The following is a 288358-nucleotide window of genomic DNA, read 5'->3' as shown; positions in this document are numbered from 1 at the left end:
GGAATGATCTGGAGTTGGAGTCAGGCTGAGCTGGGAGTCTGCTTTTTCTTTTCCCTCTGCCCCTGCCCCCTGACTTGTGCTCTCTCTCTCTCTCCCTCAAATAAATAAAATTGTTTAAAAAATAATAAAGTAATGGGGCTCCTGGGTGGCTCAGTGGGTTAAAGCCTCTGCCTTCAGCTCAGGTCATGATCTCAGGGTCCTGGGATCGAGTCCCACATCGGGCTCTCTGCTCCACTCTGCCTACTTGTGATATGTCTCTGTCAAATAAATAAATAAAATTTAAAAAAAATTTGATTATATTTGACACAATGTTTCATTAATTTCAGGTGTACAACATAATGGCTTGAGTAGTCTCCATGTTATGCTATGTTCCCCACAAGCGTAGCTACCATCTGTCACCATATAACATCATTTATAATATGTTTATATTATAATATGTTATAATATCATTGACTATATTCCCTATGCTGTACCTTTTATCCCTGCGAATTATCCAGTCCTCAACTGAGAGCTGTGTTTCCCACTCCCTTTCACCCATTTTGTCCATCTTTTTACCCTCTGCCTCTCTGACAACGATGTGTCCATTAAGAACATGAACATTTAAGTTTTTAAGAACACGTTATAAATTATTCTTTCTCTTTTGACTGATTTGTGAATATCAATAAGCAGAATTATAAATAATAGTGAATGATTTTTATATACCAGTCAGAAAAACCCCCAAATCAGCCTTGTGAAAAATTTTGAATAACTTTGTAACATCACCTTTTAAGCAGTGTTCTATCCGTGTTATTTCAATTTTATCTGAAATCTGTTTGCTATTAGTTTACAGAGTTATTTCTGGTTTGACATTTTTCCATTCCCCAAATTCCTGGAATATATGGAAAACAGTATTTATCCTCTTGCTGGAGTAAAATTAATCTGGTTAACTATAGTCCAACATTAATTTAGTGGTTGGCAAACAAATGTGGCTAACGTGTTTCTCTCAAGCAATCAAACTCAGCCTCCGTAGTCGGTCACAGAACTTAAGGTGAATTAATACATGGGCAGTCTTCTGATGCTATGTTATCTGATAACTTCTCATGGTATATAAATCCTTAATACTTCTGCTTCCATTATCATTTTTGTATTAGTTCTATCTATTTTAGCATCAACTGGTCCCTAAACTTTTGCATGTCACAGTTAAGTAAAATTTTAAAACAAAAATTGAGGTCCCAACACCAGGTTAAATGATTTTTAGTTTTCACAGTTAGAATATTAAAATTTAAATTAAAAGTTAAATACATTCTTCTCCTGTTACAAAGTCAATTATCTATCTATCTCTCCATCTTTGTCTATGTATCTATCTGTCTGTCTATTGATCTTTGTTTTTCTGGAAGACCATTAATGTTCCCTGGAAGAGGATGCCCTATTTGCTTTCTTTTATATTTGTAATTTTTTTTTCTTTCTCACTAGGTGTCTCTCGTTTATTCCTTTTCTGGCAAACAATGTCTCACTTTCATTCTTCCACAGGAAACTTTTTCTATTCTACTAATTTGCAGACTTCCTCTCCATTATGCCTGTCATAGTTACAGTTAAACAGATTTCCTAAATAAACAATATAAATTGGAACTAATTTATTACTAAGTGAGAAAATCTTGGTACTTCTGCAACATACAAAACAACTAAAATTAACAAAAAATATGTAATAAAGAAGTCTGATGGAATGAACTGTTCCAGAAATATTTATTTCTTTGAGTTATAACTGTCTATGTATTCAAAATATATATCCAGAAGAATTATAACAAAAGCTTCAGTCATTCTAATTTTCTTCAGTCCATCTTTAAGAAGACCAGTGTATCAAGATCCTGTGGGAATCTTGTTAAATTATGTATACAATTATATATATATATATATATAAAATATATATATAAACATATTCAGCCAGCCAAACATTGAGTAACTTCAAACTTTCTTCATTTGCGCTGAGATTACCTCATGTAGAGAAACATTGGTAATTTTCCTTGATATTGGTCAAGTTTATATACAATACACAAGGAAACAAAGTAGAAGGAAGTGAATAGAATAATTGTTGCTTGTGGGGGGTTCTTTGAAGTAAATAAAGGGGAGGACTAATTTCTATTGGGTGGTCAAGGACAGTTTTCTTTGCTGTGCTGACATGTAAGCTGAGGTCTGACGGATGAACAAACAAGACCCAGGCATGTGGCCCCCTTCAGGCTGAAGCACCAGGAAGCTCAGAGGTTTTACTGAGACAAAGGGCTGGGAACTGAGTGAAGGAAAGTGTGATTTGAGACCCTGCGTGCAGAGGAAGGTGGACAGGAATGAGGTCAAAGTCAGAGTGAGAAGTAGAGGGGTTCACTGCCTTTTAGGCCAAGAGACAGTTTCCATGAAAGGTTTTGGCTCATTTCTCTGGGTTTATGACAGCAAAAGCAGATTCCAGAGAATTAGATGTATTAAATTCCCTTATGTTCACATACATGGGATGAACCTATTGTATAGACAATAGAAGAAAAGTGTTTTCTTACAGGAGCAAAGCCAGTTCAGTGGCTTTATTCTGTCCCTAAGGATCGTAAATGAGTTTTAAATATGGGCTGTTTCCATGAGGTTTGGTTTACAGTAGCCCGCAAACCACAGGTGAAACCCGGTTTAATGATCACGCACAACCTGGACATTTGGATGTCAGTTATAAAATCCTCGTGGATTATTTAAAGAGTTCACACTGGTTTCATTAACCGCAAAAAATGCAAATTATTCTGGAGTTTTAGAATATGTAATTTTTAAAAGGGTTATACTTAAAGAGAACACAATGAGCAGTGCTTGGGCCCAAGAATTTTTAGAAGGGTAAGACAAGTTTTGTTCTCCTTCCTCCCTCCCTTTCTTTATCTTTCCTCCTTCCTTCCCCCTCCATTCCTTCCTTCCTTCCTCTTTCTGTCCTTCTTTACATAAAATATATTTATTAGAGATTTATACTCCGTTTCAACATATTAGCGAGATACCATCAAGCAGAAATAGGTGAAACACAGTTGTAGAAAAAAACTCTATGTGAAAATATAATATTATCAACATATCATAAATGTGGAATGGGAGCCTTCCTGTTCTGGTTCTCTGTCTCTCCACTACTGGTGCCTTACGTGAACTATATAATATGTACACACAATGCCACAACTCCACACCCAATGGGTAGTGTTGAAGTGTGCAATTATCATGGGTTAAATTTGGCATTCTCAGAGAATAGGGAGACCAGATTTAACCAATTTATGTTTATATCCTACACCCCAGGGGAGTGAGAAGTGCCTGATTCATAGAAAGTGTACTTATTGATGTTGTCAAGAATCTGGCTAAAAGCCCTATCATCAGGAGTCATCAGAAAGTGGACACTCTTGACTTTGGTTCTAAAATCACAATCATAACGGACATGAATTCCTTCTGAGGTTTTGAATTTTAGTTTGGGGAATTCAATAGAGAATCCTTTTACTTCTTTTTCTTTCTTTCTTTCTTTTTTTTTTTTTTTAAAGATTTTATTATTTATTTGACAGAGGGAGATTACAAGTACGCAGAGAGGCAGGCAGAGAGAGAGGGGGAAGCAGGCTCCCTGCTGAGCAGAGACACACAACCTCCCCACCCCACTCAGGGCCTGACCCCAAGACCCTGAGATCATGACTTGAGCGGAAGGCAGAGGCTCAACCCACTGAGCCACCCAGGTGCCCCATCCTTTTACTTACTAATAGCCTTGCTAAGAGGCTGGGAGTATCTGCAACTAGTTTTTAAATAACTTTTTTTTCCTGACCATTTTTATTTAAAAAATAAATAAATAAAGACTGAAAATATTTGCATGTTAATTTCTCCTCTTTACTCTCTCTCTTTCTTTTCCTGCCACTAGGTAATTTGAGAACATACACCTGATTCAAAATATTTTTTCATTTTATACCTACAGCGTGACTAAACAAGAGATTAGCTATATCATCTAGAGCCAAATAGTTCCCCTGTGTTCAGGTGTAATTGCCACAGGTAAAGGCTGTACCATAATGAGGGGCATTAGCATTTAAATTTGGCAAGGTAAAGACTGTAGAGACATTTTGCCATCCAAATGACAAATCACTAAGGAGGGCTTGCTGAAGAATTAAAATGACTATAAAAATTAACCCAAGAAATTGTGACAAGGAACAGTGTGTTTCAGTGAGATAGACAACCAGGAAGTAAGGAAATTCAGATGAGTCTAGAAAACCTAGAGTGTCTGGGCTCTTATGCTCATGGAGATCCCTGTCTTCTTTCCTCTCTCCTTCCCTTCTCCTTCCTCTGTCTCCTCTTCTCTGTCTCTGTTTTGCTTCTCTCTGTCTCTGTCTTTGTCTCTCTCTCAACCCCCCTCCCCTATTCTTGCCATCAATACAGCTCTTACACAGTCCATGCAATAAAACATTTTCTTAAAATTCTATTTTGCCCTTCAGGTAATATCCCACTTCCCTATTCCAATGCCCTACATTTCCTAATACAGCAGATTTAGAAATGTATATTTGTTTCATCGTTGTTTAAATGCCCACTCACTATATCATAAACCATTTCTTGATGTAAACTTTTTTTGCCGAGTTCTTTCCTGCTAGCCAACTCCAAATGGCTGTGTTTTGTGTGTGTGTGTGTATTTACACACACAAATATATATATACATACATATATATGTAATACATACATATATAAAGTGTATATATATATATACATTTAATTTTACATTTATCTATAGTCATAATACTTGTCACACTGCATTATGCTTCTCTAGTTCTCTGTGTCTCTTTCTATTCAATTAGTGCTTGAGGGGCAGATGCCATATGTAGTGTGCTTACTATTATATCCATAATATCTAACACAGTGCTCAGACTATAGAAGGTACAAATCAGTATTTGTTCAATTAAAATCTTAATTAATTAAAGAAAATTTGGGAAGTGCAAAATAATGTAAAAGAAAATGAAAAAAACAAAACAAAACAAAATCCTTTGTAGTCTTATCATCCAGAAAACCTTGAAGATTTTACACATAGCTCCATGTTTTCCATTCATGTACCGATTGGTGGATCGTTGTCTTATCAATACATTTTTGATTATTTTTTTTCTCATGGTGTATCTTTTTGAGATTGCAGGAGTTTTTCACAGTAACGTCACGTGTTTCTTAAAATGTTTTGTTTTTTATTCTCCCCAAATGGATTTTTCTTCATATATTTTTTTATCCTTTAGATATATTTGTTTTTTTTTCTCTCTCTCCTTTATGCATACACACATACCCTACATACACAAGTTTCGATCCAGTTTGTTTTAGATATTCTGCACTGATAATTTTTTTCCTGCGTATTTTTCAACCAAGTGTTTTCTCTGTAGGTTTTTTATTGCCTTCCCAAATCATCAGAGACTTCAATGTCTTTCCTGTCCATCTTATTTAGCTGTACAGCTCTTGACCCTTGATTGTAGAGACTAAGATAGCACATAGCAGCTTGGGTGCTGTCAAGTACTATTGTCCTCCATGAGGAAGATTTCTGAAAGCTTCTGAGGTCCCATTTCAGCACATTTGGGAATAGCCCAATTTACCCACACAATTTCTTGTAGCATACAGTTCTTCCAAATTAGGCTGCTCTGGGGTTTTCTAATACCGGGGGGGGGGGGGGGGGAACCTTCCATTTTGATGAACTTTGGAATCCTTCAGTTCTTACACCAATAGCATATTTCTTACTCTTTTACATTTTTTTGGCTTATTTTTCTTTTTTACTGATATTCAAACAGTATTTTTTTTTTAAGATTTTATTTATTTACTTGACAGACAGAGATCACAAGTAGGCAGAGAGGGAGGCAAGGAGACAGGAGGAAGCAGGCTCCTCACCAAGCAGAGAGCCTGATGCGATGTTCGATCCCAGAACCCTGGGATCATGACCTGAGCCAAAGGCAGAAGCTTTAACCTGCTGAGCCACCCAGGCACCCCAAACAGTATTTTCTTTTTAAATGTTAGGGATATTCACACCTTTTCAAGTAATTCCAAATGTTATTTTTGACGGTTTGTTATATTTAGGATATTTTTGACATAGTGTTCCTTAAAGTTTTATCTTGTCAGAGCTAGTATTTGAATTAAAATATTTGTATCTATATTCATAAGTTAGACTGATAAGTGATTTTATTTTAATTTGCTATATTTCTAAGGTGTTAGCATTATGCTAGCTTTATGTTAGCATTATGCTAGCTAGAGTGAATTAGGTTAAAATTCCACCTTTTTGTATGCCTTAGAATGATTTCTGTAAAAGGGAAATTATCTGTTTCTTAAATGCTTAGAAGTAAGTAAGTATACTCATGGAACAACCAAATTTTCATCTCAAACCAGGTCCCTTAACAAACTACTGACCCACTCCTCTTTGTTTTATTTACTTATTTATTTATTTTGGTAAGTTGGACTTTATTGAAATTAAAAACTTCTGCTGTGTATAAGACATTTTTAAGAATTTTATTTATATATTTGTTTAAATAAACCCTACACGTAATGTGGGGATCAAACTCATAACCCCAGTATCAAGAGTCAGCTCGCTCTACTAGCTGAGCCATCCAGGTGCCTCATGACCCACTCTTCTCTGATTTTCCAAAAGCTTCTCAAATCTAACATAATAAAAGCTGGAGCAACACATCTTTGAGCCATGCTCTGTTTTATCCCCAAACGCTCACTCTGTTTTTCATGCCATTAGATTAATTTATCAGGTTTTCATCAAGTTTCTTAGAAACCCTCAGGAAACCATGGCTTACCTGCTCTCTAGCTAGCTCTCAGATGTTATCAGTCCCATATCCCATATCGTCTTTGATCTCTTACTTCTAGGCCATAGGCATCTCATTCAACTTTTCAACTGGTCTTTTTTCTACTCTTATTATATCACATTTCCAGAGCGTAGCATAATCTTTTAAACAAAAGTGGGTTTCCCCCTAACCCATGGAAAACTCTTATTTGATTTCCTTATTGGCCTTGGGATAAAGTTCACATTCTTTGTATATCTTGTATGGACTTTCATAATAGTACAGCTTCTTTCCTTTTCAGCAGGCTATCTCCCCACTTTCTACATCATACTCTCAACTTCAGCCATACCCAAATACTCTCAGTTTTGTAATGCCCCACCTTTTAGGGATGTGGATGGTGGTCATAGCTTTTCTCAGACAGGAATGCAAAATTCGGTCATCAGACTAGCAGCCGCCCTCCTCTTCATATTTCTGTCTTGCAAACATCTGTAATTTGATAATCATGTCTAAGCTAATAGACCCCGTACTCTTTCTAAAAAACCTTTTCTTTACAACGTAGGCTTAGCAATCCTCCTACAGATACAATATGTTATATGCATTCACTTATCATGTATAACACTGTACTCTGTTCATTTGTATGTTTCCCATATACATTGAATATACATAACATCATTGTGTTCTCTTACCAAATGGAAATATACGTGGAGATTTATTATATAACCAATTTTGTAGCTTGATTTTGTAATTTTACAATGAATGTTGCATATACTTCCATATTGATTTCCCAAAATATGTCTGAAAATACCTATTCCATGAGGAAATAGTTATTCATCCATTAGGGATATGCACTGAAAAATACCATATTCAAAATGCAAAAAAAATCCTAAAATATAGAAACTACTTTAACATTTAAGTCAGAATTTGAAGTATTAAAAATATATTTTATTATAGGATTTTGTCTCTTATATTATCTATCATTCTCTGGGAACAGACTTTAGAAATGTTATTTAGAAGATACCTCTTAGCCAGGCCCTATGTTGGTATTTATTTTGTCTGATTATTTTCCCTTGAACAAGGAAAAGTCTGCAGACACCAAATGTTTGCTGACGGAAAGGGTGAATAGATTCTCCTTGTTTTCTAGGACTATCCCTGATTAGTTTCAGCATCTTTTTCTCAGATACTAAGCTGGAAATTTGAAGATTAGTGTAGTTTCTGTGGGGCATTCTGTTGTCTAACAGCTGTTTTTCTAAAGCAAATCTTCTGAACTGAGGAGAAAGTTCCAGTTTCTGCTTTCTCTTAGACTTGCTCTGTATCAATTTGTCTTTATATTGTTTTCATCAATTTTAAAAGCTTCCCTACTATATATCTATCTCCTGTTGGTTCTGTTTCTCTAGGGAATCCAGGCTAATACAGTGATTATTAGAAGGCATTAGGTTATTTCAACTTTTATTTTTGTGTTACTTAACCATGCTTTTCTTTGATTCTCCTTTCCCTATTTCGTGCCTTATATTGCCATCATCTGATGTTCGTTACCTCATTTTCCACCCTACTATCATAAAATTGGTGCATTCTATTTATGTTATTTTTATTATTGTCCTTATATCTTAAAAATACAAGCTTAACATTAAATTTTCTAAATGTGAATATCTACTATGAATTTTCCACACACTTAAGGGATTCAGAGTACTATAATTCCTTCCTCTTATCTCTGTGTTTTTATAGCCCAGTATTTTATTTTGACCTCCATTTTATTTCACCAATTTATTTTTCTAGTTTTTTTTTTCATACTCAGTGCTGATTTAGGTGTATCAACTTGTTTTTTCTATTTTACTTTTTTCTTTCGTAATTTCTTTTTACCCCATCCATTCCAATCAAGAACTCTTTGTTTTATTATTTTTTAACAAGGATCTATAGATAATAAAGATTTTGGTCTTCAAATGTCTGAAAATAGCTTCGGTTCACATTATTTTTGAAAATGAATTTTAAATTGGATTCTGGCATTTTGAAAACAAGTGCATACCTACTGTCACTCACAAGAACACTATTTAGAGTCTGCTTCTTGTTACTTTAAGTAATTGCTGAATTACTAAATTACTTTAAGTAATTACTAAGTACGTAATTATTTCTCTCTGGTAGTTTTTCAGATTTTTGTGTTTAATTCTCTGATCTTATAACTTCTATGTTCTGGGCAAATTTAGCACTATACTTTTGCAGGGCTTGTACACTGATCTTTCACAGGTGGCTCTTTCTCTTATGATACTATGAGGAAGTACTGATGCAATAAAATTTCTAAATATTGTCATGTTTTAATTCAAATATTTATGTTTGATATACAAAGAGTAAAATATATAACTGTGGAAAGCATATGATAATTATTTTTTTCCAAGATTGTACTTCATATCAATATTGTTAGGAATCATGATATAGCATGGAGGACATGGGGACTTAGAGTGGAGAAGGGAGTTGGGGGAAATTGGAAGGGGAGGTGAACCATGAGAGACTATGGACTCTGAAAAACAATCTGAGGGTTTTGAAGGGATGGGGGGTGGGAGGTTGGGGTACCAGGTGGTGGGTATTATAGAGGACACGGATTGCATGGAGCACGGGGTGTGGTGCAAAAATAATGAATACTGTTATGCTGGAAAAAAAAAAAAAAAAAAAGAAATCATGATTAGAAATCAGGTATTTGGATCAGAGCTCTTCCCTCTCAATAAATCAACTTCATTGTTAAGTGATTTACCTAGATGTTCCCAGGGAGTAATTCACAGGTTAAGTATTGGAAATATTCAGTAACCATTCTGGATATGGGGGTTAATCCAAAGCAAGCAGTGAGTCATGAAATAAAATGTAATGGGAGTGAATCCTGTTAAGATATATGACTTGTCCCATTGCAATTCATTCATTCTATAAACATTTATAGAATGTATGCTAAGTACCATGCCAAGTACTCTGCTAGAAATTGGGAATATGAGTATGAATAGGACTCATACTCAAATAGTTGCTAGTCTAGTTAGAAGAGAGTTCAATAAAAAAAAGTTGTGGTAAGTGTTAGGCAGGTAATAAATAACTAAGTGAAAAAAATTCAGGGCAAAAAAATTAATACGTTGCATCAAACTTTCAAAAGGTTTTAATTTTTTCTTTATTTTTCAACCAGGAATCATTTATCCTCATAAAAATTATTAAAGATCCCAAGTAGCATAGGACGCCTGGGTGGCTCAGTGGGTTAAGACCTCTACCTTTGGCTCAGGTCAGGATCTCGGGGTCCTGGGATGGAGCCCCACTTCGGGCTCTCTGCTCAGCAGGGAGCCTGCTTCCTCCTCTCTCTCTGCCTGTCTCTCTGCCTACTTATGATCTTTGTAAAATAAATAAATAAATAATCTTAAAAAAAAAAAAAGATCCCAAGTAGCTTTCATTTATATGAATTCTATTTGCTTCCTTATTCAATCTATTCTAATAGATTTTCATCTATTAATGTTTTTAATTCAAAAAACATTCAAGATGTTTTTTGAATTAAAAAAATATGAAGAAGAGCTGACCTCACACAAATATGTATTGAGAAATGAGAGAAATTTTATGTAGCCTTTGAAGACAATTGGATATTTTTTGTGGATAATACACTTTAGCTGGACAAGTAGCAGTTTCTTAAAGGTTGTTGCAACACGGAATCTGAAATCATTGATATGAATTTTTCATACTGTTACATTAAAATCCATTTTTCTATTTCATTCTTTGGCTCTTTTACCCATTCATGATCTTGGAAAATATTGGTTTGTTGAGTAATGTGCATCTTCCAAATAAGATATTTAATTATACTGTATCAAAAATTGTACTTGTTAATATTACCATCAGTCTTATCAGGAAAGTCTTTAACTACTATGAGTCTATAAAGCCAGAAGTGATTGTTATATGCTTTCCAAAATTTTAATTTTTGATTGGAAGCTTGAATTTTATCATTGGCAACAGATATGTCTATGGTTTCCCTTGAAATGTCAACATCACTATGCTCATCTCTGGGGAAAAAAAAAAATCTTTGCTAAATACTCAAGTCTGAATAAATGTAGTTTTCTGCCAGTCATGGTGTTCCATGATAAGAGTGGTTGGTCCTAGTCACATCTCAAACAATGGCACAAATGCTTCTCTTTCTGTCAGCTATCTTACTTTGCTGTGCAACAGAAGAGCTTTATGAATTTTTCTTATGTCATCACAGAATGTTCTTTAAAATGTGTTTAAGGTTTAAGATTTAATAAAATTAATAAAAATCACTGTTTTATCAAGGGTATTCTTAAGTACAAAAGGTTCCCCGCTCCTCCTCATGCATGGGTGTGACAGTGAAGAATGCAATGATTAATAGTATGAATTGGGGCTATTATCTGGATTCAGGATAAGGAGATAGCGTTTTTACTTATCCTAACTTACATTTGCAAATTTGAACCATATTCGCAAATGTGAACATGCTGAAAAATAATAAAATAAAAAATAAATAAAATAAATAAAATAAATAATTTTTTTTCTTTTTACAGATTTTTATTTATTTACTTGACAGAGATCATAAGTAGGCAGAGAGGCAGGCAGAGAGAGAGAATGGAGGAAGCAAGGCTCCCTGCTCAGCAGAGAGCTCAACAGGGGGCTCGATCCTGGCATCATGACCTGAACCGCAGGCTGAGGCTTTAACCCACTGCGCCACCCAGGTGCCCCAAAACCTTAACATTTTTTGAAGGTAACTTTGACCTCATGGATCCCCTAAGCTTTGAAGATCTTAGGTCCTCTCATGAATCACACTTTGAGAAAAAGTTATATGATTTTAAGTATGTTAAATGCTTAGATAAAAGGAAAGAACTATATTTAAAACATTATTTTCTCTTAGTAAAATTATGAATGACATTTGTCTTTAAAATTTGTTTAATATATTTTTGCAATGTGCTACTATGAGTTCATATTACTTTCAAGAAGAAGAAAAGAATATCATGGAAGGATAGGCTTCTATGTAGAAGACAAAGGTTTAGGGGGGGAAAGCATTTTTTGTTACAAGTATGGAGGCTATTTGGTCATATTTTGGCGAAAAGTAAAAATACAAAGGAGGGTGAATATAAAGATACAGAAGAAGAGGGTATCACTAATCAAATTGAAAACAAACAAACAAAAAAACAAACCCTGGTGACACAAAGGGAAAGAAGGCCAAAGTATGCAGCCCGTTTATATAAACATATCATGATTCAAGGATGTGGTAAGACAAGAGCCACTACTTTCTTTTCAGATGGTCTTAGAGGAAATAAATGGGCGGAATGTCCTTTGAACGTATATGTCAAGAAACTGGGGTATTGAGCAGGCCTATAATCAGGATAGTTTATGTAATATACCTGGTCTAAAAGACAGGGAAATTGTTCAAAATTTGCTCCTTGTTCAAAAATTAAGAATTTCAAGGAAGCATCATCAAATTACAAGGCAAGACGCTTCCAGCACAAGTCCTGTTGTGGCTATAGCAGCTGCTTACTCATAAACCTACACTACCTCTGATAACTTAAAAGTATTTTAAGCCTAAATTCTAAGGCACAGGTATCATATCCCCAGGAAAAGTTCAAAAATGTTTCCCAGCAACATAAGAAGTCTAAAACAACAGAATGTCTGTCAAATATGGGCTACTTATTTTCTTGCTTTTTTGGGTTTTCAGTATAGCTCAAAAATATTGGAGCTTTTTTGGTAGAAACAAAATTTCAGAGAATCACCCTTCTTAATGAGTACTTCTAAATTTGAATGGTGTGTTTCCTAGTTTCTTTCTTAGATATTTTCTTATTAGTATTGTCGGTCATTTTGGCATGTGTTCCCAAATGTAACATGATCTTGTATTTTAGGATATAATTATTTAGTTGCATAATATCACTGTATAACTGGAGACATAATTTGTGAGTGAATAAGTACAAAGATTTTCAGAAAATTAAAGCAATCACATAAGTGTTCAGTAATAACCCCCCAAAAAGAAAAATATATTAAAATATACTTGATATTGTTTTAATATATGCATTTTTCTAAAAATTATTTTCTGCCTTTTTTCTTCTTTTCCTTAAAGGAAAAGGTGTTTAAAGTCATGCTGTTTCCTTGTTGCTCAGGTATAAAATTTCCTTATTTCTAGGGACAAAAAAAAATCAATTCCATGAAATGGTGATGAATGAAATAGTTTTTTCTTAAAGATTTTATTTATTTATTTGACAGATAGAGATCACAAGCAGGCAGAGAGAGAGAGAGGAGGAAGCAGGCTCCCTGCTGAGCAGAGAGCCTAATGTGGGGCTCAGTCCCAGCACCCTGGGGTCATGACCTGAGCTGAAGACAGAAGCTTTAACCCACTGAGCCACCCAGGCGCCCCTTGAAATAGCATTCTTAATGTTGACCTCATGCCCTTTTGGTATGTAACGAACCACTTTAAGCTGATGGCAGCTGATGTATTTTTATAGATACATTTTCTTTAATAAATGTGTATTTTAAAAATTCAATAACCAAATATACTCACCAAATATTTGTAATCCTATTATCTACTTTTCTCAAGTTGATAGTTTATATATATGACCAACATGTAAAATTTTCAATACAACAAATAAATTTTAACAATATCTAGAAGTTCTTTGAAATGACATAATATATGATGTATAATTTTTTCACAACAGGAAAAAATGTTGGATTTCAGAAAGAAACCATGTTAAATTACCAATGAGATATAGATCTATATTTAAATTTTATTTAATCAAACCAATCTAAGGAATCTATATAATATTTTTCTAAGATTGCTTTTTTTTTTTTTTTTTTTTTTTTTAAAAAGCAATCTTAGTCTGTTCCGCTAAGATTGCTTTTTAAATATGAAGGCTACATTGTGAAAATGAGTTTTAGTTCAACTAGAGTAGATCTTCATTTACTTCCTCACGTATGAATTTACCTATTTTTAATTAAAGTTCATAGGTTCATACAACTTTTACTAAACAAATACTCAGACATTGGTTAATTCTTCTACTTCTTTTACTATGCTGCAGGTTCTTCTAAGTCTTTCATAAATATTAACTCATTTATTTTCATAACAACCCCAGGGGTAAAGATACTATTATAATCCCTGTATCAAATGAAAAGAGGCTGAGAGGCAGTATTCCTGGACGCCAATAGTGACTGCTTGTGCTATTAGAAGTCAGAATAGTGGTTACTTTAGCAAGTGAAAAAGAGTATTAAGAGGAGACGTTTCTGGGGTACTCATGGCATTCTTTTTTGGATGTGGGCACTGTTTACCGAGGTTTGTTCACCTTGGGAAAATTTGTTGAGTTACACACTTCAGGCAAGTATATTTTTCTGTCTCTTTATTTGGAGATATATATATATCCTAATCCTAAATTGTGTGTGTATGTGTGTGTGTGTGTGTGTGTGTGTGTGTGTATATATATCATATATATATGATATATATTAAATCCTAAATTTTGTATTTCATATATATATATGAAATACAGAATTCTTCAATAAAATATTGAGGAAAAAAGAGGTCAAATGTCTTGTTCAGGTCATACAACTTATAAATGCAAGGTCAGGATTTGAACCTAGGCTTGGCTAGGCTCTTAAGCACCATGACAGCAAGATAATTTTTTGAGATACTGATGTTTGCTCTTTGGGTTTTCTACCTCTGTCCCTTTCCTGCTCCTCCATTTTGGTAAGAAGTTCCCTAGTGTTTCCTTGTCTCAGGGATCCTTGCATACCTGAATCAGAATTTCAGGAAGGCAACAGCTGTTTGTGATTTTTTTTTTTGCTGTATGTAAAAACTTAAGATGTAAGAAGTAAGTTATACAGAAGGGAAATAGGAGAGATTATCTTTCAGTATATGAAATAGTAGGATAATCCCAAATACTGGTGAGGAAATGAAGGGTCATCCCATGCTTTTTAAGGACTACTTCCCCCATCAAATCGATGTTCAGAGGTGGTAGTAAGACTTCAGTGGGGATGGATGCTGGTGAAACTATGGATGCTGAACCCATAGCCATGATATTCACAGCTTTCTACAGAGCTCTACAATAAAGTAAAGGATAAAAAAGGGACTTCCAGGGATCAGTATGGCCTTGGTCAGTAAGGATGTCACTAGTGATGTATTGAGTAGATGTTAAATGCATTTGTTTTTCCACTCTAGACATTATGTGAACCTCTAGATTATTTGAATAAGTTGTACTGATTGTTTGGTGTCTACAGAAAATTATTGCTCTGGAAAAAATTAGGGCATTAAAAAAGTATACATGAGATATAGGAATCTAGTAGGGAGAGCTAAGTTGACCTTATCCAAGAGATTTTTTTAGGGTTTTTTTTTCTTATGTTTTGTTTTGTTTTGTTTTAAATAAATATTCCTGTGTTAACATGAAATAGGAAAAAAAAAAAGCAAAAAGGAAAAATAAATGGATAACCAAGGTAGCGGGCTTGAAATTTTAAAAGAGGAATTGCCATTAGTACACTTGGAATAGGCCTTTTGCATTGACTTGCTTGTTTTATCCGTGAATGCAGGGGAATTTCTGAGGCTAAGTACAGATATCTGCAATTTAAATTGGTTTTAAAGAAGGGAGTTCTAAACTTCTGCCAATCTTGAGCATTTAATGTTTAAGCAGACTAAATTTAACAATGCTAAAGACTGTAACATCAACAGGCTGAATCATGCTATTGTGTATAGTAAGGGGGAAAAAAAAGGAATTGTAGATTCCTTCTGGCTCCTCCTGGTTGCTAGAATATCACTGGGGAAACAGGTGGTAGGAAGCTATTAAAGAGATTGTCATTCACACATATTGCAAATATGATGATACTTTAGGACTTTTTCCAAGTCTGTACACTCAGCGTTGGAGTCAGGGTTGCTTTTTGTCAACTAAAGCCGGTGGTGATAGCTTCTGGCTGAGTTGAGAATTAATTATTTATCTAGTCCATGTCCAGAGTCACCTTGTGCGGTATAGTCTCATGGTTCAGATGAATAAAATCACAAAAACAGCAAGCACAGTGTAGAAAGTGGTAGAAATGCTCACAGTGGCTCTTGGAAGAATCGCTGCAAACTGTACACAATTGATTGTTGCCTGGCCTTGAATTTTAAGCTATTTGGGTGTGCACAATGATCAACACTTAGCAATTTTGACCATGAGAGCCATTTTGTTTGTTTGTTTATTTGTTTTGAAGAGCCAACGTCCATTGCTGAGCCATACACAGTTACTGTCTACCATAGACAACAACTGTGATTGGACAGACTCCCATGCTACCTTCTCTGTGTCCAAGCTGCTCTTGGAGCCATCACTCTCTTCTCCCACTGAGCCTCTGACTCCTTAGACTTCCTGCACATCCCTGAGGTTATGAATCTTGCCACACAAGAGTTTAAAATATTTGATTCTCTTCCACATTGTTCTTCCGCAAGAAGCACCTGGGATTCATATTCAGTTGCAAAATCTCAAGCTATGATAAGCTCCTCTTCTCCCTACGTAAATTCAAAATACATGAGCAGTACTATAACCAAATATGGAACTTTTATTAAATTTTTTCCCTAGGAAGTAAACCTTATGGGTTTTACATATAGGAAAATACTTTTTAGAGATGAATTTCTTATTTGGGCTTCTGCATAAGTTTACTATTTTTAATATCATGTATAAGATCAAATAATTAAGAAATTTTTAAAAGAGATATAGCCCAAGATGCTAGAGTGGAAATCAAAATAAATCATTATAGCATAATAGTAGGGGGGGTTAGAAAAGAACAAAATGACTTCATACTATAATTTTAAGGGAGAATAAGGGTAACTTTGAATAAGTTATTTTTATCTATATTCTGCCCCATTGCTTCACTAAAACTGTTTCATTATGGTCACCTCTGAGTTTCTAGGAATCATATCTGATGGACTATTTGTTATTCTTTTACTGACTCTCTTGGAGAAATTGATAGTGTTGAGACTCTATCTTAAAATTCTTTTCTCTCTTGCTTCTCATTCTCTTTATTCCTTTGAGCTCCATTCTTTTTTTTTTTTTAAGATTTTATTTATTTATTTGACAGACAGAGATCACAAGTAGGTAGAGAGGCTGGCAGAGAGAGAGGAAGGAAGCAGGCTCCCTGCTGAGCAGAGAGCCCTATGCGGGGCTTGATCCCAGGACCCCAGGATCATGACCTGAACCGAAGGCAGAGGCTTTAACCCATTGAGCCACCCAGGCGCCCCTTTGAGCTCCATTCTTGTTCTTTGACCACTCCCTCCTTTGTCTACTCAATAATTTTATCTCCACCTACATCTTAAGTGATCTTATTACAAAGGGTTGAACCCCACACTTTCTTTTCCTTCTGTTTTATTGTTTTGCTTAGACAATCTTATTCATGTCCATTTTCTTTGATCTACTAGTTTACAGTGATGAGCCCAAATTTATATTTCTATTCAGTAATTTTTTTATGTGCTCTAGAATCATATATAAAAGGACATTTTGGACATCCTATGTGTTCCTTAGACTCAGCATTTCTAAAACCAAAACAGCTGACTTCCTCTCTCTTCAATGAGTGCTTCTCCTTCTGTGTTTTCTTTCAATTTATGGCACACACTACTGATAGAATGAGCCCAACAGTCAACTGTCAACTCTCTTCACTCTTGTCCTTTTTTTGAATAAGCCATAATATTAGTACTATTTATCTATTTATTTATTTTGATGTCTGATCTTATTTATTTGTTACTTTTAGAAATTCTTATTTTTGATTGGATTCAAACTTCTCAATGAGGATAACCTCCATCTCTTGGCAATCTGTTCCTGGAGTTTTTCTTTGGCCTTCTTTATTCTCCTGGCCTAAAGTTCAGCATATTCTGGAGCCTCCTCCTTATTTTTCTTAGTACATTGTTTCTTCAAATCAATATGTCAATGTTTGTGTTGGAGAACATGGGGAGTAACGAGATGCTGAATCTTGGGCACTATGGTTTTAGGTTTCTTACCTTTTCTGTTTAAGGAACTTTCTCACAGCATCATGGTGGACATCTTCGTCTTCGGGGAGATTAAAAAGTTTGTGTATTCTGTAACTCTTTGGGGGCCCAGGCAAGAGACACAGTAGTATGTGAGTCCAGGAATATCCTTCTCCTCATTTGGTTTTTTTTTTTTTTTTTTTTTTTTACCATGACCAAGTTGAGAACACTAAGATTACTTGCACAATGCAACCCTGAACAGATTTGTACTTTCTTTCTACAATCCCTTTGGTCTGTAGCAGGAATACCCCTTACTCAGAATACCCCCTACTCAGGTAGACCCAGCCATAGGTTAAGGCACTTTGCTTCATGGGAAGCCTTCTTTATCATTCTCATCTGTTTATCATTGCCACTACTGATTTGGACCATGTAATCTTTCAGTTCTTCACCAGAGCATCAGCAGCAACTTCTGTGGCCATACACTTCTCAGAAAATGCATGAAGCTCATGTTCACTGTCCACTTCAATGAGTTTCTGGCAGCCAGTAGCTGAGAAAGTGATGTTCAGCTTCATTCTGAAGCACCCTTCTGCCTCTGTGGCACCACGAAAAAGAGCAATGTTAATGCCTTTTTTTAAAAAGATATTTATTTAGTTATTACAGACGGAGATAGAGCGGGAACGCAAGCATGGGAGAGCTGGAGAGGGAGAAGTAGGCTCCCTACTGAGCAGGAAGCCCAATATGGGGATATGGGCCTCAATCCCAGGATGCCAGGATCATGATCTGAGCCAAAGGCAGACCCTTAATGACTGAGCCATCCAAATGTCCCAATGCTTTTTAACTAAATATTGCATTTCAGTCCCATTTTCACCTTCTCTCTCCCTATTGCTACTGGCTTATTTCAGACCGCCCTCATTACTCATTTGAACCATAAACAGTTATGATTCACTCTCTCCATCTTGCCCTCCCCAATCGGTCTTCCATGAAGCAATCTGATTGTTCTGAAATGGTAATTTGAAATCATTCCCTATGCTTCCTATCTCAATGGCTACCACAGTCCATAAAATGTGACTCAAATTTCTTACCATAGCACACACACATTGGTAACAACCAGGTACAAAAGTAGTCAATACGTTCTTGTAAAATCAAATTTTGTTCTCTGACATTTCTCTGCCTTTGCCTTTCTAAAGTAAAACGCTTTTATTTATCTTTAATCTCACTTGAAGCAGTATCTGTCAGAAAAACCTTCAAGATTCTCTCAAGCTGACTTAGAAGGCCCTTTCCTCAGGCTGTATTAGCAGCAAATTTGTCATAAATTTCTCCACTAGACCACTGAGTGTATTGTTTTTCTCTGGCTTGCCTGCTGGTAAGCTACCTGAGTTCAGGGACTAAATATATCATTTGGTCCATTACTTAGTGTACTGTCTATATAGTATAAATGTATAGTAAATAAGGCAATTAATGAAATTTGTTATTAAAAGAATAGTTATTAACTCTATAGTTTGTATGGATATATAAATAATATATATAACATATATAAAACTTATATTTATATAAGGAACTAGACATGTGTTTATGAATGTTATTAAATGAATGGTAAATAAAGGCAATAAGAATTTGTTTTTAAACATTTCTAAAGATGGATTACATTTTTTTTAATGGAAGTAAGGAGAGAGAAATTTTTCCAGATAGAGAAAGAAGTGCAGGCAGTGACACAGGATATGTTCAAGTCCAGTGAGTTATTTGATGGGAACATGTAAGGAAAATTTTAGAGAAGATTGTAAAGAGAACCACATCACAGAGAGCCTTGAATATGTCATAATTTCTATGATTTGAAAAAAAAAAGCTTTAGCACAAACAGTGCTATAGAAATTTTATAGAAAGGTGTTAGCTTTAATCCACCCCTGGAGGCATTAGGTAATATTTGAAATATCCACAAATAAACAGGAATACATAGTCCAGATTATCTTACGTTTAAAAAACTATAATGTGTACTTCACCTTCCAAAGAGAACAGTTACAAGTAGTTCCATTACCTATAACCTTGATCAGCACTACTCATTTTTTTAAGTAGCATAAAGAATGCTAGAAATATATTTCCATTGGTAAAATGCATGGATGGGCTTGATAAAATGAATTGTCCCCCCACACTCGCACAGGCAAAGCATGAGAATTTAAAGACCTCAGTAGCTTATAATCCTTTGAGTACTTTTCTGGCTTAGGTTTTCTTTCTAACCTATTTTGTCACCTGATACCAAAAACAAAGGTGGCCAGATTTTGCCACTGGAATATTGTGCCATTTGCCGCAAGTTAATTTCACATGCAAGGTCATAGCTGAAGGTCCAGAAAGGAAGAAAGACCTGAGATATTGTTGGTCAGATGACAAAAGATTATACAACATTGTGTTGCCAGGTTGCTGGTACGTGTATGAGAGTCTGGGACAGAATTACTCTGGAGATGAGATTCCATGACACTGGCTTGTGGTGATGGAGGAGGGAACTTGTATTTCTCAACTATATTGATCTATTAGAGACTGATTATCCCCCCCCCCCACCACCCAATGAATAAATGAGAGAGGACAAAGAGGTTTTGGTCAGCCCACAAGTTGAGGACTTCATATTTGTTAGAAAAAGGGAAATAATTGAAGCTTTTGAGCTATCCAGTTACCTTGTTGGTTAGTACATGATGCTTTTGAAACAAGGAAAAACAAAATGGTGGCTGATAGGAAATTGGCTTCAACTCTTGCTATACTTAGTGAACTTTTCTGTATGTAGATTAAAAACCTGGTTTCTATAAACTGGTGTTGATAACTTATTGCAAATCCATTGCTACTTCTACTACAACTACCACTTCTAATCATCATCACAATAATAAATCTCAGAACAAGTATCTTTAATGTTACCATTTGATCTTCACAACCTTGATGTCTTTCTCTCATGCACACTATGCAATTGATTGCAGAATAATATTTTTTGTTTTGCATTAGGGCTTTAACATTTAGGTTATTTTAAAGCCTTATTCTTAAAACTGCTATAATGGCCAAAAAACCATGTGTTTGTTTCTGTATTATCCCTCATTCATCTCTGTATTTATTATTGCTGTCTTTACTTGCTTTAGTATACTTAATTGTAGAGTGAGGGCATTAGGTACCTCAACTTTGGTAGTTCTTTTCTCAAATCTTAGAAAACAATCCCAAGAGCTCTGGTCTAGAAGATGTTTTGCAGTAGTTCACCTGAGACCAATCCTCACTTTCTATTGCCTTCTTGTAATAGAGCAGGAGGACTGGGCAGCAATTTAATAAAAAATAATGGTGAATGTGAATAGCTTTTTCAACTGTCTTTCTGTGGTTTGGTAATTTTGATCAATGCTAAACTTCGCTTTTGTGAAATAATGAGCATAGATCTACCTTAAGAAATGATTAAAATTCAGTTAAAGTTAAAACACAAACTTACTTTGTATTAAAGATATAACAAAATTTAAAATTTGTTCTACTACTTCCTGTTAGGCTTCTGATGCAGGGAACATGGTTATACCTTTAATAACTAAGGCTATATATTTGTCTTAAATGTATCAACCTGTTTAGAAGAAAAAGTATCTGGAAAAGATGTTAATTTTCCAGTCTCTGACAAGCTGTCTACCAAATGACTTTCCTGTGACAATAAATAGGTTTTGGTTGACATGTTTATTTACATACATTTAATACACCTTGTATTGAAAGGAGACAAATAATAACTTGACTCACTGCCAGATTACTTTACTCTATGCAGATAAGAATATAAATTCAAGACCTCTAATACATAATGGCACTAATCTTGCACTAGTGAATAAAACCGCCAAAATTCTCTATGCTTTACCTTCCTTTTGTTGTTCATTTAAGGGGGATAGTGTTCTTTTCCCCTCCTTTTGAAGGGACTAGAGTAACTCCTTTTGAATAAGTAGAGAGCTCAAAGTGTGATAATATTCTGAGATTTATTGCACAGTAAATTTTCTCTTTCACAAAGTTGCAAATAATAAATTTATGAGAATGTGATTATGGGAGGATATTTTTTTCTTTTTCATATCTCACTGTATTTTGTAAGAGTTATTCTAGGTTTTTGATCTTTTAGAATTCATCTCTCTTCTAAAATCAGCATCAGTATCCTAAAATGTACGTTACTAATTGTTTTAAATTTTTCATAAACTTGTCTTCTTAAATATATGGTTGCTTTTATACTTCATATCAAAATAATCTGAGTAGGTACTTAAATTTAACATATTTGGGATGTTGTGGAGATGAATTTTAGATTCTTAAAATTTTTGCTTGACAGCAGTTTCAGGATTGGCTGAAATATTTCTCTAATAGCAAAAGAGTAGTATTTCAATGGTGTGTCTTTTTATAAGTGACGAATGTTAAATTAACTTCTATAATAAGCCTTACTTTTTGTTGAGTGTAAAAAAGAAAGGAGGTTCTGGGTTACTATTTCTGGAAAAATGTGGAAGGTAGATTGTGTTAACACTGCCCAAAGCAGCTTTCATATCTACCACCTTGCTTTCATTATATTTAGACTCTAAATATGAGATGAAAGTTTAAACAAGTGACCCAAATTGACTACTGGAGACCAGTAAGGTCAATATAGATAATAAAAGCTATACTACTATCGTAGTTCTATTATATCAATGCCTTTTTGCAAACTAATTAGTACTTTATTATATTTTTATATTCCTTGAGATATGAATAATCATAGGAAGATCAATTGCAAAGTTAAAGAAAAAGTGAAATTAGTCATCTTTGGTTACAGGACTTTTGATTTTGGTGGGATATCATCATTCTGCTTTGTGTCTGAAAAGTTGGTATGACAGTTTATAAGGCAGCATATATTCTTCAGTCCATATACACCACAGGCTTCCTTCACATCATACCTGAGACATTTCTCTGAAATCTTTTTCATTTCAAACCACTGGAATGGGACCATCTTAATCAACATATATGTTGGTTATGCATATATGTTGTATATATAGGTGTATGGTTATACATATATGTTGTATATATATATATGCATATATATATATACACACACACACATCATTATGTGTGTATATATATATACACACACACACATAATTATGACTGTTCATAATAGCACACAAATACTAAATCAGTGACTTTTTTCCCCCACCAGAAAATTAGACAACCTATAAGAAGTTTAAGCACTTAGGGAACCTTTCTTGAAATTAAAGTTAACTTAGGAAAATATATCATTAGAATTCTGAAAAACAACATGAATTTATTGGAGATGTTTCAACTGTAACATTAGTCTCAATGCACATTAATAGAAAATAAAGTTCATAGGCAAACCAGGCAGAATGCAATTTAAATACATTTTAATCCCAAAACTGAGGCTCATTTTCAGTTGGTGGACTCATCTGAACTCCGCAATTTTCTCTTGCCACTTAATGGCTATACGGAATCCTGGCAGCTGCCTTGTATCACAATTGTGAGCTGTCAAGGTAAGTAAAAGTAGGTATGAAACTTGATAACTCTGGTCAGTTACAGGAACAGTTCTCTAGCTGCAATTATGTAGTGAGCAAAGAGTCCACAGCATTAATTCAAAAGGTCCAGTCTAGATTATTAGAGACTCTCAGTCCTGTGGGGGAATTCTTATGTTACTGGGTAGGCTTCTGAGCTCATATTTATCCAATACGACAGTACTTTCATCTTGAATTTTTCATAGGGCATCTCCATTTAGGCTGACAAACACACACAAAAGATCCATCTTCACAGTAATCAAAGTAATCATGCCTGGCTTTTTCTGCTTTGCAGTGCTATAGATCATTTTGCTATGTCCATTACCGACAAGTATAGATATTAAACTGTGAAAATTAGAACTATATGGTAGACCCAGAAGAAAGTCAGAAAAGGCTTCGAATGACATTCTCTGGCATGTACAACACCACATGCAAAATTCCTTGAAAGGAGTATAAACATGGAGTGAACATGGACAAAATTGACATTTGGCTGCCTGAGAAAATCTTTTGTTTCTGTTGTAACTTAATAGCAGGACAGATTTAAAAAATATATATTTCTATGTATTTAGGCATACATTTAAAACACACCTACCCTCATAAATCTCTTAAAACATAGTTATATGTACCTTTTAAACCTCTACTGATACTTTGATCTCATAATCAACGGAGGGATTTCGCTGATCAGCCTGAAGTTAGTGTGAAGCTTTGTAAGAACATTTGGAATCCTTTAGGCTCTCAGCTTTGCTGGTCTTTAGTAACATAGGACTGCTGTTTGCAGATTATTCCATCTACATATCTCCCATTCTTGTTATACAAGAACATCAACATCGCACTCGAGTTATTTATTTCTTTGTTTTATAGTGAAATTTGCTCTTTATTTTTTTAGACTTTTGCTGCAGACCATTTAAAAGAAAACATTTGTAAAAATAATAGAGCCACATGAGCTTTCTGTATTTTAAGATAGATTATTAGTTTTTTCCTGTGGCTCATATGAGATTGTGGTAGCAGGTAGAGCCCAAAAGTAGATTAATTTTATTTAGTCATTTTCTAGGAAGTATTTAACATTTTTTATTGTTGTATTTGTATGCAAAGAGTAATTATAAATGAAAAAATGATTTTTGTGTCATGTGAAAATTCATTGCAGGTAATCATTTTAGTTTTATAGAATATAAATATTTTAGGATGCTATATGCCAAGCTAAGTGTTATGACATCCCATGGTATGGGACTACTAAATAAGAATTTATATGGTGACACCAGTCCTCCACTTAGAATACATTAAGAATTCAAATATTTCATTTAAGGAATGAGGAACTTTTCTATCATTTACATCTAAGAATTAGGGAAATTGATAAAATCATTTTCTTAAATTTGAAAATTATCTCAGTTTTTCACACCGCATATGCCAGGAAAACTTTTTAGATTTTATCTCCATTTCTATTGAAATAACTCTGTCATCTCCAGCGCTTCCTCTGATTTTGACTGGAGGACTTTAAGATGTCTCATGAGCATAGTTCCTCACTTAAGACATGTTATTGGACTGTTTACTCTTGTGCTATTCTGACCCAGACTTTCTGCTATTATGTTTGACGGAAAATCCACTGAGGTCAGTAAGGAGTCATAAAGGTACTTTGCTGCCCCAGATGCCATATCCATCAGCTCACAGAGGCCAGGGAAGACCAATTAGGCCATGTCAATAGGGATCACATGGGAAAATGAGTCTCAAAATTGTGGTTTTCCTGACTCTGAGATTTTTAATGAAAGAGCTCTACTTTACTTATAGCTGATGGGTTGTTTTTTTTTTAAATAACTGAATAATTTCATTTTAATGGTACACTCAGAAGGTCAATCTCAGAGATGGGTAGAACAAACTGACTTCTCAGTGGCTTATTGGGTTTAAAAAAAAAAAAAAAGATGGGGCGCCTGGGTGGCTTAGTGGGATAAAGCCTCTGCCTTTGGCTCAGGTCATGATCCCAGGGTCCTGGGATTGAGCTGCACATCAGGCTCTCTGCTCTGCGGGGAGCCTGCTTCCCCCTCTCTGCCTGCCTCTCTGCCTACTTGTGATCTCTCTCTCTGTCAAATAAATAAATAAAATCTTTAAAAAAAAAAAAAAGCAGAGAAAAGGGAATAACTGAAATTTACAAAAGAAGGTATGGTCAAGAAGAGAGGAACAAAATGAGTCTCAGAGAATTTAAGCTGTTTTGTCAGAGCCACCCAGCTAGAGGTGAACCAAGTATTTTCCATCACAATGTGCTGGCTTTTTGCATTGGTATTAAACTGGTTTCTGGTAACTTAAAGATTTTTGACATTCATCCTAGTCTATTCAGGCTACTATTAACAAAATACTATAGGCTGGATAGCTTATAGACGCAAAAATTTCTTGGTCCCAGTTCTGGAGATGGGGAAGTCCAAGCTTGAGTTGCCAGCAGATTCATTTTCTGGTGAAGGTTCTCTTCCTGATTCATAAAGAGCTCTTTTTGTGTGTCCTCATAGTGGAAGGAGCAGTGAGGTCTCTCAGGGTTTGTTTATATGGACACTAAACCCATTCAGGAGGGCTCTATTCTCAAGACCTAATCACCCCTCAAAGGCCCCATTTCCCAATACCATCACACTGAGATTAGGATTTCAACATATAAATGTAAGTGAGACGTAAACAGTCTATAGCAGCATTCCAGCTCTAGAGAGAGATTTTACCTAAAGTTAGTTCAATGAAAAAGTATATGTAATAAAAGCCACCATTGTAAGCAAGAAAGTCAAATACCCAAGTAACTACTGCTTGGAGGGATCTATAAGTCAAATTGTTCATATGCATATTACCACCACATACTGACTTGGGGTATAGAATTTTATTGCCAGCATAGGGACAAGAAGTGAGATTCCAAGACTGTGTGAGTAGAAACCAAAACAAGCTCCCTACATAGAGCTAAGAATCCTAATGTACTACTTCTTCTGTGAAGTGGGGACTAGGAAAAGTGCCCATCAACCCAGAAAAACATTGTCACCAACACAAAATTGGAACACTAAGCAGGTGCCAAGTAATGATATGGAGTCTAATCTTAGACAACGTATGTGGGGAATTCCTCCTTGAGAAACATAAAATTCGCCCAGGTTCTTTGAAAAGTTTGTAGCCCTAAGAAGTACAAATGCTATAAACTGAGACACTTCTGATTCAAAGAGAACCACACGCATCCTAAGATTACCATAAAAAATCACAACTCCTACCAGGGAACAAACTGCTGTGGGTGAGAACTAGTTGATATAAAAATAGGAGGTTGATACTCTAAGAATTCAACTTCTGAAGGTTTAAATCAAGTATATTTGAAATGATCAAAGAGACAGAAAACACATCATTAAATAAGAATGAAACTGTATTAAAATAGAATTTCTTTTAAAATCACAAATTTTAAACATTAGATTATTGACAGCTTAGTAAATCATTAGTGGGCTTAATTAATTGGAGTATATATGTGATGAAATCATTGCATATGGATCAGTGAGGAAAATAAAGAATATGAAAGAGAATTTCATAAATAATCATTTATTTGATAAATAAAGGCAAATTCCAACATTTGTCTATTAAAATTCCCTGCAGAAGTAGGGAATTAAGAAACTGATAAAGATGCAGAATTCTATGATAATTTGATGAAATTTTTGCAGAACTGAAGAACATGCATGATCAGATTGAAGGCTTATACTAACCTCCAAGTACACAGATAAAAACAGGAAAGACTGAGTTTACTGCTCATAGAGACTCACTGAAAATTCTCCAAAAATATATACTTCAGCAATTAAAAAACAGAGCAAAACAGATGAAGTAAATACAAAGCAATCGTACACAAAGAAAGTGGTAAACGTTGTTGCATCTTGATAGGTATTTATTAGAATTAAAGGGAATCCCATTGACAACTTTGGTGAAATTTTTTAAAAAAGAGAATCATTAAATGCTAGATTTCCAAAGTATAGAGGATGAGAATGGTATGGAATTGTATTGTTGGGGAAAGCTGACCAAGATAGTTAATCACTTTTTTTTAAGTTTTTATTTTAATTGCAGAATCATTTCTGCCTTTTAAGAGAGAAGTGTGAATGTTAAACACCTAAACGTAATCCTAAAACTGTACTATTTTAATTTCAAACCAGAGAAAGCCAACATGAAAATTAGGAAAATGCAATCTGTCCAACAGTGGGCAGAAAAAAGAGACATATGAAAGTAAAACAAAAACATGGCAAATTAGCACCCACAAAATTAAGTCATAGACACTATTTTAAAATATCAATCATAATATATAAACCAATATTGTATTCATAATTTAAGGCAGAGTTGTTCTGAATGAATAACAATCACCCAACAATGTGGAAAGCATAAAGAACATAAATGTTTCTGATAAAGAGGCTGGTGTAGAAAACTGTAGTACATTTATAAGATGTGTATCAACATAGATAAACCCTTGAAACTATTTAGAAGGAGAGAGGTGAGATGAGAAAGTTATATAGCTTAATGTGACCATGAATAAAATTCCAAGTACACACAGTGGCTTGCAGAGCTCACGTTCTATGACCCTTGACTATTTCCATCTCTTCAAACTTATCTCTTTCATTCTCTCCTTCAATTATTCTGACCTTTTCACAACTGACCTTTTTTTGCAGTATCTGAAAAACTGTGTCTCCGTGTCAGGGCCTTTCAGTCTGCCTGAGATGTTCTTCTTCAGATCTACATGACTTGCTTCTTAACTTCGTTGAGGTCTCTGCTCAAAATCAGCCCTTCAGAGAGGCTTTTCCTCACCCCTCTCTACAAAGTGGCATCTCCTGCAGTGCTGTATCCATTAATCCTTCCCATGACATTTAATTAGATACTTACTTGTTTAATTCATATATTTTAAAATCATTTTATTCAACTATGATTGACATATAATTGTACAGTTGTATGAAGTATACATTTTTAATTATATACATTGATAAGTTTGGAGACAAGTGTAAGCCATGAAACTGTCACTGTAATCTATGTCATAAACATACTCATTACCACCAAATGCCTCCTCCTGCCCTATTTATTTATTATTTGTGATAAAGAATACAATCTAATATCTGTTATCTTAGCAAATTTTTTTTATCTTAGCAAATTTTTAAGTTTCCAATGCAGTGTTATTAACTGGAGGCTCTGTGGTGTAAAGGATGTGTTCATCTTCCACAACTGAAACTTTGTACCCTTTGGCTAAGATTTCCCAATGTTCCCTTCCCCCAGTCCCTGGCAATGACCATTCTACTCTCTGCTTCTATGAGTTTGAGAATTTTAAATTTCTCATATAAATGGTATCATGGTGGTATTTGTCCTCCTGTATTTGGCTTATTTCCTGTAGTATAATGTCCTCCAACTTCACCCATCTTGTTCCAAATGGCAGAATTTGCCCCTTCCCTACAGCCTTTTTAAGGCTGAGTAATATTTCATTACATATATCTATGTCTATATCTATATATATATATACACACGTATACACACACACACACATCAATCACACCTAATTCCTCCATTGATGGGAATTTGAGTTTCTTTCATATCATGGCTATTATGTTTACTGCTGCAGTGAGTATAGGAATGTACATATCTCTTTGAGATGCTGATTTCAATTCCTTTGGATACAGTATATACCTAGAAGTGACATTGTTGAATCATATGGTAGCTCTATTTTTAATTTTTTGAGGAATCTCTATACTGTTGTCCACAGTGGCTGCATCAGTTTGTATTCTCAGCAGCTCTGCATAATGATTCCCTTTTCCCCACATTAGCAATGTTTGTTATCTTTTTGTGCATGTGTGGATAATATGCATTGGTGAGTGGTGATAGCTCATTGTGATTTTGATTTGCATTCCCCTGGTAATTAGTGATGTTGAACACTTTTTCATATACCTGTTGGTCAATCATATGTCTTCTTTGAAGTAATGTCCATTCACTTCTTTTGCCCATTTTAAGATAAGGTTATTTATTTATCTATTTATTTTTATTTTTTATTTTTTAGTTATTTAAATTTTCTGCATTAAGTCATAAGAGTTTCTTGTATGTTTTAGAAATGAGCCTTTTATCATATATATAGTTTGCATATATTTTCTTCCATTGTGTAGACTGTCCTTTTATCCTGTTGGTTGTTTACTTTTGGTGTGCTTTATAGTTTGAGGTAAGCCTGTCAATTTTTTGCTTTGGTTGTCCATGCTTTCATATTTATAAAATAATGCCAAAGGTGATGCCAAAGGCCTTTTTGCTATGTTTTCTTCTTGGAGTTTTATGGTTTCAGGTATAATTTTGAAGTCTTTAATCCATTCTTAATTTATTTTTGTGTGTAATGTGATGTAAGAGTCTAATTTCTTTCTTTTGCTCATGGGTAGCTAGTTTCACAGCATTGTTTTTTGAAAATAGTATCTTTCCCCAATGTGTACTTTTGCCACCCTTGTGAAAGATAAGTTGTCATATATGATGGCTCAATTTCTGGACTCTCATTCTATTTCATTGGTCTATATGTCTGTTTTATGTCAGTGACATATTGTGATTACTATACATTTTTTAGTTTATTACTAGATATTTTATTCTCTTAATTCTGTAAAATTGGGTTATTTTCTTAATTTTCTCTGCAGATAGTTTTTCATTAGGGTATACAAATGTAACTGTTTTCTGTTTATTGTTATCATGCAACTTTGCTGAATTTTATTAAACTTTGCTAAGGTATTAGTTTTAATTGTGCGTGTAAGTGTGTGTGTGTGTGTGTGTGTGTGTGTGTGTGTGTGTGTTTGCGCGTGTTTAGTTTTTAGGGCATTTTTTACATATAACATCATGTCATCTGTAAAGAGAGCCAATTTTACATCTTCCTTTTTGATTAGGGTGCATTTTATTTCTTTTTTTTTTGACTAATTGCTATGGCAAGGTCTTCCAGGAATATTTTGACTTCAAGTGGCAAAAATGGGCATCCTTGCCTTATTCTAGATCTTAGAGAAAATGCTGTCAGCTTTTTACTTTTGTGTATGTTGTTAGTTGTGGGCTTGTCATCTATGGTCTGATCATACAAGGTATGATCCTTGTAATGTATTGTTAAATTCAGTTGACTAATATTTTATTGAGGATTTTTACATCTGTGTACGTCAGTGATATCGGCCTATAATTTTATTTTATTTTTTTAGTATTCTTATCTGTTTTTAGTATAAAGGTAACAGCAGTCTACGACAAAAGAGTCTGACACGTAGTCAGTATTAAACTAAAATATAATTATAATTACCATTATCACTGTCATTACTATTGTTAATAGCTGACTAATCTCTTCCATAAAATATCCAAAAACATATGGACAAGTAAAAATGTAGGTCTGAAATTCATGTACACCAAAAATTTAAAAAAAACTCAATGGATTACTCACTCTCCATTTGGGGCCTCAGAAAAGTTAATGTCTATTTAAAAAGGAAATACCTGGGGCACATGGGTGGCTCAGTGGGTTAAAGCCTTTGCCTTCCGCTCAGGCTCTGCTCTCAGGGTCCTTGGATCAAGCCCCACATCAAGCCCCACACCGAGCACTGCAGAGCGCTGCATCGGGCTCTCTGCTCAGTGGGAAGCCTGCTTCTCCCCCCTGTCTGCCTGCCTCTCTGCCTACTTGTGATCTCTCTCTCTGTCAAACAAATAAAATAAAAAATCTTAAAAAAAAAAGGTGAAAACCTCAAATTTTTAAATTAATAAAGTTAGTGAGTAATTTCTTATTACTGGAAAGAGCCATCATGGGAAAGTTTATGCATTTTGATAGTGCAGTTGCATAATGTTGAAAAGGTGCACTTAACCTCTTATATTTCTTTCTTTTTTTTTTTTTAAGATTTTATTTATTTGACAGAGAGAGAAGTCTTCCTATCTTCCCGTGGAGCAGGGAGCCTGATGCAGGGCTCAATCCCAAAACCCTGGATCATGACTTGAGCTTAATGACTGAGCCACCCAGGTGCCCCAATCTCTTATCTATTGTCATGATTATGATAATAGCTTCTTTCAAATTTCAAGCAACACATTTAGGTCCACTGAGTTAAATGGGATGCTCAATTATAGGAATTTATTCAAATACCGTCAAAGGTACTTTTCTTAATCTCTCAGAAGACTGTCCCTGTGTTTGGCATTGCCTAATGGTGGCTGAGTTAATTAATTATCTGGGAAAACTTCTCACTGTAGTGCCTTGTCAGCCAATTTTAACTTTATTAATGACATGATTTATAACTAAATGTTGTATCAATGAGAATGCCTTTCATAGGATGAAGATATATTTCTAAATTTTTACACCTAAATATTGAGATTTCAGTTCATTGAGATATAATATTGTCATCATAATGTATATACTTTTTCTTTAAACTACATCTCTGCTTTAATGGCATTTTAAAGATCCTATGTGAAGGAAACGTAAGGTACTTAAAAAAAATTACGTATTTGGAGTCATATGACTTTTGATGATCAACTTTTCTTCCTGTATATACTTTTTAAATGCACATTAAGTATTTATTGAATATATAACACTGTGTGTATAATGCCTCCTAAAAGAAACATAAACATAAATGTAGACACGTATCTGTATGTGTGTATATATGTATCAGGAATGGAGGCGACAGGAAAACCCCCCCAAATGATGAAAAGTCGTCGAGACTCATGGAGAATAGAATGTTAGTGAACATACTCCAGTCTTTGGCCGAACTTGGGATTAACCCATTCTAAGGACCCAAACTGTACAAATTGTTCTGCCAGTTTTAAACCATAGAGTAATTTTAAATATTTCAGATTGTTGTCGATCTGCCTAGATCTGAGGATAGGAGAGAGATCTGGGTAAAGAAAATGCTTTTAAATTTTGTGCTAGTAATGATTAAAAGTAGGTACTCAAGATGACAACCAATACGTATTTTAAAATAAGGAAACATTAATATACATATTTATGCTCAAGAATATGAACAAAATGTTGTAGCCAGTAGCTATACCTTTATTTATTGTGAGTAAACTGTTGAGACCAAGAAGCTCAATTTTTGGCCCAGGTCATTAGCTGAGTTTGCACTTGGTTTAATGACTCCTAGGCACTGAAAGCCAACCATTCTCTGGAAGTACTGTTTTACCAAGAACTGCCTGAAGGAGGCTGAAGTTGATCACGGTACAGTTATTGATCAGTTGAACATCTTCATTCATTACTTCATTATTTATTTATTTATTTATTTGGCTACAGACTCGTTCAGCAAGTAAATGGAGGTGGGCAACAAGATACAGTGGAATCAGCAAAGAATGATTCCATCATTCATTCTTCATATTTAACGTGCCTGTCATATGGCAGGCGCTGGCATTGTGATGATAAGTTATGTTTCTTCCCCTTCAAGCAGGCCACGAAGAGACAACTGATATATAAACACACATTTGAAAAATCGGGGTGAGAGCTAGAGTAGTTATGCTTTTGTATAATGCAGTGGGGTCTCAGTGGGAGGAGGGAACTGTATTGTTGTGGGGCTCAGAAAAGACTTCAAAAATATGATACAACTGTGGCAGGGTTAGGATAAAGAGACAGTCTTACAAAGGCATAGAGACGTAAGAAGACATTGTTGCAACTGAACAAGCCAGCAAAAAATAAATAAATTTCAGGCAATAGAATATAAAGTCATCACAATGAAAATAGTTGCTTTACAATGTCATTTTTAAATTGGGTTATTTAGGTCATAATTAAAATTACTAATTTATTGTCTATCCTTTTACCACATAAGAATGCAGAGGTTTTTTTTTTTTCAAGTACTGCAAGACTTAGAAGACTATTAAGAGGTGACTCCGTGTGTGTTAAAAAGAATTTTACTGAGATAATCTAAGTGCTTGTTAGTGTTAGTCTCTTCTCCTAAAATCTGATTTCTTCAAAAGCAGAACTGTACAAAGCTGAATAATGATTTCTCTCTTTTACTTTTCACAATTTTCCCCACCGCCTATCAGAGAAATGACAGATAACTCTTTTCAAAGTATGTCATAAATATGTCATAGCTGAGAAATTAAAATAAGTGCAAGTTTACCAATATTACCAATTTAGTGTACAATCTTAGCCCAGTTGTACTGCACTAGGAATATTCTCAGCTGTCTGACAAAAGAACTAAACATCTAAATTAAGGAGACATTATCACTGCCTGTAGAGCCAAGAGGGGAAAACAAATAAAAGGAAGTCTTGTAATCACCACGCCACAGGAATGACCTTGGTTTTATGGTCTCACCATGCCAGACATTAACCACAGGTAAGGCAAGGAAAAATAACAGGAACAACTCTCACCACATATTTCATGGAGATGAAGGTAGAGTTAATGAGAAAATGTTAGTAAAACATTTTAAGCTCCTTTGTAGGAGGACACTATATAAATATAGAGCAATATTATCAGTCATTTTAATGGGTTGGGGATTTTTACTGCTTGAGAAAGATACCCTGTTTGAATTATGCTGGTCTTGCCGTGCTGTATATCCCTTGCTTTACAGCCCAGCAAAGGGATTTGAAACTTCGAACTTTCTATTATCTCTGAATATTAGGGACGTGGCAGTCTCAAGGAGGAGCTCTGAACTTAGAGTTCCAAAGGGATAATTTGATATTGAATGGCTTTTGAATTCCATGGCTATGGGTGTCTGTGTTGAGAGATGTATTATTTATTATTACTACCTACAAAAGAAAATCACAATAAAAAAGGCAAATGCTGAACTGGAGAATACAACCTCTTGGTCAGGTCAGCGACTGTAGCAATCCCAGGGCAAACATTCTTATTCTAATAACTCAGCAGTCCCAGTCCCTTTACTCCTCAAGCAATAAAAGGCCAAACAAATCATTATAGGTTCACCCAGAGAGCAAAGCTTTCAGAGATGACAATCTACCATTCATTTCACATAGCGACAAGAAGTGATGTTGGAGCCCCAAATAGTAAGACGGTATTATGAGTTTCTAAGAGAAGCAGATTTTACCAGTCTGTTTCAGAAGGGGAAACTGAAGGTCCAAGTTTGTGTGAATATATCCAGAGGGGTACATTTCATTTTTTCTCTGACAAAACACTACCGATATGGGTAGTGCTGCTATGAAAAAAAGTGTTTATAGTAGGGAAATTTCTTACTATTTTATTTTATTTTTTTTAAAGATTTTATTTATTTATTTGGCAGACAGAGATCACAAGTAGGCAGAGAGGCAGGCAGAGAGAGAGGGGGAAGCAGGCTCCCTGCTGAGCAGACAGCCTGATCAGATCAATCCGGGCTCAATCCCAGGAGCTGAAGGCAGAGGCTTTAACCCACTGAGCCACCCAGGCGTGCCAGATATTTCTTACTATTTTAAGGACTGCAGTGTGCATTACTCATAGGCATTCTCCTTTGCAAAACTTCCTGCTTGAATCACATTGGAAATCTTACAGCTAGCAGCAGAACGGCCTCTGTTATTCCTCTACTCTTAAATTCTTAAAGATTTGGCCCCCATTCTCTATGTTGTCAATGGTCTTATACACCTTGTCTTATGTTCATCCCCCTATTCCTCTTCTTCCATTTCCTTATTAGTTCACAGCATCCACACAGATATCTTCACCTTGAAGTCATATGGCCTTGCCCTTGCTGACTCAGGAGAACTTTATTCTACTTCTCTTAACCTACTCCCATGACTCGTCCCCAGACTGCATCATCTCTCAAACTATTCAGTCTTTGAAACTCTAAGTCCTAAGATTCCCTTCCTTTCCCTTTCCTTTCTTTATGTCAGCATCTTAGCCCTTCACCTTTAGCACAAAGCTGTGGCTTTATTGTGACCTTCAGTCACTTGAATTTTGTCATTTCTCATGATCTCTCTGTTGCCTCTTGATATAAAGTCCTTTCCAACCTAGCTTGGATCTCAAAGTCAATAAGAGCTCTCTCTCTCTAGTGCATTCCATTTTTCTGTTCTCCTGTTTTTCTACTGCTATGACATGGATAGTTTGAAAAAGGTAATCAACTCCTGGGTTTCTGTGTTCCTGCTTTCTCTAAGAAATGTTATGTAATGATGGTGATAGCCCATAACCCTTGTATGAGCTCTAGCCTCAGCCAGACTTTGGACTTTTTAGGAAACCTCAATTCTATTATTTAGATGATCTTCTCTCTCATGTTCTCCAAATCATCTTTTCTGTCTCCCTCCCAGAAGATGATTTACAACATATAATTTACTGAAATTTTGAGGTATGGACTTCCTCAGCCTCTCTTACTTCAAGATCAAAAATCTATATTTCCTATTCCTATAATCTTATCATATTAGTAATCAGAGGTGATATGAAAACTATTCAACAACTAGGGAGGAACTGACACCAAATGATCTGAACAAGAATGTATGCTTTGGGGACCTTCTGCTGGGGCGTGGTGTCAGGAAGAGATGGAAAACAGGTCGGGGCCAAGGAGAGAGCAGCAGTCACACAAAAACCATGGTGAAAGTATTTTGGTATTTTCAAAACAGCTTTTTTGATTCTTTCTCCGTGTTATACAGAAAGACTGTCCTCCCCCAAAATATACGCATGCCTGCACATGGCATGCTTTTGTGGAAACCTCACACTTTCTCTGGAATTTGTTATGTGTTCTCTTGAGGACCAAAGTCTAACCATCTATCTGTAAACCATTCATACTTTCATTTTCATAAAACTATTATTCATCTTTTTTTAAAAAAATATTTATTTTTTTTATTTATTTGCTAGAATTTTTTTTAATTAATTTCTTTTCAGTGTAACAGAGTTCATTGTTTATGCACCACACCCAGTGCTCCATGCCATATGTGCCCTTGACAGACAGAGATTACAGGTTCACAGGCAGGCGGAGAGAGAGAGAGAGAGAGAGGAGGAAGCAGGCTCCCTGCTGAGCAGAGAGCCCAATGCGGGCCTTGATCCCAGGACCCTGAGATCATGACCTGAGCTGAAGGCAGAGGCTTTAACCCACTGAGCCACCCAGGTGCCCAAAACTATGATTCATCTTAACTATCTTTTTGCTTACTATCTTTTACTTTTTAACCCCCTTAGAGGATTTATTCACCTAACCTTGCAATTAATCACCTGCTAACTTTCAGGCTTCCCTTTTTATCCCATTCTGCCTGACACATTGGGAGCATTTGGACTTGTTAACACTCTTCTTCCCATAGTTTTTCTCTTTTTTTGTTTTTATGACACACTTTCTCAGACTTCATTTCCTTTCAGGATGTCATCCTCTGGGCTTCTTCCATGGCTGTCTTCTCTGCATCCATCTCTTAAGTGTGGTGTTCTTTAGACTTATGTTCTCAGTCTTGTTCCTTACTTTCCTTAATCACTTCCCAGCTTACATTATTCAGGACTACGGCTTTGGATTGTGGCCCATCCCCATCCTTACACAGATAAATACACTCTTGCTACCCAATGATGTACACATCTATACAAGTTGTGTCTTATATATCTAGCCAATGGTCTTTTTTTCTTTTATCTTATTTGGGTCTAATTGAGCTTTTGAGGACTACGAGTTTATAATTTTTGTAAAATTTGAGAAGCAGTTTCCTCAAAATTTACATTTTGTTGTCTGCACCATGTCTCTATCTTATCTTTTTGGAGATTTCAACTATTGCTCTATTGTAATGTTGAAAGTTACCTTATAGATTATTGAGGGACTTAATTTTCTTTTTTTTTTTTTTACTTTTTTTTATTGTATAGATTTACTTTTTTTAAATTTTTTTTTATTTTAACATTTTTTTAAATTAATTTTTTATTTTTTATAAACATATATTTTTATCCCCAGGGGTACAGGTCTGTGAATCACCAGGTTTACACACTTCACAGCCCTCACCAAAGCACATACCCTCCCCAATGTCCATAATCCCACCCCCTTCTCCCAAACCCCCTACCCCCAGGAACCCTCAGTTTGTTTTGTGAGATTAAGAGTCACTTATGGTTTGTCTCCCTCCCAATCCCATCTTGTTTCATTGATTCTTCTCCTATCCACTTAAGCCCCCATGTTGCATCACCACTTCCTCATATCAGGGAGATCATATGATAGTTGTCTTTCTCTGCTTGACTTATTTCGCTAAGCATGAGACGCTCTAGTTCCATCCATGTTGTCGCAAATGGCAAGATTTCATTTCTTTTGATGGCTGCATAGTATTCCATTGTGTATATATACCACATTTTCTTGATCCATTCATCTGTTGATGGACATCTAGGTTCTTTCCATAGTTTGGCTATTGTGGACATTGCTGCTATAAACATTCGGGTGCACGTGCCCCTTTGGATCACTACGTTTGTATCTTTAGGGTAAATACCCAGTAGTGCAATTGCTGGGTCATAGGGCAGTTCTATTTTCAACATTTTGAGGAACCTCCATGCTGTTTTCCAGAGTGGCTGCACCAGCTTGCATTCCCACCAACAGTGTAGGAGGGTTTTCCTTTCTCCGCATCCTCGCCAGCATCTGTCATTTCCTGATTTGTTGATTTTAGCCATTCTGACTGGTGTGAGGTGATACCTCATTGTGGTTTTGATTTGTATTTCCCTGATGCCGAGTGATATGGAGTACTTTTTCATGTGTCTGTTGGCCATCTGGATGTCTTCTTTGCAGAAATGTCTGTTCATGTCCTCTGCCCATTTCTTGATTGGATTATTTGTTCTTTGGGTGTTGAGTTTGCTAAGTTCTTTATAGATTCTGGACACTAGTCCTTTATCTGATATGTCGTTTGCAAATATCTTCTCCCATTCTGTCAGTTGTCTTTTGATTTTGTTCACTGTTTCCTTTGCTGTGCAAAAGCTTTTGATCTTGATGAAATCCCAATAGTTCATTTTTGCCCTTGCTTCCCTTGCCTTTGGCGTTGTTCCTAGGAAGATGTTGCTGCGGCAGAGGTCGAAGAGGTTGCTGCCTGTGTTCTCCTCAAGGATTTTGATGGATTCCTTTCGCACATTGAGGTCCTTCATCCATTTTGAGTCTATTTTTGTGTGTAGTGTAAGGAAATGGTCCAATTTCATTTTTCTGCATGTGGCTGTCCAATTTTCCCAGCACCATTTATTGAAGAGGCTGTCTTTTTTCCATTGGACATTCTTTCCTGCTTTGTCGAAGATTAGTTGACTGTAGAGTTGAGGGTCTATTTCTGGGCTCTCTATTCTGTTCCATTGATCTATGTGTCTGTTTTTGTGCCAGTACCATGCTGTCTTGATGATGACAGCTTTGTAATAGAGCTTGAAGTCCGGAATTGTGATGCCACCAACGTTGGCTTTCTTTTTCAATATCCCTTTGACTATTCGAGGTCTTTTCTGGTTCCATATAAACTTTAGCATTATTTGTTCCATTTCTTTGAAAAAGATGGATGGTACTTTGATAGGAATTGCATTAAATGTGTAGATTGCTTCAGGTAGCATAGACATTTTCACAATATTTATTCTTCCAATCCAGGAGCATGGAACATTTTTCCATTTCTTTGTGTCTTCCTCAATTTCTTTCATGAGTACTTTATAGTTTTCTGAGTATAGATTCTGTGTCTCTTTGGTTAGGTTTATTCCTAGGTATCTTATGGTTTTGGATGCAATTGTAAATGGGATTGACTCCTTAATTTCTCTTTCTTCTGTCTTGTTGTTGGTGTAGAGAAATGCAACTGATTTCTGTGCATTGATTTTATATCCTGACACTTTACTGAATTCCTGTATAAGTTCTAGCAGTTTTGGAGTGGAGTCTTTTGGGTTTTCCACATATAGTATCATATCATCTGCGAAGAGTGATAATTTGACTTCTTCTTTGCTGATTTGGATGCCTTTAATTTCCTTTTGTTGTCTGATTGCTGAGGCTAGGACCTCTAGTACTATGTTGAATAGCAGTGGTGATAATGGACATCCCTGCCGTGTTCCTGACCTTAGTGGAAAAGCTTTCAGTTTTTCTCCAGTGAGAATGATATTTGCAGTGGGTTTTTCATAGATGGCTTTGATGATATTGAGGTATGTGCCCTCTATCCCTACACTTTGAAGAGTTTTGATCAGGAAGGGATGCTGTACTTTGTCAAATGCTTTTTCAGCATCTATTGAGAGTATCATATGGTTCTTGTTCTTTCTTTTATTGATGTGTTGTATCACATTGACTGATTTGCGGATGTTGAACCAACCTTGCAGCCCTAGAATAAATCCCACTTGGTTGTGGTGAATAATCCTTTTAATGTACTGTTGAATCCTATTGGCTAGTATTTTGTTGAGTATTTTCGCATCTGTGTTCATCAAGGATATCGGTCTATAGCTCTCTTTTTTGATGGGATCCTTGTCTGGTTTTGGGATCAAGGTGATGCTGGCCTCATAAAATGAGTTTGGAAGTTTTCCTTCCATTTCTATTTTTTGGAACAGTTTCAGGAGAATAGGAATTAGTTCTTCCTTAAATGTTTGGTAGAATTCCCCCGGGAAGCCGTCTGGCCCTGGGCTTTTGTTTGTTTGGAGATTTTTAATGACTGTTTCAATCTCCTTACTGGTTATGGGTCTGTTCAGGCTTTTTATTTCTTCCTGGTTCAGTTGTGGTAGTTTATATGTCTCTAGGAATGCATCCATTTCTTCCAGATTGTCAAATTTATTGGCGTAGAGTTGCTCATAGTATGTTCTTATAATAGTTTGTATTTCTTTGGTGTTAGTTGTGATCTCTCCTCTTTCATTCATGATTTTATTTATTTGGGTCCTTTCTCTTTTCTTTTTGAAAAGTCGGGCCAGGGGTTTATCAATTTTATTAATTCTTTCAAAGAACCAGCTCCTAGTTTCGTTGATTTGTTCTATTGTTTTTTTGGTTTCTATTTCATTGATTTCTGCTCTGATCTTTATGATTTCTCTTCTCCTGCTGGGCTTAGGGTTTCTTTCTTGTTCTTTCTCCAGCTCCTTTAGCTGTAGGGTTAGGTTGTGTACCTGAGACCTTTCTTGTTTCTTGAGAAAGGCTTGAACCGCTATATATTTTCCTCTCAGGACTGCCTTTGTTGTGTCCCACAGATTTTGAACCGTTGTATTTTCATTATCATTTGTTTCCATGATTTTTTTCAATTCTTCTTTAATTTCCCGGTTGACCCATTCATTCTTTAGAAGGATGCTGTTTAGTCTCCATGTATTTGGGTTCGTTCCAAACTTCCTTTTGTGGTTGAGTTCTAGCTTTAGAGCATTGTGGTCTGAAAATATGCAGGGAATGATCCCAATCTTTTGATACCGGTTGAGTCCTGATTTAGGACCGAGGATGTGATCTATTCTGGAGAATGTTCCATGTGCACTAGAGAAGAATGTGTATTCTATTGCTTTGGGATGAAATATTCTGAATATATCTGTGATGTCCATCTGGTCAGTGTGTCGTTTAAGGCCTTTATTTCCTTGCTGATCTTTTGCTTGGATGATCTGTCCATTTCAGTGAGGGGAGTGTTAAAGTCCCCTACTATTATTGTATTATTGTTGATGTGTTTCTTTGATTTTGTTATTAATTGGTTTATATAGTTGGCTGCTCCCACGTTGGGGGCATAGATATTTAAAATTGTTAAATCTTCTTGTTGGACAGACCCTTTGAGTATGATATAGTGTCCTTCCTCATCTCTTATTATAGTCTTTGGCTTAAAATCTAATTGATCTGATATAAGGATTGCCACTCCTGCTTTCTTCTGATGTCCATTAGCATGGTAAATTCTTTTCCACCCCCTCACTTTAAATCTGGAGGTGTCTTCGGGCTTAAAATGAGTTTCTTGGAGGCAACATATAGATGGGTTTTGTTTTTTTATCCATTCTGATACCCTGTGTCTTTTGACAGGGGCATTTAGCCCATTCACATTCAGGGTAACTATTGAGAAATATGAATTTAGTGCCATTGTATTGCCTGTAAGGTGACTGTTACTGTATATGGTCTCTGTTCCTTTCTGATCTACCACTTGTAGGCTCTCTCTTTGCTTAGAGGACCCCTTTCAATATTTCCTGTAGAGCTGGTTTGGTATTTGCAAATTCTTTCAGTTTTTGTTTGTCCTGGAAGCTTTTAATCTCTCCTTCTATTTTCAATGACAGCCTAGCTGGATATAGTATTCTTGGCTACATGTTTTTCTCATTTAGTGCTCTGAAAATATCATGCCAGCTCTTTCTGGCCTGCCAGGTCTCTGTGGATAAGTCAGCTGCCAATCTAATATTTTTACCATTGTACGTTACAGACTTCTTTTCCTGGGCTGCTTTCAGGATTTTCTCTTTGTCACTGAGACTTGTAAATTTTACTATTAGGTGACGGGGTGTGGGCCTATTCTTATTGATTTTGAGGGGCGTTCTCTGAACCTCCTGAATTTTGATGCTCATTCCCTTTGCCATATTGGGGAAATTCTCCCCAATAATTCTCTCCAGTATACCTTCTACTCCCCTCTCTCTTTCTTCTTCTTCTGGAATCCTAATTATTCTAATGTTGTTTCGTCTTATGGTGTCACTTATCTCTCGAATTCTCCCCTCGTGGTCCAGTAGCTGTTTGTCCCTCTTTTGCTCAGCTTCTTTATTCTCTGTCATTTGGTCTTCTATATCACTAATTCTTTCTTCTGCCTCATTTATCCTAGCAGTGAGAGCCTCCATTTTTGATTGCACCTCATTAATACCTTTTTTGAATTCAACTTGGTTAGATTCTAGTTCTTTTATTTCTCCAGAAAGGGCTTTTGTATCTCTCGAGAGGGTTTCTCTAATATCTTCCATGCCTTTTTCAAGCCCGGCTAGAATCTTGAGAATTGTCATTCTGAACTCTAGATCTGACATATTACCAATGTCTGTATTGATTAGGTCCCTAGCCTTCGGTACTGCCTCTTGTTCTTTTTTTTTGTGTTGAATTTTTCCGTCTGTCATTTTGTCCAGATAAGAGTATATGAAGGGTCAAGTAAAATACTAAAAGGGTGGCAACAACCCCAGGAAAATATGCTTTAACCAAATTAGAAGAGATCCAAAATCGTGAGGGGGGAAAAAGGGGATAAAAAGAGGTTCAAAAAGGAAGAAAGAAAAAAAAAGAAAAACCAAAAAAAAAAGAAAAGAAACGAATTAAAAAAAAAGAAAACACCTAAAAAATGTAAAAAAGAAAAAATATATATATTAGATAAACTAGTAAAAAATCGTTAAAAAAGAAAAAGGTAACAGTTAAAAAATAAAAATTTTACCCAAAGACGAGAAAAAAAAAAACAAAAATGAAAAAGAAAAAAATTAAATTAACTGCAAGACTAAAAAAAAAATCATAGGGAAAAAGCCATGAGTTCCGTGCTTGGCTTTCTCCTCCTCTGGAATTCTGCTGCTCTCCTTGGTATTGAAACCGCACTCTTTGGTAGGTGAACTTGGTCTCGGCTGGATTTCTTGTTGATCTTCTGGGGGAGGGGCCTGTTGTAGTGATTCTCAAGTGTCTTTGCCCCAGGCGGAATTACACCGCCCTTACCCGGGGCCGGGGTGAGTAATCCGCTCGGGTTTGCTTTCAGGAGCTTTTGTTCCCTGAGCGCTTTCCGTAGAGTTCCGGAGGACGGGAATACAAATGGCGGCCTCCTGGTCTCCGGCCCGGAGGAGCCGACAGCCCCGGGCCGCACTCCTCAGTGCACCCTTAGAGAACAGCGCCCAGTTACTCCCGTCTGCCTGACCTCCGGCCGCGCTCTGAGCTCACCAAGCCTGCGACCGGTTCAAGGTCACCCCAAGCTGCGAGCTTACTATTGGCTCTGTCTCTGTAGCCGGCTTTCCTGTTCCAATACCCGCAAGCTCTGCGACACTCAGACACCCCCGATTCTTCTGTGACCCTGCGGGACCTGTGGCCACGCTGACCCCGGGTGGGCTTCGCCCCTGTTTAGCCTCTGGAGCGATGTCCCTCAGCGGAACAGACTTTTAAAAGTCCTGATTTTGTGCGCGGTTGCTCTGCCGGTTGCCGGGATCCGGCCCCTCCCCCCGGGGTCTATCTTCCCGTCGCTTTGGATTCACTTCTCCGCCGGTCCTACCTTTCAGAAAGTGGTTGTTTTTCTGTTTCCAGAATTGCTGTTCTTCTTCTCTTCGATCTGACGATGGATTTGCAGGTGTTTGCAATCTTTAGATAAGCTATCTAGCTGATCTCCGGCTAGCTGAAGCAGTCTCAGCCTGCTACTTCTCCGCCATATTGACTCCTCCCCCCTCTTTTTTTTTTTTTTTTTTTAATTTGTTCTTCACAGTAAGTAATTTCTAGTCATCTAACTTTGGGTTCAGTGGTTCTCTTGTCATCTCAAATCTGTTATTGTGCCCTGAAGTGATTTTTTTTCCATTCAAGATATTTTCCTTCTTAATTTCTAGAGTTTCCACTTCTTTTTCATAGTTTAAATTTTCCCATTAATATTTCTTACTTACTCATATTGAATAATTTTCTTTATTATTTGAGCATAACTTCTTTTGATTATTTGAACTTAGGTATAATACATATTTTGAAGCCTTTTTTGCCAAATCCAACATCTGTGCCAGTCAGACTCAGTTCCTGTTGACATTATTTTCTCTGAAAATGCCTGACAATTTCCAGAACCTTTTATATAATATCTTATGTTTGGAAAATTGTACATTGTAGACAATACACTGTAGCAACTCTGGATTCTGTTTTATTCCTCTGAAGGGCATTGGTTTTTATTTTGCTTTGCTTTGCTTAAATAAGCAATTAACTTGCTTGGACTCAAACTGCAAAATATTGTGCAACTACTAAAGTCTCATATCAGGCTTTTTCTTTGTCCTTTTTTTAAATTTTCATTTTTTTAGTATATATGCTGCTGAATTGATCACTATATTTTTATTTTTTAATGATTATTTATTATTTACTTATTTACTTATTTGAGAAAGAAGGAGAGAGAACATAAGAGTGGGGGGGTGGGCAGAGGGAGAGGGAAAAGCAGACTCCCACCTGAGCAGGGAGCAGTATGTTGGGCTTGATCTCAGGACCCAGAGATCACGACTTGAGTTGAAGGCAGACACTTAACCAACTGAGGTATCCAGGTGCCCCTCTTTGTGCTTTTTAAAATGTTGTCTGGATTCCTGAGGTCTTCTACTTATGCAGAATATGTTGAAACATACCAAGACCGAAAAGTTTCCACTTTTTGCCACCTGAGCATTGTTAAAGCTGAAGAAAGCATTGGAAGATACAGCATATTCACAGCTCTTTCCAGGATTTTGATTTTCAGTGTGTTCCCTAGCATCACCTGTACACATGTTTCATTTTAGTTGAGAAGTTGTTCATTGATGTGTTTGATGTTTCAGCTATTTTATATCTGTTTCTATATGAATGAGTCTTTCTTACTTCTACTATTTATCCTTAAGTGCTTAGCTGCTTTGTTGGTCACATCAAATCCAGTTTACCATCTCCATCTGATAAACCTACAAGTTTACATTTCCTAAGTTGTGGAGAATGGAGATATCTGTAGTTATCCACCACCATCACCAGTAAATGAACACCTGGCCTTTTTATTTGGTTCAGCACCAGATTTTCATGTGTAAACCATTCTCACATGATTGCTGGCATTTTATCATTTTTGGAAGACTTGAAATGATTTCTTTTACTATTTTTATCTATGTTTATATTTATCTTCTGTAGAATAGAATGGCCCGACTTCCTCATATTGCCCTCACACAGAGTGGAATGTAGATAAACATATTTAATCTTTAATTTTATTGAAAATTGTTTCTAAGGTACAAAAAGGACCACCTTACCACTCCAAAGTTCCTTAATGGCCTACACTCTTAATTATTACAACTAGCAAAATAGTAATCTGGTTATATTACAAATATGAAAGTATAAAAAAGATGTCACTATTAATTTTGTTTTAATTTTATATTTTATGATTTATCTGTCCATTTGAAGAGTGCTTTTATCAGGCTAAGTTTTCTCCAAAGAGCTATATTGGATTCCATGGACATATGAATTTTCTTAGCACCACAAAAGTGACCACTTCTAAGGAGCCTTCCCCTTCCTTCCTTTGAGTATCTTTGCAATTCATACATGCTTTGAATATGTCTGCCTGTTTTGTCAAAGTGAGGTCCTATGTTTCTAAATAGTAGCATGGTGCCAAGCATCAGAGAAGATACTAAATGGGTGATTGCATAGTGTTAGCTTTCACAGCATCAATGTACAGGACTTTTTTCTAGGCATTTTACTCATGTTTATGGCCACAAGATTCCAAATGGTAATAAGGATGTTCAGATGCATTTTGGTTAAGAAAATGTGGTCAGATGAATGAATAAAGAAAATGTGGCATATATACCCAATGGACTATAATGCAGCCACCAAAGAATGAAATCCTGCCATTTGCAATGATGTGGATGGAACTAGAGGGTATTATGCGAAGCAAAATAAGTCAATCAGAGAAAGACAATTATCATCTGATCTCAGTGATATGTGAAATTTAAGAAAAAAGGCAAAGGATCATAGCAGAAGAGAGGAGAAGATGAAACAAGACAAAACCAGGCAGGGAGACAAACCATAAGAGACTCTTAATCATAGGAAAGAAACTGAGGGTTGCTGGAGGGGAAAGGGATATAGGGATGGGGTAACTGGGTGATTGGGTGTTGGACATTGGGGAGGATATATGTTTTAATGAGCACTAGACATTATATCAGATTGATAAATCACAGACCTGTACCCCTGAAACAAATAGTACATTATATGTTAATTAATTGAATTTAAGTTAAAAAATATTTTTCTTAAAAAGAAAATGTCAGATACTTATTAATTACTAAGTATTGAAAAGAAAATTTTAAAACTATAATCTGTTTAAGAATTTACAAGCTTACAGATTCTAGTAATAAAATGGTAAATGTCTATTTTCTATTTCATTTTATTTATACCTAAAAGAAGGCTTTCTAATCTAATTAGATTGAGGCCTTATGTTGTGTTAACTGAGTGGAACTCACATGAAAATACTCATATATATATTCAAAAAAAGAAATATAACAATGGTTATCAGCATCATTTGTAATGCTCTTGACATATATTCAGTTTTTTTTTAATTCTCCCAACTTGCTACTAACTTGACATTACATATCTCTTTTGCACTGCTTTTCTTAGTAAAACAAAAAAGGAGGCTTTACCAAGGAAGAAGTAAATTACTTTTAAAAAAATGTCTTTTGGCAATTAACTTTTCCTTGTATTATGAAAGGCAGGTATTGATACACCAGCAAATTCCTGTGTGTTTCCTCTTTCAATATTAAAGCAATCTAAGAAGTCTTAGTTGTATTCTTCAGGCTAAATTCCCTGTAAACATGTCCCTATTAAGACCAATTGCAGTGCCTTTCTCTTAAAAGGATTCCAAATAAACAACAGTAAATCATGCAGCTAGTTTTCCAGTATTGCAAATCTGCATAGGAATAACAGCAAACAGTATATTGAAAACAATTCTCTGAAACTCTAGAGAATAAAATCAATTCAGAGGATATGCAATAATGAGCTGCATTGCAAAGCTCGGATTAGGAGTGATACTTTTGCTTGGGAACAATATTTGACAGTATTTTTTAGATTTACTTTTATTGCAGCATGGTTAAGAATTTTCTTTCAAAATGCTAACCAAAATAAAATTGAACATGTTTCACATCGAAATGTAGCATAGAAAAATCAATGTAAATACATATTGTCTTAACCTAGTTAGACAAGAACTCTTTCTTTTAGGTGAAAGTAAAATGATAGATAGCATTTACATTCATGACCCCTGTAACAGCAAATTCCTTTTAATAGCAATATGATTCAATTCTGTTATGTTTAAAATTCAACATTAATGAACTACTAGAAATTGGCATGTATGGGACAGGAAACTTTCTGTTGTTGATTTTTTTTTTATTTTTATTTTTATTTATTTATTTTTTTTTATTTCCAGCATAACAGTATTCATTATTTTTGCACCACACCCCGTGCTCCATGCAATCCGTGCCCTCTATACTGTTGTTGATTTTTATATATTGAAGCAAATTAATTAAAGATACCTTATCAGATCAATTTTTGGCCAGCCTTAACTCCCTGTCACCCTCTTAATATTTTTCTTATTTTGTTTGATGAAAGGAAGTCATAAAAAATTAAAAACCGAGGGAAAATACTATTCAAGAAATATGCACAGGTTAACATCTTTTCCAACAAAAATTCTCTGAGGTGGTACCAAAGAGAATACTCCATTTTTTAAAGAAAGATGCAAAAATTTACATTTTTAATGTTAAAATAGATATCTCAGGCTGAGTGCCAACCTTTTTCAATCTAGATCAAATCCAAAACAATTTCAAAAAATAATAAAGTCTACAAGGAATGCTTTATAATGCTATTAATGTCATTAAGTAAGTTTAAATCAGCTTCCAAACTGTAATCATGAATTTACTGCAGAGTTCTTGATAAGGTAAAAACAGTCTGGTTGGTCAAATATATTTATAAAAACTATCAACATATTAGTGATCTAGCTAAAAATTTATTGTATTTTATTTGTTGATAGCAGCTCCCTACAATCTTTGGAGGCGGAAATGAGAAGATGTTTATTTATCTTTATTAAATAATCTCACAACTCCTAACTATTCTACAATGCAGGATAATGTATCACCATATATACTTAACAAATTAATGAAAATATTTGAAGATGAGAGATTTCACAATATATCACATTCAGGGTTACATCTTTGATTTGTAGTCTTGACTATTCAAAACTGCCTTATAGAATTTCACTATTCTGACTGGATGCTAAGGAGAAAAACCAGAGAAGTTAGAAAAAAAAAATTCCAAGTAAGTAAAGGGAAGTAAACCCTGAATGTTCAACATTTGCTTTGTTTTGTTTTTCTATCAGTATCTTCCCATATATCCTAAAGGAATGGAAATAAGAATTTTACATTAGTCAAGCATTCTTTTACCTTCATAGTTTCTAAAATAAAATTTAACAAATATACTCTGGGAGTCCAGTTGAAAAACTTTTGCTCTCTTAAAGTTTGTATCATAAACAAAATCACTACCAAGTAATCACCATCTCCCTAAACCACAGGAGAATCTTTAGGCATGTGTCAGTGGGCTGCTTTAGTGTGTATCCAGTTTGTTTTTGTTTTTCTTATGGTCTTACATCTGTGACCACATTGTTCTCTCCAACTAATGTTTTACTTGTTAAAGCATCGTTTCTGGAAAGAGTGCAACATGCTTTTTCATTCCATGAATAAAATGTTTACTGAAAAGGGGTATTTTATGCTATGATAATTTTCCTGGCCAGACAGAATGTAACAATAAACATTTGTTTTACTCCTGATCCCCACAACGGGAATATGTCTGCCAAAACTGTGGTTGTGAAAAGCATTTCCTCAGAAAGGAATAAGGATATAACCATGGATTTGATTGTGTACTCTAGTCTATAAAATGTATCAGAGTCACCAAACATCAACCAAACTTTTCCTTCCTCTTTTTTTTTTTTTTTTTGCTTTTTATCTGAACTTTGAGGCAGGAGAAAGCCGTAGAGGACTTTACTATACAACTCTTAGTTATAAAATTGTTACCATAAAGTACTTTTCAAATATCAGATTAGTGTTTTGTGAAAATGTGTGTTTAATATTTGTGAAAATGAAAAATAGAATTTCTGACTCAAGGGTTCATAGAAAAGAGACTTGTGTTATTCTCTTAGTCATTTTCTCTTTAAGAAAATGTGTGATTGACCTCACCTTTAAAAAAATGTAGAAGCTTTGAGATAACATATAAGGGAATAAAAAGCCATTGTTCCCTCTGTCTGAAACTTTTAATAAATAATCATAGCTTTTGACTGGAGTCTTATAATAGTTTTGCATTTGAAGACCACTATTTCTATTCTTACCAGTCAGAGAGAAGGAAGCCAGAGTATCTGGAAGGTCAAATACTTACATCAGAGATGATTCTAGAATGAGAGAATCAAAATTTCAAGGGCAAAAGGGACTTCTGGATCAAAATCCTATATGTTTCTTTGTCTGGACAGATTTAAGAAAAATCTGCTGTGCCTTTGCTGCTAATAATAAGTTGATTTGATAGATTTGCTATCTCCTGTAGCATCTTATTCTATCTTTGAATATCTCATTTTTAAGTATTATTCTAGAAATTGAGTTGATATTTGTTAAGGATGAAACACATCTTGTTATTGGCCCCAGTTCTACTTTATGTGAAAGTATAGTACAAGCATTATCCCTTTTCTGTACATTAATCTTTCAAATGTCTGAAAAAAAACTACCAGATTCCTGGTTAAGTCTTCTCATCCACATGCTTAAAATTAGTCATCTTCTCAACTTTGTTGCATTTCATACAACATCCATTTTTGGTTGTTCTTTTTAGCCGTTGGTCTAGTGCACTACTTCAAATGTGGAGCCCACAATTGAACACAGTTCTCTAGATTTAACAAGGAATAAAAATAAGAAGCAATGTTTCCCCTATAATTAGGATTCAGATACCCTATTATATCTCTTGATTTATAATGTTATTCAACATGTCAATTTCCTCTCTAGCTGTTCCATTTGTTGTTGAAAGTGGAGTATGAAAGCATATGTAAAAGTTGAACTGCATATTTCTTCAAATCTTATATCATTTAATACCATCACATTGGGAGTTAGGGTTTCAATATATGAACTTTGGGGAGGTACATTTAGTCTATAACAAACCTGTGAAAAACCCCAACTTATATCATACTTCATGATGCAAATATGAATGCTATTCCCTAAGGCTGGAAAAAAAGAAAGAGAAACACTCCCAACCATTTCTCTTCAACATTTTGCTATACATCTTATGCAGGAAAATTCAACAACAGTAACAACACAACAAAAAGAGCCCAAAGAAAGTGTAAATCTACATCTATTTTCAAGAAACATGATATTGTGTATAGAAAATTACAAGGGCCACCCAAACCACTGTTATAGATGATAAACAGATTTGAGATTATGGGACAAAAGTTGTTAGACAAAAATCAGTTGGCATATCATCATATAAAAAGTTAACTTAGAATGAATCAAAGACTTAAATATAAGTGCCAAAGCCACAAAATTCTTAGAATAAAATATAGGTGTACATCTCCATTATCTTTGGCTAGTCATTGGTATCTTGGATAATAATAAAGCACAAGCAGCTGAAGAAAAAGTAGATAAATTGGGCTTTCTAAAAAGTGAGACTTTTGTGTTTTAATGGATACAATTGAGGAAGTGAAAAGACAACTGACATAATGGGAGAAGATATTTGTGAATCCTGTAACTGATACTTATAAGGAGTAGTGTCCAGAATACCAAAATTGGGGTGCCTGGGTGGCTCAGTCGGTTAAATGCCTGCCTTCAGTTTAGGTCAGAAGCCCAGAGTCAGGCTCCTTGCTCAGTGGAGAGCCTGCTTCTCCCTCTCCCTTTGTCCCACTCTCTCCCTCTGCCCTTCCCTCCCCACTGGTGTTCTCTCTTTCTATCTCAAATAAATAAATAACATCTTTAAAAAAAAACCACCTAATTTAAAAATGGGTAAAGATTTAAATTACATTTCTCTAAAGAAGATATACAAATGGCCAAAAAGCCCATGAAAAGATGTTCAGCATCCTAATCACTGAGGAAAAAACAAATCAAAACTATATTGAGGTACTACATCGCTTCCACTATAATGGATAATTAAAAAGACAGTATCACATGTTGGAGAAGATGTGGAAAAATTGTAACCCTCTTACGTTGCTGCTGGGAATGTAAAATGTATACAGAAATACAATTGATTTTTGTGTATCAATTTCTTTTTTTTTTTTTTAACTTATTTATTTATTTTTTTTATTTCCAGCATAACAGTATTCATTATTTTTGCACCACACCCCATGCTCCATGCAATCCGTGCCCTCTATAATACCCACCACCTGGTACCCCAACCTCCCACCCCCCGTCCCTTCAAAACCCTCAGATTGTTTTTCAGAGTCCATAGTCTCTCATGGTTCACCTCCCCTTCCAATTCCCCCCAACTCCCTTCTCCACTCTAAGTCCCCATGTCCTCCATGCTATTTGTTATGCTCCACAAATAAGTGAAACCATATGATAATTGACTCTCTCTGCTTGACTTATTTCACTCAGCATAATCTCTTCCAGTCCCGTCCATGTTGCTACAAAAGTTGGGTATTCATCCTTTCTGATGGAGGCATAATACTCTATCCCCAGGGGTACAGGTCTGTGAATCACCAGGTTTACACACTTCACAGCACTCACCAAAGCACATACCCTCCCCAATGTCCATAATCCCACCCCCTTCTCCCAAACCCCCTCCCCCCAGCAACCCTCAGTTTGTTTTGTGAGATTAAGAGTCACTTATGGTTTGTCTCCCTCCCAATTCCATCTTGTTTCATTGATTCTTCTTCTACCCACTTAAGCCCCCATGTTGCATCACCACTTCCTCATATCAGGGAGATCATATGATAGTTGTCTTTCTCTGCTTGACTTATTTCACTAAGCATGATATGCTCTAGTTCCATCCACGTTGTCGCAAATGGCAAGATTTCATTTCTTTTGATGGCTGCATAGTATTCCATTGTGTATATATACCACATCTTCTTGATCCACTCATCTGTTGATGGACATCTAGGTTCTTTCCATAGTTTGGCTGTTGTGGATATTGCTGCTATAAACATTCGGGTGCACGTGCCCCTTTGGATCACTACGTTTGTATCTTTAGGGTAAATACCCAGTAGTGCAATTGCTGGGTCATAGGGCAGTTCTATTTTCAACATTTTGAGGAACCTCCATGTTGTTTTCCAGAGTGGCTGCACCAGCTTGCATTCCCACCAACAGTGTAGGAGGGTTTTCCTTTCTCCGCATCCTCGCCAGCATCTGTCATTTCCTGACTTGTTGATTTTAGCCATTCTGACTGGTGTGAGGTGATATCTCATTGTGGTTTTGATTTGTATTTCCCTGATGCCGAGTGATATGGAGTACTTTTTCATGTGTCTGTTGGCCATCTGGATGTCTTCTTTGCAGAAATGTCTGTTCATGTCCTCTGCCCATTTCTTGATTGGATTATTTGTTCTTTGGGTGTTGAGTTTGCTAAGTTCTTTATAGATTTTGGACACTAGTCCTTTATCTGATATGTTGTTTGCAAATATCTTCTCTCATTCTGTCAGTTGTCTTTTGATTTTGTTAACTGTTTCCTTTGCTGTGCAAAAGCTTTTGATCTTGATAAAATCCCAATAGTTAATTTTTGCCCTTGCTTCCCTTGCCTTTGGCGATGTTCCTTGGAAGATGTAGCTGCGGCTGAGGTCGAAGAGGTTGCTGTCTGTGTTCTCCACAAGGATTTTGATGGATTCCTTTCGCACATTGAGGTCCTTCATCCATTTTGAGTCTATTTTTGTGTGTGGTGTAAGGAAATGGTCCAATTTCATTTTTCTGCATGTGGCTGTCCAATTGTCCCAGCACCATTTATTGAAGAGGCTGTCTTTTTTCCATTGGACATTCTTTCCTGCTTTGTCAAAGATTAGTTGACCATAGAGTTGAGGGTCTATTTCTGGGCTCTCTATTCTGTTCCATTGATCTATGTGTCTGTTTTTGTGCCAGTAAGGCATCCAAATCGGCAAAGAAGAAGTCAAATTATCACTCTTCGCAGATGATATGATACTATATGTGGAAAACCCAAAAGACTCCACTCCAAAACTGCTAGAACTTGTACAGGAATTCAGTAAAGTGTCAGGATATAAAATCAATGCACAGAAATCAGTTGCATTTCTCTACACCAACAACAAGACAGAAGAAAGAGAAATTAAGGAGTCAATCCCATTTACAATTGCACCCAAAACCATAAGATACCTAGGAATAAACCTAACCAAAGAGGCACAGAATCTATACTCAGAAAACTATAAAGTACTCATGAAAGAAATTGAGGAAGACACAAAGAAATGGAAAAATGTTCCATGCTCCTGGATTGGAAGAATAAATATTGTGAAAATGTCTATGCTACCTAAAGCAATCTATACATTTAATGCAATTCCTATCAAAGTACCATCCATCTTTTTCAAAGAAATGGAACAAATAATTCTAAAATTTATATGGAACCAGAAAAGACCTCGAATAGCCAAAGGGATATTGAAAAAGAAAGCCAGAGTTGGTGGCATCACAATTCCAGACTTCAAGCTCTATTACAAAGCTGTCATCATCAAGACAGCATGGTACTGGCACAAAAACAGACACACACCCCTTTCTTATGGAATGCTTTATCCTTATGGAATTTTTGAAGTACATGGGTAAAGAATAAGCTGTATTATGGCCCTTTGAAAGAAAGATTTAGTTAGCTCTTGACAAGGGCCCAAACTGGACAAATAATCCTATACACAGAGTGCAGTTTCATCTTCAGTGATGCTATTTAAACACAGTATAAATTTTACTATTTTACTATTCTTATTATGTTACTATTTTATATACAAAATCGGGTAGGAAAAACAAAAACCTCTCAACAGGCTAGGAATACAAAGGAAACATTTTCAAACTTTCCCTCAAGTTTTCTCCTGATACTAATAATGAGAAGGAAATGAGAAGGAAAATGTATACCATTGTTACTTATACATATACTATTGCTACTTATTTAATATTTATAAAGTAAAAAAACATTGCAGCATGCAGCATAGATGGAAACAAGATTGATCAGTCCATGCATTGCTGTGAATTTTAGTGATGAAGTATCTAATGTAAGGGACAGTAAATTGGCAAGAAAGAGTTGGGCATGTTATGATCATTTTGATGATTTTTTTCTCTACACCTCTTATATTTGATATCTCAAAATGTTTGCATCTGAATATTCACCCGACACTCGGCTGGCATAAAATTGTTCAAGGTTCCGACAACTGCTTTTTTAAGTACCCATGCACTTTAAACAAATACTTGGATTTATTTTCTAATCAAATAATAATATTCTTGACATTAAACTAGGTTTGATTAATCATATATCCCTATGGAATGGGATTTTTCCAGAAGCGTACAAGAGCAGCTCCTACTCCCTGAGATATTCTACACATACATAAAATATATTTATTAATAAGAGTTAACATATGAAAGATCCCAAAGTGTTCTCAGTTAAGAAGCTTAACTTCCAGAAATTTATTTAATGTGGAATTTTTTTAAAGCCAGAATTCTTGATTATGGTGGGGTAACCCCTAGAGGACTTATCTTTGCAAGAATGGGTATATAGGATTTTCAATATATCTGTCTTCACAAAACCTAAAGAATATGACTTGCAACAAAATCATGTCATCAAATAAAGTTATGTTGAAAATAGCATGAGGAAGTACTGTAATGTACTTGCCATCTAAGGACTAGATCACTGAAACTGCCTGGAGATAGGATTCTCACACTCTAGCCTTGTTCATTTTTTTCCACCTCTGATAAATGAGACTTCCTGAAGCATTTCTTTTGCAAGACCTATAAAACCTTAAAATAATGATTACATGTAACACTTAGAGAACATTTTTATGTATATTATCTCAGGTGAGATAATATATCTAGCCCTATAAGCTAGACTGAACAGGTATTATTATACCTTTAACAAAGAGGAAAACCAAGTCACAGAGATATAAAATTACTTATCAGAAATAGTTCAGATACAAATAGGTAAAAATGTGGAAAAACACTTATCAGATAGACATTAATCAAACGAAACATGGATTAGCTATATTGACATTGAACAAAGTAGACTTTAGGCAGTGAACATCAAAAGTTATATTTTGTAATGATAAAACGGTTGAATCACCAAGAAGCCATAACAATCCTAGATGTATATACATTTAAAAACATAGCTTTAAAATATATGAAGCAAGCTTGTTAAAAATTAAAGAAAAATAGTCAAATTCACAATTATAGTAAGGGACTTTAACATTTTCTCTCAGTAATTGGCAGAAAAAGTAGATAATCAGTAAGGATATAGAAGGCCAGAAAAACACTATGAAATACATTTAGGCGGTTGCATTTATAGAACACAATACAATAGCAAGATAAAACACATTCTTTTCAAGTGCACAGGGATCATTCACCAAGATAGACCTTATTCTGGGCCATAAAACAAACTTGTATTAAATTTAAAAGAAATTGAAACCAAACTGTTCTTTCTTAGTAGAATTAATATGTATTAAAGAACTTGATCTATAGTTTAAAACTCTAAAAATAAAAACTGCATGTATAGACAAATTCAGTGAATTTGAAAAAACTTAAGAAATACTATAAATTCTGTATTTATTAGAATATTCTGTATACATCATATCGAACTTCCCTTGAAAATAGAAGTAGGGATACTTTCCGATTCATTTTATGAGGGTATAATTACCTTATCAACAAAATCAGAGAGAGACAATTCAAGATAAGACAACTACAGGACTTTGTATCATTCCTCTTGAATATAAACACAAAATTTCTCAAAACAGTTTTATTAAATAGAACTCAGTGATACGTAATATAGATAATACATCATAGCAAAATGTGTTTTATCCAGCACATGCAAGGTTCATTTAATGGTTGAAAATTGAACAATGTAATATGCTGTGCCAGTGTATAACCATATGATGATTTCAAAATAGATGCAGAAAAATTTTAGCTCCCATCCATTAAAAACAAAAACAAAAACAAAAACCTCTCAACAGGCTAGGAATACAAGGAAACATTTTCAGCTGTAAAAAGGGCATCTATCTGCAAACAACTTACAGTTAACACAATAATAAAGTATATTTATTTACCAATTACAAGACATTTAGGTGGTTTTCAGTTTTGGGCAATCATGAGTAAAGTTCCTACAAACACCAACACATAGATTTTGTGTGCATGTAAGTATTAACTTCTCATTGGTAAATATCTAGGGGTGGCTTTTCTGGGACATATAATAAATGCATGCTTAACTTGGTTAGAAACTTCCAAACTGTTTTCCAGTTTTTATTCCCACCAAGAATTTCTGAGCATCTCAGTTCCGCACCCCTGCCAGTGCTTGGTGGGTTATGGAGAATAATCCTACAGTAGCCCCTTGTGTTTCAGTGTCTTGTACAGATTCTTGTTTCAAGGACTTTCAGTTCTCCAGAAAGGAATCTTCATATATTGGGTATATGGAAAAAAGGATTTCTTGTGAGGTCTGAACTTCCTATGAGGTCCATCTCATAGGAAATCTTGCTGGGCTCTTAACCTGATCGCTAGAGGGTGTGATCTCTCCATTTCAGAAGACGCTGTCTTCCCTTTCCCTTAGATAACTCTTTCCTGTTTTCCACTCTTTAGCTGTCTGATAACTTTTCCCAAATGGTGATCTTCAACGGCATTTGCTAGGTATTATTAAACATAATGAGGAGACTTGGAAACAACTGACACCTGGCCATCAATGATAGTTCCAACAGCAACACAGCCTCCCCTGTTCTGTATCATTTGAAATGGATTTAAACTTCCACCTGTGGGGACGCCTCGGTGGCTCAGTTGGTTGGACGACTGCCTTCGGCTCAGGTCATGATCCCGGAGTCCTGGGATCGAGTCCCACATCGGACTCCCAGCTTCATGCGGAGTCTGCTTCTCCCTCTGACCTTCTCCTTGCTCATGCTCTCTCTCACGGTCTCTCTCTCTCAAATAAATAAATAAAATCTTTAAAAACAAAAAACAAAAAACAAAAAAAACTTCCACCTGTGGAAGGCAGGGTCATTCTAACAGTACCCGACCTCTTCCTCTAGATGTGTTTGATACTTTCCTAGAGGGTACTAGGTGGTTATTGAATAAGAACAAGAAAGAATTTATGCCAGTATTTTTAAGTCTCCTCAGCAGATGAAACATTCTCCCTCACAGGCTACTCCAGACTCCAAGCAGGTAGATATTCATATCTCTGTAAGATGCTGTAGCTTATTACATGTATTCAGAGCATTTATAGATAAGACAAATGCTGGCATAATGCATAACTCTTTTCCTTTGTGGAGAAATGTTCATGGACCCAAATTGAAAAACCTTATAGAATCAAATGTAAGAAAAAAAAAATACTGATTTGATTCAACTTTTAGGGGAAAACTAGTTCTATTATATCTCTTTATGAAGATAAAAGTATTCTCATTATATTAAATTGTTAATCATTAGGGCTATAATGCTGCTACTAAAATTTTTATAACAGATGTTTTATAATATTGCTGGATACTCTTGAATATAAAACTTCTAATCATATAGAAGTTTAAAAAAAGTACACTCAGTAGCAAAATATATTCTTTTCAGAATCATGCAATATTGCCTGAAACATCAAATTAAAATCTTTTGCTCATTCATATATAAAATAGATATATCCAGTAACAAAACCTTGGTATCCTTTTCTGGATCAAAATAGAGATTATGCTGAGTAAATAAAGTCAAGCAGAGAGTCAGTTATCATATGGTTTCACTTACTTGTGAAACATAAGGAATAACATGGAGGACATGGGGAGGTGGAGAGGAGAAGTGAATTGGGAGAAACTGGAGGGAGACACAAACCATGAGAGACTGTGGACTCTGAGAAACAAACTGAGGGTTTTGGAGGGGAGGGGGATGGGGGCTGGATGAGCTCAGTGGTAGGTATTAAGGAGGGCACGTATTGCATAGAGCACTAAGTGTGGTGCATAAACAATGAATTATGGATCACTGAAAAAAATAAATTTAAGAAAAAAGAAAATTATCTTTTTGAAAATATGCTATTATCTAAAAGAAGAGCTATTTCCCCCCCTTATTTTACAGAGTAATAGAGGCTTGTGAAATGCATGGAGGAAATGAGGGGGTATCAACAGCCGTCTTTCTTTCCTTTTAAATTCTTTGAGAAATTGAGGATAATCCCAGTATTTCAGACTCTGTGGCAGCTGAATGTTTTTCTGGCAAGGGGCACCTGAACCCAAGATTGGTCCAGCGGAGGAACTGTGTTTGTGCTGTCCTGACTGGTACCTGAGGAGAAGTGGCCGGACAAGGCAAAAGTGAAATGAGAAGAGGCCGGTGCCTTAGGTCCCCTTCAGTCTTCTCTGGTTGTCTTCGTATCTGAAAACTCGCATCCTCAATTACGTTGTGAGTTGTTAGAGAACAAGGCCTTTGGCTATCCTGATAAACCACATGGAATATCCTTTAGTTACTGGCCACAGTGAGTGGTCCACTCCACCCGCACCACTGCAGAGGAATGAAAGGTAAGTTCTTGCTCCTACACAGGCTCTTTTTCTTTTATACCAACTCAGCCCTCTCCAGCCGCCCACAGTTACCAGTAACCATTTGCTCACCAAATGCCTGATCTAAGACTATTTTCCAATTCTAACACCTTGAAACTCTATCTTCTCTGGTCTTCCTAACATAATACCTACTAAACATTCTTTTATCCAATGAGCTGTGTTCTTTTGTCCCCAAACATCACTCTTCCCTAAGACTCCATCCTCTGAAGCAGTATGATACTGAAAATTATGCAATTTTTAGAGCCAGAGCAACTGTGTTTAATTCTGGGATGCATCATTTATTAGAGGAGTGTCTCTTGGAGCCTCAGTTTTCTCAGCTTCACTTATTTTTTTCTCCGATACTCTTCCTTGCTTTATGTAGGTCCAAGTTTCTGACCAGTGCCATTTTTCTTCTCATTAAAGAACTTACTTTCACATTTCTTGTCAGGTCTACTGGCAACAAATTTTCTCAGTATTTGTTTGTCAGAGGTCTTTACTTCTCCTTCACTTTTGGAAGATAGTTTCCTAGAACACTGAATTTAATTGTTTTTTTCCCCCTCTTAATACTTTAAATATTTCACTCAACTGTCCTCTTGCTTGCATGATTTCTAAGTAGATGTCAGATGTAATTCATAACCTTTGCTGTTCACTAAGCAAATTGTTTCCCACACCCCAACTCCTCAGCTTCTTGCAGGATGTTTTTCTTATTTTTGATTTTCTGTAATTTGAAAATGATATGCTTAAGTATAGTCTTTCTCTTATTTATCCTGCCAAGTGGTCTCTGAGCTTCTGGAATCTGTGGGTTGGTGTTTGAGGTTGATTTGGAGAAATTCTTAGTAGTTATTTTTTCAAATATTTTCTTATTTTCTTTTATCTTTCTTCTTCTTCTTCTGAAATTCCCATCATGAGGCTATTACACCTTTGTGTAATGTTGACCCACAGTTCTTGGATATTTTGTTCTGTTTTGTTTTGGGGTTTTTTTCCAGTAATTTTTTTTCTTTGCTTTTCAATCTTGAAGGTTTCTGTTGAGATGCCTTCAGGCTCAAAGATTCATTCTTCAGTCATATTCAGTCTATTAGTAAGCCCATCAGAGGTATTCTTCATTTCTCTTACAATTTTTTTATCTCTAGCATTACTTTTTTGTTCATCTTTAGAGGCTATCAGTAGTGTATCTAAGAGGTACAAGTGGTTGATTGTCTTTGACATCTTCTGTATCCTGTCTCTGATACACTTGGTCTAAATTTTGCTCTAGCTTTGCTGAAGGAGCTAAATACACATATTTAGCCTGATGGCATTTTATCTCAACTGTACTAAATATTTTTTTCTATCTAATGCCACTGTAAGACTCCACTGAGAAATTTTGAGGTATGTACTAACCTTGGGGGAGATGGAATAAAAACCCTTGGGGAGAGGCGCCTGGGTGACTCAGTGGGTTAAGCCTCTGCTTTCAGCTTAGGTCATGATCTCAGGGTCCTGGGATGGAGCCCTGCATCAGGCTCTCTGCTCAGCAGGGAGCTTGCTTCCCCCCTTCCTTTGCCTGCTTCTCTGCCTGCTTGTGATCTCTCTATCTCTGTCAAATAAATAAATAAAATCTTAAAAAAAAAAAAAAACCCTTGGGGAAATTCTCATCTAATAGAATACAAAATTGTTGGGGCACTTGGTGACTTAGCCAGTTAAGAACCCAACTAGATCACAGCTCAGTTCCTGATCTCAGGATCATGAGTTCAAGTCTTATATGCCCAGCATGGAGCCTACTTAAAAAAGTAAAAATGGAAGAGAAATTAGTGAGTAAAGGATTCTATCATTCCATGTCTCAGGCAGGCAAATTTGAAATTATGAAACACATTTTACAAGTTTTTTCAGCGTTCCCCAAAGAAAATATATCTAGCTGCCCAGGTGACCAGGATTACCTTTGCATTGCCTTTCCTTCTTCCCCGTTTTATTTTTCCGACTCCAATTATACCTGTGCCCCTGGCTTACTTTCCACAGTAAACTACTGTTTGCAAATCTGTGACTCACATTTTGCTTTGGGGTAAGTTGGGATGAATCCAACATAATACGTCTATGAATAGGATGGCCATGTAAGTAATTTTCCAAACCATTATGAGTGAAAAGAAGCACCTAATTAATAATTAGGTCAGAAAAAAACAGTATAAACAAGAGCTGTCAAAGGCAAATAAAGATACATGTTCACTACATCTAGGAAGTACAAGTATCAGGTATAAAAAATAAATTAATAGACTTGATATTATCAGCATAAATGATGAAAATAATAGTAAATGAAATATCAATGTAATCTAACATTAACAAAATTAATTTTCAAAGTGACTGAACTATAACATTTTATTCCTTCATTGACATACCCATGTCCACTTAAATTTCCAAATCCATACATGATTTGAAACTCTTATATTCTGAATGCATTCTGATTATCAGTAGATTTCTTTTTGCAGTTATAGCATATACATAATAAGAAATATTTACACTGAACACTGAGTCAGTGGTTCCTGTAATATTCTATCCCCAATATTGAATTAGAGGACTTATTTACTAAAAACAATAACAAAAAAAACCCAGTAATAACAGAAACAAAATGACCCTTGGGGAAAATTACTGATATCATTCCTTTCACTTGACCTATAAACTCTCTGAAGGAACAGACTATGTATGTAATTATTTGTATGTAGTGAGAATTCTAGAATGTGCAAGAGAAGTTATTTTCTATTAAAATAGGTTTCTAGAGATTCCATATTCATAAGATTCTGTTAAATCTCATGTGGGACACAAAGATAAGATGTAGTGGAGATTGTAACCAATATTTAGAATTAAACTCTTTATCAAGCCTGAGAAAACAGTGGATAAATGCTCACCTTTAATATCCATAGAATATTTCAGGGAGGGAAAGCTCTGAGGGAAAAATAAATCCCAGTAATATTGGTTGGGTCCACCAATTTATTTTTATCCATAGAGTGAGTTCTTTCTGCCTTGCTGCCCAATATAGATGTGTGTGTATGTTTATGTGTGCATCCATGTGCGTAAAAAGAGCTACAGCAATGCTAATAGCTATAATACCACCTTCAGGAATGGAGATACTGCTTATTGTAGGTGAACAGCTGATGTAACCAAGCTTCAACAAGAGCTACAACTACTACCTAAAGTGGTCTTGTAAACATGATAGATGAGAATCCCATTAGATTCTGGAACTATCCCAGGAACAACAACATAGATATAAAGAGGAGAGCCAATAATGGTCCTTTAGAAAACATATGTAACAATTCTTCTCAGAAGAGAATGGGATTTGGAAAGTTGATAGTCTTGTATTTACACTGGTAGAGACTCAGCCAGAGAACATTATCACATGTTCCTGTAAAGTACATTTTAGTACCAGAAACTCTACCAAGACTTAGCATAGTGTTCTTTGTATATAGTATATGCTTATAAACAGTTTCTGATAATGAATGTATTAGGGTGAGATTAGCTCAATTAGAACAAGGGAACAAATAATATTACTTTCTAGGATATATGCCAATAATAAAAGATATTGCTTAGTATACAGTTTACCTGGATTGTGACAAGCTAATAGAGAAGTAACAGAATATCTGAATCCCTAAGGAGAGAAAGAGAAAAGGAAGTTTGAGAGCAGATGGAGAGATATTTACAAATGGTGAGAGGAAATATCCACTATAAATGTATACAGAATGTGTTCCAAGTTACAATTACCATGTTACTTGCATTTTATTTTCATGCTAAGGAAAATGTTACAACATTACAAAGTTATTAATCTGAGTTTTGTCAATGCAAGAAATAGCAGACCTAGTCATTACCACAAGACCAGGATAATAATACTCCTCACTCATAATCTCCCAAGGGGACACTAGAAATTCAAGTTATATTTGCAGCAGGGTCTGGAAGCAGACAAACAAAAGATTGCCAAGTATAGGAATTGGAATTTTCTTAATGACTCCGTAATAGATGCCCAGAAAATTGTTGATTGCCTGGAACAGGACAGCTCTCTGGCCAAATAAAAACTCAGGGCTTGTTGCCAAATTAGTAGCACTGGACTTGCCTGACTCATTCCCCTATTCTAACCTGTAGACTTCATTCTCCATTTTTAACAGGTATTTAGTAAGGAGTTATGCATACAAATACATCTTTATGGACTATTATAAAAATAAGTAATTCTGGGATTTTTTATAGGACCAAAATAAGCTTATCCTTTTCAATAAGAATGCATCTTGAAAATATTAAATTGTTTTGGACATGGTTTAGAATTACAATCACATATTACCTATTCAATTTTCTATCTTAAACTTTTATATTAATATATCTAAGTCGCTAGAGTAGAATTTCCTCCTTCCCATAATTATTTCTAATTATTCCTGCATATATTCAATGTATGATAAATGCTAATTTGGTCCACTTTTAGTTTCTGGATTACAAATTTATTATGATCGGCAGAAAAGTTTTCTGAAATATTTTTACTTGTCATTTTTGATTTGTTTTCAGAGCAAAGAATCCTTAAAATATTCCAGTTTTTCTTTTTTAACTACTGTCAGCAGACCTATTTTGATTTGGACTTCTCTATATTTTAAGGTATGTTTACCTTGGAATGAGCCTAATCTCTCATAATTCTTGCTGGCTTATTTCCCTGCTGCCACCTTCAACTCCAGGTGTTTATGGAAAAGTTTAGCACTTTAAAATGTTGACTTGTCTGATAACGTCTTCATTCAGAGTTATTTTAAACCAGGCAGAAAAGAAAGTGCGGCTGAACACCTGGCAGCTTAATCTTCTTATTTACTACCATGACTAGAACACACATATATACACATATATATAAAAATAATTGCCTGCCATGTTTCAGACCTTCCCACAGGTCTACTACTAGAGATGCTGCCTCGTGTAAAGAGTGTGAATTCCAGAGTCAGACCGCCAGAGTTGGAATCTTGGTTCTGCTGTTTGCTAGCTGATTGGCCTTGGGAAAATTTCTTAATTTCTCTAAAACACAGGTCCTCAAACTATAAAACAATGATTAAAACAGTACCAAATGACACAAGGTCATTTTTAAGTTAAATGAGGAAATCATTGTAATGAAAGTACTAGTATTTATTAGTATTACTGTTACTATTAATATTAGTATAGTATGTGCTGAACAAATGTTAGCTATTATTACCTGATTCACATGATTAGGAAAATGATAACCATTATTTTACATATATTATTCACATACTATAAAATTTACCCTTTAAAAGTGTGTAATTTGGTAGGTTTTATAGATTAACTAAGTTGTGCAACCGTTACTACTAAATCCAAAATATTTTCATCCGCCCCAAAATAAAGCCTGCATGCGTAAAGTCATTCTCTATTGTCTTTTCACCCCAGTCCCTACTATCACTAATCTGTCCCCTATGGATTTGCCTAATTCTGGACATCATAAATAGAATCATGCAGTATGTGGCCTTTGTATGGCTTCTTTCACTTAGAACATCCATCCATGTTGTGGCATGCATCGGAATTTCATTCTTTTCTTGGACAAATAATATTCCCTTATATGGCGATCCAGTTCCTGACCTGGAGCAATCATCTATGTGAAAGCTGGGTGCTGAGCTGATGCTTGGTTCCAGATTCCTCTTCCTTATTTGAAAATCCCTTTCCCCATTCTGGGTACATGGCGAACTACCTCATGTTGCTTAAGTGTGTGCTTCACGTGCCACATAGCCGGCCTGCCAGTACATTTGCCTTTCTGAGAAAGCAACAGGTCTTCACCTGCAGCAGTAAATGGGTATATGTAGCGCAGTGCCTTGTGTTGGCTGTCAGGAGGGACCTAAGACCACAGAAGGCTAGCACATTACAGACGCGGATCTGACTGCATCTCTTCTTTCTGTAACCAAAGCATTGTTCTAACCAGAATCTTTTGTGTTGAGTCCCCCTTGGTCACTCCAAACCTGTAGAAGATGCAGTGGGCCAGGTCTGTGGGCTCCTACTTCTGGTGATTGTTAGTGTTACGATCTTTGCCTTCTTCCTCGCAATAGGAGTCCTCCCTTGGGATTGGTAACTTGTCGTCCTGCTCCAGTTTGCATATGTGTACATGCAGATGGCAAAGAAAACAAACGGAATATTCTTTACGTTTAATGTTTTCATTATGTAGCATGTTAGTAACTTTAGCGCCTAGAAAAGGTTTAAAATGCATTGGCATTCAACATGGGGGGTTAAGGGGGTAAGAGAAGAATAAATGAAACAAGACGGGATTGGGAGGGAGACAAACCATAAGTGACTCTTAATCTCACAAAACAAACTGAGGGTTGCTGGGGAGAGGGGGGTGGGGTTATGGACATTGGGGAGGGTATGTACTATGGTGAGTGCTGTGAAGTGTGTAAACCTGGCGATTCACACACTTGTACCCCTGGGGATAAAAATATATTATATGTTTATAAAAAATAAAAAATTTAATTAAAAAATGCATTGGCATTCGGCTAGAAGCAGTAGTCAAGATTTTCACTAGATATTCAGACTCCAACAGTGGTCTGGGTTGACGAGGTGATTAGTAATCGTATTTGAAATTCTACCTATCATAAGTTATCAGTCAAGATTTCTCCCTGTCATTAGGGCCCTCGAAATCAGAACTGTTTGTGCCATGTTCATTGGCCTATAACATGAGTGGCTTGGTTACCTGTCTGAGTTCAGTGATCCAAAGCATAAATAACATCAAAACTGAAACCATCACTTTAATATCGGTGGTCTTGTCAGAAAGGGGCTAGGTTAGTCATGCATTGAGTGATCTACCTTGCTTTAGTCAGGTGGAGTTCAGACACTGATAAAGCAATATGGCTCAAGGGATGTCTTAAAGGCTGGAGCTGTCTTCTTTCTAATTTCCAGTCTTTAAGGGTGTCCATGTAATGCCTTTAAATTCGGGGGCGGGGGCGTGAAGATCTCCATCATTTTCTTCTTAGTCTTGTTCCTGTCTCAGAAAACCCCTTAATAAATGAAATTCTGTTCAGTGCATGTTGGGAGTTTGTCCAGTTGGATCAAGTGTAATCTGATTTTGGGCCCTGTGTGAGCAAAGGGATTTGTAAGATCTTCCTGTAGGAGGAAGATACTGCCGAGACTCAGTTTTGCATGATGGTCTCGGCTTTGTGCTGTGTCAGGAAGGCTGGGAGGGGCTGAGAGCCCTTTATCACCCTGTAATGTTAGTCACCCCAGTGTTGTACCAGGATTATGTGATAGCATTGTGATCTAACGTCAGGACTTCAAGTTTAAGATCCAGCTGGTGACATAAGCCTCTATAGCATTTAAACAAGATGGAATATTGGGAGAGGTTATTCAATAAGGAGTTTAAAAGGCACTCCCAGGGCACCTTGGTAGCTCAGTTGGTTAAGCAACTGCCTTCGGCTCAGGTCATGATCCTGGAGTCCCAGGATCAAGTCCTACATCAGGCCCTCTGCTCAGCAGGGAGCCGGCTTCTCCCTCTGCCCCTCGCCCTCCTCATGCTCTCTCTTTCAAATAAATAAAATCTTAAAAAAAAAAAAAAAGGCACTCCCACCATTACCTATATAACCCAAATGGTCTTGTTTTCTACTTTCTTTTTTCCAAATAGGTTGTTGGGATAAATGGGCAGGGTGTATGTGTCTGTATAATTTTTTTAAAAGACTTATTTAAGAGAAGAGGGGGCAGAGAGAGAGAGGGAGAGACAATCCTAAGCAGACTGCCTGCTGAACATGGAGCCCAAAATGGGGCCTAATCCCACAACCCTGAGATTAGGACCCAAGCCAAAACCAAGAGTCAGATGCTCAACCACCTGGGCCACTCTGGAGTCCCAGTGTGTGTGTAAAATGTTAACTTTATGATATCATGTTTCGTTTATCTCAATAATTTTAAAGGAGAAGTATGTTTTTGATGCCTATATTCAGAAAAACCTTTTTAACACAATCCTTCATCCTTACTAAGCTAACTGGAGTATTTTGGGGAGCCTGTTAGTTCCAGTGATGAAAGATAAGGATCTACACCTGAGATGGAGCTACCTTCTAAAGTGATCTTCAGACTTTAAGTCACGCCTTGAGATGCTTTAATTGTTAAGAGTTAATGTCTAAAAACACTTTTTAAGAAGAGTAATTTGATAATATCCTAGTGTAGGAATGTAAGTATAAAGGATTAAGTGACCACTCTGAATTAGTACAATTTAAATAAATTTTTTATAAGAATGCTTTTTTCATCCTTATTCCTTTTACATTAGTATTCTAATAGTTGGGCTAAGGAAACTCTATTATCTAGAAGATCAATAAATAACTTTTTTCAGTTATTTAAATTGTGTTTATAAAAATTAGCTTTAATCATGTAAATGAATAACTAATTTTCAAGTAACTCTAGTATTACAATAAAGATATTTACTAATGAGATTTTTATCTCATTAGTAGTTTAATCTTTGGGTTTTTTCTTTTTTTGTCCTGAAACCCATTGTAGAGTTGTGAATTTAATGTTTTTATGACATAAAGCCAGAGAAGTAAGGATTGAGAGCTGAGGGTAGGGATTATAGGCAGTTATTCTGGAAATATCTTGATTTCCAAAGTATGATCAGAACCCAGACAGGTCTTTTTATTTTCTTTATACAAAGTCTAATCTGCTGGGGCTAGAGGGATCTGACTCCATAGAGACATGTTCACCCTGAGAATCCTGGATACTGGGATGATCCAACATCAAATTGAAGTTGTCTACTGCCAGTGTCAGAGATTACTATGTTTTCTTCTAGGAGTTTTATGGTTTCAGGTCTCACATTTATGTCCCTAATCCATTTTGAGTTTATTTTTGTATATGGTATAAGAAAGTGGTCCAGTTTGATTCTTTTGCATGTTGCTGTTCAGTTTCCCCAGCACCATTTATAGAAGAGGCTGTCTTTTCCCCATTGTGTGTTCTTGCCTCCCTGTCATAGATTAATTGACCATAGAAGCATGGGTTTATTTCTGGGTAACTGTTCTGTTCCATGGATGTCCGTGTCTATTTTTGTGCCAGTACCATACTGTTTTGATTCTTACAGCTTTGTGGTATATCTTGAAATCTGGGATTGTAATACCTCCAGCTTTGATGCCTCCAGGATCACTTTGGCTATTTGGAGTCTTTGTGTTTCCAGACAAATTTTAGTATGATTTGTTTTAGTCCTGTGAAAAATGGTGTTTGTATTTTGATAGAGATTATATTGAATCTGTTGATAGGATCTGTTTGATAGGTCAAACAGATAGGATCTGCTTGATAGGAATTATGTTGAATCCAAACTGCTTGTCTTCTGTCATCATTAGATAAGACCTCCTGTAGGTCAAAAAGGTGAAATTCAACATTTCAACTCCATTCTCAGTCTCTGTTGCGGTATCTGTGCTATGAAACAAGAAAAGAATTAGAGTAGGGCTAGGGCTAAGAACTGGGACAGTCACACCTTTTTGAAAACTTTACCTGATGAAGGGCATAAAGATTTGTACCAAATTTATCCCCTACATAAATAGAATGTCTATTAAATGTGAAATCCACCATTGGTTCTTTCTTTTAGGCTTACTAATCAGTCTTTCTTCAATCATGAACTGTGCATTTAGACCAAAAAGGACTTGTAAAGACATTTTCCTTCTTCCCTTTTCAATTAACATGGGAATGTAGGTGCTTAAAAGTGGGAAATTGAAATTTCTACTGAGCATCTACCATGTGCTAAGCATTAAAGTTTGTGTTTTGCATAATTTTATTTAATCTTCATAATGAAATTGGTACAATTATACCCATTTTATATATGATCGAACTGATGATATAAAAAGTGAGGTAACTGGGGGTCATCTGGGTGGCTCAGTCAGTTAAGCGTCCAATTCTTGATTTTGGCTCAGGTCACGATCTCAGGGTCATGAGATCAAGCCCCACATTGGGCTGTATGATCAGTGTGGAGTCGGTCTGAATTTCTCTCCGTCTGCTTGTCCCTCACTCATGTGCATGCGCTCTCTCTTTCTCAAATAAATAAATCTTTTTTTTAATGTGAGATAAACAGTCCAAGATTGAAACCCTGTCCTTTGACTCTAACTGCTTTTAATATTTCCATTTCCCTCTTAATAGTGTATTCTAAATAACAGCCACTTTAATTTATACTCTTTAGAACACTTAGCAGGGCTAAAAGTATATATATAACATATTAAGAGACACTTTTGCCTCAAATAATATTTATTAATTTAATGGTAGCATGACATTATCCTCTCGGTAGATCCTTCAGTTATGGAAGCTGAGGAAAAGAGTGTGCGATGATGTCAGGAAAAAAAATACATGCGTACATCCATATATATAATCTGTGACATTTCACTGTCTCCAGGCTCAATGACTTGAAAACAACTTAGTGCCACTTCCAAAAGTATTAGATAGCAGTCATTTACTGTGGAAATAAAATAATAACTTTGCAACAGTGGCTTTGTATTTGTATGAGGCTATTTGAAAGCTGGAGAATCATTTTCCACACATGAAACATTTTGCTCATTAATGGAGAACGCTTGATTCATTGCATATCATAGACCTTTTGGCATTTAGTGTTAGACAAATAAACTTGGGCTCAATTTGACGGAAGGAGAGTAACGTGTAGAGATGCTACTTATGATCAAGTGTGACTGGTGCCATAAGGAACAATAATTTGTCAACCTCAGTAAGAATTAAGAACCCTGGGCTATTAATTCTGAGACATGACAAGACTTGTATTACATGTTGCTTAGAAATACGGTTGACCAAATTGATGTGAAAATATGATTTAAACATCAACTGTTCCTTTGCAATTTTCATTTTGATGCTCTATAAACACTGTTTCTTCTTGAGAATTTTCCACCCTGCTTTTGGAGGGTCTAGCCTACACTTTCCTATCTATATGTTCATACATATTTATTACTTCAACAAATGTGTGTTGACTTCCTATTCTGGATCTGGCTTAATGCTGATACTAGAATCATTGCAGGTGCCCCACTTGCTCTGAAAATGTGATGTCCTCATTGTAACAGTTTAGGACATATCTTTAGGTGGCCACTGACAATTTTTTTTTCCATTTTTAAAAATGACAATCTCTTCATTTCTGTGCTGTGATTGAAAATATGTTCAAGGAAGTTTTTTTGCCAAATGATCTGAACCGAAGTGTCCACAATGAGTTGGTTTGCATGTCAATATTTAATAACTTTCCCAATGTCAAGACATTTGTATTATTATTATATATTTAATGCTTAATGTTACAATTTCTGAATTGTGGGGCTTTCTTCTGACTTTCCTAATATGTGAAAAGCAATTTAAATATACTGCTCCTTCAAAATCTATAAAAATACTTCTGTATGGAAAAAAAGTCCTCTAAGCACTTTCTTTCTCTCCCCTACAAATTTGTAGCCAGTGTTGGGTCAATACTAGTCATAAGTAGGGAGTATATTTCCTTTTTATACAGTCTTGGATTCTGAAGTCCGCTTTACCTACACCAGTTCTTCTAACTCTAGCATTCTATTCAAGTATAGTTTGGGGTTATTCTCACACAAGCTAGGCATGATGCTCAAATTTGATTGTCTATTATGTATTACTAAAACCTAGAAGGTGGGTAGCCTCCATTACTTAGGGAGAAAATGGATTTAACAATAGTTCAGCATAGCTTTATGATATTGCTATTTCAATCATTTGGTTCATTGATTAAATAGCAAGCAAGTTGACTTATTTAACTACATATATATGAGAAGGATAGGTACTAATCTCTGATTTTAAATATTTCAGGATGCAAATATACCCTCTCTATTTTTAATTTATGTAGCATAGACTGCACATTGATTTGAATTATCACTATACAAAACATAATTCCTACTTGTGATTCCTTTGATTTATTTTCAAGCCTTGAAGACCACTTTCTATAGTTTTAGGCAATAGGTTTTTACTATTTATTTTCCCTAAAAATAGATAAAATGCTCTCTTAGTAATTTTCTACATCTAAGTGCAAGTCTGATTATAGATTGTCCAAAGAAGCCTTAAATTATAGTAGAACAGGGGCCATGTGTTGTTTAAACCAGTGAGTTTTGTAGGTTTATAGTTGTAATGACTCAACTTTGCCCACCCCCCACTGTTTGTGAGTAGAATATAATGCAAAGGGATAGCCAAACTTTGTTTCAAATTCTTGATTTTCACTTATCAATTGTCTGATCTTGATCAAGCCACTGAGTCTATATGATCATCTATTTCTTCTTCATTAAAGGGGAATAATTTCTATAAAATCTCGGTAATTAATAAATGCTCAAAAATATCTCTACTTTGATAGTGTTTACAGTATCTTATCTATGAGTTAGAACAAATTCTCTGCCTGTCTTGAGCAATCTTGAGTAACTGAAAATCAAATTTTGACTTATGGAAGAAATTTGGAATAGGGAGTAAAAGATAATTCTTTACCCCTTTTATCAAGGAATACCTGTTTCTTGTGTCCTGTTATGGACAGAAAACATAGAATCAAGACCAATATTTTGAAATAGTATGGTAGACTACTTCAGAATCTGGGGATTCCTGAATAAATTGTGGGTTGAAGATATTAGTGTCTTGAAGAAGTTAAGAAAATTAAGGCTATGGTGTAATCTCATGTCCCGTCCCCCACCATCTTCTTTTTTTCCAGATATTTACCAAACATGAACAACATCCAAGAACTATCCTCATTGCCTGCATGGAGTCAGATGCCACCAGTGGCCTTGGCCATACCACCTTGATTATGGTTTTTAAAAGCGTAGTCGGTAAGCCATTTTTTGCAATCATATATTTGCAAAGCCATCAATTATTTAGTATGAACATGCTAGTAAGTAGAATGTTTTGTTAGAAGTTTAATTCATTCATTGTGTTTGCTGAAACTAACTCTATGTTTGCTGTACTGGCAGATAGTTTAGTAAGAATTCTAAGTTCACTCCATATTTGAGACAAGTATCTTTGAGCTCTGAGTAATGCTGAGGAAGGAAAGGGCATGGCGTGTATCACGTCAAGGTGGGTCTCATGAGGACTCATTCTGATCACTTTAAGAGAGACAATCATGGAAAGTTCATGAATATGAATGCATGGGCATGCCAGGCTTCTATCAAAACAATTCTGACACAAGTCATTTCTATTTTATGAGAGGTAACGAGTGCCTCAGCAGTTTCATCTCCTCAGTTTTACCAAAACTGTTCTTTGGTTCTAGGCCAACATTATTTCCAGATCAAAAGGGTCCTTAAAGCAGGAAAGTGGGATTAAATACTCAGGTTAAGACCAAAGAATGCTGGCATTAACAAAGTGTGAATTGGTGTGGATAAATTCCTGGCATTTATGCTCAATTCCAACTGTAACTGAATCACTCCTATCTGGAAATTCAACTTGTGAGCATAAGAAAGAGGAATCTGGCCAGAGCCACTTTTTGGCGTGGGTTTGTCAGAAATACCATAAGCACAGGCTTTTTCACAGGATGGAATTTCATTGTTTGGACATCTGGCTGATTTGCTGAAAACATGCATTTCTGGGAAATATATGGGAACATTTCTTTTTGATAAATAAGGAAATACTTCAGTGGAGATTGAGTATCGGATTCTTACTTTGTGTATGCTATTTTCTTTCAACAATAACAGCATTTCACTTTTTCTTTGCTTATGTTAGGGGAGAAAGAAGACTCATGTTTATTGTACAATCACAGTTGCTTTTACGTTTTAGCAAGCTGCTCTTAGAAAACAAACTAGGAAGCCACATACATTATTTCTACATGTTTCCAACTGTGTGGAAAATTAGTATTTTGAAACCTCAGTGTATTATATATAAATAAACATAACTCATTCATCTCACAGGTAACACTGATGTCTCTTTGGATAAATGATTTGATCTGGCAGTGAAGCAACAGACAAAAGATTTGCCTCTGAAAGATTGTTCTGTTGTAAGCTTTTATTTCTCTTTGCTAATGTACTGTTTTAACAAAATATTTCTAATTCATATTCTAGAGTACTCTCATTTTTCTAAAGTATGAAGCCGTTTCTCTAATCCAGTCTGTGTCTATAGGTGGCAGCGATCCTTCACCATTGCAGTGATGTGGATTTAAATGTACCGGATTGTACATCGAAGGTGAATTTATGAAATAGAAATGAACCTCAGGAGTCTATTTTCAGGTAGGTTCTTCTAGTTTAATGAAAGCATGGGGAGCTTTTGTTGTTGAAAATGCTGTTATGAATAAGGGTAAGCTTCAGCCACCGGCTCTAAATGTAATGTAGTCTGCTCTGTCTGCTCTTGAGCCATGCGAGTCTTCTGATGGGGTTCATTGTTGCCCCTTAGTATACCAAAAGGAATATAACAGACCCACTGAGCAACAGGTTTCCCATACCCCCACTTCAGGAGGTCATAAGTGGCTAAGCATTCATATAGGATAAAAGCTGTCTTATTTTTCTTCAAGTTGATATATAGGTACATTAGAGAAAAGCAGTGTATTTTTTTCTCTTATACAACTCACACTTCCTTGAGTGCCATAATGATTGTATAGATATCTTAAGTAGGATTTGTTATAACAGTGGTGTTGATGTTCCAAATATTTCTTTTGCCACAGAAACCCTAGTTTAATTTTCACCATAATAGAAACCATTGATTAGGGAGGTTTATTTAGAATTTAGCTCTCCAAAGAACTTTCTTTATTGTTAGGGAGCCAAAAATACAGAGAAGATGGGTGGAATCGCGTTTCCCAAAAGTAATTAACCAACTGGCATGCATGAACATGTGCTAGATTAGCTAGGAGTAATGGTATCTGACCACATTTGGTGCTTTCTTGCAATGTATCAGCCATTATTCTAGGGTCTTTAGATGATTTAACTCATTTAAATCCACATAACTACTATTTGCCATCAGTTCTATGATGCATACTTTTCATACTTTAACCTTTCTAAAATAAGGATGTCTTAAAATTGATGACTTCTTATAATTGATATGCATGAGCCAGCAATTGAGATGGTATTTGTTATAACCTGCACATGGAGAACATCGAAATCATCAGCCTTAAAGCACAAGGAGTAGATGTCAGGAGCTAGGCAGGAAATCCTAGGAACAGTATGTGAAGCACTCTTTTGCTCCTAGGAACCACATAGCTGGTTGATGGTGGGAGACTGGTGAGCCACAGATGTTCAGAAGTCCAAAGTCCAGTGTCAACAGTAGGTGGATTCTTTAACCACACAACCAGATTAGGACCCCAGCGCTTATGGCTTTTGGTGGGCTTATGTGTTTTTACTAAGAAATGCTGTACCATTAACACTTTTGATGGTGCAATAGACAACACTATACGGAAAAAACTCAGGCATTGGAAAATCTGCTTCAAGAACTGATTTGGAAGAGTTCGAATCTGAATATGAAGAAGACTTAGGGATATCTAATCCAATTTATGTTGCTTATATTTTCTTTTTTATATATGCCTGAGAGTGTGTATGATTAAAAACATCTTAATTCTTAAAAGAGATCTTTCAGCATACTCACAAAACAGAAATTCATAGCATTTAAGAGAGCTTTTTGTTTTATTTTAATTGGCTGTGATTTTTTTCTCCCAGTGGCATTTAAAATTTTGTCTTATAATTGAGAGCTTTCTAGATCTAACACCAATAGTAGTAGTATCAGTATCTTCTATGGATGAGATCATTGTGACACAGTAAAGCAGCAGAACTAGAATTTAAATGCTGCCTCTGTCTACAGCACGATACCTGTTTCTTTGTGAAATCATTACCAAAAACAGTTATAACATTTTTTATTATACCAGTTATAATAAAGTTGGCATAAGATATTTTCAGCGCTCAAGTCTTCCCCTTCTTGGGTTCCTACCTGAGACCATGATCCTAGGGCCTTCTGCCCCCCTAAAGAGAAACTGAGAAAGAAAGTTTCAACCACTCTTCTGTGGTTCCTGTTCTTCAGACTCATTGAAGCAAGGTTAGTCATAGATTCTAAGGCAGAACAGGAATTGGAGGGAGCCCATTTTTGCTGCCAGACCGAACTGCACCCTCATCCAGAACATGTATTACTAAAGCAGGGCCGTATTTCAATTCCCTTCTGGCTGCTGTGCAGAGACATTACGTATGGTTGCACAGGTTGTGTCTATTCTTAATTGGTTCTGCTCCTCCATCTATTTTTAATCAGTTTGGAATCTACAGGGGAATGTGGATGAAGCATTAATTTCTTCCAATAACCCAAAATATTTGCCTTTCTAAATTATATGCCAGAAAAAAACAAAGATATTTCATTTTATAGTCCCTAAAAAAAAAAAAAACTGTTTAAAGAGAAAGTCAAACATCTTGCGCTTTTATCATTCTTATGAAATATGACTTACAAAAAATTTATTAAAATGAAAATTGCACTTTGGGATCTTTATGTCCTCTATGTCAAATATTAGAAGTGACATCACTTTCTTTGATCTTCAAAGACATAAAACCACGTTTTTATCTATATAGTACTTTTCATTTCAGTGTAATATGAAGATGTAATTTTCCTCAGATATGTGGTTAAAAAAAAAAAAAGAAGCATCGAAGCTGTGTATTTTGTACCTATCAAGTAGTTTGCACTAGGTTAATCTAAAAACCAACAATTTTCTTTTTTCTGGGATAGTTTTACTCCAAAACTTTAGAAACAGGTGCCTATAAATTGATAATCTTTACTTCAGAAGATCACTTTTCTATCTCTATTTTTCAAAAGATTTTATTTATTTGCGAGAGAAAGACAGAGATAGAGAGAGAACAAGCGGAGAGGAGAGGAAGAAGCAGGCTCCCCACGGAGCAGGGAGACTGACAATGTGGGTGTCTATCATGACCTGAGCTGAAGGAAGACACTTAACCAACTGAGTCACTCCTATTTTCTATCTTTAGCAAATGATCCGGGATCGTGATACTTTGCTTTTTATTAAAAAACAAAAATCTCTATTTTACTCCTACAGCTATGGGTAACAAGTTTTGTAGAAATATTACTGTGCTATAAGCAATATTATCACAGCTGCAGGTTGAAATTAAAGAAAAGGTTACATATACAATGAAACTTCAAATTGATGACGTTCATCAGTGCAACTGAAAGTCAGCAAGTGGGGCCTATATATCCATGGCCGACAGTCCTGTGTTTCATAACACATGCTGTTTCACATCTTTCCATTATTCTCAGGTGTGGCTCACAATTTATTATTGGAGAAAAAATAGTTTTCCTCATTATGAATTATGCATTTGCCATTTATTAAATTCCATTTATTAATGGCAGATTAATAATTCATAGTATTTCTCCTCCATTATTTAAAAAATAAATTCCAGGAGAAAATAATGCCAATGCAGTCTTAGTTCATTTTTATGCTATTTGTGAAAACCTTTAATATACATTGAGAAAAATAAATATTAAACTGATAATCATTTGGGAAATAACTACTACAGAAAAAACTGTATGGGTAAATAAATAGAAAGCTATTATCAAGCAATCTATATGTTTAATGAAATCTATAAAGTATCAGTGAATTATTAATAGTTGAGGCCTTTGTTATAGGGCCACAAAGATATAAACATATAAATAAATTAAAGGAGAAGTTTACTTGATAAATGTTCATATTTATGGAAGGAAAACCAGTTTCTTAGTTGGTATTTCTAGAACTTCAACTTTCTTTAATATTATACAAATTCTACAAGTAAACTGAAATCATGTGTAAGGAAAACTTGATATTTTTCTCTCCAGAAAAATGCCACCATATTCATCAGACACAAAGGAAGCTTATCATGAAAGAATATGACGTTTTGATACTGAAACATTTTGTGATTTTTTTTTTCTAAGATTTGTCTTTATTTACTCGACAGAGATCACAGATAGGCAGAGAGGCAGGCAGGGTGGGGGGGAAAGCAGACTCCCCGCTGAGCAGAGAGCCCGATGCGGGGCTCGATCCCAGGAACCCAAGATCATGACCTGAACAGAAGGCAGAGACTTAACCCACTGAGCCACCCAGGCGCCCCAACACTGTGATTTTTAAAAGAAAATTGATGTAATCAGGCCTGCTTTTGTTTGTTGGTCCATTGTGCAGACAGTGAAGTTTGGAACTTAACTAGGGTTCCACATTCCACCTTTGATAGCTATTCCTTTCATCTAGGTTTGTGACAAAGGATTCTTCTCTTAAAATCAAACATTTATATTGTAGCCTTGTGGGTTTTTAATTTGAGACTGGTATATATTGATCATCAAGTGGTTTGCAAATATCTGGCTCAGATTAGCGAGATTGCTTGTTTGGTTTCTGCTGCTCTGAGGGAATTTTAATGTCTCTCTTCTTTTGAGCACAATAACATTTTCTGTGATTTTCAGCATTTCTGTTCTCTTGCTCTTATCCTTTCTCTCTAATAAATTTGAATCTGAATTTAATAAGCTGACAGGTCTGCACTGCTAACAATGTTTCCCTTATCTTTTTAGAGATGTACATGAACATTGAATGAAGAATATGCATTTTTACGAAATAATGGGGAGGATGTGTTGGGGTGGTATGTGTTACTTTGCTGATAAGGAAAAATGGGCATTAATTATCTAGTGGCCCAAGAGCCAGAGTTTTACCACTCATCATTATTTGGTACCTTGTATTGTCCTTCTAGGATTATCTGGAGATCTGAGGAAATCTGAGAGGAAAATATCATATAGGAATATTGAAAATCAGGACTTTAATAGTTACCATACATTAACTCCTGTTATTCATGAATGCTCCTGGAAGATTGAAATAGATGATATTCTCTTCAGGAGTTTCATCCTGGGAAGCTTATGTTAGGTGAATGTGTTCTGAGCGAGGGATGTAATTCTAGTAGCCTTCCATTAAAAAGCACATTAGCTATTCACTCTATACTCGGTTTGAAAGTACATAAGATTCAAGTAAACATGAATCAAATGCTTCTGTCAATAGTCCTAATACTATTTTGAATATTTTATAGTTTGTTAGTCTCAGATGTTAAAATCAGGGCTTACTTACACATGGTTTATGGCAGACAGACTACAAAGATTTGATTTGAGTAAGGTTTTATGCCTCAATTTCTAACTTTCCTCTGTTAATCTCCGGTAACAGACATCAGGTGTTTTGGCTGAGGCTCATTATTGTTATCTGTGCATTCTTGGAGAGTGTTAAAGCAGATAATGCTGCAAGCAGTTTGTATTTTGTCATATAGTCCTTGTTTCACAGTAACTGCCTTTAATTGTCATTCTACTCAGAATTGGCCTCTGGGAATAGTTATACAAAGTCAACAGAATTGCCTCAGAAGTATCCTGGATCTGGCAGTTTCTTTGAGCTTGGCCTATGTTTTCCTTTCCCATTTGTTTTACTAATATTTTTTTTCCAAGAGGCTAATGGTGGACTTTTCCAAAACTACTTTCTGTACACTTTTTATAAAGAAGTTCAATATAGGGCACTTGGGTGGCTCAGCGGGTTAAGCCTCTGCCTTCAGCTCAGATCATGATCTTGGGGTCTTGGGATCAAGCTCCACATCGGGCTCTCTGCTGGGTGGGGAGCCTACTTCCTCCTCTTTCTCTCTGTCTGCCTCTCTGCCTACTTGTGATCTCTGTCTGTCAAATAAATAAATAAAATCTTAAAAAAAAAAAAGAAGTTCAATATATATTTGTCATCAGTGACAGAGTTTGTTTCTTTGATCCTTAAAAGCTATATTTAAAATATACTATATTGTATGCTCTGGTGAAGTGATAGTTCTTTTCATTACTTAGAAGAATTTATGGGTTCTCAGAAACTATGTGTCACTGTGTAAACTTTGTCCTTGAAAATCTATTATGTATTCTAAAACAAAGGTTCTCCCCTAGAGAAGAACCTAATATGTGGATTATATGAAATATCATGTGGAGATTTTCATCAAGCAATAAAAAATTTAAACTTTCCCTTTGGGTTCTAGAAACAATTGTAATTTACCTACTGATAGACTATTTGACCCATTTAATATTGGTAAGGATAACTTACACACTTAAAATTCTTAGCGAGCTCTTCTTTTCTTTACCAAAAACCATACTTTTGACTTACTAGATGGTATTTCTTAACCATTGAATGTGCATAGATATACCTCTCACTAGAACTGAAATATATTGAACTCTTCTGAAAATGTCCTGCTCGTTATTGGTCACAATATGGAGCTAGTGTATTTTCCCCTCTGCTACCAGTGGGGAAAACACTTGAAATAGAAGCAGCACCAATGCTTGTCATGGCTTAGAAGCAAAATGTTGAACGTGATTTTATATTTGTTCATGAAGAAGTACTTTGGGGAAAATCATTGCAACAATCTCTATTTGACACTATTTCTGGGGAAAATTCTACTCTGCAAGAAGAGAAAGAGAAATCAGTACATATATACCGATACATCAGATTTAACTATAAAATATGTAAGTTTTATAGGCACTGAGATTATTTTTCTCACCTTAAGAATGCTGTTTCTGAGAGGAGCTTGGGAAAATGGAAGAGTAGGAGGACCTAGAGCTCACTCCATCCAACATTCACAAGTAGATATCATCTATATCCAAGTCAGTAAACCAGAGAACAACCTGAAGATTGGCAGAACAAACTTCAAAAGTAAATGTAGGAAAGATGATGCATCTGAAAGTTTAGGAAGGTCAGAAAGGTGGAGGGAGGCTGCCCATGGGAGGCAGGGAGCTGCACATATGGAGAGGGCAGAGAAATGGATCCTTGCACCAGGGAACTCATGTGGGGAACACTAATTCCCCATAGCATTTGGCTTTAAAAAAAAAAAAAAAAAAAACCACAGGGGCTGAATTCCATGAATTTATAAACCAGTGGGACTTGGAACCTGGAGCTTTAAAAGTAATCTAACTCAGACCTGGATACTCCAGGAGGGCCAGAGATAGCTGGGTCTCTGCCCTTAAAGAGACAGCAGGCTGTGCAGAGTGACAACATAAAAACAGCAGTTTACAGCCCTGGGGGCAAATGAGAAACATATCTGTACTGATTTTGGAGCATGTTGAGGGACATCTCTGAAAATGAGGGAGCTGGTAGGTACCATTTTCCTCCCCTGCTCCCCAGCATAAAAACAGAGTACCTGTGGGAGGTGGGGCTACACAAACACTTGAAGCCTGGCCCAAGGCTCAGTGCAAATTTTGTTAAGACTACACATACACCACACCCAGTCACAGGTACATAGCTGCCACTGTATGCAGCACCCAGACATTGTGCCTTGGCCAGCCTTATACGCCCCAGTTGACCAGTGTACAGCCCCTGGCCACTGGAGCACTCCAGGGAATCTGGCAAAGGAGTTAGTGGACCAACACAAACTTTTCTAACACTGCCACCCTGTTTCCAAGAGCCCCAGCAGGTACCACCTTTCAGAGACTGAGTCACACTAACACCACAGAGATTAAGCCCAGCCCACAACAGGCAGAGTCAGTGCATATGGCTGCAGTGAAGGTAATAGTGACAAGCAACACACAGAATACTCTTCTGAAGGCCCAGTTTCTGGTGAACAGAGGACACCACACTGCAAGACATACCAGGACTTTTTCATAGTCACCACTTTCAAGAGTAGAACATACAGCTGACTTTCTTAACACAGAGAAACAAATACAGAGTTGCAAATAAAATAAGAAGACAAAGAAATTTATCCCAAATGAAAGAACAAGGCAAGGCCATGGTCATAGATCTAACTGAAACAGATAAAAGTATCATGCTTGATAGAGAATTTAAATCAATGATCATAAGGATATTCACTGGACTTGAAAAAAGAGTGAAAGACAAGAATGAAACCCTTAACACTGATATAAGGAATGTCATAGCAGAGATAAAGAACTTGACAAATGAAATGAGAAATATGCTGGATGAATGAACAGCAGGATGAAAGAAGCAAATAAATGAATTAGTGACCTAGAAAACAGAATACTGGAAAGTCATCAAGTTGGACAAAAGATAGAGAAAATAATTATGCAAAATGAAAACAGAGAGCTGAGTAACCCTGTCAAATATAATACCATTTGTATTGTAGGAATCCCAGAAGAAGAAGAGTGAGAATAGGGTAGAAAATTTATCTGAAGACATAATAGCTGAAAACTTCCCTAATCTAGGGAAGGAAACAGATATCCAGATCCAGGAGGCACAGAGAACTCTCATCAAAATCAACAAAAGCAGACCAACACCAAGACATTGTAATTAAACTTACAAATATAGTGACAAAGAAAAATATAAAGGCAGAAGAAATGAAAAAATAAAAAAATAAAAAAGCAACATACAAAGGAAAATCCATAAGACTAGGAGGACACTTTTATAAAGAAACTTTGCAAACCAGAGAAGAGTGGCATGATATGTTCAAAGTGCTGAATGGGAAAAATTCGTGTAGCCAAGAATACTCTATGCAGCAAGATTATCATTCAAAATGGAGAGATAAAGAGTTTCCCAGACAAAAAAAAAAAAAAAAAAAAACCAAAGAAGTTCATGACCACTACACCAGCCATGCAGAAAATATTAAAGGGGACTCTGAGTGGAAAGGAAAACCAAAAATGACACTATGAAACTAGGAAATACAAAAGAGTTAAAAATGAATAGTTCTATTAAAAAAATCAGTCAATGAACTCACATACACTAAAGAACATATCATATAGTAACATATACCTAAAGCATAGGGAGGAAAAGAGAAAACAATGTGTTCAAACGCAAATGGCCATCAACTTAATATAGATTGCTTTATGCAGAAGTGGTTATATATAAGCCTAATGATAACCTAATGGTAATCATATATCAAAAACCACTAATAAAAATGCAATGAATAAAGAGAAAGAAATTCAGGTATGTCACTAAATGAAATCAGCAAAATGTGAAAGAGATAAATACAAGAAAGGATGAGAGGAAATCTTCAGAAACAACCACAATACAAGCATTAAATGACAATAAACATGTCTACCAACAATTATTTTAAATGTAAATGGACTACACAGCCAATCAAAAGATATAGGGTGATAGAATGGATAAAAAAATAAGACCTCTATATACGTTCCCTACAAGAGACCCATTTTATTTTTTTTCTAAGATTTGATTTATTTGAGAGAGAGACAGAGAGACAGAGACCATGAGCAGAAAGAGTGGCAGAAGGAGGGGAGAAGCAGACTCCCTGCTAAGCAGGGAACCTGACACAGGGCTTAATCTCAGGACCCTGAGATCATGACCTGAGCTGAAGGCAGATTCTTAACTAACTGAGCCATCCAGGTGCCCCAAGAGATCCATTTTAGACCTAAAGACAGCTACAGATTGAAGAGGATAGAGAAACATCTGTCATGCAAATGGATGCCAAAAGGATGACTAGAGTAGCAATACTCATATTGGACAAAGTAGACTTTAAAACAATGACTCTATCAAGAGACAAAGAGGGACACTATATAATAATACTAGGAATAATCAACCCAAAACACATAACAATTTTAAATATTTATGCACCAAACATGAGAGTACCCAATACATAAAACAGTTAATAAAAAATATAAAGGAACTAACTGATAATAATACAATAATAGTAGGGGACTTTAACACCTCACTTACAGCAATGGACAAATCATCTAAACAGAAAATCAACAAGGAAACAACGGCTTTGAATAACAAATTGAAACAGATGAATTTAACAGATACATTCAGAACATTCCATCCTAAAACAGTAGAACACATATTCTTTTCAAGTGAACATGGAGCCTTCTCCAAATAGGTAATGTATTAGCCCACGAAACCAGCCTCAACAAATTCAAGATCAGTCATACCATGTTTCTTGTCTGATCAAAATGCTATGGAACTAGAAGAACCCCAAGAAAAAAAAATATGGAAAGACCACAAATACATGGATATTAAATAACATGGTACTAAACAAAGAATGGGTCAACCTTGAAATCAGAGAAAAAATTAAAAACACATGGAAACAAATTAAGATGAAAATACAACATTCCAAACCTCTGGGATGCAGCAAAATCAGTTCTAAGAGGGAAATTGATAGCATTATAGGCCTACCTCAAGAAGTGAGAAAATCTCAATAGAACAACTTAAACTTGCATTTAAAGAAGCTAGAAAAAGAACAATAAAAACCCCTAAAACCAGCAGATAAGGAAGGAAATAATAAAGATTAGAACAGAAATAAATGATACAGAAACTAAAAAAAAAACAAAAAACAAAAAACAACAACAACAAAAAGACAAAACAGTAGAACAGATTAATGAAACCAGTGGCTGGTTCTTTGAAAAAAATCAATAAAGTTGATAAAATTTTAGCCAGATTTACTAAAAAAAAGGGTAGGGGGAGGACTCAAAGAGATGGAATCATAAGTGTGAGAAGAGAAATAACAACCAATACCACAGAAATAAAATCATGATAGAATATTATGAAAAACTATATGCCAATAAATTGGGCAACCTAGAAGAAATGGATAAATTCCTAGAAACATGTTAACTGCTGTCACTGAAACAGAAATAGAAAATTTGAACAGACCCATAACCAGCAAAAAAATTGAATCAGTAATCAAAAAGCACTCCACAGACAAAAGTCCAGGACAAGATGGCTTCACATGAGAATCCTACCAAACATTTAAAGAAGACATAATACCTACTCTTCTCAAACTATTCCAAGAAATAGAAAAGGAAAGAAAACTTCCACATCCATCTTATGAGGCCAGGATTACTCTGATACCAAAACCAGATAAAGACACCACTAAAAAAAGGGAAATACTGGCCTTTATCTCTAATGAATATAGATGCAAAAATGATTAACAAAATACTAGAAAACCAAACCCAACAATACCTTAAAAAAATCAATCACCACAATCAAGTGTAGGATTTATTCCTGGGTTGCAAGGATGGATCAATATTCACAAATCTGTCAATGTTATATATCGTATCATTATGAGAAAGGATAAAACCACGTGATCATTTCAATAGATGAAGAAAAAGCATTTGACAAAGGACAAAATTTATTCGTGATAAAAATCCTCAATAAAATTGGTTTAGAGGGAACATAGCTCAACATAATTGAGGCCATATATGAAAACCCACAGCTAATATCATCCTTAATGGGGAATAATTGAGAGCTTTTGTCCTAAGGTCAGGGAGACAAGATGTCCACTCTCACCACATTTATTCAACATAGTACTGAAAGTCCTAGCTACAGCAATCAGAAAAAAAAAAGAAATAAAAAACATCCAAATTGGCAAGGAAAAAGTAAAACTTTCACTATCTGCAAATGTCATGATACTGTAGAAAATCTAAAAAACCCCACCAAAAAACTGCTGGAAATGATAAACGCATTCAGTAAAGACACAGGAGGCAAAATCAATGTACAGAAATCTGTTGCATTTCTATATACCAATAATGAAATAGCAGAAAGAGAAATTAAGACAATAACCCGTTTTACAATTACACCAAAAATAATAAAATACTTAAGAATAAACCTAACCTTTACAAAGAAGTAAAAGGCCTATACTCTGAAAACTGTAAAATACTGATGAAAGAAATTGAAGATGACACAGAGATGGGCTTTCCCATTTTGTGCTCATGGATTGGAAGAAAAAATATTGTTACAATGTCTATACTGCCCATGGCAATCTACACATTTAATGTAATCCCTATCAAATTACCAAAAGCATTTTTAACAGAACTATAAAAATAACCCTAAAATGTACATGGCACCACAAAAGACCCCAAATAGCCAAAGCAGTCTTGAAAAAATAACAGCAAAGCTGGAGGCATCACCATTCCAGATTTCAAGTTATATTACAAATCTGTAGTGATCAAAACAGTACAGTACTAGCACAAAAATAGACACATATGTCAACAGAACAGAATAGAAATTACAAAAATAAACCCACAATTATATGGTTAATTAATCTCCTATAAAGCAAGAAAGAATATGCAATGGGAAAAGATAGCCTGTTCAACAAAATTGTTGGGAAAATGGAAGAGCTACATCAAAAGAATAGAATTGGATGATTTACTTAGATCATATACAAAATTAAATTCAAAATGCATTAAAAACCTAAATATGATACCTGAAACAATAAAAACCCTAGAAGAGAATCCAGTATAATTTCTTCGATACTGGCTATTGCCACTTCTTTCTAGATATGTCTTCTGAAGCAAGGGAAACAAAAGCCAAAATAAATTATTGGGACTACATCAAAATAAAATCTTCTGCACAACAAAGGAAATAATCAACAAAATTAAAAGGCAATCTATGGAATGGGAGAAGATATTTACAAATGTCATAGCTGATAAATGGTTAGTATCCAAAATATTTAGAGAACTTATACAACTCAACACCCAAAACCAAAATAATTCAATTTAAAAATGGGCAGCAGACATGAACAGACATTTCTCCAAGGAAGTCATATAGAGGGTCAACAGACACATGAAAAGATGCTCATCATCACTTACCATTAGAGAAATGTAAATCAAAGCTACATCTGTCAGAATGGCTAAAATCAACAACACAAAAAAACAGCAGGTGTTGGTGAAGATGTAGAGAAAAAGGAACCCTTGTGTGCTGTTGGAGGGAATGCAAACTGGTAGTCACTATGGAAAACAGTGTGGAGGTTGCCCAAAAGCTAAAAATAGAACTACCTTATGTTCCAGCAATACACTACTGGGTATTTACTCAAAAAATACAAAAAGATATATGCACCTCTATGTTAATTACAGCATTATTTATAATAGCCAGAATTTGGAAGCATCCCAAGTGTCCATCGGTTGATGGATGGATAAGGAAGAGGTGATATATATAATGGAGTATTATTCAGCCATAAAAAGAATGAAATCATGCCATTTGCCACCAGATGGATGAAACTAGAAAAGATAATCCTAAGCAAAATAAGTCAGACAGAGAAAGATAAATACCATATGATTTCACTCCTATGTAGAATTTAAGAATCAAAAATTTAAAAAAAAAAAAGGGAAAAATGAGAAAGACGAACAAGAAATCCTCTTAACAACAGAGAACAAACTGATGGTTACCAGAAAGGACGTTTGTTGGGCGTGAATGAGTGAAATATGCGATGGGGTTTAAGGACTGAACTTGTCATGAGGAATGCAGGTTGTCATATGGGAGTGTTGAGTCACTATACTGAACATCTGAAACTAATATTACACTGTATTTTAATTAACTGGATTAAAATAAAAACTTAAAAAACAAACAAAAAAAGAATGTTACTTTTTTTTTTTGGGGCTAGCTGGAGAAAAATGAGCATTTTATTTCTATAGTGATTTATTTTACATGTTTCACATGTTGAATAACAAAATATTGTGATTCTATATGGTATACATACTCCTTGCTCATGCATACTTTGATTCTTTTAAAACCATTGTGCTCTTTTTTTTTTAAAATTTTTAATTTTTTATAAACATATATTTTTATCCCCAGGGGTACAGGTCTGTGAATCACCAGGTTTACACACTTCACAGCACTCACCAAAGCACATACCCTCCCCAATGTCCATAATCCCACCCCCTTCTCCCAAACCCCCTCCCCCCAGCAACCCTCAGTTTGTTTGGTGAGATTAAGAGTCACGTATGGTTTGTCTCCCTCCCAATCCCATCTTGTTTCATTTATTCTTCTCCTACCCACTTAAAACCCCATGTTGCATCACCACTTCCTCATATCAGGGAGATCATATGATATTTGTCTTTCTCTGCTTGAATTATTTCGCTAAGCATGATACGCTCTAGTTCCATCCATGTTGTCGCAAATGGCAAGATTTCATTTCTTTTGATGGCTGCATAGTATTCCATTGTGTATATATACTACATCTTCTTGATCCATTCATCTGTTGATGGACATCTAGGTTCTTTCCATAGTTTGGCTATTGTGGACATTGCTGCTATAAACATTCGGGTGCACGTGCCCCTTTGGATCACTATGTTTGTATCTTTAGGGGAAATACCCAATAGTGCAATTGCTGGGTCATAGGGCAGTTCTATTTTCAACATTTTGAGGAACCTCCATGCTGTTTTCCAGAGTAGCTGCACCAGCTTGCATTCCCACCAACAGTGTAGGAGGGTTCCCCTTTCTCCGCATCCTCGCCAGCATCTGTCATTTCCTGACTTGTTGATTTTAGCCATTCTGACTGGTGTGAGGTGATATCTCATTGTGGTTTTGATTTGTATTTCCCTGATGCCGAGTGATATGGAGCACTTTTTCATGTGTCTGTTGGCCATCTGGATGTCTTCTTTGCAGAAATGTCTGTTCATGTCCTCTGCCCATTTCTTGATTGGATTATTTGTTCTTTGGGTGTTGAGTTTGCTAAGTTCTTTATAGATTCTGGACACTAGTCCTTTATCTGATATGTCGTTTACAAATATCTTCTCCCATTCTGTCAGTTGTCTTTTGATTTTGTTAACTGTTTCCTTTGCTGTGCAAAAGCTTTTGATCTTGATGAAATCCCAATAGTTCATTTTTGCCCTTGCTTCCCTTGCCTTTGGCGTTGCTCCTAGGAAGATGTTGCTGCGGCTGAGGTCGAAGAGGTTGCTGCCTGTGATCTCCTCAAGGATTTTGATGGATTCCTTTCGCACATTGAGGTCCTTCATCCATTTTGAGTCTATTTTTGTGTGTGGTGTAAGGAAATGGTCCAATTTCATTTTTCTGCATGTGGCTGTCCAATTGTCCCAGCACCATTTATTGAAGAGGCTGTCTTTTTTCCATTGGACATTCTTTCCTGCTTTGTCAAAGATTAGTTGACTGTAGAGTTGAGGGTCTATTTCTGGGCTCTCTATTCTGTTCCATTGATCTGTGTGTCTGTTTTTGTGCCAGTACCATGCTGTCTTGATGATGACAGCTTTGTAATAGGGCTTGAAGTCCGGAATTGTGATGCCACCAACGTTGGCTTTCTTTTTCAATATCCCTTTGGCTATTCGAGGTCTTTTCTGGTTCCATATAAATTTTAGAATTATTTGTTCCATTTCTTTGAAAAAGATGGATGGTACTTTGATAGGAATTGCATTAAATGTGTAGATTGCTTTAGGTAGCATAGACATTTTCACAATATTTATTCTTCCAATCCAGGAGCATGGAACATTTTTCCATTTCTTTGTGTCTTCCTCAATTTCTTTCATGAGTACTTTATAGTTTTCTGAGTATAGATTCTGTGTCTCTTTGGTTAGGTTTATTCCTAGGTATCTTATGGTTTTGGGTGCAATTGTAAATGGGATTGACTCCTTAATTTCTCTTTCTTCTGTCTTGCTGTTGGTGTAGAGAAATGCAACTGATTTCTGTGCATTGATTTTATATCCTGACACTTTACTGAATTCTTGTACAAGTTCTAGCAGTTTTGGAGTGGAGTCTTTTGGGTTTTCCACATATAGTATCATATCATCTGCGAAGAGTGATAATTTGACTTCTTCTTTGCCGATTTGGATGCCTTTAATTTCCTTTTGTTGTCTGATTGCTGAGGCTAGGACCTCTAGTACTATGTTGAATAGCAGTGGTGATAATGGACATCCCTGCCGTGTTCCTGACCTTAGTGGAAAAGCTTTCAGTTTTTCTCCATTGAGAATGATATTTGCGGTGGGTTTTTCATAGATGGCTTTGATGATATTGAGGTATGTGCCCTCTATCCCTACACTTTGAAGAGTTTTGATCAGGAAGGGATGCTGTACTTTGTCAAATGCTTTTTCAGCATCTATTGAGAGTATCATATGGTTCTTGTTCTTTCTTTTATTGATGTGTTGTATCACATTGACTGATTTGCGGATGTTGAACCAACCTTGCAGCCCTGGAATAAATCCCACTTGGTTGTGGTGAATAATCCTTTTAATGTACTGTTGAATCCTATTGGCTAGTATTTTGTTGAGTATTTTCGCATCTGTGTTCATCAAGGATATCGGTCTATAGCTCTCTTTTTTGATGGGATCCTTGTCTGGTTTTGGGATCAAGGTGATGCTGGCCTCATAAAATGAGTTTGGAAGTTTTCCTTCCATTTCTATTTTTTGGAACAGTTTCAGGAGAATAGGAATTAGTTCTTCTTTAAATGTTTGGTAGAATTCCCCCGGGAAGCCGTCTGGCCCTGGGCTTTTGTTTGTTTGGAGATTTTTAATGACTGTTTCAATCTCCTTACTGGTTATGGGTCTGTTCAGGCTTTCTATTTCGTCCTGGTTCAGTTGTGGTAGTTTATATGTTTCTAGGAATGCATCCATTTCTTCCAGATTGTCAAATTTATTGGCGTAGAGTTGCTCGTAGTATGTTCTTATAATAGTTTGTATTTCTTTGGTGTTAGTTGTGATCTCTCCTCTTTCATTCATGATTTTATTTATTTGGGTCCTTTCTCTTTTCTTTTTTGATAAGTCGGGCCAGGGGTTTATCAATTTTATTAATTCTTTCAAAGAACCAGCTCCTAGTTTCGTTGATTTGTTCTATTGTTTTTTTGGTTTCTATTTCATTGATTTCTGCTCTGATCTTTATGATTTCTCTTCTCCTGCTGGGCTTAGGGTTTCTTTCTTGTTCTTTCTCCAGCTCCTTTAGCTGTAGGGTTAGGTTGTGTACCTGAGACCTTTCTTGTTTCTTGAGAAAGGCTTGTACCGCTATATATTTTCCTCTCAGGACTGCCTTTGTTGTGTCCCAGAGATTTTGAACCGTTGTATTTTCATTATCATTTGTTTCCATGATTTTTTTCAATTCTTCTTTAATTTCCCGGTTGACCCATTCATTCTTTAGAAGGATGCTGTTTAGTCTCCATGTATTTGGGTTCTTTTCAAACTTCCTTTTGTGGTTGAGTTCTAGCTTTAGAGCATTGTGGTCTGAAAATATGCAGGGAATGATCCCAATCTTTTGATACCGGTTGAGTCCTGATTTAGGACCGAGGATGTGATCTATTCTGGAGAATGTTCCATGTGCACTAGAGAAGAATGTGTATTCTGTTGCTTTGGGATGAAATGTTCTGAATATATCTGTGATGTCCATCTGGTCCAGTGTGTCGTTTAAGGCCTTTATTTCCTTGCTGATCTTTTGCTTGGATGATCTGTCCATTTCAGTGAGGGCAGTGTTAAAGTCCCCTACTATTATTGTATTATTGTTGATGTGTTTCTTTGATTTTGTTATTAATTGGTTTATATAGTTGGCTGCTCCCACGTTGTGGGCATAGATATTTAAAATTGTTAGATCTTCTTGTTGGACAGACCCTTTGAGTATGATATAGTGTCCTTCCTCATCTCTTATTATAGTCTTTGGCTTAAAATCTAATTGATCTGATATAAGGATTGCCACTCCTGCTTTCTTCTGATGTCCATTAGCATGGTAAATTCTTTTCCACCCCCTCACTTTAAATCTGGAGGTGTCTTCGGGCTTAAAATGAGTCTTGGAGGCAACATATAGATGGGTTTTGTTTTTTTATCCATTCTGATAGCCTGAGTCTTTTGACAGGGCATTTAGCCCATTAACATTCAGGGTAACTATTGAGAGATATGAATTTAGTGCCATTGTATTGCCTGTAAGGTGACTGTTACTGTATATGGTCTCTGTTCCTTTCTGATCTACCATTTGTAGGCTCTCTCTTTGCTTAGAGGACCCCTTTCAATATTTCCTGTAGAGCTGGTTTGGTGTTTGCAAATTCTTTCAGTTGCTGTTTGTCCTGGAAGCTTTTAATCTCTCCTTCTATTTTCAATGATAGCCTAGCTGGATATAGTATTCTGGGCTGCATGTTTTTCTCATTTAGTGTTCTGAAAATATCATGCCAGCTCTTTCTGGCCTGCCAGGAGTCTGTGGATAAGTCTGCTGCCAATCTAATATTTTTACCATTGTACGTTACAGACTTCTTTTCCTGGGCTGCTTTCAGGATTTTCTCTTTGTCACTGAGACTTGTAAATTTTACTATTAGGTGACGGGGTGTGGGCCTATTCTTATTGATTTTGAGGGGCGTTCTCTGAACCTCCTGAATTTTGATGCTCATTCCCTTTGCCATATTGGGGAAATTCTCCCCAATAATTCTCCCCAGTATACCTTCTGCTCCCCTCTCTCTTTCTTCTTCTTCTGGAATCCCAATTATTCTAATGTTGTTTCATCTTATGGTGTCACTTATCTCTCGAATTCTCCCCTCGTGGTCCAGTAGCTGTTTGTCCCTCTTTTGCTCAGCTTCTTTATTCTCTGTCATTTGGTCTTCTATATCACTAATTCTTTCTTCTGCCTCATTTATCCTAGCAGTGAGAGCCTCCATTTTTGATTGTACCTCATTAATAGCTTTTTTTATTTCAACTTGGTTAGATTTTAGTTCTTTTATTTCTCCAGAAAGGGCTTTTATATCTCTCAAGAGGGTTTCTCTAATATCTTCCATGCCTTTTTCGAGCCCGGCTAGAACCTTGAGAATTGTCATTCTGAACTCTAGATCTGACATATTACCAATGTCTGTATTGATTAGGTCCCTAGCCTTCGGTACTGCCTCTTGTTCTTTTTTTTTGTGTTGAGTTTTTCCGTCTTGTCATTTTGTCCAGATAAGAGTATATGAAGGAGCAAGTAAAATACTAAAAGGGTGGCAACAACCCCAGGAAAATATGCTTTAACCAAATTAGAAGAGATCCCAAATCGTGAGGGGGGAGAAAGGGGATAAAAAGAGGTTCAAAAAGGAAGAAAGAAAAAAAAAAGAAAAAAGAAAAAAAAAGAAAAGAAAAGAATTAAAATAAAGAAAACAAATAAGAAAAATATTAAAAAGAAAATATATATATATTAGATAAACTAGTTAAAAAACGTTAAAAAAGAAAAAGGTAAAAGTTAAAAAAAAAAATTTTACCAGAAGGCGAAAAAAAAACAAAAAATGAAAAAGAAAAATATTAAATTAACTGCAAGGCTACAAAAAAATCACAGGGAAAAAGCCATGAGTTCCGTGCTTTGATTTCTCCTCCTCTGGAATTCTGCTGCTCTCCTTGGTATTGAAACCGCATTCCTTGGTAGGTGAACTTGGTCTCGGCTGGATTTCTTGTTGATCTTCTGGGGGAGGGGCCTGGTGTAGTGGTTCTCAAGTGTCTTTGCCCCAGGCGGAATTGCACCGCCCTTACCCAGGGCCGGTGTGAGTAATCCGCTCGGGTTTGCTTTTGGAAGCTTTTGTTCCCTGAGCGCTTTCCGTAGAGTTCCGGAGGACGGGAATACAAATGGCGGCCTCCTGGTCTTAGGCCTGGAGGAGCCGAGAGCCCAGGGCCCCACTCCTCAGTGCACCCTCAGAGAACAGCGCCCATTTACTCCCGTCTGCCTGACCTCCGGCCGCGCTCCGCTTCAAGGTAACACCGAGCTGTGAGCTTACTGTCGGCTCTGTCTCTGTAGCCGGCATTCCCGTTCCAATACCCGCAAGCTCTGCGACACTCAGACACCCCCGATCCTTCTGTGACCCTGCGGGACCTGAGGCTACGTTGACCCCGCGGGGGCTTCGCCCCGGTTTAGCCTCTGGAGCGATGTCCCTCAGCGGAACAGACTTTTAAAAGTCCTGATTTTGTGCGCCGTTTCTCCGCCTCTTTCCGGGAGCCGGCCCCTCCCCCTGGGGTCTATCTTCCCGTCGCTTTGGATTCACTTCTCCGCCGGTCCTACCTTTCAGAAAGTGGTTGTTTTTCTGTTTCCAGAATTGCTGTTGTTCTTCTCTTCGATCTGCTGATGGATTTTCAGGTGTTTGCAATCTTTAGATAAGCTATCTAGCTGATCTCCGGCTAGCTGAAGTAGTCTCAGCCTGCTACTTCTCCGCCATCTTGACCTAAAACCATCAAGAATGTTACTTTTTTATACTACTTTTATATATTGTATCATTTTTTTATTCACATCCATCACAGGGCCTCTACCTGAGCTCTAACTTTTCAGTGCCTACTTTTATTTCCTTATGGTTTACTTATGCTTTTTGTTCCTTCTCAACATCATCCATGACTCTCAGGACCTTTTGCTTCAATTCTTCATGCCTTTCTGAAGTGCTTCAGGTCTTCCAAAAAAAAAAGCTTGGAGGTTTTGATAACTTTGTTTTTATGCAACCCATATGCATGGGCTGGTGGTCACTATTCTCAACTGCACAGAAGGAGTCTGTTTTGTAAGTAAGAGTTTGAACTTGTGATAATGTCATCTGCAGTTTAATAAGTCTTAGACTGCCTCAGAACTTTCCTCTCTATCATAATTATCCATGTTTTAAAATGATCAAGTCATGGGACGCCTGGGTGGCTCAGTTGGTTGGACGACTGCCTTCGGCTCAGGTCATGATCCCGGAGTCCCGGGATCGAGTCCCACATAGGTCTCCCAGCTCCACGGGGAGTCTGCTTCTCTCTCTGACCTTCTCGCTCATGTTCTCTCTCACTGTCTCTCTCTCAAATAAATAAATAAAATCTTTAAAAAAAAAAAAAATAAAAAAAATAAAATGATCAAGTCAGATGCAATTTCTTCTTGAGGATTTCCTGATCTCCTCAACTGGAATGATACCTCCTTCATGATTTCACATGGTTCCTGATTTCTGGCACTTCTCTTCATTCATTCAATCAATCAATCAATCAATCAATCAGTTTTTGCTGAGTTCCTGAGCATGGCAGGCCTGTTTTAGGCCCTTGAGATATAGCAACAAAAAAAATATAACAAAAAAAGAGTCTTACTTCCAAGAAACTTCCATTATAATAGGGGAAGGCAGAGAGCAAACACATAAATTAGTAAAATACAGATGTAAAGTATATTGGAAGTACAATGCAGAAGAATACAGCAGAAAGTGATGATAAAGAGTGTTGGAGTAGGAGAGTAGGATATGGGCTGCCAGGACTTCATCAGAAAAGGTCTCATTGAGAATATGACAGTGGTGCAAAGATGTGACAGGGGTAATAAAATGGTTCATGTGACTCTCTGGAAGGAAAACTTGATAGACATCCAGCAAAGTTAGGATTAGCATTTTGAAGGATCTCATAAGAGCCCACAGAGCACTGAAAGGATATGATTTGTACTTTGGTTCCGTTCTTGCTACAGTGACTTCTCATCTCTCAAGGAGAAAGAACATGTCATAGACGTGTTATAGCCCCACAGTCTCAGGAACAGACTTGCTATTCAATATATGTTTGTTTGAACTTTAATGATAGAGACTTGGGGAAACTTTGAGGATCACTATTCCAAGCAGACACCTACGATCCAGAAAATTAGAAGGAAGGAAGGAAAAAGTTGAAAGAAGGAAGCTTCTGTGTACACATAATCAATACCAGCTATCACTCATACCTGCATTAATTCACAACTTATTTAATTTTTCTGAGAACCTCAAATATTTGAATATGAAGATCAAGCCAAGTCACAAATGTTCCAGTGTTGGCAACAAGCGGTTATGTACCATCAGGTACAGCTGAAACAGAGTAACCTTTCTGTGAGAGGGCAGGTAGATTGGGAGATTTTCAGTCAGTGTTCAGACTGAAATTAATTTCCAGAATCTGTTCATCAGAAGCAGCTGCATAAAATGACCAATAAGACTCTAACTGCAAAAATCCATGGAAAGGTGGACAGAGTTTTGAAGGAGTTCAGTAGACCATTTAGGGATCTCAGATATCAGGACATTTGCTTTGAAGAAACTGGTGCTATGAAGAGAAAATATGGGACAACAAAGTGAGTATCAGGGATTCTAGTTATTCCAAACACAGAGAAGAATGTATACAGGTATAAAACAGAATTGATCCTTTGGCTATTTGTGTATATTATAATATGGGCCAAAATTTGCCTCATAGTTTGGAGTGAAGCAGACACACACTCCAGGTGATTTAGGAGTCCAGAGACAAAGAGCCAAGTAGCCCATTAGTGTAAAAATGGATTACTGATAGTTATTTATAATGAGGAAGAGGCACATCAGTACTTATCCTTGGGAAGCATGCTACAGGAGGAAAAAAAATTCTCTTGTGATCATTTAAAGTGAGTAGAACATATGAGAAGCAGAGCATTGACTCATAAATGGTTTGGCAGACTTGAGTTGTATCCATTTGGAATAAACTTAATCTGTATAGGTTGGGATTTCTTTTATTTATTTCTTTTTTCATTGCTATTTTAGGAACTGTATTCCCATAGTTAAGAAGCATATGTGTATTTTGTGTGTTTCTTAAAAATAACTGTAGTGGGGTTGTGGCGGCTTAGGTTTCTGTAAATGAATTTGAGTATTGGCACAGCCAGAAGTGGTAATCTTGTTCAGTTTTTACATAAGAGCAATTCTTAAACATTTGTTGCTGGAAGTCCAGTGCATAGGACAAATTGACTCATATATACAAGGAATTTTATAGTTTCCTAAGCATACTTTATATTTTTAATCTATTTTCACAACTATTTTATGAGGCTGTATTGTTCTTTTCCCATATTTTTAAATGAGAAAATAGAGTAAGGGCCACCAATTTCTTGCTGTATGTACTTAAAGCACTTACTATATGTAAGGTACCTTGTCATACACTAGAAATAAAAAGATGCATAAATTAATTATTGCTTTTTGAGGGTCAGAATCTAGTCAGGGAATGACTTATTCTCCTTGGGCTTCTATAACAAAAATACAATAGATTGAGTAGTTTATAATAAGAAATTATTTGTCAGAGATTAGGAGGCTGGGAAGTTCAGGATCAAGGTGTCAGTAGATTCATTGTCTGATGAAGGCAAGCTTCCTGATTCACAGATGGCCTTCCTCTGACTGTGTCTTCACGTGGTAGAAAAGGTGAGAAATCTATCTAGGGTCTTATTTAAAAGGACACTAATGTCATTCATGTGAGCTCCAACTTCATGACCTAATAGAGTCCCAAGGGCCTATATCCAAATATCATCACATTGGGGACTATGTTTCAACATATACATATTGAGAGAACACATACATTCAGTCTATAGTTGGGAGGGAGATGTGCGATTGATGCATTTTATAGTGATATCTACAATAACAGAGGCAACTTCCAACTGTCTTAGAAATATAGGGAAAGAAACCCTGATATACACAATCATATAGTTTGGGTTGATATCACCCAACATGCATGCATGAAGGTGTGACCATGTTCTTCAAATCTACATATCCTCCCTGCAAATAAATAATGTGAGATTCTCTGCATGGGTAGGAAGAAACAAACTTAAAATGAAGAAATTGTGGAGAATAAATACATAATTTCCTGTTATTTTATTTTTCTATACCTACTTCCTCATGTGTAAAATGGGAATAACACAGCATCTCTCTTATAAAACTATTGGTAGGAGTAATTTATAAATACAGTTTACAAGTTTTATGCAAAATGTTTAGAACATAGTAAGTACTCAACATGTTAACTCATGTTATTATTATTGTCATAGTTATTATATATCTTATTTCCATTTTGGAGATTATACACCTTGAAATTTGTATATTAAAGTAAGTGTAAATACAGAAGTGACTCACCCTTACATTAGTCTTGATGTTGAGAACTTGAATATTGGTGACAACCTTGGCACTCATTTAGAAAACTAAGGTACAGTGAAAACTGCATTGTTAATTAAAGTAATTCCTTTAGTTAGTAGATTTTCTTTAAGCCTCATCAAACTTCAGCTGTCAGTTGCTTGAGGGTATCTTCCTCTACTGATATGTGATGTATGGGAAAACAACCTGCGAGAGACAGGGGACATGTGGCCTCAGAGGTGACCATCACTCCGGCATATGTCACCTGTGCATACACCAGTATGATGGCTGTGACTGAAATCAGGAGCAGCCTGCCCAGTGCAGAGGAATCCGCATTATTTTTTTTTTAAAAGATTTTATTTATTTATTAGACAGAGAGAGATCACAAGTAGGCAGAGAGGCAGGCAGAGAGAGGAGGAAGCAGGTTCCCCGCTGAGCAGAGAGCAGAGAGCTCCAAGCCGGGCTTGATCCCAGGACCCTGGGATCATGACCTGAGCCGAAGGCAGAGGTTTTAACCCACTGAGCCACCCAGGCGCCAGAGGAATCCACATTATAATAGCACCAGGCCACATTCAGAAATGCCCCTGGCTCCCCTTTGCAATTACCAATCACTTATTGTGCTCTAATAATAGCTAATGATTTTTTAATTCCTCTCCCAAACTGGGGAAAGAATTTCTGTGTATTTGATTTTTATTGTTCTTATTTTATCAAAGAAATGGGTATGGTATTGACAGATCTAAGATCTAGGATCTGTTTCCCTTTTTTCCTCAAAAAAGCATCAGGTATTTGGGGACTTAGCTTTCTCATGTGCAAAATCACAACAATTATATTTTCCTTTTGCATTTTAGGACATCTAAATACTTAAATTTGTGTTTTTAAAAATCTGTGGAACGTGGATTTTCTGGAAGCTGGGATGCTGAATAAAGTAGTAACATCCTAACTTTCTGGGTTTTGTCCAACAGATGAAAGTCAGTTGGCATTTGTCATGGCCGCAAACTCCCAAGTGTGTGTGTGGAGACAGCCACAGCTGATGGCGATGATGAATACGGTATGGTATGAAACATGCTGGGAATATCTTTGAGACAAACCATTTAGTTACTCTGACATTGTATTTTTTAAACATTTAAAACATGGTTTTACAAAAACAATGGCTTTTCCACATTGATATGATTGAGTATGAGTATTCTATCACACTTTTTCTTCCATAGACTTTATGGACAGGAAGCAGGAGCCATTATTTCAAAAATAAATGGTAGAATCTAAAACACGGGATTACACTAAGAATCAATGTTTTCATTGGCTGTATCTTTGACATTTTGCATTTATACCAGAAACCGAGCTTCATTTTTTACTATCTTTTAAAAGATTGCAGAGGATCTAATTACACGATAGTTAATCTAACACTCTGAACCCATGGTGAATTATATGCCTTGTATTATTTCTGAAAAGCAATCTATACATTTGAAAGGTTTAAACTTGGTTAGTGGAGACTATTTTAGCTAAAAAGTGACTGCCTTGTAGGTATATATGACAGGTACAGAACTCTCTAATGGATTTACTAATTGTAGATTTTTGAAACTTGAAATAAAGCAATTAAGCATTTTAGCTATACATGCCATTTTTAATTAAATAATATTTTGAATTAGTTACAATATGAGATAGAAAAAAAGAGATAAAATTGTGACTATAAGGAAGACAGCTAAGTCATTAAAGGAGAAGAGGGTGATATATTACATGTCCACCTTTGTACCTGAGATTTCCTAAGACACCAATGCTACTAAAAGGTGTACTCAACTGGACATTTGAAGGGTCCCCTTAATTCTAGCTCACTGCTTGCATTCTTATTGCTTCTAATGAGCCTGTTGCTCCACTCCACTCTGGTCATCTCCTATCAGTCGAGTTTTCAATTATCAGGCTTCTCTGGTTCTTCATGACCTTGGGTAATTGAGAACACTGCATTGTGATTGGATTTAAGTGGCTACAAGAACAATATAGACAGCGGTGCCTAACTCACACCTGTGGTGTGCTCAGTACTAGGTTAGGAGAACTAATTTTCAGGAAACTAAAAATTCTTGTTGACCTTTGAATGTAAGAAATCTGAGACTATAGTAATGTTTCCTCCACGCTCCACTATTATAAGAGGTATTTAAATATGTAAGTGAGGGGCATCTGGGTGGCTCGGTGGGTTAAAGCCTCTGACTTCGGCTTGGGTCATGATCTCAGGGTCCTGGGATCGAGCCCCACATTGGGCTCTCTGCTCGGCAGGGAGCCTGCTTCCCCCACCCCTCTGCCTGCCTCTCTGCCTGCTTGTGATCTCTGTCAAATAAACAAATAAAATCTTAAAAAAAAATATGTAAGTGATAGTAATAAAATAAGGGATAAGAACCTTGGTCATATTTCTAGTTCTCTAACTGTTTGACTTACAATATTATTAAAAAATCCAAATAATATACCACCAAACAAGTGTAAACTTTAACCTATCATTTCTAGTATCTTAAATCATTTACACATCATCTTGGAAAAATCACATTATAAATTATGCAACTAGACCTGACCAAGCTTTAGGACACTTCTCAAACTTGAGTGGGGTCAAGATTTCTGAAGAGAAGTGTTTTGAAGATTGAGATTTCCAGGCTCTGTTTATAGTATCTAGTTAGGAGGTCTAGGATATCATCCAGGAATTTCCCCCTTTAATAAACAGCCAGATTATTTTAATGTGGGTGGTCCATTATCAGTGCTCTGAGAATTATTGTTTTAGGACATTCCAAAATACTATTCGTTTCTCTTTCTTAGAACTTAGCAGAATAAGCCACAAGCTATAATAATCATTTATCAAGGGCTAAGTCTGTGTCAGGCATCATTCTAAGTGCTCTCTGCATGTATTAATTTCTTTGACCCTTACTGTCTGAGAGAGGAGTATGTTATCACTTTACCAGTGGGGCACTGATACAGACTCAAGTTCTGTCGCATACTAGCTGTGGGTCTCTAAGGAAAAAGTCATTCCAAGCACTCTAAGTAGTGTTCTTATCTGAAAAGTAAGTGCATCACAGAACCACTGGGAGGATTAATAAGAAAGCACTCGGGGCAGACTTGAGTGCCTCATGGGAAGGATATAACTGCAATAAACAACAAACAAACAAATTTCTCCTGGGAACTTCATTATTTTTGTTTTGGGTTTTCACTTAAATTCTAGTTAACATATAGTGTAATATTGGTTTCCGGAGTGGAATTTAGTGATATGTCACTTACATACAACTCCCAGGGCTCATCACATGTGCCTTCCTTAATCCCTATTCCCCATCTAGCCCATCCCCCACCCACCTCCCACCATCAGCCCTCAATTTGTTCTCTATCATTAAGAGTTTCTTTTATGGTTTGCCTCCCTCTTTTTTTTTTCCCCCTTTTCCCTATGTTCATCTGTTTTGTTTCTTAAACTCCATTTATGAGTGAAATCATATGGTATTTGTCTTTCTCTCTCTCTGACTTATTTCACTCAGCATAATACACTCTCCCAAGGGAGCTTCAAATACCAGGAATAGTCATGGCAGGCTGTAATACACTTACTTTCCTCTCTGCTGGATAAAGCTTCTTGTCCTTTGCCTCTATTCTGTACATTACCAATGGGAAAACCAAGAAGAGGTGAAATCAAACAGCTATAGCTACAAAGGACTGTTTTCTTTTGGCTTGCTTTTTTAATGATAATAATTAATAATAAAAAAAAAAGTACGGTGATGTTTGGAACCAGATTGCAGTAAATGCCTGAGGTTTTTCTAAAGAGAAAAATGGATATTTTGACATGAATTCATCTTAAAATATGTAAAATATAAATGTATTTTATCATGTATGATGCTCTTCTGTTTTGGAATCCTGGAGATGTTAGGAGCTGTTGCTGATTAGTAAGCCTAGTGGTGATAGTGGATATACCTATTAACTGCAATTGTGGGACTTAAGGAGTCTAGTTGAAAAAACCAGCAGGAAGACAGTGGTGAGAGTTAAGACAACCAGGATGGAAAGGAAAAAATAATCTGTCTTGAAGTGCCAGTTAAGTTTAATGTTTTGGATAAATGGACAATCTCAAAAAGATTAGCTTGACTTAAATCACTCATTTAAATGTTTCTGCTCTGTGGTCTAAAACCCTGACAAATGAAACAATAACCTCGATTTTTGTTTACAAATGTAATGCTTATATTGATTTTTTTCTCTCATAAAGTGCCTGCCATTGAATACCATAATGCACCTCACGATTACAACTTATTCCTTTATGGGCTTCCACTGCCCTTAAATTTAGCTGCCTGTCTTCTTTTAGTGAAGAATGGTGTCAGCATTTCTTTTCCTAGTTCCACATCAGTCCATGTATCATGCATTTATTATCCATCTGTGTTTGTCTCTTCGTCTGTCTTTTAAAATGACAATTTATTTTTGAACTACTTGTAGCAATATTTAACCACTGAACCTTTTAATTACTTACACTGCTGACAAGCAGAGCACATTCACAGTTGGGGAAAAAAGCCTGGTGCATGAAAATGGAGATGAAACGGCTAATGACTGCACCTTTCCCATTGGATGTCCTGCCAAATTTATAGCACAATAAGAAAACTGAAGGCCAATGTTTACAGCAATTGAGGGCACCTAGTCTGTGTATTGCAAATAACCTGAGAATGTAATTGACACGTTCAGTTGAAGCAGGAATAAGCGTAGACCAGAATAAGCAATAAACCAGAAATTCTTCTCCTCTTTCAGTTAAACAGGCCTTTTTCTAATGGGTCATTCTGAAGAATTGTGGGGCTGTCACAAATTTCTGTGTTTGTGGAATGAATATTCAGCTCCTATTGTTCATCCAGCTCTAATTAGTGAGGTGATGGGTAGTGATTTAGCATACTTGATTCATTTTGGAATTTGTACTTCATCTTCATTCTACACACAAACAACAGTCCTCAAAAAATAATGAGTTTTGTCTCTGGTTTCAGACATTTATTTAATACCTAGTGTATGCACCGTACTATCCTTGAACTTTGTGTTTGTAAGATTTATCACGGTAATCTGAAAAATAAAATCTCACAATATTCCCTTACCTAAGGTCAATGATAAAATTGTTATAGTGTGCATGAGAGATTCAGAGGTGAAACAAAGTTTGCAGGAGTGTGTTGCAGGACTGACATGTGATTCAGTGATCTTAGTGCCCACATGGTGGTAGAGGATGATTTGGAAATTATGGATTTGGAATTACTTTTCTATCATTTTAGTTTCATTTATTTTTCAATAATTATTCATAATTATATAATTTTTCATAATTATTTTTTATGATTTTAGAATTAATATTGTTTTGGATGAAGATAGAATGTAGAAAATGTGTAAGAAAGAAAAATTACCTATAAGTCTATTATGTAACAACCTCTATAAATATTTTTCTATATTGTAATCCATTTTTTAAAAAAAATTATACATAGGTAAATGGTAGATTAAGTGAGTATAATTTGATAGGGTAAAATTATAAAATAATTGACTTGTATTCAACATTTCCTATTAGATTTATTATTTTGCTCATTTCTCTGTCCCCAGGTGAAATCTCAGGTAGTTCTCTTATTCTTTTTATTAACTCCAGGGTAAATACAAGTGTAATGTAATATCATAACTTCAAACTTCAGGGTTTCTGTCACTTTCAGATTGAAGCGATCATGGGTGCCTGGCATGGAACAGACACTATAGAATAGTCATCTTCCTGATAGATGTGTGATCTGACATTATATGTGGGTGACACATTATAGTTTCTGGTTCTTTCTCTTGGGATATAGTTTCCCAGGAGCACCCCTTCTGTCTCTGCCTGCAATATCTTTGACATCGGCAACATTGTGCCTCCAGCAGATGGCTAACCCACCACCCTGTCACACCCTCTGACCCTTCAACTTCTCTCCCTTCCACTAAGACCCCCCCTTCCCTTCTTCATGGCCTCTTTGTGCGGGATCCCTGACCCACCACTGGGGAAAGCACACCTCCATCCCTGTGCAGCTGTTTGTTTCTTTGTTAAGTAAGCCAGCATGCTGTGGAACGTGTGCCAATATCTGAGTGATTTTATTGAAGTCCATTTCATTTGACTTGGGTAAGAGAGAGACATACCCTACCCTCAGAGCGGTGGGATGCTTACAACACTAATGATTCTTACCAAACATAATTACAGCTTTTTTACCCTCAAGGAAGATGTTGGACTAGAGTAGAACAAACTAGTTTTATGATCTGTAGGCATGATCTGGATGATAGAGAAATAGAAATTTAGGATAGCCTGGCTATTTCACATCCATTTATCTTGGCTTCCACTGATTTTTTTTTAAGGTTTTATTTATTTATTTGACAGAGAGAGAGAGAGATCACAAGTAGGCAGAAGGGCAGGCAGAGAGAGGGGGGGGGAAGCAGGCTCCCTGCTGAGCAAAGAGCCTGATGTGGGGCTTGATCTGAGGACCCTGAGATCATGACCTGAGCCGAAGGCAGAGGCTTTAAGCCTCTGAGCCACCCAGGTGCCCTGGCCTCCACTGATCTTGAGACAAAAGACTTTATTTTAAATGTTGCATGTGAGAAAAATGAATAAATAAAAGTTGCATGTTGTTTGTCTTACCTACAGAAAAGTTTCTGCTTTCTTTTTTTTTTTGACATTGAATCATGACTTCTTCCTACATTGTAAAAGAAAAGTATAAATATAATATCTCAGGACTGCGTGATAAAGCATTGTAAGAAGATGCCACATTTTAAAACTATTCTCATATTGTTATTTTCATGTTTTATCAATGTTAAATACATCTTTAATAATAATTTTAGAATGTAAATTCTTACCAATTAAAAAAATGGATGGATTCCTTGAAAAAGAATCACTGGATCAGAGATATGAACATTTTAAGACTCGATAAATTCTAAAATTTTTCAGAACTTTAAAAATTAATTTACATCATCATTAGCTAAATTTGATGATACTCAATTCACTATATCCTAACCAAGAGTTGATGTTATTTCTCTGTTTATTTCATAACCAGTTTACTGCACTCTATTATCAATTTTAGTACTTCTAAATTTGTACTTGTTATGTGTATTTTCTAAACTGGAATGTCATCTGCCAAATGATTGTTTTTCTTTAAATACGCACATGTTAATTGTCTCTGTTTTCTGTCTTAGAATCCAGGCAATTGTGTAAAATGATTGTGAAGAATACAAGTGTGACAGAATGGATTTTGATGCCAAGCGGTAACACTATCATTTAATGCCTATAGCTTAGAACAGAACATATGCCTTATTCAGAGAGCTTCCCTTTGGCGCAGCCAATCTTCTCCTTTCAGAGTTTGTTGAGATACATCAGCTAGACAAGCCGGAATTACTCATCTCACATAATCTTAACTCCCTAGTTAGTTAAAAATATGATTTGGGAAGTTTAAGTTTTAGAGAAGTTGTGGCCATGAAGAGAGACTCTTTTCTCTTTTTCAGCCTCTGTTTGTGTTGAGTAAAAAAGAACCATTTAAAAGATTTTGAATATGTGAACTGTTCTTTCTGGAGGATGGTGATCATCCCTTATTTGAATATAGTTCTGCCATTAAGTTGGGCCAGTTCTTAGTGTTATTCAAGTGTGGAGAAAAGAATAGAAGAGAGAGAAGGCAGAGCTGATGAAACACTTGCTGGTGAGGCAGCCTGACTTCCTACTGTGTTCCAACAACCACAAAACGTTGGAGCTTGAAGTACCCTGCTTGTCACGTAGCAACTATGGTGGATCACCAGCACAGAAAGAGAGAGAGGAATTGGTAAATCTCAGACTAGATATCCCACCTCAAGAGCAAAATTCCCATAGCATCCTCTAAAATGACAAATATGGGAAAAGAACTGGTCAATGTCGGTAAAACAGAAATGACAACCACCAGAGAGAGTTCTGACCCTCTTTAATGGAGAAGTAGAGTCCCTGCTGAGCAGGGAGCCCCGCACAGAGCTCCATCTCAGGACCCTTTGATCCTGACCTGAGCCCAAAGGCAGCCACTTAACAACAGAACCACCTAGGTACCCAAGCCCTATTCCTGCTCTTTGTTCCTTTTCCCCATCTGAAAACTAGAATGAGCTGTATGTACTGGAAAGTACTTTTCTCCCCAAAACACATGCACTTAAAACGAAACACATATTCCAGGGGTGCCTGGGTGGCTCTGTGGGTTAAAAGCCTCTGCCTTCAGCTCAGATCATGATCCCAGGGTCCTGGGATCGAGCCCCACATCAGGCTCTGTACTCAGCAGGGAGCCTGCTTCCTCCTCTCTCTCTCTGACTGCTTCTCTGCCTACTTCTGATCTCTGTCAAATAAATAAATAAAATCTTTAAAACAAAACAAAACAAAACACATATTCCATATTTTTGGTGGGTGGGAAGAGGAAATAAGAATTTTTAGTTAAATGGGTTTGCAGTTTTAAAATGAGTAGAACTGAGGCTTAAAGAACCCATACCACTCATATAATTATGAAATCTGACAGAAAAACAATGTACTTAGTATAACAGGGCACAATTTTTAGTATTTATTGGAAAGAAGAGAACAGTTTTATCTTTGTATACATAGGAGTTTATATTCTGCACTATACCAGTTACTTATATATGTTCTTGATTTTAGTGGGCATGCTTTTTAGGTGTTTTACTTTAAGAACAATCTAGGCTATGGGTTTGAAAAATAAAATAGAAATTTTCTCACCACTTTAAAGATGTATTCTGCCTTTCTCCCCCTGGCTCTGCCTCATCTTATTATTTCTGTTCACTCATTCCCTGACCTTAAAACCCAACTTCTAATCTCATACATCCCCATGATAGCTTTTTCCAAGTTCAGCAGTTACCTCTACATTGTATTACTTGTGTTCAGCTCTCATCTTAAATGAACTGTCCTTAACATTTTCTGCTGTTGACCATTCTTTCATTGACTTGGGAGCTTCCTTAACCCTGCCTGCTATTATTTTTCTGCCTACTTTGCAATTTTTTTTTTCTTCCGGGCTACTAAATTTTTGAGTTTTGGAAGGCTTAGTTTTGGGCTGCCATCTCTTCCCATCATTCTCTCTCTGTAGTCATTCCCTTCAGTGGCCTGGCTTCAGTTCCTGCCCATAGACAGATGGTTCAGAAATGCATTCACCCTGCCAAAACCTTTCTAAACACAATGTAGGAATTAATTCATTTTTTTTTATTTACATCCTTTTTTTTTTTAAATTTCTGAGATAACTCCTGGACTTTACCTTCCAATACTTTCAGTGATTTTTTTTCTTAGATTTTATTCAAATATAAGTTAGTTAACGTATTGTGTATTCTTAGTTTCAGGGATAGAACTTAGTGATTTGTTTGCATATAACACCCAGTGCTCATCACATCAAGTGCCCTCCTTTAATGGCCTATCGCCCAGTTACCCCATTCCCCAATGCCCTCTGCTCCAGCAACTTTGTTCCCTATGGTTAAGTGTCTCTTATGGTTTGCCTTCCTCTCTGATTTTATCTTACCTTATTTTTCTTTCCCTTCACCTGTGTTCATCTGTTTTGTTTCTTAAATTCCATGTATAAGTGAAATCATATGGTATTTGTCTTTCTCTGACTGACTTATTTTGCTTAGTGCAATACACTCTAGTTCCATGTACATCATTGCAATGGCAAGATTTCATTCTTTTTGATGGCTAAGTAATAGTCCATTGTGTATATGTATATATATCTTGTGATATATCACATCTTCTTTATCCATTTATCAGTTGATGGATACTTGAGCTCTTTCTAGGTTTTGGCTATTGTGGACATTGCTGTATGAACATTGGGGAGCATGCACCCTTTCAAATCACTGTTTGTACCCTTCAGAAGAATATCTAATAGTGCGGTTGCTGTGTTATAGGATACTTCTATTTTTAACTTTTTGAGGTTCACTCCAGAACCCCCATGATTTCTGGAGTGACTGAACCGATTTGTGTTCCCATCAATAGCATAAAGGGCTCCCCTTTCTCTGCAGCCTCACCAACATCTGTTGTTTCCTCAGTTGTAAATTTTAACCAGTCTGCCTGGTGTGAAGTTGTATCTCATTGTGGTTTTGATTTGTATTTCCCTGATGCCAAGTGATTTTGAACATTTTTTCATGTGTCTTTGGCTATTTGTATGTCTTCTTTGGAGAAATAGCTATTCCCGTCTTCTGCCCATTTCTTGACTAGATTTTTTGGGTTTGGGTGTTGAGTTTCATAAATTCTTCATAGATTTTTGGATACTAGCTCTACATTTGATATGTCATTTGCAAATATCTTCTCCAATTCTGTAGGTTGTCTTTTAGTTTTATCAGCTGTTTCCTTTGTTGTGTGGAAGGTTTTTATCTTGAGAAAGTCTCAGTAGTTCGTTTTTGCTTTTGTTTTCTTGTAAGAAATGTGTCTAGTAAGAGAGAGAGGAATTGGTAAATATGTCTAGTAAGAAGTTGCTGCAGCTGAGGTCAGAGGTTGCTGCCTGTGTTCTCTTCTAAGGTTTTGATAGATTCCTGTCTCACATTTAGGTCTTTCATCTATTTTGAGTCTGTTTTTGTATATGGTGTAAGAAAGTGGTCCAGTTTCATTCTTCTGCATGTGGCTGCTGTCCAGTTTTCCCAACATCATTTGTGGAAGAGACTACCTTTTTTCCATTGAATATTCTTTCCTGCTTCATCAAAGATTAGTTGACCATATATTTGAGGGACCATTTCTAGATTCTCTGTTCTGTTCCCATTGATCTATGTGTCTGTTTTTGTGCTAGTATCATACTGTCTTAATGATTAAAGCTTTGAAATATATAGCTGGAAATCCAGAATTGTGATGCTTCCAGCTCTAGTTTTCTTTTTCAACATTACTTTGGCTATTTGGGGTCTTTTATGGCTCCATACAAGTTTTAGAATAGTTTTTTCCAGCTCTATGAAAAATGCTGGTGTTATTTTGATAGGGATTGCATTGAAAGCGTAGACTGCTTTGGGTAGTATAGACATTTTAACAATATTGGTTCTTCCAATGTATGAGCATGGAATACTTTTCCATTTCTTTGTGTATTCCTCAATTTCTTTCATAAGTGTTCTATAGTTTTCAGAGTAGCGATTTTTTTTACCTCTTTTCTTAAGTTTATTCTTAATTATCTTATGGTATTTGGTGCAATTGTAAATGAGATTGATTCCTTGATTTCTTCTTCTGATGTTTCATTATTGGTGTATAGAAATGCCACACATTCTGTGCATTGATTTTATATCCTGCTACTTCGCTGAATTCCTTATCAGTTCCAACAATTTTTTTGGTGGAGTCTTTCAGGTTTTCTATACAGAGTAACTTTTCCTCTGGAAAGAGTGAAATTTTGACTTCTTTCTTCCCAATCCAGATGCTTTTTATTTCTTTTTGTTGTCTGATTTGAGGCTAGGACTTCCAGTACTATGTTGAACAATGGCAGTGATGTTCCTGACCTTAGGGGAAAAGCTCTCAGTTTCCCCCCTTCAGGCTGATATTAGCTGTGGGTCTTTTCATATATGGCCTTTATGATGTTGAGGTATGTTCCTTCTATCCTTATTTTCTTGAGAGTTTTTATCAAGAAAGAATGCTGTATTTTGTCAATTTTTTTTTTCTGCATCTATTCAGAGGATCATATATTTCTTATCCTTTGTTTTATTAATGTGGTGTATCATATTGATTGATTTGGGATGTTGAACCACCCTTGGAGCTCAAATCCTACTTGGTCGTGGTAAATAATCCTTTTAATGTACTGTTGGATCTGATTAGCTAGTATGCTGTTGAGAATTTTGCATCCATGTTCACTAGAGATATTATTCTATAATTCTCCTTTTTAGTAGGGTCTTTGTCTGGTTTTGGGATCAAGATAATGCTGGCCTCATAGAATGAGTTTGGGAGTTTCCCTTCCATTTCTGTTTCTTGGACCAGTTCAGAAGAATAGGTATTAATTCTACTTTAAATGTGTGGTAGATTTCCCTTGGAAAGCCATCCATCCCTGGACTCTTGTTTCTTAGGAGATTTTTGATTACTGATTCAATTACTTTTCTGTTTATGGGTCTGTTTCGGTATTCTATTTCTTCCTGTTTCTGTTTTGATAGTTTATATATTTCTTGGAATTTATCCATTTCGTCCAGATTTCCTAATTTATTGGTATATAATTCCTTATCATATACTCTTATTATTGTTTGCATCTCTGTGGTGTTTTATTTGCTCTCTCCTCTTTCTTTCATGACCATGTTTATTTGGGTCCTTTCTCTTTTCTTTTTGTAAGTCTGGCCAGGGGGTTATCAGTCTTACTAATTCTTTCAAAGAACCAGCTCCTAGTTTGATTGGTCTGTTCCACTGTGTGTTTGTTTGTTTGTTTTTCCTATATCATTGATTTCTGCTCTAATCTTTCTTATTTCCCTTTTCCTGCTGGATTTAGGCTTTATTTGTTGTTCTTTCTCCACCTTCTTTAGGTATAAGTTTAGGTTGTGTATTTGAGACTTTTCTTGGTTTTTGAGGAAGGCCTGTATTCCTATATACTTTCTTCTGTGGACCATCTTTGCTGCACCCCAAAGCTTTTGGACTGTCATGTTTTCATTTTCATTTGTTTCATGTATTTTTTTTAACTCTTTAATTTCCTGGTAGAACCATTCATTCTTTAGTAGGATGCTCTTTAACCTCCACGTATTTGTGTTTCTTCCAGTTTGGGTTTTTTTTGTTTGTTTGTTTTTTGTTTTTGGTGGGTTTTTTGTTTTGTTTTGTTTTGTTTTTGTGGTTAACTTCAAATTTCATTGTATTATGGTCTGAAATATGCATGGTACAATCTCAGTTTTTTTTTTGTACTGGTTGAGTCCTGATTTGTGACTCAGTATGTGATCTATTCTGGAGAAGGTTTGATGTGCTTTGGAGAAAAATGTGTTTTCTTCTGCTTTAGGATGAAATGCTCTCTGTATATCTGTAAAGTCCATCTGGTCCAGTGAGTCATTTAAAGCCATTTCCTTATTGATCTGCTTAGATGATTTGTCCATTGCTATGAATGGAGTGTCAAATTCCCCTACTATTATTATATAATTATCACTGAGTTGCTTTAATTTTGTTATTAATTGGTTTGTGTATGTGGCTGTTCCCAAGTTAGGGGCATAAATATCACGATTGATAGATCTTCTAGTTGGATAGACCCCTTTACTATGAAATAGTATCCATCTTCATTTCTTATTACAGTTTTTGGTTTAAAATCTAGTTTTTCTGATATAAGTATGGCTACTCCAATTTTCTTTTGTTGTCCATTAGCATGGTAGATGGTTCTCCCCTCTTCATTTTCAATCTGGAGCTGTCTTTGAGTCTAAAATGAATCTCTTATAAGCAGTATTTTGGTGGATCATTTTTTTTGGGGGGGGGGTCTTATTTTTTAAATCTACTTTGATACCCTGTGTCTTTTTATTGGGACGTTTAGTCCATTTACATTCAGAGCAATTGTTGAAACATATTAATGTAGTGTTGCTGTATTACCTGTAAAGTCACTGTTCCTATACATTGTCTATATTCCATTCTAGTCTTTGTTACTTTTGGTCTCTCTTCTCACCCAAAAGGTTCCCTTTAATATTTATTTCCTGCAGAACTTGTTTAGAGTTCATGAAATCCTTTAGTTTTTGTTTGTCTTGAAAACTCTTTATCTCTCCTTCTATTCTGAACAACAGACTTGCTGGGTAGAGTATTCTTGGCTGTATACTTTTTCCATTTAGCTTGTTGAATATATCATGCCATTCCTTTCTAGCCTGCATCTCCATGGACAGGTCTGATGCTAGCCTCATGTGTCTACCCTGATGCTATATTAAAAAGGGGTCATATGTTGTCCAGGGCCTGGCATTTCCCGAAGTGTTTCTGCTGTATGCCATGTGCACTCTGCTGTTGTGTTTTGGCTGCTCTTTCCGACAGGTCAGTCCTCTGCAGAATCCCTCCTTGTTTGAGTGGGGAGGGCTTGGACCTGAAACTAAGAATGTTTTGATATGTTTGTTGAAAAAAAAAATTGGAAAAAGAAGGAAAGAAATAGAAAGGAAATAAAAAATAAAAAGAGATGGTAAAGAGGAAAGAAGAAAAAAAAAAGCTTACTCCAAAAACAAAACAAAACAAAACAATAAGCCTGATTCTAAAGAAAAAGGAAATAAAAATAATAAAGAAAAAGAAGAAAGCAAGTAGCCTGATTTTCCCTCTCCGAATGAGAGAGAGAAAAAGAAATGGAAAAACAAACTTACAAAACCTACAAGCCTGATTTCAAAAGAAAAAGAATAAGGGGAAAAAAAAAAAAAAAGCCTGGCCCTATTTCCACCAGAACTAAAAGGGACACTTTGAAGCACTGTATCATCAGTAGCCTTGGTGAATGTTCATGCTCCCTGTGTTGCTCTTCTGGGGGTGACGTCAGCTGTGCTGGCTCAGAGTCAATCCTGCCCCAGTAAAAAAAGCACTTGCCAAGCACCGGGGGCAGGGTTTGATGTAACCAGCTCCCACCTCCCCTGCAGGCCACTGTGTTGCTCTCTGATGTCCCACCATAAAATGGTGACACACCACTCTCATCCTAGACAGGGGAATATCACATCTGCTGCTGTTCAGGAAGCCCTCACAGAAAAGATGGCCATCAACACTGGGTACCCAGCTCTTCTGTGTTTTAGGTTTGGCACCTGGCTGGAATTCAAACCTCCAAAATCTTAAAGGAGCTGACACCTCCAGATTAGAGTCTCACAGTGCTCTGACTAGTGCTTTTTGTCCCAGAAAAACATTCCCCCATCTGCATGGTATGCAGAATCTATGGTGTGTCACTGTGAAAAGCAGTGACCAAGCTATCTACCCTCTGGTCTCAGCTTTGTCCCCTGCTGATAAAAGGCCATTTCCTGGGGACTGCAGTGTCTTTTGTCCTTGGAAAGGCAATATACTCTCTCTCAAATGTACTCAGGGAGGGGGATGATCTCTCCCAGTGTGACCCCAAAGATCCTTATACCAGTTAGCCCTCCTTCTCTCCAGAAGAGCAAGCTGCAGCTCTGCTTCATTGAAAGTCTTGCACTTCCAAAATCTCTAAGCTTGAGCCCCACTCACTGTTTGCAAAAAAACCTATGCCATTCAGTTTCCCCAGCACCTCAGTCTGTGCTCCCAGAAGTTTGCTTCTCATGTAAACCCAATGCAGCACTCTCCCAAACGCTCTTTCCCTTTTGGAAAGTGTTTGTTCCTTCCCCTCCACAGCAGGGCAGCTTTTCTCTCCCCCAATTCTCTTCCATGCATCTTGTGCCTGCCATGCTGTCTCCCTTCAACCATGGAAATCCTTTTACAATCCTCATATCTATTTCCTGGGTTTTCAAGTGATCTGACCTCAAAACATCTGTGTTCAAGGGAGGAGGGAAGGTGAGAGTTCTGCTTCTCCTCTATCTTAACTCCTCCCTCTACTGAATTGAGTAATCCAAATGGCTTATTTATACCCTCTGATTATTCTATATTATGCCATTTTATTCTCATCAAATGTCTGATTTTATTTTAAGGGTGGCATTTCAAATTTTGATGTTATCTTCTCCTTGTCTGTTTTGGTGTTTTGTTTTTTAAATTTTTTTTAGCTTTAAATTAAACTTTCATTTGATTTGTTTTGTTTTCTAGTGTCTTTTGCCAGCTCAGGTGGTTAGAATGTGAAACACATAAACTAGTAGTCTGTGTTTTGGCTTATTGGTAGGAAGAAGGCAAAAATGTTGAGAAATACTAATATCCAGCATTTTGTGACCTTTGTTCTGGGGCCAGGTTATTCACTTAGCTGCTAGAAAATCCATGTATATGTATTCATCCTGTTTATTTGGAAGGGTTCATGTCTTATTTTGCAATACAGAGCAGTTGTTTATTAACCTATTTTTCTCTTGTATTCAGGAAGGCTCTTGCAATTAAAAGTATTTCTTCTGTATATAGAAAATACTATTTTTTCCTCATAATTGAGATTATTTTTATAGCTCCATGCTAATATTATCTTTTATTCATATCTATGCAAGGTGTTGGCTAAGGCAGGGTGTTCTCTTTCCTTGTAGTCCACACTGCAGTCAATTAGGTAGTAATTGTTTTCTCAGAATTCATAGGGGAAAGGCTTATGTGAATATTCTCTACTCCAGATTCTGGCATTAGGTGGTATTTGTGCATAATTCTGAAAAGCAAGTCTTTCAGGTTGTGGAAGGATTTCCTTGAAATCATGCTACGTAGTATTTCTGATATGAGAAGCTTAAGTTTTTCCTATGTTATGTAAATATTCCTTTTGTATGTTTCTGTCTGGTAGCCTCCTTATATCCAGGATATTATGTCCATTATCTTTCACCCTCTACTCTTAGATATGTTTGACTTTATCAGGTTTTTTTTTTTTTTAAGATTTTATTTATTTATTTAATCTAATTTTATTTATTTATTTATTTATTTGACAGAGATCATGAGTAGACCGAGAGGCAGGCAGAGAGAGAGAGAGGGAGGAGGAGGAAGCAGGCTCCCCACTGAGCAGAGAGCCTGATATGGGGCTAGATCCCAGGACCTTGGGATCATGACCTGAGCTGAAGGCAGAGGCTTTAACCCACTGAGCCACCCAGGTGCCCCAGATTTTATTTATTTATTTAACCTACAGAGATCACAAGTAGGTAGAGAGGCAGGCAGAGAGAGAGAGGAGGAAGCAGGCTCCCTGCTGAGCAGAGAACCCGATGCAGGGCTGGATCCCAGAACCCCGAGATCATGACCTGAGCCAAAGACAGAGGCTTTAACCCACTGAGCCACCCAGGCACCCCTATCAGTTTATGTTTATTGATTTTTAAAGCAATTAATATATGTGCACAGTATAAAATTTTGAAAGTATACACAGAACAAGTCAACTTCATGAAGCAGAGATATCTGCTTATTTTTAAATTTATGTATTTGATAGTCCAACCTCTCTAAAAGCTTGTGAAAAATTAAATATTCTTTTTAAATTATCATTGGAGAATACTGTGCACCTTACCATAGACCAATTATTTCTCTCTTAACAATTGTGTCACTAAATTGTGTCGCTAAAGCATGACTCTATATATTTTAGAGTCTTTGCTCTTAAATTTTTTTCCTTTTTCAAAAACACAAGATTTATAATCTGATGCAATATATACTTTGAAAAAATATTTATGGTGCATCTGGATGACTCAGTTGGTTAAGCATATGCCTTGGACTTAGGTCATGATCTCAGGATCCTGGGATCAAGCCCCACATTGGGCTCCCTGATCAGCCTTGAGTCAGCTTCTCTCACTCCCTCTTCCTCTGTCATCTCTCTGGGTCTCACTATCTTTCAAATAAATAAATAAAATCTTAAAAAAAAAAAAAAAGAAAACTTTGTTTAAAAAAAATCAAACAGTAGTTTTTGTTATGGGGTAATATAAAGATAATACACATTTTCTGCACTTACATTTCTTAGAATACAGAATTGACCTTATACTTAATAGTCTATGTCACATAACTGTATGGACCTAGACAAAGGAAGCCATAGAAGTCCCCATTTGTGAATCCTTGAGAGTTTCTGGGAACCATTGTAGAACTATGGAATTTCTTCCATCTGCCCCCTTACTCATTGCCTTGAAATTACTGAGATATGGCCTTCCTATCTATTTTCAGTTCTTCCCTCAGTAAGGAGTGTGTGAGAGCATAGATGACATCGCTAGGGAATCAATAACTCTTACATTCCACATGTAGATAATGTCACATGGATATATATACACACACACACACACACACACACACGCAAATACATATACATATAGAATATGTATTTTATGAGAAAGTTCATAATGTACATACATGTGTACATATTTAGTATATAATTGGAGAACTTTTGGTTAATAGATAATTAGGTAGATAGATTGATAGATAATTTGGTGCTCCCTTTAGGAACACATTTTCAAGCCACCCAGTAGTAACAAGAATACAAATTACTAAATTTCTAGTAAAATCACTGTGTTCCCTATAGAATAGAAGTTCTATGCTTGAGTTTTATTAATTTTTTTCTTATAATAATTATCTCCAGCAGTTTGTTGTGAATTGTGGATGTTTAAATTGGTATTTCTTCATTGTAGAAAGTACACTATGTGGTATTTGCTGAACCCATACCCCATTAAAAAAAATATATATATATATGTGTGTGTGTGTGTGTGTGTGTGTGTGTATTTAAAGTATATAAATAACATATGAATATATAGAAACATATATAAATATATGTATATATACACACACACACATATATATATATATATGAAATTCCCAGTCCACAGTCTTTTCTAAAGAGTGGGCCTAGTCAGATAGGAATATACCATTTAACCTCACCTCTCTGGGCTCAGCTGCTTGGACCTGTAATGAATCTTTGTCACAAAGTAAACTAATCCATGGGTTTGGGTCATTCAGTTTTTCTCTGTGGAGAATTTGAGCAATAAGACTCAGAGAAAGTCATTAGATAAAGTTGAGTATGAAATGAACATTAAGTTGATGCCAAAACAAGTCAAAACTACATACAAATAAAAAATTACATGACAGAATGAAGTTGTTATTAAATAGAAGAGACCACTGAGAAGAAGAAAGCCACAGAGTGAAGAACCCAGGGGCTGAGCACCAGTCACATGACTCCAGGTGGCTGTGAGGAGCTTCCATCTTGTCCTAATGCTTCTGATAGACTCTTCTTTCTTCTGAGCCAGGTTGACTGCTTGGGGTTCTGTTCTTTTCAGTGTTCCCAGCTGAAGTGTCTTTCTGGTTGGGTAGGGCTAGGACTTTCTCATTACATGTATTTCCCTATATGTCCTCCTTTTCTTGCTCTGTGCAATTTATTTGCATTAAATATATTAAAGTAATGAGTAATAAGATCGAGTAAGTACAAGTATGAAAAAGATGTACTTGGAAAAACAACATATGCTTCTACCTAAAATACATTTGTTTCTGTAGCAAAAATTTGATATATATTAGTTAAGGTACTCCCATACAGTTTTACTATTGGGCTCCAGATGTAGTTTTGGGACATGCTATGAAATGGCTGGCTCATTATTAGGTCATATAATTTTGTGCAGTTTTACAGTTAAAACTTTGAAACTTTGAAAAAAAACTGATACTCTGAATAAAGTCTTTTATTCAGTAGTGTGTTAGCTAAGAATGATGTTGTTGTAGGCATAGAAAGTCCTGGGTATAAAAAAACCTGTAATAGACTGACAAAATTTGTCTCAATGTTTTTGAACTCTCAGTGATATTTTTGTAGGCTAAGACCAATTCCAGCTTATTTAATAGAACTAGTAATTAATTAGCTTTGAGCATAATTATTGGATTATTCAAATTTTACATTTGTCTCATGAACCAAACTTAATAATTAATTTTTATTGTTCCACATTAAGGTACAATTAACAGCAATTTCAATAGCCAAATATCAGACACATTCCCAATATAATTTGACGTAAGTGGATACCATTTGACTTCTAATAGTTTTCTTCCCCTTCTTCAAAAAGATTCTGAATGTTCATTTATGCTATTAGAATAGTGCTGAAGTCCTGGAAACTTGCGTGCTATTAGATCACACCATGAGGAATAGAGTTTTAACTATCTTTTGGGGAAAATATGGACTGTATTCGTTTTTGATGGAAGACAGTTTATGGGATGATGCTTCTAGCAGAAGCACCATGTGAAAAGCTTCTCCGTGCCATTAACGTTAGTATATGTCAGCTGTGGGTACCGCTCCAGCTGTGTTTGCAAGTGTATGTGCCAGATCCCAGAGCCCGGAAACCATTGCAGATGAACATCCATTGTCAGAAGGGAAGATGATGATACTGATGAGGCTTAGAAAGAAGGAAACAGGAGCCAAACAGAAACGGTAGAATCAGGACGTGAATGTAGTGAGGATTTAGGGTTATTTAACATGTTCATTTGGAAATATGAAAATATAGCTATGTTTCCTACTGCTGTTATTTTAAAGAAACATGTTGAGAATCCAAGGGTTTGTTTTTTTTTTTCCCCTATTAAAATTATTTCACATATGCCACAGTTTGTTTCAGGAACAGTTAATACTTAATGCTCAGGGAATGAAAAATAAATATTTTACATAGCTTTATGTTTTCAATTTTTGCTGCAGGATTATGACATTAATTAAAAGTTCCTACAAATGAATCTTGTCCTTGCAATGTTTTGCAATGAGTTTTTTTCAAAAGTCAATGTACAGTTGGTCCTTGAAAAAGTCAGGCTTAAACAATGAGGGTCCACTTCTTTTTTTTTTTTTCTATTTTTTAAAGATTTTATTTATTTATTTGACAGACAGAGACACAGGCAGGCAGAGAGGCAGGCAGAGAGAGAGGAGGAAGCAATCTCTTGTGGAGCAGAGAGCCTGATGCGGGGCTCGATCCCAGGATCATAGGATCATGACCTGAGCCGAAGGCCGAGGATTTAACCCACTGAGCCACCCAGGCACCCCAAGGGTCCACTTGTAAACTGAATTTTTGCAGAATAGTACTAGAAATGTATTTTCTTTATTATCTCCCTAATAATGTTTTCTTTTTTCCAGCTCATAAGATTACAGTGTATAATACATGTAACATACAAAATAGTGTATCAGCTATTTATGTTATCAGTAAAGCTTCTGGTTGACAGTAGCTATTAGTAGTTAAGTTGCTTGAGGGTCAGGGTCTATGTAGATTTTGGACTCTGCAGGTTTTGTACCCCTAATCTCCATATGATCCAAGAGTCAACTACAGGGCTCCTGGGTGGCTCAGTGGGTTAAGCCGCTGCCTTCGGCTCAAGTCATGATCTCAGGGTCCTGGGATGGAGTCCCACATCAGGCTCTCTGCTCAGCAGGGAGCCTGCTTCCCTCTCTCTCTCTCTTCCTGCCTCTCTGCCTACTTGTGATCTCTGTCAAATAAATAAATAAAATCTTTAAAAAAAAAAAAAGAGTCAACTACAGCTCCATTGGGAAAATGAGCTTTAATCTTTCGAGTCATGCTATTATATTAGTCTTTATATCTCCTTAAAAATGAATATTTCAAATGTTGGAATAAAGACTATAAAACACAATACTATTTGTGCTTGAGTCACTGTAACAACATATTAATAATTAATTTAAAATTTCCAATAAATTTTCATCCGTGGTTCATTTGTTGTGGTTTATGAGACCTGGTGAAGTTTATAAGAACATTCAGGTCTGAAATATTAAAACCCATGACAGAAAGAACCAAATATTATTACCGCTATTCCATATAAACATATTGGGTTTTTCAGAGTTTTGTGGTCCTGTAATTAATATCTATGAGTACATTGGATCACAAATATGAATTGTCAGGAAGTAATTGATAGGATTTTTTCTCTTATTAAATATTTAACCTATTAGAATGTTAAAGCAATCTTTAACAGCAATGTGATGAATGAATATGGATGTTTACTTAATAGATTTGTTCAGTCTTTAAATTGGGATTCCAAACAGGCTCATTGAAATAGAATACCTAAACTATATAACTTCTTCTTTCTTTTTGCTTTATTTGTTCAGTGTGGAAATCTCATTTTAATGTGATATAGTTTAAGAATATCAAATGTGTCCTTTATTGTAAATACAAAGAGACTGATAAAAGTGTAAAATCGGGGGCACCTGGGTGGCTCAGTGGGTTAAAACCTCCACCTTCGGCTCGGGTCATGATCTCAGGGTCCTGGGATCGAGCCCCACATCGGGCTCTTTGTTCAGCAGGGAGCCTGCTTCCTCCTCTCTCTCTGCCTGCCTCTCTGCCTACTTGTGATCTCTGTGTCAAATAAATAAATAAAAATCTTAAAAAAAAAATTTAAAAGGGTAAAATCAGACTATTGTAACTACATTTCAAGATATTGCAGGTTTAGAAGTACTTGATAGGTTTGCTGCCTGTGACCGATAGAATAGTGTTTACAGTGTCCAGCTTTTAACGTCCTATTAAAGGCAGTAATTGGTGTCTTGTCACTTTAATGTATCCCCAAGGCCATACTAGAATCAAATCTGACTTTAATATTTCTCTTAGAGTGATACCTTTCATACATTTATTAACAAAATGAAAAATTAGTTTGTGATGAACTGTATTCATCCTCCAAGCAAACGAGCCCTTTGGGACTCAAAAGCTTTCCTACAAAAGCTTTCTTTTAGGCTGCAAGTTTGTCCATTTTCCGAACGATATGCTGATCATACTCTGAAGAAAAAGATTGCCAGAAGTTAAACAGGAAATATTTCAACAATTCACAGACAGACTCTGATTACTTTTTAAACTCTACAACTAAGTACAATTAAAGTAGTATCTCCTGTTTTGACTAGATTTATTTTGGATAGAATCTTTTTTTGGGTTAAGGGATGAGTTTAGCTAATCATGCAAGAAGAAACATAAGGAAATAGGAAAGGATTAATTGAAATAAAGGGAGCCATAGAAATATTTTTATGTTAAAAATGGCAAACCACCTTAAGTACAAAATATTATGAGGTTTGTTATATGTTCTTCGAAATGATAAGCTGTAGAGTTGTAAGGAGATTAAAAAGATGGAAACAAGAAGATTGAGTGTTGAATTTAAACTTCTGAGCAATATGGTCTTTTTTGTGTACAAATCATTGGTAATAGAAACCCCCCCCAAAAAAAAACAGTTCTAAAAAAATCATTAAAAATCACTTTTCTTGCTTTTTAAAAATATGTAATCAAGAGAATGAGAGTAAAATCAGTGTTTCTTATTAGATAAGGGTTGACAGTGAACAAACCTCTTATTTTCTTACAGATTTATGTGGAGTATTCTGATTGTTCTGTTTTGTTTTGTTATATCAGACATCATTCACAGGGACAATAAAGGCTTCCAGTCTTGCTAGCACAAATTAAAGAACTGTGAGTTGTTTTGTCTTCATGAAAATTTCTATTGCTCTGTTTTTTGTGTTTTTTTCCCTTACATTTTTAATTTTTTTTTTTTAAATTTTGTGGTGGTGGTTATATCACACACCAGTCAAAAAGAAGAGAAAATGATAAAAGTTTCATGAGTTCATTAAAGTTTTACAGGCACTGCAGAGCCTGGAAAAATAGTTGTTGCTATAATCCCCTGCAGTAGTGCTGGTTGGGCAGCCTCTTATTCATTGTGGGATGAGGGATTGAGGATGAGGGTTGAAAAGGGACAAAGGAGATGCCAAAGCCAAACACAGATATGTTATTTGGACTATAGTCAAGGTTCTCGTAGCTTTCTGTGCTGCCATGTGTAACTTGACAAACACTATCTGGGAGAAAACAGGGTTGTGGGAACTTAAGTCCCAACAGTTCACAGAGGATCATTCTGTCGGAACTATGCTAAAGGGGCACAGTTTTGTTAATTTCAATTTCAAGGTTAAAATTTATGGAAACTGCTCCTCTTAATTTGATCTTTCAAAATAATTTGTCTTGTGTGAAATTTACTTAATCGCTTCTTATTTAGAATGATCCCTACGTGTATACTATGTTGGATCATTGCTACCAAGATATTGGTGTTACTTATTGTTTAACAAAGTAAACACAGACCTAAGTCCTATGGTGAAGGGTTTCCATTTAACTCATTTTTAAACCTTACTACTGAATATAGAGTTTTTTAGCAATAATAATAAATCATTAGAGACAGAAAGTAATGAATGACTGGTAGAATCACATGTTCCTGTGGGCTGCTTAAAGAGGTGTGGGTAGCTCAATAGCACTAATATTTGAGAAAACATTGGCTAATTTAAAATAGTAAAAGACAAGGGGTACCTGGGTGGCTTAGCTGGTTAAGTGTTTGACTCTTGATTTCTGCTCAGGTCACTATCTCAGTATCGTAAAATCAAGCCCTGTGTCAGACTCTCTGTTCAGTGCGGAGTCTGCTTGTCCCCTCCCCCTGCTCCTCTCCCCACTCTGGCATGCTCTCTCTCTCTCTCTCAAATAAATAACTAAAATCTTCAATAAAATAAAATCATAAAGGACAAAGAGTTAAATAAAGTAACCAAATATTTTAAGAAGTTTAAAAGCATAGACTGGCCAGTTGCTAAATATTTTGCGTTTCTCTTTCACACCTAGATGGAATCTGCTTTAGGCTATTTAATTTAATTGCTTTTGAATATTCTGTTTTATTATTGATTAATGTCAGCTTTTAGGTGTAAGTACTAAATGATATGTTACCACTGTCTAGCTGCTTAATAGGCCCACTAATAACTTAATGGATCTCCTTATTTCCCCCTAACTTATTTCTCCAGTTTTGTGGAATAACTGCCTCCTGCACAATTATCAGCCTTCCCATGATGATTCTTTTGAATGACTCTGAGCTCTTTTTTCATTAAGAGTATTTTCCTGATTACTGCTCAGCTTGTGACATTTCCACAAAAGGTGGCAAGAACCAATGTTGAAAGCCATGGTACTTACGGGCATCAGTTCACTTCCTCAAATAGGTCTATCTAGCTACTCTCTGATCCCACTTTTCCATTGTCTTTATGGAACATGATTTGTGAAGTTCTCAGGGTGATTTTTCTATGTTTAATGCCTTTCTCCACCCTTCTCCCCTGCTCTTCCTGGTGCCTGGGTGACAGCAGGGGTTTATCTATACTCTGCTGTATCCAAGCCCCTTTGAAAGAGAGTGTTGACTCTACACTGCAACTTAGAAAATATATGTTTAAAGAATGAATGATTTCTTTAAATAATGAAAGAACTTTCTGAGGAGCATTTGTAACTCAGTAATACTAGGTTTTGAAAATGATTCTTTTAAGGCTACATACTAGCAAGAGTGATATTTTTTCACTGTTTAAACTGATGTTTATTTTAATACTATATAAAATGAAAAGTTTTTCATAGTATTTTTCAATATTTCCATAGAATTTGCAATAATCATATAAAAATATCAGTTGTTCCAGCTTCTCCACTTGAACTGGATTCTCTGGAACCATATGTACTCTAAACTTAGGTGCTCTATCTTACAGTTGCTTGACCTTTTCTTTCATGATGACTGAATGATTTATCATTATGTATGCCTGAGAATTTGTAAAGTCAGAAAGTGGAGATCTACCCAAAATTATTGTTGAGAAACACTTTTGCGCTTTAATTGCCACACATTCCATAATAATTTTTATTTACTAAAAATGCTAGAGAATATTCAATGGAGAAAAAATTTTGAACATATTAGTGGTGCACTAACTCTTTCATCTCACAAAGGGTTCGTTGTGATGTAGTTTTATATATTCGGAGGAACAACATTTTAAAGCAAGACTTATTTCAGATGAACTAGACAAGCAATATAAATTGACGAAATCAATCTTTCCATTGTTCCATTCCTCTTATGGCAATATGGATAACCTTATGAATTATTTTTATCCACACATGCTTGTTTTTTTTTTTTTCATTCAAAACTAGTTGTTGAGCAGTTGTTATATTCTGGGTGATATAATAATTTCCTGGTCTAGAGAAACTAGTAACATATCATCCCTACCTTCCAAAGGATTGCAGTGTAATATGGAGGGTACATATGAAAAAAAAAAATACAATAAATCTACAAGGTCAAAATGTAACAAACCTACTATTGACAGGTCTCAAAGCTTGGATGTGATACTTTCTTTGTATGTCTATGAATTTGTCTTACAGAACTTAATGTAGTCTTTATTTTGTGTATTCCTTTGCATATAATGATAGAAAACACAATCTTCATCAATTTCAGCATTTTAAAAGTCATTTTATACATAATATATTCTCAAGCTGCACTCAAATATCTGTGTTGGAATTTTCTCTTAATTATAGTGTTTGTCCCTCGGAGCTTCAAGGTCAAGGAGGCCTCTCTTATTCATGTGGTACTTACGATTGTTGAAAAATGAAGTTGTCTATCCATGGTAGTCCTAATGGGGCAAGGAAGGGTCATATGTATATTGCTGGCAAAAGAAAACCATACTCTGTAGAAACTGGACAATTAATAGGGTTCCCTTGCCATGACGAATTGTGGCAGTTCTTCAGTGCTGGGGAATGCTAAGGCCCTGGATTGGCTTTTCCAAGTTTTCTGAGTTCCCCCAAGGAGTTCAAACACAAGTCACATACAATTCACATACAGTGCAACCTCCTGATGCAGTTCTTATGCCACCTCTCTATCCTAGAGAGAACAGGGACACTCATGTCCTCCAAGTTCACACCCATTCATCTTGCATTTGTTGTGAACTGAGGACCACTTCTGAAGATTTTTCAAGAGTAAAGAGAATAGTGGTCAAGGATGTTTCTTCCTCTATATTTTCCAATTCCATATTATGCAGTATAAATTGATTTCATTATGGGTTCCTGACTAATCATCAGAAATCTTTTGGAATACCAAAAAAAAAAACAAACAAACAAAAAAACAGGAAAAAATCTCAATATTAACCTGCTCTTTTAAAGTTGTATGTGTGAAGTTTCATTGAAAAATTCTTCTGGCCGTCTAGGAGAAATATCACACACAATATGATAGGGGAGATAAAGACACAAATATTAATATTTGAAATATGTCATTAAATATGTATGAGTTCAATCAGGTCAGAGTTGCCCCAAATTCTCTCCGATTTCCATGTAATAATATGATATGGGGGCCTGCGTAGGGTTATTGCATCACCAGGTGATGTCTTGTTTCTTGAATCACCAAAAAAGACTGCCTGGCTTTTGCTAAGCTATACCTAGACCTATCTTGTTCAAATCCCACCTGCTTCAAAGACCTCTACAATTTTTTTTGTTTACTTCTGTTCATTTCCCATGTTTCTACTATATTATATGGTACATGAGGCTTTCTACTGGGTTTCCCTGGTTATAGTCATCACATTCCTCCCCAGTTGCTAGATTTTTCTGTTAATTAATTCTGTATACTCCTATGGTATACAGACAAGTTCCTCTGTCTTCCTCCACATTTTTAAGCCACAGGAGGTCTAAAGAAATTTCTTCTGGTCCACTTAGGCCCTGACACCTCATGCATCAGCTTTCATTTATTGCTTTCACAGAATTATCTGATAAGGATAAGAATCACTCTAATTTTTCTGAAACCCTCATGTTCAGCCAAGAATTTTGAATTATCTTTAATCTCACAATCTCAACATTCTTTGTAATTCCAGAGACTTGACCAAAAAAGGTTAAGGTTGGGGGAACCTGGCTGGCTCAGTTGGTTAAGCATCTGCTTTCGGCTCTGGTCATGATCCCAGGGTCCTGGGTTCAAACCTAGTGTCAGGCTCCCACTCAAAAAGGAGTCTACTTCTCTCCCTTTGCCCCCCCCCCTTCTCATTCTCTGTCTGTCTCAATCTCTCTCAAATAAATAAAATCTTTAAAAAATGGTCCAGCTTAATTCTCTCTTCTTCAAAGAGCTCTATCATTAATGAACTCCCCAGATCTCTTAGTTCCCCAGCTTGCCCAACTAGAAAGAACTGGGAAATTTCCTTTCTGGAGAGGAAGGTCAAGAGCAATCTAGGCAAGAAGATGTCTACTTCTACTAGAGATAATATCCAGTGCTCACTTGGAGGAAATTATCTCAAATAAAAGTGAGGAAGTTTATTCATTGTAATAGTATTAAAGGGAGAAAGAAGGTGGGGAAGAAAACGCTGGGAGAGAAATGGGAGAGTTGGTTGTAGGACAATGAGAAAGTATTTCAATTATTTTTGTTTTCTCACTGAAATAAGAAAAGTTATCAACCAAGAGTGAGAGACATTTGAAGTTTGGAGAAAGAAAAGTCAGAACTGAATGTCCTAGGAAGGATGACAATTGGACAAGGGAAATGCTGTGTTTACTGTGAAGCATTAAGAACTCACTTGAAGTTTGTGACTATGAACTTAAAAGGAAGATCAGTCAGCATGGTCTGTAGTTTTCTCTAGCCATGCTTATTTGATTGGGGTAGCAAAGAAATGTAAAGAGAGTAGAATTTTATGAGGATAAAACTTTTGCTAATATATTATACTTGAGAAAGAGAAGGGTAAGAGAGATAAAGGTAAAATCAAAGAGGTCATAATGGTGGATTATGGAATTTAAATTAAGTACATGGTAGACTTTGGAAAGGTCATAAGGTAAAAGTTTGGAAATCTTAAGCAGTTGGGTCATAATTTTTTGTGGTATTTAATGTCCAAGAGATAGTTAAATTTCTAGAAGAGAGAGGTAGTTGGAATAAAGTTATGGAGGAAGTTAAGACAAGGATTACTCTTACTATAAACATGGTGGAGATAGAAGTAGGAAAATAGAAGTTAAAGATATTCCTGGATTTCTGGAATACATCAGATTTTTGTAATTCTGGATTATTATTGTGTTTCATCCAATCAGGGCACCTGGTGGGTTTAAATGTATAAAATAATTTATTAAATTAAATCAGAGGATCGGTTCTCTTTGGAATACTTTATTTGGATTGTTTTGACCAACAATGATAGTTTGTCCAATCGCTTCTCTGAAACTATAGTCTAGCCAATTATTTTAAACTGAAAGAAGTGGGGGGGAGAAGAAAGATTATGTATTGAATAGTGATTGGGTCTATTTTAGATTCATTTTTTTTCTTATTTATTTTTAAGCTTTTATTTTTAAATAATCTCTACACCCAATGTGGGGGTAGAACTCACAACTCTGAGATTAAGAGTTGCATGCTCTGGCTTGATGAATATGGTACATGTTTACATATATAAGTTTTTGTATATTAGTAAAAATAGTTCTTTTGTATTGCTGCATTTTTATTTTGAAGAAAGATAAGCATATATAAGTTATAAAAATTTTCTGAAATAACACCATGCAGTTTAGAGTGAAAAAACAAGAGTCACATACTCTATTGACTGAACCAGCCAGGTGACCCTATCTTAGATTCATTTTCAACATTGTCTAATTTAATGTACACAATAACTTTTATTGGAGGCCACACAAAGACACACCATAACCAATTATTTGTAAATACAGTCTTTAAAAAAAAATTTTATTTATTTATTTGACAGAGAAAATCTTGAGAGAGCACAAGCAGGCAGAGCAGCAGAGGGAGAGGGAGAAGCAGACTCCCCACTGAGTAGGGACCCTGATATGGGACTCAATCCCAGAACCCTGGGATCATGACCTGCACTGAAGGCAGACACTTAATGGCTGAGCCACCCAGGTGCCCCGAAAATACAGTCTTAATATGATCAAGTTCAAGATGAAAAGTGTTAAAATTTGTATTGACCTAACAAAGACTATTGAAAACTATTTTTTCAAAGATCATTTTGTGTTATTAAAAAATTAACCAGTGAAATATTTATACAGTTATAACTGATCACTTTGAAGGCCCTGAATATCTAATATTTCTATTTAGACTTTAAACTCTTAAAAATAACATCTAATGTCAAAATTGGGCAAACATTTTTTCCCTAATTAACAGGGAATAAAGATGATTACCCCTTATGAAGAATTGATAAGATGAGGTAAAAAATAAAGCAAGGATTAACTTGGTTAACTTTTATTATTATTTTAACTTGGGTTAAAATAACAAAAAGTAATCTCTTTAATATTTCTCACTTGAATGAACTATATATTCATGTCAATCAACACACCTCAAGTCATGCTACATTTCTAGTATCAACCAGTCAAATGACTAGCAGGAACATGTTTGCAGTTGAATATTTGGGTTTATTACTCATTGCAGCAAGGGAGAACACACTGTAGGAAGAACTATAGGGTATCTCTGTTAGAGGGTGCTAGAAAGCACCTATTATAGAACTTGACCTTTGGTTCTGAGATTTTGGGAAGGACCTAGGAAGCGAGAGGATTTTCTTTAGAGAGAAGTTTTCAGAAAGCAGGAGTGCTTCTATGATTGGTTATCTCACTGAGTCTTATCTATAAGAAGGGCAGAACACAGTGAGGCTCAACATATAATTGGTAAAGAACTACCATGCACTTAACATCAACTGGTACAGGCAAATATTTGCTGTTTGGCGGGTACTACAGTAGCTTTATTTTTGTCTGTTCTTAGATAAAAGAATTCTTTGACAAAAAAAAAATTGTAAAGTGTCTTTCGTTCTATTAATCATAGTCTCAGAGTAACTTTGCATGAAGTTGTAATTTCCTGACCCTTGAATAGATTTTAGTAATGGTAAATATAAATAGAAATGTAGGTCTCTAGATTTAGGGAACTCTAGATGCAGTACTGTCTTACCTTCTAAGTTTTCTCATCCTAGATATGTGCTTCATACACCTTTCTCAATCTAAGTCCCACTTTATATTTACATATTTATAATATAGATATAGAAGAATATCTTTCTCATAAGAGTTTGTGAAGATTCATTAGATAATCTCTTTAAGAAACCTAACATAGGGCGCCTGGGTGGCTCAGTGGGTTAAGCCGCTGCCTTCGGCTCAGGTCATGATCTCAGGGTCCTGGGATCGAGTCCCGCATCGGGCTCTCTGCTCAGCAAGGAGCCTGCTTCCCTCTCTCTCTCTCTCTCTCTCTGCCTGCCTCTCCATCTACTGTCAAATAAATAAATAAAATCTTTAAAAAAAAAAAAGAAACCTAACATAGAATGTATAATATAAAATAAATATCCAATATATCTTAGCTAAGAATATTATTACTATCAGATATCCAGCAAGTTTTGAGAAACTAGCAGAATCAATTAAGATTGGTGAATCAAATTTCTCTGTGTATTTTACTTGATCATTTTTAGTAATTATTTTAGATACAGTATACCTAAAAACAGTGAGAATAGAGTCACTTTTCTTGTGTTTAATAAAATATAATCAAATTTTTTTCCCCACACATCAAGCATTATTTTCATCAATGTGCCAAAGTGCTTTCTTAAATAGCTAATGCAGGTGTTTTTTTTTAATGAAATAAACTGTTTCCTTTAAAATATCTGTATGTTTGGGTGAAGTTATATAAGTAGGAATTTATTTTTATATTTTAAGAATTTTTTGGGGGGTTCGCAGATTGAGAGGAGGGTCAGAGGGAGAGAGAGAGAGACAATCTTAAACAAGCCTCATACCCAGGGTGGAGTCCAACATGGGCTCACAACCCTGAGATCATGACCTAAACCAAAATCAAGAGTCAGACCTTTTACCTCCTGAGCCACCCAGGCACCCCAAGATTTTATTTTTAAGTGATCTCTCCTTGGGACTTGAAGTTACAAACTGTGAAATCAAGAGTCACATGCACTACTGACTGAGCCAGCCAGGGACCCCTTATTTTACATTTTTTTTTTTTAAAGATTTTTTATTTATTTATTTGACAGAGAGAGATCACAAGCAGGCAGAGAGGCAGGCAGAGAGAGAGGAGGAAGCAGGCTCCCTGCTGAGCAGAGAGCCCGATGCGGGCCTCGATCCCAGGACCCTGAGATCATGACCTGAGCCGGAGGCAGCAGCTTAACCCACTGAGCCACCCAGGCGCCCTACATTTTGAATATAGGCTAGTAATACTGTATAGCAAGAACTCTTCCTACTCAAATGTATTGCTTTTATTTTGCTTTTTCTTATTCATCGTGTTAGAATTTCAATTGACAGCAGTACTAAAATTACATACCTACAGCATATTTATCCATTATTCTGATATATCTTAATATAGAAAAATGTATATCTGACTGATTTATATTGACATCTAAAAATAAATCTGAATATCCTTGAGCATGGACATATTTTTTGACATTTATATTATATATATGTAATATTTATATATACATATATATATTTAGGATGCATTTATTTTAGAGAAAGAGAGAGTGCATGTATGCCCCGGGGGAGGGGCAAGGGGTGAGAATCTCAAGCAGACTGCCTGCTGAGCACCCAGCCTGACTTTGGGCTCAGTCCCATGACCCAGGAGATCAAGATCTGAGCTAAAACCAAGAATCAGATACTCAACTGACTGAGCCACCCAGGCACTTCTTGACTGTATTTTATAATTTATTTTAGAATGAAATAGTATTGCAAAAAACTTTAGCATTTAAGTAATAAGCCATTTTAGACAAAAATAAATTCTCACTGGAGGTGTTTGAGAAGACATGAAATAAATTTTTCCCTCCTAGGGTATAAGCTCTACAAATTCATGGATTTTTGGGTGACCTTAGTCCTAATATTTTGCAGACCCTAGAATTTTATCTGATTCCGTGTGAATGACAAGCCCATTTTTTTTGTTGAGTAAATAGGTGAAACACTATGAATGTTTTGTAACCTGCAAATTGACAAAATATAAAAGATATATGCAGTGCTATTAGTAATTCTGGCTATGTAAAACTCAGTTCACAGTTTATACACTTTAATTATCTAAATAAATATCATCCTATATTTAAAATTATTATATTAGCAATTAAACACTCAGAAGAAATTAAAGACCCAAGGGAAATAATGTCAAAACCATGCTTGATTTAAATATTTGAAATAGCTTATCTTAAGCAAAATATTATGAAACAATTTTTTCTTCTAATAAATGGAGAAAACTGGTTTTTCCATTTTAATAATGTTGTAACTAGTCCAGTAGTTTTTCTGGGGTATGTTTCCAATTAATTTCTATGCTGAAGACAATTAAAATAAGTCCCATATCTCACAGTAGTGCCATGTTTTCGTTAACATTTTCTTCTAGCGTTTACTTCTCAATGGATGTACTATATTATCATTCTCTGCTTATTTTCAGTGCTTAAAGTATACTTAAGTTAACTTACTGTCATAAAATTACTTAAAGAATTATTTTTAAAGTGCTTAATTGAAGTATAAAATGCATTGTATAAAAGCTACCATATTAGGTATATGATTCAATGATTTTTAGTTGAAGAGCTATGCAATCATTACCACAATCCTAAATTAGGACATATTCATTATCCCAAAAAAGAGTCTTCTTGCCTATGTACGCAATCCCTGTTCTAATCCACAAACCCATGTAATCACTAGCCTACTTTTGTTCTCTATATATAGACTTCTTTGGGACTTTTATTTAGTTGGAATCATACCTTTAAAAAAAATCTGACTTCTCTCAGCATGTTTTTGAGATTCATCTATATAGTAGCATGTATTAGTACTCCATTCCTTTTAATTGTCAAATAGTATTCCATTTTAGGAATATTCAAATTTTGCTCATTCACTTATTAGTTCATGAATATATGAATTGTTTCTAACTTTTGGCTATTAAGAGTAACGATAGCATGAATATTTGGATACATGTCTTTGTGTGGACATAGTTTTATTTCTCTTGGGTACATTCCTAGGAGTAGAATTCTGGGTCATAAACATAAATTTATGTTTAACTTTTCATGATTTTCAAACTGTTCCGAAGTGGCTGTACATTTTACATTACTGCCTACAATGTATAAGGGTTCCCCTTTCTCCATATCCTCACTTGCTGTATTGTTTGTCATTTTTATAGCCATTCTAATGTATGTGAAACAGTATGTCATTGTGGTTTTAATTTACATTTCTCTCATAACTAATGATACTGATCATCTTTCCATCTACTTATTAGTCATTATTGTATCATTTTTGATGAGGTATCTATTCAAATCTTTTGCTTATTTTTTCATTGGGTTTTTATGTTGTTATTCAGAGAGTACTTTATCTGCAGTACAATTTGAAAATAATTCATTTTAGTCTATGACTTTCCCTTTTATTTTCTTAACAGTGTATTCTTTCATGTGGTATAATCATTTAAAATTTTGATAAATTCTACTGTATTATTTATTCTTTTTTGGTCATGGTTTTGGTGTCATACTAAAACTCTTGCCCTCACTGAAAGTTACAGAGATTTATGCCTATATGTTTTTCTAAAAACCTTGTAGTTTTCCTGCTTACATTTAGTTCTATGATCCTTTTTTTAGTTAACTGAAATAAATTTATAAGTTTATAATTTTTGTATTTGAATACCCAATTGTCCCAACACTATCTGTTGATAATACTATTTTCCCCCCATTGACTTGCCATGGCAATTTTGTCACAAATTAACTATAAATGTGAAAATTTATTTTTAGAATTTGAATTGTGTTCCATTTATCTATAATTCTATACATGTCTTTAATGCACTTCCATATTTATAGTTAGAATTTGCAAAAAAAAAAAAAAAATCTGCAGAAACAACCAATCAAACAAACCACATAAGACAATCCCAAACAAAACAAAACAAAAAAACAAAAAAACTCTGCAGGGACTTTAATAAGGGATTGCATGGAATCTATAGATCAGTTTGGGAAGAAATGCCATATTAACAATATAGAGTGTTACCATCCTTGAACATGGCCTGTTTTTTTAAATGTTCTTGAATTTCTCCCAGCAATAATTTTTAGTTTTTAGTATATGTCTTGTATTACTTTTTAGAAATTATTCTGAAGTGTATTTTTTATGCCACTAGGAATGATTTTTTTTCTTAATTTTGTTTTTAGACTGCTTATTGCTTGTATTTACTTACTGCTTATATTTATATACGTATTTGTTGACATTGGTAGATAGATCTTGCATCTATTTAACTTGAACTCATTTGTTCCTTCTAGAAGTGTTTTTGTGCATTTTTAACAGTGCTTTTTGTGTGCACACAAAAGGTACATTTTTAAGGGTGCATATTTAAGGGTAGTTTTTATGTGTTTTGTGTGTACCTAGAGGATCATGTTCTATGCAGATAAATATGTCTTTCTTTAAATCTGGATGCCTTTTATTTCTTTCTGTTGATTTATTGCACTTGTTAAACTTCCAGTATAATGTTCAGTAGACATAGTGAATCATTGTCTTTGCATTATTTCCCAATTTTATGAAGGGAACATGGATTTTTTTGTTAAAACTATATTATGTCAGCTGTAGGTTTTTCATGAAATTTTTTTTATTATGTTGGGAAGATTTCCTTCTATTTCTACTTCTAGTTTGTTGAGAATTTTTATAATGAAGGAGTGTTGGGTTTATTGGGAATGGGTATTGAATGTTATCAAATATTTCCTTGTGGTGTAATTGGCTTTGGTATGAAATACTGGACTCAGAATGAGTTGAGATGTGTTGCCTCCATTTCTACTTTCTAGGGGGATCTTGTGAAGAATTAGCATTTCATCTTTAAGTGTTTGAATGAATACATCCTTGAATGGATCAGGGCCTAGTGTTTTCTTTTTGGGAAATATTTTATTTACTAACTCAATTACTTTGTTATTGTTCTGTCCAGATTTTCTATTTCTCCTTCTTCTTCTTTGTTTATTTATTTGAGTAAGTTGATACACAGTTCCATGTTAGTTTCAGCTGTACAACTGAGTGATTTGACAAGTTTATACATTATGCTATGCTCACCACAAGTATAGCTAATATTTGTCCCATTATATAATTATTAAATTATCATTGGCTGTATTCCTTATACTCTGCTTTTTAGTCCCATGGCTTACTCCTTTCATAACTGGATACCTTTATCTCCCTTTCCCCTTCACCCATTTTGTCCAGTTCCCCACACCCCTGCCCTCTAGCAACCATCATTTTTTTCTCTGTATTTATAGTTCTGATTTTTGTTTTTGTTTGTTTATTCATTATTTTTTAGTTTTCATTTATGAGTAGAATCATTGATAGATTGATAGAATGAGAATCTGCCCCATTCTAACTTATTTCACTTAGCATTATGCCCTCTAGGTCCATCCATGTTGTTTCAAATGTCATGACCTCATCTTTTTTTTATGGCTGTGTAACATTCCATTGTATATACATGCATACATTTTCCTTACCTATTCTTCTATTGATGGACACTTAGGTTACTGCCATAATTTGACTATTGTAAATAATGCTGCAGTAAACATAGAGGTTCTTATATCCTTTTGAGCTAGTGTTTTCATTTTCCTTGTGTAAATATCCAAGAAGTAGAATTATTGGATCATATGGTAATTCTATTTTTAATTTTTTGAGGATACTCTATACTCTTTTTTGAATTGGTTGCACCAATTTGCATTTTCACCCCTTTCTTCTTGAGTTGTGGGAATTTGTATTTTTTAGGAAGTTTCCTTTTTTATGTTATCTAATCTGTTAATAGTTAGTATAGAGTTCTTCATATTATTCTCATAATAATTTTAACTTCTGTGATATCAGTAACTATGTACATTCTTTCATTTTTTTTAAGGTTTTTTTTTATTTATTTGACAAACAGAGATTACAAGTAGGCAGAGAGGCAAGCAGAGAGAGGAGGAAGCAGGCTCCCTGCTGAGCAGAGAGCCTGATGCGGGACTCAATCCCAGGACCCTGGGATGACCTGAGCCGAAGGAAGAGGCTTTAACCCACTGAGCCACCCAGGTGCCCCCATTCTTTCATTCTTGATTTTGTTAATTTATATCACTTTTTTATTGTCAGTCTTCTAAAATATTTGTCAAACTTATTGATTCTTTTAAACAACCAACTTTTGGTTTTATTGATTTTTCTATTGTTTCTCTGTTTACTTCTCAAATCTTTATTTCCTTATTCTTATTTTATGTTTAGTTTATTCTTCTTTCTTTAGTTCTTAAGGTAGAAATTTAGATTACATATTTGGAATCTTTCTTTATTCATGTGGATTCAAGTTACTGTCCTTTGTGTTTGTTTGAATATTTAACTTAGCATTTTTTTAAAAAGGTTTATTCATTTATTTGAAAGAGAGAGTGTGTTCAAGTGAGGGGAGGGGTAGAAGGCGAGGAAGAGACTCTCAAGCAGACTCTCTGCTGAATGAAGAGCCTGATGCAGCCCTGACCTAGGACCCTGAGATCATGACCTGAGCCAAAACCAAGATTTGGCCACTCAATGACTGAGCCTCCCAGGAACACTTCACTTGCCATTTTTTAAGGCTGCTCTGTTAATGATGAATTACCTCAGTTTCGGTGTAAATTCTAAATGCTTCATTTTTGGAAGAATAGTATCTATGCATCCAAAACTCTTGGTTGACAATTTTGTTTAGTTTTTTGTTGCTTTAGGGGAGAGGTTTTAATGAACTCCTCACTCACACATTCTGGAAATTAAAAGGATTCTTGAAAACAAATTATTTTTATAAAACAAAGAAGGTAATTTGAAAAGAAATAAAAGAAAAAGGATATAACATTAGCTAGGTCTTGATCATTGGTTCTTTACTCAGTCAAGATAATGGATCTAATTATTTGACTTCTCACCAGTCACTGGCCAAGATCTAGTGACTTTATTCTTACTATAATTATTTCACTCTAAATACTTATATAGGATAAATAGAAAGACTCTTAATTATAGATGTTATTCAGTTGTATTTAAAAAAAATCCTGTCTGGCAATTTTTGCCTTTAGATTGGATTTACATCTGCTTTTTTGCTATTTATATAATACAATTAACTACCTTCAACTGTGAAAATATCCACTTTACATATACTCCTTTTCTCCTAATGCCCACTTACCATATATTCAGTGTTTTTTATTTTAAGAGACAGAAACCCAATTGACCTGAATTAACAAACAAATATGAATGAATTTGTTCACATTATGGAAAGATTATCTTAAATATGTCTAAAAGTTCCAATGTCTCATAAAGTGCTTGTTTCTATCTTTTATGATTTTATTTCAGTAGCAAAGAGACCATTATGACACACAGATTTGTATCCTGCCTGTTTGGAGACTGCAAATGGAAATGATCATAATTTTCCTCTAAGTTTGAGGAAGAGTTTCCTCCAGTACTGATAAGCATTTACTATAAGTTATTGCTGAGTCCATCACTACGGCCAGGGGAATGGATTTATTTTATTGATTAGGTATGTGTCAATGCCATTACAGGTGCCAAAAGATATTATAAACTACTCCAGAGCCTGAGCCCCTCCAAAAGTAAATAGATATATATTTTTTTAAGATTTTTTTTATTTATTTGGCAGACAGAGATCACAAGTAGGCAAAGAGGCAGGCAGAGAGAGAGGGAAGCAGGCTCCCTGCCGAGCAGAGAGCCCGATGTGGGACTCAATCCCAGGACCCTGAGATCATGACCTGAGCCGAAGGCAGCGGCCCAATCCACTGAGCCACCCAGGCGCCCGTAAATAGATATTTTTGAAAAAACGAATGTTGAACTGGCAAAAACAACAGCCTTCCTCTATACCTTCTCCTTCATATGCTGTTTTACTCTCCTATTCTTTTTTGGTTTTATTTTTCTCACAGTACTGACAGAATCTAAGTGTTTGTAAAAGTGTCCTAGTTGGTAGTGCCTACGTCACTCATTTAATGAAGTTTATCATTTAATGAATTTATCAACCTCTTAAAGAGAGTTCCAGCAGTTTCCATAGGTATTAAAATTTTATATTTCTGCTAGGATTAAAATGAGGGCAATTGTACCAGACTGCATCCCTCAAATACTTGTACACAGATGTGTGTGCCTACATAACATGGACACATACATAAAAATGTAATGTATTCACGTATATAACTCGTCCCGTGTGTTCTTCCTACAATATGACTGGCTTTCTTCCGATGAAGAGTTGAGAGTTCTGTTTTCCTCTCCTTGAATAGAGTAGGACTTATGGCTATTCTGACCATTAGAATGTGGCAGAATTTATGCTCTGAGATTTTTTATGCTAACTCATAATATGATACAGATCTCTTGCTTAGCTCTCTCTGTCTCTTAGAACATTTGCTCTTGAAAGCCAGCTACCATGATATCAGAAAACCTAGACCACAAGTAAAAGTTTTGTGTACGTGTTCTAACCGCAGCACCAAGCAAGGTTCCAGGCATACCAAACATCAACTCCCAGACATTTAGGTTAGTAAGTCCTCAAATAGTTATAACCCCCAGATTTTGAGCTGTAGTACCTGATATCAAGTGGAGAAGAATCAAACAATTCTACAAAGCCCTGCCAAAATTGCATATTTGAGAAAAATAAATACATTATGATTTTAAGCCATTATATTTTAGATACTTTGTTAAGTAGCCACATTAACTCAAATTAAAGAATACGTGTATTAAAAAAATAAAAACCGTTGCTCTCCCATATCTGTATAGTACTGCTGAAGAATAAATCATTAATTACTCTTTAGATGACTATCAATGTGAAAACATAGGGTAATAACTACTGGTAGCTAATTCTTGAAAAGAGAGAATATGATGACTTGGTGTATAGTTTTGTTTATCTCTTTTAGCATGAGCTCAAGGTGTGCTACTACAAATATTTGGCACATATTCATCAGGAAGAGTGGAAATCAATGTGAATTGTTAAAAGCCTCAAAGGGATGCCTGTTTCTGAAGCAATCAAAGCCAAAATATATGCTTCTAGTGTATAATCTCTGACAGGTTAATGTCTCTAAAAATATACTACTCATTTCTTTTTGGCATTTGCTACTAATCTCCATTAAAGCAATTACTTGAATTTTAACTGTTCTCATTTTGGGTGGAGTAATTTAGTAATGCATTTAAAATTAGTTATTTTAAATTTAAAAAATCAGTTGTACTGCATCCATTACTTATCTCTCTAAAAATTATCTGCAGAATTATTAGAGAAACCTTGTTTTTGCTTTTTTTTTAAGATAAAAGTCTTTTGCTATGTAATTGCCGTGGTGTGCTCTAAACAACACTAGTTATCATATATGAGGATACTAATGAATGCTCAAGTCTTTGGAAAGATGGATGGCAGAACATACCGTGCTATAAAAAGCCAGACCTGGTGAAGGATGTGATTTTTTACTATTACATTCTATGAAAGACTCAATACACTTACTGAGACAGAGAACAGAATCAATTTTTTTTTGAATGGAATAAACTACTTGCTCTATTATATTATTAAGCATAATATGGGTCAATAACTATATTAATGCTCTAATTCTCTAATGTCTTCTTGGAAGTATAGCCAACCATGAATAAGAGATGTCTAAACACATAAATTTGAGTTACAATGAATTGTTTCGGAAAATAGTGCAAGAACAATGATGACCTGTTAACATTCAGAACACTGATATCAGAATCTTAGACAATAGGCATAATTTGTGAATTTGTGAATAGGCATAATTTGTAAATATAGTGCTTTAAAAAAGTCTCCCTGTAAAAAATATAATAAACTGTGGTTATTGCAGGAAAGGCATGGTATTCAATACATTTTAGGAGTAAAAGTATGTGTCTATGTAAGTGTTCATGAATGTAGATGTATATACATGTGTGTATAAATAAAATATTCATCTGACTAATCATGATATAACTTTTATATAAAATTAATGCATGGTCTAAGCATTCAAATAAGGAATTTGGATAAAAATGCTTTTTCAATATGTCTTTGAGTATTCAATCTAAACAGAACGGTGTGGTTGAGTAATTTTAATAATATTAAGTTTTGACCCTCTGGATTGACATCAAATTACAGTTTTTAAATTATTTGGTTTTATGAAAGCTATATATGAACATATTTTTAAAAATAATTTTATAATAATAGTTACCAAAAGTTCAAGATTTAGAGCTATTGTTTGTCTGGAAATAATTCAGAATTGGAAACAGTTTTTCCTTGGCTTTGAAACCATAACCATTGCTCTATTGTTTCCTACTTTCCAACATTGCCGTTGAAAAGTCAGATGCCTATCTGATTTCCTACTCTTTATATGTGAACTTCTTTTTCCTTTCTCTAAGATTTTAAGATTTTCTCTTTGTTCTTGTGTTCTGAATTGTCTTGATTTGATGACTTTGCATGGAAATCTCTTATAATCTCTTACAATCCATTACTCTGTACTCCTTCAACTCGGAAGCTCAAGTCTTTCAGGTTTTGGGTGTATTCCTGAATTATTTATTTGATAATTTCTTCTCCAACCCTTCCCCATATCTTTGTTCTCTCTCTCTCTCTCTTTTTAAAGAACTCTTTTTATTTTGACTTAGAAACGTTGCTTCATCCTAATTTTTCATATTTTCAGTACTATTGTTCTTATCTTTGTATCTTTTCTACTTCCTAAGAAGCTTTAAGAATTTTTTTTCTTATTAGTGCTATATAAGGATGCCTATACTCCCATATCTCTACTAATATCAAGCATTATCTGGCTTACTAATTTTTGCCTATTTGGTGACTACAACATGATATCTTTTTGTAATTTTAATGTGTATATATCTTTGAAAGCCCCTTCATATAACTAGTCTTCAGAATGTATCCCATTGTAAAGTATCTACTCTTTTCTCCCCTTTGTAATTTTGGAATTTTTTTTTGTTGTTGCTGCTCATGGATTTTAGGCATTTCTTTTGTATTTAGGCACCAATCTCTTGTTCAGACACTGACAGTAATTTATCCCAATTATTTCTTAATTAATTTTATTACCCATAATGTCCTTCATTGGAAAGAAATTCTTGATTTATCAATTCTTTTTTTTCCATTTTGGGGCTTTTGAATATCTACTTGAGAAATTGAGTGTGTCTCAAGTGTATTCACCTGTATAATTAACTACTATTAACATGTTGATCACTGTGCCCAAGGATATTTTCCTATTTTATTCACTACTAGTTTCATAGTTTTCCCTTACTATTTGAAGTTCATCTTTGTATTATTTAGGTAAGGATCTGGCTTTATTTTTCTCGATATGGTAAATTTACTCACAACATCTGCCAAAACAGTATATTATTTCTTCATTGACTTGTGATAACATTATTACATACATTTTATGTTCGTATGTACATAGATAGATCTCTTTATCCTCCTTTCTGGTCATTGCCCTCTTGTTTTCTTGAATCAATGTAATATTCTATTTGTAATTATGACTTTATAGTATATTAATACTCCCTTAAACAATCAACATTGAAAAAACATCTAATTGAGAAATTTGCTTTTGAAATGAAAACGTTAAGAGTTTTACCTGGAAACATTTAAAGGAGTAATCAATTATAAGTTGATTTATTTTGTAAATATTTGAGAAAGAAAATAAATTATACCAAAGTAACTTAAAAGTAATACTCTATGGCTTGGTTAAGATTGTAACTGAAACATATATCTTAATTTGCTGATATGTTTTTGTATTTGCTAATAGAATAGTTAATTATTTGGCAAAATAAGAAAACTCTAGCCTGTATTTACATAAAACAGATGGTTCTAAAAATTGTTAAATATAGTTTTAGAAAACAAGTAAACAATTTTAATTATCTGTAACATGCTTGTTAGAAAGAGAGGAGGGAGATGGAGAATTAATTAAATACAGAAGTTAATTTTGTTCACATTCAGTGCCTTATTTTACCAACTATGATTTTGCTATTTTCCATCATTTGTAATACTTTTTATTTTAGGGCTGTTTTTTAATCTCGAATAAACATGACTTATTTTCTGGAATGGTTCTTTCCAAATTTGCTGTTAGAGGCAAACCAAATGGCTAATACACCCATGTAACTGTGCCACTTTGGAAATCTCAGAAGTAGCTGTGGATTCAACTTTTTTCTTTTGCCCTCTTGATAAATCATCAACTTCATCTTTGTAGTTGACTTGGGAACACTTGTCAGGGGAGTTTCTCTGGCTGAGCTGATTGAGAGGATGCTGGTTGTTCTGCTCTGGTCTGCTTCCATTGCTACCCAAAGTCTATTTCTTCTGCTAAATTTCTAGGCTGACCCCTACCCCATCCACATTAATATTCAGCTTCTAGAAATTTTGTTATTTTATTACAATTTCAATACCCTGTAGATCTCTTATTTTCTATATAATATACTGTTTGCTGGTATATGTCTGATTACTTTAATATCTGCTAAGACATTTTATATAATAAGTCCATAATGTCACTGATATTATTCTGGAAAAAATGTAGCCCTTTCTACATTCTTGTATCTTTATCTTGGCTTTTAATCATGTGAATGTGCTATGTATTTTCTCACTTGAACTCAAAGTTTCGATTTAACCTATAATCATTAGCTGACATAGCTGACAAAGTGCCCCCTTTATCCATAAATCTCCTATTGCTACTTCTCCTTCATAGAGGTTTTAAGGCTTCAAGTCCATAAATTGCTTTTATTTGAAAATTAAAGTTTTTTTATTTTAAAATTAAAGTGGGTTTTTTTTTGGTTTTGTTTTTGTTTTTTTTTTTAATTTGAAAATTCCTACAGGGGTGCCTGGGTGGCTCAATCAGTTAAGTCTCTGCCTTAGGCTGGCTCAGGTCATGCTTCCAGGGTCCCAGGATGAGACCCAGCATCTAGCTCTCTGCTCAGTGCGTAGTCTGCTTCTTCCTCTCGTTCTCTCCCCTGGCTTGTGCTCTCTCGCTCACTTTCCTTCTCTCAAATGAATATATAAAGTCTTTTAAAAAAGAGAAAATTCCTTGAAATAGTAAATAGTTTATTTTTTGAAAACATTTAAATGAGAAGAGAGATAAGCAGTTGGGTAGGCTTACTAATAAGACATGGTCACATTAGGAAAATATTTTATGCTTGTGTGTTTGTGAGTGACACTCACTGTGTGTAGGTGTACACTCTGTGAAGGGAATTTGTTCAGAGGAGAGGCTACAAGTCTGTGTATTGTGTCCATGATCAATATGTTTATCTTTGCCTTTGCCAGCTATATTGTGATTGCTATCAGATCTCTAGATAACTTTATATTCTTCACGCAAATTGCCAAGGTTCAAGGTTATGAAGTTATGATATCCTTTAATCACCCATCTTAACATATTTGGAAAACAGAGCCAAAACCTTGGCACTGTGAGAAGATACTTCCATAGGACACTCCATCACTCTGAAAATAGCATTACCAGATATTGGGTGGCCCACCTGGTTGAAGGAAAAATGGGATCTTACATAATTACAACTACCACGTAAACCAGGTTTTCAAAAGTAAAGAAATAAACCAAAACTTAATTTTCAAGTCAAAATGCATTCTCTCACTCAGTGAGCTCAGTGATTTAGTACAGAGAATGGGCTGCCAAAGTCCAACAAAAATCTAACTGCTAGAAGATAAAAAGGTGTAAAGTTAGAGGCAGGACCATGACACTGTGTTCAAGCTGGCTCTGGTTGAAGCTTCAACACAAGAGAGTAGAGTGGATAGGAGGTATGAAATAATTCTGAAGTCAGAAAATGACCCAGTCACTGCTAGCATAGCATGATGTGGAGGGCTCCCTGGAGGATTAGAGATAGCAAGAGTGTGGTCCTCTGTACTTTTCTCTGTGTTCTCTTCTTCAAAGAGTATGAATCAAAAAGCACAGAAGAGAAATAAACTATAACAAAGTAAGGCAAAGACTTTGGTTATGTTGGTACCTGCTCTCCTTTGGATTCCTTAAACTCATACCTGAATGTAGGGAGAATCATCTGGCAACAAATATGCTTTCCACAAATGCTGATCAGAGTTTAGTGCCTGAAGAGCAAGAATGACAAGGGAATTTCTGCTGCATTATGACTGATGGTTTCTAAGTAATATTTCTTTTAAACAAAACCTATTCAGATGGTAGTTTAATAGAAATTCCAGCTGTTAGCTATGATCCACTCTTCACCAACAATTGTTTTAGGTAGATTTCTAATAAAGAAAATTCAGTATTTCATTGTGCTAGCTTGTAAGAGGAATTTTCTTTACTTGTGTATTTGATGAAACAACAAAATCAAAAACAAATGTCAAATTGTACACTCAAAATTTTCTTTATTGTTAGTTTTTGTCCTTGAACATAGATTCTCATACCTCAGCCGCGTTTTCTTTTTCATACTGATTTTTCCTTTGCTTGTGAAGTACTTTTTTTTTATTAACATATAATGTATTATTTGCTTCAGGGGTACAGATCTGTAAATCAACAGTCTTACACAATTCACAACACTCAACATAGCACATTCTCTCCCCAATATCCATAACCCAGCCACCCTATCCCTCTCCCCTAACTGCTCAGCAACCATCAGTTTGTTTCCTGAGATTAAGTTTCTCTTCTGGTTTGTCTGCCTCCCGATCCCATCTTGTTTCTTTTTTTCCCTCCTTATTGCCCATGACACTGGCCGTGCTTCTCAAATTCCTCATGTCAGAGAGATCATATGATGATTGTCTTTCTCTGATTGAATTATTTTGCTTAGCATAATACCCTCTAGTTCCATCTACATCATTGCAAATGACAAGATTTCTCTTTTTTTGATGGCTTTGTAGTGTTCTATTGTATATATATACACCACATCTTCTTTATCCATTCATCTGTTGATTGACATCTAGGTTCTTTCCATAGTTTGGCTATTGTGGACATTGCTGCTATAAACATTCAGGTGTATGTGTCCCTTTGGATCACAACATTTGTATCTTTAGGGTGAATACCCAATAGTGAGATTGCTGGGTCATAGGGTAGCTCTATTTTCAACATTTTGAGGAACCTCCACACTGTTTTCCAGAGTGGCTGTACCAGCTTGCATTCCCACCAATAGTGTAGGAGGGTTCCGCTTTCTCCACATCCTTGCCAATATCCTTCATTTCTTAACTTGTTAATTTTAGCCATTCTGACTGGTGTGAGGTGGTATCTCACTGTGGTTTTGATTTGTATTTCCCTGATGCCAAGTGATGTTGAACACTTTTTCATGTGTCTGTTGGCCATCTGGATGTCTTCTTTGCAGAAATGTCTGTTCATATCTTCTGCCCATTTCTTGATTGGATTATTTGTTCTTTGGGTGTTGAGTTTGATAACTTCTTTATAGATTTTTATAGATTCTTTATAGATTTCTTTATAAATTTCTTTAGAGAAATCTTTATAGATTTATTTATCTGATATGTTATTTGCAAATATCTTCTCCCATTCTGTCAGCTATCTTTTGGTTTTGTTGACTGTTTCCTTTGCTGTTCAAAATCTTTTAATCTTGATGAAATCCCAATAGTTCATTTTTGCCCTTGCTTCTCTTGCCTTTGGTGATGTTTCTAGGAAGAAGTTGCTGTAGCTGAGGTTGAAGAGATTGTTGCTTGTGCTCTCCTCAAGGATTTGGATGGATTCCTGTCTCACATTGAGGTCTTTCATTGGTCTGGAGTCTATTTTTGTGTGTGGTATGAGGAAATGGTCCAGTTTCATTCTCTGCATGTGGCTGTCCAATTTTCCCAACACCATTTGTTGAAGAGATTGTCTTTTTTCCATTAGACATTCTTTCTTACTTTGTCAAAGATTAGTTGACCACAGAGTTGAGGGTCCATTTCTGGGCTCTCTATTCTGTTCCATTGATCTACGTGTCTGTTTTTATGCCAGTACCATACTGTCTTGATGATTACAGCTTTATATTGCTGTATCCTTTCCTCTCAGGACCACCTTTGCTGTATCCCAAAGATTTTGTACAGTTGTGTTTTCATTTTCATTTTATTTGAATTGACTGGTTGACCTATTCAATTCATTTTTTAGGAGGATGATTTTTAGCGTCCGAGTATTTGAGTTCTTTCCAAATTTCCTCTTGTGATTAAGTTCTATTTCAAAACATGTGGTCTGAAAATATGCAGGGAATGATCCCAATCTTTTGGTACCAGTTGAGACGTGATTTGTGACACAGGATGTGATCTGTTCTGGAGAATGTTCCATGTGCACTAGAGAAGACTGTGTATTCTGTTGCTTTGGGATGGAATGTTCTGAATATATCTGTGATGTCCTTCTGGTCCAGTGTGTCACTTAAGGCCTTTATTTCCTTGTTTAGCTTTTGCTTAGATGACCTGTCCATTTCAGTGAGGGGGGTGTTAAAGTCCCCTACTATTATTGTATTATTATTGATGCATTTCTTTGATTTTGTTATTAATTGGCTTATATAACTGGCTGCTCCCATGTTAGGGCATAGATATTTAAAATTGTTAGATCTTCTTGTTCAACAGACCCTTTAAGTATGATATGGTGTCCTTCCTCATCTCTTATTATACTCTTTGGCTTAAAATCTAACTTATCTGATATAAGGATTGCCACCCCAGCTTTCTTTTGATGTCCATTAGTATGGCAAATTGTTTTCCACCCCCTCTCTTTAAATCTGGAGGTGTCTTTGGGTCTAAAAATGAGTTTCTTGCAGACAGCATATTGATGGGTCTTGTTTTTTTTTTAATCCGTTCTGATACCCTGTGTCTTTTGATTAGGGCATTTAGCTCATTTACATTCAGGGTAACTATTGACAGATATGAATTTAGTGCCATTGTATTGCCTGTAAGGGGTCTGTTACTGTATATTGTCTCTGTTACTTTCTGGTCTACTACTTTTAGGCTCTCTCTTTGCTTAGAGGACCCCTTTCAGTATTTCCTGTAGGGCTGGTTTGGTGTTTATAAATTCTTTTAGCCTTTGTTTGTCCTGGAAGCTTTTTAGGTCTCCTTCTATTTTTAATAACAGCCTAGCTGGCTGCATATTTTTCTCGTTTAGTGCTCTGAATTTATCATGCCATTCATTTCCAGCCTGCCAAGTTTCTGTGGATAGGTCTGCTGCCAATCTAATATTTCTATATTTTAATATAGGATCTAATATTTCTATGTTACAGACCTCTGGTCCTGAGCTACTTTCAGGATTTTCTCCTTGCCACTGAGACTTTTAAGTTTTACTATTACATGATGGGGTGTGGATCTATTTTTATTGATTTTGAGGGGGGTTCTCTGTGCCTCCTGGATTTTAATGCTTGTTCCCTTTGCCAAATTAGGAAAATTCTTTTCTATAATTTGTTCCAATATACCTTCTGCCCCATCTCTATTTCTTCTTCTGGGATCTCTATTATTCTAATATTTTTTCATCTTATGGCATCACTTGTCTCTCCCATTCTCCCTTCATGGTCCAGTATTTGTGTGTCTCTCTTTTTCTCAGCATCTTTATTCTCCATCATTTTGTCTTCTATATCACTAATTCTCTCTTCTGCCTCATTTATCCTAGCAGTAAGAGCCTCCATTTTTTATTGCACCTCATTAATAGCTTTTTCATTTCAACTTAGTTAGATTTTAGTTCTTTTATTTCTCCAGAAAGGGATTTTATTTCTCCAGATGGGGATTCTCTAGTACCCTCCTTGCTTTTTTCGAGCCCACCTCACACCTTGATAATCATCATTCTGAACTCAAGTTTTGACGTATTATTAATGTCTGTATTGATTAGGTCCCTATCCGTTGGTACTGCCTCTTGTTCTTTTTCTTTCTTCTTCTTCTTCTTCTTCTTTTTTTTTTTTTTTGTGGTGAGTTTTTCGACCTTTTCATTTTATCCAGATAAGAATAGATGAATGAGAGAACAAAATACTAAAAGGGTAGCAATGATCACAGAAAGTTATACACTAACCAAATCAGAGGAGACCCAAAACTGGAAGGAGAAGAAAGAAGGAAAAAAAGAAATATATATATTATGCTGCTGGATAGAACAGAGTCATACACTTGATTTTAGGTGTATTTTGATCTGTTAGAATTTTTGAAGAAAGAAAAACATTTTTAAAGTAATTTTTAAGGAAAGGAAATGAAATTTTTAAAGAAAGAAAAATTATGTATATACAAAAATAAGGGTAAATATGATGAAGGGATGGAATATGACTGTAAAGGTGAAAATTTAAAAAAAATTCTAAAGAAGAAATTGATAAGAAGTTAGTTGAGAAAAAAAAAAAAAAGAATGTGATCAAGCTGGAGACTAGAAAATGCCATGTACTAGATTTAGGGTATATTTTGATCTATTAGAAGAAACTAAATCCCAAAATTTTAAAGAAAGAAAAACCCATATGTATACAAAAAATAAGGTTAGATATAATGAAGGGATAGAATATGACTATAACAATGAAAATTAAAAAAAATTTAAATGGTATAGGTAAGATAAAATAGTTTAAACAGTTAAAATAGGAAAGAGGAGAAATTTTAAAAAACAGAATAAGAAAAAAATTATATTAAAAAATTTATCTTTGAAAAACTAAAGAATCATGGGGAAAAAGCCATGAATTCTGTGTTGCTTTCCCCTACCTTGTTCTGGAGTTCTGCAGTTCTTATTGATCAGTGAACTTGGTCTTGTTTGGATGTTCTTGCTGATCTTCTGTGAGAGGGGCCTGTTACAATGATTCTCAAATGTCTTTGCCCGAGGCAGAATTGCACCGCCCTTGCCAGGGGCCATAAGTAATCTGCTTGGGTTCATGTTTGGGAGCTTTTGTTCCCTGAATCTTTCACTGAACACTTTCCATACAGCTTTGGAGGAGGAGAATGAAGATGACGGCCTCCCAATCTCTGGCCAGGAGCTGCTGAGAGCTCAGGGCCCCACTCCTCAGTGCACACTCAAAGAAAAGCAGTCAATCCCTCCTGTCTCCCTGGTCTGGCCACATTCCGTGCTCACCCAACCTGTAACTGAGCATTTCTGTCTCTGGTGCATGGCCCTGTATGGAGTCCCCAAACCTAGCAGATTCCTACAGTGCACTCCTGTGCCACTCCTCTCAGAGGAGGAAGGAGAGTGTTTGTTTCCCTGGATCTGCCACTTGTGGGGTCCCTGCTTGAAGAGCAGTGGTCTGACTGTCCCTTAGATCATGGTTTAAGGTAACTCTGAGCTGAAAACCCCCTCCTTGGCTCCATCTCTGCAGCTGGCTTCCCCTTTCTGATACCTGGGAGTTCTGCCACTCTCAGACATCCCTAGTCTTTCTGTGACCCCACAGGTCCTGAGATCACACTGTCCCAGTGAGGGTTCCACCCCCAACTTAACCTCTGGAGCAAGGTCCCTCAATGGAGCAGATTTCTAAAAGTTCCAATTTTGTGCTCCACACTCTACCACTTGCCAGGAGCTGGCCCTTTCCCCCTGTGGTCTATCTTTTCATATATCGCTTTGGATTCACTTTTCTGCATGTCCTACTGTCCCAAAAGTAGTTGATTTTCTGTTCCTAGAATTGCCGTTCTTCTTTTCTTCAATCTCCTGTTGGGTTTGTAGGTGTTTGTTGGGTTTGATTGCTATCGTAGCTGAACTCCTGGGACCTGATGTTAGTAGGTCTCCTACTCCTCCACCATCTTGCTCCTTTCCCTTAACCCTCTTTTCTAACATTGTGAAGAAGCTCCTTAATAAGTATTCCTGGAGTCCTATGGCATGCTTTCTCTGAACTTTATTTATATAAATAAATAGGGTAAATTATCTTCTTTTCTTCAATCTCAGTATCACCTGGCTATGTCCTCCAGCATCAGTGCTAAGTATTACAGCCACACTGCACTTGCCTTTAGTTGACAATTTCACGGCACTTTTGTCACACCTAGGTGCTTATCAGATTCAATTTCATCTCCCCTTTATCCTGTATCTGTATCTTCTGTGTGATTATTAAATGCTGCTCCTTTCCTACTGAGTAACTATTTAAAGTTATTCTGATTGTGTCTTCTGGAGAAATTTCTGAAGTGTTGAGCTTTTTTCCAGAAGATACTAAATCGCAGTGATTTTTTCAACCTGGAAGAGTCAGACTTTGGAATACATAGTTCACACCTGTGTTTGGGGGTCAAGAAGTGTTAGTCTACCAGAGCTCCTAAAATAAATGTGATCTTACTTTCTTTAGGAGAATTTATACTTTACCACCAGACATATAATACAAAATAGAAATATGGAGGACAAAGTTGGTACCTGGAGATTTTAGAATACAAGTTGAAAATGTGATAACAAAGGAAATCTCTCCCTCCTTTTGTTGATTTTTGGTGTGCACATTTTTAGATGTAACCAAATTAGAACTGTCTTGATATAATCACATTAGATTTTCCAGGTTTGTGACTCTTTGAAGAAGTATGTATTTATTTCATCATGGTAGCATTGATTGATTTTTGTGATTCAAAGGTAATAAATACAGAACTTTTCAAAGTTCCTATGACCTTTAGATGAAAATTAGCAACACTGAAGATCTTTAAGAATTTTTTTTTTCAGAAGTTTTTGAGTATTTGTACTTGCCTTATTTTGTACAATTTCTTTTTCATTGTTACGAACCCAACAATAGTTTGGCACAGACAATTTGAGATAAAAACCCTTGTACTCAAAATCTATTTCTATGACTCAGAAACTGAATGAGGTGAGTGGTTTAGGGCAAGTCAGCTGGGCTTCTGAAACCTTTTTCTTTTGTCAAAGAAAAGGAACATAAAACCTTCTCTTCTTTATATAAGTAAGTATATACTGAACACACACACATACTAAATTCATGTAACTTACCGCGCTGTCTTAAATGTAAGTTAGCTATATTATGTGATATTCAGTGGAAGAAATAGTACTTTTTCTTTTTGCCAGCAGGAAAATCTGCTAAATTAAATCATTGAGGGTTACTGTGCCAATCTTCAATGGGAAATTTTCCTAATGGATTCTCATAGTTAGTTTTGTGTTTTTATTATTCTTACTTTATACTCCCATTTTGTGCATTTCACTTTAGAATCTAACTACTGAATAAGTTAATAGTGTAGGATGGTGGAAGTTAAACTGCACGGAGTAATAGGAAGTTATGTGCTAATAAGAAACTGGTATAAGAGAATGGGAGTACAGGGATGCCGGGTGGCTCAGTTGGTTAAGCGACTGCCTTCAGCTCTGGTCATGATCCCAGAGTACTGAGATCAAGTCCCGCATCAGGCTCCCAGCTCCATGGGGAGCCTGCTTTGACCCTTTGACCCTCTCCTCATTCATGCTCTCTCTCACTATCTCTCTCTCAAATAAATAAAAAATTAAAAAAAAAAAAGAGAATGGGAGTACAGGGGAGCAAGCTAACATGGCAAACTCTAGTAGAAAGAGGTATCATAAGGCAGGAGCATAGGAGAAGGGCCTTAAAGGATATGTAAAATTATAGTAGATACAGAAGAAAAAAATTATTGTGGGCAGAAAGAATAGCTTATGGAAATTTATGATGATCTAAAAGGGTAAGTTCTCTTTGGTGACTGTTCATTAATTTGGTGTACTTGAAGTCTGCACATATGAAAGACTGGAAAAATGAAACTGGGAATTTGGGGCAAGATAATAATGATACCTTTTTTATGCCTGATTAAAGGAATTCCAAATTTATACTATGGGGTAAATTGGATACTTTGAGGAAATATTAATAATCCTGTATGTGGGGAACTGTTTTATGAAAAAAGACTAGAAAATGGTAATAATTGGTAGTCTTAGAAATTCTGTATGCTAAAATGGGAAATAGGGTCAAATTAAAGCAGTGGCAATGAATGAGAGGAGGGGGTAGATTTGATAAAGGCTTTTTTTTCCCCCAAAAGAAAATATATCTGAATTTCATGGGTAGGGAGTTAGAGACATTTGGTATAATGGGAGATGTTATTAGTAGGAATACTGTGTATGTGTGCAAAAAAAATGTAGAGTCAGAAAAGGAGAGAGAGAGACATTGAAATAGATTGCTGAGGCATGTGGGTAATCTATGAGAAGATTAAGTCATCCTTTGATGGTAATATTGAAGAAAACAGAGGAAGATTTGAAAGCAAAGAATCCCGTGCTAAGAGTATTCCTATGAAAACTTGCTCCTGCCTTAACCCATCCCAGATCTACATGTGGGAAATTTGAATAAGAAAGTAGGAGTACTGGTTAATCTGAAGACTGAATAAGAAGCCTATCATGGAAAGCAGCTCTAGTAACTGGCTTCCCAGTGCTTTTCATTTATTAAAATCACTGTATAACATGACAGATATGAGATTAGATTCTTCTGTTTTTGTGTAAAATTCTGCCATAAACCCTTAAAATTATTATGGATTAGCCCAAAGAACTTTCTACTCAGGTATTACCAGAGAGAAGAAAGAAACAATAGATACTACTTTATACCATATTTTCGTATTCTGAATATACAAAATATTTCTAGTTCTAGGTATAAGAACTCATTTCAACATTTCTGCTATCACCTCTGTCTCTCTCCCTAGCACTTATGAGTGTGATAAACTGTGCACATTGGGTTTCAATATAGTTATCCAGACCTCCCTGCAGCATTTATTATGCAAACCCACAATCTGAAAGAGTAATAGCAATAGATGGTATGACAACCAGCATAGGGAAAATTTCAGAAGATAAACAATACTAAGTATTAGCAAAATCGTATGGTGCTAAAATTATCCTGTGTGGTTGGTGAAAGTGCGTAATATTGCACTTTGATAAAGTATTCCGCAGTATCTTATAAACTTAAATATATGTCTGTTTTATGTCACAATAATTTCACTACTATGTATTTATCCAAGAGAAATGAAAACACACATTTACAAAAAAATTGCACAATCATTTTCCTGGAATTTTTATTTACAACAGCCAAACACTGAAACAAACTAAATTTCCATCAGTAGGAGAATGGATAAATGAATATTATTCAACAGTAGAACAGAGAGAGCCACTGATAATATACAATTCCAAAAATGCTAAGCAAATAAAACCAGGCTAAAATTACTACATGGAATGTTATACTTACAAGAAGTATAAAAGAAAGTTCTAAAAAGGCAAAACCAATCTATGAAGATAGAAATCAGAAGAGTGGTTGCTTGTGGAGGGGCAGGAAGGGGGCGTAAAGGACGCTTCTGGGAGAAATGAAAATATCCCTGTTATATTTAGGGTGTTAGTTCCTTGGTTGTATCAAGCATCAACATGTATTGAATTATACACTTAAATTCTTTGCATTTTATCATTTAAAAACTTTCCTTAAAAAACAAAAAGGTGATATGGTGCCTGCCTCCAAAGCAAGAGTCAAAATAAACTCAAAATCATAAAAACAAAAAGAAAAGATAACATTTATAGATATTTCATCAGATGATGTATTTCTGGAATTGTCTTTAAAATTTTATACGGATGGGGTGCCTGGGTGGCTCAGTGGGTTAAGCCGCTGCCTTCGGCTCAGGTCATGATCTCAGGGTCCTGGGATCGAGTCCCACATCGGGCTCTCTGCTCAGCAGGGAGCCTGCTTCCTCCTCTCTCTCTGCCTGCCTCTCTGCCTACTTGTGATCTCTCTCTGTCAAATAAATAAATAAAATCTTTTAAAAAAAATAAAATAAAATTTTATACGGATGTAATTGGCTAATAGAAAGTTAACTAACAGTTACAGAGTAATTAATAAGTTCTCCAGCCTTGGAATAGTGAAATAAAATGTGCATCGATGTCTGTGTGTAAAACGAGTCACACCTTGAATGTTTTCTAGGATTATATATAACCAAGGTTATCTGTATGATAAGAAAGGTTGTCCTTAATAAAGGGATAAATAAATAAATAAAAGTTTTATCGATGTATAGAGGAGTGAATTCAGAGGGTCATCAAGAAGGGAGGCAGACCTAGAATGAAGTAGATAACAGGAGAGACATCTGGTCTCCTTATGGAGCACACATAATTACATCTGGCAGCTCATTTGTCAAGCTAGACTTTAACATAAAAATGATATATGATTAAAGTTTGGAAGATCAGAAATTTCAGAATATAAGATGGAGAAGTTTGGGGCAAATTAAGTAGTTTCTTGTAGCACAGTCTAACCATTGCCTCCCAAGTCCTCATCAGCGGGGTAGGACCCCTTGGAGTCTTCCTCGTCACCTAGCTCTTCTCATCGCCATCCTTCTTCTTATCCCATTCCCTAAGTTCCTCATCTGTCTCAAAGTAGCAAATTGGAAGATGACTCAAAAGTAACATAAAAAGGGACTAGGGATCTGAAGGAAAATAGGTGTTATTTTTCCTGTCAATTACAATAAGCCAGCAACCATTGCCTGGAGTGCAGTGTTGAGAAAGGACCTGAAGCCTTATCTAGGCGCAAAAAGAAAGATACCATGATTGATTAGCAATGATTAATTAGCAATACCTATAAAGGAGACATAGATGATACATATAATTGGAGTCCCTAGACTAGAGGATATCTCAGCTGAAAAGTGTGCATTTTTAACAGTAGCTTTTCAGAGCAGTGCCTTTTCTTAATGGCCTCATCATTGCCTCTGGTGATAAGAAACACTGTTCACTAGAGGGATTTTTCAGCGTCCTGCAGCATTCTGCAAATTACTCTACTATCTGTAATAGTTTTAACCCAGCTCTTAGTTTCAAACTATGAGTGAATCATAAAATCAGTTTAGTAGGATGTATCACGTTGAATGGTTAACACAGTCAAACCATGGTTTAAGCAATAGATGATAAAAATATAAAATGAACAGAAACAAATTTCCAATTGTAAATACATATATATATATGATTTGGTATAAATTACAAGATGTATTTATTACTGAGCAGAAGTATCTAGTATATTTGAAATCTGCTTATTTGTGAGCTCGTTCCTGGTACTGCAAACTTAGGAAAAAATTTTTCATTTTCTGAAGGATCAATAATGTGAAATTTGTCACTCAGAATGTTCAGGGAGCTGATTATAGGGTAAAGCATGTGTGTAACAATTAATGCATATGTGATATACTGGTAATAAGACCTCTTGATTTTAGAAGAAATAGATAATATAATGCTAAATCATCTTTTTTTTTTTTTTAAATCATCCTTTTAATGTTAAATATTTATCAGATGTGTTAGCTCTAGCTGTGCTCTGAGTTTGGAGTTATTCATAGAGTTGAATCTGGGTTATAATTTATACTTTCAGATGATCAAGGGCAGACGTGAAGCACAGCCCACACTTGGCGAATGGGACCCCTGGGGTGCGCTCCTGAGAATGCTTAGAGCGGTGAATGGGTAAGTGACTTGCCTGAGTTAAAACTGAGAATCACTTCAATGCAGGGACACTAGCTATGCTTCGAAGTCATTCATCAATCTTTGCAAGATCATTCGAGATGAATGTCTCATGCCAAAGCACAGAGCTTCGGGTCCTTTCTGGTAAATGTCCTGCCTGTGGGTTACATACTGACCCTGGTATGTTCTCAGACCTCTGGGAAGTCTCTGAAAGAAGTAGCTACACACGGAGAGCATCATCTAGTAAAGGAAGCCCGTGGGAGCCACAACAGACTCACGTGAAGAGCTAATGCCTTGTGGGGACATCCTGGTATTGCTCTTTCTTGGCTGAAGAGCAAACCGTAGTTCTTCCTTAGAGACTCCACTCAGCAGTCGTTTCCATCTATAAAGGACATTTTACCGCTGTGCTAGGAACACAGAGGGAAGCTGTGAGGCCACCGTAGACTCTCCGCCATAGAATAACAGCAGCGTTTCCAACCTGCGAAACACTCATGTTCCAGTTCAGTCTGCTCCACATCAACTGTCATTTTCCTATTTCCCAGAGTGTTTAAAGCATGCAGAGCTTAACTGCCGACCTTGAGGAAATGTTGGTGATTATATTTTAAAACTCCTTGAAGAATGACTTTGATTCATGTATGGCACTTTATAGGAGGGTGATTTTAGCTGGTAGGAAGCAAAGCATTCTACCAGTGGATTGCTGTGCGGTGAAGTGACCTAAGAGCTTAATGCAACAAAAATATCACTTGTGGAAACTGGGTTCTTATTAGAGTCCTAATTTTTAGGGGCACCTGGGTAGCTCAGTTAGTTAATCGTCTCCCTTCAACTCAGTTCATGGTCCTGGGATCCCGGAGTCCCGGGATCGAGCCCCATGTCTGGCTCCCCGTTCAGCGGGGAGACTGGTTCTCCCTCCTCCTTTGCCACTTCCCCTTCTCATGCTCTCTCTCTCACTAGCTCACTTTCAAATAAATAAATATAAAATCTTTTAAAGAAAAGCTTAAATTTTATAGTGTCAGTTGGTACAGAGATTGTACTTAGTACATAGTAGGGGTTCACATATTTCTGCTTAGTGAAATGAAAAAATAAAAGGTGTTGTCCCTTACATACCTGGCCTCTCCTCCTACCAGGCATGCATGCTGGGATTATTTTCTCCAGGGTGAGTGATGTGCTCATTTTGATATATATGCTCTATCTTACTTAGTTTCTTTGCAGTTTGGGAATGGGCACAGTAAGATCCAGTTATTGGCTCTGATACTCAGCAAAGCAAAGTGGTGGTTGAACCAACCCATGGCTATAGTCTTTTAACACTGTATTGTACAGCTAAGAAGGCAATATTTGGTACAAAGTCTCAGGTTACGTTTTCCACCTGTTTTATATGAAAAAATAAGTTGTGACGTCTATATATCAAGGTGAACACAGCAGGAAAGATTTTGTATGTGGCTCCCAGGGCTTGAATATGGAAGTGTTTGCCGGGACGCAGGATTGTGAGTGCTTGCAGTTGAACTGTACTGAGAAACAGAGCTGATCTCATTCCCAGGCATCTCCCTTAATCCTCTTTCACACAGTCTATGGAGCTCCAGTGTGAGGGCTCATGGCCCTATAGCATGGACTGGGTCTGACCTGCCCTGCTGTTGAGGAAGTCAGTCTGAGGCAAGCTAGAGAGAGGTGGAGCTTTCAGTATCCTTCTCAAGCTCCCAGTCCTGTTACCCTGGTCCTCAGCTGCATCTTTAGTCTCCACCATGTAGGCTTTGTGTTGTTCCAGATTTCAGACCAATCCTGAATAGCAGCAGGAAGCACTTAAGCAGTTTAATGTTGATGACATTCCTAATTATGTTGCCATGAGACATTGTAGGAGCAAAGGTAGGAGCAAATAGTAAGAGCAAAGGCTCCTACTATTGGGTGTCTTTGTGGTGCTTTAAATCGTGTATTTCAAAAAACTCACCTGGCCCAGATGGTCCCAGTGAAAGTGTCTGCAATTCTATATGATTCCCCAAGTGGAATCTCATATTCTTCTTCCCCTGAGGCAGTGATGCTATTTTGATTCTTGGCCTCCAATGCTTATGCATCTTTAGCATGCTGACTCCAGATTGATAAAGACATACAGGGGATCTTTGTCCAAATCAGAAAAAGAACACCTTCTTCTGAATGTTGGCTATGCCCTGTGCACAGGGTGAGTGACTTCGTGTGGAGATTGTGTTTTATGCAATTTATTAAAGGTGTCTTATATTCCGGGGAGATGCAGCCCCATGCTAGGCTAGATGGACTGGACAGCAGAGTAGGTTCTGAAATTCAGCCCCACTCACCCCTCAATGAGGTGTTCACATGCACTGAACAACCTATCCAATTGTATGAATGACTTAGACCATTTTATGAATTATTTTCCTAGTAGCCTGTGCAGTCCAGAAATTGTCCTAGAACCCCACCTTATTCTTGCCTGCATCTTGATTTAGCATAGAGGGAGCTAGGGTCTGTAGCAGAAATTCTGGGTGTCAACTACTGCTAAAACGGAATTCTGTCATCATCTAGATTTAACGAATAATTTTTCCTATAGCCTAATTGTCATTTGTACCATGGTTTTCAAATAGGCCCCCTTATTATAACCAATCTTGATGAAACTAGAATAGTGTCTGGCATTTAGAGGATATACAATTAAAAAAAGATGTATGTGAAATTAATGACCCATTACATCTCTCTACCACTGGTAGCTTTCTGATGACCAAGAACCAGGTGCAAATTCCTCCCCACATTGACCACATCTTGCTGCTAGGAAGATTACCCTACTTGGCTGATAAACCCCAAGACTCAATAATAAAGGTTTGAAATTGCATTGAAAAGTGATACTAAAATGAAAATATCAGTTGAAGACCTAAATACACTCAAAGAAGTAACATCATGTGTATTGAAAGGAATGTTCTGTTGAATGGTTTTAGGTGCATTTGATAAATTATTTTACCAGAAAAGCGAGGATGTCATAGACATCTGTACATACCACAGCACAACATATTTATTGATTAATAAAAAATAAAGTGATCCTGGGGAAATTCACACTGATTGTGTGTAGCTTGACCTTCATTTTTTTCTCATGCCTTCATACCTGTGACCTGTTTAGCATCTTACAATCCTTTGTAATTAAGTTGTTATATCACATTTCCTCCCTATTTCTTTCCTAGACAGATTTCTTTTTGTTTCATTTTTATACAGATAGTGTGTGCATTGTGTGAGGACAGTCTTGTGAGAGATGTTTTCTTTTGAAGCCTAAGGGATTGTGCACCAAGCACAACCACTGAAAAGCATTAGTGGCCGTTTTTATGTAATAGAAAATTTCAAATGTTCAGACAACTTGGACAAGCTCTGGGAAAGAAATGAATGTTTTCCTCTACAATGTGTCATTTTGTATTAGCAGAAACTGGACAGTTCGAGAATTATTGCCTGTGTATCTGGAATTAAATTTCTAACACTTTGAATTCTCATCCTTTACAGTGGTGTCATGTTCTCAGAAATTTAGCCAGTAATAGTGTTTTCTGCCACAATAAATACAAGTTGGGCAAGTTAATCACAGCTACTTTCTTTCCTCATTGAACAAAATGAATGATCATCCCTTGCCCAGATAACAAAGCAATCAAGAAAGAAAACATGGGTTGTTTTTTTTTTTTTTTTTTTTCTATTTTAGCTCAAATGGGAGGTGATAAGCATGCTTGCTGAACTATGTGGCCAAAGAAAACACTGAAATAAACTTGTGGCTTGTGTTCTTGTTTGGGAAACAATAGGTTTTAATGCTGAAGCCCTTTTGAAATGAAAAGTGTGGGAGCGGGACACATGAAATGCTTACTAAAGCGAGCAGTGAAATTATGTTCCATAAAAACATAAATGATAATTTCCTTAATCAGTTGTCTTCAGACATTCCATTTAGGTGAAAATCGATTATATTCATTCCCAAAAAAGGAGGTACGATCTCATTTAGGAAAAAAAAAATCAAATGTGGTATAAGAATGCAAAATAATAAATAAATAAATAAATAAATAAATAGGGCAAAAGATGAACGGAGTCTTGTAACAATGTAAACTACATGAAATGACGCTGTGAATCTACATTGGCAGGGTGATCATGAACACAGGGATATTTGAGTTTTGCTTTAAAGAGCAGATGGGATTTTGACAAGTAGAAATGAAGAGAGCAGGTCAGGCACTTTGCAGATAGGTGCAGAGGGGAGACAAGGCTTGGAGGGCGGGGGTTCAGTCGTGGAGACAGTGCTTGCAAATCCCATTGGCTACAGGGAGCAGGCAGGTGTTTGCCTTCTCAGAAGACCAGTTCAGTTTATCAAAAGAAGTGTCAGGTACGGATTTTTATGTGATATTTTCTGTTTGTGTTGTGGTTTTTTTGTTAGAGGACAAGGGTCTTCTGCCAGTTGCTAATCCACATACAGCTTGATGGTGTATGGGGTGTGGGTGGCACCGCTTGAGAGCAGTTTTGTAGTAAACTGGCTGCTGACTCCTGACCCAACCCACCCAGCAGAGGGCGCTGCTGCCCTCCTACCTCCTCTCCCCCACTAACCATTTACTGCTCTTAGCACCGTCATGGGGCACTGCATATCACTTGGGCGCAGTTTTTCTTCACATCAGCTTCATTGATGTCTAACTTATAAATCACAACATTAGCAATTGTGTGTACCAGATGATGACATCTGTGTGAGTGTAATCACCACAACATCTCAAAATGATTCTAATGCTTGACAGTAATTCTTCAAAAAAATTTTTTTTTTGTACTGGTCATGGAAAAAATACTCATGGTGCCCCAGGGTAAGGTTTCTTTTGGGAGCAATGATCAAACTTGGGTTTTAAAGAAGGCAGCTGGAGACTAGAGATGGGTCATTCATTCAACGCACACTCTTGAGGAGAACATCTAAGACGGGATAATGTACATCATGGGCTGTTGTGGGGATACATTAAATACCAACAGTGAGAGGCAATTTTCAACATTATTGCTAATAATAGAAACTGAAGAGTTACCTGTACCTATAAACATGAAAAAAGGTTCTGACTTTATAAAAATAATACTATCTATTAAGTTTTCTCCTTATTAGGGAGCTCCTCATGCTCATTATTTAGTCAAGATTATCTTGCAGCAAAATAGAAATTTACATATACTCCTGATATGGTAGATAGTCTTATGGGAATTTTATTTCACTGTTACATTCGGGACATTCTTCAATGCTAAAGAATAAAGTAATTGCTCCTGTTGTGCAATCTTAAATTTAACACATTGAAAGGGTTTACTGGAGCAAAATAAAATTCTGTGAGTTAAGATTTGTTTTGTTTTGTTTTAATTCTCATTTGCCTATTTTCTTTCACAATTGCATGAGGTTTTCTTTTTCTTTCTTTGTTTCACTATTGCTAATTAATTAATTAATATTAAATTAGTAATTAATATTACTGTTTGTAGTTCTTCCCTTTTAAATTTTTTATTCAATTTATTTAAACTAAAAGATAAATAGTTCACCCATTTACTTGTCCCACTCTTGCACCCCCCACCTCTTGCAACACCAGTCTGTCTCTTCTGTCTTTGAATCTATGACGCTGTTTTTTGTTTTGTTTTGTTTTAGATTACATTTGTATTTGTCTTTCTCTGTCCAACTTATTTTTCTTAGCATAATCCCCTCTAAATCCCTCCATGTTGTGACAATGGCAGGATTTTATTCTTTCTTATGGTTGAATAATATTCCATTGTGTGTGTGTATGTATATATATACATATATATGTGTGTACATTTATATGTATATATATAATAATTTCTTTATCCATTCATCCATCAGTGGACACCTGTTTCCACATCCTGGCTATTGTAAAGAATGCTGCAATAAACATGGGGATGTGTATATTTTTCAAAGGTATGTTTTCATTTTCTTTGTATAAATGCTGAGAAGTAGAATTGCTGGGCCAAACAGCATTTCTATTTTTAATTTTGGGAAGAACCTCCATACTGTTTTCCATAGTGGTTGTATGATTTCCTATTTCTACCAGCCTTGTATAAAACTCCCCTTTCTCTACAATCTTTCCAATACTTGTTATCACTTATCTTTTTGATAACAGCCATTCTAACAAGTGTAAGGTGGTGTATCATTGTGGTTTTGATTTGCATTTCCCCCAAAATTAATGATATTGAGGTGTTTTTTTTTTTTCATGTACACATTGGGTCTCTGTATATCTTCTTCGGGAAGATGTTTATTCAGATCTACTGATTTTAAAATCAGATTGCTTGTTCCTTTGCTATTAAGTTGCATGAGTTCTTTCTATATCTTGAATATTAACCTCTTATCAAATACATGGTTTATGATTACTTTCTCCCATTCAGTAGGTTTCCTTTTCATGTGTTGGTGGGTGGTTTCCTTTGCTGTGTGTGCAGATTTTTATTTTGATGTAGTCCAACTTGCTGATTTTTGTTTCTGTTGCTTTTGCTTTTGGTATCAGAATAATAAAAAAAAAAATCACTAAGACATGTTGAAGATCTTACTGCCTGTGTTTTCTTCTAGGAGTTTTATGGTTTGGGGTTACATCCAAGTCTATTCCACTGTGTCTTAATTTTTGTGCATGGTGTAAAATAGTGGTCCAGTTTCATTGTGTTGCATGTGGCTGTCCGTTTTTCCCAAAACCATCTATTGTAGAGATTGTCCTTTCCTATTGTATATTCTTGGCTCCTTTGTTGTGAATTTATTGGCTATATCTATGTTTGTTTATTTCTGTGCTCTGTATTCTGTTCCATTGACTTACATATCTGTTTTTAAGCCAGTATCATACTGTTTTAGCTACTATAGCTTTGTAATAATGTAGTTTGAAATCAGGGAGCATGAGGCCTCCAACTTTGTTCTTTTTCAAGATTGTTTGGTCAGTGGAGATCTTTTGTGGCTCCATACAAATTTTAGGGTTGTTTGCTCTATTTCTGTAAAAAAATACCATTGGAATCTTGATAGAGATTACATTGAATCTCTATATTTCTTAGGGTAGTATGAACATTTTAACAATATTCTTGCAATCCATGAGCACAGAGTATTTTCCCATAATTTGTGTCTTCAATTTCTTTCTAACACCTTATAGTTTTCAATATGCCAGTCTTTTACCTTCTTGGTTAAATTTATTCATAGGTACTTTTTACGCTGTTATAAATGAGACTGTTTTCTTAATTTCTCTTTCCAATAGTTCATTATTAGTGTAAAAAAAAACAACAGATTTTTGAGTATTGATGTTATATTTTACTGAATTCATTTGTTTGTTCTGTTGGTGTTTTGGATGAGTCTTTAGGGTTTTCTATATTATATCATGTCATCTGCAAATAATGACAGGTTTTCTTTTCCTTTCCAATGTGAATGATTTTTTTTTTCTTGCCTCGTTACACTGGCTAGGACTTCCAATACTGTGTTGAATAAAAGTGGTGGGAATAGACATCTTTGTTTTGCTTCTGATCTTAGAGGAAAAGCTGGCAACTTTTAACTCTTGAGTTCGATGTTAGCTGTGGGCTTTTCATACATGGCCTTTATTACGTTGAGGTACATTTTCCTTATACACAATTTGTTGAGTTTTTATCATAAATATATGTTGAATTTTATCAAATGCTTTTTCTGTATCTATTGAGATGGTCATATTTTTGTCCTTCATGTCATTAATGTAGTTGATCACATTGACAGTTTTGTAAGTTTTAGAATATCCTTGTATCCCTGGCATCAACCCCACTTGATATATTGTATGATCTTTTTACTATATTGTTAAAATTGGTTTGTGAATTTTTGTTGAGGTATTTACATCCATGTTTATTCTGGATATTTGCGTTTATGTATGTATGTATGTACGTTGGTATGTATGGCAGCCTTGTCTGGTTTTGGTATCAGGATAATGCTGGCCATGGAAAATGTATTGGAAGAGTTCCCCCCTTCTCTTTTTTGAAAGAGTTTGAGAAGAATTGTGTTCATTCTTTTTTAAATGTTTATTAGAATCCACAGTGAAGCCCACTTCTGTTTGTTGGAAGATTTTTATTACTGAGCCAATCTCCTTGCTACTTGTTGGACTATTCAGATTTTCTATTTCATTATGATTCAGTCCTGATAAGTTGTGTGTCCATTTCTTCTAAGTTATCTAATCTTTTGGCATATAATTGTTCATAGTAGTCTCTTATGAATCTTTCTGTTTCACAGTATGAGTTGTAATGTCTCTTTTACTTCTGATTTTCTGATTTTATTTATTTAAGTTCTCACTCCCTCTCTTTTTTTGTTTTTCCCCTAGGAGAGTTTTTGTAAAATTTTGTCCACTTTTTTATCTTTTGAAAGAGCCAACTTTGACTTTCATTTGTCTTTTACCTTTTCAGTCTCTGTTTCATTTATTTCTGCTCTAATCTTTGATATTTCTTTCCTTCTACTAACTTTGGGATTTACTTGTTATTTTCTAGTAGCTCAAATGTAAAGTTAGGTTGTTTATTTGAACTTCTTCTTATTTCTTGAGGTAGGCATTTATTGTTAGGAACTTACCTTTTAGAACTGCTTTTGCCAGATCCCATAAATTTTAGTATATTACACTTCCATTTTCATTTATTTCAAGATATATTTTGGTTCTCTTTTGATTTCTTTTTTGCCTTACTGGTTATGCAACAGAAAGTTGTTTGATCTCTACATATTTCTGAATTTTCCATTTTTCTTTGTGTAATTAATTTCCAGTTTCATATCACTATGGTCAGAAAAGATGTTTGATATTATTTTAAATCTCTAAAATTTATTAAGACTCATTTCATGGCTTAACATATGATCTACTTGGAAAATATACTCTGTGAACTTGAGAAGAGTGTGTATTCTGTTGCTTTTGGGTGGAATGTTCTTTATAGATCTAGGTCCATCTGGTTTAATGTGTCATTTAGGGCCAATGTTTCTTTATTGATTTTCTGTCTGCATGATTTATCCATTGATATAAGTGGGATACTAGAGTCCCCTGCTATTGGTTTACTCCTATATAATTCTTCCTTAAGGTTTGTTAATATTTGCTTTATATATTTAGATACTCCTTCCTGGGTGCATAAATATCTTTAAATGTTATATCCCTTCATTGGATTGACCCCTTTATCATTACGTGATACCCTTCTCTGTCTTTATTACAGTCTTTGTTTTAAAGTCTATTTTTTTATTTTTTTAAGCCAGTATAAAGCCAGTATAAAGAGTCTTCATGCATGTAGATGACAATGAGGATTCTGTGAGATAGCAGTACAGCTTCAAATGCCTACATACACGACATTCATTCAATTATTTTTTAAATACTACTTCTTTTCATATTTATTAGGCACTTGATATGTACCAGGCAGTAGAGATATAAATACAGATCATTTGTATCTCCACTGAGCTTTAAAATTTAGTGGGAATAATGATTTTCATTAAGTAATTCTATAAAAATATACTTGAAGTAACAAATGTAAAGAAGAAAAAGTATAAAGTGTTAGAGGAATTATACTAAGTAATCCTAATATACTCTGGGAATTATTTGAAAAGTTCTGTGAGCACACAGAATTTGATATGAAATCTTGAGTTGAGGGTCCTAGAAGGAAAGTTAGAGGACAGAGAAGAGTCTTTTCTTTTTTTTTTTCTTTTCTTTTACATTTTTATTCGTACATTATTTGTACATTTGTACCATTTTTCTTTTACATTTTTATTTGTACATTTGTAATGTACATTTCTCTACGTTGAATTTGTATACTGTGACTTTACTGAATTCACTTACTCTCATAGTTTTTCGGTGGAGTCTTTAGGGTTTTCTACATACAGTATCACATCATTGGGGAAAATAGTGACAGTTTTAATTCTTCCTTGCCAATTTAGATGCTTTTTATCTCTTTTTGTTGTCTGATTGCAGTGGCTGGGATTTCCAGTACTATGTTGAATAAAAGTGGTGAGAATGGACATCCCTGTCTTGTTCCTGACCTTAGGGGAAAAACTCTCAGGTTTTTCCCATTAAGGATGATGTTAGTTCTGCATTTTTCATAGATAGACTTTATTATGTTGAGGTATTTTCCCTCTAAACTTACTTTGTGAAGGGATTTTTATCACGAATGGTTTTTGCACTTTGTCAAATGCTTTTTATGCTGATATGGAAATGATAATAAGGTTTTTATCCTTTCTCTTAATGATATAACGTGTCATATTGATTGATATGTGTATATTGAACTACCCTTGCAACCCATGAATAAATCTCACTTGATTGAGTGGATGATTTTTTTTCATGTATTGTTGGATTCAGTTTGCTAGTATTTTGTTGAGAATTTTTGCTTCTGTGCTCGTCAGGAATATTGGCCTGTTCTCTTTTATAGTGGAGTCTTTATCTGGTTTTGGTATCAAAGTAATGTTGGGCCTCATAGAATGAATTTGGAAGTTTTATTTCCTTTTCTATGGTTTTATTTTTTTTAATAGTTCAAAAAGAATAGGTATTACCTCTTCTTCAAATAATTGGCAGAATTTGTCTGTGAAACCATCAGGTCCTAGACATTTATTTGTTAGGAGTTTTTGTTTGTTTGTTTGTTTTATTACTGATGCATTTTCTTTGCTGGTTATGAGTTGGTCCAAATTTTCTATTTCTTCCTGTTTCAGTGTTGGTAATTTATATGTTTCCAGGAATTTATCCATTTCTTCTAGGTTGCCCAATTTGTTGGTATATAGTTTTTCATATTTTCTTATGATTGCTCTGGGGCATCGGTTGTTATTTCTGTTCTCTCATTTGTGATTTTATTTCTTTGAGTCCTTTCCCTTTTTTTCGTGTTAAGTCTGGCTAGAGGTTTATTAATTGTATTTGACTTTTTCAAGGAATCAGATCCTCGCTTCATTGATCTGTTCTGTGTTTTTCTGGTGTGGTTTTTGTTTGGTTTGTTTCTATATCGTTTATTTGTACTCTAATCTTTATTATTTCCTTCATTCTGCTCATTTTAGTTTTTATTGTTGTTGTTGTTCTTTTATCTAGTTTCTTTAGGTACAAGGTAAGTTTTTTATTGAGTTTTTTTTTTCCTTCTTGAGGTAGGCCAATATTACTATCAACTTTCCTCTTAGAACCACTTTTGATGCGTGCCAGAGGTTTTGGATCATTTTGTTTTCATTTTCATTTCTTTCCATATACTTCTTTAAATTTTTACGTTGATTTCCTGGTTGACCCATTCATTGTTTAGTAAAATGCTATTTAACTTCCATGTATTTGTTGTCTTTACAGATTTGTGTGTGTATGTGAATGTGTGGTTGACTTCTAGTTTCATAGCATTGTGGTCAGAAAATATGCATGGTATCATTTCAATATTCCTGAATTTTTTGAGGTTCTTTTGTGGGTTCATATGCAATTTACTCTCAAAAATGTCCTGAGTGCACTTGAAAAGAATGTGTATTCTTCTGTTTTAGAATGGAATGTTCTGAAAATATTGGTTAAATCTTTCTGTTTCAGTGTGTCATTCAAAGCCAATGTTCTCTTGCTGATTTTCTATTTAAATGATGTGTCCATTGATATAATGGGGTGTTAACACCCCCTACAGTTATGACATTATTATCAATTAGTTCCTTTATGTTTGTTGTTATCTATTTTGTGTGTATTTGGGTGCTCCTATGTTGGGTACATAAATAGTTACAATTGTTATATTTTCTTGTTGGGTTGTCCCTTTTGTTATTACATTGTGTCCTTCTTTGGCTCTTGTTAAAGTCTTTGTTTTAAACTCTATTTTGTCCAATATAACTATTGTTTCTCTGGCTTTCTTTTGACATCTGTTCCACAATAGATGTTTCTCTATCCTTTCCCTTGACATCTGTTCCACAATAGATGTTTCTCTATCCTTTCCCTTTCAAACTGCAGCTGTCTTTAGGTCTAAAATGGGTCTCCTGTAGGCAAAATATTGATGAGTCTTATTTTTTTTATTCACTCTGTCACCCTATGTCTTTTGATTGGAGCATGTAGTCCATTTATATTTTAAGTGTTATTGGTAAATTTGTATTGCCACTTTATTATTTGTTTTGTGGTTGCTTCTGAAGATTTTCTCTGACCTTTTCTTGTCTTTCTCTCTTTCATGTTTTATTGATTTTCTTTAGTGATATTTTGTATTTCTTTTTTTCTCTTTATTATTTGCATATTTATTAGTGGTTTTTGATATATGGTTACCCTTAAGTTTGTATATAACCTCCTCTGCATATAGCAGTCTGTATTAAATTGATGGTGATTTAAAGTTTGAATCCATTCTTTTCTCCTCTTCTCCCCATGTTTTAGGTATGTGTTATTATATTTTATATCCTTTTTCTTTTTGTAGATTCCTTGACTGATTTGTCACAAAAATATTCATTCTTACTTTTGTGCTTCTTACAACTATACTGTCACATTTGTTCCTCCCTTCCACTCAGAGCCTCCCTTCTAGTATTTCTTGTGGAGCTGGATTAGTGGCCATGATCTCCTTTAGTTTTTATTTGTCTGGGAAACTCTTCATGTCTCCTTTTATTCTGAATGATAGCCTTCCCAGATAGAGTATTCTTGGCTGCAGATTTTACCCTTTCAGCACTTTGAATATATCATGCTACTCCCTATGAATTGCCACGTTTCTGTTGAAAAACCTGCTAATCTTATCAGTTTTTCCCTTGTAAGTTAATGACTTCTTTGTTGGTGCTTTTATTTTTTTTTAATCAGTATATTTTGCCAATTTAATTGCAATATGTCTTGGCATGTGTCTTCTTTTACGGATTGTGTTGGGGGGTTCTCTGTGTCTCCTGCATCTGGATATCTGCTTTCTTCCCCAGGTAAAGGGAGTTTTCAACTATGATTATTTCAAATAAATTTTCTTCCCCTTTTCTCTCTCTTCTTTGGGATGCCTATAATATGAATGTTATTACATTTGGTGCAATCACTGAGTTCCCTAAGTCTATTCTCATTTTGCATAATTCTTTTCTCTTCTTTTGTTCATCTTGATTACTTTCCATTATTCTGTCTTTTAGGTCACTAATTCATTCCTCTGCTTCTTCCCTCCAGCTGTTCATTCCGTCAAGCATATTTCTCATTTAATTTATTGATCCTTTTTTCTCTGTGATCTTATTCCTTATCTCTGTGTTAAGGGTCTCACTCATGTCTTCCACTCTTTTCTCAAGTCCAGTGACTATCTTTATGGTTATTGGTTTCAATTCTTTATCAGGAATGTTACTTATATCTGTTTTGCTTAGCTCTCTGGCTGTGACCTTGTCCTAGTCTTTCATTAGAGATAAATTTCTCTTTGTCTTCATTTTGTTTTCCTTTCTGTGTCTGTTTCTATGTGTTAAGAAAGTCAGCTGTGTCTTCTGCTCTTGAAAGTAGTGACTATATGAGGAAGAGATTCTAGAATGTCCTACAGTACAATTCTCTCTCTTAGCCAGAGCCTAGGCCTTAAAGAGAATATACTGTGTGTGCGTTTGTTCCATTCTGCTGTTGTGTCCGAGTCACTTTTCCTTTCAGTGTAGTTTTCACTGACTTTTGTGGGCTATGCTCACTCTCTGTGGTATTAATGGGATCCGGGCAGGCCTGCTCTGAGAGGGGTGACTGCTAGCGAACTTGGAAGCAGGATGGCAGTATTAGCAAAATTTGCAGTGGGCCACTAGTCCTATGCCAGATCTGAAGTGCTGTGGTGGCTGAGAGCTGAGTCCCGGGTGGTTGACTGCTCAAGCTTTTGTGTGGGGTAGGGTTTGGGCCCCTTGTGGCAGCTGGGCATGGTGCATGTTGGCAGGTGTGCACCTGGTAATTGGATGTGCATGGTGCATAGTAGTAGTTGTGTACCTGGAGGCTAGGCGGGGTGCATGCATGACTTTAACAAAATTTGCTCTGAACCCAGAATGGCTAGCAGGCTGGTAATGGCAAGTCCTTAGAACTTGTGGGCATGGTGCACTGCTAGCAGGTTAGGAAGAAAGAGTCCATGTAGCCCCATCTCCTGCAGATGTCTCTGTGTTTATGCTGGGAGATGAAAACGGTACCCGTCAGTCCCCTCTTTTTCAGATAAGTTCCCCAACATGCTCTGAAGTTTCATACTGAAATCAGTGTAAACAGGTTTCTTGTCTTTTGTTTGCCCCTGGAATTTTTTGTTACCTCTCTGGCTGGGCTGCTGTCCCTTTAAGGGTGGCAACCCAACTATCACTTAACCTCCTGGATGCCCAGTGCTGAGTTAGTCAACTTTTAATTTTCCGCATTGGAGTCCAGGTTCCAAGTCCCACCAGAATTCAGCTCCTCTGGTTTTTAAAAGCCAAATGTTACGGGGATTAGTTTTCACTGTGTGAGCTCCCTGGTACAAAGGTCCATTCCTCCACATTCTCTGGGCATGCAGCTTTTTCCGTCCCTTGGGAAGCCTCCCTCTGCCTTCCTGACCTTCTTAACCTTTCAGATGCAGCCTTTTCTCTATATTTAGTTGTGGATCATTTTTTATTTTTGTTTTTGTTTTTTGCCAGTCTTCGGGTCATTCTCTAGCTTATTGACTTTGATGTGGATGCTGTCTAGTTGAAACCATGGGATGGGTAAGCTCAGGGTCCTCCTACTCCACCATCTTCCTAAACCTTTAAATGTTCAGAGAAAATTATTTTCATGGGACTCTGATTTGGGATGATGGAAGGTATAAGGGGAAACTGGAAAGATGGTCAGTGTCTCATAAGTGCATGGAGTAAGGGAGGTAAACCAGAGAAGGCAAGTAGCGCAAAAGATTCAGTTAAGAGGGACTTGTAAGCCACACCATGGGCTTTGGCTTTTATCTAATCAGTAAGTTTGAAGGATTTTAAGCGGGAGTTGGGATGACCAGATTTTGAAAAGTTCATTTAGGCAGCATTGTGGAGACTCACTCAGAAGAGGGCAAGAGCAGAGGCAAGACATTTTTTAAGAAGCAGTCCCAACATAGAGGAGCAATTATGGTGCTAATTTGATTATTCATACTTCCAACAAGTAGCTATAGAGGATTTAGCACATTACACGCACAGTTCAGGGGCTGGAGAAAGACAGAGCAGTGGAAAAATGACAAAAACTCTGTTTTTTTAAAATTGTAGTTGAGAAGTAGGAAACAAGCAATTAAATAAATAAGTACCTGACATGTCAGGGTAAGTCAAGTGCTAAAAAGGAAAATGATAAAGGGCCACAGGGCACAGACAAGAAAGGGGGAAAAAATGACAAAAATAAAAGTAGGTCCACAAATTTATACAAGTGAATATTAAAAAGTCTCAAGTGGGGAAAACCTACTCTGGACCAGCATTATACAATTAACTAGCAAATTATAGGAATTAGGTGATTTGTGTATGTGTGTGTCCCTTTAAAGAACACAAGGCAAATTTTATTAAAACCCCATTTTTTGGATGGGATGATGGTCAGGATGTTCACTCTCTGTAATTTATACCTCCGTAAACACATGTGCGTTAATCATTAGCTCTGTGTCTTACCTACAGATCCACAATTTAAATTCAGTAAATATGGAGTGTCCGAAAATGTGGAGCTGCCATATTTGCTAAAGTACTTATTAAATAAAATTAATATCTATTATTCAAATTGTGTTCTAAATTTAAATATAGGATATATAATTCTGGTTGTTTTACCTACTAAAGAAAATTTAAAATAAACTATATCTGTATTGATAACTTGAGAACTTGAAGAATAAAAACACTTGCCTGCAGTTAGTAGCCAGTATTCTAGTATTTTATAATGTCTTTTTTTAATATTTTTTACATTTTATAATGTCTTTTAATGGAATGTTTACAGATATGAAAATGACAGATATTAATTTTTGAAGAAAATTTTGTAGCTAGTGCCAATAGTACTTAATTTATAGTATTTCATAGTCTATAGCTTTCACAATTAAGCATCCTAAGTTACTCAGAAAAGACTTAGGATTAATGCTCCTTCTGAAATCAGATTGTCTAGTTCAATTCTAAAATAATTTTTCCTTGAGGGGTGCCTGGGTGGTTCAGTGGGTTAAGCCTCTGCCTTTGGCTCAGGTCATGATCTCAGGGTCCTAGAATCAAGACCGCATAGGGCTTTCTGCTTAGCAGGGAGCCTACTTCCCCCTCTCTCTGCCTGCCTTTCTGCCTACTTATGATCTCTCTCTGTCAAATAAATAAATGTAAAAGTCTTAAGGAAAGTTTCTAAAATAATTTTTCCTTGATATTTATAATTCTTTAGTTTTCTTTAGGGACTGCTTAAATTTGCCACTTAATAAAAACTAATTTGTCTGTATAAAGTTTCTTAATATATTTTAAGTATGCTGTTAATTGGAATACAGATGTTAAGACATTATAGCTTTCGATTCATACATTTGATAACTGAAGCACTAAGAAGATACATCATGCATGAAAGCAGTAATAATAGGATATTAATATCCTGTTAAATAGGGAAAAAATGAAGCAAGAAATTATCATTCGATTGATGACCAAGGAGTATAATTTAGTACTGAAACTTTTTATATTCCAGTGGTTATCCCATAAGTTTGCATAAGTGGCTAGATTATATAAAGAATTGCTAAGTATGTTGTACTAGTCTCTACACAGCCATGATATAGTACAGTTTTCACATCAAAATTCCCAACATCTTATGACACAATCAATCATTTCAACCAGCTTTCTGGCCCAAATATTCACACTTAATTTAATCACATTTAATCAGACATACTGATTAAGCAACAGTCCATTACTAACTTGGTAATTCCACAATCAACTGATTTTATATATATGTGATTTTAATAGAACAGTTAGAATATTAAATGAGAGAAAATAATTGTCAAAGATTGTTCAGACTCAAAAAAATACCCACACTGTAGGAGATTAATGATAATAGTAGATCATGGGTGAATAGCTTACATGGGAATGAGAGTACCACGTCAGTGTCTTAGCCCTTGGATATGCTTACTTTCCATGGATAATATTTTGGGAAATCATCGTGTGAACTTACTTTCCTAATTATATTTATTGGATTGATTGCTATTTTCTACCCAATCTCATTGTCTCTTACCTTTTCATGAATCCAACATGAGGTAATGTTCTAGTCTCTTTTGTAGGTAGATGTGACCTCTGTGTATAAATTCTGTTAAATTATACTTTATAATTATATCTGTGTATATATATAATACATATATATCAGTATATATGTTATATATATATAATATCAGTATAACTGTATTTAAATGTATAATGTACATGTATAAATGTATAACTATATATATTTAAAACTATATATATTTAAAACCATACACACACATATATACAGATATGGAAAATGGATCAAAATTTTTTTAAGGATTAAGGATGGTAGAACCTATACAAGAAAAAAGAGGAGCTTGTTTGAGGAAAAAGGAGTATAATCAGGCATTTCAAGAGTTAGTGTACTATGCAGAGGAAGATGATAATGAGGATTTTAAAAAATACTACATAAAGATTAAGAACACTAGATGTTGGGTACAATTATGTAAGTTCACATCCTGACTTTGCCACTTTCTAGTAAAGTGACCTTGTGGCAAGTTCTTAACTTTCTAAACCTTGGTAATTTGTTGGTAATCATGGCCTCTAATGAAACTCTCTTCATATCTTTTTGAAACTTGTACAGACTTGGTGTTTAAAAGCAAGACTCCGTTGTCATGCATTTTCTCCTGACAGTGAAAAAAGAAAAAGTCCTGAATAGACAAAGTAGACAATAAACATATTTTAGGAAATAAAATATACATTTATGTATAAAATTCCTTTTCTTTAATAAACATCATTACAGAGTCAATTTTATATTTTTCCAGTTCACTACCTTTCCCAATTCACTGAACTTACCAATATAAATGGAAGAGAAAAAGTTGTTTTCAACTCAGACTTAGTTAATGAGAAATACCATGCAAGAAAAGGACATAAAAATCACTATAATAGGAATTTTTAAAATCTGAAAATTACATATTGTCCTTTGGTTCTTGTGAAAAGTGGTTTCAAAAAATCAGCATGTTTCTTCACATTTGCATTTGTTTCTAGGGAATTAATAGCTCCCTCTGACAATCTGGTAATTATCTGCATTTTAGAAAAAAATGACAATACTATAAAGTATATATTGGACAGACATTAATAGTACTTCATTTCATGGTTCTCTGACACAAATCCTCATGAAATATCACAGCACTTGTAGTATGGAAGTGCTAACAAGTGAAATGCCAAATATGTACGAAAACACATCTAAGGCAATTGCATGGCTATTTAAAGATGGGTGGCCCAAATTGTAAGTTTTTATTATTAATTAAAAGTTCTAAAATGGACCAAGTTTGCTTTAAAGCCCAATCAAACTTACTTTACAGAAGAACTCTGTGAGACAAAAATTATAAAGAGATTTATGGAGATCCACCCTCTCGAAACCACAGTCACCAACAGAAGATCTGAGCCCCAACTATCTGTCTGAAGTGCAGTTTATATTTTAAGTTGACTCTGAAAGTAGTGAAAACCTTTAGAACTATATTAATGGAAGTTGCCAGTTTGTGAAATACAGCACTATGAGTAGATTTTTCTTTGCTTTCTTTTTGATTTTTTCTAACAGTTGAGGCTCTCACATATGACTTCAAGAAAGTTGCAGGTGAGCTGCAGGATGTCAAAAATGAGAATATTCTACCAGAATTTAAGAAATGAATAGAAGCACTAGTGTACCTAGGAAGAGAATAACATTTTGACTTCGCTAGATTCTGTTGTATTACAGAGCCACTTAATCATATGTACTGGATAATATACTGAAAATTTGGGGAGAAGACAATAAAACAAATAGACAACAGAAACCCTGGAAATTTACAGTTCATTAAAAGGCATATTTTGAAGAATATGGTTTATAAGATATACAAATTTGATAAAAATTGACTTTTTGTGGCAGTACATATTTAATCATGTAGAAGTATTATATGTGGTTGGGGTTACCTATATTTATTCATTTTTAAGTGTATTGCGCATTCCTAAATAACAAGAAATGTTGCTACATTTTTAACAAATATTACTCATTCATCACCTTAAGAGTTCTGTGGAATAGTTATAAATAACTTTATTGAACATATGAAAAGGTGGAACACAAAAAAATTATTTACTTTTCTGCATTATTGTTGAGTAGTATCTCATTGTTTGAGCATTAATATACTACTTTTGCCTATAATTTATTTATTTAGTTAGTTATTTTTATTGTGTTATGTTAGTCACCATAGAATACATCATGAGTTTTTGATGCACTGTTCCAAGATTCTTTGTTTATGCACCATACACAGTGCTCCACGCAATACGTGCCCTCCTTAATACCCACCACCAGGCTCACCCACCCCCCACTACCCCATCCCCTCTAAAAACCTTAGTTTGTTTCTCAGAGTCCAAAGTCTCATTCCCCCAATTCACTTTTCCTTTCCTTCCCCTAATGTCCTCCATGTTATTCCTTATGTTCCACAAGTAAGTGAAACTATATGATAATTGACTTTCGCTGCTTGACTTATTTCACTCAGCATAATCTCCTCCAGTCCAGTCCATGTTAATGCAAAAGCTGGGTTTCACATTTGCCTATAACTTAAATGAAAGGTTTGTATTAAAAAGTTACGTATTGGGGCACCTGGGTGGCTCAGTGGGTTAAGACTCTGTTTTCGACTCATTTCATGATCTCAGGGTCCTGGGATCCAGCCCCACATTGGGCTCTCTGCTCAGCAGGGAGCCTGCTTCCTTCTCTCTCTCTGCCTGCCTCTCTGCCTACTAGTGATCTCTCTGTCAAATAAATAAATAAATGAATAGATAGATAAATAAATAAAATCTTTTAAAAATAAAATAAAAAGTTACTTATTAATGAGATCATTATAAAAATCAATTATTCGCTTGTGTAGAATATTGTAGGCATAGACAGAACTACATTTGTTACTATAAGAAGTTAAGGTCAGCATGATGAAACTTTTTCATAATATTTTGTGTAATTTAACTTTCTTTAACTTATGTTTAATGCCAAACTGTGTATGAGGGTTCTCTTTTCTCTACATCCTGCCAACACATTATTTCTTGTCATTTTGACACTAGCCATTTTTACTGGTATGAGGTGGTCATTGCAGTTTTATTTTCATTTCCTTGATGATTAGTGACATTAAGCATCTTTTCATATGCCTTTTGGCCTTCTGTATATCTTCTTTGGAACAATCTTCACATCCTTTGCCATTTTTTAAAAAATCAGATAATTTGGGTTTTGGTGTTAAATTATATGAGTACTTAATATTTTTTGGATATTAACCCCTTATCAGCGATATCATTTGCAAATATTTTCTTTGATAGAGTAGGCTGGATTTCAAAAGCTTTTTATTTAGGTGTAGTCCCAATAGCTTATTTTTGTTTTTGTTTCCCTTGCCTAAGGAGACATGCCAAGAAAAATGCTGCTAAGATCGATGTCCAAGATATTACTGCCTATGTTTCCTTCTAGGAATTTTATGGTTTCAGTTCTCACATTTAGGTCTTTAATACATTTTGAGTTTATTTTTGTATATTGTGTAAGAAAGTGGTCCAGTTTCATTCTTTCTCATGTATCTGTCCAGTTTTCCCATTGCCATTTATTGAAGACGCTGTCCTTTCTCCATTGTATGTTGTTGCCTCCATTATGGCAGATTGACTATATCACTGTCAAGGGCTCTCTCTATAAGGGCTCTCTACCCTTTCCCCTTGATCTTTGTGTCTATTTTTTGTGCCAGTACCATTCTGTCATGATTACTGTAACTTTGGAATATAACTTGAAATCTGGGGTTTTGTTACCTCCTTGTTTGTTTTCTTTTTCAAGATTATTTTGGCTAGTCAAGGTCATTCTAGTTTTGTGAAAAATACTGTTAGTATTTTGATAGAGATTGTTAAATCTCTATATTGCTTTAAGTAGTATGCATATCTTAACAAAATTAATTCTCCCAATCCATGATCATGGTATATTTTTCCTTTTGTTTGTGACATCTTTAGCTTTCTTTATCAGTGTCTTATAATTTTCTGGGTACAGATTTTTCACCTCCTTCATTAAATTCATTCCCAGGTATTTTATTATTTTTGGTGAAATTATAAATGGGGTTGTTTTCTTAATTGCCCTGTTGCTAATAGTATATAGAAATTCAACAGTTATCTATCTATATATTACCTTTGTGTCCTGCAAACTGTATTTATTTCTGTACATTAATAGGAACAGCTCCTTCTTCTGGTCTTTAAAGGAATGACCTTATGAGGATTGGCTCCTGTATGGTGTGCCTGGGTCTGGAGGTTTGCACTGATTTGCTATAGGAACACTAGGTGCAGGCTGGGGGTCCTATGGCACCCCAGGGTGGGCTGCTCTGGTGGAATGGCTGGAGCTGAAGTGGGCATGGGCTCAGGGTGTTCCAGGATGGGAGCAGGAGATAAAGTGGGCATGGGCCAGCTTGTCCTGTGGTGCTTGCTGTAGGGGGGCTCTGGTGGGACAGCTGGAGCTGAAGTAGAAATGGGCTGAGAGGTCCCAGAAGCAGGTACCTTGGTGAATCTTCTGGAACCAAAGTATATATGGTCCTGGAGGTATTTTGGGGGTTTTTGCATCTGTGTTACCTTGTATAATGGCTGGAGCCATAGTGGGCATTGTCTGGGGTGCCCTAGTATGTGCTGCCCTGGGGCCACCTTGATAGAACAGCTGGAGTTTGGATGGGCATAGGTCAGGGGGCTGCCTTGGGAGGGTGGATCAGATCAGTGTGAATTAGGAGCCCAGGGCTCCCTGAGGTGGTAGGCTGACTAGGGCACCATACCCTGCTTTCATCTGTACTATCAAGATGGAGGAAAAATGTAAACAGTGGTGCTCACCAGCTCCCTGACCCCAAAGAACACTCACTGAGTCAGGAGCCCAGCTAGGGTGTTCAGATCCTGCTTCTTTCTGTCTGTACTATCAAGCTGGAGGCAGAATGTAAATAACGGCACTCATCAGCACCTCCAACCCTGGAGAGAGTTCCAGTGCTCCTTCCTTTGGGCAGGGTTCTAGGGCTCATTTCTTTATGTTCTAGGTGGCTCTTTTAAACTGTGGCTTTTTTCCTGTGCTCCAGAGCAGGTGAATCTTTACAGTTCCTCAGTTTTAGCCCTACCTAATGTCGTTTGTAGTATCAGAGGCCCAGGTTCCCTTCCTTATGGTGTCCCTTCTGCCATTCCCTGTGTGACTTCTGTCTCTGTCACTTGTTGTGCAGAAGCTGTTCGGTCAGTCCTCAGTTCTTCAGGATGAATTTCTCTCTATAGAGGTAGATTCATTACACCCATGGAAGAGGTTGAGTTCAAGATTTTCCTATGTCAGTATCTTGGACTCCCAGATAGTTTTAACATAGTACCGTTTTCCCAAAATGTTCCAGGGTCTATTTTATACCTTCAGGTTTTATTGCATCATCAAATACTTGAAACATTAAGATAATTAACATCAAGATCATTGTTTTTATTTTTCCAGTTGTAAAGGGTGAATGTGAAAATACTCTCTTGTTATTTCCACCACAAATTAAAGACTAAGCCATTCTTTCTGGAAAGCCACATCAATAATTACTAAGTGACAATGAAAAAGGGTAAATAAAATAAAGGGATTTGAGCAATTTAAGACTATTCTTACAATAGACTTTGAAAAATCCAAATTCTTAACAAGAGAAACTTCACAATTTCCATTTGATGCATGGTCATGCAGGTACTTATACATAAACTTATTAGACATAGAAAGCAGTAAAACTCAGAGAAACGGGCAAATCCAATATTCTAGTTTGTGACAATATTAATTATTTTAATCTGCTGATGTTCCTTAATGTATATTTCACCAACTAAATCTTTATCACACCTCTCCAATGAAGAGGATGTTTTAAGAAAAGCAAATAGGCTTTTAAATAGCTGAAAACTTATCAATATTTCCATATAATAAATATAGCTCTTTTACAAAAAGTATTTTCTTTCCTCTCTAAGTGCTCTCCGTTGAGATTAGACTTCTGTAGGAAAAATACGACATAATAAAAATGGCAAGCATGAGGCCTATTGGCCAACAACATGATGCTGATGAGGGAAATGTGTCACTGTGCTAGGTTAGCAGTACAGATGCAAAGCTGTTGAAACACTTGAATACGCAATGTAGCTAGTGAGACATTTAAGTGGCTGGTATACAGGTACTCCTTGCAGATTTCCTTTTCTAATGGAACACTGCTCAGTCAATCAATCAGTCCTCACTATTTATGTCATGTGTACAAGTGTTTTACTAGAAATAGGAAAGGAATTGTCCCTGTCTGCAGGAAGGTTGAAATTGAATGGAGGAATTGAATAAAAATAAATAGAATCATATTAAAAGAAACCTGTACGAAGTAGTCTTTCTCCCACAAAGGAATTCTGTTTTATATGCATGTGGATAATCCATTTGATAGATTGCTTGCTGTCTCATGGTCTGGACTATTTATCACAATCATGATCAGTTTCTTTTAATTTGAGCCTGGTATTGGTTTAATGAGTATAAACTATTTTATTTCAATGAGTTTAAACTATAATGAGTACACATGCACACTTGTGAGTGTGGGGAATGAGGGGGGAGGCAGAGGGAGAAGAAGAGAGAGAGAATCTTAAGCAGGCTTTGTGCCCGGCCCATAGCCCAACACGAACTCCATCTCACAACCCTGCGATCATGACCTGAGCCGAAATCAATAGTCAGTTGCATAACCGACTGAGCCATCTGGGTTCACCCTAAATGTTAACTAAAAATTAGAAAAGTAAGTTATGATGTTAAATAAATGTGATTCCAAAGTGAAGTACAATTAATGTAAAGGTTATGTTGCAGTTATTCCCTATTAACATGGAAATTGGGCTAACTGTGATGCTTTGTGTGAAGAATACTAAGTTCTATAATTAGTGACCCAGTTATAATGACCTTTCTATGCTTTCTTTTCCCACTTTTTCATCACCTCCTTCTAGATTTGTTTTGCACCTATAATCATTAGCTCTAAGTGTTCTTTGAAGTTTCTGATTTCTCTATATTTAGGGTGGCTATGTAAAATATAATCCAATCTGACACTTTTGAGAGGGAAAGGGGATGTTAAGACAATGCATAATAAACCTGAAATGTCTTGGGCAAATCAGATTGTAAGGTTACCCCATATAAACTTTTTGTTTTAGACATTAAACTTTTTAATATCTATAAATATATTATTTCTTCCACCTGGAGCTCACTCTTTAACTCCTTATTTTAATTTTTATTAACAAAAATATTATTAATTCTTTAAGTATCGTCTTGAGTTCTATCTACTTAATTCTTTCTTCTATGACTTCTCTTTAAAGAAACAGGAATAAGCTCTCTACCTCTCTTGAACCTTGTTTACACTTTTACATGACTACCCCATCTATGTTTTATTTTACTAATGTTTTATTCTACAAATATATGAAATAGCTCGTAAGCCGTGTTATAATCTCTCTGAGGACTATGGATTTCACTGTATTTATTACAGTATCTTATATAGTATCATGTTTTATTTTGAGTGAGTAAATATTCAGTAAAAATATATCAATCTATTAAAAACCAGCTATAATGTTAAATTAAGAGTATATTATGAGTGCATCATCTTATCAGTATTAATAAGCATATTTGTAACATTGTTTATTGTTATTATTTTCTTTTCTATTATTTTATACAATAACTGAATTCTGTTACAGAGTGGATTTTGGTTGTTTGAAATAGATATTAAAAAATGAGTAATAGGGCACCCAGGTGGTTCAGTGGGTTAAAGCCTCTGCCTTCGGCTCAGGTCATGATCCCAGGATCCTGAGATCAAGCCCCACATTGGGCTCTCTGCTTGGTAGGGAGCCTGCTTCCCCTTCTCTCTCTGCCTGCCTCTGTGCCTACTTGTGATCTCTCTCTCTCTCTCTCTGTCAAGTAAATAAATAAAATCTTCTAAAAAAATTAGTAATAGCCAGATACAGAAACAAATCCTCCTACCATTTTTAAATTATAGGCATTCAATAATTCTAAGACTGAGCAAAAACATATTCATTCATGAAAACATTCATGTAGAGAATAGTGTTTTGAACATGATTAATGTTGATTTTTTTATATTTCTTTAGACAAACATTTCATATGATTCAGCAAATGGTTTAAATTAGAAAATTAAATCATATTAACTCATAATTAAATACAATTACATAATCTTGTAACCTTATAAAAATAACTTTTCATTAAAATGTAGAATAAAATATTTACTACAAAATTATATGTTCTTAAATTTCTCACTTTTTGTCTAAGAATGACATTTTCTAAAATTGTGAGGGTTTAAAATTCATTTGTGACACTACCTCACTTTCTGTTTCATCGGTTAGAGGTGAAGAATATTTACAGTAGCCATATTAAACTATAAAGTTTTTCAGCTTTATTTTATGTAATACCTCTTATAGTACTGCGTATAAAGTTGTACTCAATAATTATTAGTTGAATAATTTAAATCTTACATGGAGGAAAAAAATGCTATTATCTGATGCTAGAATTAGGAATTTGTGCAGACATAATACTGAATCAGCCTATAGAGGCCAGTTAAGAAGATTATTTATTAAAAATTATGCAATCATTTTGCATCATAGGCAAAGAACTACTATATTCCTCCTAGAGAGTAACCTCATTTGACCAAAACATTTGAAAAACAACAAACAAACAAACAAACAAACAAAAAAATCTACCATGCAATTCCTATAGATCAGTGAGAACATATGGACTGTCTATGCCATGACAACAAGGTTTCAAACATTGAGTAGATTCCTATTTACTTAAATAAAAGTTCTTTGATATGTAGAGTTTATCAATATGTCACACAGGCACAAAACAGGATACAATTCTACCCTTCCCATAAAGTGGCTGTATGGCATCTGTAATGATTTACTTATTCACTTCCCCAAATTCGTATATTGAAGTCTTCACACCCAGTACTCCAAATGTGACTCTATGTGGAGACAAGGTGTTTAAACACACAATAAAAATAAAATGAGGTCTTTAGGGTGGCCATAACACAATCTGACTGGTATCTTTATGAGAAGAAATTTAGACTGCAGGCATGCATGTGTGCAGATGAAAGACCCTGTGAAGGAGAACATGGCCGTGCACAAGCCAAGGAGACAGGCTTCAGAAGAAACCAAAACCGAACTGTGGGAACAGATTCCCATTGTTTTTGCCACTCAGTCTGTGGTACTTTGTTATGGAAACCTGAGCAAACTGATACGGCATCTAAGTGTCATTGCCATTGCCTGACTAGTTTGGCTGGACCTTCTTGAAGACCCAGCTTGACTAGACTGCTTCATGAATTCTGTCAGATCCAGTCCAGAAAGATTATCAACTCACTGTCATAGATATTTTCATGGACTTGGAGCCCCTACACTTTTTTTTTTTCTTTCTCAAGACCCAAACAAAGGAGTCTTCTTCTATGCCTTGTTTTTCTTATCAATAACAATAAGGAAGAACAGCTTTCCACTGTAACATGTAACATGGGAGAAGTTCAAAATGGAGAAAATGTGACTTGTTTGATTCTGCTTTTGTCACCATATGGAATGGAAGAAAGACTCCTTCCAAAGACTGGTTTGGAGAGCTAATTGGAGTAATTAGGAAGTGCTGCTCTCCACATGCTACTATATAATTTCCCAGCATGGTTAGGTAGCAAAATACCAATGTATCTAGCCAAAGGATTCTCTACCTCTGTGTCTTCGTTATTAAGCTACTGTACCATCACTGTAATAAGAACTAGTTGGCATGATGCAGTAAGAGGGCTCTACTATTTCCTCTCAGTTCACTTTTGCAAGATATAAATTATCCACTAATGTGGACAGCCTGTCATGTTTTCCATTATCATGCTTATATATAGGATCCCCAGTGGGTGCCTGAAGCCACAGATAGTATAGAATTTATATATACTATATTTTTCCTATACATGCAAACCTATAATAAAGCTTAATTTATAAATTAGGGACAGTAAGAGATTAACACCAATATTAATAAAATAGGACAATTATAACAATATACTGTAATAAAAGTTATGTGAATATGATCTCTGTCTTTCAGAATATCTTGTACGGTCCTTATCTTTCTTCTTGTGATGTGTGAGATAATTAAATGCAGATGTGATGAGATGAAATGAAGTGAATGATGTAGGTGTTGTGATAGAGCATTAGGCTACCATTGACCTTCTGACTCTATGTCAGAAGGATGATCTTCAGCTTCCGAACTGTGGTTAACAACAGCTAACAGAAACCATGGAAAGTGAAACTACAGATAAAAGTGGGACTACCCAGGTCCTCTGCCCATTTCTTGATTGGATTATTTGTTCTTTGGATGTTGAGTTTGCTAAGTTCTTTATAGATTTTGGACACTAGTCCTTTATCTGATATGTCATTTGCAAATATCTTCTCCCATTCTGTCAGTTGTCTTTTGATTTTGTTAACTGTTTCCTTTGCTGTGCAAAAGCAGACATTTCTGCAAAGAAGACATCCAGATGGTCAACAGACACATGAAAAAGTGCTTCATATCACTCAGCATCAGGGAAATACAAATCAAAACCACAGTGAGATATCACCTCACACCAGTCAGAATGGCTAAAATCAACAAGTCAGGAAATGACAGACGCTGGCGAGGATGTGGAGAAAGGGGAACCCTCCTACACTGTTGGTGGGAATGCAAGCTGGTGCAACCACTCTGGAAAACAGCATGGAGGTTTCTCAAAATATTGAAACTAGAACTGCCCTATGACCCAGCAATTGCACTACTGGGTATTTACCCTAAAGATACAAATGTAGTGATCCGAAGGGGCACGTGCACCCGAATGTTTATAGCAGCAATGTCCACAATAGCCAAACTATGGAAAGAATCTAGATGTCCATCAACAGATGAATGGATCAAGAAGATGTGGTATATATACACAATGGAATACTATGCAGCCATCAAAAACAATGAAATCTTGCCATTTGTGACAACATGGATGGAACTAGAGCGTATCATGCTTAGCGAAATAAGTCAAGCAGAGAAAGACAACTATCATATGATCTCCCTGATATGAGGAAGTGGTGATGCAACATGGGGGCTTAAGTGGGTAGGAGAAGAATAAATGAAACAAGATGGGATTGGGAGGGAGACAAACCAGAAGTGACTCTTAATCTCACAAAAAAAACTGAGGGTTGCTGGGGGGAGGGGGGTTGTTGGCAGAAGGGGGGTGGGGTTATGGGCATTGGGGAGGGTATGTGCTTTGCTGTGAAGTGTGTAAACCTGGTGATTCACAGACCTGTACCCCTGGGGATAAAAATATATGTTTATAAAAAATTAAAAATTTAAAAAAAGCAGTATCTGCAAAGTGCAAAGTGCAATAAAGCACAATAAAATGAAAAAAAAAAAAAGTGGGACTACCATAACATGGCTCATGAGGGTGAGCAAGCATGCTTGCCTCTATCTCTAAAATGCATCCATGGCACCCACTGGAATGTTCTGCATGAAGAACGTACCTCAAAACCCAGCTATATGTTTACCTTATGGTATATACATAGTAAGCATTGGGTCATTGACTGTCCAAATTCATTATATTTTGTTCAACTCTTTTTTAAAATTTTAATTTGTCTAGGTATTTATGCATAATTATATTAATACAAATTGTCCATTTTCTATGTATCCTATAACTTCTACTGCCATTCATTTGGCATCTGTTTGTTGAAGGCCCAATGTATGCAATCCTATAACATTTCAGTTATCTTGCCTTTTATTTTATTTTATTTTTAGATATTATGGTCTATTCAGCTATTAATCAGAACTAAATATTGTCCTTAAGGTTCTCATAGTTTAGTACAGAGATGTCATATACACAGATAACTAATAGAAAAATATGACTTCTAAGAGTTTTCTCTGGTTGGAGGGGAAATACATTTCCATTGCTGCTTTTCTATAGTCCAAAATTGTAAGAAAACCTAAAAATTTGATAATTGTTGACAGGTAATTTTCATTTCCACTTTCCTTTTTCTTCTGGTACATTTACTGGATAGGAGTAACTTTCAGGAGTGGGTAGATGTTTGTCTGATGAGCACCTTAATGAGTTTTCTCTTAAGCAATGTTGTGCCAGGGACGTAATTGGGTTAGAAATGGAAAGACAATTGCTTGACAGAGAAGGTAAAAAAAAAAAAAAAAAAAAAAAAAAAGAAGGTGTAGGTTGAGGATTGACACCTAAGAAGAGAATAAGAGTCTTGAGAGTAGTCTCTCTCAGATGACAATACTTCCATGCATGAATTATGGACAATCACTTGCAGTAAATGCCTCATGAATTTTTAGGAGAGCAGCATTTTAATCGCAGTTATTGGTAGTCAATCGGCACTCGGAAATCCCTCTTATTAAATCAAAATTTTAGAAAAGTCTCTTGTAAGTACTTCATCCTTGTGATGGTGGGCCTTTTGGGGGAATGAAAGATTTGAGATCCAGCATATCAGGACATAACATAGAAAAAGGACACAGTAGTCATTAAAAATTGGTCAGAGTAAGGATCAATAATTCAGTGAATAGAAAACTATAATAAAAGGAAAGAATTTACCAGGAAAAAAATGTAATTTATACCATAGCCCCCAGCCCAGAGTTAGTAGAAGAAAAAATAGATTTCCCATTAATTATAGAATGAGAATCTTTCAAAATATTATATATGGTTATGAAAGTAAAGAACAACCAAGAAGCCTTAAGGGAAATATGAGATGTGAAAATAAATATCTGGGTTACAGTATGAAGTGATTCAGGCAGAGATTCAGGCAGAACTCAGAGTATATCAGATGAGGAACAGAACAGTCTGAAGGAAGGCCTTCATAGAGTGTGTGCTCAGTGTTTGTCAGCTGGGGTTGCCACCGCCCATGACATTCCTTGGATGCCTTCCTTTTCAGGTGTATTATCTTTTGATCTATTTTTCAAGGCTCATCTTAACAGTTGAGGAACTTACTTTTTCTATGAATGTGTTGCAAATCATTACTGTTTAATCAATCTCCAATCTATGCACAATCTGTTCTTCAGAGACAAGTGATTTTGTCCCTAAATAAAGAAATTCGGATGTCAAAATTCTAAAATTTGACATGACTTAAGTGTTGTAGGCAAAACATCGTGTGCATATTTTGTTGCATATATTATTAAGTTATCCATTCTAGATTTTTTACATGGACTGCACACTTATATAAGACAGAGTTGCCATATAGGACTAAAATGCTGACTGAAGCACTTAGCACAGTGGAAGGTATATGACCAAGTATTATTAATGTAAGTGTATACAAATGAAAGCATCAGTGATTGGGCTCTTTAGAGAAAGAGGGCTCTGTAAAATCATGGTAGCATCAAATATTATTCTCTTACCATCTCTATGGGTCCTTATAGATACCTTCCCATTACTATCTGTATATGTCCTTATAAATACATCCCCATATAATAAGAATCCTTCAGGAAGAATCAATCTCAGTTAATTATGTATTTAGTTCATAAGTAATTTTATAATTTCATAAACTATTTTAATTCCTATAGTGGTCAGTCACTACACCATGCTTGTATTATCTCTTGTATTTACCTTATGACCCTCCCAGGTAGATAGTATCATATTTGCATTTTACTGGTAAGGGAACGGAGAAGCACAGAAGGGCTGAGTATCTCTCACCCAAGTCATCATCAAGCACAGAGTGGACTGCCTCCACTGCAGGCAGTCTAACCCTCAAGTTGATACATTTAGCTACTATCTTTGGTAGCCATGCAACTGTGCATCATTGAGTATTTGTTTTCGGAAGTGCTACTAGGTATCAGTTATGTTCAGGAAACATTTAATGAGTGCCTGGCCCTGCTCTTGGGATTGCTGACACAAACATGAGTAATAATCACCCTTGCCACAGTCAGGCACCCCCCCACAGTCCTTCTAACCCACACCTCTCATCAGAACAATCACCTGTATTCCTGCTACAAGCTTGACAGACATCACCATGGCTGCCCTATAAGAGGGCATGTGACTGACCTTGAAGACTAAATGGTTTGAGACTGGTGTCTTCTTTTCTTGCGTAATAATGAACTGGAGTGCTAATGAATCCATCTAAGACCCTAAAGTGGATAATTTTTGCTCACTCCTGAATCCACTTCTTTACCGATATCACCCCTGGGAAGGTAGAGAGACTGATCTGATTGAAAAGTTTGGAGAAACAATGCATGCTCTGTTCAGCTCTTCCATCGTTTTGGGGGAATGAATTGCTCTGGGGTGGTGAGGGGGAGGATTGCAAGGACTGGTTGGGGAAGCCTGTAGGTTCTAGGATTCACTATTAGCATACCAGCTGGGCCAACAGTTTCAACCACATTCTACGACAAGTTCTCTCTCAGTCTGCAGGGTGGGAAAGAGAATATTTCTTTTAGGAAACTCACACCCTTTTACTAGATAGAATTCTTTTTTTTTTTTTTTTTTTTCAACAGGGAACAGAAAAAGAGTATCTGGGCCATAACTACCTAGGTAAATATTTACAATTTGCTAAGCTGTCACCCTTATGTGTGTATGGGTGTGGGGTGGGGGAGGGTGTGCAGATAGATAATCCTAAAAAACAGTAGCTAAACTCTTGCTTCTTTTCTTGGGCATGATTGCAATGTGTTAAAATTTTCATTTTCTTGCCCAGAATCACCTGCTCTACTATAACCACATAATATCTGAGATCATTTGGAAATAGAGATCTTAAATTATTGGAGACATCAGTTATAGGAAATAGTTTTCTGAGATAAAAGCTGTAATTTCATTTTTGTCACATATATTTGACGTTTGACTGTCATAGTCTCTAGCTTTCCTCACTAGACCTATCTGTATAGCCAGTCAGCTTCCAGCCTTCCTGCATCCATTTATATTTTAGTATCAATATTGTAACTATGTTATAAAGTTTATAACTCATAGCATTTTAGTATAGTCATATAGAATCAAGAAATGTATCATAATTGCACAAAGGGGCCATTAAGTCGGCTGGCTAGAGTAAAAACACTTATAAATGAAGCTGGATTAAACCTTGCAGCAAGTAAGGGGATCTAGGATGTCCAAGCCAGGGGGTGTGATACTTCATCCTGCTCACCTCAGGCTGATGAGACTCAGGTGAAATTTATATTTCCATATGTAACAGCAATGTAGCTACATTGCAGATACAATGAGTTCGGGCAGCTTTTACAATGCTCTAAAGTGTTCTAGAGCAACATTCAATTCACCATTGATATATATGGGAGTTATTACTTACAACATTTGTACTCCCAACACAAATTGATTTAATTTACTCAAATTTCCTGGTAATCATATAGTACACCGACCTGGAAAGGACGTTCTTTCTCTTTCCTTACTTTCCTGGAAAGGAGAACAGCTACCCAACCCCTCCCTGTGAATTTAATGCACTTTTTTTGTTGTTGTTGTTTAACCTATGGCAGCCATCAGTAGAGGCTTGCTAAGGAGTTGGAAAGGTTAAGGCACTTTGGCATCACTCTCTGGGAAATGAGGATTCTAGCATTGTTGCCTCCAGAGTTTATTTACTAGACAATGAAATGCAAAACCTGAACAAAGATAAACACTCTGTTTGCAGTGAGGCTGCAAAATGGAAAGTGTTTAATCTCGGAAAAGACCAACTGTGTCATCACCTTCTTTTCCCTGCAAATATGGGATTGTTCCCTTTGGTAGAATCTTTTTTTTCTCTCTCTGTCCAGTCCAGACTTAAGTGATACCAGATGTTGGCTGTCCAGCAAGATTTTGTTCATTTCTCGCCTGGAAAATCAGCTTTCTCTTTTTCCTCATTTCTTTCTAAAACAAGGTGAAACAACATTTAACAAATTGTCCTTGACTATACAAAGCATGAATTGATGTTAATAATCTTCTGCATCATTTACTAAAAAAATATTTACTAAGTGGCCACTCTGAACTGGATACTACACCAGTTGCAGTTTGATCCCAACCTAGTAACATAAAAGTTTCAAGAATTTCCAAGAATAATAACTTTATGTAAATTAATATTATGATATTTATGTGTGCATGTGTATGTCTGTGTGTATCTTTAGTTATTTTATGGAAACCTTATTTTGCATAAAGCACACTGACATTTGTCCTAAATGTGTCCATATAAAGCAGTTGTTATTGGGTGAGGAGACCTACATCCAATATTCCTTTTTCATTGATCCGTAGAGGATACTTTAGCTGGCGACAGGAGTCCTGGAGCAAAGTGGAGAGTCTCTACAAACAGTAAATTAGTTCCAAAATCTATGAAGGTATAAGTCATCAATATGACTTTGAGTTTAATTATACTCATGTGCCCTGCCTTGAGGACACAGTATGCATTCAAGCATGAAGCAAGCGATCTGATAGTAGAATTGGGCAGGAAACAATCTAAGGTAGTATTTAAGAACATGGGTTTTAGGGGAAACTAGAACTGCCCAGGAAGGTCAAGAAAGCATATGAAAGAGCTTCAGATTCAAATCTGTAGCGGTTAGGAACAGGAAGAGGTAAATAGCAATGGTTAACATGGAGCAATGGCCATAACAGTCTGCTAGGTCTGCCCTAACTATGTACCATAGGCCGGGTGACTTCAACAACAGAAATTTATAGCCTTACAGTTCTGGAGGCTGGAAGTCTGAGATCAAGGTGTTGGCAGGTTTGGCTCTCTGAAGCCCTCTCTCCATAGCTTTCAGATGGCTGCCTTAATATTGTGTTTTTATGTGGGCCTTTCCCTGTGCAAGCACATCCCCAGTGTCTCTTTTTGTGTCTAAGTTTCCTCTTCCTATCAGGACATTAGCCAGATTGTATTAAGGCCCTCCTAAACAGTGTCATTTTCACTTAATCATCTCTTTAAAGGCTCTATTTCCTAGTATCATCAGAATTCTGAGGCCCTAGAAGTTAGGGCTTCCATATGTAACTTTGAGGAAAGTGATCATAATTTAGCCTAAAACAATGGCCATGAATCTGGCAGGAAATCAGTCATTGTGATGGACACCAGCATGGACGGGTAGTAACTATGGAGACACAGAGCCTCCTCCTGACCAGCCCACGTCTTATAAGTCTCATAAACCAGAAGCAACCTTGAGAATACAGGTAGGGGGAGATTTTCAGTTGGGTGAAGATTGACCCGAATTAGCTAAGATTCATGGCTACTATCTAACAACATAACCATTAAGTGCAGTTACAGGAAAATTAAAAAGTAGCTTTGCTCTGGACTGTGTCAGCAACGTGGAATTATACCTGCTCTGTCTATATGTCCTACAGTTCCTGGCTATTTCACAATACCAGGCTGCAAATAACCGAAAGAGATTCAGGCTAATTGAAGTAAAGCAGTTTATTGAAAAGGTTCAGGGAACTCAAGAATTAATGGAAGGCTGCCCAGAGAAGATGTAGGAATGACATGAATTAAGCAGCTCCCGAAAGATAACTGGCAAGAGGTAAGAAGCAAAACAGTGGTCTTATAGTTGAAAGGGTCTTGACAGGACACTGAGAACACTACTCTGGTGACTTTCACCACCAGGTGAATGACCTCGGGCCACTCTACTCGTCCTTCCGTCACTTCCTCAAGAACCAAAGACATGTTTATTGCCTGTGGGGTACTAGAATAAGGAGAGAAAGAGCTGTCTTCTAAGCTTTGTACTGGACAACTGTCTCTTAATTCAAGACTATATACAACAGGCCAAGATCATTGCTCACTAGGCAGTAAGAATGCTACTTGAGAGAAAGAAGAGAAGCTGGAAAACCCGACTATAACATCACCCACTGTCCTGGCACATGAAAAGCATCCAATAGAGTGGAGATGCTGTTTCTCTAATACTTACTATTGCATGTTATCTGTTCTAAGAATTCCCTAGGGAACAGAAAGGTCAGTATAGCCTAGAATAGTTGGATAGACTTTAACAGAGGGTGTTGGAGGTGGGCACATCTTGAAGCATGGGATGTGAATAATTAGAATAGGAGACACAGCAGGTTCCAGGGTGGAGTAGCATGAGCACAGCTAGGTAGACAGGAGATCAGCATGATGGATCGCCAGTGGGAGGATGGCTCCCTGTGCAGACCACGGGCTCCTTCTGGCAGGCTGAGGCAGACCAGCTTGGATACTTCCAGAGGGAGCTGCATATAGGAAACTCTTATGTTTCCACAAGAAGGAATTTGATTTATTGGTTAAAAGAAAGCCATTGTAGGTTCTCGAGCATCAGTTTCCCAGTGGTCCAACGTCTCCTTTGTTTGAAGTTTAAGGACAGAACAGCTGAGGTTGTTCAGAGGCCTGGGAACCTCAGTCATCATCAATTTTCCTTTTAGCTACTGTTAAGTGGTTCCCTTCTGCCTAGTATTTCATTTGCTGTGGAAATTTTGTTAGTGATCATTTTTTCTTTGTATTTTTCTTCCAATTGAAGCACAAAAGCTATCACATCTATTATTTATTTGTTTTTAAAACAATCTGAAAAAAAAAGTTTATGTCCCATGCCATCCTTGGACATAAACTTTCTTAAGGTTTTTTGTTTTTGTTTTTGTTTTGTTTTGTTTTTCTGATGCAAATTTGTTTTTATTCAGAGTTGGAAAATATTCTTATTGCCAAACAGAAACAATAAAATCATGAATAAGATAGCTGGGACAATTTCTACACAAAACATAGATTTGTGAAATCCATGTTGGTTATAAGTGTGTTTCAATGTAAACTTCTTATTCTAGCTTTGTAACAAGCATTTATTTTCCCACATGCCTTGCTTTATGGAATATTTTTCAGAGCACTTTTCTTTTCCTTTAATGTCTTTGGTACATTTGGCTTATTATTTTTTCCTATGTGAAGGTCAACACAGATCCATGAACTATTTTTTTTAAGACAGAATTTGCATTTAAAACACCAACAAAATACAGCTCTTCCATTACTGCTATAACTCCTGCCTCTGCCTGCCATTTCTCTGCCTGTGGTCTTACACTCATCCTTAGTAAAGTACTGAAAGGCACTGTGGGAGCAACTGGAACAGAGTGCTGTGGAAAGTGTTGGAGAGAATTATGCTTCAAATGTAGAAAGCATCTCTGTATCCATGTTGCTTTGCCATGTAATGTGGCTGTTCCTTCCACCAGGAGGTAGGCTCTGCTTCTCTAATTTCTTGGTATTAGGCTGGCCTTTTGAATGGTTTCGATCAAGTGGAAAGTAAGAATCCTATGGAGGTGACCAACGTGCCCCAAACAACAGAGAACACAGATTGCCAGACATGTGAGTGAAGTCGTTCTGACTTCCCAGTCCCTTCAAGCCATCAGATGACCACGGCTGCATGAGAGAACCCCAGTTTGACCAGGAGAAGAACTACCCAGATTGCTAATGCATAGAATTATAGGAAATAATAAATCATTGCAGTTTTATGCCACTATTTTGGAGGGATTTTGTAATAGGAATAATAAATAACTGATAGACATGCGTGTTTTTTAAAAATGGTTTCCTATTGGCTTAATTCTCAGTTCTATTTGCATAATACTAACTCTGAGTGATTTTAATTATCTACTATGTATTACAGTTCAGGGTTTGTTACATAGTTGGCAAAAGATTTGACTATATCAGAATTCCAGATTATTAAAATTAATACTACAAAGTGGTTAAGATTTTTCTTCTTTTAAACAGAAAATTCTGATCCTTGCATAGTAAACTGAAAAGCTAAAATAATTCAAGATGTATAAGGGATTATTTTGGATGGTATTATAGCATTGCAGAATCCTGATGCCCCTTCTCAGTGATAAACAGTGGGATCCAATAGTTTATCCCAGCAGCTAGGACCCCTCCCACAGTGAATATCACTGGATGCATCAATAGACCCTCATTCCTTATATTCTACTTTTTAGGACTCCATGTGTGCTGATGACCTTCTAGAGACGTAATTTCACCTTGATATCATAGTATTGTGATCCAAGATTTCCTGGAGGTGAACTCTTCATGGAGACAAAAATACTCACTAGTAACATATCTATCAACATGCACATAGTTTTACTTAAATCAATACTCTACGAGTCTTATTCCCAAATTCTTTAGCATCTTACTATATTCCTCCTCCTATGTCTTAAGTACCCACAAATCTCTGAGCCACAAATCTCTGTGGCACATTTTTCAAGTTGATTTAATTATTTACGTTCTTCCTGAGTACTTGCAAACTAAGAACTTATTTATTGTCCTAAGAACTAAAGTTCCCTCATAGTAATGCTTTAGCACATTATTTTCATATAATAATGAGTCTAAAATATCATTTTAAAAGAGATATGGCTTAAAAAGATTCAGCTCGCCTGATTTTATAGCTCTCTTGTGTAATACATAATCACTAGATATCTTTACCCTCATGGGGAAGTGATATTTAAGATACTGAATTAGGCATTTTTTCCTCAAAATTAATGCTTTTGCTTATTTTCACACATTCTCAATTTGTACAGTCGCCTCTTCAAGCCCTATCAATAAAGCCATTCCACGAACTCTGCTCTCGGCCCCCACCAACACAAAAACAAATAAATGAAGAGTCAGTTCAAATGAGGGAGGTATAAAGGTAGTTTATCAAATTTGTTTACCCAATGTATTAGTAAACTTCTTTAATAGTGTGCCACAAAAACCACAAATGGAGTTTCTAGAAGCAGGATGAAAAAGTAAGTTTTCTAATCACACTTTCATCTTCATTGTTTTAAGAGGAACATCTGTAACCATATGAAAATGAAGAAGTTTGGGAACAGGGCTAAAAGTTTGATGTCACTCTATTTTCAGCACTCTGGTCTTCACACATAATCTTCTATCTTCTGTGATATATGTAATAAAGAAGAGAAACACCCCCACTTAACGTTTGAAACTGTCATTTCTATCACTTGAGTGGAATTGTCAGCCCAAACGTGTGATTGGTACTTATGAGGACGGGTGGGCCTTATGGATCCCTTGGCATTTTCTCTGCATACTTGTTTGGGTCACAATGAGCTCTAGTGTGTAACAACCACGAAACCTTCCCTTTTCTGCCTGCTACAGTGGCCTGTCAATATGATGTTTTCTGCCATCATCCCCTCCCCAATGCTGTATTTGGTCATCAAATCATTTCCCTCCCAAGAGTTCAAAACCGCCCCTGATTGAGCTGACATGCTTAGAGATGATCAATGTTCACCAGTCTAGAACAAGTATTGTGGTCACAGCAGCTGTCACTCTGGGTTAGAGCCGTCCTCTGGCGTCCATTGTTATTACCACCATGAAATTAGGGACAAAAATTACAGTGATGGCAAGTTTTAGTTCTTTGTGTCAAAAGAGATAAAGGACAGCCAACCAGACAAATTCAATAACTATCTGCATTTTAGGAACTGTAAAGACAACCACATTTGACGTTTTCCAATATTTCTGATATATTATTCTGCTACTTTTGTTCTTGTGCATCTTTGACTATATATTAACTTTTGGACTGTTGATTAAGGCTATAAAAATTGTAATTTATATGCCAGAGTGCCTGGGTGGCACTACCAGTTAAGCATCCAACTCTTGGTTTCAATTCAGGTCCAGATCTCAGGGTCTTGATCTCAAGGTCTTGATCTCAGGGTGGAGCCGTGCATCAGGCTCTGGGCTCAGCATGGAGTCTGCTTGAGATTCCTTCCCCTTCTTCCTCTGTCTGTCCTGCTTGTGTTTGCTCATTCTCTCTCTCTCTCTCTCTCTTCTCTTTCAAGTAGATAAATAAATAAATCTTTTAAAAAATTGTTATTTATATTTAGATATCTACATTGGACACATAGTCATTAAAATCTTTTATAACCTTTGTGTTGAGAAATGGGTCTAGTAACCATTAAGAAAGCTGCTTTTTTCTTTCTCTTTAATCTCTTTGTGAACAAGAATGTCATGCCAACTCTTTTTGGTTTTTGGAGAGAAATATAAAAATAACATCTTTGGCATGGATTCCCGGGCAATCATTTATAATTATCATATATAATGTCTGGTACAATTACTTTTTAACATGCCTGCATATTTTAAGTGCTAACTAGTCTATGTTCTACTTGGGTGGAAAAGCTTTTTTAATATGGCATTATACCACCGATAGTGGAACTAACATGGGTCATAATAGCAATACATAAATAGCTCTCATTCATTGAGTTCTTACTTTGTTCTGGGCCACAGTGCTAACATTTCCCATACATCTACTTTAACCTGTAAAACTGTTCCACAAGGCAACTATTATCCATACTTTATAAATGTACAAAACAGAGGGTCATATAAAGTAACTTGCTGAAGGTTATGGTCTACTAAAGGAAAGGTTCTGTTTACACATGTACATTCTGTTGTTTTTATTAAGTAATAGTAAGTAGCCCCTGTGTCCTGTTCACTTTCCTTACTCTTCATCAGACTGTCTGCATCCTGAAGTCCTCTTGCTCATAGTTTTAACCCTAACAACCATGAAGCTCTTATACATCACTAGTAATAACAAGGAATGTGTGGGGCTTGAGCCCCACGCCTAGAGGATCACGTCTGTGTAAGTCAAGGTCTTCCTACATTTGGGAAACCATTAAGCAGGGGAAATATTGTGAAGAAGTCTCACTTTATGTAGTTTGTAATAACTTACAGCATTTGCTTATGGTAGAGTCATGACACAGGTAGTAAACTATATATCTGAGAACACAAAATACAAAACATCAAGCTTTCTCACACACACTTGATTTCTCCTGATAACAATTGTTAATAACTTTTTCACATTTAAGTGATTTTTTTTTCTTATTCATTGCCTTGTATCTCCCTGTGGCATGACCTTAGCCAAACAGTTGCTATGTTGCAATTTGCCTGTGATACTTCTTAACCCCATAATTGCTAGCATATAAAAAGTTCTGCTGTATAGCTAGCTGACAGTATGGCTAAGTAATAGGGAAGAAAGATGAAAGCAGAGATATACAAAAGGGACATTGAGAAGTTAATTATCAACAAGTAAAAGTATGGGGAAACTAGAACCAATTAATTCTCTACTTGTGCAGCTGGTAATAAGCACATCAGAGCATTTTTGGAAACAGAAAACATTTCTACAAAGCTGTTTACAACACCATATCAAACATCATACTGATCTGAACACAGCAGTTCTTTAAATGACAGGTGATAAATTATAACAGAACATTTAAAAAATTGTTTTAATGTTACTAAAAATACAGATGACAAAGGGACCAGAGCCCCTGGCATTCTCAGTTGATAAGCTAGCTTGTTTATCTTTGTAGTTTAATCACCAGTGAATTTTTCACTGGTAGTTTTTCACCAGTGAATGTGGATAAGTTCTTATCCTAGTCTGACATTAGATCTATTTTTAATTGTGTTAGTTCTTAGAAGCTTCTTTACTGGAAGAAAGAAGGAAGTGATGGAGACTCTAAGTAACTGAGGCCATTCTAGCAGAAGACATTGAATAAATCAAAGGTGCTGTTTCATTTTCAGTGCTAACTAGTTTGATTTGTTACAGTTAGTCCTATTTGTTACTGAAGTAGGTGACATAGCCAGATATGTTTTTTAATAATGAACATTATGGCATTGATTTATATTTCCCTGATGCCAAGTGATGTGGAGTATATTTTTTAATATATCTGTTGGCCATTTGTATGTCTTCCGTTTTTGTTTTTGTTTTTGTTTTTTAATTTAATTTAACTTATTTTGTGTGTGTGTGTGTGTGTGTGTGTGTTCCAAAGTTCATTGTTTATTCACCACACCCAGTGCTCTGTGCCTCCACAATACCTTCTTTGGAGAAATGTCTGTTCCTGTCTTCTGCCCATTTTTTGACTGGATTGTTTGTTTTTGGCTGTTGAGTTTGATAAGTTCTTTATAGATCTTGGGTACCAGTCCTTTATCTGATCAGTCATCTGCATATATCTTCTCCTATTCTGTTGGTTGCCTTTTAGTTTTGTTGACTGTTTCCTTTGCTTGGAGGGAAAACTGAATGGAAAGTCATCAGAGAGGGAGAAAAACCATGAGAGACTCTTAACCACAGGAAACAAACTGAGGGGAGGCGGGTTGGGGGATGGGGTAATTGAGTGATAGACATTAAGGAGGGCATGTAATATGACGAGTACTGGATGTTATACACAATGGATAAATTATTGAATAGTACATCTGAAACTAATTACTATATGTTAGCTAATTTGAATTAAAAAATAATGGCAAAGTGAAAGAGAATCTGTTTTTATAAGTGTCATAAAAATAAACATGACTTTTAAAGATTGGAGTAGTATGATTTCATTGACTCATTAAACTATCTCTGTGAAAGGAAAAACTAGTATTTCTTGCTCACAAACAACTAGTACTTAAAATTTGTTGATTAACTTATGTATATCACTTCTGATTTTCAAAAAAAATTTAGAATTAGTTACTAATATTCCCTTTTTACAAATGAGGAAAGAGAGGGCCAAAGTATTTCAGTGAATTTCCCAAAGCATTAAAAAAACATTATAACTAGGGTTTCAACTCAAGCCTTTCTGGGCATAAGTCTGGTATTTCTCCACTACACCATTCAACTTCCTGAGTAAAGTGAAGTAATGATGTCTGTTTATTTCAGTTTTTATCTTATTTTTATGATTGTGGTCCTCAGTAATTTCTAAAACAATTAGCCACTATCTACTAATAATCACAGTCTGAAGAGAGAATTAAACCAACAAAAAAGACTTTTCTATCGTGGCCAGTGCCCACATGGGGAGTGGCAAATATCAACCAAATATGTAACTAATTTCTCAAAACTCTACAGATATTTCAAAATATCTTATATTTGTATACAGTTGAGCACTTCAGTCTCAGAGCTTATGGCACTTCATACTTATTTCTGGCCATAAGGAAAGGATTGTTTGGTCATCTGAAAATTTGAATTAGACAATGTAAATCTTTGATCGAAACTCCACTAAAACAAAGCATAGGTATAACAGCCTAATATATGACAAGGAAATTTCTTCCTGCTATCCATTAAAGGAAATTCAAAGTCAGGAAAAAATAAGGATAGACAAGAGAAGTAACATTTCATATATGACCATATTTCTATGTGCGGTTATATACAATAAACTGTGTAATTCAAAAAAGGTATTTTATACATAGTAAATGTCATGGTAACATAGTGCAGAATAGGGTGCCATTCCCTAAAGATTTCTCTCTGTTTTTGATACATTAAAGCATTACAATGAATAGCAAGGAAATTATTAGCAATTATTAGAATTATCTTAGCAAGCTAAGCATTATTTTCTTAGGGCTCAAACTTTCATGACATTGGACATAGTCCTAAAAATAGAGAAGACATCTGTTATGTAGCATGGAGACCACCTTCTTCTTCAAGAAGGAATAGGCCTAGCAAGTAGATTAGGACATCATAATTAATTGGGGAATGTTTTCATTTAAATGATCTTTAGGGTTCAAGTGCAAAATTCTACATTTTCATGACTCTAATAACAAAAGTTGATTTATTCATCAAGAGATTTAGGGAAACATTTATTCAAGGTGTACTACTTACTCAGTAGGGATAATGGAATGGAACTGAGGAATGAACATGTGGTTAGAGTCTGGAGATCTGTAGTTCATCCTATGTCAGCTACTCATATTTGTTTGAATAATTGGGGTTCTTTGATTCTTGGGGCTTCTTTATATTCTGTGAAATGGGAGTTGGGAAACTGACACTAGAGAACTTAAAAGAAAAGAATGAGTTGATGCAGTTTTGTGTGTAACTCAATGGCACCATCCACTGTTTAAAGATTCTGTAGCTACATCAGAGCATTCTGCTGCTGAAATGAAGAACAGCCTGTCCGGCTCAGGAGGCAGGGGTGGAGGAGGTACATATGCCTGAGATCCTATCCCCACTCTGGCACTGAATATCCCAGGCAAAGCCATTTCCCTCTTTGGGAGTCAGGAGCCTCAAATGTAGAAGAAGGATGTGAGCCACATGACTACAAAGGGTATTACTTTTTCTTTCCAATCCTTGAAAACACTGGCACTCCTTGGGAAGAGAGTTGGGGTTCACGTTTTAATGAGATGGAAGTAAGGATGATACCAAAAATACCCTGGACTAAATTATAGCAGAATGATGGAAAGCCTCCAGAGAATAAGCATTTTCTCCTTTTCTTCCTTTTCAAATCCTTTCTCTTATGAACGCTCTCCTATACAGTTAACTGTGCTTTCCACTTCAGACAGAAAAAGTCATAGCCTTTTTGTTGGAAATTTTGCCAGATAAATTTGTGTAAGCTAAGTTGGGAATGTTTATATGTGAATGTATGCTTTACTACTTAATTTGTTTAGAAAATTGGTTTAGAAAAAAATAACTTTGTTTAAAAAAAATATATAAAAAGGCTCCGAGAAACAAACTGAGGGTTTTGGAGTGGAGGGGGCTGGGGGGTTGGGTGAGCCTGGTGGTGAGTATTAAGGAGGGCACATATTGCATGGAGCACTGGGTGTGGTGCATAAACAATGAATTCTGGAACACACACACAAAAAATTAATTAAATTTTTTTAAAAAGTGGTTTAGAACAGTGGGTTGTTAGATACAGAAAAACCAAACTCATATGCCTTAAACTGCGAAGGGGGGTTTATTAGCTCATGGATGAAGAAGTAATGAGCAAGTCCAAGGATAAATGAACTTTAGTCAGTGTATAAGCAGAGCTCTGTTTCCATATTACCTGGTATCTTTGCATCTCCACCTTTTGCCTTTCATCTTTATCCTCAAGATGTTTTCCTTGTAGTCATGTGATGGCTGTCAGTTTCTTTTGTGCATCCAGTTTGAGAAAAATGACCACTGTCCTCAGCTGTTGAATAAATGTCCAAGTTTGTTCTCATTGGTCAGCTCTGAACCAATTAGTGCCTAGTTCTGGTTTTAGATGGAGTTAGATCATGAATGACAAAATAATCTCCCTGGTCAAAAGTAGTGGGAAGACAGGAAGTGCCCTTGGATCTGGGGATAAAGTGAACCTCACCAAAACTTCCTGGTGGCTACACAAAATGAAGGGAGGAGAGGTAAGGTAGAATGGAGGTTGGTAAGATAACCACAATACCTACTGTAGAATTCTGTCACCTTACTGAATACTCTCAACAGTAGTCAATTTCTCCACAGGAAGCTTGACCAAACATGGACTCCATGCTTTCATAAAATACTGGTAAAAAAAACATTTAAAGTCAATGTAATCTAATCCTCATACTTTGCAGATGGGGAAACTGAGGCTCAAAAATTTTAATAGTTTGCCCAAGAGAAGATAGTAGAGGTATATACCACATCACTAACACTAATCCAATATACTTTCTACTCTATGCTATTAATTTATGTATTCAGTCAGTATGTAGTGAGTATTGCTGTCAACAGTGTTGCCTGTTGAAATTGTCTTCACAGACTCTTGAAATGCTATTTCCCCCATGAAAAAATTCTTCATGGAGGGAAAATTCTTCATTTTCACTTTCTTAGTCAAAGATTTCTCCTTTGAATTGTGCATTCTTCAGAGCATTTCTAACCTCTCTCCATCACCTTCTATTTTTATGATTTTTTTTTTTTAGCTTTATCTCTTGCATTTGAGTATGAGTTCCTTGAGCAAAATGGTCATGTTCTCTTCCATCTGTATCTTTCAGAGAGCTGCCCACAATTTCTGGCATATTCCACATATTTATATATGAGTACAGGCATGAATGAGTAAGTGAATAAATGACTTTCAGCCATGTTTTGGCTCAGGAAATGATGACTTGAGTATTTCTTAGGGGTAGACAATTGCACCCTTTTGTTTCACTAGAGTCATGTTTATTTTGTCCCTAGTAATAGCTATGGTTGAAATAGGCTTGCTTTTGGTGACCCAACACTTGGACTCAGGCAAAATGTTGGCACAAGTGAAGTTTGCCTTCTTTTTGTACATCTATTTCCAGCATCACTTTTCTCCTGAAGATGTTTGTGTATGGACAGAGAGCAGCACCATGGGTAGGCTTCCCTAGTCCTATCAAGATGTAAACTGTTCTAGTCTATTCCAGCAGACTCTTCTAGGAACCTTTTGAGAAATATTTATTCTAATTTTATGTTCCTATCACTCTCAGTGGTATTTGATTTTTTACGCACCCTTGAGGTAGACATTTTAAAAAATCTAAATTAAATTTTGAGTGTGAAATTGCTTGATAAGGTAATTATGTCACCTTTAAGCACGAGATGCTTATGTCACCTTTAAGCACCTTTTTCCTTTCTCTACTTAATTTCCATTCCTACTTGCCCATCCATAAGGCCAGCCCAGCCTCTAACATGTCATGGTTCATTTCACAAGATCCCTTGAAATCATATCATAATGGGGAAAGAAGCAGGAATTGAGAGAACATGGCAAACTTCTCTACAATTGGACCCACTGGGACTCCCATCTTCCTTGACGAGGACAAAATTGATGATATATTTGTTATGGAGGAAGCTGAAATAACTCCGATGTAAGTGTCACTGCCTGAAAGTCATAACAGAAGCATCACAGATGCTGTTATGTGAGAAAGAGTCTATATTTATTAAGAGGCCACACATTGAAAATTTTAGGGGACTAAATCTGCCCTGAGGGAGATATATGGAGACATATTGAGAGGGGCCCCCTCTTTCTGTCAATATTATATTACGATTGATTTGAATAGGATAGTAAATCTTGAATTGCAGATGAGAGAGCTAACACGTAGCACTCTATCTTTGCTGTCACAGTACCACATATCAAAGAGTACCCTTCAGATGAAATGAAAATGGTCTCTAAAAGCAATTTTACTATACCATTAGAATCTGTGTGTATGAAATAAGAGTAAATTATTTCATGAAGAGTTTGTCTACTCTATAGGGGGGGAAATGACCGATTTTTTACATTCCATCCCTTCCTTAGATTATGCTTTTACTTTTCTTTATTTTTCATAAATTTTGCCAGAAAAAAAAATGGATTGACTTCTTAATGTATGTTTCAACAGCATAGATTTGGGTATAACAATAAGACCAGGAAATAAAAATGGGGTGTTAAATGTAATGTTTATTGTGGCAAACAGGATTTTAAAAGTGTGGATTCCAGTTGCCTTTTATAATCCTGTGTTTTCAGTCCTTTGGACATTCATAACTGTTTTGGCTTTAGAACTCAGCTTTCCACACTTCATCTAAGTGATAAGGTGTTTCTTTTGGAAAGCTCTGAGAAAAAATAATCCTTTCAGTTATTTTTGAATTATGAAGAAATAGGTGCACCAGTAACGAAAATAACTGAACACAACCATTTCAAATCTGGTATGTGGCTAAGCCACCAAAGAAATAGCTGCATTTAAAAGAAAGATACAGAGAAGTACAGAAAATGGAATAGCTTTTTCTAAGTGGTTGGTTGTCATTTACTGTAGTTTGATTCAAGGTTAAAGGAGACATTTGTCATTGCTTGTGTTAGATGTCACTTATTTCGGAACAAAATATTTAAGAACATATGGATTTGGTTTTTGAAAAAAATGTGGAGTCGTTGACACATAATAAAGTACATGATCCAAATTTGCATTCAGATGACAAGGGCTGCTTGTAAACTGGAGGGAATTATATTTTATTACATTCAGGAATACCATTCTGTCTTACTTTTTTCTTTCCCTGCACTTTGAATATAGAAAAGACCCATTTCTTATCAGTTTTCTCATGGAAAATTATTTCTGATGGAAATAAAAATAAGCTAACACGCCATTTTTATTCTTCCTGTTCAACCTTCATGTGGAGCAAAACTAACCAATACATGATGTATCAGCCTCATTTACATCTAGCTGTCAGAGACATTTTTCAACATAAGTAAAATTTATTTCAAAAGAAGTAAAATTTATCTATTTAAGCCTTGGAAGATTTTCTGTTTGAATGGTTTTTCTAATCCTAAAATGTCTTACAGATATATTCCTTGCCCTTCTGACCTCTTCCAACCTCCCCTGCTCTAGCTGTGTTCCTTCACTGCACTGACACCTGCTGGGTGATTTGCTGTCCTGAAACTCACACCACCTTAGGGCTTTCTCATTCCTATTTCCTCTTTCTGCAATTCTCTTCCCCCACATATCCATCTGGCTAATCTGTTGAAATTTTTTAATCTCTGCTCAAATTTCACCTCCACAATGATGTCTAATTCGACCCCTTGTCCTATTTAAAATTGCAACGTGTACACTCCACGCTGTCACGTCCCATTACTGTGCTCTATTTCTTACAGCAAATATTTATAGCCTTAGAACTTATAATATACTTTACTTATTTTTTTTTAAGATTTATTCATTTATTTTAGAGAGAGAGAATGAGTGGCAGGGGTGGGGGCAAGAGGCAGAGGGAGAAGGGACAAGCAGACTCCCCACTGAGCAGGAAGCCTGATGCAGGGCTCCATCCCAGGACCCTGAGATCTTGACATGAGCCAAAATTAATTGCAGGGCACTTACCCGACTGAGCCACCCAGGTGCCCCTGCTTTAACCACTTATTGTGTTTATTTGTTTCTTCTTCCTCTCGCTAGAAGATAATTTCCAGGAGGCAAGGCTTTAGTCTGTTTTATTTACTGATGCATCCCAGGTCAGATAAAATACTGGAACAGCATGTAGCACATAGTAATCATCCAGCAATATATTTTGAATTAAATGAAAACATTTTTCAAATTGAGTTTAATATTTGAGAATTAATAAGAGCAGAAGAAGCTAGTGCTGATTATGAATGCTTCAAATTTTTATCAAAATTATCTGCTTAGATTCCTTCCGGGCTAATTTAAAGATTCTTTGGTTTGAATCAATTAGATTTGCAGATTATCTGCTGTTTGGATAGAAAATGTATTACTCTTAATGGAAAATGAAGTTGTTTGATCCAACACTAGACATTAATCCTATATATTAACTTTAAACTTTAGATAAAGTGGAATAGAAGACGGTTTGATATTGCTTCATTCTTTGCTGTATTTATGATTTTTCCTAATTATTGAGGTAAAATCGTAAAACATTTTAGAAATAAATAAAATATTTAGTTCTCTCAAGATTACCACCTCCTAATTGCCTCACTGAAAGAACTCCCTTATAATACCCGAGTAGTTATAGAATCCCTCACGTTTATTCTGATATTGTCATAAATCTGTTCTAACTTGGCTTTAAATCCCTAGGCAAACAGAAATTTCATTTGTGAAATCCAAATATTTATTTGTATTATCCTTTTCAAACTCTTTGAAAATAGAGGCTATAGAAAGAGTTGGTCAAAGAGGGATTTTTCTACAATATTAAAAACAAAACAAAACAAAACAAGAACAAAAAACCTGCAATGTTAACCCAAGGGCATATGTCTGAGCCAAATGCTATGTTTAATCAACACAAACAGAAAACTAAAATAAAAGATGTATGCCCCGGGCACCTGGATGGCTCAGTGGGTTAAGAATCTGCCTTCAGCTCAGGTCATGATCTCAAGATCCTGGGATCAAGTCCCACATTCATGAGGCTCCCTGCTCCGTCGGGGAACTTGCTTCGCCCTCTCCCTGCCCAACCCCCATTCATACTCTCTCTTCTTCTCTCTCTCTCAAGTAAATAAAATCTTTTTAAAAATGTGTACCCTATTTTAAGTTTTTTCACAATGTGAATTATTGAATTACAGTACAAACTAAGGTTGTATTGCAAGGATTTAATCCTAATGAGTTTTAGACTTAGAAAAAGTAAATGCAGAGGCACCTGGGTGGCTCAGTCTGTTAAGCATCTGACTTTTGATTTTGGTTCAAGTCATGATCTCAGGGTTCTGGGATTGGGCCCTGTGTCTGTCAGGCTCTCCACTGATTGCGGAGTCTGCTAGAGAGTCTCTCTTCCTCTGCCCCTCCCCTTATTCTTGCTCTCTCTCTCTCAAATTAATAAATGGATCTTTTAAAAAAAAATGATAAAAACAAAAAGTAATAAAAATATTTTTCCCTTTTTCTTGTTTGAGTTCAGTGCATAATAACATTTTTTACAGTAGAGCTAAAAATATTTTGTAATGCCTAGGACTAAGCTTTGTGAGATGACATAGAGATAAAATAACTATTATATTACTTCTGATTCAAGTTATTAATATTTAGGTGCATATATCTGCTAGTAATTATTGGTGGACTAATAGTTTCAGTAATGGCAATTATTACCTTCATAATAAAATGACATAATAGTATATGCCAATAGACCTATTAGATATTATAATATGTAATCATCAGAAGAATATCAGTATTATGAGAAATCAATATTTCATGCAAATAGCTGGCAAAACACAATTAGTTGTTACTTATTTTGACCATGGAAACTGATCATAAATGATTTTATAAATAGAGACTTGCAGAACAAGTACTCTGTTAAGACTGAGTATAAAATCAAATCAATAAGAATACCCTAATATGTGGGAAAAAATGAAGGGGTCACAATTGGCTGGAACTAAAAAGTACTAATATGTAAAGCACATTAGTCAATGAAACTTGCAGGCCATGAAAGTGACAACTCCCATGGAAACAAAAGGTCCCCACCATCTTGCCATCAAGACCACATTCTTGCATTCCTGTATCATAACGGACAATTCCAAAGACAATAACAGAGAATGGATGAAGATGGTGGAGAAGTTCCATAATGATAAAACTTCATGAGGAAGTCTAGTAGAAGTGTTATATGGCATTTGGTATTTCTAATTAAACACCACCTTCAATTTTGAACTTAAAATGTATGAGTAGTTTTAACAACTACGCCCTTGCCTTTACAGCTCCATGTTTTAGAGTAAAATTTCTCATATTTAGAAATAACTACTTCAAAGTTAAAGCATCTCTTTTTCACGGGCTTTATGATGTTTTTCATCACGTCCTTTTCTCTTTTCTTCTAGACTTAGTTTGACCAGAATGGTGATACCACAAATACGCCTCTTTTTTTCCTAGTGAATTAATTATAAGAAAGGCTAAGCTGTTGTAAATAATACACCCCCGAACACAGTAAATTAAATGTGACATATTGTTGTTTCTCATTCATTTACCTACCAATCTATGGCCATGAAGACAATGGAACTCCTTGAGGTCATTAAAGCCCAGGTTCCTTCCCTCTTGTTATTTGGCTTATTCCCTAAAATACTGTGCTCATCTGAAATGTTGAGGCTTGATTACTGCTCTGTGATCATTCTAGCCTGGAGGAAGAGTGGTGGTGGTTGTGGGTGGGGGGTGGTGTCAATATCCAAAGGAAACAACTTGATTTAACATGGAAATAGATTAGGCTTTTAATTAAATCACTTCCCCTTTCATCTAATTAGCCTGAGTCTAGTCATATTAGCATACCTGTTGCAAGAGAGACTTGGGAATTTAAACTGTCTCTATCGGACCATGTACAGAGGACAAAGAAAATAATTCAATTTGAAGGTACAATGCATATATAATCCTGACGTGGCTTCTCACTTCTATGGTTTTCTGTGTTAGTGGTGGAATGTTATCAACTTATATCTGATTTGGTTCCAGATTAATCTTGCCTTTTAGTGGAAAGAATATAGGGAAACTTAGAAAGTGTTCACTTGATTCACATTGTAATGATTCCATCTGCCATGATTCCATTTAGTATGAGAGAAACCAAGTTCTTGTACTGTTTCATATTTCTTCTTAATCAATTATTTGTGCTATTCCTGTTTTCAATAAATTTTATAGATGTACCCAGCTTCTCTAATTTTGTTTCAATAATAACTGAATATTTACTTACAGACAGAATTTCAGATAACATATCCTTAATGATAGCCATCATATCACCCTGAAGTTGAAGTCTTGTATTTCTTGACCCTTACCAATTATAGATTAACCAAGATCTCTCTTAGGTCTTAGTTTCAGTGTCTCAGGATTGATTTGTATCCTATCTATCCTTTTGTCCCTGTTGGCTGATTCATCAGATTGAGCCATTTTAAGACCCTCTATTCTGCAATATTTAGTACTAAAATTAATACACTCTTGCCTTTCTCCACTTGAGACATTCCAGGCTTTTGCCTAATCAATTATATGTGTTTGGAATTCAGTTTGGGTTTTCTCTGGTCAGTATTCTCCTGATTCCTCTTGAGTTCTAATTATATCATCTTTCTGAATCTCTATTTTACCATATATGCCACCAGAATAATAATTTCAGGGTAAAAATAAACTCATGTAATCCTGTAAAAGGAGAGAAAGCACTTTTACCATGCCCATGATAAAAGGAACATATGCATCCTACCTTAGTAAAATGTAAATAACTACAAATGAGTCAAAAGTAATCTCTGAAAACAAGCTTTATGACATGTGTTTAAATCAATGACCATGTGCTCTATAAATCAAGATTATTTTCAGTATGCCAACTGTAAATATTCTGTATATGTATCACACTGAAATATTGGAGGATTGATGTATCAAGCTCTTCTTTTTGCCATATACATTTACCAATTTTCTTACAAATGAAATCAGTAAGCGCTCATTGTGGATGGTGCTTGGTGTGCAGTTTACTGTTCCTTTTACCTAGACAAAGTACAAAATCCTGTTCACATGTTTTCAAAGTAGAATATTATATTCTCTTGTGCTCCCACTCAGGACTTCTGCCAAGCTGCTCTTTCTATTGTAGGTTTGAGACTGTAATGCTTGTTTTCAGTATTCCACACCCAAATATAAATGACATCTAAAGGGCATTTACCGAATATTGTATGGTTGCAACAAGAAACAATGGAAAGTTTTGAGAAAGATATTTTGTCCATTTGCTTTTGGCTCCTGTTTTTTTTTTTTTTTTCCTTAAAATTTTATTTATTTATTTGACAGACAGAGATCACAAGTAGGCAGAGAGGCAGGCAGTTGGGGAGGTGGAAAACAGGCTCCCTGCTGAGCTGAGAGCCTGATGCAGGAGAGGATCCCAAGACCCTGAGATCATGACTGAGCAGAAGGCAGAGGCTTAACCCACTGAGCCACCCAGGTGCCCCTGCTTTTGGCTCTTGATGCATGGGTTAACCAGGCTGAAATGTCAAGTAATTCTCCATTGAACCCTTCCTGAAGTGGAGATTCCTCAGCATAAGAGTCTACTTTTGCTTTTCTTTACCATTCTTTTGGAGAAGTACTCTTGAACTGTATGTTTGGCGGAGTTTCTTAAATGAGATGAAAACTCCCAAGTACCAAGGACAAGCCTGGCCCTGTCAAGTAGTATCAACTCTTCTTAATATAGTTACTGTGAATATGCATAATATTTTCCAAGCCTCATGGGAAAGGATTTCTACAGATGGTAGGTGTTACAGTGTTATGAAGAAGATTAAAATATTACCCGGAAAAGTCTTGTTTGATATATTTGAAAGCTCGAATCAATTCATATTTTTCAATATGAATGTTCTGGTAATTCAGGTTTCTTTCTTCCCCTGAAATTGAACAATGGACCAGAACAGGAAAGATGGAAGTGGTGGTGGTGCTTGAGCAGCTTTTAAAGGTTCAGGTTCACTTGGATTTGAATTATTGCTCAACAAGCACACTAATCTCTCTTTAACTGGCTGCCTATTGTACACTGTGTGCCCAGAACTTCCCTGAGTATGATAAATGGTATGGAATTAGGATTGCCTGATAAGTATGCCCATATTTCCCCACCTAGGCCAAAAATTCAGACCGATATATATTTACTTTGTGCTTTAGAGTTAGTATAAGGCTTTTGTGGTTATCCAAGTGAATCTTGCCTGCTTGAGAAAATATAATTGCTATTGGAAAATATGGTTTCTTCCCATGAGGAAATAAATTCTAAATTTTTTTTTACCCTGAGATCATAGAGTATTTACTGAATGCCCATTTACTGAATGGTTTGGATTTGTATGGTCTTTGGGTCTGTGCTCCAGTGTCCTGTCTAATGTGCATACAGGAAATCTCTTTTTCCTCCAGGCAATGGTCTACCTCTATTCTGTTAAGAGAGTGTTTAGGCATTTTATCTTGGTCACGGTGTCTGACTTCAAGGCAGGGATTATTTGAGAGGCAACCAGCAGTTAACTTGCTTCTTATTTCTACTCTTCTTCAGGTAAAAAAAAAAAAAAAAAAAAAAAAGCACACTTGCTACAATAGACCAATAGTCAGGGCCCAACACAGTCTTCTTTCTTTACAAAGGAGATTTTTATGAGCTTACAAATTGGCGAGTGAATGCTTTTCAGAGTAATCATTAATCTAATAAAGTAAATTCAAGTTTCTTATCTTGCCCTCATGATTCATTTACTAACAACATTCCAGGAATCCCTCTGACACTGTAGAAGAACAAATATTTTCTGGTAGTGCCATCTTTCAGACAAAGGACAACTCTCCTACAAGGTGTTTCAGATGTTTTATTTACTTGTCTCCAATGAAACAATTTAAAAATTTTTTCAGCCCTACAGTTTCAGGTGGGTTCAGACTTCGTAGCATGGATTACTTTGAAAAAGCTAAAAAAAAAAAATCTTGGCTGAAAACCTGCTCTTTTAATGATCTGGACAGGTCTTTAAAGTATGAAAAGTTCACATGAATTCTATGTACTCTTTCATTATTCTTTATAGGCTTCTCCTTTGTCATCTTCTCAATATCCAGTCTCAGAAAATTAGCAAAATCCCATAGTAGGTTGAGGGTTAACAGGAGTGAGAATTGTGGGTGACAATTAAAGCCACTGGAGGAATCCATTAACTAAAAAGATGGAAAAAAGAAAAATAACAAATAATTGATTCATGAATAATAAGATCCCACTGTATTTTCCTTTCTCAGAATATTTGTATTTTGTAATAAGTTGCTTATCCTGTAATTTTATTTGACCGTAACCATGACACTGGCACATTAGATGGTATCTCTTTTATCCTAATTCTCTGTCAATGTAACTATGGATATTTGAGTCATTCATTTCTTTCTTTTTTTAATTAGACAAATATGTTTATTATTTTTGAAATGTCCCAATATTTAGTATAAAAACCATTATGATGGCTTTTCCAAAGGTCATTCCTTTTTTTTTTTAAAAAAGATTTTATTTATTTGAGAGAGACAAAGACAGAGAGAGGGAGAAGGAGAGAGAATCTAGGCAGACTCCACAATGAGTGCAGAGCCCAATGTTGGGCTTGATCCCATGACTAGAGATTATGACCTCAGCTGAAACCAAGAGTTGGCAGCTTTACTGATGGAGTCAACCAGGAGCGCCAAGAGTCATCATTTCTAATGTGGATCTTCAGCTCAATATTAAAGAATATGGCTGCAATGGATATTTGGGGGTAAACAATATTCTTGATTGATGGATTGATTGATTCCAAGCATATGATATATTGTAGGCTCTGACAACAAAATATACACAAATAATTTATGAAGCCTTATATCAAACTTCATGCACTGGGCATCTTCACAATTAAATTAGGATATATTCAAAGTAAATTTCTTCTTTCCTTCCTCTAGTGTTCTCTCCCTTCCTCCATTCATTCCTCATCTCTCCCCTTCCTTTCTTTCTTTGTTTTTTCTATCTTTTTTAAATAATTTATTTTATTTATTTTTATTTGAATTTTTTTGAGTACAAAAAAGAGGAAAAGCAGTGAGGGAAGGGCAGAGGGAGAGGAAGAGGGAGAATCCTGAGTAGGCTCCAGGCCCAGCACAGAGCCCAACTTGGGGCTGGATCTCATGACCATGGGATCATGACCTAGCTGAAATCAGGAGTCAGATGCTTTATGGACTGAGCCACTTGGTACCCCTCCAGTTGTCTGTATTAACTAAGTTTTCTTGTAATTCCCCAAATTATATCTTGTTATTAATATCATTAATTTTTTTCAATTTACTATTTTTTCCTTCTAATTGTACTACTTTATGCAAGTCATATTCAGGCATTATTGTGTTATCTTAAAGGATCATACAATTTTCATTTTATTGCTTAATTATTCTATGATAAAAGCTGAAATGTCAAAAAATTTATATATTCACAATCTTTTTAGTGAATATTTAAGAGGAACACAGTGTTTGTAATTGCTGAGAATAACATTATAAATCTCAATGTGTATTACCAATGTTCTTAAGCTCTATGTACATTCACTAGTAATTTGATCAAATAGGATTAATTTCAATCTCATTCACTATTTTTCATTTAATAGGGCATATTTAGAATTTATGTCACAGAGAGTAGTGGATTGAGGGTAAAGATGATTACTGAGAAAAAGCAGAAGAAGAACAAATCCTTAGCAACTTGAAAAACCACTAGACTGTTTATATGTCAACTTCAATTTCAGACAGAACCCAAATAAATAGCTACCATTTGCATACCACCAGGGTCTCATAAGAGACAATATTAAACTGCCTTGTACCCCTGGGGATAAAAATATATGTTTATAAAATATAAAAAATTAAAAAATATATATATATAAACTGCCTTAAGTTTTCATTATATTTCTCATTATATCATTCATAAAAATTTAGGGATAGAAAGTGACACTTGAATTGTTCATCTTAAAATGGTTATATTTGACTCAACTTTCCATTCACTGTCAATGTTGATGCTTTAGGAAAAACATGTATTCAAGGGACATTAGAAATTTTTATTTTATTTTTTGTATTTTAAAAATTTTTTGGTATTTTTTAGGTTTTTTAAAGATTTATTTATTTATTTGAGAGAGAGAGAGAGAGAGAGAGAGAGAACATGTGCATGAAGGGGAGGGGAAGAAGGAGGAGGGACAGAAAATTCCAAGCAGACTCCCAGGAGTGTGGAGCCGTAGGTGAAGTGTGATCTCATGACCCTGTGATAATGACCAGAGCCAAAAAACAAGAGTTGGACACTTAACCAACTGAGCCATCCAGACACCCTATGTAGAAATTTTTAAAAGGGAAGAGAAGGAAAATGTTCTGTAATTACTCAAAGAAATAGGTGATATAAAGATATGATAGGAAATACAGTCTTAGAATAACACACTTCTGGAAATAATCAGAAGCTAGTAGAAAGGAATGTTCTGCTCTGCAGTTGAAGCACCCCTTCTAAAACTGGTAAGTATTAGTTGACTTTTCATAACAGTAGAAAGCAAACATTGTTGGTTTGCTACTCAACATTTTTTCTTCTTTCCATGCTAACCATAAGCCCACTTTTTCAATTAACTACCCTCAGAGAGTGGTACCCTTTTCATAGCTCATGGACACCTTCTTCTTGGTCAAAGTCAAGCATTATAATTCCATTATTTTTGTCAGAGTCTCTGATAGGGGTGGACATAAAACTTACTAACTCATTTCTGGCCAAATGAAACTTCAAGACAAACTTAAGGAAGATAAGAGTAAGGGCTTTAACAAAAGGTTTTCTCAGTCATAACAAGAAGGTACTAAAAAAGGCGGCCCCTTCCTTTATACCTCTGCTATGTCTGGATGTGATGCTTGGAGTTACTTAAGCCATTTTACTATCAGACTGAAAATGAGACAAATGGAAGGAAGAATAAAGCCAAGAGAATTCAGAGAACTGAAGAACATTCTGGTAATACCATTCCAAGACTTATTCTGCCTCTGGATCTATTGTTTTGTGAGCTAATACATTATAGCTACACTACTTAAGTGAATCTGAGTTCATTTTTCTATTTCTTTTAGCCAAATATTTTTCATCTGATAAAACTTACTTTTTTTTACTTAAATTACCAGCCTTGTCTGTGGATGGTGTTTAGTAAGCATCAGTTTTATATAAACTATTAGTTTTCATTGCTTTAAATCACTTAGAAATCCAGGAACACGTTCTTAACTTAGTTTGGTGTGCCTCTAATCTTTCCCCACATTAATCCACCCCCCTCACTGCACCAGTATGATTTTCATAAATGTAATCGTAACACTACTGCTTACAAGCACTATACCTAGCTATAGTCTACCATGTAAATGGTAGCAGAAAACTTTGTAGTACATCTTTTAAAACATGGTCTTTTGAACATGATTTCTTCTGTGATTTCAAGTGCTTTACTTGAGGCATATGAGACCTATTGAGCCAAAGAGTATCAGATTACATAATCTAGCAAATATTGTCAGGTCTTCCTTTCCCCAAACTCCAGTCACATAGACAACTTGGTCTGTGGAAACGTTCAGAATAACAGTGAAGCAGTCTATCAACAATCTAAACATATAGCTATCAATAACATCAGATAGTACTGAAATAAGTCCATGTGCCTGATATTCAAAAAGTCTTACAAAATTTTAGCTGAATTTCTTTTACAAGAATATATTGTTTTAGTTCCTTACAACTTTTAAGTCATCTCAACAACATTCCAGAATAAATTGGATAAGGAAAAGTTATTGTATCTTTTCTAAGTGGTCTTGACATGATATGTTTTTAAAGTCTTTAGCAGCTTTCATAAGGATAGCTACTACCAGTTTATTGCTTATTATAGGCTAGGCATCTAACACACATAAACACACACACACACTGAAGTAACATAAGCTGGTGTGTTTAGGGTCACCTGTGTGGCTCAGTTTGCTAAGCATCTGCCTTCTACTCAGGTCATGATCACAGGGTCCTGGGATCAAGCCCCACATCAGGCTCCCTGCTCAGCAGAGAGCCTGATTCTTCCTCTGCCCTTCATCCCACTCTCTTTCCCAAATAAATAAATAAAATCTTTAAAAAAAAAAAAAAAAGCTGATGTGTTGAAAATTACTAGGAAATACAAACACAGACTGTGTTTGTTGATAACTATCTTTTACTATTATTTGAGGTTAGAGTGTCAGAGCAATACCAGATTACCTTGTGTTTCCAAAAGTAATGCAAAATTTTATGCTTCTGTAAAGTTTTATAATATTTTATGAAACAATTCATCTAATGTAGAATTTGCATTATTCTCAGATATGTAATCCAAAAAGTTTTGAAAGTGGTTATTATTTTGAGCAACATGAAGGCCGTTTATCACTATTGTCTTTATATAGATAGATAGATAAATAGATAGATAGATATATATATATATGATATTCCTGTATCAGTTTAATTAGAGCAGAGTGAGTATAGAATGTTCTTTCATTCTAAAAGTTTCTCCATGTGTTTTAGTTCTTTCCTTGGTTCCTCAAGATTTTTGAGGAATTTATCTACTTCATGTGAAGTATGAAATGAGCTGATCTCTCCCTACATAAAAGGGCTATCTGTATTGGAAAAGATTCTGACCAATAAATATAGTATGTCTGTCCCTCAGATCATAAATAACTTGTACTGTTATTAGGTAGAATAGGGGAGAGGGGAGAATTTCTTTAGATAACTTTGGGAATTCTGGCTCAAGTAAAGTAAGCAAGATTCCTGCAGGACTTTTCAGATCTCTTAATAAGCTTCTAAAACACAATAAATGTAAAAACCTTCTAAATGAAATATCTAGGGGAATGAGTGCTCTGCAGAGAACTCTTTGGGAAACCCTAATACCTTGGGGTAGCATCTTGACCTCTTCAAGGAAGAACATTTTCTGCATTGGCACAATGGGTTTCAATGGGTTTCAAGATTGTTTTCCTAAGAGTTGGTTGTCTGCATTCCTGGTGTGTGGTTGTGGTTTAGCCAGTTCTTTTGTGAAGAAAGACTGAAATTTGACTTCTCCTGTCTTCATATTACCTCATCCTAGTAAAAGAAAGTTGATTCCATAATGTGAACTTTTACTTCATTTCAATTCTTCTTAGTTCCACATCTCAAGCTATGAACCATCCCTGAACTATAATCATGTTTCTCTAGCAGCCTATTTGACTGTTCAGTAGAATGAATATATCTTAAATCATACCCCAGTTTTCCCCATAATGAGTTATCTTCCTAGTCTCCTAAAATACAACAATACCCACCACCACAATAATAATAACAATAGTTAATAACATTTATTGAGATGTCATGTGTCAAGCACTTCACCTGGATTGTCTTTGTTAATAAACAGTAAACCTCACAATAAACCTAACTGGTAGGCACTGCTATTACTCCATTTTAAAAAAGATTTTACTGATGTGTTTAAGAAAAAGAGAGGGAGAGAGAGAGCATGAACAGGGACAGGGAGAGGAAGAACCAGGCTCCCTGGGTAAGAAGAAAGCCTGACTTGGGGCTTGATCCTAGGACTCTGGGATCATGACCTGAATGGAAGAAGACAGACATCTTAACTGACCGAGCCACCTGGGTGTCCTGGGAGTATTATTCCATTTTGTAGTTTAAGAAGAAGAACCTCGTAAAAACTATATCATTTGCTCAGCCTTCCTTAGCAGTGAAGGATTGTGACAAAAACACATAGTTTTTTCCTTCACGAAAAGAAGTGTTTAATTTCTTTTATTTCATTTTGTAACATTTTCTGTCTACAACAATTATTTCTGTCCACAACATTGTATTTTTCCTAATAACAGAAGCTTAATAAACATTTTGGAGTTCTCAACTCCAAATTTAAACTCCATTCAGTCATTAAACATCATCTTCCTTAATTGTATTTCTTAACATTTAGTCCATTATTTTTTATTCCTATGACCAATACAACAGGTTTCTTTCACCAATTTTATAGTAAAAACATATTACTAATCTCTCGGTTTCTAGTTTCTTCTAATCCAGCACAATTTTCGTACAACTGAGAGTTTAATCTGCCAACCTCAGTCTCACCTTATCACCAGACTCAAGTATATGTGTCCTTTCTTCATAAAGATAAATTCCATAACCTGTAAGTAGTATTACAAAATTTTAACATGCATTTTTCATTATTTTTATAAACTAAGACACAGAGACCTTCTAATCATGGCCTCAATGTGCTCTACGAAGTCCCAAGGTGGGTTTTCACATGAAATTCCTTGCTTGTGGAATGGGCCATCCCTTTTCCCTTCACTATCCAAATATTGCCCACGCATTATAGAAGCATAAGAATTCTTTAATAAATCACCACATTAAAAAAATGACAAAGATTATTTGGTAAATACAACTATGGATGTCATTCAAATTACCAATACAGTTTTGCTTTATTCTTCAATATGCTTTGCCAACACTGCAGTTTAGCTAACATTTTTTAAGGGGATTGGTCCAGCAGTACAAGGCTCTCTTGTCCACTTAAACAATTTTCTGTCAGGTAATATGTTGCTTGTGTATTTTGGATTCAGAAGCTTGCGACAAGCCATTTAGTTGATTGTGGGGGAATAAGAGAACCAAAATAAACTCCTTAGAAACTTCTATCCATTTATTATTTATGTGATGTACAAAAATTCTAGGATAAACTGACTTCTGTTTTTCCTATAAAATTAGTAATTACCTGGTTAAATAAGTTGGGAAAATTACTCAGACATCCATAACTGATTAAAATTGTCACTAAAAAAGTGAGGATAACAAGTATGCAATTTTGAGAGTGTTTTAGATATCCTCTATCCTAGATATTCTCCACCTTAGAAATAGCTTCATATTTGGCTCTGAGATAATTTAGGAGCTAGATAAAAATTGGGTTCAATAATTTAAAATATAATTATTTTAATGGCATTCTTTATATAGTCCATGTCCTCAATTTATGTAGGAGTATTAGAATTGATTTTACAGAATTTTAAGCAATGTATGTAATGTTTTCTCCTTAGTAAAGACAGCATTGTTCTAGAATCTTCTCAGACAGGGTTTAAGTCTAGAAGCACAGAGGGATGTGGGGAATGGAAGGCATTATGATATTTAATTTGATTAATTACTTTATTATGGCCTTAGTTTTCTATCTCCCTCTGGGAGTGAAAAGGCCAAAATGTAAGTTTTCTGAGTGAAAAAACCAAAATGTAAGTTTTCTGAGAAATTCCAAGTATCAAATTACATGCATATTATTTTTTAGGAAACGTTTAAAATCTCATGAATCATATCACCTAGCCAGGTTATATATCTTTTTTTTATGAGCACAAAAATGTATTTATTGCTTCATGCATAACAGCACAACATCATGCATTCAGATGTTGTTGAGATAGCTAGATAGATATGTACCCACACATTTTCTACATTTTTTCACATTCTTTGACTGTGATTCTTCTTTTTTTAATGTTTCATACTGTGATAATGAGTCTTCTAAATTGTTATTTGTAATAAATTTAGGGTAAGATTATTCACTTTTCTTTGTATATTTTTTGGTTTATGCTATGAGTGTGGGACCCTACAAAGAGCTATAAATTGATAGAAACAAACATTTCTGAGAAAACACACCTCCAGAGCTTTAGAAAGAGCAAAGAATTGACAATTTAAAGGGCTTCAAGTATGCCAAGTGGCCATCATAACTCACTCCACATTTCAAAAAAAAACAAACAAACAAACAAAACAAATCAAGATTTGAAGACTTTACAGAGCCTTTTGTTTACTGAGAATGTTTTAGTTTTGTGTTGACTATAATTATTAAGAGTCATTGTAAGAGCAACTTACTTATCTCTCATTGAAATTTATATTTTATTTTTTATTTTTATTTTAACATCTTAATTTTATTTTTTTCAGTGTTCCAAGATTCATTGTTTATGCAATTTATAATTTATTATGAGAAAGACAATTTGAAGTCATCTTAGTTTTTCAATGAGGACTGGCAGAATTTTGTGATATTTGTAATATAAAGAGTGTTGTCAGCAGTAGACCTAAGAACTGTAATGCCCCAATACATTTTCAGGGCGTTTTGCTATATCCCACTTTCACATGTCATGTTGTATAGATAGGGAATAACTAGTAGCTCAAAAACAAAACCATGTCTTCCTTCTTTGGGACAGTATCTTTGAGAGGGTGGCTTGATACAGATCTGGGGATGTCAAAATTGGAAGGATCTCAGAGATAACCTGCTTATATCATTCACTTTCCTTAATTTGAAAATGATGTCTAGAATACAGAAGAATTTTCAAATGCCACATGTATGTTCTTTTTCCATCTCAAATTACTTTAATAGTATTGTGATCTAAATTCTCCTTTTTGATGGGGTCTTTGCCTGATTTAGGGATCAAGGTAGTGCTGGCCTCATAGGATGAATCTTGAAGTTTTCCTTCTGTTTTTATTTTTTGAAACAGCTTCAGGAGAATAGGTATTGTTTCTTTGTTTCTTCTTTGAATGTTTGGTAGAATTCTCCAGTGAATTTATCAGGTCCTGGGGTCTTGTTTATTGGGAGTTTTGTTTTTTTTTTTTTTTTAAATCACTGCTTCAATCTTGTTACTAGATATTGTTCTACTCAGGTTGTCAATTTCTTCCTGATTGAGTTTTGGAAGTTTATAGGTTTCCAGGAATGCATCCATTTCATCTAGGTTGCTTTACTTATTGGCATGTAACTGTTGATAATTTCTGATGGTTGTTTTTATTTCCCTGGTGTTAGTTGTGATCTCTCCCTTTTCATTCATAATTTTATTAATTTGGATCCTCTCTCTTTTCTTTTGGATTAGTTTGGCCGTTGGTTTACTGATCTTATTGATTCTTTCAGAAAACCAGCTTGATGTGTTCTAGTGTATCTCTAGTTTCTATTTCATTGATCTCTGCTCTAATCTTGATTATTTCCCTTCTTGTGTGTGGGGTTGGCTTCATTTGTTGTTGATTCTCCAGTTCTTTAAGGTGTAAAGAGAGCTGGGATATTCTGGATTTTTCAATTTTTTTGAGGGAGGCTAGGATGGCTATGTATTTCCCCCTTAGGACTGCCTTTGCTATATCCCATAGGTTTTGGGCCAAAGTGTCTTCATTCTCATTGATTTCCATGAATTGTTTAAGTTCTTCTTTGATTTTCCAAAATGTTGATCCAAACATTTTAATTAGGGTGTTTTTTAGCTTCCAAGTGTGTGAATTCCTTCCATACTTTTTCTCATGGTTGAGTTCCAGTTTCAAAGCATTGTTGTCTGAGAATGTCTCAGTCTCAGAATATGCAGGGAATAATCTCAATCTCAGGTATCACTTGAGCCCTGATTTGTGACGCAGTATATGATCTATTCTGGAGAAAGTTCCATGTGCACTCGAGAAGAATGAGTATTCTGTTCTGTAAATATCTATGAGGTCCATCTGGTGCAATATGTCATTCAATGCTCTTGTGTCTTTATTGATTTTCTGCTTGGATGATCTATTACTGAGAGTGGAGGTGGAGCATTAAGATCCCCTACTATTAATGTATCCATATCAATATGACTCTTTATCATGATTAACAGTGTCTTCAGTGGTTGGCTGCTCCCATACTGGGGGAATAAATATTTACAATTGTTCATCTTCTTGGTGGATAAACCCTTTAAGATAATGTAGTGTCCTGGGACACCTGGGTGGCTCAGTCGGTTAAGCAGCTGACTTTGGCTCGGGTCATGATCCCAGCATTTTGGGATCGAGTCCCACATCAGGCTGCTTGCTCGGCAGGGAGCCTACCTGTCCCCTCTGCCTCTGCTTGTGCTCTCTCTCTCTCTCTTTCTGACAAATAAATAAATGAAATCTTAAAAAAAAAAAAAGATGATGTAGTGTCCTTCTTTCTCTCTGACTACAGTCTTTAGTTTAAAATCTAATTTGCCTTATATGAGAATCGCTACCCCAGCTTTCTTTTGAGGCCCATTGGCATGAAAGATGGTTCTCCATCCCTTCACTTTCAGTTTGGATTATCTTTAGGTTCCAAATGGGTCTCTTATAGATAGTGTATGGATGGCTCCTGTCATTTTATCCAATATGCAACCCTGTGTTGTTTTAGGGGAGCTTTTAGGCCATTCACATTGAGAGTGATTATTGAAAGATACATTTTCTATTGACATCATGTTGCATATGAAGTCCTTGTTTCTATAGATTTTCTCTGTAAATTTCTGTTCTATGTCACTCTCAGGTTCTTTCTTGTTTTATAGAACCCCCTTTAATATTTCTTGCAGTGCCGGCTTGGTGGTCACATTTTCTTTTAAATCTTGCCAGTCTTGGAAGCTCTTTATCTGTCCATCAGTTTTAAATGTCAACCTTGCTGGATAGAGTATTCTTGGCTGCATGTATTTAGTGCCCTGAATATGTCTTGCCAGTCCTTTCTGGCTTGCCAGGTTTCTGTGGATAGGTCTGACATTATTCTGATGGACCTTCCTCTGTAGATAAGGAATCTCTTCCCCCTAGCTGTCCTCAGGAGTTTTTGTCTAAAATTATGATTCATCAGTCTCACAATCAAGTGTCCCGAGTTTTTTCTAGATTCATTGACCTTGAGGAATGATCTTTCTGCCTCTAGGACATGAATACTGGTTCCATTCTAGACTGGTAAGATTTCATTGAGAATTTGTTCAACTATATCGTCTGGTCTTTTTTCTTTCTCTTATCCTTCAGGGATCCCAATAATTCTGACATTGGAATGTTTCATGGCATCATTTATTTCCCTAATTCTATTTTCATGATTTCTAAGCTATTTCTTCCATGCCTCCTCCTGATCCTTTTTCTCCATCAGTTTGTCCTCTAGATCTTTAATTCTATCTCCTGCCTCAGTTACCCTAGCTGTTATGGTATTTAGATTAGATTGGATATCATTGATAGCATTTTTAACTTCTTCCTGGGCAGCTTTCACTTCTGCCCTTAGAGATTCCATGTTGTCACTAATGGTTTTCTCCAACCTAGCCATTGCCTGGATCATTGTTACCCTGAATTCCCTTTCTGACACACTGTTTATTTCCATATCCAGTAGTTCTGATGGAGAGGGCAAAGTCTCTGAATTTTTCTTCTGTTGGGTGTTCCTCCTCCTAGTCATTTTGGTGAGTGGTGGTAGAGGGGATGTGTAGCTGAATATATCAACCGTGATCCAGGTAAGGTGCACCCTGGAATGCTTCTGGCAATCAGAAGTCACCACTAAGAAGAAACAAAAAACAAAAAACAAAAAAAAAACAACAACAAAAAAAAAAAAAGAGAGAGAGAGAGAGAGAAAGAGAGAAAAGAGAAAAGACATAGCCAGAATGGGCCCCAAAGGTAAGATTTATAAGGTTTACAAATAAAAACTGACAAACAAAAAGACTGATGAAAGTAAATGACAAGGAAAATAAAAGGGGGGGAACCTAGCCAAAATGAACCCCAAGGATAAGATTTATGTAATACCAGAATAAAAACAAATACACAGAAACACTGACAGAAGAAAAAGATGGGAGGGTGGATATAAATCCTCAATATGGGTAATTTTTTCTTCCTGGGTATATATTGATATCTTTGTTAAAGAACTCAACTTTCCAGAGATAAAGGGAGATCAAAACTGGTTAATATATAGCAGTAGTATTGATTAGGGAAAGAGGATTACTTTGAAGCATATATATATATAGATATACCTATATCTATATATATATTTTTTTAAATAAAAAAAACACAGGTATATGTATGAAAAAGTTCAAATTAAAAGGTTATTATGGAATATGTTGTATTGAATCTCTCATTGTAATGATAAGTAGGTAAAAAAAATTAAAAAGAACAAGAATAGTGAGAATGAATTAAAAATAAAAGTTGTATCTATGAAATATACAGGTTTTAGGGTAATATCAGGAGCTTAATATCTTGTTTTCCCCTGATATTGGGTTTTAGAGTTTTATGGGCACCCTGTGGTGGTTGTCCTCTTGTTCTTTTGGCTGGCTTTCTGGGGAAGGGGCCTGCCGCATTGTTTTTCAGTCAGTCTTGCTTGGGTTGAGTCCCCTGCTCCTGATCAAGGGGCTGGGCTCTGTGGAAATCAATTTTTCAGGGTTTTGTTCTCTGGAGGTTTTCATTCTTTGGTGGATTTTGTGGCTTTTCAGAGGTTTAGTGGAAAGCAAACTGCACCCAGACCTCCATCTCCAAGAGAAGCCCCAGTCTGCTCCCCTCTTGGTGGTCCAGAACACACAGACTCCCCCTCTGCAAACTCTGCCAAGCTGTGCAACCTCCCACAGGCAGTGCACATCTGTAGCCACCATCTCAGGAGTCACCCAAAGTGCCCGCTTGTCTCTGCACCCCTGTGCCACTAAAACCACGAGCGATACTGGGCCAGGGAGCCCACTTGTGGCTGTGTTAGCTGGGACTGCTGTCTGGGGTCCAGACCTCAGGGTTTTGAAAGCTACTGCCTACCCAAGTGATCCTAAGCAGAGATAATTATTCAAGCCTGGGCTGGGGGTATTCAGACTCTTGGCTGGTCCTAGAGACACCAGCTAGTGCCCGCACAGAGCTCTTTCAGGCGCCGGTGGGGAGTGAGGTTCAGACCCAGTTGCACATTGCATGCACAGCACAAAAGAGTACACCAGCTCGTGCCCACGTGAGACTCCCTCACGGGTGCTAGTGCCAGTGGGAGAGTGCCTAGCCCACTGCTGGTGCAAGCAACGGAAAGCCAGAGGCTTTGGGACCTTGGCCTGGAAGCTTCACCGCAGTCTCTCTGGCATGGGTGGTCACAGGCAGTGGCTGTCCTGGGTCCGTGAGCTTAGGCACATGCCCATGAGCACGTGATTCCACCAGTTGCCCCTTAAGATCTTTTGCTCTTTATGAGTGATTTTAACCAGACTCCAAGTTAATGGTGGTTCCCAATCACAGGGCACTTTTGTATTGGGGTATTACTTCCCAATGGGTCAGTTCTGGTGGCTCCCTCCCCCTTCTGTTTATCCTCCAATATCAGTCCGATCTTTCCCACTCCACTTTACCTCTCCACTGGCGTCTTCTGCCCCCGTAGAGATGCAGAAATGTATAATCCTACATCTCAGGCTGATTTCACGGGTGTTCAGAGTGTTCTGGTAGATAATTAGCTCACTATAGGGGACTGGTTGAAACAGGGTCTCCCACTTCTCCGCCATCTTGCCCCTCCTCCTCATGAGTATCAATGAGAAAAGAAGATGACTATTTATTTAAAATCAGTTTGCATCTTCAAATCAATCCTATAATATTTTATTTCCTCTTAAATCAAATGGCAAAAGCCTCATTCTGTTTTCTCCTGTATGAACAAATGTGTACTGAAAATCTCCATTCACCATGAGTTCACAATTCAGCCTAACATGCAGCTTAAAATGATCTGCAATTTGATTCTTAAATTTATAAGTGTCAGGCTCCTGAATTGGACCTGAAGGGAAATATTGAACAGGGGTTTCAATGTCTGGATGTAAAACACAGGACAATTTGTATATGGACCTAGTTATCTACTTCTATTACACTACATACACTCGAGAGAATTTGGTCTAAAGTGAAAGAAAATACTCCAATTTTTTTTAGCTATTAACTTGTAGACCATTGATCTAGCATGATTTATTGCTATCCCCACATGCAGTTAAATATCAATCTACTTTAAGCTGAGAAATATTCCCAGGTCTGTAATAATTTGTGTATTCAAATTGGAGCATAGCAACTATACACTATACACGTGATGAGAATGGACCATGGTTTCCAGGTGGTGAGACTTATTTAGCAATCAATGTCCTTCCTTCCCTTCTTCTTCTCTGAAATGAAATCATATCAAATCTATAATACCCATTTCTTGATAAAATTTTGCAAAAAGATAAAATCTTGTTGTTAGAATACACTTGTAATAATTATGTTATATAGATCCAGTTTCAAATAAGATGAATGATGCACCCAGCTAGTTTAGCTGAAATGAGAAGCCACATCCCCATATCCTTTTACTGCATAGATTCTAATGATTTATTGGCTAAAGGCAACTCTAACTGAAATCCAGTTGTGTTAAGTGTTTTGTGATACAGCGTTGGAAATTTGAAACTGGCAAATTTATATTTAAGTTTGAAAGAAAACCACCTCTGATTTAAACACAAAAACAGACCATTGAAAAAGAAATTATCTATGTCAACCAAGTAAAATAGAAAATTGTGGGACTCCAAGCTAACAAAACTATTTTTGCTTTATTTTAAGTTTTTATTTTAATTATGAAATTAACCTGTGCATGGACCTGCCAGATTACCAAGATCATATTCCTAGTTACCATAATAACTATAGCCCTTTTAAGGATGAGGTTATGTAATTAAACTTTAGAAACTATGTGCGTGATTTCTGCCTGGAAAAAAAAAAATCTGGAACTAATATTATCATTAACTTGCATGTACACATCCATAAAAATGTCTTATAATAAATTCCATATATTCAAAATTTGTTTTCTTATTAATTGTGCATTATCTCTAGTACAACTTCCTTCTGGGCAAATAGCCTGAATATTTCCCAGCGTCCCTTGGTTGGGAGAGGAGAGCATGTGCCTGAACTCTAATAAATGGAATGCAGAGAGTACCATTTGCAGCATCCCAACCTCTATGTTATTTTGGCCCCTAAAGTTCTGGATGTACTTCTGTCTTAGTGTGTCTCTCAGAAATCTCCATAAGGTCAGGGACCATAATATAGGCATGTCTGCATATTTTTTATTCCCAGCATATATGTGCTGTGTGCTGAAGGGGAGGAAAAAGTACATGTATGTGCTTTCATAAATTAATAAGAAATTATGTATATAGTAGCTATATGTTCTGTCTCGCTCAGAACTTATCAAGTCCATGCATGATGCTCTGGCATCATTAAGAATTGGGCCCCTTCTACCCTTAAAAAGGTTCCAGTTTGCAATAATCAAGCTTTTGTCCCGCCTTCCCTATATAAACCACTCCTCAGAGTATGCACACAGGTGCGAGTCCTTTCATTTTAAGGATATATTCTCACTAATTAATGAAAAATAATTGATAGAATATGATTGCCAGTTTGAAAGAGCTAATGCAGTAATGGATTCAGGCAGTGGCCATTAATGGCCGCTGCCATCACAAAGAGTCACCTAAAGAGTGCCTCCAGATGGCTCCCACCACTTACATTTTGTGATAATATCAAACAGGAATTTGATTAAGCCTCTAGATTTAGAAATAACAATTTATAGGAAATACAGGGAATGAAGGACATGATGAATGATATAAAAGGAAAAGATTCTGCTGGAAAAATCCAGCCAGTGGAGAATTCCACAAGACAAGAAAAAAATAAAGATAAAAATCACGAGAAAGAAAGGAGTAGAGAAACCTAATGATCGAGAGAAATTTACAAACCATATCAACGCGTTGCTACATATAGATCTGATCTAGATCCCAGTTCAATCAAATAAACCTCAACTAATATGAAATACATAGGAAAATGCTGGACTCTTTAATTATATTAAATAACCACTCTTAGTTTTACTTACATAATGAGATGTTTGCATGAAATGATAGAATGTTGAGAAGATGTTTCATAATAATCCAGGGGAAAGAGAAAAGGAAAGGCAATATTGATGAAATACGATTGGCTATAGTTTCATAATTTCTGAAGCTGGCTCATAGATGTTCTCTCTATTTTATGTTTTGGTTTTTTTTTTTTTTCCACAAGAAAAATATGTATTTTTTAAAGGGGTGTGTGTGTGTGTGTGTGTTTCTTTGTTTACTGGGTCTCCACTGCACTGCCTTTCGGGAGACGTTTTTTATCAAGTATTGCTTTCTGTTATCCCATGTTATGTGGAATAAGAGAGACACATCTTTAGGCCTTCATCCCTACTGCTTTGGATTGAGTTTTGGACACCTGCCAGGTCTTCTAGTCCTTTTGGTAAAGATTTGACAGTGGTGAACACATGCTTCTCATTCCTTGTGAAAGAAAGTGGGTATAAATTATAAATGAGCAAATATATGATATGGAATAGAATAAAAAAAACTCAGAGTGCATAAATATAGCTTTAGATAAATAAGCTTAGTGGAAGAAATGAACAAAGTGCAATAGACTCAAAATAAGAACCAGAATATATGTGATATCTAAATTTTATAAATATTTTCAAGTGGCTCAAGACCAAAACCCAACACTTATGAATTAATATTTGATAAGTCTTTGAACAACTTTTGAGTCTCATTCTGTTTGTTTGTAAAATAAGAAATTAGAAGTCCTATGTGTTGTATGTATTAGAGGCCCTGTGTCATAAGCTTGTGAACATTATGAGCATTAAACAATGTGTTGTATGTGAAAGTACATGGTAGGATGAATTATTTTGAACTTCATGGGTTACTGAGTATAAGAACAATAAGGCATTAATACAAGGTGAAGGGGAAATATTTATAAATATATAAACTCAGAAGCATACACTCATTCTACCAAATATTTATTAAGTACCTACCATAAAATAGCATTATTCTTTTTTTTTTTTAATTTTATTTATTTAGTTGATAGCCACAGCGAGAGAGGGAACACAAGCAGGGGGAGTAGTAGGGGCAGAAGGAGGCTTCTGGCCGAGCAGGAGCCCAACTTGGGGGCTCAATCCCAGGATCCCAGGACCTGAGATCATGACCTGAACTGAAGGTAGACATTTAGCAATTGAGCCACTCAGGCACCCTGAGACAGCATTACTCTTTTTCTTTCTTTTTTTTTTTTTTTAAAGATTTTATTTATTTATTTGACAGAGGGAGATCAGAAGCAGGCAGAGAGGCAGGCAGAGAGAGAGAGAAGGAAGCAGGCTCCCGGCCGAGCAGAGAGCCCGATGCGGGGCTTGATCCCAGGACCCTGGGATCATGACCTGAGCCGAAGGCAGCGGCTTAACCCACTGAGACACCCAGGCGCCCCCGACAGCATTATTCTTATTGCTGAGGATACAGCAGTGAACAAAACAGAAAAATGTCCACCTTCATGAAGCTTACATTCTAGTAATAATTACTGGTATCATATGTATAATATATGGTTAAAAATTTTAGTATATATTTCTTAAATTAAGTTTCTAATTTATAATATACTTTAAAAACTTAAGTTATTCCATGAAAGATTCCACTGACCGGTTCCCTACACCACACACACACACACACACACACACACACACACACACACTCTACTCTGAGAATGAAACTTCCCTCAGATCTTTCTCTCATGAATAGAGACTTCCAGTGAAATTCAGGTTAAGAACCATTTCACTCATCAGTATTCTGTAAGAGTGAGAGTATGGTCGATCTGTTTTCTAAAAACTTGGAAATACACTTCCTTCACTGACTGAGCCAGCCTGAGAGCAGGTGGTTTCCATCTGCAGCAGTTTTACCTAACTACTTTCCTCTATTTTGCAAGCTTTGCTTTCTCAAGTTCAATGACACTGCACCTGAGAACTCATCTGTGTGCGGAGACACGTGCGCCTGCCTACAGTAAACATAAATCCTTCTTAAAAAAAAAAAAAAAAAGTAAGAACACCACAAGACAGCACTTTCCTTTGTAGAATTTGTCACTCATCATTTCAAGGGTTGTGTTTTTCTGGGGGTAAAGCTTGTTTCGTTTTTAAATTTGTCATTGATCCAAACAGTGAAGATGCACAGGTGTGAGGATTTAAATGACAGTGATTGACCTGCCCACCCACAAGGATTTCTAACTAGAAAGTTAAGGCCATTGCCAGTGTTTGCCAGTTTGATTGCTTTGTCCGGCATTAATTCATGATCTCTGGGATGCTTAGGTTGCCACAAAGAGCTCCTCCTCATTTTCTCTAAAACCTACTTAGAAATCTTCTTATACCTGTGACGAAAAATAACATACCCAGAGATGCAATGTAATTGAAGTGATTTAGTTTAATTGTTTGGAAATAGTTTTTAAGAAAGCTTCCAGTCAATCCCAGTCAACACAACCCACACGTCATTAACGTACTGTGTTGCGGGATCCTAGATTACAATAATCTTCTAAAACAATTTTGAGCCACTTATCCAAATCTAAGCAGTCTTAATTTTAATGAGGAAGTGTGGGAATTTGTAGTTTCACAGTTATTGATGAGGCAGGTTAAACACCATCTTGGAGGATATGGGGCTGAAGAGAACAAATGAAGTGTACATACGTGTGAACATACCATCTGGGGAATCAGAATTAATCAAGCTATGAACGGCCCTGGATTCTGATGGTGAAAGCAAATGACATTTCTGATTTTCAAGTGCTTACAGTCAAGTGCAGTGGGTGTAGTGGGCTATAGCAGGTGTAGTCCTATGATAAAAAATCGTGGCTAACCTTTGGGAAAAGAATGCTGAAGGAGTGAGATAAATTGTAGATGATGAGTCAATGGTTGAGATTTTAATGTTTTATGTTGATGATCTGATATTTTATGATGTCCTCCCATTCCCGGGGGTGGGGGTAGAATATGAAAGATGAAACTTTATTTAAGGTAGGATTATATAAAAGTATACAAAGAATAGTTACATCTGAGAGATGCCTGGGTTGCTCCAACATTTAAGCATCCAACTCTTGATTTTGGCTCAGGTCATGATCTCAGGGTCATGAGATAGAGGATTTGAGTGCCATGTGGGAGTCTGCACTGGGGTTGAAGCCTGCTTAAGATTCTTTCTCTACCATTCCCTCAACCCCCTCTCCTTCTTTCTCTCTCCCATCCTTAAAAAAAAAAAGAAAAGAAAAGTTGTATCTGAGCTCATAGCTGAGTAATCTTACTCAAAATAATTCGACTGTCCTTGAAAGCATTGACTCATACTGTATTTTCCAAGTTTTTCCATGTCTTTCTGTGATAATCTCTTTATCTAACCAAGTGAATATTGCTGTAAAGTTAAATTTACTTAATATTTATTTATTTATTTTAAAGATTTATATCTTTATTTTAGAGAGAGACTGTGTGGGGAGGGGCAGAGGGAAGAATCTCAAGCACTCTCTGCTGAGCATAAAGCATGATGCATGGGTCCCATGTCAGGACCCTAAGATTATGAACTGAGCTAAAATCAAGAGCCACTTAACCAACTAAGCTATCCGGCAGCTCTAAATTTACTTACTATTTAAATAGGTTATTTTTTTAATCACACTTTTGTTTTCCAAATATTTTTTCATAGATGAAATCTCTGTCTCAAAAATTAAATTCATAAATCAGTGACTTATGAACTGTTGAAGAAAATATTTCTAGCTCATGGCAGATGTTCAAAGAATAATAGGTATTTACAAATCCTTCTTTACATAATAGCTATATGTGAAACCTATTAGCTTCTTTAAATTAAACACTGAATTTAAGATTAGCAACTATATATCCTTCTCATCCCCTGTGGTCCTGCATTTCAAAAGAACTGCTCTTGAATTTATACTTGTGGTTCATCTCTAAAAGAGAAGGTTTTCTGAAATCAATATTCATGGATTTTTTACATTATTTATTAGAGTTAGTAAATACAGTCTTAATTATATGCTTAGAATTTCCCAGATACAGTTTTCCTCTAGACACAAAAATATTTCACATAAAAGCAGTCAATGGTGTGTTATCTTTGAATTTGCAATCACAAGAAAAGAAAAATCCATAATTAAGAGATATCATAAGTAGGAATGACTTTTTTCCAGCTTTTCTTTAAGTTTTTATTTAAATTCCAGTTAGTTAACATACAAGGTAATATTAGTTTAAGGTCTAAATATAATGATTCAACATTGTGTAAGTTTAAAGTGTACAACCTATTGATTTGATGCATTTATATACTGCAAAATAATAACTACCATAGCATTGGCTAACACTGCTATTCCTTCACATAATTACCATTTATTTATTTTTATTTTGTGGTGAAAATAGTTAAGATCTATTCCCTTAGCAACTTTAAAATATATAATACAGTATTATTAGTTATAAACACCATGCTTATATTAGATAATCAGAACTTGTTAATCTGGGCGCCTGGGTGGCTCAGTGGGTTAAGCTGCTGCCTTGGGCTCAGGTCATGATCTCAGGGTCCTGGGATCGAGGCCCGCATCGGGCTCTCTGCTCAGCGGGGAGCCTGCTTCCTCCTCTCTCTCTGCCTGCCTCTCTGCCTGCTTGTGATCTCTCTCTGTCAAATAAATAAATAAAATCTTTAAAAAAAAAAAAAAAGAACTTGTTAATCTTACAACTGGAAGTTTGTAACCTCTGACCAATATTTCCCCATGTCTGCCACCCCAACCCCTGATAAACACCATTGTACTCTCTGTTTATCTGAGTTAGGCTTTTATTGATTTCACGTATAAGTTCTACCATATAGTATTTATCTTTCTCTGTCTGACTTATTTTACTTAATATAATAAAGATTCATCATTGTTGTCACAAATGACAGGATTTCCTTCTTTCCCATGGCTAAAAATACTCCATTTGTATATATACCTACCACGTCTTCTTTATCCATTCATCCACTGATGGACACTTAAGTTGTTTCTACTTCTTGACTATTGTGAATTGTACTGTAATAAACATGGAGGTACAAATATCTCTTCAAGATCCTGTTTTCATTTCTTTAAATATATACCCAGAATTAAGGTTATTGGATCATATGGTAGATTTGTTTTTAATATTTTGAGAGGACTCCATACTACTTTCCATACTAACTCCACCAATTTACACTTCCCCCAAGAGTGCACAAGGGTTCCCTTTTCTACTCATCTTTGCCAACATTTGTAATCTCTTTTGCCTTTTGATGATAGCCATTCCAACAGGGGTGAGTTGGTATCTCAAAATGATTTTGATTTGCATTTTCTTTTTCTTTTTTTTTTAAAGATTTTATTTATTTATTTGACAGAGAGAGATCACAAGTAGGCAGAGAGGCAGGCAGAGAGAGAGAGGAGGAAGCAGGCTCCCTGCCGAGCAGAGAGCCCGATGCAGGGACTCAATCCCACGGGTTAAGCCACCCAGGTGCCCTTGATTTGCATTTTCTTAATGATTACTGATGTTGAGTATAGTTCATGTACCTGTTGGCCATTTGTACATCTTCTTTAGAAAAAATGTCTTCAGTTCTTCTATTTTTGAATTGAGTTGTTTTTATCATATTGAGTTGTATTAATTCTTTACACATTTTTTTTTTTTATTATTTGTCAGAGAGAGAGAGGGAGAGCGAGCGAGCACAGGCAGACAGAATGGCAGGCAGAGTCAGAGGGAGAAGCAGGCTCCCTGCCGAGTAAGGAGCCCAATGTGAGACTCGATCCGAGGACGCTGGGATCATGACCTGAGCCGAAGGTAGCCGCTTGACCAACTGAGCCACCCAGGCGTCCCAATTCTTTACACATTTTGAACATTGAAACTAACCAATACTTGGTTGGCAAATATTTTATCCCGTTCCATATATTGCCTTTAGATTTTGTTAATGGTTTCTCTTTCTGTGCACAAGTTTTTACTTTGATATTATCCCACCTATTTATTGGTGCTTGTGTTGCTTGTACTTTTGCTATCATATCTAGGAAACTGCTGCTAAGATGAATGTCAAAGAGCTTTTCCTTTATGTGTTATTCTAGAAGTTTTATAGTTCCAGTTCTTGTGTTTAAGTCTTTAATCTATTTCAAGTTATTTTTGTGACTGGTAGAAGACAGGAGTCCAGTGTCCTTCTTTTCATATGGTTATCCACTTTTTCTAACACCATTTGCTGAAGAGAGTATTCCTTTTCTCATGGAGTATTCCCACAAGTATTAGTTTATAATACCTGGGAGGGTGTATATTAGGCTCTTGGTTGTATTCCATCGGTCTGTGTGTCTATTTTTATGCCAGTACCATGTTACTTTGACTACTGTAGTTTTGTAATATCATTTGAAATCAGAAGGTATGATGCCTCTGGCTTTGTTCTTTCTGAGGATTCTTTTGTCTAGTCAGAGGTCTTTGTGGCTTCAAATAAATTTTAAGTTTGCTTCTATTTCTGTGAAAAATACCATTGGCTTTTTCATGTGGGTTGCATTGAACCTATAGCTGGCTTTGAGGAGCATGGATATTTCAACAATAGTAATCTTCTGATCTATGAACACAGAATAGTTTTCCATTTATTTGTGCCTTTTTCACTGTCTTTCATCAAAGCTTTATAGTTTTCAGTGTACAGATATTTTACCTTCTTGGTTGAATTTATCCCCAACTATTTCAGTGTTTTTGGTGCTATTGTGAATATTGTTTTCTTTATTTATTTTTCAGATATTCCATTGATCGTGTCTAGAAACACAGATCTTTCCTGCATGTTAATTTTGTATTCTGCAAACTTTATCAAATTTATTGATTAGTTCTAGTAGTTTTTTTGTGGAGTCTTTAAGATTTTCTATAGATTTATATCATTTAAAATCAAAGATAATTTTACTTGTTTCTTTCTTAGATGCATTTTATATCAGTTCTTGCCTAATTGTTCTAGTGAAGGTTTCCAGTGTGTTTAATAAGAATGTTAAGTGTAGGCACCCTTGTCTTGTTATTGATCTTTTCATCATTTTAGCATTTAGTATGAAGTTGGCTGTGGGTTTGTTATATATGGCCTTTATGTTGAGAGATGTTCCTTCATATACAACTTGTTATGTGTTTTTATCATAAAGCAATGTTCTATTTTGTCCAATGCTTTTTCTGCATCTACTGAGATAATCATATGATTTTTATCTCTTATTCTATTAATGTGGTGTATCACATTTATTGATTTGCATTTGTCAAACCGTTCTTGTATTCCAGGGATAAATCCCACTCAATCATGGTGTATGACCTTTTTAATGTGTTGTTAATTTTGTAATATTTTATTAAGAATTTTTTGCATCTATAGTCATGAGGGATATTTCAATCTTATTTTTTACATTACTCTTAGTAATTAGCTACTAGTGGAATATCTATTCATTTTATATAGATATTTAAAGAAATTTAAAATTCCTACTTAAATAATATTTTTAAGAAACTGGATTCAAATAGACAGTTTGGAGACTCTTACTTTCTTATTATCAGTAAGATACAATATTAGAGTATATTGTATATTATACAAAGGGCATTATATACATAAAACAATATAACTGAATTTGGATTTCAGGTGTGATTTAAAAGCTTCATCAATATTTGACATGAAAATGGATGAATTCACCTCCTCTGCTTGATGCTTTTCAGATAGCCACATGATAGTTTCCACATGGCATTCCCAGTTGCAATGGCCCCAAGAATAGGTGTTGCCCACTTAACATTTATCTAATGAGACTTGTCCATAATAAAAAAGCTCTTTATGATCTGGGAGGCATTACATATCTATGAAACTTTCCTACAACAGCAAGAAAATGCGGAGCATATTTCTATCAAAAATATTTTATTTTCTTTCCAAATTAGGCCTTAAAATAAGGTGAAACCATTTCATCAAGAATTTCTTCAAGGAGGGCGCCTGGGTGGCTCAGTGGGTTAAAGCCTCTGCCTTCGGCTCAGGTCATGATCCCAGGGTCCTGGGATCGAGCCCCACATCGGGCTCTCTGCTCAGCAGGGAGCCTGCTTCCTCCTCTCTCTCTCTGCCTGCCTCTCTGCCTACTGGTGATCTCTGTCTGTCAAATAAATAAATAAAATCTTAAAAAAAAAAAAAAAAAAAAGAATTTCTTCAAGGTTGATCCATTAGGTTTCCTTTTCCTTGAAAATTTCAACCATACTGATTTTCTAAGATTATTCTCTCTAAATTTTGTGTGAGTCAGAATATATGAGGGATGAATAGATGAAAGAATTCTGAGATAAATCAGAAAAACAAACCACAGTTTAGAAGATACTCTATATCCTTAAAAATTACATTGACAATTTGGTGCTTCCAATTCTTATTCTTTAATGTTTATATCAAGAAGTTTAAAATTCCAAATGAAAACCTAAACTGAATGTTTAAATCTGTATTTAATGACCAAAATTCTCCCATTTTATAATTTATAAGTTGTTTTTCTTTAAGATGTCATGGGGAAGTTTTATTTATCATTTTATTTTTTATTAAAAGTTTTTTTGACAACCCACAACTTTATCAACATCAACTTTTCATTAGATAAGTTTTTTTTTTTAATCTTAAATTACTTATTAAAAAGTTTGTCTTAGAGATGGCTGGGTGGCTCAGTCAGTTAAGGGTCCAACTCTAGATGTTGGCTCAGGTCGTGATCTCAGGGTCATAGGATTGATCCCCATGTCAGGCTCTGAGCTGGGTGGCAAGCCTGCTTAAGGTTTCCTCTCTCTCTCTCTCTCTCTCTCTCTCTCTTCCTCTCCTTCTCTTCCTCAACTCACACATATACACTCTCTCTATAAAATTAAAATAAAATAAAATAAAATAAAAATAAATAAATGAATTAAACATTTGTCTAACTGGTACGAGATGCAGAAGGACAGCATTTTTCACCTGTAAACAGAGAATATACATTGTTTCTCAGTACAAAAGAAAAATATTTTAATGACAAGGCTTTTAGGTCAATCAAGTATAAGTAATATCATCTAGGCATTTCTTCAGTGTGTCCTCTTCTCTCTTTTTAGTCGTGGAGTTTGTTCCGACAGTCTTTAAGTCAATTTCTGGGGTATTTAGGATGATTTGATAGTTATCTAGATTATGTTCGTGGAACAAGACAAGCCTAGGGTACTCCTACTCTGCCGCCATCCTCCTCTCTTCTCTCACTGAATATATATATTTTTTCTTAATGTAAGCATGCATGGTATAAAATGTTCTAAAAATGCAAGTGTTCTTATTGCATGAAATCTAACTATATCAGAACTGGAAATAAGAGAAATCCTGTTATTTTTGGCATCTGATATTTGTTTTGGCTGGGTCTCACATTTTTTAGTATCATACAAAATTTTAATTTTTTTGAGTATAGTTGACACATAATGTTACATTAGTTTCAGGTGTACAATATAGTGATTGGAGAGCTCTAGACCTTACTGTGCTCGCTACAAGTGTAGCTACCACCTGTCACCATATGATACTATCACAATATCATTAACTATATTCCCTATGCTGTGCCTTTTATTTGTACTAATTTTAATTTTAGTATCATTTTTAAAAATTTATGATTTTTCTACTGTAGAGGAGAGAAAGGGCATTTTTGGCAATTATGTAGTCAATCTGGGTTCTAGTTTTGATTCTACTGCTAACTAAACATCTAATCTTGAATATATTTCTTAAGCTTTCTTGGCATTTACCTTAGTCAACTGATAAATGCAGACTTGGACCAAGTCCATGTTTTGTTATAATTTTTATTCTTCTTTGAAAGTATTTGATGAATACTATTCCCCTGTGGGCCACACTGCCAAATGATTCCTAAGAACGTATTAGATTCATGGAATATTTATTAACTACATAACCATTTACAAGTTATTTAGTATTTCTGCCCCTCAATTTTCTCATTGATAAATGAGGATAATATTAACAATACTAAGAAAAGCATGAAAAAGAGTACAAGGTCTGGCATAGAAGAAATAATTATCAAATGCTCATTACTATAATATTAGGGCCAAATCTTATATAATTATATGGTGTAATAAATAACTTACAGTTATTACTATTGCCATTATTTGAATTAATTCCACTAATATTTTCCCCATCCAAAATGTATATTGGAGTATAGTATTTTATGAAATATTTTCTTATCTCTGAAATTTTGATAATGAAGTAAATTATCTGAACTTGTATGCTATTCATGCCACACAGGTTGAGGAACACTAAAATAGACAATTGGGAAATATCCTTTGTGTTTTATAATTCCATGTTCTGGAGCATACCTATATTAGTCCACTAGGGCTGCCATAACAAAATACCATAGACTGGTGGCTTAAAAAAATTATTTCCTCACAGTTCTGGAGGTTGGAAGTCCAAGGTCAAGGTACCAGCAGAGTCGAGTTACTCCTAAGTGCCTTCTCCTGGCTAGTGGATGGCTGCCTTCTTGCATCTTCACATGGTCTTTTCTCTGTGATGTCTCTTCCTCTTCTTAAAAGGACACTAGTCCTATAGGATTAAGGACCCATTCACCTGACATCATTTAATCTTAATTATCTCTTTCAAGGCACTATCTCCAAATATAGTCACACTGGGAGTTAGGGCTTCAACATATAAATTTAGGGAGAAGTAATTCGTCCATCACAATTCCATAGGGGCCTTACTTAATCAGCATTGGAAAATCATCAAAGCATTTTCCAGGGGATGTTCATTGTAACAGCTTTTCAGATCATGTAAAATAAGCAAGGACTAAAGCCTGAGAACAATGATGTGCATTGCTTTGATGTTGTGTATGCGCCTTTAAGTTGCATTTAAGAAGTTGTTAAAAACAAAAACAAAACAACAACAACAACAAAAAAAACCACCTCACTACTCTAACAGGACACTTCCATGAGCAGAGGCATTTTTTCCCCCAACACTGATTCTTTGACTCCAGCTAGGTGTCCGACAATTCAGTTCAATTCTGTCACTAACCAGAGTTAGCTCAGACCCACAGGTTAAGGGTCAGTCCCATAAGACTGCTTCCCACTTCAGCCACCAATCACAAATTATAGGTCCCCAGGTTATCCACAGCTTGTGTTCATCTTGGGTACAAATCAGAGGTCCCCACAGTTTTCTTCAGTTCAATAAGCAGTTCGCAGATCCAGAGAACAGTACTTAGTACTGCCAATTTAAAACAAAGGATGTTTTAAAGGATATAATTGTATAACCAGATTAAGATATACAAAGGGCAAGTTCTGGAAGAATCCAGGGCCCATGGAGTTCTGTCTCAGTGGAGTTGAAGCATGTCATACTCAGGCTTATAGATGGGTTTACCAACCCAAAATCCAACTTAAGGTTTTCCAAACCTTGTACTTAAAAAAAAAAAAATTTTTTTTTGAAGTCTGCATTGCATTGGCATGATGGATTATTAGCTCTATTTCCAGCACCTCCTCTCTCTGCAGAATAGGAGGTGGGCCTGAATGTTTCAAGCTTCTAGTCATGACTTGGTCTTTCTGCTGTCCAGCCCATATCCAGGAACTGACCAAGAGTTGCCTCGTTCAAACTAAAGATAGTCCCATCACCCAGGAAATTGCAAGGAATTTAAAGGCTCTGTGTCAGAAACTGGGGTCAAAGACCAAATATTAGAGCAAATGATTCTCCTAGCACCCCTATTTTTAAGGGGTTTGAAACCTCTGTGTCAGGAATGGGGATTGGGGACCAATATATATGTTTATTATTTCACAGAAATTATTAAAAAAAATACTTAAACATCATGACTACCTTTCCATCAGAACGATGGGACACATATCGTGAAATGCCTTGCTACCATGAAACACACACATGCTGAGTAAATTACAACCACAAACATTTAAATGCATTTCTGAGTCCACAAGAAAATACCAAGGATCCCAAAAGTCCTCTGTACCAAGAACTAGGTTGGGAGTGTGAGGAGGAGGGACGTTCTCCTATCGTGGAGCAGGAAAAGAGGCTTCCTCGGTGATTTATCTTAATGCAGAAAACTCTTCTGTCATATGCAGACATAAAAAGATTCCACATCCAGCAGATCCAGGCTCCTACTCAAACTCTTATATGGTATGATATGTTAGTGCTATTATAAAAAACATCTTTGAGGTATACATAGATATACCTATATGAACAGGTTAAATAAATTTTAACTAATGGAATGAAACTTTTCTATTTATTGGCCCAAACTATTTAATGTATTTTGTTTGTTCTATTATTTTCTATTGCTGTTGTTATCAAAAAGCTCTATTTTTCAAGCTTATCGCATGTCATTAGAAACATAACAAAAAAAGAAGACTCCAAACTTCCAGGGTTTAGTCAGTAATATTTTAAAGGGGACACTCTGATTTCAAATCACTGCATTACTTCTTCACCCTAACTTGTGTCATCAACGCATATAGTAGATGGGTTATACTCATTGACTGAAAAGATAAACTCCTAAGCTCTGAATTGGAAAAAAAAAAAAAAAAAAGATATAAAAGAGAACCAAAAAAAAGTTGTATTTAAAAAGTTAAAATTTTTGGAAGGCCATCCTTTGAATGGAACTGGAGCAGTGTTATGAAAGACTGGAATACAAAACACAGACACCATAACCATTAAAGTCAAAGTAAGCCTGGATTTATTTGTATTTTTTAATGGGCATGCAGAAGGAGGCAGGTGACATTACAGTGTTTATACCAAACTGCACCAGCCGAATGGGCTAAAAGAAACAGTTGGGTTCTCCATGTGTCAGCATTCTAATCCTATCACGCTGGTCAGCTCTATAATTTCCAAAATATCACTTAGTTTAAAATGCCATAGAGGAGAGCCTGAATGTTTGTTTTCTTCTGAGGAGCCATATGACTCAGCAAAGTAAAGACTGAGAAATAGAATACTTCAGAAAATGAGGGAGTGTAGCAAATTACAGTGGTTTTGTTCACAGCTGTATAAATTTATTTTTTCTGTAAAACAGGTACATATTGAACCATATTTCCTAGGGCCCGAATTCCTGAAATAGCAATTTTCCACTCTTCTCTGGTTGCCTGAAACCAACCAGCTTCCAAATTTGCCTAAGCCCAATAAAATATTTTTGGAATCTTGTTTAACTTTTACTTTTTAACTATACTTTTCAAATGCAGCAAAATTAAGCTCTGTAGCCCAGGTATCTACCCTAGTTTTGTTGCTGAATGTGTGTCATTATATAATATTTAAAGAATTATTTCAGAAAATACCTAAAGTCATGGGGTCCAGTTTTATATTTCCATCAGAGTGTCAGAATAGATATCCTGAAATGCCCTTCTAGCAGAAAACATACAGATGTTGCATAAATGACAACTATAACTTTTTTTTTTAAGATTTTTATCTATTTATTTGAGAGATAGTGAGAGAGAGCATGAGAGGCGAGAAGGTCAGAGGGAGAAGCAGACTCCCCATGGAGCTGGGAGCCGGATGTGGGACTCCATCCCAGGACTCCAGGACCGTGACCTGAGCCAAAGGTAGTTGCTCAACCAACCGAGCCACCCAGGTGCCCTATAACTTTTAAATGCTTTGCTGAGTTTACAAGAAGGTGATGGAGATCCCCAAGGGCCTCTGTACCCTGCTTCTCTCCAAAGACAGTAAACTGATACCAGAATGGTAAATAAACATAGAGATTGGGACTTCCTTCAATGCAAAGGACTTTAGTAGGGAAAGAGACCTGTGATGGGAAAAGGACACTAGAATTTAGTTGCACTGAGGAGACTCTAAATCTGAAAATGCCAGACAAATAAGGGGCAACAAAAAGTGCTATAACTTCAGAATAAGTGTTAAGCTGAGAACTGTTCTCTTGGAATTAATAGAACCAATTTAGAAAAATTAGGTTTTTTTTTTTAGGTTCCACGTGAGAGAAAAAAAATTGATGATACTAATTTTTCTCTGAGAATTGTAAAGCCTTTCTTTATGAGGATCTGTGGTTTGAATTTACATTCTCTGCCCAGTCAGGGAAATCTCATCTATAATAATAAACTTGAGGTACTTACAGATGGGTAGCACCTCCTGTTAAGAATAAAGGAATATGGGGCCCCTGGGTGGCTCAGTGGGTTAAAGCCTCTGCCTTCGGCTCAGGTCATGATCCCAGGGTGCTGGAATTGAGTCCCGCATTGGGCTTTCTGCTCAGCAGGGAGCCTGCTTCCTCCTCTCTGCCGGCCTCTCTGCCTACTCGTGATCTCTGTCTGTCAAATAAATAAATAAAATCTTTAAAAAAATAATTTAAAAAAAAGAATAAAGGGATATCCCTTTAATGAATATCATCTTTAATCCAGGCCCTCCGTGTTCATGAGAATTAGGATTGGATGAATAAAATTTAATGTTAAAAAAATAACAACTATATATGAGTAATCAAGGACTATCATATCAGACTTATAACACCAAGGACGTTATATAGTGGAAATATCAGACATGACATATAAAATGTCTTCATTTGAAAAAGTTATTGACATTTATAAATCAATGGAAAGATTAAAGAGTAAATTAGACACAACTGAAAAGAGAACCAGTGAACTAGAAAAATTTTCTTGAGAAATTTTACAGAATAAAGTATAGTTAGGAAAATAGATGAAATACATGAAGACAGTATGAAAACAAAATTGTCTAAATGTATCTAATTTAGATTAGAAGAATCTAACAGGTTTTCAAACTTTTTGGTGTTAGGACTCTTATACCCTTTTTAAATTTTTAAATTTTTTTTAAATTTTTTAAAGATTTTGCTTATTTATTTCAGTGAGACAGAGATAGCAAGAGAGAGCAAGAGAGAGCACGCTCCCTGCTCAGGGATGCAGGGCTCCCTCCCAGGGCTGATGCAGAGCTCCATCCCAGGACCTAAGCAGAAGGCAGATGCTTCACCAACTGAGCCACCCAGACACCCCTGGACTATTTTACACTGTTAAAAATTATTGAAGAAAACCCAAAAGTGTTTTATTTGTTTGAAGTTATATATATTGATATTTAGCATATTGAAAAGTAAAACTGAGAAAAATTAAAAACATTTTGTTTTAATTCATTTCCAGTAACAATAATCAGCCATTAACATCAGTATAAATATTTTATCAATAAACATATTTTCCAAAACAAAAAAAAATAAGACTATTGACATTATTTACGTTTGTTTTATCACTCAGTGGGCTGACCATTTAAGTTGGACTCATCCCTGTGGTTCTCAATATGAATGACTAGAGTGGCAGGGTCATCTGCTTTTCATCATACCACAGGCTGTCCTTAGCTTCTGCACATAACCCTGGTAACAGGGATCCAAACAGGACCAAGAAAGGAGAGGGCCAGTGCACCAGGGATTGTCAGGTTTCTGCTTTTGTTAATCTCCTTCATTTCTCCTTTTATTAATTTTGTCCCATCTGTCAAAACCAGTCACAAGCTTAAACCAGATTCAAGGTGTGAGGCAAAAGGTCCTCTCAACTCTCAATAGACCTGAAACATCCATCGTAAAGGTGTAAATTCAGGGAAGGGAGAATTTGTGGCTGCCTTTATAATCAGCTACAATACATTTAATAACTCAGACAAAATATATAAGTAAAAATTGATAGAATTACATGCAAGAATAAAAATTCTGAAATAAATTAGGAGATATAAAATATCTCTTAGTAAATTGTATATCTATCCCTGACAAACTTACAAAGATATAGGTGATTTGAATAACACGATTAATAAGCCTACTTCTGAGTATGTGAGTGTTACTTACACTGAACAAATAATTGATGAATATAACTAAGTATCTAAACACATACAAAACATTTAACCAGATATATTTTAGAGTTAATTTCTCTATAATAAATGGCATAGATTTTAAGGGTGCACATTTTAGCATTTAGTAGGATGTTAACTATAGGGCTTTTTTAGATTCCATTTGTTAGATCAGGGGATTTCCCTTTTTTCCTAACTTTCTGGATATTTAAAATTTAATATCCAATAATTTTGTAAAATGATTTGTTTGTACCTTTTGAAAGGATAATATCTTTTTTCCCTTATTTGTCTTAATGTGTTGGGTACATCAGTTTATTTTTGGATGTTTAAACAGTCTTGCTTAAGATCCTAAAGTAAACCTCGTTTGGCCAATGTGCTTTTTGCCGATTACTGGATTATAGTTTCTATTTTTTAAGCCTTTGAGTCTATATTCATTAGTACCTCTTTTCAGTTTTCTTTTCTTCTAGTATCTTTGTCAGGTTTTGATATCATTCCTATGTTGGCTTTATTAGGTAAGTTATGAATTATTCCTTTATTTGTTATTTTCTAAAAGAATTTTTAAGACTGGTGTTATATCTTTACAAAATATTTGATAGAATTTACCAAGCAAGCCATTCACAGCTGTATTTTATTTGTGGGAAAGCTTTAAAGTATGAATTCAATATACACACATTCTTCCTATATCTCGCTATGTCAATTTTGGTGACTTGTTTTTTAAAAAGAATTTTTCCATTGTATCTAATTTGTTGAATTTATTGACATAAAGAAGAGTCCCTTTTTTCATTACTCATATTGGTAAATTATTTTAGATTATTTTGTTTCTTTTTGCTTGATTAATATTGCAATTTTTATTAATCCTCTCAAAACATTGAATTTCATCTTTTTAGTTTTCTCCATTATCAATAGTCTTTCTGTTTAATTTTTATTTTCATTTTTATTGAATCCTTTATTCTACCTCCTTTGTGTTTATTTTACTCTTCTTTTTGTAGCTTTTTAAGGTATAAACTTAGGTAATTTATTTTATATTTCTCTTCTAATATACTTTTCAAAGATAATTAAGTATAAAATATTTTTAAGTTTCCCCTCTGTTTTCTTCCTTGGGCAATTCAAAAATTCATTGTTTTTATTCCCACATATTTGGGAATTTTAAATCTACTGAACTATTTTCAATGTCTATTTTAATACTGCTATTGCAAGAAGATCAGAACATATACTTTTTAATGACGTTGATCCTTTAGAGGTTATTAATGTTTGAATTATTAATCAACCTATTATCTGCCTTGAAATGTCCATGTTCACTTGAAAACTGTATATTTTAAAGTAGTGATATAATGTTCTATAAATAACAGTTATGCAATTTGGCTGGTCATATTTTTTAAATTCTTCCTTATGTTTTTCCAATTTTCCAGCAGTTACTGAAATAGAGGTATTAAAATCAATATTTGCCTATTCCTCTCCTTAGTTCTATCAGTTTTTGCCATGCATTTTTTTAAATACTATTATTAGATGCATTTAAAATTGTTTATAGCTTCCTGTTTCATTCAACTTCCATGATTATCAAATTTTTATCCTTATTTTTGGTTATTTGAAGACACCTTTTGTCTTGAAGCCTACTTTTTTTTTTTTAGAGTGTATAGCCAAACTAGTTTTCTTATTCTTAGTGATATCTTGGTTATATTTTTCTTTCCATGTATGTTTCACCTGTCTGTTCCTTTATATTTAAATTGTGTTTCTTTAAATAGTATATTGCTAGTTTGAACTTTAAAAAAATAATTAACCACATTTATTTATTTTTTGTTTTTTTATTATGGCTATTTCTACTTTTTACATGTGTTCATTATGTTTTACTTAATAAAGTAATTGATATGTATTGGTATGTAGCCTGTGAAGTCCAAAATACTTTAGGCACTTAACTTTGATTTTTACCAACTTAACTAATAAAATATGAAATACAAGGAGGGTTCCTGATCATATCATAATACATAATACATAAGACCAGACAAGTTTCCAGTGAGGAGCCTTATTATCAAAATCAAATATACTATCATCATTCTTTATCATATTTATTTTATTTTGTAATTTATAAAGAGAATTCAAAGTACTCATGAAAGGCCTTGTCTAACTTTGGTTCTGTTGAGTGGAGATGTTCTGATTTTCCATCTTTAAAAGATCCATTTCATTTATATAACTAATGAAGTTTTTAAATTTAGTTTTAGTTATTTTTTTTAGCTAAACTAACTTCTGATTTTTCCACTGCTTATATTTGGTTATTAGTATGACAAATCACAAGTGCGGTCTCAGATTTTGTTATGTAATATCTGGAAAGAATATGTGAGAAGGTTTGGAATGTATCTTCTCTATTCCAGGTTCTTTTTTTTTTTTTTTTTTTTAAGATTTTATTTATTTATTTGACAGAGAGAGAGAGAGAGTGAGATCACAAGTTGGCAGAGAGGCAGGCAGAGAGAGAGGGGGAAGCAGGCTCCCCGCTGAGAGAGAGCCCGATGTGGGGTTTGATCCCAGGACCCTGAGATCATGACCTGAGCCGAAGGCAGAGGCTTAACCCCCTGAGCCACCCAGGCACCCTTCTATACCATGTTCTGATATTTGAAGTCTTTGGACTTCACAGGCTACCCTATGTTTCTTGAGCCCTGAGCTAAAACAGATAATTAATTTGGTGAGACGTTTCTTACTAATGAGGTCTTCAATGCTGAGCTATTTTCTCAGAGAGAGCTATTTCTCTGTATGTGTAGTCCTTCTGTAGGAGGTGTTTGGCTTTCAAGCAGATAAGTGAGTCCAGAGAGCTGTGCAAGACAATAGCATCTTGTTTCAAGAGTTTCATAAACTCTTGTTTCAGCAACTGCGAAAGGAAAAGAGATGCTTAGGATGGAAAAGATTTTCTTTCAAAAACAAGCAACACTGCTTTTAACAATGCAGCCAAATTACAGATTTCTCTAAAGGCAGAGTGACAAGTAGATGCTTCTTAGAATAGTCAGCGAATATGGCTCACTAAACAAAGGTATTACACTGCTAAGGAGAGAGCGTGAAGAATGGAACGCACTCTGCCTATTGAATGCCCAACAGATCGTCTGCTTTTGATGGTTCTTTGCAAAGCACATCATCTAAAAAATACCAGAAATTAAGGTTGTGCTCAGCAATCCAAGGCATTTTCTAATCAATGCAATGAGTATTCAGATAAAGCATGAAGTCGTGTTCTTTGGATTAATCTATGGATTACTCTGTGAACATAGTTTGCTCAAAATTGTAATATAGTTTTGCAAATAAAAAAGTTTCTAATATTTATAATATATTCTTCATGGAACATATTCCTTCATTCCTCATGCGTGAATTTTTCATGCATCTGGATCCTTGATTTCAAACAGACTTGTAGAAAGAGCCCCAGATGCCGGTCTTCCTGACGGGGATGCCAGCTCCTTAAGGAAAGGCGGATGGAAAATAAAACCCATCTCTTGACTTTACACAAAATGTGTAAGCCTAAATATTCAGAAAAGTCCAGTCAGCACTTGGGTTTCCTGGAACTGCTTTGTAAAACCCAGAGGAGTGCCAGGGAAGAGGGTGTATTTGAGGGGCCATTGAACACAGAGCATTTTTTCCAATTACGGGAACACCTGCACTGAAAGGCTTTATGCTGATCTGTTGTGAGCATTTTACAGAGTGTTTAATAGTCCTTCAAATTCCTCATTCTGCAATCCAAAATGGACTGGGAGTGTTGCTGGCATGCTAAGACCCATCCGAAGTTTCTCACTGGGGTTAACTTGATACCCTACCCGCAGTGTAGAATGTTTGGCCTGGTAGCATCTCAAATGCCACCCATAGACACTCTAATTAATAGCCACAGTACGTTGGCTTCTGGGGGGCAAAAAATATATATATATATAAATATATATATGTTTTTTCATTTACTTAGTGAGAAACGACTGTCAGAAAAAAACAATGACTCAGCTCTTCAGCAGTGGAGCTATTTACATGGGCAAGAAAGGCTGCTGCAGGCTTGTAAAAATCTTGCTGCAGATAAATATTTTTCCTTTTTTCTTACGAAACTGTGGTTCAGGTAGAATCATCCATTTTCAAAGATCTTTTGAACATCTATTGCTTAAAATAAACACACGCTTTGCTGCCAGAGGAGCCGAACAATAATTACCTTAATTATTTCTGTTTACCCTTGGAGAAATGTAGTAACTGAAACTGCAATATAAGAGCTTGTTGGGCTTTTAAACACCTCCTTTCTATGTAGTTAGTAAACAGTAAAGGAGGAATATAAAGTTTATCTGTATTTATGCAGTGGTTTTAAAAAGCCACACTTTTAAAATGCAGCCCTAGCATTTATTTTTTAATCCTGCCGACTGTATTTTGCAAATCTCCTTTGGACTAAAACATTAATGAAATACCACAGTCTGCTCTTGTAAAGACAAAACTATATTCGGAAACTTTTCCAGCATTACTGTTGCTATTATTTAAATGTTGAAGTGAGAATGGCATGGTACTAGTGAGACAGTGCCAAACTAATAGGACTGAGGACTCGGCGTTGTAAGTCATCACAAGACATAACTCTGACTGTATTTTGCTGGGCATGGCGAGTACCAAACATTATGCTTTCATGTTCTTGACTTTGACATCAAAGAAAATATTCTAGCACTAAAGTTGATGCCTTCTTATTTTAATTTTGAATCTGCCTAATTTTTCTGTTACTTCAGTTACTTTAGAACTTTTTTCAGCAATACTTAAATTCGCTGAAAAATAGCTAAATTTAATAACCTACCTTCGAGGATTGTTTTAAAAATTAGAGAGCAAGAAGACTGAAGATATCTGTTGTTCCACCAATAAGCCACTAGTGTGAAAGCCATGAAATGCAAAAGGCACTAGCAATTGGAAATTTTGTTCAGGAACTTCAATGTACACTTACTGTAAGAGTTATTAAATGTCACTTTTAGAATCAAATTAATAACAAGCCTCCTATCAGCGTTGGCTGTTCTATCAAGATTGCTATGTTTCTAAGGATAAAATTCTTTGTCTACAGTATAGAAATAAAAATATACAATTCTACAATATAGAAAAAAAAAGTAAAAGAGTGTAGTGAGACTGACTCTTTTCACATTGAATCAGATTCGGTTTATGTACAAAGGTGTTCTGAAGGTAAAATAGGCCCTTGGGTAACACCATTAACTCTTGCAGGTCATTTCAGTGAATATATTAAGGTAGTAATTTATTTGTTGGCCTTTTAGCTGTGAATGGTAGGGGAGTTTAAAGTCTTCTCAGGTTAGAGTAACAACTTTAGGGCTTAACTGATGCCTTACATATTAATTACTGCAAGAGTGTTCAGTTCATTACTAGGGAATGTCGGATCCTGTACAAGTTTGAGTGACTTTGGTGATTTGCATTAACTTTCAAGTTTATTCTATAAAGAGTTTTGAAATCACCAATGCTTTTTCTCTCTGTCTGTCATCTTTTCCCCACGCACAGAGAAAGAGGTTGAGTTAGTCATACCTAAAATTGATAGGTATCGGGTTGTGAATAAAATCTAAAGGCACCTTTCTGATGTTAGTAAAATTGCTTGGATTGTATCCATCATCGAATCCCTTTCTTGGTTTCTTATTAGGGCGTGTGTGTGTGTGTGTGTGTGTGTGTGTGTGTGTGTTTCTCCTAAGCAATTAAAACTGCACTGGTCCTTAATTTTGCTCACTTTACTGTTGAATATATTTAGTTTGCAGTGATTATAATTTTGTAGAAAGGATCCTGTATAAAAAAATTATTTTAAGTAACATTTGCTAATGAGCTCTGTCTCTTTTTTGTTGTTGTTTGTTTCTTTATAGGTGGAATTAAAACTTTATTCAGGAGGAAAAAAAAATAGCATGCTTGTCATTGTCATACAGCAAAATGAGGGTGAGCAGGGATCTATGCAGGAATGTAGGCTCTATCTGCCATGAAAACAACAGCTAAAATGTTTGTTCCTTCCCCGGGGGCTTCTTCAGTCAATGAGCTTTCGTTTTGGAAATAGCTGTGGGTGGAAGCAGCTAATGGTAATCCCAGCATTCAGAACATTCAGGAAGTGTCTGTTGATAATGATGAAGAACACCAGGCACAGTCACTCAAAATACATTTAAAGTGATTTCTGATGATCCATGGACCAAATCACTACCAGGGAATTATGTGATAGCCACACTCAGGGAAGTGAACACACAGGGAAGTGTTAAGATCAATACAGTGCATTAGCCTCCAGGCCCATCTCAGAAATTATCTAGTTTTCTTTTCCAGTGACTTAAAAATACATGGTTTGTTAGTGCATTGCAGCTGTTTGGCACTTTTTTTTTTTTTTAAGAAAAGCAAGACTTGGTCTTTCTTCCCCATGTAGATCTATAACTGACTGAAACTTCCTTTAGTTCAATTAAGTACTGAATTATCCCAGGGCTACTTTATTAGGACTTCATTTGTAAAGGCACCGCAGGAAGCTAGGTTGGCTTCAGAGAAAGCTTTGATCCTTAGTACCCTGGAATATAGAGTCAGGTTAAGGCATGTTTCTTTACTCTTATATCCAGGAGACAAATATTTAGTAAACTGTGGAACTTCTCCATTCAGACATTTCATAATCAGGTAGTGAAATAATTGATAGTGAAATAAGGCTCTACTTACAGGAAACTCTCTGAGGAGATGCTGGTTTGGCCAGAAGGACACATATTTGTGCTCTCTTGGTCAGGAGCCTATGTTTTTGAGTGTTTGACTCTCTTATATTGCAGATGCTGGATCATCATGGAGGTTGTTGTGAGAAGAAAGACTTGCAGTGAGGAAATATATGATAATTATCCAGGAAAATGGCATGATTATAAGCAGGTGAGTACCTAGAAATGCATTTACAGTTGTTTGTCTTTGATAAGCATGATCTTGATTAATACCCACAGGTATCCGGGGTGGGAGTCATTCTGGAGAAAAGCAGCAGAACAAAGAAAGGTGAGACTTGAGGAGATTAAATCTACACTTTGACAAATAAAATTTTCATTCTACTAAAATATTTGCCTTTAAAGGTATGAATTTTTTTTGAAAACATAAATCCAGTTACTCAACACTCACAGAGTATTGGCTAGAGATTTACAAGTTACCAAAAAGCCATTCAGAATGTGGAGCTAGCTATACTTATCTGTTCGGGGTTCGTTTCCAAGAGAACTTGACTTTCTTTCAGATTTGATCTAACTGGGTTAACCAAGTGGACAAGAAATATTGCTGACAAGCACACAACCCATGTGGGCCTGGCCTGTTCTTATGAGCTTTGGTATAAACTGGTCTAAAGAAGTAGGGATTTCAAAAGAAGCATTTTGGGAGTTTCCTGTTTTGAAGCTATTATCTCTGTATTGCAAGGAGTAACACAAATGAAAATCTAAAACTAGATGGCATGAGAGAAGAGAGTGTGTTTCTTGGAAATACTGTGCAGATTTTTCTAGGTCCTAGGAGGACAGAGCTAGAAGTTACTTTTTATATGCAATATATTAGTTGGAGCCCTGGGGTCAAATGATATGCTCATGATGAATGGATACTTTGGGACAACCCATATGTCCCTTGGCTTTAAAATTCCTTAATACTCTACTTAACCTTTCGAACTTTCCAAATGCACCCTGCACACAAGTTGCCCCCTTGAAAATTCCCATTTTGAAAATAAAGTCTAGAATTACAGGGGAAATTATGACCCAGTGCTTGTGTCCAAAACATATACATGTGTGATCTTTGGAAAGGGATGCATCTAGGAAAGGAATGCTGATTCAAAGCAGAGGTGGTGGGCTGTGGGACAGCCCTGGAAAACAGACTTCTCTTTCAAGCCAGAAGATATGCCCTTTCTCATGGAGGTGTTATCAATAGGGCCTTTCATTTTCAAATCCCTGCCTGTCAGCAAAGTATTTCCTGTCTGCAAGTATTTATTTTCTCAATGCAAATTTATATGGAAGAAATTCTCTTTGATTAAGAACTTTGTTTTGCCAAATCAAAATTTGTTCTAGAGAAGAGATACTAGGTGAGTTTCAACACTCCTGAGAAGCACCTGGAACCTCACTTTATGGGCATTTTGAGCAAGGGATTCACCAATGGCAGTCCATGAAGTAGGAGAGCCACAAGGGGCCTTGAGTCCTACGTCCTTTTTCACAAGTAGGAAATAGAGGTTTAGACATTCATTTCAACCCATTTTGCTTGGGCATATACAGAACTGGAACTTCAGCTCCTCCCACCCCCCAGGTTAGTTCTATTACTAAGGATTCTGTTTATAGGTTTACATGGGATTTTTGGTTATTGTTCAACTGTACAGAAAACTCTGAAATCAAACCACACTTAATTAATATCCAAAAGGTAGCAAGCTTGTCTTTTTTTCTAGTCTGAACTAAAGCAAACATTTGACTTTTGAAACCATTACTAAATGTCTGTAACTTACAGGAATCTTAGTTTTCATTCACCCCAGATTATCCAGTGTACTGTGGGACTCCAAAAGGGAGACATATAATTAGTGGTAAAATTTTGTGTTCTATGAGCTTTTCAGGCATCAGCTGAGGCATAAGGAATGTAAAAGTTCTTTAAAAAACAAATAACAGGAAGCAACCTAAGTGTCCACCAGGGTTGAACATGTAGACAGAAGGTAGAATGAGAGTCACAGGTGGCTGGAGGAGGGGAGAAATGGAGAGACTTAGTTTTGCAAGATGAGAAAAGCTCTGAGGATTGGTTGCGCAGCAATATCAGTGTAATTACCTTACTGAACTGTACATGTAAAAATGGTTAACATGCTAAATTTTTTATTATGGCACTTTATCACAATTTTTAGATTTATTTAATTTTAGAGAGAGAGAAAGAGAATGTATGGGACAGGGGCAGAGGGAGAGGGAGAAGGAGAAAAAATCTTAAGCAGACTCTACATTAACCCCAACAGGGGGCTTGATCTCACGACCCTGAGATCTCCACCTGAGGGAAAACCAAGAGTCAGAGGCTTAACCAACTGCACCATCTAGGCGCCCCTCCACAATTAAAGATTTTAAAAACAAACCTTAAAAAACAAAACAAGAACAAAATAAATAAATAATAAACACAATAATCCCAAAGAAGAAATCAAGTGTGATTGTGAGAAGGAGTGAAAGGACACGTTTCTTTCGTTTTGCTTGATTTGGTTTTCAAGGCACAGATATGTAACAAAGCTGCCAGTGGAAAGAAAGTAGAGAAACCAGAGCTAAAGGCGTAGTGATATTTGTTATTTAATTATTGTTTGCTTGCTTGCTTGATGATTGAGAAAGCATTACAATTTGAATGTGTGACAAGTAAGCACAACATAGTGGTTAAAGCCTAAAGTCTGCTCAGGCTTGCCTGCATGTGAATCCCAGCTCAGCTGTTTAATGGTCATTACCCTTGGACATGTTACCTAAATCTACAGTGCTTAGATTTCTCCTATTAACATGGTCATAAGCATACCGCTTATCCCAGGAGTCCTTCCAAGGACTTAAAAAAATCAAAATATGCACTGCAATAGAAGCGTATAAAATCTGCCGCATTTAGTAAGCAACACATAGTATGTGTTTAATTTAAATATAATAAGAAAAATTGGGGCACCTGGGTGGCTGCTCAGTGGGCGAAAGCCTCTGCCTTCAGCCCAGGTCATGATCCCAGGGTCCTGGGATCGAGCCCCACATCAGGCTCTCTGCTCGGCAGGGAGCCTGCTTCCTCCTCTCTCTCTGCCTGCCTCTCTGCCTACTTGTGATCTCTCTCTGTCAAATAAATAAATAAAATCTTTAAAAAAAAATAGGAAAAACTAATTATTGCCGATTAATTTTTTTCTCCTACTTTAAAAAAAAATTCTTATATAGTTAGCTTATAGTATAATGTTCGTTTAAGGTGTACAATATGCTGATTCAGCAATTCTGTGCATTCCTCAGTGCTCATCGTGATAAGTGTACTCTTAATTCCCATCACCTTTCACCCATCTTTCCCACCCATCTCCGCTCTGGTTTGCTTCTATAGTTAAGAATCTATTTTTTTCCTTTGTCCTTTGTTTTCTTTGTTCATTTCTTAAATTCCACATCTGAATGAAATAATATGGTATTTGTCTTTCTCTGACTTATATCACTTTGCATTATACCCTCTAGATCCAACCATGTTGTTGCAAATGGTAAAGTTTCATTCTTTTTTATGGTTGAGTAATATTCCATTGTATGTATTTACCAGTTCTTTTTCATCCATTCATCTATTGATAGATACTTAGGTTGCTTCCATAATTTGACTATTATAAATAATGCTGCAGTAAACATAGGGGTGCATTATCTTTTTGATTTAGTGTTCTTGTATTCTTTGGGTAGTGAAATTACTGGATCACATAGTAATTCCATTTTTTAAGTTTTTTAAAGATTTTATTTATTTTTATTATTTGAGAGTGAGAGAAAGAAGGAACAAGAGGAGGGGGGAGAGGCAGGAAGGAGTCTAGCTCGATCCCAGGATTCCAGGATCATAACCTGCGCTGAAAGCAGACACAACCAACTGAGCCACCCAGGTGTCCCTATTTTTTAACTTTTTTAACTTCCATGCTGTTTTCACCATGCTTATGCCAGTTTGCATAGCCACTGTCAGTCTCAGTTTCTTTTTCTCCACATCCTTGTTAACACTTGATGTTTCTTGTTTTATTGATTTTAACCATTCTGACAGCCTGAGGCAGTATCTCATTGTGGTTTTGATTTGCATTTCTCTGATGATGAGTGATGTTGAGCATCTTTTCCTGTGTCTGTTGGCCATCTGTATATCTCTTCAGAGAGATATCTGTTCATGTCTTCTGCCCAATTTTAAATAGAAATATTTCTGGTTTTGTTGTTGTTGTTGTTGTTGAGTTGTATAAGTTCTTTACATATTTTGGACACTAACCCTTTATTTGGTATGTCATTTACAAATATCTTCTCCTAATCAGTAGATTGCCTTTGAGTTTTGTTGGCTGTTTCCTTTGTTATACGGAAGCTTGAATTGTGATGTAGTCACAGTAGTTTAATTTTGCTTTTGTTTCCCTTTCCAGAGGAGACATATCTATAAAAATGTTGCTACAAGTGATGTCAAAGTCATTACTGCCTGTGTTCTTCCAGGAATTTTATGGTTTCAGATCTCACAATTAGTTCTTTAATCCATTTTGAGTTTATTTTTTGTGTATGGAGTAGGAAACTGGTCTAGTTTCATTCTTTTGCCTATAGTTTTTCCAGTTTTTCCAACATCATTTGTTGAGACTTTTTCCCATTGCACATTCTTGCCTCCTTTGTTGTAGATTAATTGATCATATAAACATTGGTTTTTTTCTGGGCTCTCTATTCTGCTCCAGCCTCTGTGTCCATTTTTGGGCCAGTACTATACTGCTTTGATTACTGCAGCTTTATATTATATCTTGAAATCCGGGATTGTGATACCTCCAGTTTTTTCTTCCTTTTCAAGATTGCTGTGGCTATTCAGGGTCTTTTATGGGTCTATACATATCTCAAGATTATTTGTTCTAGTTCTGTGAAAAATGCTGCTGGTATTTTGATAGGGATTACATTAAATCTGTGGATTGCTTTGGGCAGTATGGACATTTTAACGACATTTGTTCTTTCAATCCATAAGCATGGAGAGTCTTTCCATCTCTTAGTGTCATCTGCAATTTCTTTTATCAGTGTTTCCATTTCATTATGTGTAATGTAAGTATTGCTACCCTGGCTTTCTCTTCACTTCCATTTGCATGACACATGCTTTTCTGTCCCTTTACTTTCAATCTGCATGTGTCTTTAGGTCTTAACTGAGTCACTTATAGGCAGCATATAGGTGGGTCTTGAGCTTTTTTTATCCATTCCATCACCGTATGTCTTCTGATTGAAGTCTTTAATTCATTTTTATTCAAAGTAATTCTTGATAGGTATGTACTTATTGCCATTTTGTTGCTTGTATTATGGTGGTTTTGTAGTTCTTCTTTGTTCCCTTCCACTCTCACTCTCCTCTCTCTTGGTTTGCTCCCCTTCTTTAGTGATATAATTGGATTCCTTACTTTACTTTTTGCATATCTATCACCAGTTTTTGATTTGTGGTTACCATTAGGCTTCTATACTACATATTTTCTCTATAACAGTGTATATTAATTTAATGGTCCCTTAAGTTTGAACACATTCTCCCCCCCCCCAATTTTAAGTATATAATGTCATCCTTTACCTCCTTTTACTTTGCGAATCCCTTGACTGATTTTTATAGATATATTTAATTTTATTGCATTTATGCTTTCTACATTTCTTATTCATAGTTATGGTCTTTCTTTACCACTCTAAGAGTTCCTTTAATATTTCCTACAGGAATGGTTTAGCAGTCATGAAATCCTTTAACTTTTGTTTGTCTGGGAGACTATCTCTCCTTCCATTTGAATGGTAGACTTGCTGGATAGAATATTCTTAGTTGTACATATTTTTTTCTTTTTCTTTTTCTTTCAGCACTTTGTATATTGTGTATCACTGTCTTCTTACCTATAGTTTCTGCTGAAAAATCAGCTAGTAGCCTTATGGTATTTCCCTTGTATTAAGTGTTTGGTTTTTTTTCCTTGCTGCTTTTAAAATTCTCTCTTTTTACTTTTTATCTTTTTTTTCTTAAAGATTTTATTTATTTATTTGACAGAGAGAGATCACAAGTAGGCAGAGAGGCAGGTAGAGAGAGAGAGAGAGGGGGAAGCAGGCTCCCTGCCGAGCAGAGAGCCGGATGCGGGGCTCGATCACAGGACCCTGAGATCATGACCTGAGCCGAAGGCAGCGGCTTAACCCACTGAGCCACCCAGGTGCCCCACTTTTTATCTTTTTATCTTTTTCATTACAATCTGTCTTGGTATGGACTTCCTTCAGTGGATTCTGTTGGGGGCTCTCTGTGCTTCCTGGATCTGGATTTCTGTTTCCCCCCCAGATTTGGGAAGTTTCCAGTTATTATTTCTTCAAATAAATCTCCCCCCTTTTCTCTGTTCTCCTTCTGGGATCCCTATGAATGTTTTTATACTTAATTGTGTTGCTGAGTTTCCTTAATCTGTCCTCACTTTTTATTATTTTTTTCTCTTTCTTTTGTTCAGCTTGATTGCTTTCCATTACTCTGTCCTCCAGGTTGCTGATCCACTCTTCTGCTTTCTCTAATTTACTGTTTATTCCCTGTAACGTATTTTTAATTTTGGTTATTGAGTTCTTCCTCTCTAGTTGGTCCTTTTTTAATGTTTTCTATCTCTGTATTGAGGGTCTCACTGAGGTTCTCCACTCATTTCTCAAATCCAGTGAGTGTGTCTTTATGACCAGTTTTTTAAATTCTCTGTCAGGTATATTACAGGACTCACATTGGGGTAATGCCAGTTCTTGTCAGGGCTGCTTGTGCATTGCCAGGTTTGTGATGGTTTTAGATGGGTTACAGCTAAGGGGGTATTGGAGGAGGCAGATCTGCAGGAAAATGAGGGGAATGAGGCACACAGTGTCAGCAAGGCCCATGGCGGTCTGCTATGGGAAGGGATCTGCAGCTGCCAGGGAAAACTCCTCCCCAGGCTTGGATGGAGTTGGCAGATCTGCAGAAGAATGCAGGGGCAGGGCCTATAATGTTAGTAAGATAAGTAAGCTCTGCTGTGGAAGGAGACCTGATCTGGAGTCTGACTGAGGAGTATTTCTGCAGGAGAATGCAGGGGTGGGGCATGCTCTTAACAAGTTAGATAGTGAGTATTGGCACCATTTTGTCCTTGCAAGTATCGTTGTGTTTAGGCTGGGGGTACAAGAGACAAATGGCACCTGACAGCTCTTTTGTTCTTGAAGAGGTCTCCCAACAATCCCTGTCCCTCCAGCACATTGTTCTGAGAGTAGAAAATAAATCTGCTTCCTGTATACCCCACACATTTTTCAAATAGCTGCTTCTATGCTATATACTGTGGGTCTGTTTGTAGAGTAGCCTCTTTAAGGGTGGGAACTCCATCCCTCCACTTTCCAAAAATGGAGCCTACTGATTTTTAAAGTAATTAGGCATTAAGCTCCATTGATTATTGGGCCCCTCTGTTTTTCAGAACCAAATGTTATAGGGATTTGTGTTCATCACATGGACCCTCCCATGTCTGGGGTATCTGACTTGAGGACTTACTCTTCTCCCCTCTCCACTCCAGTGAGGTTCCTCCCTCCCACTGACAGTCCCATGGGTCCTTTTGTCTCCTGACCATGTCTCCTCTCTTACCCTCTTCAAAGTAGCCTCTTGTCCACAGTTAACTGTGGATAGTCTGTTCTGTCATTCTTTGAGTCATTTTCTTAGTTATTTACACTGATGTGAGTGCTATCTAGTTGCAATAGTGAATGAGGTAAACTTAAGATTTTCCTACTCAGTCGTCTTCCCTGGAAGTACCAATTAATATTTTGTATTATCTAATCTATGTTGTGTATGATTAATAAAAATAATAATAATTAAAATCAGGCTTCTTTTGACTGCAAAAATATTTTACATTCTTCTAAGGTAATTTTGTTCATCTAAAAATGCTCTCCTAGTATAAAATCAATTAAGTATTAGAGTATTTTTACACTGTCATCTTTTTTTTAAATGACAGTACTGAATAATGTTTAACACTGAAGGAAAAAAAAAGGAGTTAAGGAATTCGCATTTGTTATTAGGAATACTGGGCTGAGAAAGAACAGTTATATTTCTATTATTAGGTACAGAATGATGGAATCAGGACGATGATTGAATGATTCACTGCTTAGTTGTCCTCATATTTTCTTAATCCTTTAGTATCAAATATCGACAAGTGGTTTAGATTCAATACTGATGAGAATGTATATGTAAGAATCCATTAAAATGATTTAAGTGAAATGAATAGGGTCTCACATGTCATATTTAAGATGACTTCACTGTTGGTGTTTGGCAGTGTATTTTGACCAGTGTATTACAGATATGTCTTCAGCACTATATAAGAAATGAGAACACAATTATTAGTCACATTTAATTGGATCACTTGTATAATCAATAACACTACAAGAGGACAGAAAAGCAAAAAAAGAAAAAAAGCGAAAAGAAAATTCTTTAGTAAATATATGTAAACCATCTCTGACTTAAGATGAAATAAATGTGAGGAAGTCATAAAATTCTTGAGATAAAGGCCAATTCAAGCACACAAGTAAATAATACAAGCAAACACACACACATGATATTGCAGGGAAGTTTATCATAAAAATATGAAAATCAAACATATGTTAATACTATTATTGCATTTGTATTGATGTTAAATTTTAATTGGCTACTATTTCAAAGTATAATTTTAAATATTAGACTTGTGCCTGAAAGTAAAGATCTTAAAATATTGTTGACCACTGACTTCATCATCTGTGATCTCTAATTATCAACCAAAACAAATAAAAAAGACCCAACCAGCAACAACAAAAAGCCAAGCCTAATGTGAGGCTAGCTCTAAGAAAAGAATTTTATTAATAAAATGTGTTAGAAAAGATATTATTCAATTGCAGCTGTCAAACACCCTATGAAAACCCAACTTTCTAAACTAAAGGTCCATTTTATATCATGCTCCTCACCTGAACACAGAAAGAAAGAAAAGCAGGGAGAGAATATGTGTGTTTTCACAACACTTAAATCACTCTGAGATGAAAACAGAGAGAGATCAGCTAGTTACCAAGTGGATGTTCAAATTTAATGAAATTTAATGACTGAAATTATGAATGGAACATAATTGTGTAACACTGTTCACATTTTTTTCTTAATATTTAAAGAGGTAGAGGTAGATGTGTGAAATGTGTAGTCTTAACCGTCCCTTTAGCATCTTGGACATTTTCTTTTTTTCTTTCTTTTAGAAAGGATAGTTATGAGAAGTAACTGTGTGGCATACACAACATATTGCATATGTATTTGAAGAAATCCTGGTCAATTAACCAAAGTTATTTTTAACCCAACATATTAACTAATAAGGAATCATTGACAGTGATTAGTCATCTAAATATGCCCAATTATGTTGTATATGTCAAATGTTTAAAAATCATGTAGCTATGGCTCCCTTTAGTTTCTATATTCTTAAAGTTTGCTAAACATAAATGTATTGTTAAAAATAAACTTTACAAGAATTTGCATTCTTTTAAAACCATTTTGGTGTTATTCACAATAGAACAAACCAGTTGTTGTCTGTGTATAATTATGCTAGATTAACTTCTATATAACAAATAGTTCCCAAAATTCACAGTGGTCCAAAGTACAAGAGAATAGAATAGACTGGAACTTCTATAGCAATAGAAATTGGTTTATTATCAAGAACTAGTAGTGGATAGGTGGGCACAACAGTGGGATGATGTATCTCTTCAAAGTCATTAGGAATCTGGGTTAGTAAAGATTATATTATCCTCTGCGTGGATTTATGAAGTCAACATTTCTGGCTTCTCATAGATGTGAAGAACATGACAAGTATACATGAGAATTTTAGGGATTAGGCTCAGATAATGCTCATTACTTCTGAGCACATTCTGTTGGTTTCAATCTGGTTCCATGGCAACATTTAACTTTAAGGCAGATTTGAAAACAAGTGGAATTGAATCTCTAGGAAATCGAAGAGCCAAATTTTGGAAAACAGTTAACAGCATCTACTACACTATAAAATATCATTCAGTGAGTCTATTGATTCTTAGAGGACTAGAATCTTGTCAAAAGTACAGACAACCTAATTGAGACAATACTGCTTTAATTGTTCTTTATCACAGGTACTCATAATTGTTTGGCATTTAAAAGCCGAGTGGAATCAATTTGAGAAACATATGAAAGTGACTGGTATCTATGATAATACATAGTGGGAAGCAATATCCCTTCAGAACCCTGGGGAAAAAGAACATTGAACCTTCTACTGAAACTAGAAAGGTATGAATCATAGTATGAAAACCTCTTAAAAGTCAAGGGCATCTTCATATAATGCAAGGTTTCAGTTCAAAGGGAAACAGTTTGGAATTGCAAACTTTGTCCTTAGGTGAACATCTTGTGTAGTGTCCTGGGTATGGCAGGCCCATTCAGGGATGTGAACATGTGGAATAGCTTTAAGGGAAGCTTCCTGATCTGACAGCTGCTGTCAAGAGGAGTTCATGCTGTTGAGAATTATAGTTCCGTTCTAAATGAGCTGGAGAGCCCTCAGATTATGAAGGGAGTTTTTGACTTGTTCCAAAACTTTATAATATAGAGAATGGTAATAATAAGTGGGGTAAAATAGCTTGATCTCCTGATTCCAATATACCCTGCACATTGCTGCTAAGCCATTCCAGAAACACTGCTTTAGTCATGTCCTTGTCTGGTTAAAAGACTTCAGTATTTCCTCATTTAGACCAAATTCCTTGGCAGTGTACTTGAGGCCCTTTTTAATGTGGATTAATGTATTTAATATACTTATTTCCCCCTGTTCACTTTTTAAAGGCCGTTAGTTCAGCTAATCATTTACCAGCCTTCAAACAGGATATGTACATTCTCTTTGTCCATGCTTTTTAGATATCATGAACAATTAGTCCATTTTTCCTTGTCTATAAAACACCTTAGTTATCTTTCAAGATGGATCAAGTCTGAATTTCTCCAAAAGAAATAGAACCCAGAATGAGTTTTATTGTCTATTTAAATCCTGGGGCTTATATCATTCATTTTTTATCTAAATCATTTGTCATTTCAGCAATTTAATTTTTTAAAAAATCTGAGGGAAAAGGAATTTTTTGCCTTTTCTTTTTCCTATATGTAGTACCTACTATAGTTTCTTTTATTGGATGATCAATAAATTTCTTTTTTTAAATTTTTTTAATAAACATATAATATATTATTAGTGCCAGGGGTACAGGCCTGTGAATCACTAGGTTTATACACTTCACAGCACTCACCATAATGCACACCCTCCCCAGTGTCCATAACCCCACCCCCCTCTCCCAAACCCCCTCCTCCCAGCAACTCTCAGTTTGTTTTGTGAGATTAAGAGTCTCTTATGGTTTGTCTCCCTCCCAATCCCATCTTGTTTCATTTATTCTTTTCCTACCCCCCAAACCCCCCATGTTGCATCTCCACTTCCTCATATTAGGGAGGTCATGATAGTTGTCTTTCTCTGATTGACTTATTTTGCTAAGCATAATACCCTCTAGTTCCATCCACGTCATCACAAATGGCAAGATTTCATTTCTTTTGATGGCTGCATAGTATTCCATTGTATATATATACCACATCATCTTTATCATTCATATATATATACCACATTCATCTTTTGATGGACATCTAGGTTCTTTCCATAGTTTGGCTATTGTGGACATTGCTGCTATAAACATTCAGGTGCAAGTGCCCCTTCGGATCACTACATTTGTATCTTTAGGGTCAATACCCAGTAGTGTGATTGCTGGGTCATAGGGTAGCTCTATTTTCAACTTTTTGAGGAACCTCCATGCTGTTTTCCAGAGTGGTTGCACCAGCTTGCATTCCCACCAACAGTATAGGAGTGTAGGAGGGTTCCTCTTTCTCCGTGGATGCTCAATAAATTTCTGCTGATCGGTCTACAGATATATCACAAGCCCACAAAAGAGAATTCTGGACAATGAAGAAGTGATTTATCTAGGAAGAGGCAGAGAATCAGAAGTATGAACAACCCTTCCTCTAGGGACCAATGGTTTTGAAAATAAATGCTAGATAACCAAATAGGTAGACTCAACACACACTTAGGACACCAGCAGGACAAGAATAATATCCAATACAAAACTAGACACTTTTTGAAGGAACATCTATATCCAAAATACAAAGCACATCAAAATTATCACAAGGAAAAACTGAACCTGAATGCCTACATTCCTCTTATTTTATAGTTTAACATTATTTTTACTTTAGATTCCAATAGTAGAAAAAAGGCAAGAGAATGATAATCACTGAGAGCATCTAAAATTTATAACTCAACCCAGAATTCTAGACATGGGAGAGTAGTCTTTTATGGCCATTTCTTACATTCCTTTTTTTTTTTTTTTAATGTTATGAGCATTTATGGAACTCGTATATGCATTCCTTTTCAGAAAGTTTCCAAGTAGATAGAATGGTGATATCCTATTTAATCATGAGCTAGGTGATTGATAGGCAGGGGAGATTCTCTTTGTTAGGAATATATTTTCTGAAAACTTACTTGATCATTTTTGGGACCTCTGATGGGAAGAAGAAATGAAGAAAGAAAGGCAAGGAGGAAAAAATGGAAAGAAAAAGAGGAAGGAGGGAAGGAAGGAAGATAAATAAGAAGAAAAGGTAAATATTAAAACATATATTCTCCATTTTAATATGAAACAAATTAATCATGTTTAAATCAGCATTCAACACTTATTGGTGTACTTCTAGAAGTTGTGTACAACATTAGAAGGAAATATAATAATTGGAAAGATGTTAGGAATAAAATTAAAAATAAAGGTTATGGTTACTATTTCCTATAAGCCACTTGAATTTTTGTAGTTAAATGGTAATGTTTGATAGCAGATGCTTACAAATTCCTGTAAAATAACACACGGTGATGCCTCCATTGACGTTTTTAATTGCTGTATTGGTCAAGTTTGGGAGTTAAGTATAAGGAAATATAGCTTAGTGTCCTGCGGTCATTTTCTTCCTCTGGGCAGAGGACTCAATATTAATTAGAATAAAGCTTCAGATTTTCTTTATATTCACATAACATTCAATTTCTAAAAATTGTAAAACCTATTTATGCTCTTCTTTAGAAGACTACTGAGAAGTACCTTCGAATATTCAATTTCTAGGGGAGAAAGAATAAATTAGGCTTCTAAGGTTAGTGTGCCAAAACCTGGTACAATTTCTGAACTGGCAAAAAGAGAATGTTGTAGGAGAAAGTCTAAAGAACTCAGTAGCCGCACAGGCTAATCCCCCCACCATCACCCCTGCCAATCCCCACGTGTGCATAGAAACTAGAGTCCTCTATGATCTTCTTTGTACACACTTTGGAGTGGTGTATATTTGGGGACGATAACAGTGTTTTCTGATGCCCCCCAGATGAGATGTACATCCTCATACTATCAGGTAGACCACTGAAAATAATCAGTGTGATACTAATATTTTGTGAAAGTACTAAAACCTCCTACCTAGGACTAGGTTTTCCTTTCATGTTATTTCCTGGATTCTCAGAGAGGTAATGTGGCTTTCCAAGGCTGGCTGAGACAGCCCTTCTAATTCATTACCTTAATATTCAATTCCAGTCTTGAATATATAGAAGACGCATTCTCCCCCTTGGGTGGTGCTAACTGGTACTTGGGTGCCCACACTTTTTCACATGCTTACAAAACTTGTAAAAGGAGTAAGACTGAGGGCAATAGGAGAATACTTGGAACAAACTACACAATCCACATTTTAATTTACATAGTGTATTCTGGAATATGCTATGTATAAGCATAAGAGTCTGTCTGCGCTGATATTTTTGTTAAATGAAACACAGTTCTTGCCTTATTTCTTTATCATGGATCATTTTACTCTTCCCAGGAGATCACTACCCCTGCTGTCCACATAAGCTTAAGTGCATGGCAATGAAGCACATCAAATTATCCGGGAGTAAGAAAGCTCTTGAAATCTTCATGCTCATTGCACTTGTTTAGTTGAGAAATTTGGAAAAAAAATTTCTATTTTTAGCTTTGTACCCGAATCAACATTACTTTCTGCACTAAGCTAATTCAGATAATATTACAAAAAGTAAAAGTACACATTTAGGATTGGTTAGGTTAAATATTTTCTTATATACTTGTCTTCTAAGTTTTTTTTTAAAGATTTTATTTATTTATTTGACAGACAGAGATCACAAGTAGGCAGAAAGGTAGGCAGAGAGAGAGAGAAGAGGAAGCAGGCTCCCTGCACAGCAGATAGCCCGATGTGGGGCTCGATCCCAGGACTCTGGGATCATGACCTGAGCCAAAGGCAGAGGTTTTAACCCACTGAGCCACCCAGGCACCCTTATCTTTACTTCTTTATATGAAACTTTTTTCCTGTGATGGATGTGAAATGTTGATCTAATTATAATTATGAGCATTGTCCCATTAAAACAATCTGTTAAATAAGTCATATTTTAGGAAAACAAAAAATTAACAGAAAATAATAATTAGGTATAATAATACAGTGTTTTTTGGGCATGGCTATCAAACATGTCTAGTGTTGGGACAATAGTTAAAGGCCCACCATAAGAATAGAAACACATGACAATAAGTGATTATGCCAAATGACAGGTACATGCTTGTGTCATCAAATATATCACCTCAGTTTCCAATCGGGCTTTAAAAATGTTTGGCAATCATTCAGTGTGTTTCTAATCTCAATTTTTCCCATTTTCCCTGCTTTTTTCCTTTTCCATTCTGAACCTTCCCACCTACTATATGGAGAAAACAGACGAAGACATTTGCAACTTCTCGACAGTCCGTTATAAAATTAGCTTAAGTAGCTTCCCTTCTTTTCCCTTTCTTCTAAGTCAGGGGAAGAGTCATCCTTCCTTGGGCCCAAATCTAAGCTTTCTTTCACCTTCAACCTTTCTGGCATCAGACACCCTTGGTGGTATCTTCATCTGTCTCTCCACAGGTTCCTCTTCCTCTAGACCATTTAACAGATCAGTCTCTCAGATTTAAACCTTCTCTCCCCATCACTGCAATCTTGCCAGCATCCTAATTTCTCCTTTTCCTTCTGCAGTGTTACTCTCACGGAATTTTACTGTTGCTCCGTATATTGCTTCCACAGTTTGTTCTCCAAAGAGGAAGAGTATGATTCTTTTTAAAATTTGGCAAATCAGGGGCGCCTGGGGTGGCTCGGTGGGTTAAGCCTCTGCCTTCGGCTCAGGTCATGATCTCAGGGTCCTGGAATCAAGCCCCGCATCGGGCTCTCTGCTTAGCATGGAGCCTGCTTCCCCCCATCTCTCTGCCTGCTTCTCAACCTACTTGTGATCTCTCACTGTGTGTCAAATAAATAAATGAATCTTTTTTAAAAATCCATTAAAATTTGGCAAATCAATGCAGTCATCGTTTAAATCCTTCAATGTCACGTCAACATACTTAGAATAATTCAAAATTCACTACCAAATTCTCAAGGCCATACATGACTGAGAACTTTCCCACCTCTCTTCCCTCATTGCACACCCCGGGCTTCAGGTCATGCCTCATTCCCACCACACATGCACCTGTCTGGGAGCCACGGACCATGGCCTGTTCCCACAATGCTCCTCTTCAAAATGCTTCCCCGTTCCCTGCTGTCAACCCTATTCTTAAACCCTGAAGGGAGAACTTCTCTGTTTTCCTTTATGTTTTATCTCTTTATTGTTTCTTCATGATTTATCCTTTCCCAGAGGAGAAGGTAGTCTCTATTAAGCCAGAGAATTTGATATGTTCATTGCTAGAGGCCCATGTCTGGCACATAGTAGCACTGGAAAAAATATACATTGAGTGAATAAATAGTTGATTGGAATTACTATCAGTTCTCTCCAAAACAGTGACTTTGTCTCTTTCCCCCACTTCTTGCTCCCACAAAAGTAGTGGAGTTCTAGATGTGGCGTCAAGTACATGTATTTCTTATCTTATCCCTTCCAGGCAGCATTTAAAATGTGACTGTCTTTTATTCCTTGAAATGTCATCCCTATCTTTCAGGGAACTATTTTTCCTTTTCTTTTTTCTTCTGACTTCTCAGACTGCTCATTCTCATTCTCCTTATTGTCTTTTTTTGATGGTTCTCCTGCTAGTTACTCTTTTAAATGTGGTGGTTTTGTATTTTCGTCATCAGCCTTCTAGTCCACTTTTTCCCATATTCTCAGAGTAATCTTATCTAACCCCATGATGTCCATTTACAGAAGATAACCTCTCAATGTAAATCACTATTCTTCTTGGTTCTTCTGAGCACTGCACATACATTTACCATTATCTGTTGGTCATATTCTATTGCACATCTTCAGTTCAAATTTCTTTTCAAATATGTACCATGATGTATCTTACATGTATAACTTATTAGGCAGCCTCTAATAAATATACCTCTCCTGGTTATCTCAAAGTAGAAACCTGGAAGTGACCCTTGACTCTTCTGTTTCCTGCCCCTTTCTTCTCTGACTATAATTGTTACTAAAATCATCGGTTTTTTTTACACCTCTTGAGTCATCTTCTTGCACTTTCTTCTTCCATATTCTTCTCCCCAGCCCCACAACCTTAATTAAGGCTTTTAACGTTTCTTATGTTGATCATAAAAATATCTCTCCCTCCACACTCCTCTTGATTCATTTTCTGATGTTATCCAGGTGATCTTTTTAAAAACAATGCTCTGGGGGAGCCTGGGTGGCTCAGTCATTTAAGCTTCTCCCTTTGGCTCAGGTCATGATCCCAGGGTCTTGGGATTGAGCCCTGTATTGGGCTCCCTGCTGAGCATGGAGTCTGTTTCTCTCTCTTCCTCTGCCCCTCCTCTCCCTGCTCATACATATGTGTTCTCTCTCTCAAATAAATAAATTAAAAAATAATAATAATAATTTAAAAATGAAAACACTCATCTGTTCATGTTTCCTCCTGCGTTAAAACCCTTTATCGTCTTTGGAATAAAATCCTTACACACTTTTACATGCTCCTGACTATGTGTCTAACACCACCTTGTGCCACTCACCTTGTTAAATTATTCAGTGGAAGCATACTGTGACATTTGCAATTCATACCAAGTTCCATGGTCTATCGTGTTACGCCTTTTCAACTGAGGCTTCCTGTACCTGACATCAACATTGCCATCTTCATCTGGTCACTCCTACTCATCCTGTAAGACTCAGATGATTCTAAAAATCATCAAAAAATAGGTGGAAAATAGTTTAGAAGGTTTTGAATAAACTTGCAAAAGAGTAAAGGACAATATTAACATATAATTCAAAGTAGGAGCTCCTGGGTGGCTCAGTCAGTTGAGCATCTGACTCTTGATTTTAGCTCAGGTCATGATCTCAGGGTTATGAGATTAAGCCCACATGGGACTCAGCACTGGGCATGGACCCTGATTAAGATTCTCTCCTTTCCTCTCCCTCTGCTCCTCCTCCCCTCTCACGTGCTCTCTCTTGTTCAAAAACAAAAAACAAAACAAAACAAAACAAAAAATTAAAAAATTGAAAAATATATATGTATATTTGAAAGCAAAAATAAAGTTAGTATAGTTCTTGCTCACAAATAAACAGATCAGTGGAAAAGGATCGAAAATCTTAGAAACACCAAATGTGGTATTTCAAAACAAAGATAGAAGGAAGATATGCAAAAAAATACTGCTGGAATAATTTGTTAAGTAATAGAAAAAAATCACTGGCCCCTAATACAGACCCCCAACAAAAATGTAGACAGAAAAATAATCAAATCTAAAATTACAAAATAATAAATTTTTACTCTAAATGGATATGTATGTGTGGGGGGTAAAGGAAATATATCAAATTTTTAAAATGTAAAGCTAAAAGAAGAAATCATAATGGAAAAGATAAAAATAAATAACTATAGAAGACATTTTAATAGTCAAAATAGCATTAATAAAATGAAGAGCCCAAGAAACCCATGAGAGAGACCCTTAATATTTGTTAGACCCAAAAAGCCTAAAACCAAGTTACAATGTTACTATATTAAGGAAGATTTTATTTTATCTTACTTATGTCATATCCTATTTTAATGATAGAAGAATTCCATGGGTCACACATTGTTCAAAACAGTTTATAATCCTGCTCCTCCTGTCTGAAGATTAAAATCTTGAGAAATAGGGGTGCCTGGGTGGCTTAGTCTGCCTTCAGCGCAGGTCATGATTTTCAGGTCCTGGGATCGATCACTGTGTCGGGTTCCCTGCTCAGCGGGAGTCTGCTTCTCTCTCTCCCTTCCTTTCTCCTTCCCCACTGCTCATTCTCTCTCTCTCAGATAAGTAAAATCTTTAAAAAGTAAATTATTTTAATAAAATTTAAAAAAATATTGAGAAACATTGCAACATGTCTATTTTGTTTAAATAAGCATGATACTCTAAATTTATGAAAACATAAGGTATCAAGTTATAGTAATTTGAGGGAAGGGGAAAAGAACTAAAAACAGCTCTATTTTCTTTATGCCTCAAGAATAACATTTATTCATTATGGCCAGAGTAAACAATTTCTTTTAATGTAATCTCTACCCCCAGTATGGGACTCGAAACCATAACCCCAAGATCAAGAGTTGCATCACTCTGCTGACTGAGCAAGGCTGGTGGCCCGAAAACTATTTTTTAAGCTTATTTGAGTAAAATATACAAAAAGCATATACAAAAACTAGACATTGCTTAAGGAAAACAGTAAAGGTAGATATTTGAAATTCAATTTATTATAAAATAATCTAGACTATACTAGATATACTTAATTTTAATGTATTCTACTTTCAACAACTGACACTATAGTAAGTTACACACTTAAATCATTATAATAACTTTTACATGCAAAGTTTTTATGTATCAGCTAAGGCATGGTTATTTTGTATTCTCCTATGTTGGGGAAGCCTGCCAGTGACCAATCAAATTTGCCAGTGGCATTATCTACAGCTGGGTTTGTAGAAATATTAAAATATTATTCTGTACTTTTATAATTATGAAGGCATTAATAAAAATATTGTTGATGGGAAAAAGCTAAGGTGTCACAAACTTCCTAAGATTGAGTATAGTTGTAAATTAGCAGGTATACTGAGAACAGAGAATCTTTAGCCTTAATGAGTCGCTTGTTGGACTGAAGCCAGTTGAGTCTACATTCAATCAGGAGAGAAAAGAACAAAATTAAAACTTTGATGAAAGCTAAGCAACAAACCATCTAAGTTATGTTTAAAGAAAGTGGGTAATTAGGGACTAGGTAATAGGTAGCTCTCCAGAAATTAAACCCTGATTCACGTATTTTCATTTAGTTTGCAATTTGGAAATGAATATTTTAAGTTAAACTTTTACTGAAAGATAACATCAGGGTAAGTTTGCAAATCCTAAGTGTATAGATGGATGGATTAACTTATAATGAACACATTTATGTAATTCCCACCCAAGACAAAAAATAGAACAATGACCAGCACCCCCCAAATCTCTTTTATTTCTCTCACCTTCTTTCTCCCTAAAAGCATTCACTCGCATAGACCAGTTTTGCCTATTTGAGTTTTACGTATGTGAAATCGTTCAGTTTGTGTTTTCTCCTTCCTTCCCCCCCCACCTCCCCTTCTTTACTATTTTCCTCTTTTTTTTTCTTTTTGCTTTTTTTGCAGGTTACTTCTATCCAATAGTACATTTGTGAGATTTAATCATGTTATTGCATGCTGCAAAGTCTTACTCATTTTCATTGCTCTATAGTTTCATGTTATATGAATATGGTATAATATACCTATTCTAATTAAGAAACAGCATCGTTTCCAATTTGGGCAATTTCATATAATGCTGCTAAATAAAAGTAATACTGTACATCTCTTTTGGGCTCATATGTAAACTTTTACATTGGATATATACGTGAGGATGGAATTCCAGGGCCATAGGATGTGCATATTTTGAATATTAGTTGATAGTAACTGAGTAATTTTCTAAAGTAGATTTATAAATTTATACTTCCATTCTTTATTCATGTTTTTACCAACACTCAGTTTGAACCCTTTGTAATTTTGATCATTCTGGTGGGTGTGTTGAAGTACTCATCTTGGTGTTTAATTGCATTTCTGTGATTACTAATGGGCTTGAATATTTTTCATATGTATATTGCCCTTTTGGATATTTTCATTGGAAACCACATATTCAAATCTATTCACATACTTCTTTTGATGTTCATTCTCTTACTGAATTATAGGAGTTATTTGTATTTCTGAATACACGACTTTTGTTACATGTGTTGAAATATCTTCATTAAGTCTGTTCTCAGTTCTCCATGCTCTCAGACTAAATAATGATGCTCTTTTTAAATGATCATGTCGTTCCTTGCTTTTCTTTGCTTTTTCAACAGACTGGGTGCTTCTGCTCTTTAGAGGTTCTTAAGTAGAATGCAGTTCATATTATAATCTTTCTTTATGTATTTTGTATAAGAAATTTTTTTCTATTCAAAATTGCAAAGATATCTTTCTGTATTATTTTTTAATTATCTTTTTCTATTTTTGTGGAAAATGGCATTGGAATTTTATTGGAGATTGCACTGACTCTGTAGATTGCTTTGGGTAAAAAGGACATTTGAACCTATTAATTCTTCCAATCCATGAATTTTTTTATCCTCTATGATTTAAATCTGCAATCAATATGAATTTGATCTTTCTGTGTGTTATAAAGTAGGAGTTATTTCCTCTTTGTTTTTTCATTAAGGGTATCCAGTTGATGTAGAACCATTTATCGAATTTGTCTTTCTGTTTCCACTGCTGTGCAATTTCACTTTTGTCATGTATTAGATGTGTATTTATATATTAGTTGATTTCTAAATTTTTTTATCCTAATCCACTAGGTTGCTTGTCTCTCCAAACTATTTTTATGTGGTAGATTTATCACAAATCTCACTGCTTTATAACGAATCTCACTGGTAGAGTAAGTCTTTTCTCATTTTTTCTTCAAGGTTGCCTTGGCTAATCTTAATTTCCCAAAAACATCATAAATAAGTTTAGAATTATTACTGAATCCATAAAATATGTCTGGGATAATTGACCTTTAGTTTCCAGGATTCTTGATGGCACTGGTATTATTTCTGAGCAACTCATTAATTGTTGTTCTACATCCTTATTACATCTAAGACTAGCATGCCCCTCAGAAAAATATATTACTAATTTATGGCCTTAATATTGGGTATTTACAGAAACATGAAACCTTTCATGTTTTTGATTTACACTTCATATCATTAAGGCCATACAACCATTGGTGGTGATGGAAGTGATAGAAGCAGGTAGGCCGAGGTGTCCATACATATTATATTATATATTATATACTAGATTTTATACACACACACACACACACACACACACACACACACACACACACACCCCACACACTAAAATTTGGCATATGTAAGAGAGTTAAGACCTGATTAAAATAAATACTGGAAATATGATAAATTACATAAATTGGAGAAGTTTTTCAAGTGGCATAAAAATGTTATCTTTGAAAATTAACTGGAGTGAGGGGTGGAGTAAGATAAAGACATGTACGTGATCTTAGAATTTTAAATAAAAAGGGGAGTAATATACCCTTCTAATAATTAATGCTAGTTGTCAAAAAATTCTAAAATTAATGCTAAAATATGCAAATTCATCTTAAAGAATAAAGAAAGTTTCCTAGACCAGGAAAAGTTTACTTTTTTCTGTATCCTGAAGATTGTATGAAAAATTACAATTACATCCTTCAAGAAGCGAAATTTTCCCCAAACACAAGCAGGTACTGCTTTTAATATGTGGTTCTTCCTGAATATCAGCTAGTTGATGTTGATACTTTATGTGGTTGATGACTCCATCTGTAGCAAACACAATTCAGAACAACTAGGACCTACAAATAAGTTGGATATGCCTCTCATGGACAAGTGATGCAGTAACAAACTCTGGGGAAACTGCTTATAATCTGCTTAACCCCTCAGGCCTTATGTCCTTGTGGTCTTTCTTGTCATAACAAATACGTAACCTTTCAGTCATTCTTATCCTATTTCTTGTGTTTATCCTCAAACTCAAATGTCAATTACTGTCTTCCTTTCCAAAGCTTCCTACCAGTCCCTCTGGAATTCTCAATCTCTTTTCTGAATGCTTCCTCCTCCTCTCTTCCCTGAGGGCAAAATGTGTGTGACTAATACCACCATTGCTCACATAACTCATTCTTAGGATTTCTGTGTGTCTTTCATGCTTGTCAAAGTGCTTCCAGACCACTTTTTCATTGCTTGCTCTCATTCATTAAGGAATTTCTCCCATGTATCATATTCTTCATGTTTCATGTTTTGCCATCAAGCTGGTGGACATCAGCTATATGGATAACTCATTGAACATTAGCCTCCCAGTTCTCCTGCCTCCTAAACTGTAATAATCCTGAAACACATTTTCTATCTGCCATTGATTTGAGTGCTCTGTTTTCTTTCAAACCTTCAGGTATTTCCTGTCTTCAATTCTTTCTTTAACAAATTTATACATCGTTAAATTATTTCAACTAGTATCCTCCAATTTTTTTGACTTTATTATCTTATAAGCTAGAGTAAAACAACTTCATAACTGTGTAAATCCACTGTTCAAATTGATCTCATTCTCCCCACTTGGATTCTAGTACAGAGTGGTGCCAGAGAATATTTCACAATGATACAGATTAGCGCCCATGGCAAATTATACATATCAGCCTCATACATATCTTCAGTCTAATTGGCCAAATTTTCATATTCCTCTAATTTGTTTTTTCTTTCTTTACCTGCAGTAGCTAAATCTAACTTTTTTAATCCCCTTAAAATTTTCCATACTACCCTCAGACCATTCACTCTTAGCAGATATCCTTGCCTTACATCTATATAGATTTTTAAAAATTTTTTATTATGTTATGTTAGTCACCATATAGTATGTCATTAGTTTTTTATGTAGTGTTCCAAGATACATTGTTTACATATTACACCCAATGCTCCATGTAATACGTGTCCTCCTTAATACCTATCACCAGAAACCTGGTTTGTTTCTCAGAAGCCACAGTTTCCCATGGTTCATCTCCCCCTCCAATACCCCCCCCTTCATTTTTTCCTTCCTTCTTCTACTGTCTTTCATGCTATTCCTTATGTTCCCATAAGTAAGTGAAACTATGTGATAATTGACTTTCTCTGCTTGACGAATTTCACTCAGCATAATCTCCTCCAATCCCATCCATACTAATGCAAAAGTTGGGTATTCATTCTTTCTGATGGCTGAGTAATGCTCCATTATATATAGGGACCACATCTTCTTTATCCATTCATCTGTTGAAGGGTATCTTTTCTCTGTCCACAGTTTGGCTGTGGTGGACATTGCTACTATAGTCATTGGGGTACAGATGGCCCTTTTTCACTACATCTGTATCTTTGGGATAAAAACCCAGTAGTGCAGTTGTGGGGTCATAGGATAGGATACCTCCATTTTTAATTTTTTTGAGGACACCCCACACTTTTCCAAACTAGTTGCACCAACTTGCATTCCCACCAACAGTGTAAGAGGGTACCCCTTTCTCAACATTCTCTCCAACATTTGTAGTTTCTTGCCTTGTTAATTTTTGCCATTCTAATTGGTGTTAAGGTAGTATCCCAATGTGGTTTTGATTTCAATTTCCTTGATGGCTAATGATGATAAACATTTTTTCATGTGTCTGCTAGCCATTTGTATGTCTTCATTGGAGAAGTGTCTGTTCATGTCTTCTGCCCATTTTTTGACTTGATTATCTCTTTTTTGGGTGTTGAGTTTGAGGGGTTCTTTAAAGATCTTGGATATCAGCCCTTTGTCTGTAGTGTCATTTACGAATATCTTCTCCTATTCCATGGGTTGCCTCTTTGTTTTGTTGACTGTTTCCTTTGCTGTGCAGAAGTTTTGACCTTGATGAAGTCTTGAAGTTCATTTTTGCTTTTGTTTCCTTTGCCTTTGGAGACATATCTTGAAAGAAGTTGCTGTGGCTGAGATCGAATAGGTTACCGCTTATGTTCTCCTCTAGGATTTTGATAGATACCTGTCTTGCCTTGAGGTTTTTCATCCATTCTGAGTTTATCTTTGTGTATGGCATAAGAGAATGGTCAAGTTCCATTATTCTGTATATAGCTGTCCAATTTTTTCCATTGGATATTTTTTCCTGCTTTGTCAAAGATTATTTGACCATAGAGTTAAGGTTCCATATCTGAGCTCTCTACTCTGTTCCATTTGTCTATGTGTCTGTTTTTGTGCCAGGACCATGCTGTCTTGTGATCACAGCTTTGTAATATAGCATGAGATCAGGCAATGTGATGCCCCCAACTTTGTTTTTCTTTTTCAGCATTTCCTTAGCAATTCAGGGTCTTACCTGGTTCCATACAAATTTTAGGATTATTTGTTCTAGCACTTCGAAAAATGCTGGTGGAATTTTGATTGGGATAACATTGAAAGTATGGACTGCTCTATGCAATATGGACATTTTAACAATGAATATTCTTCTGATCCATGAGCATGGACTGTTTTTCCATCTTTTTGTGTCATCTTCAATTTCTTTCATGAGTGTTCTATAGTTCTTCAAATACAGATCATTTATCTCTTTGGTTAGGTATATTCCAAGGTATCTTATGCTTCTTGGTGCTATAGTAAATGGAATCGATTCTCTAATTTCCCTTTCTACAATTTCATTGTTAGTGTATAAGAAAGCAACTGATTTTTGTGCATTGATTTTGTATCCTGCCACATTACTGAATTGCTGTATGAGTTCTAGTAATTTGGGGGTGGAGTCTTTTGAGTTTTCCACATAAAACATAATTTCATCTGCAAAGAGAGAGAGTTTGAGTTCTCCTTTGCCAATTTGAATACCTTTTATTTCTTTTTGTTGTCTGATTGCTGTTGCTAAGACTTCTAGTACTATGTTCAACAAGAGTGGCAAGAGTGGGCATCCTTGTTGTGTTCCTCATCACAAGGAGAAGGCTGTGAGCTTTTCCCCATTGAGAATGATAGTCACTGTGGGTTTTTCGTAGATGGATTTTATGAAATTGAAGAATGCACCCTATATCCCTATACTTTGAACCGTTTTAATCAGGAATGGATACTGTATCTTGTCAAATGCTTTTTCTGCATTAATTGAGAGTCCCATGTGGTTCTTCTCTCTTCTTTTATTAATTTGTTCTACCACACTGATTGATTTGAAAATGTTGAACCACCCTTGCATCCCATGGATAAATCCTACCTGGTCATGGTGGATAATCTTTTTTTTTTTTTTAAAGATTTTATTTATATATTTGAGAGAGAGCAAGAGAGAGAATGAGAGGGGAGGGGCCAGAGGGAGAAGCAGACTCCCCACTGAGCAGGAAGCCCAATGTGGGACTCGATCTGGGGACTCCAGGATCATGACCTGAGCTGAAGGCAGTTGCTTAACCAACTGAGCTACCCAGGTTCCCCAGATAATCTTTTTAATGTACTGTTGGATCCTATTAGCTAGGATCTTGTTGAGAATTTTGGGATCCATATCCATCAGGGATATTGGTCTGAAATTCTCCTATTTGATGATGTATTTGCCTGGTTTGGGGATTGGGGTAGTCCTGGCCTCATCGGATGAGACTGGTTTTCCTTCTATTTCTGTTTTTTGAAGCAGCTTCAGGAGAATAGGTATTATTTCTTCTTTGAATGTTCAGTAGAATTTTCTAGGGAATCCAGCAGGTCCTGGGCTCTTGCTCTTTGGGAGGTTTTTGATAACTGCTTCAATCTTGTTACTAGTTACTGGTTTATTCAAGTTGTCAGTTTCTTCCTGTTTCAGTCTTGGAAGTTTTATAGGTTTCCAGGAACATGTCCATTTCTTCTAGGTTGCTTAACTTATTGGCATAAGCTGTTGATAATAATTTCTGATGATTGTTTTTATTTCCTTGGTGTTATTCGTGAACTCCCCCCTTTCATTCATAATCTTATTAATTTGGGTCCTCTCTTTTCTTTTGGATTAATCTGGCCAGTGGTTTATTGATCTTATTAATTCTTTCAACGAACCAGCTTTTAGTTTCATTAATATGTTCTACTGTATCTCTGGTTTCTACTTCATTGATCTCTGCTCTAATCTTAATTATTTCCCTTCTTGTGCATGGGTTAGGCTTAATTTGTTGTTGAATCTATTTTTTTTTAAAGATTTTATTTATTTATTTGAGAGAGAGACAGTGAGAGAGAGCATGAACGAGGAGAAGGTCAGAGAGCGAAGCAGACTCCCCATGGAGCTGGGAGTCTGATGTGGGACTCGATCCCGGGACTCCGGGATCATGACCTGAGGTGAAGGCAGTCGTCCAACCAACTGAGCCACCCAGGCGTCCCGTTGTTGAATCTTTTTTTTAAGGTGTAGAGAGAGTTTGTGTATTTGGGATATTTCTTTTTTCTTTTCTTTTTTTTTTGAGTGAAGCTTGGATGGCTATGTATTTCCCCCTTAAGACTGCCTTTCCCATATCCCAGGGGTTTTGGACCGATGCTTTTTCATTCATTCTCATTCATTTCCATGAATTGTTTAAGTTCTTCTTTGATTTCTTGGTTGACACAAACGTTCTTTAACAGTATGGTCTTTAGCTTCCAAGTGTTTGAATTCCTTCCAAACTTTTTCTTGTGGTTGAGTTCCAGTTTCAAAGCACTGTGGTCTGAGAATATGTAGAAAATAATCTCAATCTTTAGGTATTGGTTGGGACCTGATTTGTGACCAACTATGTGGTCTATTCTAGAGAAAGTGCCATATGCACTCGAGAAAAATGAGTATTCTGTTGTTTTAGGGTGAAATGTTCTGTGTATATCTATGAGGTCCATCTTGCCCAGTGTTTCATTCAAAGCTCATGTTTCTTTTTGATTTTCTGCTGAGATGACCTGTGTATTGCTGAGGATGGAGTATTAAGCTCCCCTATACAATTAACATATTATCATCAATATGTCTCTTTATTTTGATTAACAGTTGGCTTATGTAGTTGGCTGCTACCATGTTGGGGGCACAGATATTTACAATTGTTGGATATTCTTGGTGGACAGACTCTTTAAGAATGATGTGGTGTCCTTCTGTATCTCTAACTACAGTCTCTAGCTTAAAATCTAATTTGACTGATATGAGGATTGCTATGCCAGCTTTCTTTTGAGGTCTGTTGGCATGGAAGATGGTTCTCCATCTCTTCACCTTCAGTCTGGATGTATCTTTAGGTTCAAAATAAGTCTCTTGTATATAGCACATGGTCCTATATTTTTATCCAATCTGCAACCCTGTGCTATTTTATGGGAGTATTTAGGCCGTTCACCTTGAGAGTGATTATTGAAAGATATGCTTTTATTGTCATCATGTTGTCTTTGAGGTCCTTGTTTCTATAGATTGTCTCTAAATTTCTGGTCTGTGTCATTCTTGTGGTCTTTCTCCTTAGAACCCCCCTTAATATTTCTTGCTGGGCTGGCTTAGTGGTCACTTATTCTTTCAGTTTTTGCCAGTCCTGGAAGCTCTTTACCTCTCCATCCATTCTAACTGAAATCCTTTCCAGATAAAGTATTCTTGGCTGCATGTTCTTCTCATTTAATACCCTGAGTATGTCTTGCCAGCCCTTTCTGGCTTGCCAGGTTTCTGTGGACAGGTCTGTTATTCTGATGTTATACCATCTGTACATAAGGAATCACTTCCTCTAGTTGCCCTTAAGATGTTTTCCCTGGTTTTAAGATTGGTAAGTTTTGCTATCACATGTGGGTGGGAGTGGCAGTCTGCCCCCCTTGATATTGGGAGGTGTTCTCTCTGCCTCTAGACCATGAGCACTTTTTTCATTCCCCAGATTAGGAAAATTCTCAGCTAGGATTTGCTCAGCTATATCTTCTAGTCCTCTCTCTTTCTCTGTCCCCCTCAAGGATCCCAATAATTCTGACTTTGGAACATTTCATGGTGTCATTTATTTCTCTAATTCTCTTCATGGATTCTAAGGTGTTAGTTCCAGGTCTCTTCCTGCTATTCTTTTCTATCAGTTTGTCTTTTAGATCACCAATTCTTTCCTCTGCCTTTGCCATACCCTAGCTTTTAGAGTATCTAGATTAGATGGGATCTCATTGATAGCATTTTTAAGTTCTGCCAGACCAGCTCTCACTTGTGCCGTTAGGGAATCTATGTTGCCATTAATGGTTTTCTCCAACCTAGCTATTGTCTGCATAACTGTTACCCTGAAGTCTGTTTCCAAAATCTTGCTTATATCCATACCCATTAGTTCTGCGGCCAAGGTCGCAGTCTCTGAAGTTTTCCTGTGTTGGGGGTTCTTCCTCCTAGTCATTCTGGTGAGAGGTGGTTGAGGGAATATATAGAGTCCAAACTACTGACCACAACCCAAGCAAGATGCACCTGTTTTCTAGGGACCTTAGGGCTATTGGCCTATTCTTTCAGCCTGTCCTCTGTGGGGGAGGGACCTGCTGCAGTGTTACTCAGGCAAACCTGTTTGGGAAGAATTGCCCTACCCCGTGTGGCAGGGGTGGGATGGGCTCAGTGAAAACCAGTTGGCGCGGGGGGGGGGGGGGGGGGCTTTTGTTCTCTGACCTCGTTCCCTGGCAGCTTTCTGCATCTCTTCTGAGAGTCAGAGTAGAAGTGACCATATCCAGTCTTCTCTCTCAGAACAAAGAGATCACAGTCTGATCTCCAGAAAGTCCTCCAGGCCAGACTGACTAATTTTTGTCTGTTCTCCCAAAAACCACAATGTCATTGGTCATGTAACCCACAGCAGCACTCCTGGCCCTCGCTTCCAGGTCCAGGCACCTCTCTGCCCTTTATGCTTCTAAAACTGCCACCTGCCCCCAGTTCACACACGTGCCCCTGCAGCTCCAGGTTTCAGTCTGGGGGCTGCCCTGAAGTCAATTTCTCAGTGTACTACTGGTGTGAAAGTCTTTACCTAGTGCCCAGCATGGTTTGTGCTCCTGTGTTATTCACCTTCCTGGCATCAGTACTTCTGGCAGCTCCCTCCCCCTTCTGTTTATCTTCCAATATCTGCCCTCAGAATCACGGGTCCCCACTTCATGCCTCAGAACCATGAAGAGATATTCTGTTAGCATAGATCCTAATATATCTTCTTACATCTCAGACTGATTTTGTGGGTGTTCAGAGTGGCCTGGCAGATATCCAGCTCAATTCAGGGGGCTGGTTGAAATAGGGTCCTCTATTCCTACGCCATCTTGTCTCCCTCTCTTATATAGATTTTTTAAAAACCGTCAAATATGAACTTCTTTTTCTGCTTATAGTTAAGATGTAAAAAGTTGCAAGAGATATCTCTCTCACTCTAAGAATGAGAGAAAGCGGGATAATCTATAAAATTAGAACTTACTATTGAGCACATCACATAGCAATTTTCACAAGATAACCAACTAAATTGAATTCTAAAGAATGATAAGCTTATCCTGGAGGAGTTATAAATGATAAACTGTGTCACATTTGGCAGACCATGGAAGAAGAAGCAGCCACCATTAAAGCAGATAAGAAGAAAGAAGCTTAAATTCCCATAAACTCTTAAAGAATGGGGCAGAATACATATTTGAAGAGAACAAAGACTTCTTGTCAGAAACTCTGCATGCTAGCAGAGTGCAGTGACATCTGTAAAGTACTGAGATAAAAATAAGTATAAATCAGAATTCTTTACACACTGAAAATGTTTTGCAAAATGAAAGTGAAATAAATTTTTTTTCAGACAAAAGCTAAGAGATTCAGTTCCAGCTGACCTGAACTAGAAGGACTATTAAAGCAAATTCTTCAGACAGAAACAGTATGATATTTGATGAAAATTTGGATCAGTATAAAAAACTAAGAATCACCAAAAAAGAAAAATTCAGGATAAGTATATAAAGATAATTTACATCTTATAGTAGAAATAACAATAAGATTTTGGAATATATGTAAAAATAAAATATATGACAAAAAGAGCACAAAGAATAGGTTTGTAGAAGTTGAAATATAGTGCTATAGATTCTTATACCACCTATGAAGTGGTATAATATTATGTGAAGATAGACTGTGATAAGTCAAAGATGCATATTGTAAGTACCAGAGCAACAACTAAAAAAAATTTTTTTTTATAAACATATATTTTTATCCCCAGGGGTATAGGTCTGTGAATCGCCATGTTAACTAAAAATATTTTTTAAAAATAAGTAAAACTAACAAGCAAATGCTGAGAGAAAAAAAAAATGAATAATAAAAAATGCTCTATCACCAAAAGGGCATAGAAGTGGAAAGTAGGAACAAAGAACATATGCAGTAGGTAGAATGTCAACAATTGCATTAAACATAAATGACCTAGGGGTGTCTGGGTGGTTCAGTAGCTTAAGCATCTAACTCTTGGTTTTGGCTCAGATCACAATCTCATGGGTTTGATATCAAGCCTTGCTTCAGGCTCTTGCACTCAGCAGAGAGTCTGGTTGAAGATTCTCTCCTTCTACACTTCCCCCAACTCATGCACACTCATGCTCTTTCTTTCTCTCTCTCCCAAATATATAAATAAATAAATCCATATATATATACATATAGTCTAACAACACTTGAACATTAGTAATTGTCAGATTGGATAAAAAGATAAGAACAATGTATGTTTTATTGATAATAAATGTACTTTAATGTAAAAGCAAATACAGACAAAAACTAAAGGATGGAAAAAATAAACAGTGCAAACTTTAGCTGTATGACAGTTGCAATGGCTTTATTTATATTTAAAAATTAGATCTTATAACAATATACTTTTCAAGAAGAAAACTGGACATGGAATAAGTAGAAAGTGGTCAATTTATCAAGAAGATTTCATAATCTTAAGTATTTACACACAAAATAACAGATCTTCAAAAATGCAGTCTTCAAAAAATCTGAAATAATTGAAAGGAGAGATGAGAAGTGGCTTCAAAGACTGAAAGGAGCAAATCCATAAGTATAGATGGAGACTTCACTAGCTCTTTCTTGTTTACTGACTGAGCAAGTAGCGAAAAGAATCAATAAAGAGAAGAAAAAACACCATCAGCCAACTCACCAAGAACAGAAATCATCTTCTTTTTAAGCACACATGGAGTATTTCCTCAAATAGACCACATACTTTTCCATAGACTAGATTTTAATAAAATTAAAATAAATGATGCTCAGACCAAATGGAATTAAGTTAGAAATTAATAACAGAAATTTTTCTGAAATATAACGAATATTTGGAATTAGCCCTCTTTTAAATAACCAGTTTGTCAAAAAGAAATCAGAAAAGAAACTAGAAAATATTTAAAATTTGACAACTATAAAATCAAAATTTGTGATCCACAGTTAAAGCACTTAGTGACAAATTTAAAGAATGAAACATATATGTTAGAAAAGAGGCAAGGGCTCAGATCAATGAGTTAATCTTTCACGTTAAGATATTGAAAAGGGAAGTATAAATTAAACCTATAACAAGCAACAGTAAAGAAAATGATAATAATAAATACAGAAATCAGTAAAATTTTAAATAAAAAAAATAGAAAACTCAGGGAATATCAACAAAATCAAACCTGGTTCTTTGGAAAAATCAATGAAAGTATTAACATCCAGTAAAAATAATCATGAATAAAAGGAAAAAGACACATACTACTTATCTTAGGAATAGAGAGAACACCCTACTACAAATCAAGTAGACGTTAAAAGGCAGCAAGGCAAAATTAGGAAAACAACCTGATGCTACTAAATTTGGTAACCTAGATGAAAATATCTTTGATTCTCTGAAAGATAAATGCAAACTACCAAAGCTTACTTAAGAAGTAATAGATAGCCTGACTTATTCTACATCTTTTGAAATAATTACATTCCTAGTTCAAAATCTCCCCATACAGAAAAATCTAAGCCCAGAATTTTCCAGAAAGTTTTCATGTGAGTACTGATTTTGCACAATGTCTTTCACAAAACAGAAGCGATAGGGATACTTTCCAGGCCACTCTAACAGGCCAGTATTATTGTCCCACAAAATCAGAAAAAGAGTTTCCAAAAAAAATTAAATGAATATCACTTGTGAACATAGGCAGAAAAATTCTTAGTGTTAACAAATTGATTCCAGGAATATAAAAGAAGGGTAACACATCATGATCCATAGGGTTTATCCCAAGAATGCAAGTTGGTATAGCATTCAAAAATCAATCAATTTGACTCACCATATCAACACACTTATCAACATAAAGTCACAAGATTATTTTACTAAAGATAATGTATTGAATAAAATTTAACATCCAATCACTATAAAATCCATAGAAATAAAAGGGAATGACTAAAAGATGTAGGTAGTGGCTCAAAACTGAATGCTTTCTTCCTAAAAGAAGGAACTAAGAAGGATGTCTCCTCTTACCCCTTCTATGTAACATGGTAATAAAGGTCCTAGAAAGTACACGGAGTGTTTCAACTTCTTAGTGAAAGATTACAAACCAGCACCAATTCTCATTCCTCCCTTTTCCCCAGCTATCTAATGGAAGAATGCACAAAGTTTGCCTTACTCATTTTTCAAGTACAACACCTAACACAGAAGTGGGCACAATTAAATAAAAAACAAACAGTAAATAGCCAGCTGCTTTGGCAATTTATTTTTGCTTAAAACTTTTAGTTTTGGGGCGCCTGGGTGGCTCAGTGGGTTAAGCCGCTGCCTTCGGCTCAGGTCATGATCTCAGAGTCCTGGGATCGAGTCCCACATCGGGCTCTCTGCTCAGCAGGGAGCCTGCTTCCTCCTCTCTCTCTGCCTGCCTCTCTGCCTACTTGTGATCTCTCTCTGTCAAATAAATAAATAAAAATCTTTAAAAAAAAAAAAAAACTTTTAGTTTTATTTTTTAAAAAAGATGTTTAGCTGAAAACGTGCTGCTGGTCTCCTTAGCTGATTTTACTGGTTTACTTTGTGTTCCTATCTTCTTTTTCTTTTGATTTATCTTATATTTTTTAAGATTTTATTTATTTACTTGAGAGAGAGAGTGAGAGAGAAAACAAGAGAGGGTAGAGGGTCAAAGGGAGAAGCAGACTCCCCGCTGAGCAGGGAGCCCAATACGGGACTTGATCCCAGGACTCCAGGATCATGACCTGAGCCAAAGGGAGTTGCTTAACCAACTGAGCCACCCAGGCGCCCCTGATTTATTTTGTTCTTAACAATTGAATTTTCATTTGGCTTACTAAATAATAAGAAAATACTTAGTATTTCATTTTTGGAGCTATTGAAAAATCAGTACACAATTTTTGTACACAATTTTTCATGTTCAATTTTCTGCTAATATGGGATTGTGTCCATATGTATTAGTTTTTAAAAACCTAAAGGATTTATATCAATTTTTATGTGTGCTCACCATAAATTACAAACTCTCCAATCATGAAGACTATTGTCATTAAATCATTAGATATCCTTAATATATTCCTATCTTACACAAAATGACTTATGATTTTTAGAAACTGTTGATAAAACTTGAAAATATTACTTGAACACAATAATAGTTCACAACTCTCAGGCATATATCATTTAGCTGTTTTATCTCTTTAGTTTTAAAAGTCTCATTTTTTAAGGCAGTTGTCAGTGTTGACTAAATACATAATTTAATTAGGTGATTTAAGAAATTCTTTAAAAAGTCATGCTTCCTTCACTACATATCACATACCAAGTCTCATTTAATTATTTTATCAATTTAATTTTAGTTTAAAATTATCATGAAGCATGATTTAACAGGAAAACCCTGGATGGGGGTCTGAACACCTGGTTTCTAGTCCAATTTAATTACTTCCTCAAGGTCAGACATTCTGATTTCTATATTTTATAGAATATATTCTATATTTTCCATAACATCTGTTATGAATGATAGTAATTCCTAACCTTGAATATTGCTTTACATTTTAAATATGTATCTTACATCATAAATTACTTAAGGGAGTCTCAAGCTTCCTGAGTATTAGGGAGACAGAAACAGTGTCACTTTTCCATAGATGGAGCCCAATATCAAGATATCAGGTAAATGGCAAAGTATGATTTAGAGCATCAATGAACACTTCTCACTCCAATTGTTTCTACTAAATGCAGGAAGCTATAAATGTGTATTTAGTAAACTGAGCAATTCACTAAGTGAATTTTAATATGTGAGTGAGAGAAACATACATTTTCTGAGCAGTGCTGTATGCTCTAAGGTAACTGTTTAGTAATGGGGCACCTAGATGGCTCAGTTGCTTAAGCACCTGACTCTTGATTTTGTCTCAGGTCATGATGTCTGGGTTGTGAAATTGAGCTCCATGTCAGGCTCCATGCTCAGCGTGGAGTCTGCTTGTCCCTCTCCCGCTGCTCCTTCTTCACTTGTGTGTGCTCTCTCTCTTTCTCTCTCTCTCAAATAAATAAATAAATTTTTTAAAGCTAATTGTTTAGTACCAACCCAAAATTGCACTTGGGGTTTCCAAGTTCCTGCCATCTTGATAAATTTCCTTCCACCTTTTGATTGAAACATCCAGAGGTCAAGTAGTTGTGAAAGATGCCATGCTCCTTCCTTCTATGATCAAGCTGAACCAAACGGAATTTTCTCCTAAAAATTTGGAATTAGGTTGCGAAGAGATGCCATTGGTCATTAGAATCAGTTGGCAAAGATGGAAACAAACTGAGTTGCACACAAAGTAGAGTACTTAGAAATAAGAGCCTTTAATTCCTTTTTCTCTTTTTTTTTTTTTTTTGACAGACAGAGATTGCAAGTAGGCAGAGAGGCAGGCTGGGTGGGGTGGGGAGTAGGCACCCTGCTCAGCCCCAATGTGGGGCTCCATCTCAGGATTCTGGGATCATGACCTGAGCTGAAGGCAGAGGCTTAACCCACTGAGCCATCCAGGCACCCCAAGATCCATTAACTCTTTTTTTTTTTTTTTTTAAGATTTTTATTTATTTATTTGACAGGCAGAGATCACAAGTAGGCAGAGAGAGAGAGGGAAGCAGGCTCCCTGCTGAGCAGAGAGCCCGATGGGGGACTTGATCCCAGGGCCCCGAGATCATGACCTGAGCCGAAGGCAGTGGCCCAACTCACTGAGCCACCCAGGCGCCCGAGATCCATTAACTCTTAATTGAGATGTCCTGACACACCTGGTTTCTAACCACCTTGAGAAATTTTATTTTTTGTTGTTGCTTATTTTATTTTTTAAATAACTCATGTATAATTGACAAAATTATAAGGTATTTAAAGTGTACAATGTGATGATTGATATATATGTATGTTGTGACAAGATTGCTCGAATTGAGGTAATTAACATATCTATCACCTACAGATTGATTGGTTGATTGGTGAGAACATTTAAGTTCTACTTTCTTGGAAAATTTTAATTATATAGTACAGTGTTATTATCAACTATCGTCACCATGTTATAAGATCCTCAAACTTTATCTTATAACTGCAAGGTTGTATTCTTTTACCAGCTTCTTATTTTGCTCAGCCCAACAGTCATTTTCCTATTCTGCTTCTGTGAGTTTGATTTTCTTTTCTTTTCTTTCCTTTTTTTTAAGACTCCACATGTAAGTGTTACCATATGGTGTTTGTCTTTCTCTGTCTGGCTATTTCACTTAGCATAATGTCCTCAAAGTCTATCCATATTGTTGCAAATGACAAGATTTCCTTATTTTTTAAGGCTAAATAATATTCCTTTGTATATATAGTTGACTCTTATACAACATGAGTTTGAACTGTGTGGGTCTGCTTACACTCAGGTGTCTTATAGTAATGTAAATAGTATATTACATATATACTATGTACTATAGTATATACTATAGTAATGTAAATGTATTTTCTTCTTTTTATGATTATCTTAACTTTTTTCTCCAACTTACTTTATTGTAAGAATACAATATATAATACATATACAAAACATGTGTTAACTGTGTATGTTTTTGGTAAGAATTCTGGTATATATTAAGCCATTAAGTTTTTGAGGAATCAAAAATTATATGGTTATATGCAGATTTGGGGGGGTTGGTGCCCCTACAGTGGTCAAGAGTCAATTGCATATACCACATTTTCTTTATCCATTTATCTATCTATAGACACTTAGGCTGTCTGAGTACTTTTAAATACTCACTGAATCACATGAGATGTATATCTTTATAATAACATTTCCCTTCTCAATTCTTTCAATCTGTCCACAAGTTTTATTTGAGAGATGGAATGACTTCCAGTTCTTTGGCACCATAAAATTCTTGTAAAAGAGAGGTTAAATAAGTTGTTAAAATCCCACAACAAAAAGACACGAGATAAAAAATGGCGATAATGGGAGTCATTATTTCCCAAAACAAAGAAACATTGATAAGAATAATAATCATTGATAATAATGGATTCTTAAACATCCAAGTTCCATAAGAGTGGGAAGGAGGAGGGGCACCTGGGAGGCTCAGTGGATTAAAGCCTCTGCCTTTGGCCCAGGTCATGATCTCAGGGTCCTGGGATGGAGCCCTGCATCGGGCTCCCTGCTCAGCGGGGAGCTTGCTTCCCCCTCTCTCTCTGCCTGCCCTCTCTGCCTACTTGTGATCTCTCTCTGTGTCAAATAAATAAATAAAATCTTAAAAAAAAAAAAAAAGAGTGGGAAGGAGGACAATGATTCAGTTTTACCTCAGAAAATGTGTATCAATTGAAGTTTAATAGCCAAGATGAGTGAGTTGTTTCCTTCCTCAAGATATGGCACTTACAGTTTCCTCCACTTACTTTCTGTGTATTTGTTTCTCGAGTTCCACATCTCCAAGGGGCAGGTATTGGCCAGATGAGCACTTCACCTTAAGGTGAAGCAAACTGTTATTATCTTCAATGGTAGAGATAAGAAACCTCTGCCAGTAGTAGATTGAAGTAGGAGAACAGAAGCTTTCTTTTAATCAGTCTTTGAAGCCACTTCCAGTACTGATTTATAGGTCTATGGTTTATCACTAATGTAATTATGCTTCTGGAATGGATTATGTTTTAATTTTAGAATTCCTTGGCCTTGGTTACGATTTTATGACTACCTTAAGCCTTACTCAAGGGCATAATTTTTATAAAGCAATCAAGTGCAAACATTAGGTAAAGCCAAGGGTCATTCATCCCCTCCTCTTCTTTCTGCAAGCAGTACTTTTATGGAGCTTTCAGAATCTGTAGGGGAGTGCACAAAACAATTTCCTTTTACTGCTGGAACTGCTTTTCCTATCAGACTGTTCATTAATTATGCCAATTATATTTTGAATGGTACTAAAAGGTGCAAAGGGTAAAATATGAATCAGTGTATGATTTTAGTACTTGACTTTGTCCAGAATTTTATATCCCTTTAGGGTTATTTCTGCTCAAAACAAAGTAGCTATAAAAATTATCTATATTATTTTTATTTCTAAGCTACATATATTGAATTCCTCAGAAGTAGCATCCATGCAGATTTTAATAGGATCTCTTATATTCAAAATATGCATATGCTGTATAATAAGATGAACGTATTAAAAATAAGAGACTCTTCAAAGTAAATGTTGAGCAAAGGAATAAATGGACATTCATGTACCTATCACTCAGCTTAAAAATAGAACATTATAGTAACCTGAAGTTAGCTTTGCCAGATTACATTTCTCTATATTGACCTAGAGATAATCACTATCCTCTTCCTGAACTGTGCACCCATTTTTCCTTTGCTTCCCCTTATAATTTACCCATTTTTATGTGTATTTTAACAAAACATTGGTTAGTATTACTTGTGTTTGAATTGTGTAACTGTAGAGTCACTATATATTTTTAAACCTATTTTTTTACTCAGAATGACTTAAGATTTATCCATGTTGGTTTATGTAGCATGCTACATAGGTTCATTCTCTATACCATTCATTATTGCTGTTGTGTAAGTATCAGACTATATGAGATTTTTTTTTTTAATCTGTTGATAGACATTCATTTTAAATTTGTGGCCATTACAATCAATGTTGCTATGAACATTCCTCTGTCAACCTTCTCTTGCCACATGTTAAGATTTCCTCTAGGGAAGAAATTCCTCAAATTCTCCATGGAGTAAAACATGCATATTCATCTATTGTATTGGAGTAAATGGTTGGAGCTGCTCACAGGAAGAGGTGACTAGCCCCTGGGTTCTAGCTGCCTTCTGCTGACCCTGATCTTTCCCCTTGAGGGCTGAAGTGGACAAGTCCTCAGGCACACACAGAACCTATTCATGGTATTAATATGCTGGACTGATACCCAGGAGTGAATTCTAACATCTATGGAGATTATCATCTTAATTTTTTTGAATAATGCCAAATAGTTTTTGAAAACATTTACATCAAAGTAGCAGAGGGAAACAGATGTTACAGTTAAATAAGGGTAATTGAAAGTAACATAATAAATAGTAACTTAACTATTAACTTAATAACAAATCATTTTAAAGTCCTAGGGAGAGAAAAGAGGAAGGCAAAGCACCTAGGGTCTCAGAACCTTCAGGGAGTTATTACGCAGCATAGGCTAAAGGGAAGGGACAAGGAGAGTGAACTGTTACCGAAACCTAAGGGACAGGGGCACCAGGGTGGCTCAGTGGGTTAAAGCCTCTGCCTTCGGCTCAGGTCATGATCTCAGGGTCCTGGGATCAAGCCCCACATCAGGCTCTCTGCTCAGCGGGGAGCCTGCTTCCCTCTCTCTCTCTGCCTACCTCTCTGCCTACTTGTGATCTCTCTCTCTGTCAAATAAATAAATAAAGTCTTTAAAAAAAAAAAAAAAAGAAAGAAAAGAAAAGAAACTTAAGGGACAGTCGCTATAGGGGAGAGCTACCTGACAGTATCTGTGCCCTTAAGCAGGGGAGCACACCTGGATGCTGAGGCCCAGCTCACCTCCTCACACCTCATATCACGCCCACATCTTGCACTGGCCATGTAACATGGAAATTTATATAAGTAGTTTTTTTCTGAATCGGAACTGCCTTTGCATTTCTAAATTAAAACACAATTTGTATTTAGCTGGATTTGAATTTGGGGAGGGGTGGAGCAGAGGGAGAGAGAGAATCTCAAGCAGGCTCCACACCCAGCACAGATTCTGATGCGGGTCTCGATCTCAGGAACCCAAGATCGTGCCCTGAGCTGTAATCCACACAGATACTTAACCAATTGAGCCATCCAGGCATCCCATAGCTGGATTTTATTTTTAAATGTTTGTTTTGGATTTTTGCTTTTATGTTAAAAAGGGTATAAACCTGTAATTTTCTTTATTATAATTTCCTGGGTTTGTTGTCGTGGTCTATGAGGCATAAAATACTTTTCCTCTTTCTTATTGTCTGGAAAAGTTTGTAGAAGACTGAAATCATCTGGTTCATAAATGTTGGGTAAAATATCTGCATTGGCCTGATGCTTTCTTTTATGGGAAATAATCCAACAATATTTTAATTGATGGAGGACTGTTCAAATTATCCTTTTCTTAAGTTACTTTTGAAATTTTTAGCTGCTTTTAAATTTTTTCTCTAAGTTATCCATTTCATAAAATTGGTAACATTTATTACCATGATATTTGTTCAAACATAGAGTTGCTTTTTAATCCATCCCTACCTTGTGTGTTTTTCTATCTCCCTCTTCATTTTTTGAAATTGTTTCATTTCTCTCTCTCTCAACTGGGATCAGTCTTGCCAAATAATTTTATTGGTTTGATTATGCTCCTAAGCAAGCTAATTTTGGGTTTCATTCATTATCTAGATATGTTTTAATGCCATTAATTTTTATTTTATTTTTATTGATTTTTTTGAGTTTTTATTTTTTATTTTATTTTATTGCTTTTTTTATAATTGACATATAATATATTATTTGTTTTAGGGATACACTTCTACGATTCATCAATCTTACACAACTCCCAGCTCTCAACACAACACATAACCTCCCCAATATCCGTCACCTAGTTACCCCATTCCCTATCCCTTTCCCCTCCAGCAACGCTCAGATACTTTGTAAGATTAAGAATCTCTTATGGTTTGTCTCCCTCTCTGGTTTGGTCTTATTTCATCATTTCCTCTACTTTCATGTGAGTTTTTTTCCCCCCTGTTCTTGCTTACTTTTTAAAACTTAGACATTTAGCTGATTGATTTTCTAGTAGCTTTTGCCTTTTTGGTAATATTCTTGTAGTTTTTGTTATTATATTTTTGGTACTTAATTGTATTTTTACTTAATTTCACTTTTATGAGAAAATGTTTTCTATCTGAAATGAATTATTTGATATTACCAATGTGTGAATTATATGACATCCTTCTTGTTTCTACTTTTTAATATGTACATGAAAGGCATGTGTGTGGGGCACCTGGGTGCCACAGTGGGTTAAGCTTCTGCCTTCAGCTCAAGTCATGATCTCAGAGTCCTGGGATCCAGCCCTGCATCAGGCTCTCTGCTCAGCAGGGAGCCTGCTTCCCCCTCTCTCTCTGCCTGCCTCCCTGCCTACTTGTCATCACTCGCTCTCTCTGTGTCAAATAAGTAAATAAAATCTTAAAAAAAAAAAAAGGCATGTGTGTTCCCCAATTTTGGGATGCAGTGTTCCATATATTCCCACAGATGTTGTGAAAAAATCTTTTTCTCTCGACAATTTTTTTTTCTGTAGTTGGTCTGCAATTACTGTAAGCTATGTATTAAAATCTCCCCTTTTTTTTTTTCATTTTGAAGTTACATCATTAAGTGCATCCAGTTTTAGAATTGCTATATATTCCTGATGATTTGAATTTTTATTAATAATTAATGACCCTCCTAGTTCTAATAATTCTGAGTGTCTGTACTGTATGGTATAATTTCAGCTATTCCTTTATCTTCATTATTTGGTACAGTCAATGTTTTTCAGATTTACGCACATGTTGATCACTTTCTTGACTAGCTTTTTACCTTTTTTTTTTTTTTACCTCATTTCATACTAGTTTATTTTTTCTTCTTCCTGAAATCTATCATTTATATGTTCCTCTTCTAAATGTTTTAGCCTTATATTAGTTTGTTTTTCATTTCCCCTTGATATTGAAAGATAGTTCAAATAAGGTATATAATATTAACCTGTTATTTCTTAAGCAACTGAAGATATCATGCTGCTATTTCAATAGCTTCACTTTTGTTGTTGAGAAACAAGCTGTCTGCCTAAATGTCATTCTGTATTAGTAAACTGCTTTCCGTTATTATAAGGACTTTCCCTGGTATTTTGTGTTTGAAAGCTTCACTATAATGCATCTGAGCACTGATTTCTATTTATCTCATTTGGTTTTTAGTCTTCCTGGATTCAACAATTAGTGGGTTTTTTCCCTCAGCTTTTAACATTCTAAGCCAATATCTCTTCAAAATGCATCCTCTAATTTATATTTGATTTTTTTCTCTTTCTGCCATGCTTTTTGAGCTTCATCCATATTTTTACATTATTTATCTTTTTTTCTATTTTTTTTAAGATTTTATTTATTTATATGACACAGAGAGAGATCACAAGCAAGCACAGAGGCAGGCAGAGAGAGAGATGGGAAGCAGGCCCCCCGCTGAGCAGAGAACCCAATGCGGGGCTGGATCCCAGGACCCCAGGATCACAACCAGAGCGGAAGGCAGAGGCTTCAACCCACTGAGCCACCCAGGTGCCCCTTACATAGTTTTTCTATGCTGCATCCTGTTATTTCCTTCAGAAGTATATCTTCTGCCTCAGACATTCATTTTTAGCTCTATTTAAACTACTGCCTGATTAGTCAATAGGATTTCTTTTGTCAATAGTTTATTATTCTATTTTAGAAGTTTTTAAAGTTATTTCCTGTTAGTTTCTAATACACACAAACAGTTTTATAATTTCTTATCTCATTATTGTACTATTACCCACTTATATTTCCTTAAAGATTCTAGAAATATTTTATATCTTTATTCATTTCATCCCATTGTCCAGTCTTGCCATGTGTTTTTTCTTCCTTTTCTCACTTACACTGATTTGTTTCTACATTCACTTCACAGTTTTTTTTTCAAACTCATGTTTATGAAGCATAGTTTGAAATGGATTTCTCTAGTCTAGAGTATTTTCTTTTTTGTGTTATGAGCACTGTGCTTTGCATTACCTACCCAGGACAAATTTAAATTTAATTCTCAACTTTTTTTTTTTTTGGTGGAGGTGAATTATGAATCCTAGCCCAAACCCACTTGAGAGCCAGAATTTCTTATAAATTATAAGGGAGGCTTTATTTTCCCCATTCCCAAGGGAATGCCTTTATTTCTTTACCACGTTTCTTTGAGAGGTCAGTCTCTCTACCTCCATCTAAGTCATTCTGAGGGGAGTTGCTTTTGAGGACTCCTAATTTGATATGAGAATTGTGCACTTGATGCATTTTATAAGCCTCAGCTTTTGTCTCCTGCTGGATATGAGACTTCAAAGGATCAATTATATGGATAATACTGATAGAGATAAAAATCTGTGTCTTTTTTTTTTTTTCCTGTATTACAAGTGATGCTGGAATGATTTACAGTGAAGAAAGATGATTCCTCTCTCTTATATTATTCAGGGCATAGCACCTCTGGAGCCCTCACAACTTCTGCAGGGATAACATTTCAGAACCAGGAGAAATTATTTACATGATTGATTTCTGGCATTTCTAGGGTGTAGAATTTTGTATATTATAAAAAAGGTGACAAGTTACAGGAAATTAACAGATATAAACCTCACCATTTTAGACTGCAAAAAAATCATCAACTCATATAAGACAGAAGACATTTTTAATTTATTAGGTTTACTACTTAGCATTTGAAAATATGTGTTCACTTTATTATAATTCATTTTTCATGAACCTATAGTGCCTTCCTTCTAAAGCTCAACTTTTTATGAATTGAGAAGAATAAGAGAGGAAAGTTTATTAAGTTTGGGCCATCAATAAACTTGACACTTAGCAAAGCATTCTATCTGGGTATTGTTACAGTAGAATTACATCCTTTTCATTTGAAATCCTGCTCATTTCTTCATTTGAAAACCTGGTCAGCCTTTAGCAACTGTCTGCCTTGCATTAAAGTTTGTCCTTCTCTTATTCTATTTTGAGATCCTTACTCCTAAGAGGTTATTAATTTATTTATTTGAGACAGAGAGAGAAAGAGGGAGAGAGAGAAATGGGGGAGGAGCAGAGGGAGAAGGACAAGTAGACTATGCACTGAGCACAGAGCCCATCTGGGGGCTTGGTCCCATGACCCTGAGATCGTGACCTGAGTGGAAATCAAGAGTGGCATGCTTAACTGACTGAGCCACCCAGGCACCTCTCTGTCTCTTTATAGAGGGAAACACAACAGGAGGCAAGCAAAGTCCATCAAAAGAGAATGGTGGCCAACAGTACTGAAAAAAAAATTATGGGAAGCTGACAGTCCTAAGTAATCATACAATTGCTGACTTGAATTATGAATTCCTACTTTCTTCATTTGTAGTCTTTTTTTTTTTGAGACAGATTTGTTAGTATATATCAGTTTAGCTGAGTTTTCTCAAATCTAAGATTCATAATAACTATTTAGAAAATAAATGAAACCAACTATACCAGTTTTTAAATGATTACTGAGAAGTTTGGTGTTCTTATTAAAAATTTCGTATTGTGCAAGAGGTATATATATTCTGAGGAATATATATGAGTTGAAGAAAGTGGGGGAGAACCCTCCATCTATAAGGACAGTCTCAATGAGGTAAAGTTGACCTTATAAAAAGCACTCAAGTGAGTTTTTAAAAATGATTCATTTATTTAGAAAGCAATGAACAAAGCAAAAGAACCTAGTGGGTTTCTAGAAGCTAGAACCCAGTAAGCTTCAAAATTTTAAAGGAAGTCCACTCTCAGTACTGGAATTACTGGGAAGAATATCTGATGCTTAGTTCTTTGAAGTGAACTTTCCCTCCAAGTGCAGGATTTTGTTTTGTTTTGTTCCATTTTGTATATTTTTTTTCTCTTATTTGTACTATCAGCCTCCAGCCTGGAGTCAACATCCTGTGAACAAGTGTTCCAAAGACCCAATAGGTATGATCTATTTAACTTTTTAAATTTTTGTTTCTTATATGGCACTTAACATTTCATATTACCATGGATTGTTGGTTTTTAAGAACACTACAATTGATATTTTATGTAGCAGTTTTCTTGACTAGAATTGGATTACTGTGCTTTTACTACTATATTTAATGGTTTATTTGTAGGGAAAAAACAGTTTACATGTTTATCAATAACTTAACTTTGCATAGTATTTGCCAGTTACAAATCACTTTACATTCATTACTTGTTTAATATTTAAATCAAACCTTTAAGTTAAGATAGACAAATATTGGATTTCTAAAACATTAGACTAAAAGATTATTCATTCTTTTTTTTTTTTAATTTTGTAGGTAAGGAATTTTTTAGTGACTGGCTCATGAGCAGTTAGTTTGTGGACATATTAGCATAATTTTGGGTTTTAATGGGGATGCCTTGAAGACATAAAAGATTTATCAGGAACAAAGTTAGCATAACACAGAGCAGATAAGTGCATAAACCAAGACTTCTGTGTTTAATATCCTGTATTCTTTTCCACATTATCATGCAAGAACGCATGAAACTGTCCTTTTTTTGTGGTTTGGGGTGTTCCTTTGTTTGTTTGTTTTAAATTTCTAACAACAGCTTCTTGATTTATTTGATTAATCTGGTCTCTCTGTAATAGGCTATGACTTATTTCCTCAACTTGATATATTTTTAAATTTCATTTACCAGGTAGAAAATTGAATATCTCTCACTATTTTTGAAAACTACTTGTTGACCTCAGTCTTGGTTTGGAGCATATAATAGGAAGTGCGGTTAGGAACATTTGGACTGCAAACCCCAAATTCTGACCTTTTGCTTGAACTGACTTTCTTAAGTGCACAGGAAATTTCTTAGAAAATTTATTTCCAAATGAGCCAAATTACTTTCACAGAGATAGCACAGTCATAACTGTGTATGGTGAATTTAAAATAAAGTAACCCTTATTTTTAAGTTTCTAATTTTTAAACAGCAAGTTTGCCATTAAATATCTTTGGAAGCATTTATTTATTCTATAAAAATAATCTAATAATAAACCAAAGTGAACCAACCTAACTTTTATAGTTTCAGATATCAAACACCTCAATTTTAATCCAGGGGAAAACCCAGTTCGTATTATGATATTGTGTTCATATTCTTACCCCATGAGTGGCTTTGTGAGAAAAAAAAAAAAGTCATTTAATTTAAAAAATGTTGCTTTTCATATATGGAGAAGGATACCATGTAATTCAGACTACAAATATAAATAAAAATAATAACGTCTTGGTAAGAAAGAACAGGACACACACAAAAAGAAGGTAAATTACAAAAGAATTAGAGTAAATTTTTGAGTTGGCTGAGCAAACTCAAGTAAATCTGTTAAAAATTAACTTAATGGTATGAGGAGCCCATGGCTGAGATTCCATAGTGCCAAGATGCTTCTACTCTTCTACCTTTGGAAAATGTGTAGTTAGCATAGAAAAATATTCACATGACTTTTGTATTCAGTGGCAAAACAAAGCAGGGAGGGGAAATAATTTTTATTAAGGGCTGGTTGTGTTCCTTTATAACCATAAATTTGTCCAATCTTCATAATGGAAATATAGACATGATCATCCACATATATAGATTAGTAAATTGAGTGTCACTGGTTGGCAGGAAGCCAACTCTGCAATATGTATTAGCACACAGGAATTGTATTAAGGAATGCTCTTAGGGTTAACAATTGTATTGAAGGGACAAAAGTAGATGGGCAGGGAGACAAGTTAGGCAGTAGCATAGCCTTGGTTGACATCAGGAGAATCTCATAGCTGGAAGAGCCATTCAGAGGTGTCCTGAGTTAACATAAAGGGTTTGTGTCCTTATATCATTGTACTGACCAGTCTTTGGATGGTGGCCACCCTTGCAAGAAGTGATATGACCTTGAGCAGGTAAAGATGTTCTCTACAGCTAAGGGTTATTCTTGGAGAGAGTTGACAGCTGAAATTTCTCAGTTGGCAACCTTCTCAGGTGCTAGGGAATTTAATCCTTTTGCCTTAAAAGAAATCCAGTTGTTACAAAACAACATCCCATGCATTGCTAGGATTCAGTTGCTTCATATAGGGTCTATAATTTATACCTTCAAGATTCTGCTAGATTTCTTTTCCTGGGAGAAACTGATGAAAGTAAGGTGAATGGAACAGAGAACATCCTGTGTTGCCATAACTGTTTACAGGGCTGTGACTGATATTCATTATATCCCTCCTCCACTGTCCATTTTTTTTTTTTCACCCTTGGCTATAACTTCTGTTGGTCTAGGCATCTTATCTGGTGAGGTTAGCCAGATCTTCATCGCTGAGAAATCTAAATTTTTGGTTCTTATGGCTTTCTTAGGCTGCAGCTTCTACATTTGCCCATTTACCTTCAAAATTGGACAAATGAATCCTGAGGATGTCCAAGTGGATCACATGGGTGCTAAAGGGACCTGGTATACAATAGTAGCCAGACCTCTTCATGATGACCAGGGCCAAATATCCTCCCTAAGCTCACCCCAGGCAGATGATTCTTTTCATTTATTCTTAGCAAGTAGAGTCTAAATTTTCTGATTTCCAGGTGCAGTTTGATATCATTGCTGTGACCTTCTCTGTGGCAGCATTCCCTCTTTGGGTGTTAGGACTTGTAAAACCCACAGAGTTCAGAGTTACAGAGAAAAAACA

The 288358-nt window shown here is 35.8% G+C and overlaps 1 long non-coding RNA gene and 1 pseudogene across 1 annotated transcript; one reads left to right on the top strand and one right to left on the bottom strand.

Annotated features, from left to right (window-relative positions):
- Nucleotides 1-17434: 17434 nt before the first annotated feature.
- Nucleotides 17435-18239, bottom strand: LOC116582045 (annotated as a pseudogene).
- Nucleotides 18240-72025: 53786 nt separating this feature from the next.
- LOC116581933 lies at nucleotides 72026-285657 on the top strand. Its single transcript, XR_004282307.1, has 5 exons — nucleotides 72026-72070; nucleotides 72193-72299; nucleotides 150615-150703; nucleotides 241907-242000; nucleotides 285605-285657. It is a non-coding gene; the product is annotated as an uncharacterized LOC116581933 (long non-coding RNA).
- The last annotated feature ends 2701 nt before the right edge of the window (nucleotides 285658-288358 follow it).

Source organism: Mustela erminea, chromosome 21, assembly GCF_009829155.1.
Source record: "Mustela erminea isolate mMusErm1 chromosome 21, mMusErm1.Pri, whole genome shotgun sequence".
Taxonomy (NCBI): Eukaryota; Metazoa; Chordata; class Mammalia; order Carnivora; family Mustelidae; genus Mustela; species Mustela erminea.
The sequence above is the reverse complement of the archived record's forward strand: the minus strand, read 5'-3'. Positions and strand labels throughout refer to the sequence as shown.